Source organism: Anser cygnoides, chromosome 1 (assembly GCF_040182565.1).
Source record: "Anser cygnoides isolate HZ-2024a breed goose chromosome 1, Taihu_goose_T2T_genome, whole genome shotgun sequence".
Classification (NCBI taxonomy): Eukaryota; Metazoa; Chordata; class Aves; order Anseriformes; family Anatidae; genus Anser; species Anser cygnoides.
The window spans coordinates 183,328,439-183,585,000 of NC_089873.1; the positions used below are offsets into that span (position 1 = coordinate 183,328,439).

General features: G+C 43.5%; 3 protein-coding genes and 2 long non-coding RNA genes across 97 annotated transcripts; 3 read left to right on the forward strand and 2 right to left on the reverse strand.

The window, feature by feature from the left end:
- Positions 1-22,497: 22,497 nt before the first annotated feature.
- Positions 22,498-32,272, reverse strand: SPRYD7 (SPRY domain containing 7). 2 transcript variants are annotated; one of them, XM_048052495.2, is made up of 5 exons: positions 32,069-32,272; positions 30,807-30,923; positions 28,178-28,344; positions 26,507-26,609; positions 22,498-23,663 (listed from the first exon to the last, which is right to left on the reverse strand). In XM_048052495.2, exons 1-5 carry the CDS (start codon positions 32,172-32,174, stop codon positions 23,626-23,628), a joined length of 531 nt encoding a protein of 176 aa, XP_047908452.1. In that variant the 5' UTR covers positions 32,175-32,272; the 3' UTR covers positions 22,498-23,625. The 2 variants fall into 2 exon arrangements, with proteins under 2 accessions (XP_047908452.1, XP_047908451.1); XM_048052494.2 differs by having other exon boundaries at positions 23,540-23,723; positions 32,069-32,269.
- A 208-nt stretch (positions 32,273-32,480) lies between these two features.
- Positions 32,481-92,405, reverse strand: LOC106035048 (uncharacterized). 49 transcript variants are annotated; one of them, XR_010828086.1, is made up of 11 exons: positions 92,145-92,405; positions 86,461-86,553; positions 79,153-79,785; positions 73,884-76,946; positions 72,817-73,020; positions 71,353-71,561; positions 71,056-71,244; positions 70,903-70,966; positions 70,130-70,181; positions 42,661-69,767; positions 37,919-38,708 (listed from the first exon to the last, which is right to left on the reverse strand). It is a non-coding gene; the product is annotated as an uncharacterized lncRNA (long non-coding RNA). The 49 variants fall into 49 exon arrangements; XR_010828113.1 differs by having other exon boundaries at positions 42,661-68,286; positions 69,670-69,767; positions 70,130-70,966; XR_010828088.1 differs by having other exon boundaries at positions 42,661-70,966; positions 73,884-73,996; positions 75,444-75,480; positions 76,848-76,946; positions 92,145-92,404.
- On the forward strand, positions 39,810-44,541 carry TRIM13 (tripartite motif containing 13). 3 transcript variants are annotated; one of them, XM_066989064.1, is made up of 3 exons: positions 39,810-39,951; positions 41,573-41,711; positions 43,242-44,541. In XM_066989064.1, exons 2-3 carry the CDS (start codon positions 41,694-41,696, stop codon positions 44,472-44,474), a joined length of 1,251 nt encoding a protein of 416 aa, XP_066845165.1. In that variant the 5' UTR covers positions 39,810-39,951; positions 41,573-41,693; the 3' UTR covers positions 44,475-44,541. The 3 variants fall into 3 exon arrangements, with proteins under 3 accessions (XP_066845165.1, XP_047908453.1, XP_047908456.1); XM_048052496.2 differs by having other exon boundaries at positions 39,839-39,979; XM_048052499.2 differs by having other exon boundaries at positions 39,874-40,012.
- On the forward strand, positions 46,168-49,235 carry KCNRG (potassium channel regulator). Its single transcript, XM_013179571.3, has 2 exons — positions 46,168-46,733; positions 48,593-49,235. Exons 1-2 carry the CDS (start codon positions 46,168-46,170, stop codon positions 48,843-48,845), a joined length of 819 nt encoding a protein of 272 aa, XP_013035025.3. The 3' UTR covers positions 48,846-49,235.
- A 170-nt stretch (positions 92,406-92,575) lies between the features above and the next one.
- Positions 92,576-175,344, forward strand: LOC106035064 (uncharacterized). Of its 42 annotated transcripts, XR_010828025.1 has the most exons (18): positions 92,576-92,789; positions 93,624-94,135; positions 97,417-97,491; positions 100,083-100,153; positions 102,573-102,799; positions 102,915-102,996; positions 113,096-113,235; positions 118,504-118,590; positions 120,361-120,677; positions 121,459-121,568; positions 122,121-122,380; positions 125,661-125,778; positions 137,217-137,296; positions 148,151-148,228; positions 159,016-159,188; positions 168,817-168,958; positions 172,462-172,552; positions 173,217-175,344. It is a non-coding gene; the product is annotated as an uncharacterized lncRNA (long non-coding RNA). The 42 variants fall into 42 exon arrangements; XR_010827998.1 differs by having other exon boundaries at positions 102,573-102,996; XR_010828011.1 differs by lacking the exon at positions 113,096-113,235 and adding an exon at positions 128,890-131,951 and having other exon boundaries at positions 102,573-102,996.
- The last annotated feature ends 81,218 nt before the right edge of the window (positions 175,345-256,562 follow it).

A 256,562-nucleotide genomic window follows, 5' to 3' on the forward strand; every position in this document is an offset into this window, starting at 1 on the left:
TCCTCTTAGTAGACCCTCAGGTATTGAATGCCTCTTAGACAGAGCTACATGGTAGTTTGATCAGTTTTATTGCCTGAATAAAGTGGTGCTCATGACTATATAATTAAACTTGCATGTACTCAGAGAGAAAACATTTTGATGTAGTTAAGCAAGTACTACTTTTTGGCACTGTAATTAACAGATACTACCAGTACTTTGCTACTTTGGAAACTGAGTGAACCCTGTGGTTCAGGGTAGCCATTCTTCCTCACCACATGAGCTTCATATTAACATGTTCCTGGCCACCAAGACCTGAAATGTACATGTCAAGCCCTCGAGCACACTCATAGGATTTACTGGCCTTGAGCTGCCCCCTCCCACTCCATTTCAGCCCCCCGGGGCCATCAGTCCCTGCCCCAGCAGTGCTGCAGCAGGGCTGGTCTCCAGCTCCACCACAGCCCTGCCTGGCCACGGGCCCTGAGGTAGGCTGATGTCCAGGGCTGGGCTGAAATGGGGCTCCTGGGCCACTGGAAGAGGTGAAGGGGAAGAAGAGAGGCTGGTTGTGGCCAGCAAGGTCTGTGAGTGCCTTCAGTGCCTCAACAATATAAATTTTGTCACTTAAGAGGCATGGGGGGGAAAAATCTTTCATAACAATTCAGAGATGAGGGACTGTAACAGCTCTTTGGGTATCCCATGGCTGAACAGAGTCGAGCTGTGTTTGTTTCTGGGACAATCTGTTGGTTTCAGCTAAACAAATTGACCCAGCTGGCAATACTGCCATATTTTGGAAATCACCTCAAGAACGCAGTGTCAAGAGGCTGCTTACTCCTGTGGTAGCTAGTCACTTGCTCTTTTGCTGTCTGTAATCTTGCCTATATCTGCCAGTCAATATAGTTGCAAGAAAACCAGCATGTGAAAGAAATGTGATGAACCTGAGTCACGCTCTTGCCGGCTGTCCCTGCAAGAAAGCTCAGGGAGATTTAGGTGCGGTGATTTAAGATGCGACCTGTTGCCAGTCCCACCCTGCTAGTGGCTGTCAGAAGGCAGGAGGGGTGAATAAAACATGTGTCAGCTCCCCATTCTCTCTATTCACAGTCACAGGTAGCTGAAGCCAAGACCCACAGCGTGAAGGAGGTTTGGGTGCCTCCTGTTGCTCCCAGCAGAAGAGGGGGGCAGCTGGCAAGGTGGTGTGGTCTCAAACTGCTGCTGCTGAATTGGCTGTCAAAAACAGTCCATAAAATCGTGCCACTTCTAATCACAGAAAGGTGCAAGGACTGTTAATTAAGTCTCCAAGATCACCTAAACCACTCATCAGTCTCATGTCCTGCTCACCCATCCCAAAATGGGATGCCTAAGCATCTCTGGCTTGGGTTTCAAGACTGCTGTGACAACATAAGACCATTGGCACAGTGGAGCAGGAGGGAGCTTTTCTCTATAAAATCTGCTGCTTTTCAAGTGCTCCCTAATTCCCAGCAGATGTTAACTTTTGGGGCTTGCTTTCCCTTGTCTGATAGAGGGAGGCTATTAATGCATGTTTGCAGTACTTACTGTCACTGAAGTCAAATTTTGTCTTCATAGGGAAAGTTATGTTCTTACCTCATGGTGACTAAGGCTTAGTAATGAACATGAAGTAAATCCTGGTAAAGACTCAAGCTTTGTTAAAGGCTGCCATGAAACACTGTGGATGCTACGAGTCAACATGCCTGAAGGAGAGGCGAGAGATCCAACAAAGAGAAACCCATGGAAAGTGGCTGTGTACAAAGATACACGCCCAGGTCAGGAAACCCCTCATCTGAAAACGAACCTGGGGAAGTGTTGGGGGAAGCATCAACTTTTTTTCTTGATCTAATGCTTTTCTGATGGACAAGAGGAGGAAATCTGTGCCAGGACAGTCCCAGAGGGTTGGCTTTGCTGCTGGGAGAAGTTGCTTCTGGGGGCCATACGAAGAAATGGCAGAGGAGCTGGCATGAGGCTGGCTTTGGAAGAATCAGTGAGCAGCCCAGGGGTTGGGTTTATGCAGGCCTTGGTATCTGCAGATCAGGAACAGGAGCGCCGATGGGACAGCTGGCTTTTACACCAGCATTTCCAGAAGCTGGGGGACATTTCTAGTGGAGGAGGAACCGTAACACCCCCAGTTATTCACAGCCCCCCTGGGTTCAGTCTAAGAGCCAGATTGCTGCCTCAGCATCTTTGTCTACACTTTTGCAGGACAATTAGGGGAAGTTCCTCCTGGGACAGAGTATCACTTTCATCCTCCACTATTCTCACAAGAAACCCCAGAGTTTCCTCATTTTATGCTGTTTCCCACTGCCAGTGAGCAGCTCAGTAAGAGAAGGTGGACCAGGGCCAGGGGTGACAGCAAGGTGGACGTGGGGTGGGGGCTTTGTGGGCTTTGTGAACAAGGGCCCTCTCTCGTGGTACACAAACAAGAAGAGCTGGTCGGGTGACAGTAGCCAGGGCCAGCCAAAAGCCCAGATCACCAGACAAGACTGTAGTGGTGAGTCCCAACTCAAGTCAGGGTCCACACTGGTGAGTTATAGGGCCAGGTATGGCCGCAGCTGCATTGTAGCTCAGGCAGAGACCAAGGGCCAGAGCCCTGCTTAAAAGCAGCTCCAGAGAGAAGGGCAGCGAGTCCCCGCCAAGGCCCCTCACAGCTTGCTTTTTGATTCAAGGACAGCCAGCTGGGCTGCCAGAGCTGGCCCTGGGCCCAGCCAGCCCCAGGAGGAGGAGGACGTCCTTGGTGCCTGGGCACATACCTGGAGGTGAAGATGTCCCCTTCTCCTGACATCTGAGCTTCAGGCTGCTGCAGAACCAGAGGGGGCACTGAGGCTTATTCCAGGGCCTGGCCAGCCCTCCCAAATTTAAGGCAGTTAATAATCAGCAGCCTGTGCCATTCTACCCACAGCTTTGACATGAGCAAAGCTTCTGAGATATAGCTTGCAGAGCCATGGGTCCATCACCCTCCTGGAGTATGGCATTAGGATGCAGGCAATAGGAGGCTGGGCTGTACCACAATGGGTTCGCTTTTTTTTTTCTGGTGGAAACAGCTCTGAGAGGTCTCCTCCAGGGCCCAAACCCTCCAGCACAGGCAGCCTGGGGATGCCAGGCCCCAGCAACAAAAAGAGCCAGGAAATTCCTGACGTGGACTGAACTGTGCCTGAAGGAGACAGCAAAGGGATTCTGTTTACAGGAAAGGTCCCTGAGGACCTGGGAGTGACTGTCTGCAGGATGGCTCTCTTAATTTATATTTCAAAGTGGATAATTTAATTGGCATAATTGGGAGTTTGCTTTCTTCTCTTCATTACAGATGTGCAGAATATGGCAGCACAGTCAGCGAGAGGGAAGCGTGTCTGGAAGGGAGATAACTGCAGAAGAGCTCTATAACAAAGTAAATAATGTCATCAGATTTGGAAAACTTTATCTGCGGGGTATTGAAGACCTCCTTTAAATGCGCTGGTCGCGGGGTATGGGGCACCACATTCCTCACCCTCCGGAGCAGGAGAGGTTTGGTTCTGCTTCATGGCAAAGAGGAAGCCTGGCTGCCTCTGGAGCTCCTGGACTCCGAGTCAGCCAGCATGGGAAGACCCACAGCTTGCTCCCACCAGTGGCTGCTGCTCCCCTTGACCAAAAACCGCTGCTCGGTGACAAGGGGACCTGGATGGGTGGGGGAGAGCGGGTAGAGGTTAACATTTCAGCCCGTAAGCTCCGGCATGAAGAAGATCCACCTGCTACAAACCAGACAGCCTTGTCCTGAAGACTGAATGAGCTTGAGGCAATCCCCCACGTCTCTACCTCACCGTACAAACCATGATGCTCAGTTTCAGATTTTGGCACGTGTCAACAGTATACTTTTTCTCCTAAACACAGCCTCTGAGAGCTACAGGACTTGCTACCTGCACTGCAAGAAATAGGCTTTTTTTATTATTATTTTATTTTTAATCAGAAATATCTCAGAGTGGAATCGCAGTGACACCAAAGCAGTTTTCAGCGCTCACGTCATCGAAGGTTATCAAGAGCCTTCAAGTGGATTTGATGTGATTTCACTAAGTCAGATTAAGAACTTTTCCTATAAGCAAAGGCAATTTCAGGTGAATAATTACTGCAGACAAGACAAGGGTTTACTGGGGTGGCTCAGGAGGCTTCTGCTCCCCTTGGTGCCAGCAACACAACACGTATTTCCCTGTTGCATGCGCGTTGTGCAGGCCGTGCCTCCCGCGCCCTCCCAGATCAGGCTGTTCCTGTCCCTGGTTAATGCAGCTCTGATTACAGCATCCTAAGAAAGGCGGATTTTCTTTCGTGCTCTCATATCCAAGTATTAACCTGCCCTGACATCGCTTCATTTGTGAGAGCTGAGATCAGTTCCCTGCAGAGGTTACACCCAAGTGTACGACAGAAGTGGAGGCAGATTCCCGTAGCTTCTGTTCTGCAAAACAAGCCTTAGCTTCTGCTCAGATATATATTATATATATGTAAGCATATCTCACAGAGAATATCACAGATGCAGTGCTGTGGGATGCTGGAACAAGGCACACTTCCCTTTGTGTGCCTTAATGGGAGAAAATTGAAGCGTAGTTATATTTCTGCTATCAACACGTACCACTAGAGCTGGCTATTGCCACCATGTCCCATTCATTGGAGGAGAGGTTCTACATATTTAAAGCCTGCAAATAATTATACACTTGGTACTGTGCTGTTACAAACAACGTGTAATATTATTGTCTCAGTAACTTCCATTTGTAAGAAGTCAGCACAGCAGCAAGCCCCCAAGCTTACACGTTGAAACGTTTTGCCGTTTTCACGTGATTATTGGCAGAAATGGCAAATTTATTTTAAAACCTCTCGTGATCTGCTCTCAAGATCTATTTGGATCTTCAGTCCCCATGGCAATAGCGTCCTAAGTTCTGAAAATAACAATGTGCACAGCTATTTTGACTGAAGGAACCAGACGACACACGCGCATAAGGCTAAGCAGATGGGTACGTGCTTTCAGCGAGAGAGTTTCGTTTCAGTCATGAAGGTAAACAGCTATTTTCCGGGCACACAGAGAGATCTGCTCTACTTGGCCAGACGTGTCAAGCGAGAGAGCTCTATTTTTACATTGTCAATTTTTAAAGTAGGCCGGCATTCATCCTTTTGAATGGCTTTCTAATGATATCAAATGTGTTTTGTGCACCGTGAACCCATTTGGCATTGCTCTTCTCAGCAAAATACCACTGAGATGGTGACACAGAAGGCGAGAGGCAGGGAAGTGGATCCTGGCCTCATTTTCATAGAATCATAGAATCATAGAATATCCTGAGTTGGAAGGGACTCTTAAGGATCATCAAGTCCAACTCTTGATACCGCACAGGTCTACCCAAAAGTTCAGACCATGTGACTAAGTGCACAGTCCAATCTCTTCTTAAATTCAGACAGGCTCGGTGCAGTGACCACTTCCCTGGGGAGCCTGTTCCAGTGTGCAACCACCCTCTCTGTGAAGAACCCCCTCCTGATGTCGAGCCTAAATTTCCCCTGCCTCAGCTTAACCCCGTTCCCGCGGGTCCTGTTACTGGTGTTAATGGAGAAAAGGTCTCCTGCCTCTCGACACCCCCTTACGAGGAAGTTGTAGACTGTGATGAGGTCTCCCCTCAGCCTCCTCTTCTCCAGGCTGAACAGGCCCAGTGACCTCAGCCGTTCCTCGTACGTCTTCCCCTCCAGGCCTTTCACCATCTTTGTAGCCCTCCTCTGGACACTCTCCAACAGTTTCATGTCCTTTTTATACTGTGGTGCCCAGAACTGCACACAGTACTCGAGGTGAGGCCGCACCAGCGCAGAGTAGAGCGGGACAATCACCTCCCTTGACCTACTAGCGATGCCGTGCTTGATGCACCCCAGGACACGGTTGGCCCTCCTGGCCGCCAGGGCACACTGCTGGCTCATATTCAACTTGCTGTCAACCACGACCCCCAGATCCCTCTCTTCTAGGCTGCTCTCTAGCGTCACATCGCCCAGTCTGTACGTGCAGCCAGGGTTTTCTATGTTTACGTGTTCCCCCTTTGGACCGAAGCCATTAATCACGACGGGAAGCCTTCTGGGTTGCTTTGGTTAGGGGCAGGAGTTTGTTTTCACCTTTGATGCTGCCTCAAATGTTTGAAGATAATGGACGATGATGCAAAAATCACCTACACGGGACGTTTCTTTGCTCACAGCTCTCTCTGCCTTTCTGATGAACCTTGACTTCACCCCAAGAATGGATGGACCTTATCTGCAGGGCACCACATGGACCTCATCTCCTGGTCACCTGGAGCCCATCCCTGCGTGATCCCCAGTGCAGGAGCATCAGGGCTGCTGGGCACGTGGTCTCCTTGGAAGATGGACACCGTTTGCCGTCGGCACTCGCTGGCTGGCACTCAGCTGCCCGCGTCCTCCCCCAGGGAGATGTGAGGAGGGTGCTGAGACAGGTGGAGCTGCACAAAGATTGGGTCACAGGATCTGTAGCTGGTGGAAAGCTTTGACTCCAAAGGTCGCTTTTGGGGAAAGATAAAAAATAAAAATAGAGAAACAGAAGGGAAAGGAAAACTCTCCCCAGTGGTCAGCTGGGAAGAGAAGGGACAGGAGGTCCCCAGAGGAGCATCCTCTGCTGGGCATCCTCCACTGGTGCCCCAACCACAACAAATTTCCCATAGTAACCATAATTCTTTTTTCCATATATGTATATCTTGAGCACATATATATACAGTTTGAGCATATCTATATGCTCAAATCCCTCTTGATAGTTCCTGCTCACAAGGCTGTTGGCACTGCTGGGAGCACACGTTGATGGGGGCAGGCGTGGCACGCTGGTTGCCTGCGAAGCTTTGTGCGTGCGTTTTGTGGGGTCCCCCACTGTGAGCCAAGAGCAGCAGCCAAGGAATAGGAAAAGAGGGGATAAAGAAAGGGTGATTCTCGCACCGGTGGTGATCACTTCTCGTGAGAGCCCGTTGTAACAGCACCGTCAGGGCTTGCAGGTGCACGGCTGCGAGAATAACGCAAGAATTACATGGAGCATCCATCTGCAGCCCAGAGGCACCGCTACAGCTGACCCTGTTCCTGTCCCCAGCATCATCGGATGGATAGCATCACCTCAGGCAAGGGGCAAGGCAAGAAAATAAAAGAAAGGAAAAAAAAGAGAGAGAAAAAAAGGGAAGGGAAGGGAAGGGAAGGGAAGGGAAGGGAAGGGAAGGGAAGGGAAGGGAAGGGAAGGGAAGGGAAGGGAAGGGAAGGGAAGGGAAGGGAAGGGAAGGGAAGGGAAGGGGGAAGGGAAGGGAAGGGAAGGGAAGGGAAGGGAAGGGAAGGGAAGGGAAGGGAAGGGAAGGGCAAAAGAAAATGAATAAGGAGGGTTGCAATTCCTACTTCACTTCGTGTCTCGAGCTGCAGTGGATTTAAAGTACAACCTCAAACAGCATGAGTGTTGGCAATGCTGTATCGACGCTGACGCATGATGATGACAACACAACATGAATGAAAAATGTGGATGTGGAGTAACTGAGAGGGGAGGGAGCTTTCTCCAAATATTTGCTCACGGATCGTTTTGTGATGATTCAACATAGTTGATGTAAAATCTGGCTGAGTTGAACCAGGTGTGAGCCAGCCTGGTGTGGGTACTACAATATAGCTGAAAGTGATATTTAATACCAATTTATTTGGTCAGGAGGGGCGGTGAGAGGCAGGAGGAATGGGCACAGACCAGTAACTTGTTTATCTTCCACGGCCACGAGCGGGACGTGGGAAGGCTGCAGGCAGGGCTCAATGCCTGGCCTTCCAGCATCGCCCCTCCAGCCACAAAGCCGGTGGTGAGCCAGGTCAGGGACCTGATCCAAGGTAAAAAGAGAAGGATAGATGTCTATATTATTCCTCTTCCCAGGCTATTTTTCATGCTCTGAGCCAGCTAATAAACCAGAGGCCACCAGGACCTCCCAGAAGCCCTCCAGCAAAACTGCAGCAACGCGACTCGGTACTTCCTGCCCTGCCAAGGTAAATATAAGCAGGGAGGAAAACCAACAGCAGCGAAACCAAAAGCCCTGCGAAGCTTCTTCATCAGTTTGGAACAACCAAAAGTGGTAGGGGTGTGGTTTGGAGGCAGTCCCAGATGAGTGACCCTTAGAAAGACCCCGGGCTCCTCACTCTGCGCATCGCTGTGGCCACCGTCAGTGCTCTGGTGCCCCAGATGTTATATAAATATACATAAACATATGTGTGTGTATGTATATCTGAAGTTGTACAGAGGATACTGAGTGAATCCTTGCTCCATCAGTGTAAAAGGAGTTAGAGCATCCCTGTGTTTGAAGAGATAGCGGTGCTCCAGGCTGCAAAAGATAACTGTGCTTTTCAATTTAAGCTCACAGCTATGACAGCAGCGCAGGGGGTCCCCCTGCTCTGAGCGCACCCAACCTGCGCTGACTGATGGCTGTTGTATTCAAAACCTCCTGGGCTGCTGTGGGGAAAGTGACAGAATAAACATCTCCGCTCCCTCCAGAGATGCAAAAGACTGAGATGCATTTAGGTGCAAATACCTGGTTTGATAACTAACACGTCTGGGTTTTCGTTCGGGCTCTTGCTAGGTGCTGCTGGTGGTTTGATAATAATTGCGGTTACTGTTTTGGATGGTATCAAGCGCTGGGAACATATGTGGGGATGCTGAAGCCAGAGGGGAAATCCTTGCAGGTTGCGAGGGGTGAAGGAGCCACCCGCCGTCCGCCTTCCCTTCGCATTTAACTTCTTCATCTAGCAGTTAAGCCGGAGATGATAAGATTTCTATGCAGATCATTAGAAACCCATATGGGTAGGGAGTGAGTGAAATATGAACACATTTTGTAAATCTAGTAGAAACGCAATTCAGGAAGACAAATGGAGCTATTAAAACTTCATATCTTAGATATATCTGACCAATATACACATGTTATTCGGAGCTGTAGTTTTGGGAAGTTACTTATATAACATTAAAATAGCAATAAATCCCTCAGAGCGATCGTTATTTAGCACCCACGTTTCACTTTATTCCCCAAAAGGATGCTGAGAAGCGAAACAAAGAATTAGAGGGCAGATGCCTTTCACAAGCTCTCCTTAATTGCTGCCCAGGTCGCGTTTCTGGTGGCTCAGTAGTAGGGGAGCTCTGCAAAGGCCACTCAGAGCCATGGAAGATATCATGGTGATGGGCGTGCGAAACACCAGCAGTCCCAGAACAGTGGTCCCAAATTTCAGTCCAAAGCAGCCTATCACAGCGGTGACATCCCAGGGTGCCAGCCCTGTCCATGGCACAAGGAATCGGCTTTGTAACCCACTTTGAGAAGCCAAAGAGCAGGGAAGGGACCTAGAGCAGATGCCTACTGCTAACAAAGCAGGACCACGAGCTGGATGGCCTCAGACCTAGGCGGGCCACCTTCCCTGGTGCCACCAACCCTTGCTGTCCTCTCAGCAGACCCCCCACACGCTTTCCATTCTCACCCACGGTATTTCGCTTGCAGCGTTCATGCCCTGACTGTACAAATCTCTCCTTGGGCAGCAGGAGAGTAGCAAAGGGGAGAACCAGCTGACTGAAGAACCCGGTAAAGGCTAGGTGATTAGTTTTCCAATCATCGTTTTCTGTCTTTAGATGTAGACACAAGTCCTGTAAAGTGCACTGGCGGCCGGTTCTGCTGCACTTGGGTTTCTTCACAACCAGTTTAGCTCGACTGCATTTTTTTGGGCCTCTCTGTTGGGCCCTGACAGCAGATTTCACCATGGCTTGTACTTCTTTGCTAGGCTCTCCGCAGGCGTAGCATGGGGCATTGCCGGTGCCGGCAGCGCCGTCCTTTCTGCCTTCACACGCGTTGTCCCCGCTTCCCGTGATGTGCAGGAGCTGCGTGCCGGCAGCCAGCAAGCCCTGGGGAGAAAGTAGGGAGATCAAAGATTAAATCGTCTCCCTTAGCCGTCGCACATCAGCCTGCCAGGCAGCGAGCGTGGGTGCGACACGCTGTGCCTATTACCTTCAGCCTCTCAGCACAGACACGCATAATCCGGGGACGACGACTGATTCCACATCCCAGACCCAACAGAGAAGCACATATAAACCATGAAATTACTTGCCATGAATCACGGATTCATTACTTTAAGGAGGCGACAGCGTCCTTGAGAAGTGCTGAGGGATGCTAGTCACCCTCTTAAAATCATTCGTGGGTCTTGGTGCAACGCAGGAGGCAAAGGTGAAAGGAACAGCACGCAGCAACAGTTGCTGACCTGTATGCCAAGTGGTTTCACAACGCCGTGGCTGTTTTGGTGTCCTGGATGTCTCCTGGTGACTGACACAGTAAACTGCTGACAGCGTCGGAGTTTAGGCAAGCTTACAGGGAGCAAACTGGAGCATGATGGTGGTTTCTGGTGCACGGCAAAGACCAGTGGGTCTGGGAAAGAAGATGGGGGAAAAACACTGCATTTTTGTGCCTCTTCTGGGTGAAAAAAAAAATCAGTTTTACCATATTTCGAGTTTTATCTCCCCAAACAAAGAATGAGATTGGCAACTTTATGCTATCTCAGAGAGGAGAGGAGAGGGAGAGAAGAGGGAGAGGGGATGGGACGGGACAGGTGGAAGAGAACAGAACAGTTTTGTTGGAAGAGCTTCAAAGGTCACCTACTGCAACTACCCGACCTCTTCAGAGCTAACTAAAAGTTAAAGCATATCAATGAGAGCATTGTCCAAATGCCTCTTGAGCACTGACAGACATCAAGCACCTCTCCATCCTACGCTGAGAACTGCCTTCAGCTGCCAGGGAGGAGGTTTTGGGGAAGCCCTGGCTTTTTGGGCACGCTCCTGATAACCCTGACACATGGTGTGGGCATCTAGCAGCATGCTGGGGACGTGGGACCGGCCACCTACGGGGTGTCCAAGGGTGATGGGGTGACTCGTGATGGCCAAAGGGCACTGTGGTGGCCTGCTGGAAAGAGAGATGATGCTCAGAGCCCGAGTCCAACAGGGAAATGTGGATACCCTGGGCTGATGTGCTGAGTCAGGTCAGCTACAGCACTGCTCTTCATTGTTTTTTTTGCAGGTACCAGGAGCATCCCCGGGGTGTGCAGGGCTCTGGATTTCACACCCAGAGCCATCCTTCCCTGCAGTGAGACACCAGGACAGACAGTGGCAGGTTCATCCCTTGCAGGAGCTGGGACTGCACAAATAGTTCAGGATGGTGAAAGCCGAAGGCAGACGGCACCACCCTTGCCAAAGAAACCATGCCGGGCCCCTGCTTCAGCAACACCGCGTGCAGCAAGGTGAGCCAAGGCATTTCATCCCAGGAAAAGCTTCTTGTCCAGCCTGGGTGATTTAGCATCAGTCAGCACCAGAGTGTTTGATTTAACACACATTTTCTATTTTACTTTGCATATTTTTGAAATAACCAGCTAGGAAGCTATTTGTATCCTTTTCACATCCTAATTGCAGGAACAATGCTTTTACACTGATATGTGTAATTTAACCTGTTAGCTCATTCCTTCCAAATACTGGCTTTCCATGAAGCGAAAGGAGTATCAAGACAAACAGCAAAAAGTCTGAGGGGCGAATATTTACACTGCCATTTGCCACGTGTTACTCACCATCGTGATGGCAATCTCATAAAGCTCTTATTCAAGCCTGTTTTCCTGCTTTTTAGCACCAGATTTGCCTGTTTTGTGACAGGACACCCCCCAGCCTGCAGACTTGTGGTGCAGATTACGGGGCTCAAGCGTGTAGGAGACCCTTGGCTCATTTTCCTGCCTGATGCTCTTGCCCAGGAGAACGTCGAGATCTTGCTCCTCTCAAATCTCCATCTTCCATCGAGGTGCTGGAGGTAACTGGGACTGGCTTTGGGGACAGGGCAAGAGAGGGAAGAGGTCTGGGAGGATCTGCCACAGGGCCGTGGCCGATGAGACGCAGGTAATGATGATCCTGAGGGTGCACGTCCTTCACAGAATCACAGAATCATCTAGGTTGGAAGAGACCTCCAAGATCACCGAGTCCAACCTCTGACCTAACACTAACAAGTCCTCCACTAAACCATATCACTAAGGGCTACATCTAAACGTCTTTTGAAGGCCTTCAGGGATGGTGACTCAACCACTTCCCTGGGCAGCCCGTTCCAATGCCTAACAACCCTTTCGGTAAAGAAGTTCTTCCTAACATCCAACCTAAACCTCCCCTGGCGCAACTTTCGCCCATTCCCCCTCGCCCTGTCACCAGGCACGTGGGAGAACAGACCAACCCCCACCTCGCTACAGCCTCCTTTAAGGTACCTGTAGAGTGCGATAAGGTCGCCCCTGAGCCTCCTCTTCTCCAGGCTGAACAATCCCAGCTCCCTCAGCCGCTCCTCCTAAGACTTGTTCTTCCTGCCATCCCTTCTTCTTCGTGTGGTGGCATCAGCAGGCTGCCAACGCTAAGTTTCTGCTGTGTGAGTTAGCGCCAGAGTTCGGGCTTTCCTTCCACAATTGTTGGGTACTGGGGGGTTAATGCTACAAAACTCAGCTATAAAATTGTTATGTACTGGGGAGTTAATGCTCTAAAACTCGGCTATGGATGGTGCATAGGAATTTCAGAAAATATGGAAATGAACTCAAAAATTCACAAGTTACAAAGACGAGAAAATTAGGAGGGGGTGAATCCGCATTCAGTGAAAGATAAGACACTTGTTAGCATTTCATTATGACTTTCCTCTTCTGGAGGGCTTACAGACATAAGACACCCTTGTTAGTATAGCTGCATGCTTCAGAAAAAACAGAAATTGCAAAATGCAGCTATTTTGGTGCTGCCATTTTCCTCTCTCACTCTCTATTTAGGGGGCTCATTTGCCTGTATTAATGCTAGCAGCTTTAGGGCTGGGCCAGCACATCCAGCTGCACTTTCAAGGCTCAGACCGAGGATAAAAACCCTTCCTAGGTTCCTGAGCTCATTTTCAGGTCTCACAGCTCAGCATTTTTGCTGATTTAAAACAGATCCCCAGGTGAACACTGCCAGGCGGCTGGCTGCCACGCCACACTTTGGCACAGGTCCCGTAGGGATCCTGCAGCACCTGAGGTGGCTTCTCAGTGGAAAGCACCTTTTGGGATGCTCCTCACCAAGGTCCTGCTCCAGAGGGGGATTTAGTGGCTGCTGCGAGCTCAGCCAGCAGCTCCCAAGCCCCAGTCTGGAGCTGTGAGCCCCAAACCATGAGGTTTCCTTTCCATCCCTCCTCATGGCTTCAGCACATCCCCCTCGAGAAGGTGTGGGGAGCCCTTTAGGATCCCCTGGGTACGGGTTGGGTCATCCCGCATGTCCCATCCTGGGGCAGCCTCCAGGCACCAAAGAGTGGGGTGAAGAGAGGAGGCACCTTCTCCTCTCACATAAACTCTACAGTTGTATATAGAGATTTATATAATCAATATAAATTTTCTTTACACCTACGCATTGTAAATGTAAGATGTGTTTATCACAGATCGGATGAGGTTGGAAGGAACATCCGGAGGTCATCTCCAACCTCCTGCTCGAGCAGGGCCGCCTAGAGCAGGTTGCCCAGGACCACACCTTTTATATCACATTTTATATTTTACATTACATTTTATATTTTACACACCCAGCAGCTCTGAGACCCCACGATGACAGCACATTTCCTTGCTGTGCATTCCTCTCACTGTGGTGGAAAGGGTCCGGCCGTGTGAAGCACCCACCTGTGGAGTGCAGCACGCAGAGAGGCATAACGAGACCCAGCTCCTGTCGGTTCAACCTACCCCAGGGGAAGCTCCGAATTCCTCCTGGAAACCTAATTTGGAGGTTTCAATAGGAGCACTGAAGAGGATTTGTGGAAGGTGATGGGGCCAGACAGAAAAAGGGTGAGGGAGGCCCCGGGGGCAGTTTTCAGCACACCAGGGCTCGGGCAGGGATGGGATTTCTGATGGATGCAACTCATCAGCAGGAGGGTGCTTCAAGCGTGGAGGCACCATGGGAGAAAGGAGGAGATGCTGGAATGGAGAACGTGCAGGGTTTTGGGTCTACCTTTCACCCCCAGAACTGAAGAGGCTGCTTCCTGTGACATTCGGGAAGCCAGATTCCCATCCAGGTTTGTTCATAAGTTATTTCTTACCTGGCTCCGAGCCTGGATGATGATTTCAGGGCAGGAGGTAACTGTGTTGAAGTCCCCGTGTCCACCCCATCCTCTGGCCAGCAACGGCTGTGCTCTCAGCAGGAAAAGCTGATGGGGCCGAGCATCCCCTCTGCTGCCCACATCCGTGGGAGAGAGCCCTTGGCTGCCCGGCTGGTGCTGGTCCCGCTCCTGCGAGGTTTCCATCCGTCTGATGGAAATTTGTCCGTGCAGAGCTGCTCAGGAGGGCTTTGCCATGCTAGCAGGGAGCGAACAGTTGTTTCCCCTGCCAGCGAGTTCTCAGATGCCCACATATCCCCGCGCCTTCCCCTAAAACAAGCTTTTGCAAAGAAGCTGAAGCGGTGCTATGCAGTTACCAGAGACGGCTTCTCTCGTGTAGCTAACCTGAGAGAAAAGAGCCAGATGAAGTCACGCATCGCTAACGCGCTCCGGCTTAGTCACCGGGGAGGGCAACGAGCGCGGCAGACTTATTCGGGATAAAACCAGCATCGGGTACAGCGGGATTATGAAACAATGGGGACTGATGGAGAGCCGCGCGGAGCAGAAGCCTCCCTGAATGGGCGTTTGAATGAGCCCTGATGATAATCGCTGCCTGCACGGCCACGCAGCTCGCTTCAGTGCCGTGCCCGCACGTGCCAATCGCCCCGCTTAAAGAGAGCGCTCCCATCCGCACGGCAATATTTTCTGTCACTTTTGGCTGTTTGCTCTGCTCTTCAAGCCGCTTGCTGCCTACGAAGGCTGCTGGAGTTTTGCATTTACACCTTCCCTGGCATCTGCCGCTGCCCGACTTCCATCCCGTCTCTCCCGCTGGTTCTGCCCCGCTGCACTTCCCCGTGGTTAAACCGTCAGTGCTGCAAGTTGTGTCATGCCCTTGATGTCCAGAAAGGAGCGGGGAGCTCCATCCCAGCTGCTTTTGTGCAGGGTAGCTCCTAGGTGTGAATTAGCAACCGCAAGGCTGTATTCCCTCCGAGGTGGCCCTCGTTGCCATCCGACGGTGCGTGTGCCCTCTCCCCTGGGCTCTGTGTTGCAGAGGGCTTTAGAAAGGTTTTTGTGGGGCTCATCTAAAAAAGATGCTGTGAAGGCCTCTCTCTCCCAAAACAACACATTCCCCAGAACACTAGGTACTCATGCTTATCACTTAGTGTGGGTATTTCACATCCCACCAAAGCCTGCCGATATCAGTTCCACTGCCACGCTCCGGAGGTATTGACAAAGCAGTTACCAAGATTAGAAAAATTCATTAAAATATAGTGGAAAAAAACCAGGCATGCTTCTTGCAAATGCAAATAGCATTGCTAGCAGCTATTTTGCCAGGTCTCAGGACCTACCTGACAGCAGACAGGCTTGCTATTTGTTTCCTGTGAATCAGTGGAGAAAGACTATTCCCTTTCCTGGACCCAGAAATCATTACCACGGTGAACTCCCCCCTGAGCGACTCTTCCTTGCTGCTGGACTAAAAATGCTCGACAAAGCTGAACTCTGTTATCCCGTGCAGCCTCAGCAGTCATACTGTACCGGAAGAAAAAACAAAACAAGACAAAACAAGGTTTTGGGTGCAAGTTTGACCAGCTTTCAGCTAGAACTCGTGAATGTCTTTAAAAGGATGTGATTGCACCCACATTTGAGTTCCTCTATTTTGCCTTCTTTTTGTTTTGTTTTCACTTGTGCGCTGAAAAACAGAGGATATTTGTCAGTGAGGGAGAAATGTTTCTACATGGCTTAAGGACAGACGGATGCAGTAGGTGTCCTGCTGTGGTCACGGTGCAATGCTGCTTGCCCCCACCCCTTTTAAACATGAAAGATGTGGCCGTATCGCTGCCTGGAGCTGGAGCTGGAGGTAGGAACATTTTACTTTCTGAAAAGACTGAAAAGGAATAAAAAAAAAAAAAACAAAGCTCTTCAATTGTAGGACCTTGCTCAAAATGCATTAGAAGAGGAGTTACCTAAACTAACAATAGCTCTCTGACACGGACGGGCAGCCTAGAATTATCCTGAACCACGCGGCTCAGCAAATGGCTCTGGGATTGTGCAGCTTCTCCTCTCAGGCACTGCAGCCCTGTCTGAACGCAGAAGTTATTTCCTTTCTGTTCCTCGCAGGCTGTACAACTCCTGTGCCTCCTTCTCTCCTCTCCAAGCGTGGAAGCAGATATTCTGGCCAAAAGGCATTAGCAGCGTAATTTATGTCCATCAAAAGGAGGGAAATAACCTATTATGCCAATGCACCTGTGCACACCACCCTGATTTACACCACAGCGTGTGTTTTGGAGGAAAACTCCATGCCTCTCCCAGCCCCTTGAGTCTTCCCAGAAACCTTGAGCCTCCTGCACACATGCTACATGCCCTCCTCACCTGTTGTCCAGAAGTGGGGATCAAAACCTCAATTTACTGTGCCACACCAAGTAGCTTTTTTCCAAATACTCCCTTGGGAACGGGTCACAGACTGAGTTAATTCTTCCGGAAAGCTGCACGGGTCACAAGCTGACCGCTGCTGCTTTGGGGTGGAAGTGTGGTGAAGCCTCCTGTATGTTGCCTGCATTATTTAAGTATTTGTACGCTGGCTCTGCACTTGTGATTTTTGGCCAGCAAACGGGTAACGAGGCTCTGCTTCACCTGGCAGAGACTCAGGCCACCTACCCGCAGGACAATCCGTTGACCACCAGGCTCCTGGCTGCTCCTGGATGGAAATGCTCTCCCTTCTCCTCAGCTTCAGTTTGGAAGCTTCAAAGTCCCTGGATAAAGAGGAACGTGGCTCTGTGCTCCTGAGAGTACTGTTCTTGTCTGGGGGTGACTTTGGTGTCGCAGGTTTCATGCTGAGAATTGTTTTGTGATTTACAGTACACCCGTGTTGGATAATCACCAGGTATTACGCAGGATATAGCGCGCTGAGCTGAGCAGACTTCTGGCTTCACCTAACGTGGGCATTTTATTATTAAAGTGTCCTCTTCATGGCATTTGAAAGAACACGGGACAGCTACTGGTACTTAAAAGGAGGCTTAGAGCAATTCCGGATGCCCTGAGCCACCCTCAGGCATCGTGTCCCAAAGGAGAGCCACCGGTGCTCTGGGGGAGAGGTACAGGAGTGACTTGGAGAAGCATATGCCAATCCTGCCCTGCTGGCAATCCGATACGAGGGCTGGGTTTTGCACGATTTATGTGCTGCCATCAAGGTGAACAAGCCAATGAGTGTGTTTGAAATTCTGTGCGCCATTCAACACTGCTAGGAGCAGCAGCCTGGGGAAGGGGGAAGGACCAAGCAGCGCCTCGTGGCACCGTCCGAGCCCCTTACGCAACAAACGCCGTTCTGCGATGCGTTTTAGGCTGCTTGCAAGTTAACAGCACTTGGGGCAGCTGTGCTGAGACATCGGGACTCCTCAGAGGATAGAGACCAGGACACCAGGTGAAAGCAGCGTGACAAAGGAAGGCATCGAGCTATCTAGAGAAACACATTGGCTGTAGTTTCTGGAGCACATGGGCACAAAGAAGTGGAACCTGGCTGCAGGCCAGCGCGACTTGCGACTCCGCAGGAGGACGAGATCATGCAGACCACGAGAGGAACTGGGCAGCCAGCAGGGCAGCGTAGCTCGCCCTAGTGCAAAATGTCTCCAGGCTCTGGGGAGTCAAAATCACCCAGTAATTTGCAAATCAGGCTAACGAGAGCAGCTGCAGATCCTTTCATGTCAACACAACAGGGCTTGCACTGGTATAAATCATGCGTGTTGCTATGTCTAGAGGCAGGAAAATAAGGAAGGAAGAGAAACAAAGGGCAGAAACAGAGATGGCCCTAAAAGGGAACTTACTTTCTTACAGAGCAATCCTGAAGGCAACAACAAGGCACTAAACAATACAGCACGGCCGGGTATTTCGTTGCTGCGCTAGGTCGGGGTCTGCCTTCCCCCACAGCCCTGCGCTGGGACAGATACAGAACTGGACAGACTGGGGGGATCTGGCCTTTGCCCCAGGGTGAATCTGAAATCCGCGTCTCTTTGGGCGAAGATGAAGAGTGAGAGAAAAGAAATACCTTGATCCCCATCCTACAGAGAAGGGACAGCGACGGCAGTAAGGTGACCTGCACAACGGGACGGCTTTATCGGTACGGGCAGAGCAGCGTGCTGGCCTCTAAAGCTCGCCTGGTAAGGACAGAGCTATTTCTGTAACACCGGATTAATTTATTTATTTCAGCAGAGCGACACCCTCCTGAGGGCAGCGAGCAGCTACAAGCAGTGCTTCTGACGGTTCGAGACTCACCAGCCCAGAGCTCCTTCCCACCTGCGCTAGCTGGGGATGCCAGCCCACTCATGCGGCCCTGCGAGGAAAAGCTTCAGGAAAACGTGGGGCTACACAGGCAAAAACGTCCATCCATCCATCCATCGCTGCTGCTCGCGCTGGCCGAGGAAATGATTCACGTAGCATCAGCGGAGCTCTTGTGCTGCACGACACGCATCTCCCGCAGGGGCTTTAGCCGGCAGGATTATGTCCACCTTCGCTTTTTGAATAGGGACAAAGTTTCCCAGAATTTAGGAACTGACAACATGCGACAAAAAAAATGGCCGTCTTATTACTTGTGGGGAAAATGGGCCTTCGGAGCAGGTAGAAAAGATGATAAATTAGATGAGAAGCCAAGAAAAATCAGCCCAATCCTCTCCTAAAGCAATCTGTGGCAAAATAGACACTCAAAGATTATTAGACGGCCCTCCCTTCACCGTCACATCTGAAGGTGTGTTCACACCCCCTACTCCGTGAGCCTGATTTAGGAGTTCTAACTACTACATTCAGATGAGAGTGATTCAGACTGCTCCGACTCGATTTCTCAGACAATGGAGAGAGGGAGTTGTGGCAGGCGTTAGCATACAAGCAGCCTGAACGCGGCCCCAGCTGCCTCACGCTCCCCAGGTTTGTTCTCCTGACATCCTGCTGGAGGAGGAGGGGCTATTCCCATCCCACAGACAGGAGATGACTTTGTCCAGAGCATGCTACCATGAAACAAGCCCCTTCCACCAGCTTATCTCTATCGTGCCAGAGTTTACTTTGGCTGAAGACTGCATTTTTCCAAGACAAAATCCTCACCAAACTACTGAAATCGTTATTCAGTGTAGTACCTTTTTACTTACGAAAAGGTCATAAGCCATCTTATGCCGAGTGCAGATATTTTAGGGCAGAAGGGAGTTTAGATTTCTCAACAATGGGGATTTTAACATGCACTGCTTGCCAATGAAATGAGCACATCCAAGAAAAATGACTCAAGTCTTCATGTTTCTTGAAGCTAGGGACTGTCTTGTCTCTTAAATTTGCCAGTTTTTTCCATGGATGTGACTTGGCTTCTATTTTTGCTCTCCTTGTATTATCTTGAATTAGATTGCATGCACAAGGCAAACTAAATACATACACAAAGATATTTTTTTTTCTTGACGGGTTCTGGAAGTAGGTAGAACTGGCATTAAGTTTATTTGTGCACATCTCTTCACACTGAATATCTTCCATTTTAGCAGATGTCTCCTCACAAGAACATTTTTTTTTCGATCTCATTTAATCCCCAGCCCACCTCTTGACTACAGCAAAGGAAATTCCAGTGCCTAAGCTATTCCTCTTCCCCAGAAGTGTCAGACGTTTGTTCCCTGTGGGGAGATAAAGAGCTCTTCTGCTGACTCATCTGTGCAGCCAGATCAGGTAGGCTTCCTTGGGTCCAACACAGGGCTAGAAAAGGGTCTAAGAAAAGCTAAAATGTCTGGATGGAAAAGAAAAAGGAAAAAAAAAAAAAGCTCTCAAACAAGCCAGCTCAGGAAGGAACTGGTCCTACCAACTGTTTGTTCTTGCAAATACTCTATTTGTAAACATCCACCATCCAAGCAACCAAGATTTCTGCCACTGTACATCCGAGAGCTCTCCCGAACCCCTTCAGTTTTTGTGTGGAAATCCAGATCTAAGATGTCAGTAACTTGAAAAGCACTTTATTTGGGAATTAGGGACAAAACAGTGAAAGGATCATTTGGCACTGAGATTTGTTCAAAATCTTTAGCAGCAGTCCTGCAAATACTGTATAGTTTTGGACATATTTACACAACCAGGTCCCTCACTACAGCAAGAGGTGATAGTTAACCCAATTTCCAAAGCCTTCCAAAACGTCGTAGCTCGGGAGCCTTAGCCGTGGACCTTAAATCCTGGAGTGACAAAGACGCATAGGCACCCATTTCACTGATTCACCTTGGGAAACCTTATCTCAGCCACGAGCCTGAGCAGTTCTCAGTATACAAATCAACATCAGCACAACACAAACTGGTAACAGAGCTGAGCGAGTACTGCAAAAGCAATCAACGAGCTCACTCATATGTGGTTAAGGCGTTCTTGTTAATGACTAGGAGTCTATTCCTCTTATTTTTGCATACCTCTATATGCATGGCCTTCCATTCCCAAGAAAGCCTGCAGAAAGGAAAAAAAACCAAAACCACAGCATGAATACTCCTAGAAGTCTGTCTTCACATGAACGTTTGCACCTGCATGGATGTACAGCGACCTCCGAGCGCCCTTGGTAGGCCTGGGAGCAGAAAAGCTCTCCGTGAGATTTCAGAGACCCAACGCACATCACAAAGCTTCTCTCAGCAGTGTTTATGTTGCGGTATCCTGACACGACTCTTTTGTCTAAGCGTGCACAAGCTTAGTAAAAAACACTCCCCCACACCTCATTTATGTCTATTTACCACAGAATTAGGGGTTATACTAACCAAATGAATTACTCATTGCAAAGAGCTTTTTTTTTTTTCAGATCCAGTATTACCCCATACAATCTGACATGTCACTTTTGAACCCTCCTCTTTTCAGGCAATCCTGAAAAGGTATTTCTGGCTTTACAGTATCTAATTAGGATTTTAGGCTCCTTGGAATAGTATTACCAGGCTGCATCTATCCTGGAGCACCATAAACAGTTCCAGCGTTATCAGAGTAACAACTCTACTGATCTATATGCAACCCGTATCACGTGCCCTGTCAGCTCAATTTATTTATGGATACACAAAGTCTGGTTCAGACTTCCTATCTTGCTGCCACTGTACGATCTCAAGAGGACTCATAAAATCTACAGTATTAGTTAATACAAAGTTTTGCACTCTGATAGCGTGTCCAAATTGTAACATTCAGAGATTAAGAAAACATTTAGGTACAAACAATTAGTGGAAATACCTCGACAATTTCACTGGGAAGCATGATTCATTCTTATTAAAATGAATTTTGCTACTAGGAAATATATTGTTAAATCTTTAACTGAAAGTGACATCAGAGTGAAGCTTTCAGAAATATTTACTGCGCCTCATTTCTCTGGGCAAAGCTGGGGCTGGGAACGCAGTACGCTGGTTTTGTTGCCAGACGTTTAAATGACACGCTGAGATACAGGTTAATTCATTTGCTCTTTCTGTAGCTTCTTACCTGTGCAATGGAGTTAACTGCACCCTTGCTTCTCTTATGGGCTATCTCCACAATATTTATTTCCAGGTGAAACCCGTGGTGTCTTTCCATTTCGATAAGTGGATGGTAATAATCTTTTATTCATCCCCCTTACCTTAGACAGTTTCCCTGCGACACCAATTATAGAACAAGAAGTTTTCCAGTGTTCAGACAAGAGGTGTACTTACACTGTGCAGTTTTACAAATGCGTCTGACTCTGTTTACGATGAGAAATGAGCAACTTGCAGCTGTAAAAACAGGCTCCTCTAATATTTTTGGTGATTTTAGCAACTATTTTGAATATTTTGTATTTATCAGAATGTTCTCCATTTCAAACCTTTGACTTTGAAGAAGACAGCCCTCTCTGCACCTTCAAGGAGAATGAGAATTCTCTCACCAAGTCTATGTTAAGCACAAGATAGCAGCTTTTACTGTTAAATATTCTTAAACAGATCAGGCTTCAAAATAAGTTGTTTGCTGGATACACTTAGATGAAGTGATAAAAACTTCTTTAAATATTTCCTCCTTTCCCCAGGAACACAAGAAACTTAATTCCACATGAAGCACTTTCATCTCAGTAGTCTCTGATGGCAAAGAAACACTGTTGAAGGCATTGTTCAAAGATACCAAAAGGAAAAAGAGGGACACCTTCCCCCTCCTTTTATATTTAAAAAACAAAACTGCATAATAATCATTCCAAGTTTGAAAAGCTGAAAAATTTGATTACAGAAACATTCCTATCAAATAGCAGAGCAAAATCACCTCAAGGACGAATGTTTTGTATAATCTTCAAATATAAGATGCACAGCAGAGCAGATTTCAAGGGGAACCAAAACTGCACCACTCCAAGTCTCCCTGGTTTATACCATGCTGAAAAGGGCATCCCGTCCTTTCAGGCTGAAAAGTTCCATGCTCTTACATGATAGAAAGGCGAAACCGAAGGAAAACGTGGTCCGCTCAGAATGCAAAGAAAGATGCAGAAAACCATATGTTGAAAGGCTTTGAGAAAGCTGTATTTGAAAATTTCAGAATCAGATCATTTCTAAAAAATATTTAAATAAATTATTCCTTTATGCAACTGCATCAACCCAGGAAAAGTCAAAAACAAAAACCAAACATCCAATACGAAGATTTTCTTTACAATAAAAGTTCTTCCAGGAAGTATATTAAATACATGACAACAGAGGAAAAAAAAAGCATCTCAATTTATACTTATGGGCATCACATTTTAGAACAATGTCTTAGCCATTAATCATTTATAAATGATTCACAGAGAAATTAAATAAGATATTCCGTAAAAGAATAATCTGATTTACAGTGTAGATGTAAGGCTTCACCGTAACATCTCATACCCTTCACCCGTCTCTCTGCATACCCAAGCTGAGCAATCTGTACTGAACTCTGCTACCAGAGCGACACAGAGCCATGGTCCTCAAAAAACACAGGTGGCGTTCAGGTTTGCTTTGTTAAGGTTCAACAAAATAGCGTCTGAAGTATTACTACACAGTAACCTATTATCCATCGCAGTCAAAGGAAATGAAAAGCTAGGAGAAATACACATTTGCCATTTTAAGACGGAGGGAATGGATTAAACGACACCTTGCGGAGGCAAGAGAAGCCTAGCTGCTAGTTATGCCATCGTGCATCGTGCACAACCAGGACACCGCAACTCCTAATCACAGACTAGAAATACAGTACTTCCTTTTAACAAGGTATATAGCTTCCGTCTGAAAAAGCTGGGAAAAAGATCATGAGAACTATCAGTCTCCATAGCTATCATATTTATAAGAACTACCGGCTTTACAGAGCTCCAGTTCATCCAAAATACTGAATTGAATGCTGATGTCAATGATATTCCTTAGTTACTTTAGGCATCGAGTACAGATCAGAAAAAAACTGGCCCAAAACATTGATTTTTCAACCACAAAACATTGCCAGAAATCTAGTATTTGCAACACAATTATCTGGTGTTGCAGTTAACATATTAATTCCGCAGACAACAGTCACAAGTACTTACTAAAAATACGGATATGTTTCCTAAAGGTAACGTGAAGCTTTATTTAAGATGACAAAGCTTTTTCTTAACAGTGCAGGGTGCAAATTTTCAGTACGAAGACATTCAGAAGATTTGCTGCTCGAAGAGGATCTTCTCAAACCCTGGGGGAGGCATATGATAAAATTCACTGAACTGACAATCCAGAATGGCACTGTCATCAACTGCAGGAAAGAATTAAACAGAAGAAATTAGAGAAGAAACACATGCAGCTTCATCCTCTATTACACCACCTTCCTAGATTATATTTGCCATGCTTACAACATGAGGAATATTCTACAACGTCCGTTACCTACACATAGGAGAATTAAATGAAACTTCTCCAACAAATTTGCTAAAGCCCTATACGCATACCCAAGGAGAGCAAGTCACCTCTCTGTGCTGGTATTTACTTTAGTCAGCAGCAGTCCTTGCTGAACCCAAAGAGTACGCTACCTCTGAGTTCACGTTAGCAGGGCTTCAGACAATTCCATTCAAATTTTCTACTCTATTTTTCTGTAAATCTGTAGACTAAGGACACTACTCGATGCATACTGCAAGGCTGTCACCTCCACAGCTGCGTATTTTTTCTGCCCGCTTCCTATTTTGCTGGAGTTTTACAGGGTTTCAGCTGCCTGCAATCACTTTTCTGGAGGTTACCAAGATCTCCGATGTCTGTAGTGGTTGGTGTCAGACCATCTGTTCTAAGATGTAACACGAAGAGAGCTTCCTTGACTGCCTCTTTAAGTTGGAAATTAATGCTTTTTACAACACCGTTCTCAGTTTTGGACCTCTGCATAAACTGCAGGGCACGTGTTATTAACCTTCAGCACAAAAAAAAAAAGATACTACTGAGGATTGTCACAGAAAAACTTTCATGTACCATATAAGCAAACAGAAATGCCCAGCTGGACAGAAAAGCTCTCTTTCAAAGATAACTTTCTCCAAATAAACCAGGTATATTAGGTCAAAATAGGGGAGATTCATCTCCATAGTTTGGTTTGAAATTTAAGTATCTCAGAACCAAGGTAGGAAAAAACTCTTATCAGTACATTTATACAGTCCTGTAGCATTTATGCAGAGTCTGCATCGCGCTTATGCAAAGATGCCTCAAGTACAGCAGCTGTGAGGAGCAACCTTCAAGTTCACTTTCCTGTTTTACACACCTGATAGAGTAGGTGAACACAGTATCGAGTTTCTTTTAAAAAGATATCCATAGTTCTACTCTGAATTCTGGAAAGGGAAATGCTTAAGAAACTCTCTTCACTGTGTTCAGATCCTTTCCCATGACTAGAAGTGCACATTAAAAAAAGGACGTTTGTATTTAAAATGTGTACCAGTGTAAGTGCCACGCAAAATCAATTTGGAGGCTTCAGTTGTTACAGCAGTATGTAAGAAACACTATAGTTATTGTGAAATTTTGTCCACTTGTAGAAGAGGATAATAAGAACCTGGCAAAAAAAGGCTGCTGAATTCCCCTGGCACAGAACTCTAAGTCAGAAAAAAAGATGATTTCTAATAGGCTAACAAGTTACCGAATGTTTTCTAAAAACAACCTGCTTTCTCTAACACCATTTCCAAAATAAAGGGAAGATGCAAGAATCAGCTATCACACCGTAACTCTTCTCCCACTGCCCGCCAATCTTTTCATACGAGGAGAGCCGGCAGTGCTGCGGGGCAGCTACTGGCTGCCACAGCACTTCAGCAGCGCCATCATGTGGCTTACAAACACATCACAAAATGACTGCATTTCCACTCCTAATACCTCGGAAAGGTGGAAGTCTAAAATTATAGACTTCAAAGGCTCTGCAGCATATCTAAGAGTATTTGCTTCCTGCTCATAAAATGCAGTATTACGAATGTGTCAGGATATAAATGGGAACATGCCAACAGTTCGTTAGGAACCAACCGTGAAATGAAATAATTATCCACATCATATAGCTAATGATATCTGAAGAGCTAAATGAGCTTGGGGGAGGATACTACTTAGACAAGACTCTCACGTGGGAACAAAGATAAAGTGGAGAAGGCTGGAGGTGCAACGCTGGGAATCCAATGAGCAGTGATCGTTTGCTGTAAGTTATACGACAACCCAGAGTGCAGCACAGGTTATGTGCTGAACGAGGGGAAGCGCTGCCTTTCAGATGAGATGTTAAACAGCCTTCTGACTACTTGGGAACTACAAAAACACCGCCAAGTTCTGGAAGGGTAAATTGTTAACACACGCCTTGGCCAAATTCCAGCTCCCGTAATTCATAAATTCTTTCTTAAACCGCCTATGAGGGGATTAACTGGACGTGGTATTGGTTTCTTGTTCAAAATCGCTCTGCTGTATTGATAGGTGATGGCAAGAGCAGCTACCACACCTCACCCACCAGTTGCTGCATTTCAGAAATGGCCATCACCTTGGTACTGCAGCAAAGAGCGGGCCCACCAGGCAGCAGGCAGCTGTACTGGCACGACAGGGGAGTTACTGCTTCCGTAAGAGAATACAAATGGCAATTCAGTATCTATTCATATTTAACACTGAATACATTTACAAAGTGTGAAATTAATGGGCATAAATGCCAAGCTGCAGAGATAAACTAGATTAGCCCACATGTCCATACTAGGTTGAATTTGTTTCTTTCTTTCGTCTGCTTCATGTTTTTTTTTTTGCCCAGCAGCTTTTAGACTAACTGCAGGAACTTCGCAGCTTGTCGGATGTGGATACTTTGCCAACAGTCAGTAAGCAGTGCTCTTTTTTTCTAGCTATTAAACGGCATTAAAAAATTAAGTGAAAATATACCTTTGTATTTTCCTAGCTTTGTGTTTCCAAGCAGTTCTTCGTTGTAATTGCCAAAACAAACGACTGAGGTGTGACTGGAAAGATGTGTGCTCCATCCAAGTGAGGAGAAGAATTCACAAGACAGACTTGGTGCAAAAATATTGTCCATACTATGAAACGGTTTGAAAATCTCCTACTTACCATAGACCACTGGATAGACAGTCCCTCGGATTCCTGACGCTGGACAATGCATGTTCTTCCCATTTAAATATACATTTAGTTCTACATGGTCATATGTAATGCCCTACAAAGCACAGAAAATTAAAAACAAAACAAAACAAAAAAACCACCATCAACAAGTTTATACACACAACATTGCTACTTAATTCAGCTTTTTCAGCCACAGGCAGATTTTAACGCCATTATGCAAACCACAGCATTCTAGAAAACTTCACTTGAAATAGTTCAGCACAGGACTGGAAGTTAATAAATGATCAGAAACATTTGTATTTTCAAATACTTGGGATTCCTTAATGCTCATTCAATTTAGATGCAATCAGTACTGTACACGTCTTACTAAGGCCAGTTTACAAAAGACATTTCTAGACTATTCCTCACCATGGCACAGAATCACAAAATTTCCAATGAATATTAAGCAGTTCGCAGTCTTCGTTTTTGTACCTTCCCGTGGAAATGAGTTTCCTAAATAACGACGCTATGAATTCAGTTTATTTGACCAGCACTTCACACACATCGTTACAAACATGCTGACCAGAGAGCAGAAAGCAAACACTCATGAGGTAATAAATCACTTATTTGTTAGACAAGGGATTTTTTTTCCTGACTGTTTTGGTATGGCTGAGCGTGGCACTTTGTGTTGTCGTTCACTGCCTCAGAATCTATTTTCATGACAGAACACAATAAACTGACATTTATGAAAACTGGGGAGTTACCAAAGTAACACATCAGCTACACTTTTGTGACTGAAGTCGTTTGAAACTACATTGCTTGACCAAACCCTGAAACAGACTGCAACCCTCCAATAAAACAACTTCAGAAGGGGATTAAAAGAATAACGTAGTGTCTGAGGTAAAGGGTGGAGGAGTCAGCTTTAGCTGTTTAGGGCTTCTAGGGATGAATTTTCTAACCATTGCTATACAGAAGCAAGGTTACCCAGCAAGAAAAGTAGCAGTGATAAATGGTCTAAATGTCATTGCTCCCATGAGTTTTCGAAAATAAATCTCTAACAGGAAATTGAGAAAATGACAGTAATGAACTGGAACCCTTTGAATGCCAAGCCATAAAGATATTTTGGAAACAGTGAGGTACAAAACCTTAGGATTCTCACTTTGCTCTCATTCTTCAATTGTCTTCCCACTTGGTATCTCTCCCCTTCCCTACAAAAGTTTGGCTAAAAATACAATCCACCAGTCAGCCAGGCCCTCTCTCTGCTCTCTTCTAATTATTAACCAGTCAGCTGTGGGATCTAGAGTTCAGCTGGGCACGGAGGCAGGCCACGTAACACATTCCAGCGCGTTATTTGTTCAGGAAAGTCCCATCTCAAACAGTGCAGGACCCTTCTGATGGGAGTCATCAGCCAGCTGGATACAGCAGCCGGGCTGCGACACAGCAGGAGAGGCCACCTTTCAAACCCTGGTAAGACACTCAGGATCACGCAGATGCTCAGAACAAAGTCCACTTATCTCCAGGCTGCTGATCCATTCAAACACAACAGGAGTTTACATCAGCACTTTCCAAACTGGGAGACGACAATAATTTGATTGGAAACGGTCGGTCTGACCACACAGCAGCTGTAAATAAAGAGAAATCTGGGAACAGCTGGAAAAGATACAGCAGCTTTACAAAACTCACCACCACATCGCCCTCCTGTGGCAAGTTGTTTGCTGGTAGCCTGTTTTTCTCCTCGTTGTTATAATAGAGAGCTCCATCATTCCTCATTACCAGACTATGGACGTCTCGACCCAGTGGAATTTGATTCAAGTTTGCTTTCTGGGTTGCAACTCCAATACCCCAAATCCCTAAAACATGACATTAACACGATAAGAAAAAAAAAAGAATATATATATACACATAATTTTGACTACCTGACTGAAGCAGGATAGTATAAAGAATATAACATGTTCTTAACTAGTGCCATGGAGGTACTACCAGTAAATATCTATTGGAAATACCAACAGTCACAAAAGATTGAAGATCTAGCAGTATCTATCTTGAAAATAAGGATCCAGAGAATTCTAACCACTTAGCTTAACTTTTAGTCCTAAAAAATACTAGAAAACAACTCGGAGAATCTAGGAAGATGTAAAAAATAAATCCAACTAGCATGGATTTGTGAACAACAAATCAAGTTGAAACTATGCAATTTCCTTTTTCATCTGGTTAGACCAGCCCTAGGGAAAAAGGAGAAATGGTAAACACGATAGATATTGATTTGGTAACATTTCTGATCCTCATACAACATTCGAACACTCAAATGAGGAAAGCGTAGTCAAGGTGAAGTTACAGCAAGGCGAGTGCACAACTGGTTAGGAAACTGTATTTGGAGACTACTCATCAGTAGCCCTCTGTCAAATCAAAAAGATGACGTGAGTGGGGTTTCAGACTTTGCAGTGAATGCCCAAGGTCAGATGCTATTCCGTATGCACATTAATGACTTAAATAACATGACAATTTGCTTGTTAAACATGCTGCCAATATCAACCTGACAGGAGTGCAAGCTCTTCAGAGGCCAATTTTTAAATAATCCCAACAAATTGGTTAAGAGGTCTGAAATACGGAGCAAGCATTTCCTTTTTCTGAATTACAAAGAACAGCAGGTAAGCAGGAATAAGTAGCAAAAATACAGTAGTGCCTTGGCAACCAGTTCAAAGAATATAATTTGAGGGTTATCATAGAACACATGCCGTATTTGAGTGTGTCGTACTGTCATGAAATACTTCTGGATGTATGGCATGTATAAATGAAACATATTGCATATAAAGTACACAAAGGACATCCACTGCTGCTGCAGCTGGAGCACGGCATCCATTTAAAGCATCACCCCTCAAGACAAATCAGGTCAATTAGAGAAAGTCTAGAAGAAACAAGAAAACCAGTCAAAAAAATGTAAAAACATTGCCTATAAGTAGACAATGAAAAAAACTGGGGCTCTTTAATCTTCAGAAGACTAAAACAAAGCAAAAATATAACTAAATTAATTTCAGAAGACAAAATTGCAGAACTATTTATTCTCATATTTACAAATCCAGAGTGAAAACAAAATTCAGATTGGGCTTTGTAAAGCTTCCCAATAGTCAGGCTAAATGACCCCTGGTAGACTGCGCAGGGACACTTCTGTGAATTGAAGTTTTAAGCTAAGCTATCTATAACTCTCCTGCCCTGGGACACAGGACAAGATGAAGCCGGGCTCAGAGAAGAGTTTATTTCCTGTGTTTCTGAAGTGTAACAACGCAGATACTGTACTTGTGTGAATGATGACAATACGTGAACAACAGCTGCAGTTGAGTTGATTCTCCCCCTCAACAGAAAGGATACTAAAATTGCCAGATTAAGAGTGAGCTGGGGTTTATATGTAGTTTAAAACCAAACTGGTTTAAAAACAAATGGTTTGAGTGTGAGGTGTTTTAGATAGATTCATGTTCACAGTGCCAGCACCCCAAACCAAGTGAGTGCAAACAATCCCTACCCAAAAAGCACTGGGTTCAAGCTCCAGTATTGTGAAGCCTGTCTCTGGACAAACACTTCTCTCCTTTCTTCTCTCTGCTCTTTGAGAAAGAACAGCCCCATCTTTAATATCTGATGTTTTTAAAAATACAGTCTGATTTTTAATATTATAATACTGATAAGTCTGGAGTGCCCTCTGTACTAGTTGAAGCAGACTGTATTAGTAAAAGTACAATGTTTCCAAATTTCATTCACTTTCTGCTACCTTGCATTGCAAAACCGTACAAAACAAATGAACAGGGTGCTGAAAGGCTCCTCTTGATAAAGCAGTGTTGAAAAAGTGCTACACATTAGATTTGGAGTGCAAAGCATAGCACAAGGAATGTTACTATTGCTCAAGCACAGTACATCTTAATAGCAAATCAAGGTAGACAAATAGCCAGAAACATTGCTGGATAAACTGCACTATTAAAAAGCTAACACTTCATGGCCAGTGTTTTATGTGGTCATAAATGTGTATTTACCAAAATACATTTCTAAAATGTTAACAAAACACATGCATATAACAGCATACAAAATAATATGGTGTTTTAGGATTTGCACTTACCCTTCTTTTCAATATTGCAGAGCCACAATTAAAGATAAGAATAAGAAAAAATTTCATTTTACAGAATGACAACCTATAAGAGCCTCCAATATTCACAAAGTTCAAGGATGCAATTTGAAAGATGCATGTGCTCGGCATTTGAGATACGACCGACAGCGAGCAATCTGACATACCTTCCACGTTTAAAGTTGTACATTTTTGCTGACTAACCTGTGGACTGGATTTTAAACTCAAAATAGCTCTTGTTCTGATGCAAAGGTGCATTGGCTAGGCAGCCTCCTGTGCCGCATATTCTCCTGCCGTTTTTAACAATGACAACATCTGTTCCTGCAAGAAGAAAACAAAACACAGAACTTCAAAACATTTTCAGAAGTCTGGAAGCGGCCCTTAAAAGCCCTAGACACGGAGAACAATTTTTGTTCTTTCAGCCCCAAGTAAGAGCTTCATTAGTCCAAGAGAATTACGATGACGGGCCACGCTTTGAAGTAAGAAACGGGAGGCTGTTTATAGGCTGGTTCATCTTTCAAGTAGGGTTTATTTATTTAAAACCTATACGCTGCTCTAATTTCATCTCTTGGGCTTTAAGGCACCACGCTGATTACAGCCTTTGCTCAGCCACATCAGAGGCATAACTTACAATTTAGTCAGAAGGGCTCGCTGTGAGGAGGACCTAAGCCCTGTACTCGGTCTCTATAGACTGGAGAAAAACATTCTGCAGTGAGAAGGAAAGGCACATCAAGTAGAAACATGTGATGGACTTGCGAGGCGTTCAGGTATTCTCAGGTGAAGTCCTTTTGTTAGAAACATGCCTGCCAGTATGGAGAGGGGAAAAAAAAGAAACGTAATCCTGCTAGGTTCTCTTTCTCTGGCAGAAGACTTCACCTATAGGTACCGTTGGCACAGCCATGAATATGGTAGACTCCCCAGGTCCAAAACAGGCCAGGAATTGCGCTGGAAAGCAGCCAGGCTGCTTTCCTCCTCACTGAGCTGTGGATGAAGGGCTGCCTCCTCGATGGAGCCTGGGCACGGCTTGGTGTGAAGATCACCTCAAGAAGAGCTTCAGGCAAGGCTGCAAACGGTTCTGCTCCTTCCCTGAAGCCAAGGAAGGTGACCGCACACCCGCTCACATCATCTGCCTCAACTGAACCTAACTCAAACCTCTTTTTATTATTTTTATTTTTATTTTTATTTTTTTCGGCTTCCTCTGCAAACTCTTTCGATGCGAATCCCTTCGCATCCCTTGGCGGTGGGCTGCATTCCCAGGCACCTGCTGCCAAGTGCCGACCCCTCCCCGCGCCCTTCCACCACAACCCACGCCACAAAGCAAGGCGAGAGCCCCCTGAGGCCTCCCCCTCACCGCCTCATGCACGGCGACCCCAAAACGACAGCTTTTCCCCCCAAAATAACTCTCGCGGTGACACCTCCCGGCCCCGGGAGCCGCCTCCCCGAGGCTGAGGGGCAGCCGCGCTCACCCATGCGCTGCGTGTCGAGCTGCACCGCCGGCATCTCCTTCAGCGGGATGTGGCCGGCGCCGCCATCCCGGCACCAGCGGAGGCAGCAGAAGGCGGAGGCGGCCATGGCTTGGCCGGGCCGAGCCGAGCCGAGCCGAGCCGAGCCGAGCCGGGCCGGGCCGGGCCGAAGCGCGCAGCCGCCGCCGAGCCGCGAGATGGCGGCGGGTCGCGGCGCCCCCTGGCGGGCGGGAGGTGGCGGCGGGCGGGTGCGACATGGCGGGGCGCTGAGGGGAGCGCGGGGAGCCCGGCCCTCGGGGAGAGGCCTCGCAGCGGGCCGGGGGCTGGCAGCCGGGCAGGCTGGGCTCGGCTGTGCCTCCCCTGTGCCTCCCCTGCAGTGAGGGGTGATAATGCGACAGTGGGAGCCCGCCCGGACCCCGCTTTGCTCCCTTCACCCCGCTTCCCGCTCGGATTTTCTGTCAGAGAAACCTCCGGCAAATGTCGTGCCTGCTGGTCCACAACGCTCTGCCGACATCAAAATACATGTGTTTAAAGGCATATTTATCTCCAATTTGAGATGAAATTGGTCCCCGTGGTTTTCAGCTGCCATCTCATTTTGCTACATTTCACCTAGAAAGCTCCCTTAACGTTTTCCTGCAGTATGCACCTAATGTAACCCATGTGGTACAACATCATCCGTCTTGGGGGCTTACGCGGGTGTTCACATCCTTTGTTAAAGGAAAGCTTCACGGCAAGAAATATCTTATTGGTCTGGATGGGCTGTATCAGTCACACTTACCCCTTCGCTTGAAACATGAGGTGAAATGCTGCCTTCCTCAAAATTGTGCCTAAAACCAATCTGATTTTAAGAGCAGCTTTAAAATATGCTTCCTTTCTTTTATTGGACTTACTGTTACAGCCCATAAACATTTGGGGTCAAGAGCTGACTTCCTTAAAATATGCCAAATGGGATTATTCTTGGACTTCTAAGAAGTAAATATTAGGTGGAAACTGATGTTTATTCATTTCGTATGTAGGGCATCGTCGTCCTCATTGGTAGCTCGTTGTTCACATAATTAGTCCCATTTAAGTCACTGCGGGATTTTTATTGTCTGTCGCACACTGCGGGTTTGTTACAGTAAATGCTAAATGACAAATGTTAATATATTATATATAAAAAAAAAAAAGACTTAGGAAGAGACGCAACCTCCAGATGACTTCCTATCCTATTTCTTCTCTGTGCCCCAATAATCTCCTTTCTTCCCCAGAATGACCACTGGGGAAACAAGCACATCTTGCCAAAGCTGTCAGACTAAAGGGGAACAAGGCTTTTGGGGGGCGGTTGCTGGCACTTTCCCACTCCAATGCTTTCTTACTGGAGATCCTGGTTTCACCAGTCCCCAGACAGCAGCAGCTGTGGCGCTGGGTGTCCCCCAGAGCCAGCACCAAGCCCAGTGCTGGTGACAGCTCAGTGTCACGGCAGGGTGCATGGTAAAGCTGCCAAGCCCCACCTGGGAAAAGCAACAGGGGACAAGGCTGGTCAGGTGGAAAAAGGGAATGTCAGCTGGTAATAAATACAACTTTTTTGTATGCCTCTTGTGGAGGAGGAGGTGAGAAATGGCAGCAAGATAGTACCATATCTGTAATTTTTTCTTGACAGCCTGTTTAGAGCATATTTGAACAGCAAGATTTCACAAAATTTGTACAATGCCCAAGCAGCTGCCCCAAGGAAATGGAGATCTGGGCTCCAGCATTCACATGTATAACTGTGGTTGGCAATGAAGGGTTAATTCAGCGTCTGCTGAATTTCTTGAATGTGCATTTCTTTCGCTGGGGAGGCCAAGTATTTAGGGCCCTCCCACACTGGAAGCAAAATTATGCTCAGCATGCCTAAACATGCTTGTTGCTCACAGGGTTTTAGCTTTTTTTTTTTCCCTTGAACAGTAGCAGCAGAGACATTTTGTCTGGGAACCATGTTAGAAGAACAGGAAAAAGAACAGAAAAGAAGACCAGGTCTCATCCATTTCACAAACATGGGAGCGCTGGAGATTGTGCTGGAAGAGAAGGGTGGTCATAGACTTGTTTTGTTCCCTTGCTCTGAGTTTCATTCACAAAACACAACTGTCTCTCATTAGCCCTGCAAAATAGATCCACAGGCTGCAAATACGTCTCGGTAAGGTTCCCTGATGTCACCAAATTCGCAGGAGAGAGGGGAACTATGTATCACCCGTTGTTACAGCATGTAATACAACATCACCAATTAGTCTCAGCACGATAATTCCTCTTCATCAGAGCCTTGCTAGGGAAAAACACTGGGAATTGCTCCTCCACTGCCACAAGCATTTTGGAGGCATTTCCACCTGTGAAAATGAATTAAAGAAAGCAAAAAAAAAAAAGTTATTAAATGTGCTGGAATAGATGTAGTAACATCTTCGTGGGGCTTGCACAGAAGTAAATGATGGCGCAGGACTGGAAAATCAAGGTTTGTTTACTGAAAGCAGTCCTTCCACTCACAGGGTCAGGCCTGTGGTTTGGAAGATGATACAGACAAGGTCTCAGATGAAAAACAGGTTGTGCTCTTACTCTTCAAATCTTCGTTATAACGTGTTCTGGGGAGGATTTACTTTCTGTAGGAAGTCTCCTACTTCATGCAGTTAATCTGACACTCGCCAAGTCATAGCAGAAATTGTGTATGAAAATTAATTTTGTTCCCAGTTGTTCTGTTTACTTTGGAGGTCACTTCCCCTTTCCTTTCTATGCCGTAGAAGCAGAACCGATCAGGGCAGGGCTTTGATCTATAGGCAATCACAAACCTCATTAAAACCGACAGGCAGGCTGGCCAGGCTTCATTCAGGAAGGAGCAATTAAGCGCTTTTATGGCGTAAGATAGCGACAAACTAGAAACCGCTGCCCAGGGCACCGGGCTGCACAGCCAGGCACTGAGATGAGCTAATTCGTATGAGCAAGCACTAATTTGGGGAAAGTCAGAGTTCTCCGGGGACCGCTTGCAAGCACGGCAGCAAGAGCGCAGATTGGTTGCAGCTGTGTTTGCCTGCGTGCATGTCAGGGAGCGGAAACACCACGCGAGAGCCAGCAGACAGTGGGAGAAGCAGTGGTGCATGGCCCTGAGAAAAAGCCAAGGGACAGCTTCTTCTGGGCAAGCATCCTGGCGAGAGCAGCAGACTTGGACCGCCGCGCCGTATTCCCTCCCATTTGCTTCCTCTGCGTGCAAGGAAACGGGACGTGGCTGTACATTCTTTGTAAATAAATAGGATTACACCAAGGAGATAACTGAATTCACCACCACGTTTTCCTCCTAACGGGGAAATCTGGCGACGAGCTGAATATTAGTTAACCGTGCGGGTCAAAGTTCCGCATGGAAAACTAGGGAACTTTTTGGCACTGCTAAAATAGTCATCAGAGACCCTGCAGACACCGAGGCAGTCTCTGAAATTCAGACCTCAAAACTGCAGTCGATCATTTCAGCTGCTGATGATCCTTCACGGATTTTTAATGGCTACTGTCTCTACAATGCATATGAAAAGTAGTTTTTATGGAATGATAACAAGAAACTGCTTTCTCTGATCTCTCCTTTGGAGTGTTTAATACAGCCCAGATGTATCTGTTGAAAAAGAAGTGTGGTCAGATGCAATGTAGTTGTGCGACGTTTATACACGGCTAAGGTGTTTGATACACAGCGCTGCTCTGAATGGTTTATTCATGTTGTCTCACAGTGTCTTCTTACTGAGCTGTATTGGCATCGCCTCTCTGGCAGGTTTATTTCCATATTTAGGTCCCGACAGCAGCCACACAGCACATCTCAGGTTGCCTCTCTCCATTTGAGGATATGCTCACATGAATAGAGCAGCGTGCTTCAAGAAGTTATCATCCTAAAGCTGGACCTGATTCTGGGAGTGCTCCAGCACCTCTGCAACGGGCCGTGAAGCCTGAACCTCCTTCAGTGGGAAATAAAGGTAGACCTGGAGCCCAGGATAAGTCTGGGAAATGCCCTCAGCTCTTTTCTTCGGTGTTTCACCCTCGGAGACAAGTGCAATCAGACAAGTCTTTGGTAGCATGGCTTTGGAAAAGCTTTACTGATGGAGAAGACAAACCTGAGGAAAAAGAAAAAAAAAAACAAACAACTGCTACTTTTAACTCCTGCTGCTTTTATCCATCAGTTTTGTGATAGATATCTTCTCCAGCACAGCACAGAGGGTGGCTGAGGCCTGCAATAAGCAGCTGGTGTGGCCAAAGGGCAAGACTCTGTTACTTTTGGCAGCGATGCCAGCAAGAGCTGGCTGGAAGCATTTGGGAAATTATGGCTGGGGGGGAGGCACTTCTGTTTTATGTTGACACGTGTGCAGGCTGCCACTGGAACAGGCCCTCTCTCTAGCTCCCTTATGCTGGCATTAATGTCTGTTTGGCTGCGGGATCAGCTGGGTGAGGAGATTGATCCTGCTGAAAACCTTTTTTTTTTTAAACTGGATTAGCTTTCGGCTCCGTTGGCAAGCGGGCCTAACCTAACATGTGGCCGCATGGATGTCAGAGCCAGCAGAGAGAAGGCATCAGGAAAGCAAAACTAAGGGAAGGGAAAGGGATGGGGCTCTCTTTTGTCAGTAGCACAGTTGGCTTAACTCTCTGTCAATCCGCCTCTCAGAGCGAAAGTACCTGTTACAGCTTGAGTCAGCTTAATGGCTTGCATCCACAGAGAGGAAAAATCCTTATTCCTGTTTTCCTCCCTCCTCTTACGTTAGGTCTGGTGATTGTCTAATCGTGTTCTGAACTGGTTCAGCTCGTTGAATCAGCAGGAAACGAACCCAGGCACAGAAAAGGGAATAGCGTTCCGCTGGCATAGCGGGTTGAATCACCTCGGGAAAGTGTCTGTGAAGCGTGGTGGAGCTGGTACGGGCAAGGCGAGTAGCAGCAGGGAGCTGTCAGGCTGCAGGCTGAGCCACACCACACAGCTTCAGTCTCAGAAATCGCCCCTCACAATGCTTAACACAAGAACCGTGGTCTAGGTCCTCTCTGGAGCTGAAAGATGCCAATAGCTGCTGCTGCCCCTTTGCCTTACAACAAATAGGGATGTTTGTCTTGTGAAGCTGGTAGTTGTCACTATTTTATAATACCTCACAAATTAGGCTGGATATAAGGAAGAAATTCTTCACTCAGAGGGTGGTGATGCAGTGGAATGGGTTGCCCAGAGAAGCTGTGGTTGCCCCATCCCTGGAGGTGTTCAAAGTCACTTTGGATGGGACTTTGCGCAGCCAGATCTAGTGAAAGATGGGTTGGACTAGTTGTTCTTTAAGGGGCACTTCCAACCCAAACCATCCTCGGGCTCTATGATTTTGAATCCTCCCATTTATCCTAACACTTCCCTTCTAGCTGAAACTCTTCTTTAAACCTGGATTTCCCTTGGGTTTGTTTCCTTATTCGTTAAGAAAATACTGCTGCAGATCTATTAAAGCTCTTTTTCATCAGCCAGAACTTTCCTCTGAAACTTCAGCAAATGGCCTCTGATGCTGCTTCAGGAAAACACTCTGTGCTCTCAGCTGTGAGAATGCAGGCTCATAAGCAACCTGCCTTTGAAAAAAAGCTGCATTAACAATGAAGGGATTACAGAGTAGAGGAAGATGGACTACATTTGTGCAAAACAACTGGTTGTGTGCAGTTTCCTGACCTGTATTATATATTTTGCATATGTAATAGAAATAATCACTCAGACAGAAGTAATAAAGTGCCCCAAGTATGTTTGATGATGCTGAGGACAGCCATGGTACACTTGAACACAGAAATCCCGTGACTGCTTAGGAAATGATACTGTGGCTGCTGTGTTTGTCCTGAGGTTTAACCTTTCAGCTCTGAAAGAAGCCCAGGAAAGGAAGGACAAAAAATTTTTGGATGGTCCAGATGAAGAGGAGATACCCTAGGCAAGCTGGTCTGCGCTCTTATGCCCATACAACTCTCTCCTTGTTTATAAGGAGACAGAGAAGGACAGGAAAATGAGCCAAAAGAATTAATAGAGAATAAAATATACTCTAAAAATACATCAGGAAAAAAAAAGTTGTACAACAATTTTACAATGATTAGGGAATCTAAAATGCCAAGAATGACATCTTGTTGTTAATATCTTTAATCAAAATATTCAAAAGAAGATGAGTAAAAGTAGGATTTTTTTAGTATAAGGATGGCAGTTAGGAAAGCATAGACATGGGAAACTTGGAAAACGTAAATGCACAGGCATTGGGATATTACTTGAAATCAATCTGGATAGCTGGGGAATGGATTTAAATATCAGTTTTCAGAAACTACCTGGAACTGCTTGCTTTTAAAAGTCACAAAGAAGGTGCCAAACAATCAAGAAATAAATGGGCCATTCAAGTGCACCTAAAAGTCTTGGCTGCTGTTGTGTGGCACCTCTATCTTCTGGAACCATTCTCCAATAATGAATGGATGAAATGGCCAAGTGTGCGAGCACTCTGAAGAGGATGTTTGAAGATACCCACCACTGGTCAAACCATTCCCAACGAGTCTAGCTGAGAGGGCAGAGAAAGAGGTCTGGGAATCAGTGCAGGAGGAAAGATGTGAGCTCTTCCTCTTCTGGCCACGGTAAATAGGGGAATCACAGCTTCTGTGTGTTACTGAACAGCTTTTAAAATCCAGATTCCTAAAAAAAAAATGGAAAAGAGATGTCAGATCACTGGGGGAGCTTTGTTTGATAGAAGTATGGTCCAGCCTGCAAACTCCACCTGTGTGAGTAGTCCTGGATGCGAACAGGGCCATGTGCCCAACGAGTGATCTGACTGGGGTGGACAAATGATGTGTGAGGGAATGACACGAATGCAGGGAGCAGAATACCTCAGTTTGGGCACAGAGCTTCACGAAACCATTTGGGCTTCAATGGCGACTGACGGGACTGCAAAAGGATGCGGACCAGGGCGGTTCTCCCCGGCCTTGGAGCTTCGTGATGCTGCACGTATGTGAGGGACCCTCCAGCTGGAAGGGTTGTGGAGCCCCAGGACATCCAGGACCGCGTCCCCACCGCGTTTTGGAGCGCATAAAGCCACCCGGCTGTGCTTTAGCACCCGGCAGGTGATTCAGCAGCATCCCCCCCCCGGCAGCACTCCCAGCCACGCCACCCCCCTCACACCCACGTTCCCATTTACCAACCCTAACAGCGGGGCCGCCTCTCCCACACCCCCTGACCCCTTTTCTCCTCACGGCCCTGCCTCGCCGAGCACACCCCGGGCCCTGCCCGCCCCTCGGCGTTGCGGGGAGAGGAGGGGCGTGCGGCGGCGGGGCCGGGGCATGGCGGCCGGGGGGCCGCTGAGGTGAGCCGGGAGCGGGGCTGGGGGCCGCGGTGCCCGCCCGCGAGGCGATGGCGACCGCCCGCTGCCCGCCTTTCCTTCCCCCCACCCCCCCTCCCACCCCCGGGGCCGGCGGCTGGGAGGCGGCCCGCGACCATTTTCTGTGGCGCCGCTGCCATTTCGGGAGGGCCCCGAGGGTGAGGAGCGGCCGGGGGGCGGCCATTTGTGCCGCCCTGCGCGTGGGGCTGCGGGAGGGGGCGGCCCCCGTGGGGTTTCTCGGCTCTCCTCACACGGAGAGCTCCGCGGTCTGGGGACGGGACCCCCCGGGTGCTGGGGGGACTGGTGGGCTGCCCTTCCGTCGTGCCATCGGTGGGTTTGTCAGGCCCTCCTGAGGAAACAGCGCTCGCCCTGACTAAAATTACCCATTTATTTATTTATTTTACAGGCCTTTCCAGCTTTCCGAAAGCTGAACGGCTTTGGATCTGCCTGGCGCTCCTGGGAAGAAGAAGAAGAAACGCTTTGGCTGTGAAATAATCGATATTCGAAGCGTGGCCGCTTGCTTCAGCTCCTTCTTGGCCGCCTGGACGCCGGGTGGACGTGGAGGTCGGCTGTGCCGCGTGTTTTAGCCCCGGTGCGTGGTCAGGTCGCGGTTCCTCTCCGTGGGGTGAGCGGGATTAAGATTATTGCTGCCCAAAGGAGGAGCTCCCACCTCCCTTCCTCCCGTCTTTATCTCGTGGGACCCTTGTTTGGGGTTGGTTGAACACGCTGACCTGACAGAAGGCTGGTGAAGTAGCTGATAGGAGGCCCTGACAAGGTCTGGGGCCCCTTGCGAAGGAAAGGGGACAAGACCCATCCTCACTACTTCAAATGCTTGTGGAAATACAGCCTGACTTGGTCACGTTTTACCTAGAGCACTTACATGTCACTGAAGGAAACTTGTAACTGAAGAAAGTTCTCTTTCTGTTTCTGTTTTCTTTAAAGTTTGGAGAAATTTTGGTTTTGCTTTCTGCCTGCTAGCTGGTAAACCCAACTGTGCTGAGACGTATGCTAGATGAATTTGTTTTTGGAGTGCAGTAAAAAGCTACACTGCTTGTTTTCGCAGTTATGGTTGGATTTGTTTTGCCGTTCGTCTGAATGGTAGAACCGTGGCAGTTGCTCTTTCTTTCAGGTGGGTGACATCTGCTGGGTTTGTACCCAGAGAGACCTTCTGTAGCTCAGGTGAAGAAAGAAACCATTGTGCCTTTTGGTCTGTGTGCTGCAGGTGGCGAACTCTAGTTCCTTATGCACCTGTGTGAGAAGTCACACAGAGCTTCCCAACAGAGAAGTGGTGGTGTTGCTGGGTTTTAAGCTGTACTTACTCGCGCAAATACCGGGTTGCTGATACAAAGGGATGTTTGGGTACAAAGGGACGTTTCAGTCCACAGGCAGTTTATTCTCTGAAATTAGCCTCCTAAAGAAGATGGAAGTTCAGCTCTCCAAACCAGTCCTACGAGTTTTCAGTATTTTCAGTTTGCTCTCCTTACTGTTGCTGTAAGAGATTTTTTTTTTTTAAAGTAAGCTCATAGCCTTGCCAATTTCCTTTTCTTTTTCATTATTATTTTTTTTAAATCCTAAGCTTTTAATGCTATCATACAGTGTTTTTGCAGTTCACTTGCATTTATAAAGTGTAATTATTTAATTGGATAAGCGGGCCTGGAATGCACCAAGACAGTTTTATTTGGATCAGGAAACCTTTTTGTATACGCTTTTGTATTTATAGGAGCTTGAAAGTCTTCAATGTTTGTCCTGCATTTTTGATGGGACACGTTGTAGTAAGCGTTTTCTGCAGTGGTTTGCAGTGCGTGCTGTCAGGCGTACAAAGCTTCTTTTCCTGTTCCCTAACTAAGAAGCAAACTCCTCCCTGGTAAAGGAGGTGGACCGGGGCAAATGTTTTCTGCACTGTGGATTTCCAGTTACTAGAAGATAGAGAACTGTCATTTTCATTTGGCAATTATTATCCTTTTAATGCATGAGCAAAACTGATCTTTGTGCTGCTACCCTGGCTAAAAGCTACGAGTCCAAGTTGGAAAGACAGAACCGTTCATAAAGAGGATTCAGGCGTTTAGGGGCAAAATCAGCCGCTTCCCTTCATCCTATTGTTTTTACCATTAGGAAGAGGAGGCAAGAGAGAAACCTTGTGTGTGCCAGCATTAAGAGGTGTTTCAAAATTACTTTCTTTTTACAGAAAATGAAGTTTCTGCGTGGGATCTGTGGCTTTAAAGGAAACCCTTGGCGGCACATGGAGTGATTAGACCTTTTTCTCCAGGGCTTTTTCCCTGGCTTTAACGGGTGCCTTCTTCTGCCTGATGACCTTAGTCCTCAGGGTGAGTAGAGAACCTGGCAAACTTTTCAAACTTTGCTTATCCAAACACAGGGAATCCCCCTCCTCCTCGGTGCTGGAGGAGCACGGGAGTTTGCTTACACCTCTCAGGAACGTGAGGTCTCACCGTGGCTGTATCTGTCCTCTCGTGGAGGAAACTCAGCGTTGACCTTGCCTTTCTTCCCTGTAGCTATCTGCGCTTTCCTAGGATCAGTGGTACGCTATTGCTCTTCTTGTCCTGTGCAGCATGGATCTACCTTTGCAGCTCTTCTCTTGTCTCCCTTTCTTTGCTGCTTTATATTTCGTAGAGGGGACAGGAACCTTAGTAATAACACCAAAACTACTTAAAAGATCTCATTCATATTCTTTGCTTGTTACGGGACTACTTGGAAGCTCTTTTTTTGTGATAAATCTTCTAATTTATAAAAGGAATTTTATCATATATTTTAAAACATAGTATGGAATGACTACACAAGGGAAGCATCTTTTTAATTACAGTTCCAAACTAAGCATTTGAGAGTTTTGGCAAATACAAGCTGTCACCGTGTTTGGTCTTTATGAATTACGTGTTTTCTAGAGCACGCTGTAATTACAAGCTGCCTGCACCTGAGAACTTGGCTTTGGTTAGAGGCACTGGGAGAGCAGTGGGATGTGTCCTTTCATTGAGACTTCCCATTGCAAAGGAATGCATGGTTAAATCCTTTTTCAGTAAGTCCTGCCCACGAAAAGAAGTTGCTGAGGCATTAATGCTGTGAGAATGGAACTGGAAATAGAGATCGCGGATGAATAAAATAGTTAAGAGTTTCGTTTCGCTATGAGTTATCAAGGATTATGGGCAGCTGTTCTTTGAAGTACGCTAACTCTGTGCCGAATAGCTCAACGATAACATACTCGCCTCGTTACTTACAAATATTGCGGGAGAAAATTAAGTTTTTACATGATCAGTGACTCACCTTTGTCTTCACATGTAGAGAAAAGAGCCATGTGCTCTGTAGCTAAAGATCTTCTGAAGCTTTGCTTTCTCAGTCACCTTTAATATTGCCTTGAAGTAGCGGTGCACGGTGTTTGAAACTGAGCTTTGGGTGAGTTGAGCAAGTGGAGGTAATCAAATCTTAGCAGGGCATATCTGCTGTGGAAGTCCAGTTTCTGGGTATTGCAGTGAAGGGAGATGTAAGCCTCGAGTTACTAGGACATGAGTTATTTTCATTTGACGCGGAAAGCCCTCGCTGGGTTTGGCAAGCCTTCTTTTTCCAGCGTTTCTGTTTGTCAGAAAATGGTTCTGCCTGGAAACCAAGCCGTTCTTGTGCCTGCCATCTGGTGGCCAGATACCACGGCTAATTTAGTCTGCAGAGTATCTTGAGTCTGGGCCTGGGCTGGTTGTGAGAACCCAGCCGAGGGTCTGTCTAAATCACACCTGAGGAAAAAAAGTAGATCCTTTTCTCACCGAGCCACGCCTCAGATTATTTTTTGCCTGGTTCCAGGGAGGAGAAATGCATTCCAAAAGTTCTGTTACCATCTTTATTTTCTTTCCTAGGATACGATGGAGCTCCTAGAGGAAGATCTCACCTGTCCCATTTGCTGCAGCCTGTTTGATGATCCTCGTGTCCTGCCCTGTTCACACAACTTCTGCAGAAAGTGTCTGGAAGGCATACTCGAGGGAAACGTGCGGAACGTGCTGTGGAGGCCGTCCCCTTTCAAGTGCCCCACGTGCCGGAAGGAAACTCCTGTGACGGGGGTCAACAGCTTACAGGTCAACTATTCCCTGAAAGGCATCGTGGAGAAGTACAACAAAATCAAAGTCGCTCCCAAAATGCCCGTGTGCAAAGTGCACAGCGGGCAGCCCCTCAACATTTTTTGCCGGACGGACATGCAGCTGATCTGCGGGGTTTGTGCCACCCGCGGCGACCATACGAAGCACGCGTTCTGTTCCATCGAGGAAGCTTACTCCCAGGAGAAGCGGGCTTTCGAAACCCTCTTCCAGGGCTTTGAGACGTGGCGGTGCAGGGACGCGCTCTCCCGCCTGGATACTTTAGAAACCAGTAAGCGCAAAGCCCTGCAGATGCTGACCAAAGATTCCGACAAGGTGAAAGAGTTCTTCGAGAAGCTGCAGCACACGCTGGAGCAGAAGCGGAACGAGATTCTCTCCGACTTCGAGACCATGAAGCTCGCGGTGATGCAGGCCTATGACCCGGAGATCAATAAACTGAACACCATCCTGCAGGAGCAGCGGATGGCTTTCAACATCGCGGAGGCTTTCAAGGACGTGTCCGAGCCCATTATTTTTCTGCAGCAGATGCAGGAGTTCAGGGAAAAAATCAAGGTGCTCAAAGAAACCCCGTTACCGTGTTCCAACGTGGACGTCAGCCCTACGATGAAGAGCTTCGATACCAGCCAGTGGAACGGGATAAAACTGGTTGATGTGGACAAACTGTCCTTGCCTCAGGAAAACACCACCCTGAAACTGAAGATTCCCTCAGTCTTTTCGCGCAGGTTTATAGCAACCTCTCTTATTTGCTTGCTTCTTCTTGCTGTCACCAGAATGTCCTTTGTGGAGTCTGTCGTTGACAATCTCCAGTGCTGGAAGTCTCAGTTCTTTACGATTAGCTTATCTTATTTGGCAGATACAGTGGAGATAGCAGATCATGCCGTCTTTTACTGGGAACAGATGACAGATGGAGCTTCACTTCTGAGGGAAAAGTGTAAAAACTATACGTTGGTGGTACTGGATAACGTTGCGCAGTTTGTGTGCAAATATAAACTGTTGTGAAGCCCCTACTGAAATGTAAGAAGTAAAAGAGATCTGGTGAAGAAAACATAAAGCTTTGTAAAATTAATTGTGCTTTTTTTTAAAGACTTCCGATGAAAACACTCAAAACGTTTTGATTCAAAATGTTCGGTAGTGATTCAAAATGTTTCAGTAACGTTCGTGCAGTTTGAGCACTGCTGAGCTGGAAGGTGAAGGGGAGCTTTGGAAAACACATTGATTCAGGATTCTTGTTGCAGGTGATGAGGGGGATAATTCCTCGTTTTAAATCATTTTCCTTACTGAAACATAGGGCCGAGCTATGTGCTTAGTGTGATGGTAATGTGTTTGTAGAACCAGAGATTGTGTACCCTTTGATAAGAAGCGTTCCTCCCTGAAGGGCACAGTTAATTTTAACGTATTTTTTCCCGACGGGGAGGTGGTTTGGAAACAGGCAGAGCAGTTCTGATGGAGAAGCGGAGCGCTGTGCTGGGAGGCGCCCTGCAAAGCACAGGGCGCGTAGCTCCCACCCTGGAAACACTTTCTACCTGAGTATGTTTCTACTGGTACTCACTGAAATAGGTACCCGTATATATGCGTACGGGTATGTATACATACAGGTCTATATATTTTTGTGTCTAACCAAAAGCTGAGTATCCTGCGTACTCGGATTACTGTAGGTAATGGCTGTTGTTTACATGTACTATACAAAAACCTATCTCCAGGGCAAGCATCTTGAATAAATCCTAGGGGTAAAGAGAAACCAGCCGAGGCTGCTGCGAGAAGAACAAGCTGCGTGCTCGCAGTTTACTTTTCTGGCGTGAAATTGTCTGGGGGGCGGGGGGAAGAGCTGTCTTGGTAGATCCGTGTTTCTTTAAAGCCACAATTCCTTAAAAAGTGTCTTCAAAGCAAACAGCTCGGCGTGGTGAGAGGCAGGCCTGTGGTCGGCAGGCCTGTGTTCTAGCCCCGCAAAGGTGGCAGCAGATCCTCTCCTCTCCTCTCTGTCGATCCAGCTTGTAATTGCAAGAGCCAGGAAACTGTGTGTAACGCCATGGGAGCGTGGGTGTCGGTGCTTGGAAGGGCTTTAGCCCTGGAACGTGTTATAGGCTCTCCTACTGTTACTGGGTTGTCGTGCACCTTGTTTCAGGAATTAATTGAACTTTCTGAGTGCGTCGGCTTGGCTGTAGGATAACGCAGATTTCAAGTGAGCTGTAAGCTTGAGTTCCCCGAAGTGCCCTTCTCTAAGAGCATACGATACCGAAATATATTGCCTGAAGTACATCCAGCCTCTTTTTGCAGTGGTCCTCTGAACAGCAAGAGGTAGAACGAAAACATGTTGTCAATGTTTCCAGAAAACAAACGTAATGGGTGCCATACTGCGGGGGTATTCCTCGGCCTCTGTCAAGATTTAATCTGTTGCGACGGTCAATTCGCTGTCTTCCAGTAGTCCTTGCAAGCGGCTCATTTCAAAAATAAAACGCTAAATTCCAAGAATCAAAGTCTCCAAGCAACCGAGCCCTGCAAACAAAACTATTGTACACGGTATTTACAGCTTTGTTGCCTGGGAAGCCTGTCGCTGCTCCACACCTCGCTCCAAACACTCGCAGGAAGCGGCGAATGCTTCGTGCAGCTGCAGATGGCTCGCAGTTTAGGAAAGATCCAGCCACAGACGTGGAGAGCAGAGCGTCATAATAATTCTTGACGGGCTGAGACGGCAATGAGCAGTCGGGAGGTGGTCGCTCTGAGCGTGGGAGGTGTGAGATTTGTAACCCGGGCGTCCACCTTGCGGCAGTTCCCCGAGTCCAGGTTAGCACGGATGTTGAGCGAAGACGACCAGGAATTTAAGCTGGTGAACGGGGAGTTTTTTGTGGACAGGGACGGAACTTTGTTTAGTTACATCCTGGACTTTCTGAGGACTCTGCAGGTCTCTCTGCCTGCTGATTTTTCGGACTTCGAGAGGCTGCGCAGAGAAGCAGAGTTCTACGAGCTCTACCCTCTGGCTGACCTTCTGGGCCAGGAACACCTGCTGAAGCCAAGGCTGGAGATCCTGGAGGTGCGTTTCTTCCTCCAGGAGACGCAGGCTTTTTTCCGTGTCTTTGGTTCCTGCAGCACCACCGTGGAGAGGCTGGCTGACCAGATCACCGTGTTTTTGGGGCAGAGCTGGAGCAGCCCTTTTCCTTCTCAGAAACCACTCGTTCCACTTCCCTCGGAAAGACCTTCTCATCACGACCTGGTTTTTCAGTGTGGAACTGAATACACCGCCGGTGACCAGTTTGTGGCCAGGTACTCTCCGTAGTGTGACTTCTCAGTGTGGAGATGTCTTCAGGACTTCTAGTCCACGAAGTACACGCTCTTTTAAAGAAACTATTGGACAAATGTCTGAGAGAAATGAAAAAAAAATCCATCTTTCTGTACTTTGTATTTCTCCAGTTCTGAAGTGCCCAGTTGAATTTCTGTTACACTGATTTGCCTGTTCTTAAAAATGTTCCTGACTTTTAAAAATCCTGTTCTTGATGTATGTTTTTTCTGTTCTGTTGGGTCTTTCTCTCTCCTTTCCTCTGTGCTCTCGCTGCTAGGCTCTAGGATTTCGTGGCATCGGTGACCTCCTAGAAAACTTGAAAAACACAGAGCGAAATGAGAGAAAGGAAACAAAATCAGGAGCGAGGTGCAGGAGAAAGCTGAAATCCACTGGCTCATGGCCCCCTAGACTTTCATATCAAAAAAAGAATGGCTAAACAGGGTTGAAAACACCGGTGGAACTGCGATGGTAATTCAGGGGCTGGAAAGCTTTTGTAGAGCCTTTTAACCGCGGGGAGGGAGAAGGGGGAGATCATTAGCTGTGTGCTGCACAGTGGGTTTTCTTTGAAATCAGAGCCAGGTTCGGTTTTTATTAAGACTGCTCTAAATCAGCGAGTTTTGGGATAGCAGTACCGTATTCTAATGACAACTTATAGTTTTTAAACAAGCTCTTGCTGGATGTCTCCATCATATGGAGACACGTTCTTACTGTATAAGAAAACGTAACCTCATTTGTCCTCTGCGACTGTTAGAACATCTGGAACTTTATGGAAATTTCACTGAAATCGTTCCAAAAGGGTTATTCTCTCTGAATATCTGAATTAACACTGCAGTCCTTTGATTACTGAGTTTATCTTCCTTCCTTTTAGCTTTCTGTAGCTTTTCTGAGCGAGTGGAGGGAAGAGAGAGCTACTTTGCATTTGTGAAGCAACACGTCTTTATGTGCCAGACCTTAATTTTGTAATTTTTGAAATGATTTTGCTTGACTAACAGTTGGCTGAGTAGGTTCCGACAACTTGAAGAGTGGGAAAAATATTCCCGATTCTTTCCTTTATTTCTTCAGACTTAGTGAAACTTTTCCTTTGCAGACTGGTGGACGAGCGTACCTTGATTAGTGAAACAAGAAAACTTTGATTACGCAGCCTGCTGAATTTCTGTTGACTTATTCTCTGTGGTGAAATGGATTCTTTTGCCCTTTTTTTTTTTTGTGCTTTCCATGCCTGTTTGGTGTAATTCCCTGTGGACTGTGGAACAGTTTCACCCGTCAGCTTACGTGTTTTGTAATAGTATTTTTACACGACTGCTGTTCCTTGAAGTGTCTGGGTAGGTTCTTAAGCTGTACTTTATATCAATTAAAGTTCTTTGAGGCGACGTGGATATGATTTTCGTACTTGTCACCACACGGCCTGCTGTACAAGGTAACTTTGCAATAAATGTCACTGTTTGTAAGAGAGATCCTGTGTGCTTTTGGGACGAGCGTGGCTTCGTTGTCCTTCCCGTCGCTTACTCCTACCTGAAAGCTGCTGCAGCTTTAGAGCACGGCACTCTCCTTTTCAAGGCAGTAAGTTGTGATGTGGGGGTGAGAGAGCAGTGCTTATTCCCTGGTATGGTACAAGCTGAGAAACACCGTTCTTACGATGAGGGAAAGAGTTGAATTGTCCTCAAAGGACGGAAAAGAGACCCGGAACCTTGCTGCTGGAGGTCTGTGTGACTGTGCTGAGCTGCACCACCTGAGGACCTGGTTTGTTCTTAAAAAAAAAAAAAAATTGATTAAATCCTTCAAGTGTTCAATCCTCTAAAGTGTTCTGTAACTGCTCTTTACAATTTATTTTTTCTTATTTTAGGTATGTTTCCATAAAGCCTGACAATAGGAAGCTGATTAATGGTGTTAATGTGCTGGGTCTGCTGGTTGACACCTTACTCAAAGACGGATTTCGCCTCGTAAGCACCAGGACAGTTTCCAGTGAGGAAAAAGTCGAATGTTACAGCTTTGAAAGGCTGAAGAGGCCAGCAGGCCTCGCCGTCACGGTGAGCCAAACCCCAGGGAGCTCTGGGACAGCGCAGGCAAAGAGAAGCCACACGCAGAAGGGGAAATAAAGCCTTTTCCTGTAATCTTTTGAAGGTGGAAGAGGGGTGTGTCAGCACCAGTGGCCTTTTTTGTTTGCTTGTTTGAAACTGCAGCTATTGAGGGAAGTAACAAACAAACAATTTTTTTTTTTTAAAAAAAGTATTTGGAAAAAAATTGTCTTCCTGCCTTTGACTGCTCCACCCTCTTCAATTCTAAATAAACGAGCCACAGATTCAATACTGTTTTTGTGGACCAGATTCCAGTATTTTCAAGGGCTGTTTTTGTTTTTCTCTGTGGCTAACATTTATGTTAGGACTCACAGAAAAATCAGCCCCTCCTTCTAGAAACTAATTTTTGTTCTGTGCTAAAATGTAAGTAGACTTCAGATGTGAGAATACACGGAGGAATAAACAACGTGACCCGACTCCCCTCTGAGCAGTTTGGAGAAGTGGCTGGAGGAGCAGTGCGAACCGGAACGGTCGGATGCTGCTTCTGCTTTCGGGAGAGGACCTCCACGGATTCTCCTGCGCTTAGCTGAAAGCAACAGCGTGGCAAGATCACAAGTTGTGTTGCTGTGTGACTCAAGACATGAGAACGTGGCTTTGTGAAGCCACCACTAGTGTTCATGGAGTAATAATGTGTTACTGTCTCTTGCAAAATACTCCTCTGTCCTCTTCCCCTCATCTGAAGCCACTGAGCTGCTCTTTGGCGCTGAGAATTAAGCGATAAAGGTCTGCAGAAAACACTTGGAAGCAAACAAAGGGTCAGTTTTCAGAGCTTTAACTGTAAGAAGAATAAAAATATGATAACAGTCCTTCAGATGGAAGAGTTGGTAAAATTTTTAGCAAAATTAAAACATCTTTTTAATGCTTGCTAAATACGAAATGTATTTAGGAGGAAGGCTGGGCAGAAGTTGCTTTAAAAGCCATGGGGATGTTAACCCTGGATGATGCTTTGTAAAGATGCCCAAATTATCTCAGGTTCCAGGCAAGTTAATGAAGCTTTGTAAATTAAGAAACTTTCATCCTGCCTCCTGCAGGAAAAAAATCATGGCAACATCAAGTATTCATTATTTGAAGCTGACTTTTGTTTTTGTTGATAAAACAGCATCTTTCCATCAGCTTCTTTGGCTGACTAATTAGATCTGGCTTACAATGAGCTTTAAAATGTGAATTTATTTGCAGCACTTAAGAATGAGAGTGGTGGGATCACCCTCCTGTTCCTTGCCTGTAGGATTTTCAATGAAATGGATCATTATGCTGATGCCACTATTGGACATCCATTTTAGTTTGCTGCTACAATAAAGCATTTTAGCTCGACACAAATTCGAGAGTTTGCTGGCAACAATTAGGTTCTCTTTGCTTCTTTTAGAGCTTCCTAGCAGGGAAATAACGTGATTATGGTACTATGTCTCCTAAGCAGCTTACAGGTTATATACATTATGATGTTCCACATTATATAATGTGGAACAACAGCCTGGATGCCTTCAGTTCAAACTGGATTAATTTTTTTTTGGTCAATGTGTTAAAGTGTTGAGCACAGCCCTTTTGTTAGGCCTCTGTTTATTGTATTTACTTCCTCCTAACTACAGTTGCGACAGTGGAACAAGGAACCAGCCCCTTCCAAACTTGCAGGACTGCTTCCACGTGATTTCGGCTTGCCCCGAGGCCCCAGGCCAGCTGGGTTTGCAGACTCTGGATGGTTCTGCCCTGCTGGGAAGGTCTGCGTCAGGAGCCACACAATGGTGGACTTTGTGGTTGGCCTATTGAAGGCAGATTTAGGGTGGCACAGCAGACAGGCGGTGTGGGACGACTGCCCCGGCAGGGTGCTGTACAAAAACAACACTCCTTGTTTTCGAAGCAGTTGGTTCGTTTTGAGGTACACGTACTGACTTTCCAGAAAAGTTCCCGTTCCTCAAATCGAAATAGAACCAAAACCAATAATTATGAGTATTGAATGAGTCACTAACTGTGAATATTAGTGAGGAGACTTACCAATAATAGCAAGAAGAAGACAAAAGTGACAACTTTGTATGGCAAAGAGAAAACTAATGGACTTGAAACTGTATTTAAGCATCATGATATAAATGATGGCTGACAGCAACACTGTAACTACATGAGAACTGTTTTAGAACCCTCTGTAGTAACAAAGTTAGGCTATTTCACCTACTGTAGAAGTAGAGTTTATTTTCACTGCTGTAGCAGCCATTTTGCAAACTGAGTTTGGACTCCTTTAAAATGAAGTGAAAGAAAATTTGAAATACTTACATTTGGATTAAAAAAAAGCTTTAACCTATGTCATTACTCATGCTCCATGGTTCTGCCTAAATGAATACTTAATACAAGCATTTCACAGAACCACAGCAGGGCAGAGGCTGTCAGGGAGCTCTGGAGGCCCCCGGCCCCAAGCCCCGCTCCAGCAGGGCCCCCCAGCGCAGGGTGCCCAGGACCCCGTCCAGGCGCCTTGTGCCGCTCTCCCAGGAGGAGACCCCACAGCCTCTCTGGGCAGCCTGGGCCAGCGCTCAGCCGCCCGCCCAGCACACAAGTGCTGCCTGGTGCTCAGAGGGAGCCTCCTGCCTGCCCCTTGGTGCCCACTGCCCCTGGCCTGGCGCTGGGCACCCCTGAAAAGAGCCTGGCTGCGGCCTCTTTGCCCCCTGCCTGCGGGGATTCACAGCCCTGGGTGAGATCCCCCTGAGCCTCCTCTTCTCCAGGCTGAGCAGTCCCAGCTCTCCCGGCCTCTGCTCGCAGGAGAGGTGCTCCAGGCCCTTCCTCACCTGGGTGGCCCTATATGGACTGTCCCACCAACACTGAGCAGAGGGGAAGCATCACCTCTCTCGACCTCCTGGTGATGCTTTGCCAAATGCAGCCCAGGACAGCATCAGCCTCCTTGGCAGCAAGGGCTCTTTAGTGCAGGGCTCTGCACTTCTCCGTGTTGGCCTTCAGGAGGTCCCTGTCAGCCTGTTTCTCCAGCCTGTCGACGTCCCTCAGGATGGCAGCTGCGGCCCTCTGGTGAGTCTGCCACTCCCACCAGTTTTGTGTCACCTTCAGACCTGCTGAGGGCACGCTTGGCCCCATCAGCCAGGTTGTTAAGGAAGCTGCTAAACAGGGCTGGACCCAGTATTGACCCCTGGGGCTCACTGACACTTATTGGCCTCCAGTGAGACCGATCACCACCCCCGGGCTTGGTCATTTCAGTGACACAGCTTAAAATGGGTTAATTTTTATTGAGCAAAAACACCGTTCTTTGACCCTAATACTCTGACAGTGGAAAAATACACCAGTGAAAGTTCCCGTCCTGTAAGGAACCGTGCATACTTTACCTCGACCTGGTGTGAGCACGTGCGGTGGGACTGCGCGCATTTTTGAAGTGAAGCCCATGGCAGCCAGTAGGTTTGGATTCCCACGTTGTTCTGTCATTTTTTCCTGGAAATGAGCGGAGAAGTATCACCTCTGTCACTTGCGCTCCTTGTTTCTTTTTCTTTTTAAACCGGTACTTGCTTAAGTAAGTTTGAGAGCATGTGTGTGTATGTGAATAACCCAACAGAAATTTGGTGGAAGTGCCTGAGTGCATGTTGTCCTGCAGGATACCCACAGGACAACCAGGACTTTAATTGGAGACGGTTTGGTGTTAAGCTGGTTCCTTGAAGGAAAGCACCTGCCTGGACTTCTCTGCATAGAAAGTGGAGGCAGCAATGGCAGAGCTACAGGTGTAGCTTCAAGCTACAACCAAATGGGGGTTGTCACAGAGGAAGGGGTGAAAGTGTGTTTGTTTATAAAAATAACGATTTACTAGAAGGATCTTCAGCTGGTCTGGGCTACTGCCCGCCACCTTGCAGGATCACGTATGTTAGTGGCGCTGAACCAGAACGACAGTTCTCCTGCGCCCTTTTGGGAGGGGTATGCATCGTATCCCAAGGCACTGAGGCAGACAGAAGGAAGCAGTGGCTGAAGTTTCTCCTGTTCCTTTCTTTCGGAGGTCCCAAACAGGCGTTTATGAAGTGGAGAGCAGGCTGTAGAGTATGGTCAGTGGAGTAGTTCCCATCGGTGCATTCCCACAGAAGACATTGGCTGTACAAGAGGTGAATTTGGCTGATGGGCCTCCAGATGAGCTGTGAGTGATTTTAAAAGCCTTCCGGTCAGAACTAGTTAGGTATTAAACTGAAAGCTTTCACACAAATCTTCGCAGGCACGATACGATCTCTGCTGGACTAGGTGTGACTTGCAGGTGACTTGGTCATGCTTTTACAGACAGAATGAGGAGCTGTGATCACTAACATCTTGCTCTATTTCTGATTAAATAGGAATGGGATTTTGAAACATTTAGACATTTTTTCCAACAAAGTTGGAATTTGTAATCATTGGCTTGATTCACTTCTTCAAGTCATTGCCTGCTTTCTCAAGAGAATTCCTCTTCCCCAGGAGGGTACAAAATTTGCTGATTACAGTAAACTTAGTTCTGTATTTGCCTTTTTGTTATTTCTCAGATTCTGCAAAAATGTGCAAATTGCTCCAGTGCTGGAGATGCTGGAAGTTGACTGCGGTAGCGCTGGGGCGCCACGAGCCAGTTGGTCCTCCAGCTCACTTCTGGACGTGCAAGGCACAGTGAGCTCTCCTCTGATTATAACACGCAAGCGTACTCCCACAACAGAAAGGCTGCTAGAGGGAAAGGAACTAAAAGGTACAATAATGCAGCCATTGTGTCCTTCAAGCACTTAAAGTTTATGTGACAGAAGTGGATTTTCTAAAACTAGGTGATTGCTTGCTGCTAGATTTGTTAAAGGCTGATGATTCAGAAAGACAGCACCTCATTTGTCTTATAGAATCATGGAATCATTTGGGTTGGAGAAGACCTTCAAGATCATCAAGTCCAACCACCAACCTGATGGTAGCTACCGAGTCCCATCACTAAACCAAGTCCCTTAGTGCTATGTCTACACATCTCAAGTACCTCCAGGGCTGGGGACTCCACCACTTCCCTGGGCAGCCCGTTCCAATGCTTGGCTGCCCTCTCCATGAAGAAATTCTTCCTCATGTCCAATCTGAACATCCCTGGAACGACTTGAGACCATTGACGCAACTTGAGACTGTTTGGAACAACTTGAAACCGTCTTGTATTTTCTTTCTTATTTTAATAATTTTTCCTTCCTTTATAGTTGGATTTTATCCTGTATTTCTTTATTCAGTGTTGGAAAGTTCCCTCTTGTTCTCGTTATCTCTTCTGTGGACATGTCCTTTGTTTACCACCTGAACTGTTCATGGATCTATTGGTAGCAGCAAGAGGAGAGTCGAGCATGAAACACCTTCCTGTTCTTTGTGTCGTGTTGTCTCCCCTGTCCCATAGAGATTCTTTGGGTATTGATTTCAACATGGTAATTCTTGAGGGGCTACACTCCGTCAGGAAGTATAGTCGCTACACTACATTCTTGTACATCTGCTGTCAGTGCTCCTAATACTGTATAATCAATTAAGAATAGATGTCTAAGTAAACCTATTGTGATTGATACTGTGTTAAGACTTAAAAAAGAACAATCTTTCAGCTTGGGCTTTGTACTGTGAAGTGTTCTCCTTTACTAAATAATTCGAAAACATTTCTCATTTCCCTGTGTAGTTGAATCTCGTGACTTGAAGACTCCACCCAAAGATGCAGTATATGAGGAATTCGTAGCCATAGAGCAAAGAATGATGCCAGAATAATTGCATCCTGTCTTGTGTGCAAACAGGGGTTGTAAATTCTCTTCTGACTTTTCGGGAGCTTCTCTCCACAGTGGGCTGCTCCCCCTTTTTACCTACTTTGGCTAATATCCAGTTGTAATGTTCACAAATTACCCAGTTAACCTGAGCGGAGCAAGGCCAATGTGCTTTTTTCTGTCTCTGGAAGGGATAAGGCTAACGTATATCCAATGCATAATCTGGGTGATACTCGGTTTTGATCCATAGCTGAATTCAGTGCCAGAAAGCAGCCAAAGTGGATTAGAAGTCCTGTTTGAGATCACAACGGAGCGTTCGTAACTTTGAATAATTCAAAAAAAAAAAAAAAGTTTGTTCCCAGATTGCTGGAAAGTGTTATTGAATATTCATTGGGAAACAAGCTGGGAACTATCCAAGAGGGGGAGGGAGACTCATTGCCTCTTGCTCCTTCCCTGTGATTTGTGCTGAACCCTTGCCAGGCTTTAACTTTACAAGGTTTATTTTTATTGATTTTCAACAATAAACAGTGGGAGTATCTACAATAAAAGATTTACAGTGCATCACGAGGAAATACAACTCCCTACCAAATATTATATTGATCTATTCCCAGATGCTACTGAAACAGCATATAAAAGCCCAAATCAAGCCCAGTGATGGAGAACTTCCTCTCTCTAGTGACAGATGCATATGACTGTTATGTCTTCAGAAAACAATAAAAGGGAAGGGAGTGACTCTGCTTCTTTGACCGTATCTTCAACAGCCCAGTTAAATCTGTCAACTCAATGTAATCCACATAAATAAAGAATTGAGAACCAAGGGAACTGCTAGTGCGTCTGAAGATTCCCACTCTTTGAAGCTCCATCTCCTGCTGCAGTCAGGCCCTAATTAGTCACAGAAGGCCTCGTTGTGACGAGTAAATGGATGGACCAACAATGATTTGAATAGTCTGGAACTGGCTGGAGATATGCCTGGAGCCCAGAATACTCTCAGATGGGTGGGTGGGATGTAAATCACCAGTCATCGCACAAAACACAAACAAATCTGACTTCTATTTGAAAAATGGGGGAATGGCAGCGTTCTAGACTGTAGTGTAGTTTCTGCTGAAATAACCCCCTGAAGTTTTATCTGCAAGTGTGATCTGACGTGTAAATTTCCCCAAGAATTCTTACTCCGTTTCTACTCCATTTCCCCTCTGACGCAACGGTTCAATAATTGGTGGCTTCTTTCTGGTCAGAAGGATGATGAATGTCGCCCTACAGGCTGGAAACAGTAATGTGTACAAATCTGCTTTGGAGAATGAATTTAGTGCTTTGCTTTCTAAGCAAGTTTCTGCTACAACAGTCAGCTGAGTGCTTGCTGAAACTGTTAAGAATTAAACATTGCAACATTGTTCCACCCTGATTCTAAGCAGGAAAAAAAGGCAATAGCTTGGAAACATCAAGTCTGGGGTTTTACTGGTAACTCTGGAGTTGGGAACTCAATTTTCTTTAAGTTTCAAAGGCAGTTTGCAGCTTTCATTGAGGGCCTTCTGAGAAGACTGGTCTATGCTTCCCCCCCAGTGATAACTAAACTGTAATAAAATTAATTGCAGACAAACCATTTCATTTACAACGCTGCATTCAATCATAAACAGCACACAACACATGTTGAGCCTTCCATCTTTAATCTTTGCATCTTTTTGCAATCGCTTCAGCTTGCTCCTAGGCCTGGCCAGTGGTGGAACAGAGGAACAGGTCATGTTCTAGAGGTGGGCTGAAACCCACAGAAGAAAGCAAGCCCACTTATTTTCCCCTTTGAGAGGAGTAAAGGGATAACATATGGCTGGAGAGGGTCAGTGCCTTTGTAGGACCAGACACAACTTGTTGAATCCAAGGGAGGACAGTTAACAGCTGTCAAATTTTAACAACATCAGATACAGAAGAGCAAAAGATGTGATGGGGTGAATAAATGGGTGGATGATAGCTGCTACAGGAACTTGGAAGAAGCACAGAATGACATCTATACATTATGATGACAATCTAGACATTAGTGAGACTTTAGGAACATTTTTTTTTTCCTCCCAGTTTGTTAGGTAGGTAGATCTGTAGAACATCTGACACCATATTTTGCATATCTGAAGAACAACATTTCTCTCTCAGGTCAGTTCTGTACCTGCACTAGGAGGCGAACCATTAGAGGATCCAAACATTAGGTGGGTTAATCATCTTGGTATCTCACATCTGGAAGCAGAAGCTGAGCTTTTGCTAGCTGCATAGACAAGTGCTGAAGATACCAGCGCTGCCTTGGCAGCACAGGGGTTGTAAGCCTCCACCGGACTGGACACCTCCTCTTGGTAGCCTTTACTTCAATTCCACTTGCAGCATAGAAAGCAGTAACACTGTCAGCAAATTCCTAAATGGGGAATTAATAGTGAATAAATCCTCTATCAATTTTCCATAAATTAGAAATGCATTCTCTTCCAGAGCAGACTTTTACTTTCCTTTTCCCCCCTTTGTGAATAGGTCCTTAAGCCATATAATCTTTGTTTGGTACCTGTGATTGTCCAAAACCATCTTCTGAAAATGGCTCAGTGTACTGTGGATCCCTGGGAGACACCGATGGCTTAATGATTAATATGGCCACGTTGTCAAGACAAGAATGTAAATGAGAAGTCATAACTGTGTGACCCTGGATGTAACAGATCCTTCTCCCATCTTTGGTTAGGTAAAGCAGAACCTGCAAACTGTTGCCTGTCACTATTCAGTAAGAGCTTTCCTTGACAACTGAAATATGACAATGCAATCCAGAGCTAACTGCTTCTCATATGGAGTCCTGAAACCTGTACAGATAGATGTAGAAAAGGATGGACAGAAGATCGACTTTTCGCTAGACTCAGCTTTCATTTCAGAGACTTTCTGCAGAACCTTGACTGGGAATTGCACTTTCAGGTAGAGGGACACTTGTGCAACTTCTCCATTGGGTATAGCATATCCTGTATGCTGTACCACAGCACTCTGTTGTGTTCAGCTATTGAAAGCTTGACACACTCTCACTGAACTTCTGAGATATGCTTGAGTTTGAATAGGAAGGTCTAACATCACAGGAAGTTGCACAAGATAAAGCTATTGGAAAATAGTCTGCTATGGCTTCGATAATCTATATTCTGAGGAAGGATCAGTACTGACATCTGCTCACAGCACCAAGATATAACCACGAGTGGAAGACAGGCACAGGACTTCATACCCACAGCATTTAGGATGCAGAGATGTGGTTTTGTTCTGGAACAAGTGATGACAAGAGCACTGGTCTTGCACAGGAGGCTACAACTCTCACTACAAAGATCGCGTAGCTCCTTCAAGCTGGGTGGATAGCAGTGTGGAAATAAGTGTTTTGAAAGCTCAAAGCAAGGCGTTTAACCTGGTTTTGAAAAACTACTAGCTGAAAATATTAGTCTGATCTTCCAGATGTACGTATTTGCATCTCATGAGATCCAGGACAGGCCAAAGTGAATGCTGTATTGGAACCGAATCATTAACTCAACACCTTTTTCCCCTCCCTTTTTAAAAGATCGAGGGATTTCTCTTCTCTTTCATAGGAAAAGGGATGCTACTAATTATCTATATTAAAATGCCCTGGAAGAGAATAGAGTCAATGAGTAACTAAGATAGACCATGCAAGCCCGTCTCTCTGATGCCTGGCACTAACCTGTTAACAAAACCACTTCAGTGGTTGAAAGGAAGAAGGTGGAACTTCAAAACTTCCAGATCAAAGAGTCAGACGCTCTGCCATGTTGATGAAAGATGCAGGTGAACCACTAAACACGAGGAAGAGGTTTTTTTTTTTCATTTTTTTTTTTTCCTCTTGAAATCTTGTGTTGCTTTGCTGGAAGGCATGTAGGTCTGGGCAGTCAGAAAGCCTGTGCTGTGATGCCTGTTCTTGGGAACTGGTATTTACTCTCAGGGACCTAAGAATAGCGTGCAGGACCAGTCTATACTAAACAGATCACAAAACATTTAATAGCTGCTTGTAATTCAAAAAGCCCATAAAGAAGTTGTCTTTTTATAAAGAGGTCTGTCTCTGGAAAAGTAATTGCTATAAACGGTCTCTACTGCACCAGATCTAAAATTCCTCCCCAGGTGCCTGTGGCAATTCTTAACCCCACTTTAAATTATTGATTGCACCTATTAATTAACAATACCCTATTGGGCTTACATGCTTGGGTAGTTTGGTACCCTCTCTTATAGGGAGGGTAGCTCTTTCTGCAGCAGATACAGAAGTTACAGAACTTCTTCCTCCGCCCCATGTCACTTTTTGCTGTTATCGGACTGCCTTACTTCCAGTGAAGGCTGTCCCGAGACCATATTCTGGTCTGACCACACTTAGTGATGTTTCTGGTATTTGCTGAAACTCTTCTGCCAACTGGATCTTTGAAGACTCTGTAGGTAATGAGTCAGGAGCTGCCATGTGGTGAGAAACAGACAATGAAGTGTGGACACAGACAACTGAACCTGTCCATGTGGTATTTGGCGACACAGCAAGAACAGGCATTCTTTGAAGGCTAAAGTTAAATATCATAGAATGGCTTGAGTTGGAAGCAACCTCAAAGATCATCTAGTTCCAACCACCTTGCCACAGGCAGGGACGCCACCCACTAGATCGGGTGGCCCAGGGCCTCATCTAAACATCCAGATGGTACCTTCAAGGACCTCTGCCATTTAATAACTGCTCGTGAGCGTACAGAAGTGCTGAAAAATGCAGTAAGTCCCCATCTCTATCAGTAACCCTACTGTGAACGAACCACAGCTGATGACTTTATCTAGTGTAGGATGTCCAGCTAAAGAGAACCCTACAGAAGGATCCTTCTGTTCTCCTCTGATTCTGACTGAGCACAGGAATATTTCCTATAGAATTAGTCCTACAGGATGTTGGAGACTTACAGGAACTTATCTCTCAGTACCAGCAGATTAGAGAATGGTTCAGTCACTACTGAAAGCTGGACATCCACAGAGGCTTGTAAGGGCCAATTCTAAGCCTGATTTGATAATGGACTGCTGAATTGCTCCATCAGCTTCCAGCTGAAGGATCCAAAGGTGACTCAACTTCATCAAAATTAATTCCAGTATCACTGCCACTGGTGATTTCTACTTAAGCAACACAACTGGTAAAGGATCCAGGGACTGCAGACCACATACAATGAAATACCTAAGGTAGCTCCAAGACTGCATCATAGAACAGCCCGCTGTTCCCAGGTTTGAGCTTTGTACAATGAGAAAATTAGGATCTGCTTTGCAAATGTTCTGCTCCTCATCACCCTCTATTCAAGGTCTAGCTGTGTTAGGAGACATGCTGACAGCCTAGGGCAAGAAGTGGAAGAAGCAAAAGGGTTCTGGTCTTTCTCAGTGTTTCTGCTCAAGCAAACTAGAACCAGAGACAAGGTGCCTCTATCACTTGTGACACTTTGGGGCAAGATGTTCTGCTTGCTCAGCCTTCTTAAGAGATTCAGGTAATGCTCATCAAACCAAGTAAATGGTATCTTACATGGACAGCCTGAACACATTACACAGGAACTTTCTGAATATTCTGAATGTACTCATTCACGGGTTACATCTTGATATGAAATTCCTCCTGGGCTAAAACAGTTCCTCCAACAGAAAAACAACAGAAATTCTACAATTTCCAAAACTAAAACCAATCTTAGCAGCTAAACATCAATAAATTAGTGAATAACAGATGACTACCTGATATATCACAGGCTAATGAAAAGCTCTATTGATAGTCACTGGCAGTCTGGAGAACTATGGGATGGAGGAATGAACACTGCTCTTCCACAGAGCTGTTGCTTCCACGTGTACTGTAGAACAACACGCTCCTGTACCTGTAGAGGATGAAGAAAGGAACAGCAAATATAATGATTTGTTTTTAATATAGAGGGTGATGAAGAAATTCCTATCCCAAGGGCATGCTTTATATGGAAATGAGAGTGGTTTCACTAGGCCTAGAAGTCTCAAAGGAAGAGTCTATTGGCAGCTTGAAAAACTCAAGCACTATAAATCACCAGGAACCGATGCTGTTCTCGCAAGAACTCTGAAATCAATGTAAAAATTAGAGACACAGATAAGAATGTCGTTACCTTTAAAAATACCCACTGCTCTAGACTGGATATCTGCTCATACCTAAACACTTAGAGAAAAAGGTACAGCTTTAGAGGAAACTGACTGACAAATACTTCCATAGATTAAGGCAGCACCTTTCAAAAGCTACTTACTTTAAGCCTGAAGAAGCATAAAACATTGGGATCACACCACCACAGCTTTGCCAAGTACACTGTATGTTTTAAGCTACTAGAATTGCTTGAAAGAAATACAAGTTACACAGATGCTCCAAGAGCCTTGAGGGATTCTTCAAGTTTAATCATAATTTGGAAATTAAATAACCAACACCACCTCAGAGGAGGAAAAATGTTGTAATTTTTCTGACCAGAATAAGCTGTTTAAATCTTCCACCCAGAACAGGCTCCTGTCAATCCCTAGTTTGGGAGGTTGTCAGAAATAAAAAAAAAATTGATGGTAGAGTGAAGAGGCGAATCATTGCTGGCAGTTAAAGTAAGTCAAACTGGTAAGGTTCTTTACCTGTTATTTCCCCTCTTGAGCTGCTGTATAGAAACCAAGAACATAAAAGCTTAAGTACATCTTTACTGGTGCTCTCTCTAGCAATGTAAAAAACTTTGGCATAACAGATGTCTGTGATCCAATTCATAAATACTCAGCTATCTCAGTGTTCATCTTTGGAAACATAAGGTACTCCTTTAACATGGTTTAATGGGGACTATAATTTATTGTATGCTCTTTTTACTATTACTTCAGGAAACATCTTAGGAAGAGAATATGGAACTTGCAAAGAACTGCACAGTTAGTCCAATAAAAGCAAATTCAAGTACCCTTTGAAATCCTACCTGCAGCTTGCTTTCATCTGGTAATGGTAATAATTATCGCTGCCAACAACCTTTGAACAAAACTGTTTTGTGACTTCTATGCTTTTTTGCACATATCATCGATTTAACAAGAAAGATGGGGAACATCTGTGGACTTCTCCCAAGCACTTTTCCAGAAGCTAAAGGCATGAACATGAGTCTCCCCCCAGGCTTGTGAAGAACCCAAAACCCGCGTTCTCTGTTTCTCTGGTGAGTCCCTCGGCCTTGAAACCATTTCAACCAATTTCTTAAGAGTCTTCTGATGGATTTTAGCAGGTCACATCAATTTTTAAAGCAGCTCACTGGACTTAGTGACCTTTGGCCTGTCCCTGTCTTTCCCATTCCTCCTCTTCAATCACATCATGTATTACCACCCTCGGTTGTTTTTGTCAACTGTTTTATCTGATTACAGTTAATCTTTCAATGTGTACCAAAGAGGAGAGAGAGAGAGAGAGAGAGTCGTTGAACACTTCGGCTTTATCAGCATCATGTTAGTCTTCTGTCCTATGCTGTAGTAGACTAATTCTCACACGGGACTCTCTACTACTGTTACAGAAAATAATTTTTAGCCACAAATCCAATTCTTCAAGTGAAGACAATTTTTTTTTTTTAATAACATTAGCCACATCTGATACAGAAAGAAATCATCTGTGTTGTCTAACTTAGAGCAGAAGATTCTGTGCCTTTGAGACAGTTCTTCCTGGAAACTTTCCTCGGGTCACCCATTACCCTGGGAAATTTCCTCAGGTCACCCGTTACCCTGGGAAATCTCCTCAGGTCACCCTGTTCTACCATAAACTGTGCCTTTTAAGCATGGATACACCATTAAATTCCAGACGGTCACTGCTTGCTTACAGACATATAATTCCTATTATCCCACTGTCACAGGGATGTACAGTGAGCATTACAAGGCAGGTTTTAGATTTCTTTCATGGGCAGTTGATACCTAGTACGGCACGTCCTTCAGCTTTCCCATATTTTAGGCACTTACTTCTTCTAAAGAACAAGGCTTTTTGGTGTTGTGACACAGGAAAACACAAATGGGAAGTAACCAGCTGGTTGCACAGGTAGCAGCTTAAGCCACATACAAAAGAAGAGACTGAAATAAAGCAAGCATGAATAACTAAAACACAAGCCTCCTGGTAAAACTGTACCTGGTTAAACTGCAGAAGCTCTCAGACAGATCTAAAAGAGTCGCAGTCATTAAATAAGGCTGGAGCCTCTATCTTATTAGTTCACCAACAGGTTTTTTAAAACCTAACTTTGCAAACCATTACCTGCATTCTTAATAGAAGTTAATCTAAATACTTTGCATCAGACAGGCTGTGAACATGATAAAGTATGCTAGTCTTAAGTTTTGATCACAAGGACAAAGTACCAGTCTACATTTTCACTGCAGCTCTCTAAAAATAGGTTTCTACAAAAACATCCAGAAACTAAACACAGATACTCTGATACTCTCTATAACCAAGCTTTAGCATTTATCTTATTCAGAAAAGGGATAAAGCTCAAAGTTGTTTTTTTTTTTTTTTTAAAATACGCACTTTTTGTCTCTTCCCATTTTCATTATTTGAGATATGGGATTCAAAGAATAGCTTCAGTGCACTGAATTGTTGAATTTGATCACAATTCATTTCTGGAGCCTCCACAACAGAACACTACAGCCAACAGGGGGCTGTCTGGCTACATGATGTTGTTAAATCTTCCGCGAAATCCTTTTTCTGACCATACAACCTACCACTCAGGCAAGCCCACTTTCTAAATGACCTGTGACAGCTAGTTCTAACAGACTTTATGACTCCCAGACTGTAGCTCTTTTCCATCTTTGGATGACACTACTGGAAATTTCTTGCTCTTATGTCTGAAGTTTCATTATATATGCACATATATATAAATATATAGGGTTTTTTTTTTTTTTACTTATATGTCTGAAAATAACATCGTTTATAGGGGAAGTGGGAGACTTTCACATCGATAACAGGAAAGGTATCACAGCCATTTCCATGTACTAAGAAGCAAAGTCTACATGAGCACTCGTGTTAGTTTTTATGTGTAGAGTGTAGATATCAGTCTTCTGTTGAAGGAAACAAGTAGAAAAGGATATTGTTAGCCCCTTTGACATTGCTTCTGGGACTCGCCCCCCAAATATACTTCTCCTCATTCCCAGGTGAACCTACAGATAGTACAGATAGATCTAGGAAAGAGCTACTCTGCAGTGAAGACTTGCAAATACTTCCTAGAAGACTAAGGACAGTAAGTCAACAAGCAGAAGTATACTTAGCAAATTTTTCATTATCACTTGTACTGTGATAAGTAATAGCAATGTGTGCTAACAGATGATGTAGACCACTATGCTGGGCAATTTTTACTATATTAAGTGTTTTTTAGTTCTACAAGTTGAATATTTCTTCCATATCTAAATTTAAGGCTCATTAGGTAGTAAATCAAACTATTTTGTAGCAACACAGTTTCAAAGTCAACAGGTACAGCTTCAGGTAGTAAACCAGGAATGTTTTCAAATCCCATGTTTCTAAGTTAACAGAAGTACAGGAAAATAAAGTGGTACTTGGCAAACAGAGATAGAGATGTTCTTTTCCCTGAAAGCATGTCAAAGGTACTGAAATACCACACTTGGATGTAACTTCCTCAAAAAAAAGAATTTGATTCTACTTTTCTGACAGTTGCTTTGGAACAGCTCTTCCTTTCTCAGCACTGTAACAGAGATGGCACCCTATGCACAAATTAAGATGACTCAGACTCCTATGGCCATTTTGCATGATCTACTTCTGGCATTTCTGTTATGGTACTAAGATCTTAACAGCCATTAAGTTCCACGAAGTTCTGCATTCAGTGTTGAAAGGCCTATAGAAGAATAACATCCTTGAAAAGCTCTCCTTGGCCTGTATAGCAGGGTTTCTTTAAAGAACATAAACTTGTGTTACTCAAGACAGAGCAGGAAGGAACAAATTAATTCTGAAGGTTCGTTACTTTTCCAATAGATCATATGAATATTTGTTTTCTTTGTTCAAACAGTCTCCTCCCAGTTATTATTAAAGTACACAGTGAACATGGACACTCATACTAACACCTACGAGGACAAAAGACAAACTTCATTTTTTTCCCCAGATCCTGTCCTTTTGCATAACTCTGAAAGCAGTTATTCTTTTAATTTTTACACTGCATCTATTTATATTTATCTCTTGTACTGCACCTAGAAGACTCAGACCAGACTTTCTGCAAGCTCCTTTGAAGGATTTGAAGAGCAGATAGGCAAAGTCTGTAGAAGTGTCAAGAAAAGAAGATTACAGCCCTGAGTATTTTTTACATTGGTTGAAGTAATAGAAATGAACTTCTCCAGACTGTCGTTCTCAAGGGAGTGGGGGGAACTTCTCCTTGGTGCCAGCACTGCTGCTCACAGATGAGGCACACTCAGCTGGCTGAGCTTACCAAAATCTAACCCAAAGCTACTCGGTGAAACCACCATGGAAACATCAGAGCCAGGCTAATACTGAGGGAAACAGGAAGACTGTCAGCCCTGAACTTGTCTTGCTTCAGATTCAAAGAACTATAGTCATATTATTGTTGACTACTCTAGCTGGTCCAATAATGTAATTCCTGGAGCTGCTTCTTTGCCTGGTCCATCCCGTGATCCATCCATAGCTAAAAAAAAGCAGAGAAAAGACATCATGGCTATATTATTCCTATCTCTTAACAGAAGCTAAGTCAGTCAGCATTTAGCTAGTCAGCACTGTATACTTAAGACTGAAACTGAACACATGCTACTATAATCAATCTTAATTTCAGAAATTCTGTATACAGGGATCAAATTTCATATTAAGAAACAGAAGCAATATTAGGTAAGTTTCATTTGGTTTATTAACACAGGACTATTACAAGCAAGTCAAATTTTGAAAAGTAGAGCCATACCCGAGAGCTATTTAATAACTTCCAATAGAAATAAGCTGTTTAGAGTGAAGAAAGTACTGACCAAGTGATACTAGCTCCTTCACAGAAAGAGATGAGCAACACCACTCGTGCCACTGCATTTTTTCCATTATTTTTTCCTCATTTCTAACTGTAGGTAAATGTTTTCTGATACAAACTTAAAACTGCCAGCTTCGAAACTCAGATCTTAACATGTACTCCAGACATTGATTTTTTTTCTCTAAATAAGTTTTAAACTTTGTTTGTTCATTTGTTTTAAAGAATCGCTGCTTTGAGTTAAACTGTGGTAAAATAGTAGCACACCACTTCAGATTTATTGCTATAAATCTTGTGACTTTTACGATAGGAGGTGGTAACGAGGAACATGAAGGGAGTCTAAACATTTCACTGATTATTGCTACTACTGCTACTCAACCAGGAGAGACTTCCCCAAACCACGGTATCTTGTTGAGTATTAAGGAAAAACAAAGATTTTCAGTTCTCTATATCTGAATATTAAATACAGAACCCTTCTCATCCACTCAAGTCTGCAGTACCAAGAAAACTGCTTTTGAAATTTGAAGAACAATGGTCTGTAGAAGTCCTGAATACACGAGTGTAAGTAACTTGGCATTTTTAATGAAGTGCTGTTTAATACTGTGCCTAAGAACTTAAGTGTTACAATTTAACTAGTTCATTCTTTCTGCAATACATATCTTTACAGGTAAATTTATTGTATAACATGCCAAAATTCAGACACGAACATTACCCTCAATATATAAGGGATCTTGTAGAATACTGACAGCATTATTTGTGAAATTATATTCCAAAAACGGGATGAACAAATGTTCAGTTATACCTATACATGCAAAATGAACCAGTGACAAGATAGGACACAGATCAGAATACTTTGAAGTATACAGGAAGGGACAAACAGACCATGAACCAACATGGAAATTCTGTTTGTCAGCTTGAACTGGTAAGAAGGAAGTGTACATTACTCACCTCTTCAGATCAAAATTAATAAATGCCATAGAAAATTCTATGAGGAAATGCATCACTGTAGCATAGCCACTGAACGAAACTTTGTAGTAACAATAAAAAACACACAAAATCAGCCCTTCAAGTGCCTATTATCTCTATTTTAAATGTGATATGGAGATATAGAAACTATAATAGTACCCAACGGTTTGAGGTATCACAAGTAATATATTTAGGAGACTGCAAACAGACATAACATTACATGACATTTTAATTCAAGTTACAACTTTTAAACAGCTCAGCTGCAACATGAACAGCCAGTATCTCCATCAGACATAAGGAGCTTAAAGCCTCTTAAAGCTACCTCTGAAGTGAGGAAGACAAGTACTATGAAATCAGTGTCCTAGTAACTTGTTTAGCATCACACAGAAATAAAAGCAGAAAAATAAACATCACATCCAGTTCCTAGGATTTCTCATTTGACATAGCCATGAAGACACGATTTCCTCTACTTGCAGACATCGGTCCGTTCCCCACAGAATTTTCTACCTATTTCTGCAGCACCTGTAGCAGCATCGAGCTTCTAACTTGCACAGCCCACAAGCTCCTTGCCCGACTCAGCACCATACCAGGCCAGTCCTTTCATTAGACTGGATATTCCCTATGATCATGAAGATTGCTTCACAGTAGACTAACACAAGGGGGCAAATTAAGATTGCAGAATCTTAAAATCAGGAATTACATAAATCCTCAGTGTTTCATTTTGCAATCCACATATTCTTTTTAGTTTTCACAGTTAAGTTATTAGTGGGTTTCTTTCCTTCTCAAAAGCATTTCCTCCTTTGAATTCCGTTTCCCCTATTAGTTGAAACATTTTATTTACGTCCACAAAGGGCCACAAGGATAGTCAAATAACTAAAGCATCTTTTATATGAGGTGGTGAGAGCTGGGACCCTTCAACCTAGAGAAGAAAAGGCTCAGGGTTTGTGTGTGGGGGGGTTGGTTATCAGTTTATAAATGCCTGCTGATGGGGTGAAGGAGAGAAGAATCAGGTTCTGCTAAGTAGTGCCCAGTGACAGGACAGGAGGCAACAGGCACAAAGCAAACTGCAGGAAATTAATCTGAACAGGATAGGTTGTAAAGTCTCCATCCTTGAAGATATTAAAAGCCTGACTGGATGCAGCCCTGAGAAACCTGCTCTACCTGACCCTGCTTAGACTAGATGACCTCCAGAGACCCGTCTAACCTCAACTACTCTCTGACTTCCGGGATTCTTGTTCAGGACCAAAGTTTGCAAAGTAGGCAAGAGCAGTAATAAAGTTGCCCTCTTCTGCATGGGACAGGATGAGAGGGAAATGAAGTTGGCAGCGATTTCACAGCAAAAGCTGCTACTTAAGTCAGAAGGCAGTGCAGACTTAAGTGCTAAGCATTCTAGTTAACGTTAGGAACAATCTGAGGTGCAAGCCCCTTTCCCCAAGCCCGACTTAACACTTTCTTTGCAGGATCAGGCAGGACCCCTTCTATCAGGCTGCTGCTTCTTCCACCTTCAAGAAGCAACCCCCATATCTTTACCCAACCTGTACCAATCTTCCCAATTTTCCAGTTATCAGATTATCTCCTTCTCCTACCAGTTCCCAGCTCCAGTCTTTCAATGCTGGATTTTCAGACACGCTCCTTTGACCAGTTGTCTACACTTACACAGCAACTAGTCTGTTTAATTTCAAGCAGGCCTATCTTTTATTGCCCTTATATACGAGTTAAGCATCTTTTCCCCCTAGAGATCCTAAGCCTCGCACAAAAATAAGCACTTGAACTGAAGACAGTGAGCCTTCTTTTCTTAAATCAGGTAAATCCATAGGACCCCAGAGCTGCAAATGCAGGAGAGTTCCAGTCTGCCATAGGCTACAGCATGCCCATACAGGTAATTCTCTGGAAAATATAATTGCAAATATTTAAAGCAACTATGAACTCTGCAAGAACTGTGACATTCTTTTCAAAGGTTTAGGAGCTGAATAATATCGGTAGGCCTTCACAAGCACTTGAAGTCATACACTTGATAGTAAATCCAAACTGGAACTTTCATTCCTCATTTGAGTATTTGCAGAACCAGAGCTCAAACTGCTTTTTCATCACCTCACTTAACTGTTACAAGCCACAACAGACACCAAACAAAGCAGTCCAACCTCTCATTGCTGCTGCTTCACTCTTCCATCCGCTGCCTTGTGCCAGTGCAGGGGTTTGCATGGTGAACAGAAGGAAGCAGTCCATTTCACCACATGACAATCCCATGCAAATAGACTTACTTGTTGCATGCTCCAAGATCTTTCTGATTGCCTTTTTAGATTTGCATCTACTCCCAGAAGCCCCAGAGAGAAAGCCCAGATACATTAAAATACTGGATCCACAGGAGCAACAGGATGGATGGCTCTCTGCAAGCAGCACAGTCTGCAGTGTGCTAACAGAATCAGCAACCTTTAAAGGGAAGGGAATACTGGAACAATATCATCTTTATTCTTTTATAACCCCAGAGTATGGCCTTTCCAAGAGTTTCTGAATTTACAGATGCTGAAATATACATGCAGGTCTTTAACACTGCAGTTAGAGATAAGCAAATATAGTGCTACTTAAAGAAGCCTCAGTGATGAAGCTACCAAACTTCAAGCCAGATAGCAGAATTTGAGTAGTCAACCTCATTTTGTCCACTTACCTCAAGAGACCTGTAGCAGGTAAATGGGCACGCAGAAGCATGGTTATTTTATGAAAAGATATGGGCTATGTAATACTGGATAGCTTCACTATTGAAAAACGCTCAGGGGTCTGAATTAAATAGGGTATTTTAGTCAACAGTCATTTTACCATTTCAAATCTACAGCAAATGCAGGGGGAAAAAAATAACTGATTTTCAACTAGTACATACACCAGACTGAAATTCTGTATGGTAAAATAACGCAGATTTATGAATTATAGCTTGGATTCGCGTTCATCTACATCATGTCTGTACCTGCGCAACAGCACCAGCAGCAGGCCTCTGAAGCCTGAAGTCAAAACAAATCCCCAGTGCAGTTAATCTATTTTGTTCTCCATTTAAAACATCTATATGATGGATAAACTTAAAGTTGTAAGACATTTATTTCAAGAAGGCATATGTATTTCAATGCTAAAATATACCAGGGCTAATAAAATAAGATTTGCAAGTGATACTGAGTCATGATAGTGAAGAAAATAAAATCTTAAAAGGAAACACACTTTCAGATCTTGACTGTATCTAAAATTAGTGACATTTACATAACCATTAGTCTACGTTTGACTCACCACACAGTTCTTGCGTGCAGCTTTTAAAAGGAAAGGAACCCAAGTAATTTCCATTCTCACTGCAGCAATATCAATCATCTCAATTCATTGAGATTCCCCTACAAAAGAAACATGGTAGTGGAAGATGAGAAAAGGATTAGTAAATTCACAGCCTGTTATACAGCTTAAACTTCTAACCCTAAAACTGTTACCTGTATGTAGTTTAAGAAATAAATTTAGAAAAGAATGCCTGATTTAAGATATGAAATGAAGATCTGAATAAATTCTGTTAGTAATTTTGGAAGGCACTTCTGCTTTGTGTGCTCACTTTGCTGAAAACGTGACAAAACATTTCCCAGTTTCCATCCACTAAGAGAAAGTGGAAGGTTAATATAGCTTTGAGTTTTAATAAAGATATATTGACATTTAAAGTGACATAGTTTATATAGTAATATATAAATATATACAAAAACACACTTACCAAAGCACTGCTAGACAGGTGTAGGTTGAGCTGACTCCTTTATTATATGCAGCTTTCATGTAAAACAAAGCATTCAAGATTACATATGCACCTATTCTACATTTACCTTCAGATATTCTGAGTTCCTCTATACTGTTAGTGAACAGATGAAAATACAAACAGCCAAGAAAAAACAATCAACATATAAACAACAGCGCTTCAGAAAAAAATACGTCAAACATCCTCTCTCATGACTCACATGCAGAAGTGGCTAGCCTTACTTCAGCAGCACAGTTAATACTGGAGATATTTACAGTCTTAACACCAATATTTACGTGCTGCTAGAGTATGACAGACATCAGCATCACAAGATTGACTAATTCCTAAGTTATATTTCTGTTCGGGATGATGAAATCCTTGTATTTTTGAGGCAGCACAATATGGCCTGCACCTTTTCAAAACCCACAAACCATTATGTGCTGCTACGTTATGCCAAGGTGTCTACTGTACTTCAAGGAAATAGAAACACATGCTGAAACCTTAATGTAGAACTTACTGAACACCAGTTTTTGGGTATTGACATGAGTAGCATAAACTACAAAGTGTTTATAAAACATTTGTTAATTGCTAAGGTGTTTACTTACAGTGCAGCTCTAGACTTTATTGTCAAGTGTGCATAATACCTTAACAGGACACGAACCAGAAACAGGACAACTGCATCTGATTTGAGGGACTAAAGATTATGCAGATATTTACTTAAAAAAAAAACACAACAAAATTCCACCACCACACACTTGGTTATTTTCTCATCTGACTTTCGGTCATCTGGAAACCCCTGATGTGAAACACAGCTTTCATCTGTAAGGGAATAAGAGCCAATTTCAAAACAAGCTTCTGTCAAGTACTGTATCAGTCCCTCAAGCCATTTGTTACCTTTTATAGGTTACCTTTTCCACTGTCTCTGAGCAGAGGGGTTTACAACTGTTTATTATGTCATTCTGGACGAAAAATCAGATTGTTAGCAGGAACAGTAGCTTGTAGCAGTCCATATGCCTCCAGCCTAAAACTGACCAGGCCCCTTCATTTGAAGATGTAGGTGAGAGACTTGGACTTCACATCTCCCGTGCATCTTTTTTCTTACACAAAAAATAGCAGTATTTTAAATGTGTACAGTACTTTTACTGGTTCCTTAGATAACACAACTGACATTTTTATAATGAATTATTAGGAGAAAAGCTACTTACATAGACCAGATCCAAGTGTCCCTTCCCAGAGTAAGGAGTTTTCTAGTCAGTTCAAAGAATAAAATAATTTTCTTAAATTAACAGGGCTATCTTGAAGAACAAAACAGTTTGGCAGACCACAAATGGGGAAAGTTTGTGGAGTTTTCTTCTTCTTCTTTCCTGTGTTTGCTCTTACAATAATACTGCAGGATGGTCTCTGCTAGAAGGGTCTGTTGGTAAAGAAGTGTCAATTAAAACAAGATTTAAAACAAGATTTGCCAGTGTAAGTATACAGGAACCTGCAGCAACACAAGTTTTTATACAGCTATCTAGCTACTAATACTTTAAAGACTGCATAAAGGAGTCACTTTCAGTACATTTTATATGTGCACAACTATATCTACACTTATTTTTCTCTTCTTAATACTTAACTTTTTGGTTTTATTTTTAAATTAGACAGCTATAACAGGCAAGCTAAATTATATAGGCCCAATTTACCCAGTACCTTGGTGAAATGAAACCTGAATACAAAGGCAAAACAAACCTAACTGCTAAGGTATGCTGTGACAGCCTTCCCCCCAAAGAAGCTATGCTGGGCATAATCCAAGGGGTAAAGAAAAACATCCAGTGTATGTATGTGTACACACACACACAGTATGGAAAATGAAGATAAGAAAAGCATGGATGCAAGCAAAAATGCTAGTCAGCAATAAGATTTGTTCACAGTTCTCTGGAAAAAGATTATGAAAGATGTTCTCCAACAAGAGCAAGTACTGCCTCTTACTTGTAGATTTACCTGAAAATATCAAAGAGAAATGATTTAAATAAGACAGCTGCAACACTTAATACCTTTGGAAGAATTCTCACTTATATGCCCAGACCAAATTCTTAATTTGTAAGCTATGTGTGCTTAACTAGACACTGTTGTTTCAATTTCCTAGTTGTTTTTAGTTTTCTAGCTTAAGCACGGAGGGTTTTGTTTTTTTTTTTTTCCCCTGCTTTATAAGCAATTCCTCTAAAATTAAACTACATGCACTATTAAAAAAAGACTTGGCAAAGCTATTAATGCTATCTTCCACAGTAAGTACATTAGTAGGAGAACTTGCAGGTAATTTCCCCTCCTCCCCAAACATGAACAGAAAACCTCACATGCATTACAGGACTGTATTTTTTTTGTTTTCTTTTAACTTATACTAGCAAAAATACCCCCAAACAAAAAGTAAATTAAAAAAAAACAAAAAAAACATGACTATATTTTCTACTTTCCTATTAAAAATATGCTTCTGCTCCTTACAGAGAAAACAGATTAAAATTGAAGACCTCATATGTGAGAGAAAGGGTTGAAGAACAGGAAAAGGATGAAAGGAGGAAAACTAAGATAAAACACATACAGATAACTAAGCCAGATATCTAGTGAAATACGGGAGTGTCTGCACAAAGCTTTGAACCTCTGCGCTCTTGGTCATAAAGCTTACACAGCCATACCATCGAGTGTTTCTCCTATCTCTTTGTGTCCTAAGTTGCTGGGGGGTGGCAGGGAAATTACTGGGGAGACCCTCAATAACAGCCAGGAAATGTGCATACAGCCAGCTCCATTAGATCCCAAGTCCTTCAACGCGAGAGCTCCGCTGAGGAAGATGGAAGAGCTCTGAAGCAGAAGTTCAGTTCCACAGAAGCAGGCTCTCTGCGCTGCATATACACAAAAGTCAGGAACGCTGATAGAAAAGCAATTAAACTGCTTCAAAATAAATAAAAAGGGGTGTAGGGGGGAAGGAGCTTTTCCTTGGTTTCACTGTTTCTTAGTTGATTTATTAAAGGACAGCCTAGTATAAAATACCACGTTGAGCTTTTATTAGTTTAACATTAAGAGTTTATGACAATATCAAGCCCAGCGCATTTTCTTTCTGATCTCATGAAAAACAATTACAAGTGAATTTCCAGCTACTATAACTACCAATACGCTCCTTTAATTCTATATAACATTATATTCAAAGCAATCTGACAGTTCGGTGATTTGGAATAAAACAAACCAAGGCCTTTCTCTTAAGTAGTGTATCATCTCACATGTCCAAGACTGTGACACAAGCTTAAACATTTACTTTGGGCATTGTGCTCATATACCACCACCACCCTCCTGATATTTCTTGGCCAACACACCTTCCACTTGGGTAGTGTTATACACCACTTACACACAACCATATTCCTTTGTTTGGGTTACTTGCTCATTAAAGCAAAGCAACACAGATCCACTCTGAAAGCGCAGCTATTGCTTCACCATGACCCTTTCCCAACCCCGTTTCAGTTTAAATCTAGAAATCTGAAGCTGAAAGAAACTGAAAGGCTCTTAAGAGTTCCTCAGCCTAAAGCATGACATTGTTTTTCCACCAGTGCTACCCCCCCAGCACAGTCATCACAACGTACACCTCCGTATCTGAGTTTTCTCCAGTTTAGCCTCTTTAGCTGAAACTGCAGTAAGGCAGGGTTTGCACTGGGAGGCAGGGATGGCACAGCATGAAGTGGGGCGGTTCTGACAAGCATCCTGTGCAACTTACTCTTCGAACAAGGCGTTTTGCAGTGATAGCTTTTTTTCCCCGAACTGCAGGCAAATTTGCAAAGCTCTCCTCCTTTCAGGGCTCACGATTCAGTGCCACTAATACCGCATTCTCTACAAACAAACACACTGACAGTTACTGTTTGCTGCAAATACATATTTTTTACTAAACTAAATCTGGGCTACCAGTGCTCCTTCCTCTCTTTCACTACTCTGTGAAAAGGACAAAATTCAGGAGATACTCTCACCACAGTATTAAGAAACCTAAACATTTCTATTCTTAAGCATCAAAACTGTAAAAACCTAAAAGCATATGTAGCTGAGCCTTGATAATGCACTGTTTACTTTTTTCCCCCCACCAGCTTAAACAATAGTAGTTTCACTTTTTGTCATATGCTTACTCAGTGCTGTAATATTTGTGCTGCAGACACACAGGATTTTCTAACTTTTGCTCATTCTTAAAACTTGCATTTTAAAATAAGTGTGGGTTAAATATTCTATTATCCTTCTCTTTTGGTTGCTTTTGCTAAGGAGCCCTCTTTACCCCTAATAATTAATGTCAGCAGCCTTTAAGTGACATGCATATTGTAAAAAGGAAAGATTCAATAGAAATATCACTTTGAAGTTTTAGCTTAAAGATAAGTGTACTTTTGGCTACTACTGCATTGTTATTTGGTTCATGTACTACATGATGTTCAGTCAGTACACTCAACTTAATTGAGGCTACTTTGTGGTCACAGAAAAAAAAAGAATGAAGAAAATAAGCTCTACACCTTGATTGCTTTTCTCCTGAAATAACACTAAGGTTTTGAACTCAAATTTAAGCATTGACCTAGCATTTTTTAAGGATTATTATTAAATGACTGTAATCAAGCAATAAATTAGCACCACTTCACCCCAAAGAGGGGCAGTCAGTCAGGATCAAGCTTACAAACACTCTCCATGTATAAATCTTCCCCTACCTTCTACCAAGCAGCTAAATATTTCTAAGACTATAATAAATTTGTATTAAAGAGTCACAACGCTTTGAGTAATCCTCTGAACAAAAGGCTGAATATTTGAACAGAGATAACAAGCACTGCTCCACAGTTTTGTTTGTAAATTATGGGTAAGGCCAAGCACACAAACTTTGACAAAAAAAAAGGGGATTATCTGTTAACTGTTTCATGATCATGTCAACAATTTTCCCCCACAAAATTATAGTAAAAAACAGGCAACAGAAATCTTTCCAGTGTAAAATATTACTAGTGAAATTTAAGCAGATAACTGCTGATTACAGAAATTTACTGCTACTAAATTTGGAGAATCTACATCATGTGTCCAGCCATCTCTCCAAGGACCATGAACAAACACATTTAGACTATCTGGAGAACTACTGCATAAGATAAACATAAAATAACAAAGCCAGCTAAAAATAAAAACCAGTAACTAAAGCATTAAGAAAGTCTGAAGTTTAAAAATACATGGAAATTTGGAAATACAGTTATGGTCTATCAGCATCAAATTCAGTTCTACATCCTTTTTCCTTCATCTCAGTACTCCAAGCACAGCTTATACTAGCCTGACTTGCATGTTCTGTTGTATGAGGTGCACTCTTCCTTCATTGCAGTCATGAAAACAAAAAGGAAATAAAAAAAGTTATTTGGTAGCGCAATATTAAAGCTTCTATAGAAATAACGGATACAAGCAAAATGCAGTGGACTTATGTGGAAGGCAAGAAACCAAAAGGTAGTTAGATCTGACTTGAGAAATCAGTACAGGACTTCAAACAGTATAACCTGCTAGCTAAAAAAGGGAAGCTGACAGAAATATTATGAAAAGTATGCACTGATAACGTACAAACATATATTTTAGTATTGAGTAGCTTAAAACCAAAATTGAGTAAGACTAACTCCTCACACTTCTTTTCCCAGCTTCTTAAAAAGTGTTTTGTCAGATGTTGATGCATTAAATGTACTACTATATGATACATTTTAAAGCAAACTGGTAAAGTCTGACAAACTTTGGGTCCTAGAGTTTGTAAAAGTTGTATTTCAGAAAAGCTTTCCAGACCCCTCTTTATTGTACTAGTATAGCTTGCACTCAACTTTTAAAAATCTGTCTTCCCTGCACCTTAGGCATGCACACTAGAAGAAAACTGTGTGAACACTTCCAATTTGTACCAGCACTCTTTCTGCTTCAAAGGACACATACAAAATTAAGACAATATTTTCTATGTTCTAGGAAGTAACCTTTATTTTATGACAGCAGTTTTTAAAAATCCCTTTCCCCCCCCCAACTTTAATCACAAAAATATCAATACTCAGTCTGGTGCATCTACCAAAAAAGAAAGGAGCTATCTTGAAATACAACTTCAATTCCTATGTGTCTTTTAAAAAGGTTTCATAACATCTTTTCAGATGAAAAATAAAATCAATATACTTATTTTTTTTTCCAAATTCTCCAATAAAAATGTATTGTTAGATTATTGCTTAGGTCATTATACCGTTACCTCCAGAAAAGATTATCCTATTGTTACAGTTCAAGTTCATAAAACCTACTAAACAGAATTATTGCTGGTGAAGGAGAAAACAGAAGAATCCCTCCCTAAATAACAAAACACACAGAGCACAAACACACTTATAATGGAAAGTTACTAAGACAGGGAAACAGGTTCTCAAATATATTACATTCCTCCTAGCTCTTCCTAAAAAAAAGGAATAGGCTAAAAGGATAAAAATTCAGAACATCTAAGCAAGCTCTAAGGTTTCTGTACTTTTCATTCATTTCTAGCCTTCTTAAAGAATTAAGAAAATTAACTTTTCCTTTCTTCCTCCCAAATTCACAGAAGACTTGCTCTTTTAGCCCAAGAAAGCAGTCACAGGCCTAGAGTAAAATTTTATGCTCTTCTAAGCTGGCACCAAGTCTTTTATGAAAGAAAGGCAGGCGAGTATTGCTTTTTAAGTATTCTAACTCCAAAACGTACATCAAAGCTTTTCTTGTCCTCAACAGAATGCTTAATGCTCAAGGAGCATTTTGCAGGAACCCTGGTGGTAAGGGCACAGGATCAGTTTCCAAAGTACTGCTGGGAAAGTGGAAAATGCATTAGTCGGTATTAGCCAGGCTGCCCTCCTACCTGCTATCCTATCTGAAATTGGTAAATAACAATAAATCATAAGATGGCAATATAGCGTTATGCACATAAATATATTTAAAATATGCCTTGATATGCAAGTAATATTACTTGCAGTAGACAGAATTACACATATTTTTAATTCTGTTGCATCTTAGGATTGCATGGAACTATAATAATATAACTAGAGACCAAAAAGAGGCCTATAGTTCCGAATGCAACCCCACTTGTAGAGGGCTAAATTTGCCGTACGTCTGCTTCAGAAGATTTAGGGTCAGAGTGACAATGCTGTAAAATAAGGGTCAAAGCACAAAAAAAACCCAAGGCCACAGAACAAAGAGCTTTTCGTGTCCTGAAAGAAGTTGCTTTTTGTGCGCCTGCCTTTTGGCTCAGACAGTAAATTTGTCTTTTCTTCTGTATCTTGACATCATCACTACATGACTTCTATGAAATGCCAGACAACTGTATGACTTATGAAAGGTAACACTGAACTGTTAGAAGAAATTGACTCAACAGTTAATGGAATCCTTTAGTTAACGGCAGAGGAACACCTCCTGGTAACTGCTGTAATTTTTCCAATCCTTAGCTGTATTTCTACAACTTCGTTATTTAGGCAGTTACTTGAGCAGAACTTTTAGGGGTCCCCTTAATGCCTTTGGGGTGCAGACTCCTGGTCATACTATCTACTTAGATTGTTTAGTCAATGGTAGCTGAAGAAACAAGCAGAAGCAGCAGCTCAGATAGAAGACTTTCATTCCCCACTCCCTCATCCCTATTCATAGGGAAGATATCCATCTACACACACACACGTGTATATATACTCCCATCTAAAAGACATTTAGATGTTACCCACTCCCCCACTAGGGAGACAACTCACAGAACTGAGCTAACGCACAGGAACACGGTGCTTTCTAAGGCTGACACACTGTTAAACATGAAATTGATTTTTACAGGTAGGAGAATGAGATTCACTTAGGATATACCTTTTCAAAGCAACAAGTTTTTGCTAAATAAAAGGAACTTTATCCACTACAAAAAAAAAAGAGGATGCTGGGTGCCTCTTAAGGCTTTATATTAAGCTAGATTTTCAATATTTCACTAACAAGCTTAAAGTAAAACCATGCTGAATTAACCAGAAGTTAATATATCAAGAAAAAAAATGTAAAATCCAATACCTAAAAGCACAGTAGCAGTCAAGAAATCTTAATTGTATTATCAGTCCTATCAAAATGCCTAATAAATTTCCATAAAAAGACACGAATATCTTAACAATTAGCATTTGACCCCCCCCCCTTTGTCACCCCCCCCAGCTTATTTTTTAAAATAAAAGGCTAGTTGATAGTACATTCTCTGAGGAAATGCCAGTATTGAGAGAACTCTTCCTCATATCCCAAACCTTATATGAAAAAATCTGAATTATCACAAAATTGCTGGCCTATTTTTTTTTAGCAGGTCTAAAACACAACATTTTGAAAATCAGATCTTCCTTACTTGATGTTAAGTATTTTCCCTTTCAGAACTGAAGCCTTTTGCTCACAAATTCACTACACATACATTTTTTTTTTAATCTTACTAGCTTACTTAAAAGCTGGAACTGGAGATTGAGATATATAGGATTGAATTAAAAAAAAACACAACAACTTACCTTTTGCCTGTGGAGATCTATAATAGTTTGTTAGAAATCCAGCAAAAGAGAATATTTTCAAAACGAAGCAGATTCCTTTGCTTTTATTCTGCATTAAGCTATAAGATACCTGATCCCTATTTTAAAAATAGCATTTAAGAACATTATTTGTTTTCCTTTCTTCCTAAAAAATTAATACAGTTGAAAAATACCTTACAGGAAAAGCCTAGTGTCACATACGAAAGGCCTACTCCAATCATCCTACACTTTCTGAAGGAAATGATTACTCTTCATCTCTCAAGAAGCACTGGTGCGAGTATACCAATTTTCCTTGTGGTGAATAGCAACCCACAAGTTGAGGAACTGATGCAAACTGGCAGATTTCCCCTTCTAATTCTGAGTCATATGCGTCATCTTTTTGTCAAAAGCTGGGAAGAAAAAGAATCTCTCCTCCAGCCTGCCACATGAAACCACCTGCTTAAAGACAGAACAGAACAATATTGCAATATTGGTCTGCACATTGCTTATACTTACACATTTGTTCTTGCCTTGCTCAAATAAGTAAAATTCTGAAGACAGCCTTAAGTTCTGTTGATAAGTGAACATTTATCTCTTTGATTTAGGGCCAAATAAAATCAAACTAGTAAAAGGAAAAAAATAAAAAACAGTCATTTTGACACAAATAGGTAGTGTCTTACCTTCAGAAGACTAGGAATTCAGCTCCTTAAAAGCTTACATGTATGCTTGGTTTAATCACTTGAATATTCAGCCAAATTTTGTATAAAAATTCATATTCTCAAAAATCAAGAGTTCATATGTATGGTTAGGATCTCTTCTATCACTGAACCTGATTATCAGCTAATTCCTTACTGCTCCCCCCCCACTAAAACAAAAGCCTCCTCTAAGACCCAGAGACGCTAACCACAGAAGTGTTCAGCTGTCTTCCTTTTTTTGTTTGTTGCATTTTGCAAGTTATAAAGGAGAAAAGCAAAACAAAGCAAAACCTGTTTTCTTCTGTCACAGTTTCATCAAGGTCAGTCACTGTGGGACTATACATCGTGCGATGACACAATCTCTCTTCCAAAGGCTCCAGCTCTGATTAAGGTTGGGTACATCATTGCCAGCAGATTACATATTTTCAAATTGCACTGGAGTTGCTGACCAGACCTGCAGAGACAGGGGTAAATTACTGTAACAATGCACTGCAGTATTTCTACCCATTTGTAGCACTGCCAAAATGTTTTGTATACATTAAAAAAGGCAGTAAAAGCCTGAATAAGTTTTAGATAGCTATAGTAAACTGTGCAAGAAAACAAAGATAACAATTCTTGAAAACGGGTACAGAATGGAGGAGTGACCATGCCATTTTAACCTCAGATCAGCCCTTTTATATGTAAGTGTATATAAAATAATGTGTAACTATATAGAAAGACAAACACACAAGCTTATAAAATACCCTTGGTGTTGAAATCTGTACCGTGGCACTTGCAAGCATTCACATAGCTGGATGCATACATTTCAGTATAACAAGGGAATCTGCATTGCTAAAATAAGAATTCTTGAGTGCATTTCAAGCACCATGACATCACCATTTGCACTACAGGTTACTATTTACAAGCGTTTGAGATGGTCTGTGGATCTATAACGAACGTCGCAAGCTGTGAAAACTAGAATTTATTATGTAATGCACTGTTATGTAAATTGTTTAAATCATGCACAATATACACAGATGATCACTCCTCCACAGTTAAATACTAAATACAGCACTTGATTGCTCATCTTACTTCAACCAAGTTTTTGCATTTGATAGGTTTTGCTTGATAAAATTACACACACAAAGTACCCGTCTGATGCCTTATACTTTTTTAAAATTGAAATCAGTTTATACTTTTTAATTCACATAACTCAGCGGTATTTTATAAGGGCTCTCCTGGCTATTGGTATTATTGTACATTTGTTAATATTTGTTAAAAAAACATGATTTCTTAGCTACTAGCACATTTCAGCAAATCCAGAATATTTTCTTTGATACTTGAAAATAAAAGACATTTAAGTTTCAGTGCAATGTTACTTTACCTCCCCAAAGCATTTTTCACAGAAGATCTAAAGGGTTTAGTGTAGCACATAAGAGCACATTTAAAAGAGAAAAAAAAGACCACAAATTGTGTCTTGTAACAGTGGCAAGAGCAAACGAGATGAGAAACCGTCAAACAGGCTCCTTAACTTTTAATTCAGCAAAGCATTAGCAACTGGTTTAAGTTCCTTCTCATTCAGTGGAGCACTCCAAGAGATCTAAGTTTTATTTAGCTTGCTTTTCATATCCAGTAAAAAAGATTCGGGAGTGTAATCACCAAGGCCAGCTTCTGTCTGGGGAGGGGACCCACAGAAAGTCCCCCCAGGTTCCCTCTTTTTCAATACAGGGCCACAGGCAGGCCTGAAGTGCTCTGGGGTGGACTCTTGCTTTGAATTGCCCTCTAGTGTTAGCCTATATGAATTCCTACCTCAGTGACAAGTTCTGTTCAGGTTTTTACATAATGGAAAGTGGGTCACCAACCTAAGTTATATTAATCCAAAAAGAAAACCTTAAAAAAATTGAAAGGCATTTTGGAGGATCATTTTCATGTCAGAAGACCATGAGATTGACAACCAGAGTACTACACACCAAACATGCAAGTCTGCATTCCTAAATAGAAGAAAAAAAATCAAGGACAATAAGTTTAAGAGAACTTATGAACATTCTTGTATTTTACATTTCCATTAATTTCTTATGCAGTTTCACAAAATATCAGCTTCTGAAACAAACACACGGTATTCACAGCCAGATTCACTGTAATTACAGTGACATAGCTAGAATCAAAACTTTCATGAAAATTGAAGAGTTACTGGTGTAAAAACAGAACACAGCCTACGAGCACTAATATTCAGGAGGAATTACTCTCACTGCCGATTCAAGAATCTCCTAGTTACACTCTAAACCTGGATGCAAAACAGTCACTGTGCAAATGCAAATCCAGATTTTAAACCTGGCAATTCCAGAAAGAGAAGTCCAAGCATTTTCTTCTGTTTCAAACCATGTTTTATCTTCTCTTGTATTCAGATGCAATGAATTTAGGACAAAGTATGGAAAATGTATTCTTGGTAACCCTTGCATATCAGATAGAGATGGACATAAATTAAGATCAACAGAGGATCCTTTGCTTAAAAAAAATAAAAAAATACTGTCATACAGAAGTACAGCCCCTGAAGTAACAGCCATTCTGCCTGAGAACTGAAACACACTCAGAGTCCGGTTATAAAACAGATGAAGGAAAATACACCTTTCCCTGCTGCTTGTGTAACTGCTGTGCTTCTCACTAAAAGCATCATTCTCCCTTCTCCTGAGAAGTCGAGGAAAATCTTCTAGATCTGGGGAGCCTGGGGGCAGCAGAGCAAGTACCTAAGCAGAAGCCCATTGTTTTTGAGAAGGGGTTTGTCTGCCTGTGCAAGATACTGTTGGTACTGTCAGACATGTCAGGGAACCCTGCTCTGTAACAGACTTCTCAGCCTGTCTATAAATACACTTTCTCCTAAGAGCAGTTACAATGTTTCACAACAGAATCCTCCTTTTCAAATTCCTCATCCCAATTAAAATATGTTATAGCTTCTCGCAGGGGGGAAGCAAAGTGTTTGCAGAATAACTCAAGTGATAACATCCTTAAGACCACAGGATCTGCACATTCTACCAAGAAAAAAAAAAATGCCCTGAAAGAATACAGAAATTCTAAATCCAAGGTTTTTATTTCTCAGATCCATTGAAATTCCTGTCTTCCCCCAAATTTTCAATAAATTTAAGTGACTTATAGCTATTTTGAAGTAGGAAATTATCAGTTAGAGTTGGGAAGATCATACATTTCTTAAAAATATGATAATTTTCAACATCAGTAAGTTAACTTTGATATTAACACTTAAATCCATATTTTTCTAGAAAAAAATACACCCCATATCAACTTAGAAGTGGATAGATAAAATTATGATTTATTTTTTTTTGCTCAAAGGCATCAAAAACACACCAAAAACAGAGGACAGAAGAAATAAAAAGCAAACTCTTAAAATTTAGTGGATTAATGGGAAGGTGTAAATATTCTGGAGATATTTGCACACTACCAAGATTTTTAGATGTTGCACAAATTAAAAAATACAGGTACTGCTATCTCTTCATTTAAACTCATCTTAGTAACATATTTTACTAAAAGCAATAATTTTCCTCAAAATATTGCTGTAAAAACTTTGAATAATATTACCAAAAAAAAAATCCCCCCCCCAAGAAAAAAATCTCCCTCCAACAGGCTTGCAAATAAAAATCTACTGTGAATATCTATGTATTTAAAATAAATTCAAACTTGACAAAGCTACAGACAGTGGCTTATTTGAAAACACTACTGAATCAGCAATCACATCTTTATACATGCTCTTTTTCATGTTAGTTCATGTTAGTTTGTGAGCAGCAGCCCAAAACAAGGTGGATTAACAACCATCAATACAGAAGTTGAACATTTATGAAAACTGGAATTATGTTTTTCACTCTCCCCTACCCACAGCTTAAATGCGTGGGTTTACACAAACCTCTGCTTTGCTTTTGTTGAAATAAATAAATAAATAAAAAGGGGCAATACCCTACTTTTGTGCCTGCCTTTGGCTTTGAGTGAGAAGCACGAGCATTTAAATATGCCAATTAGCATGTTTTAACTATTTTTCCTGAAGAATTTGTATATAATTTGTTATTCTTTTTCAATTGCTTTGCAAGATCACTTCACCAACAGACAAGGAAAAATGAGGTGTAAGTACACCACTCTTAAATCCTTGCTGTACAGCTGTTTCATTAAATGTCTAGTCTAATAATAAAAATTAATGCTTATTTAAATCTAATAGTACACAAAACTCCATTTTAAAATACCGTTAGGGCTGGATCTAGTTAAAACTAACAAAATCCAGAAAATTCAGTTCTTTCAGATTTCAAAATTTAAACCAGCCATGCCTAAGATAGCACAGGGTTTGCAAACAATGGCTGATTTTACATGTGCTGTAACAACTGGGCATGGGTTGCATTTATAGCTACTTCTCTCTTTCAGGAATATTATTTAAGTTGCCTCTGAAAAGCAACAGAAGCCCTTCAGGAAAGCACAGATGAGCTAACAGAGTTATCTGCAACAAGTCTTTCAGAGGAGCAGTAAGTGTGCATTGTTAGCTATCAAATTCTGATTTAGTCAACGAGGTCTGTAGAGCCTCAAGTGTGCACCTATATTACGAACAGTAAAAGTGGCCATGAAAAAGTTACCCCTGAGAAGCACTCCAGCAGAGAAGCCTGTACATTTTTATCTTTTCAGCCTCATTACAATTAGATATTGCAAAACAGTTGACGAAGTCAAGCATACAATTTGCAATAGCCACACCAACAATTTTTTAAGGGGCCAGCACTGCAGCCCTTATTTCAGGCTCAACTTCCAACAAAATCGCTAGTTTTGGTAAATAAAAACTGCAACAGCAGGAGCCAGGGGTAAGAAATTAAAACACACCCCACAAGCCTTGAAAGTTTCACCTACTCTGTGGGGCATGACACAGCCAGGCTGCCTAGTTCTAGAACAAACAGGCTGCCTAGCTCTAGAACAAAATTAATTAGGCCAAATTTCAGCATAAAAGTGCTCTAGAGCCAATCAACACTTGAAAAGTGGCTTCTTATGGCAACTGACAACTGCAGCACTCTCGAGAGAGATTTCAGCCTGTAAACGAGTAAGATAATAATTGCATTACTGCAAAACTCTCCTCTTTGGTCTTTTTAAAAGTGATTTAACTTGTCTCAAAGTTCTGAATACTTTAATATATTTTATTAATTAAAAAAAAAATTAAAGTTTGGATCTAAGGACAAACATGGTTCTGCAAATCCTTATTTGTGGAAGTGAGGCACTAGGACTACTTGTGTATTTAAAAGTTTTCAGAATTAGGCCCTAAATTTAAAAATCCTTTGATTTACAGTTGTGAACCATACATTATATTTTTTTTTTTGCTGAATAAGAACCTATGAGAAATACTCTGAACTTGTGTCAGCCCAAGGAACACTCCATCAAACTTTCACCTTTTAAATATGTCACAAGGGAGCCTTAGATACCTTTGCCTTGCAATATAATCCTGATTTTCATTAACAAGAATGTAATTGCTTTTGTACAGAAAAAAAGGAACAAAAAGAATGAACAAATTCAAAGAGGTGTTTTGTGAAATCCTTATATTCTTAAGAGAACCAGAAAAAAAACAACCAGACCCACATGCAGTACACTCAGAGCAGAGTTTCTGGACAGACTGTAAAATATTTATTTATTTGGGAGCATATTAGACATGTTACCCAAACACTGACAGCATTAATAAAAATAGTTTTATTGCGACTGTTAAGCACAGAAAGGGGAAAAAATTAAAAGTTACCTATTCACTAATCACGAATTGCAAAGTTTACATAAACTTCTGTTTCACTTGTTTTCCTCTAGATCCCTACACTTTCTGTATTCAAGGTTTTGTTTCTTAACTGATAATTTTCTGTAGGTGGTCTTAACTACCCATAAAATCATAATATATTTTTCATATAGTGAAAACTAGACTCAGAACATGTCTGCCTCGATTACTTCTATGACAGGAGGTGTATAAATGGTAGAAGCCAGCAGTTCTTAGGTTATATTAGACATTAGTTACAACACTGAGGAAAGATGAAATTTACACTTCAATTGATTTGCTTGGTAAAAATTAGCAGTTACCAGGATAATCTCAAATTTTGTTTTTTAAAACTTCTCCTATTTTATGACACAATTACTTCCTGCAAAAAAAAAGTGTTCTTAAAGACAGACAGATTTGATTAAGGATAAAAACTGGATTCCAGCTGAAAGCTGGAATTGCTAAAGTCACGACATGTTCATAAAATTTGTTGCACTGTAATATATTTTGCTGAAGATAAAGTTTTACAGTTTTTACTGCTCCATTTAATATTTAAACAAATTTACTCAATCCAAGAACAGTTACTATTTTAATTTCAATTGTTTATATAAATGGTTAGTTAAGATTATTCATATACAAATAGATAGGTTATGATTACTCTGAATGGATTTCTCAGTTTCAGCCAAATTAGTACCTTTAGTGCAAAGCAGGACTTGCAATATGAGTGTCGCCAGTCCATATTTATTATTCTTAAATATTCAGTGTTTTACTACATGAAAATCTACTTACTGACAAATACATACATTAAATTAATTTTCTGACTATGCTGCCACAGGTAGAGGCCTCTGAAGACCACTTTTTCTTGTTTCCTACTTTTTAGCTTGTCAAGTAGCTAGGTTTTTTAATATATGTAAAAATAAATTTTGTACACCACATTGAAATGCAGTCAGCTAGCTCTGTTCTTTTCTTTAGCACACCCTCCCAACAAAAAAATTTAGTTACTTAAAAATAAACACTATATGCTCTATACTTTGTTTTCAGATTAGCAACATTTCAGTTAGAGTAATTCCCAAGACAAGAATTTGAGGGCAATATTATATAGAGAATTTATATAACTTCTATGATCAAGGCTGTTGTGAACTCAGCTTTTTGTACATATTTTGGCCACTTCATTTCCTCCCGAGGACAGCTTGTGTGAATACTTTTCCTTAGTCTCTTAAAATTTTACAGAAGGAGTGTAAAGAAGAATTATTTTACCAAACAAAAAAATCTTGAACAAACCCAGAAGAACTGGCCTATTTTGAATAATCCAAAAAAGTTACATTTACTATATGTATTTTTTTAAATAAAGAACACATGTAATAAGAGAAATGTTAATATAATATATACCATGCTCATGCTCCATCAACCTTCCAGAAAGAGTTTTTCAATCACAGGACTAAGCCGTTCTCCAAAATCAGCTCTCTATTGAAAGGTCGAAACCTGCAATAAAAATGTCATGTATTATAACATATTTCCAACACCCACAGTTTCATGGTTGATCCCCAAACATAGATGTAGGTCATCAGGTTGACCCTCGCATTGTCTATGTTACAGGAAATCCTAATTTTAAAAATACTCTTTTTTTTTTTTCCTAAAACCAAACTGACTTGATTAGGAACACCTGTGATATGCCTCTTTATTATCAGAAGCCTCTTGAAACAAATCAGATTAGCATGCTCTGCTTTCATTCTTCCTGCAGCATTTTAAGATGAAAGTAAGAGGAAGAAAAAAAAAAGGGGGGGGAGGAGGGGGAGAACCCCTCCTAACCTCTCCCTCCACCCTCAAACGAGCAAACAGGTAAGTACAAACTACTTAAAGGATGTGTACTTACTACTGTCACGCTTCCCAAAATATTCTACAGACTATTAAGTATTTAACTTATAGTGTTTTCTTTAAGGAGCTTTAATTTCTGCTCTTCAAGGCAGTACCCATTACTGCCTTTATTAAAATGTAGCTGTACAAATACTGGTTTCTTTAAAACACTTGATGGAAATAGTGGAGACATAAAATGTAATAAAAGTAGTAAAAATAAAAAAAATAAAGTTTACACCACCCCCCCTTCCAAAAAAAAAAAGGCCATGAGAGTAATCAGGTAAGAACAAAGTAAAATTTGATATAGGCAGCAACTATATCCAAATATCTACTGGAGAAAACTGCGCATTCACACAGCCAATTTCTTAAATTTATTTGGACTTTTTTCACTGTAGATACCATGACAAGACACATCCAGTGCCTAATAAACGAGCAGCAGATGCCTAGATCAGGTCACCTGCTTCCAAATATTTCGGTAATTTTGCCTTTTACTGCTTAATCATATTCTAAAAAATAGTAAAAAAAATCTCCACTGCTATGGAGCTCAAACAAGCACCCTGCTTTAATAAGAAAAAGGAATTTTCTTTATTTTCATGTATATCACACCTCATCTGCTGCACCTCTTGTTTTTTTAGAAAAAAAGTTTTTGTCTTTAAGCCAAAAACACAAAAAATGCTTCTCAAAAGTTCCCCCCACGCTTATATTGAGATTTAACATTCTGAAAGATAATATTGAAACCAAACTTACAGAAAACCGTCTAATATGAAAATATAAGGTTCAGCTCTAATCCTTGTGTAATTCTCTTTTTCTCAGTCGAGACTTTAAAGTGAGTTTCAGCTCACTCGAAATAAAATAATTAATTGCAACTAGATTTGATGTTGAAAAGTTTATTAATAATCTATTTACTGTTGATACACTCATTGCAGTTTCTGAAAACAAACTGAATAGGGGGAAAAAAAACCCCGTGACTATTTCTAACAGTGGTTTCCTTTAGACATTAATAACGATCACTGAAAGTCACTGCTATTTTTCAGTTTTGAGCAACATAACAGTATCATCTTCAGTTTTAGAAGACATCCTGGGAAACTTTTAACAAAATAAAAGCTAAATGTACATGCTTTACATTTTCTCCTGTTCTGTATGTGGTAATAAACGTGTGTCTGCGTGTGTGCGAGGTCATCCCTACACACTGGCAACTGCTCACTACCGAGATATGAAGAAGTGTTTAGAATTATGCAAAGTAATGAAGCTTCGTGCTCTCTGTACAGATAACCTTTTCTTTTCTTTTTAAAAGATATGCTAAAATATTGTTAGATGTTCAATATTAAAGGAAAAAACTGTCAAACTGAGAATTAGCTGCATTAGAGCACAAGTTCTGCTTTCCCCTCGAATGTTCAGGCAAGCCTGCTGGAAGTTCTCACCCAGCAGCACACGAACCTAAGATCAAACCTATTCTGCTGTTAGGGTGCCACCGACAGACACATCCCAAAAGGTTCTTACACCAGAATTGAAGTGCTTTGAAAACTTGCAGCGAAGGGTTAAAAAAATTCAGTACAGACACTGCCTGACACCCTATTAAACATGGGCAGAGATTTTTCTACCTAGCTCCATCTAACCATTTCTGAAATCGCCCAACCTCCAAAATTGAGTTATTTTTCCACCAACTAGATCCCCTTTTAAGCCTATCTAGCTTGTTGTGTATTAACGCATCAGTTACCTAAAAATTCTGCAGGGCTCCTGCCAATAATTCACAAAATAAATAAATAAAATCGCAAAGCAACAATTTCACTGAGTTAAAAAGTTATTGGAAATCTCTGCCTACACATCTCCACCCTGTGTGATGCCCCCTTCATATTTATGGGGCACATCATAATTGTTCCTACCTTAAAAGTACATTACTAGTTCTATTAAAAAATGAGATGTCTGTGTGAGAAGAGTCACAGAAAACTATGTACAAAAGTAATTTGGGCAGCCTGTTCAAACAAAATTTTCCCAAGTATTACTGATAACAGAAATACCATAATTTTTGATATCAGGTCCTGGTGTTAGATGTTGAGTGTTCAGAATCCGTAATAATACACACACACCCCCCGCATCTGTGGAAAAGTCGGGTGTGTGTACACAAAGTTATTTTTCTTGTTAAAAAATATCAAAAATATATTTCTGCTTCTACACAGAAGCCTCCAATTTCGTTCCCCATTTCTTTCGCAGACAGAAAAAGCAAGCTCAAGATGCATTTTACCTGTGACAATTTGTACTAAATGTGAATTACTGCAATGACTAGCACCGGGCCTGAGGTATGGGTGGATGACTGAACCTCCGACCCAGAGGATCTGCAGCATACTTGTAGAATAGAGTGCTAACCTCCCCTGTTGTCCTTTACACATTCAGTAGTTCACTGCAAATAAAAATCCCTAAGTTCCTGCAACAGAAATGCTGTTATGGGACTACTTTCGTGTAAGGAAAGGTAGCCTGCTTGTACGTAGATAAAAGTGCCACAGGAAAGTGGTGATACACCTGTTAGGATGGCTTCTGACACTCGAGATGGATGAGATGTGCACCTTCCCTACAGTGCTCAACAGGCAGGGTGTATGGAGACAGGTAGGGTGTTTGCAGCTCCACTTGTACTTTGCTGCAGAATTGGACTCATTACTGCGAGGATAATTAAGGAAATGAAGACTACAATTTAGGAGCAAATCCCCTTCCATGGCATTATATTTTGGATGGAGTAGTAAGAAGTCCAGAATTCCAGAAGCTAAAAGGGAAAAAAAATCCAAAAAAAATAGAAAAATTCCCCCGTACACCTTGTAACCGCATAGTCTGCCTTTAAAATGTTACTACAATAGGTTTCCTACGAAATACTACCCCAAGACACACAGAAGTCACAGACACAACTCATACTTTCAAATTACCGGCATATCTGAAAATTAAAAATCTCAAAGTTATTCCAAGCTTCGGGAGATCTGTACCTATAAACACAAAGGGTATCTCTTGGAAACTTTCAGTACAACTTGGTGATTTTTTTTTTGTTCCGGGTCGATTTTTTTTTCCTTTAAAAAAATATTGAAAAAAATAGAAAAAAATAAAAAATAAGAGAACAACTGAAGCTTATTTGGAGTTTTTTCCCTCAGAATCCAGATAAAGGGTCAGACAAAAAAAATTAAAAAAATTAAAAAAAATAATGTATAGGTAGTACATGGTATACCGAAGAAATATTCTATTAGGCACAGATCTTTAACTTTCACTTAGCGATATAATGTAAATACATACGTTTAGATCTTTAAGTTAATTTGATATTTCCTCCGAATGTAACTTTTGCAGGGCCAAGTAATCCCTGTTAATGTTTGACATTTTAACTAAGGTGAAAAATGCAAGCAGCTCTACAAGGGTCTATTCAACCTACGTGATTTTTTCCCCAAAATATCTCAAAACAAGGAGTACATCAAATATAAGAAAGGAAAAGCTACTTCACATACACTATAGATTGATACTAGATTGCTTGCTGCTTTCATTTTAGCCACACCCACCTTTATGTAATTATAAAATGTGGGAATGGTGCAGCTGAGAAATAAAAAAGCTAGAAAGAGCAATTGTTTGATCCGGCCAAGTATGTATTAGGCAGAGATTTTAATTAAAATGAAAATAGGCACAAACTGCACGCTAGCGAACACGGCTGTCAAACGGCGGGGGGAAAAATGCATACGCACCTGTACGACACCGAATTAGAGCTTTTTCTCTAAATAAGCCATGAGGCAAGACAGTTATTTCCTTGAAAGTGAAAGTCAGTGCCTGGGAGTGTGCTTGCACCGCTGAATAGTGCAAATCTGCTCAACCCCTGATCATTTCCAAGTGTCCACAGGCAGAATGAAACAGCTCTGTGCACATTCCCATGCTAACTGCTCAAAACGTTTCTCGAAGCACTCTGAAAGTAGCGACGCGAGCCTCCAGAAATAAGTGCTAAATTTCCAGGGGCTCTTACTAGTATCGCGATTTCGGAGGTTAAGCTGCGTTTTTCTAGTTATCGGGGCACGACGGTACAAATTGTAGGGAGCGAACGGAGCAGCTACTCCTAGGGAAATTAAAAAAAAAAAAAGGGAAAAAAAGGGGCTGGAAAAGCGCAATTTGTGTACTGGATTCAAAAAAGCAAGGCACGGCAACTCGGCGGCGGCAGAGCCTCCTCCTCCGACTATTGTATTTCTGCGTGACACGGGGGGGGGGGACGGACGGACGGAGGGGGGGGGGGGGAAATAAATAAAAAAATACCTTGAATCGCGATCCAGTTGCCATGCTGGAAAGGCTAAAACTTCTGCATTTCGCTTTAAGGCTCCGGGCTCTCCCCTCGCCGAGCACACAGCGGGCTTTTGTACGGCCCCGCTGCACCCCGGCTCCCCTCCTACGCCCCGCCGTTAACTCGTTGCTCCCGGCGGGGAGCTGGGGGGGGGGGTGGTGAAGGAACCGAGGGGGGGGGGGGGACACACGGAGCCGAGCATCCTGCGCTGGAGGATGAGGGGAAAAAAAAATAAAGGGGGAAGGGGAGGCGGGTGGGGGCATCGCCCCGAGGTGAAAAGGGCCGGGGCGGCCCCAAAACGGAGGAGGGAGAAGGGAAAGGGGGGGGGGGGGGGGTGTTGGAAGCGGTGGCCCTGAGGGGGTTAAGCGGCTCCGGAGGGACGGCGACAGACAGGGTGACAGGGCCCGGGGGTGGCTGCCGTGTGTCGTTCCCCCCCCTCGCGAGGAGGGCAGGGAAGGCGGCGCGACAGGCGCTCATGTCGCGACACGGGTTCAAGGAGGTGGGGGGGGGGGGGAGCGCGCTCGGACGGAGGGGTTAATCTGCTGGCACGGAAACGGGCGGAGGGAAGGAAAAGCACGGCGAAGGTTGTCCTTTTATATATATCTATATTTAAGGGGGGAGAAATAGAGCGGAGGGGCATTAATCCGGGTTACGAAAACACAAGGGGGGTGGGGGGGAAGAAAGGCGAGGCGGGGATGCCCCGAAATAATTTCCACAGAGGGGAAGGAAGGGGGGGGGGGGGGAGCCTGTCACCTCCTGTCACGACACGGCGGGGCCGGCCCCGCGCCCCGCACCTCACAGCCCCTTCTCCCCGGGGCTGAAGGAGCCGACCCGTGAGGGGGCTGCCCGTGACGGGGTGGCTGCGAGGGGGGGGTCCCTCAACCCCAAGCCGCGCCCGGTCCCCCCCCCCCCCCCCGCCCCCGGCTCTTACCGCCCGTAGCGGAGGCTCCGGCTCCGAATCCGCGGCGGCGAGGAGGAAAAGGGGGGAGAAGGGACGGAGGAGAAGGGGGGTGTTTGAGGTAAGGCTGGAGGAGAGAGGGGAGGAGGAGGGGGGGGGGAAGGAGGAGAGAGAGGCGGCGGCGAGCGGCCCCGCGGCAGCGCCGCGCTGGGGCACCACTCGAAAATGGCGCCGAAAGAGCAGGGCTCTTCATTCAAATTCGTTAGGGCCAGCCCCGCCGCCCCGGGGCATGCCGGGAACGGCGGCGGCGGTGGGGGGGGGGGGGAGCGGGGGGTTCGGGGGCGGGGGGGGGGGGTGGAAGCGCGGCTGGGGCTGAGGCAGCGCCGCGGACACGGCGCTCGCTGTCAGTGCCGCCCCTCCCCCCCCCCCCCCTTCCCTCTCGCTCCCCCCCCCCCCCCCCCCCCCCGCCCCGCTCGCAGCCCGCGCGCGCTCCCCGCCCTCCCCGCCAGCGCGCGCTCCCGACCCAACCGCCGCTGATTGGGGGGGGGGGGGGGGGGGGGGGGGGGGGGGAGGGAAATGTCACCCGAGGTGGGTGAGGGACGGGACGGACCGACCGACGGGCGGATGGACGGACGGACGGACGGACGGAGGGACGGAGCGGCCCGCCGGCTTGTCAAGGTAAAGGGGGTGGGGGGGGGCAGCGCGTTTTGGGGGGGCGGCAGCGGGAGGGAATAGGGAACTCCCCCCCCCCCCCCCCCCCCAACCCCGGCTCCTCAGGGGAGCCCCGCACCCCCCTCAGGGCTCCCCTCAGGGCTCCGAGCGCCCACGCGGCGCGGGTTCGATCCCGCCTCACACCCCCCCGAGAAAAAAAAAAAAAAAACACTAAAACCCAACAAACCACCCCCCAAAAAAAAACCCAAACCTCCCCTCAGCTCCCCTCAACCCCCATCAACCGCCTCAGCCCCTCGTCACCCCCTCAGCCCTCTCATCGCCCCTTCAGCCGCCTCAGCCCCTCATCACCCCCTCAGCCCCCTCAGCCCATCCCGGCTGAGGGAGGGCGGGCTGCCCGCCGCCGCACCGCGTCGGGAGCCCCCAGAACCGAGGAGAACCGCCCCAGAAACACACATTTACACCGGGGAATCGCGACGGAGCGGCGGTTCTCTCCCCCCCCCCCCCCCCCCCCCACCTCCCAGCCGCCGGCCGTTTCGCAGCGCTGGGAGGAAAAAAACGGCAAACTTTCATTTTGTCGCCGCGCCCCCCCCGGCGGCTCGGGGCGGCGGGAGGTACCTGCTGGCTCGGCAGCCGCCTCTGCCCCCCTGCCCCTCACGGGGAGAGCGGCCCCGGGCAGCGCTCGGCCCCCGTCTGCACTTGACTTGGGGCTGAGGTGGGAGCCTTCCCCCCTGCCAGCTCCCCTCAGGCCGCAGCGAGCCCGAGCGCATCGGGGCGAGCGGCTCCTCGCTGCTCCTAACGCCGTTTTGTTGTGTTTTATTTTATTTTTTTTTTCTCTCCCAGGCTCGCTTAAAAAGGAGAAAAGGAAAAGCGGTGGAAAAAAATCAAAAAGCAGAGCCCCCCCTCTCTCCGCCCCCCCCCCCCCCCCCGGACCCGCACGCTGTTGTTGTTGCCGCCGCGGCTCGGGGAGGATTTTCGAAAGTGAGCGAAGCTGAGGAGCTGCTGCCTTCCCCACCGGCTCTGAAAATCTTCCCCTCACGTATCCTGGTCCTGCACAGCCCTACTGGACTCCTTGCAGCCGAGTGTCAGCAGGCCTGAGCTTCCCTGGGATCCCACCGCCTGCTTCCAGAGCTGCATCCACGAAAATATCAGCAAATTTCGTAGGGAGAGCCAATCTCTCTCTCTCTCCCCCTCTCTTTTTTTTTTTTTTTAACCAACTGACACAGTTGGAGAGAACAGCAAGCTTTTGGGCTCACAGAGCTTAGACCATCATGGCTACGAAAACTAAACTGCTAGTCAGAAAAAAAACACGTAATTCTGGAACTCCTTAGTGAAAAAGCAGTGCAGAACAACGTGTAAGTAATCACATAGCGAGTATTATGCATTTATGTCGGATATTTTCCTTGCATTTCAAGCTCAGGATCATTCAAGAAACTAATTCCTGTTTTTTTAAGCGAGTTCTCAGGGAAAATTAGCCAGATGAAAAACTCGAAATCCATAAAATCTTTTTCTTTAAAAGGGAGAAAATATAAGTGGTTTGCAGTATTTTTACATTTTCACTCTTATTTTATTAAAATTATTGTGAGTGAAATTTTCAAAAAGTGTACTTTTGGACGGAAAAGAAGGATAGCAAATGTCTCTTATTTTTTCTTTTTTTTTTTCTTTTTTTTTCTGAAGGTTATGTGCCTGTGAAATTAGAATTTTGTAGTAGAAATAGCAATGACAGCAATAAAGAAAAATATAAAATTATGATGTTGCTTACAACTGTTCCTCTGTACTTAGATTATGTATAGTTTTGCCCTAAAGTAATTCTGGCTATTATTTTTCACCCATTTTTTCCAACCATAATATAGAAATCAGATATAGCAGATACTATGTCATTCTGTTTAACGGGACAGGGTATTCTCTTATATGAATCACACTATTGTCCTTTTGGATGGCTTTTCTGAGGTCTCCTTCCGATTTTTAATGAAAGTGAAATTTTTACATCCCCTAATATCTAATACTCGCTCTCAGATTCCACACTTAACGCGCACAGGCCCCAATCCTGTACAGGCTGAGAAGCATTTCGTTATGTGTAAGCACACCGAGTGGCTCTGTTCCTTCTTATGCTCTTGTGTTTCAGACTTAAGCTGATAGCTGTATTACACAATCATTATTCTCAGTATTACTTAGGACTGCACAAAACATAAACCTAATGCAACAGGCTCGATTTACATCTTCCATTTGTATCTCTGGGACGTGAGTTAAATCCTGCGCAATTACAATAATTTGGGGGTCGGGACGGTTAAGTATTTCACTGAGTATCAGGAGAAGTAAGAAAGGCAGTCGCTCTAGTCTAATAATCCATGCAGTACGAGGTGGGTATTGCATTCTCTGGCTGTAGCATCTGGGAGAGGATCAGCAGTGTGTTTCCTCAGTGACTAGCGAAGCCAAAAAGTCACAGCAGGAACACAGCTGAGGACAGAAGGGAGAGGAAAGGGATTTTGAGCCTCACCAAAATGATGTCAATTCTTTAGGTCAGATTTCCATTCCAGATAACTTGGGCTCATCAGAAGGGTGGAAGTCTGATTGGCTGTGGTAGCGGATACGAGGTAAAGCTGCAGCCTCTCTCCTGGACTCCTTTCCTTACACAGTTCTCGTCACAGCACTACCTGCACACCTTCTAGTAGTGCCAGTCCCCTGTTAGAGATGCCTCTCCTCAGAGAGTGTCATTATATTCTCGGAGAATCTCCCACTACTGTAACATGTGACGTTACCAGCATTTGTCATATTATCTGTTCTCTTGTTGCCAGGGGAAGGAGCGTGTGCAGCTGAATGTTTTGAGTTTATTTCATCTGTCTTTTTTTCCGTATACGTGTTGTGTATTTATGTTAGTGAGGCAAGGTCAAAGTAATGTGCTTTGTTCTTCAAGCGAAAATGTGGTTGGGATTCTGATGGCCCTTAGCTCCTAGGCATATTCATTCCCTAGACTTGCACCAGCCCCCGAGAATGTTCTGTCTCTAAAAATGTTAGCTTTTCTCCCCTAGTTGTGCAAGTTGTCTTGTGTCAGGAGAGAAACTGTTGACAATGGGATGCAGTCTAGAGGCCTAGGCATTCATTTAGGAGCCCTGGATTTAGGCCCTGGAGGATCTGGGGACCCTGAATCTCTAATTTAAAATTCTAAAGAAAATGAGTATTGAGTGGAAGAGAAGGACTTGTAATAACCTCCACTGCTGAGATGACATCCCCTCCGGCTTCCTCTGCTTGGGAGTTTGCTGTATGCAGCTGACTTGATGTTTGGGTATACCGAATTGCCTAGGTCCAGCTGAGAGGTGGCAAAACCAAAGCGAGATACGCATCTGCCAAAATGGCACAGAAGCTCCTAGCTAGCCGGGGATGATTAGAAAGCTGGAGGCTGTCTTCTGACTCAGGCACGCATTACTTTACAAATTACCTTGCTATGTGTTTTTAAGATTTATTTTACAGCCGTGCGGATTAGAGGCATTTGTTGTAATGAAAACTGGCGTTGTGTCATTACTATGTAACATTTCAGCTAGATGCTTTGGTCTGCCTGGGTACTTGCCTGTTATTCCCCCTGGTCCAGTTCCTACGTGAGCAGGACCAAATGGAGGGCGCCAAGATACACCCACACGTAGCAATTATAACAATGTTTTCAAGAATTGCACATCTACAGATTATTTTGGTCTTGATATGGCATATGTGCATGCAGCCAGTGGGAATTCCAACATTTTTTATATTTATTTCTCTAATTTAAGCCCTGCCTTGCTCTTGGTGCTTATCCAGCCTTCTTTGCTAGATCCCTGTTAGGGATTCATCTAGGCCTCCCTTCAGACCTCTTCTGAAAATTTGATAGCAGTTGAAGTTTAAGGTTTCGGTTTAATAATCTAGTAACTGTAGTTGAACATCCTCTTTCATTTATGAGTTTTCGGCTTCCTTCTGTAGTCATTCGGCCTCCGATTTGCCCTGACAAACACAGGATTTGGAATTCATTACTTTAGTCGTTGCAGTGTGCGAGCAGTGATGGAGGTTGTAATTTAGCAAGGACCGAAGTGTACACCATTTGTTATCGCATGGTCGTTAGGCTGCAGTGGCAGTGAAAACAAATTCTGAACTCACCAATTCAGACCTGATCTAGGGATACTTCTCTTGGCAGAATGGACTGCAAAAAGGATGTGCTGGATTAGGACATGCATCTGCTTTATTGATTTTCCTATAAATAGATAGATGAAAAAGGAAACCTTTTTTTTTTTTTTAACTATTATTTTTTTTTTACTGTAGACTACCTGATTTTTCAATAGCCAAATTTCAATCTATTTTTTTTTCAGTGTCTGAAATGCTCAGCATAACATAAAGAGTAACGGTACAGCCAAAAAGTTGGATTTACCATATTTTCATTCAGACCTGATGATACTGACTCTGACACAGCTGTAGGCCTAACTCATGATCATGAACACATCCCTGAGGATTTAAGAAAGATTTGTTATTAAACTTAGGTTCTGTGGTGAAGTTTTGCTAAAATGGCCTAACTGTAACTTCTAAATATTGTCATTTTTCAATGGATTTGTATGGTTGCGAAGAGTGCTGGGTTGTAACCTGTGAAAACTGAAGCCCGTTCTTTATGGATTAATTGCAGCAGAGCAGTTGCCAAGTGATCTTCTCCGCAGCACCCACAAACTTCAGCCTTGAACTGAAGAGGACTCATCAAATGGTGAGAAAATAGTGTGGTTATCGTGACTATGAAGTTATTGAGGGGATGCCCTATTGTTTTCTTCTCCCTAGCATCAATTCTGTTATTTAACTGGTATTAAAGTTAGATTTTTTTTGTAGGGTAATTGCTGGGATCATAACTTAATTTCTCATCTTCCCCGCAGTACCTCAGTTGTTACTTTCTCAAGCTTTATTATCTTCTTGGCTGTCCTTGACTTTTCAAAATAATGGTTAGTTATACACTGAATTTATTAGCTAATTTCTTTATTACTTGCTTTAGCCTTAGTCCTGTGCACGTGCTGAACTCTGCCCACATGAGTGTTTCTATCAGCAGCACTAGTCGGTGGGGTAAAACTCAGATAATGTGGAATTGTTTGAAAGATTGAAGCTTAAACTTCATAGATACGTATGCCTGCATTTAAACGAAGTGCTATTGAAATTAATGCAGGAGTGAGGGATCTGGTAATGCTTTAGCTAGCACTAATTTGTTTGCTTTTATGCTGTTCAATTCATTTCTTTTAAGATGGCTTGATGTAAGTTGTTCATTTGCTTCCCTAGTTTCCTAATTTCTGGGAAATTTTGAAATCTGAGCTTCAAAACATTTATAAAATTTTAGTAATGCTCGCGATTCTCATAAAAAGAGCAACACATTATTTAACCATTTTATGAAGAGGGGGCTGAATCTATTGAGGAACTAATTCTATCTCCAACTTACTGCCTTAGTCAGGTCTGTAATCTTACTCTAGCTACCTACCTACATTAAGTTGTGATTCTTACATGTATGGATTTATTAAACATGCATCTGAAAAACAGGGAGTTCCCTTTTTTACAGCTGTAGGTGAAGGACGGAGTATTAGTGGCAGGAGCGTATGTGCGAATATACTTGCTGAGTGTTGGTACTGGCTTCGTGGTCAGTCAGCGAGATGACAGCTCAAAGTAACGCTGCACAGATCGATCCGTAGCTTAGCAGATGGATCACAATGACCAGAAGTTCACAGGATGCTGAGAGATGTCCCAGAACTTTGTTGGCTCACTGTGTTGAACTGAGTGGCTCGGTTTCTGTTTTCTTTTAGTAACTGTGTTGTAGAGTAAGGAGTAAAAGGGACAGAACCCTAGTAGCGGCTTATCATTTCCACATTTCCTCCTACGTTTATGGTCGTTACCATAGAGATTGGAATACTGGGTCTTAATCCTCTCCCAGCTATTTACCAGAGTGGGTTTGGAAGTGCAAGTGTGTTTAGTAGGCAGAAGAGATGGTGAGCCCTGTGTGCCTGTAGCTGAACGACACCCTGTGTTAAGAATTACTTTAGTACTGTCATCAACCACTGACCGAATTTAACCTTTGCCAGAGTTATTTACCATCTCATGTATTAAAAATAAGATTTAATACTTCAGCCAAAAAGAAGCAGTAGTTTTCAGGCAGAGTGCATTGAGATATAACCCAGAGGTCATTTATTTTTAATACAGATTCAACCGTCTGTTTCTTTTTTCTTTCTCAGCTACTTTTCCTTTAGTTTTCTTTTTGAGGCCTGGTTCTCAAATTAACTTTAAGCACTTAATTATTTACACTCTGCTTCATGAAACAATTAATCTCGTACTTCAGTCACGATACTCGCATGAGTGTAGCTGGTGAGAGAATCCACATTAGTCCCTTGCGTCTTGTACTTGAGTTTGCCTATCTGATAACCAATAGGCTGGAGCCAGACGAGCGCCAAAGTGTGAGTCAGCATGTAAGCAGGGTAAGGAGTTGGGGCTCAGATCTGAATGCATGCTTGATACTACAGCCGTAGTGAATGATTACAAGATGATTTATTAATATTATTTTTTTTTAATTTAAGCACTTCTTCAGTTGTTTAGCTGAGCAGAGTTTAGATCCTCCATATGCTTAAAGTTAAACGGTTAAAGCTAAGTCTATTAAAAATTTTCTTAAAGCATATTTGGAGTTTATGTAATTCTCTTCCTTCAATAGAAGTCAAATGGTTTTGAAAATCCTATTCTCATTGCTCTGCTAAGATGATAATTTTGTTTCTTGTATTCCACCCTTTTTTGTTAAATTACTTTAATTTCCCTGGCTATTCCTGTTCACATTGTCTCCTTCTAACCTTTCCTCTAATGTCCAGTTTTCTGTTAACTTTTCTGCACTGATTATTCTTTGTCTCTGTTCCTTTTATTGGAGTTTTGGAGAGGTCATTACACTCTTTCAGTTTCTTTCCTTCTTTCATCAGTTCCTGGAATCCATCAGCAAATAAAACCCTCTGATTTCAACTATGCCTTTTTTGCTGAGAAACACAAGTCAAAATTCAATGCTAGAGCAATAGAAAGGCTATGAAGAGCACAGTGGATGCCATTTTTAAGGAAGGGAACTGGGACCTGCTTATTATTAAAAATAATTCTCTAAATTGGGATAATTAGGATCTGAATCCAGATAGTAGCATCGGGATGTTAGGGTGATTCTTTAAATAACCTTTATGCTTATTCTATATATATTAACAAAAAAAAAAGAGTCAAGGTACACTGAATAGATTCATTGATTCTTTAAACTTAATGTCACCATTCAGTTACTGAGCTATTTATCACTGAACTTTTCTTAAGCCTTGGGAGATACAGAATGGAACTGGAAGAGAAGCAGGGGTCTACATGAAGGGCAGTCCACTGGAGTCTTGGTGAGTTCAAAAAATATGGATAAAATTTTATTCCTGTTAAATTTTCACCTTTATGAAGTGACATATACTTAGGGTCCTGTGCACAGTGGCAAAACAAAGACAGTTTTATTGAAACAGTCTCTACATTCTCTGGATTCGTTTATACTATCATCGTGTAAAAATCTGGGTTCAGTTATAGCAGAGTTTGTGGTGTGACTCCTGAATGAAAACAGTAAAGACATAAAATTCATTAGTTATTTTCACAATGATTATGCTACAGTGTTTACATGCCCAGTTTCTGAACAAAACAAGCTATATAGGATTCTGTTTTCTCCTCATAATTTTTGAATCCAGTGCTTAATTTCAGCTGCATTTGATCCAGGGATAGAGGTTACAAAGTCAAGTTTCTGCAGTTTAAGTTACAGTTCTTAGCAGATGGGATTAGAGAAAAGACTCAAATTTGTGCCCCCAGGATAGAAAAAGCTGCAGCTCGGACTTAGAAATTTTCTGTTCTGTTCAACCTGTTAACTTTGTAGAATCACAGAATGGTTTGGGTAGGAAGGGACCTTAAAGATCACCTCATTCCAGCCCCCCTGCCATGGGCAGGGACGCCTCCCACTAGACCAGATTGCCCAAAGCCCCATCCAGCCTGGCCTTGAACTTGCCACTTAGCCTCCTTATTTAGTCTGACAGTTGGGGCATGTGTTTCTTAAACCCAGCCGCAATGTGGGTTGCTGTCGGTAGTGAGAACTTGGTGTTTTGCGAAGGAATTTAGGGCAACTACTTAGAAGGGAGTGGGAAACCAAGCAGGGTAGTGTCAGCTTGGGACTGCTGCACAGGCGTGCTGGGGACATGTACAGGCCTGTCTAAGTAACTAGACTTCATTACTTTTCCAAGCTTCATGGTCATGGCACCTAGAGAACCGATTGTCATGAGAGATACGGTCTGTCCCCTCTTCTCAGTCAGTGAGAAATTGGCGGATGACACCTGCCAGAGGTACTGGTTCACTCACTTTGCAGGCTTAGGTGGGCAGCACTAACTTGACTGGTGTCTGATACTTCTAAATCTTCTGTGTAACATTAGATCAGGGTTAAGATACAACACTTTTTAAACAGGGCTGGAGTACTGATCTTCAGACACAGTTGAATTTCTCATAGTAACAGTCATGCGTATAAAACGTACATTTTAAAAGCAGTAAAATGAGGAAAAAAACCCACTTCAAATTCACTAATTTGTAAGACAACTGCCTTGAAATGTGTTGTAACATCTGAAATGTACATTTCAATTGTCCTCCTGCCCAGTTGAAAACCATCAGCCTGGCAGGGAACAAAAACAGTGATACTCTTCACCATTTTCTGTTTATTTACAAGTTTGTTGTTTGACAAAATCACAGCCAGTAAGAGAACAACTGGTCGTTCAGAAACAAAAAAGGAAGAAAAGAAAAAATGACTGCATTCCATCTGTATGGAACTTCTGGTTCCTCTGTTAGATTCTCAAATCTTTCATTTGTTTCTAGTTTTGTGTTTATTTATTTATTTATTTTGAAAAGTATTGTTGTTTCTCTAACTGTATCTATATTAAAGGAACGAAGAAATGTCTTCTGCTTGATTCTAAGATCTAGTGGTTGTTCTTTGGTCCTTTATCACCAGTACTCTTGCATAGTGTCACCAGTTAAATATTATTTCATAGAACCCATAGCTAACCTGTTTGTAAATGGTTTATAATACAGAAAAGCGTTGTAACTTCCTTTCAAAGATCAACATAGATGCGTGTTTAATAAGAACAGCAAGGTCAGATAATAAATGTTAAGTTTTGTGTGAACAGTGAAGATGTGGTATATTTTTAATGTTACATTTGTTCTTCTTGTTTTAAATAATGTTCATTAAGAGCTTAAATTTATGAAATAATTATTGTTGATTTTCATAAGGATTTTTATTTTTTAAAAGCTCACTTTTAGTCTAAAAGTAACCGCTATTTATCATGTATTTTCAAAGACCTTGGTCTCGTGTGCTACTATATGTGGCCCGATATTTTCATGATCATGAAGACCTCAATAAACTCACAGGCCTATGCTGTCTCCCCAAAATGTATGTTGTGGGACAGATTTTAAGCAGGCTTAAGCACTATAAAACAACTGGCATTGTAGACCAAAGGAACTAGGATAACTAGTTTTTGCAGAATAATAATTAAAAATACATCTAAATGTATATTTCAAATGTGTATCATTAAAAGTTCCCATGATGTGCTGTCACTACATGTAAAACCCATAAGCAATTTTAAGTCAACATTCTGTAAAAAGGGAACTAAAGATTCCTATAAATAACACGCAACTTAAAAGATGTATGGACTCCTTTATTATGTGCTAAATGCTGTAGTAAAACAGGCTATCAGAAGCTTTGCTGCATGTTACTAATTCTTTTTTCTCCCAATATTTTTGCAGGTGTGTGGAGGAATGGGTCCTGTTCTCGCTGTTGTCACTCCCACATAGGTGGACTCTGTAACTGATTATGTGTGGGTAGGGCCCTATTGAAATTAAGGAGATTCTGCAATAGCGCAGGGTTCTGTTTGTGAAAGTTCAGTTGCAAGATCAGGACCCTACTGTGACTTCTTACTGTGAATTCTGTCACTGTATCATTGCTTGTGCTGGAACCTGCCTTTTGGGATAATGTAAGTCCTGCTTTTCCCCCAAATGTACTTTAGACATGAAATAATCATGAAAACGTTCCTAATTAGAAAATAAATATCATTTACATGCATTCTTTTAATTATGTTTTTTTGGCAGTACCAAATAATATATTCCTCAAAACTTCTTAATGGCACTGAGGCTTTGTGGATAGTTGGTCACATGATGAGAAAATTCAGCTGTAAGTACACTGAAATGATTGAATTTTTCAATAGCTAGTTTTTACTGATGTTGACAAACTAATAATGATAAAAAGGTTAACCGAGAGGTTTGACTTATGTGTGACTTCAGTTCTTTTTGGAAAATACATAGAATACATCCATTAGGGATTTCATTATTCTTGTGTAATTCACCATGTGAACCTGGAGTCCTTCTGTACTGCTGCTAGGTAGGGAGTTCTAATTTGTTTGTTTTCGTTGTTTTCAGAATAGCATGTTGCTGACTTGCTCTGTATTTTCACCCATAAACTTCTTGAAATTTATAGATCTATAAAAACTGTTTATACCACCAGTATTTGTGTAGATATTACAAACAGATTTACTAACATAATTGTCTTGCTGAATTGAACATTGAAATGTTAATAAATATACACTTATACTCGTGTCAGTGGAACTTGGTTAAATTAAACTAAACTGATCTGGCATTTTGAACAGCAATGTGATCGTGCATGCTGATTAACTATAGTCTTCTTAGGCAGGAACTACATATTTTATTGTAACTAAGTACATTGTGCTTAATCAATAATAATTACCCATATTGTATGTCAGTGGATTCACCCAAAATAACTATAAATATGCTTGGATTGAGGAGGAAGTTCTTTTCCTGTAGCTATGGGTACAGTCATTGCTACGACTCCTATTTTTATATCCTAATGAACAAAAACTACATGTAGGTGTTTTGCCTGTGGAACACAAGTGGCATTATAAACTCCATGCCCTTTTTTTATGGTGGTGTGTTTCCCTTCTGGTGTTCAAATACATTTTTTTTTTGAATGTGGGACTTAATATTTAAAAAATAGAAGAACTGGAATTGTTATGGAATTTATGAGGTGTAACTGAGGTGTTAAGATGTAGAGGAGTTGTATGTAAGGACAGTTAGAGATTCTTCACTATGGAGCAAAGATACAGACAATGATTGGTGAGTAAAGATTAAGGAGGGCAGGATTTCTTATTTTTTGCTTGGCACAAGAGCAGCGTGAAATGAATGGAATTTGAAGAGAGAGCAAGACCAAAGAAGAAATCGTAAACTCAGATCAAAAGCAGACTAGAGAGCCTGTTCAGCAAAAGCAAAACAAAAACAACCAACCAAATAGAGAAATGGATGGCAAAAATATGCCTGAAGGGAGAACTTAAACACATAGCTCCTGGTATTTCTCGTTGCACTGAATGTATGTTAAGTTTAAGTTACATATCTATTTAGTTTAAAACTTCCAGTAAATGTTTTTCTCTGCATTTTTTTTCCTGTTGGAGGGGACTATGCAGGCTTTGAAGAAGAGTTAGTGACTAGTTCTGAATTATCTGTATAAACTGATGTAGATATATAATATTTGAGATGACAGTAGCAACTAAGAACAGAGGAGAATGGGTTATGTGTGTTAAAATATGGCTGGTGCTAAGCAGAAGACAATTTCTTGTTCAAACTCATAATTTATACCATCCTGAAGCAAGCTCAAAACACAATTCCATTATTTTCTTTATAGGATGGCAAATTTTAAATTTCCAGTTTAAAAGCTTAACGGTGCTTCTTTTGAGATTTCTGAATATAAAATGAAATGGAGATTTTTTTCAATATGAAACTAAATCATGATTTGAGAACATTGGGTGTTTCTCATAACAATGAAAACGTTGAATGTTTCATTTTACATCAAAACTCTTGATCAGCATACATTGTGTTTACAGTGATTTACTGTTTCTAGCTTTTAATCCTGTATGCTGTATTTATTCTTACTCGCACTCAGTTGGGTAGAAGAAAGAAAAGGAGAGGGAGATGAGGTGATTGTAAAATAACCCAACCTCCTATGTTTCCTCACCACACTAGATTAATAAAGTACCTCAGAATAGATCTAGTTTCAGAAGAGAAAAAGAAACAAGGTTACATGATAGTGAGTGGGGTATGAAAAATCCCCTGGATATTTCATATGCCTCCATTTTTTTCACTCATCGCTGCGGAGGGCAGCTCAACTACATCTGACTGCATCTCCTTCTTGAGACAGCAACTTCCCTGGGCTTTGAGGGAGATAAAGTAGGGGCACGGCTCTATTCTGCCTGTGGTAATGCTGCTACAAAATGTTATTCAGAAGAAAAGGAACTCTAAATTGTCTCCTGCTGTAACCAGCTTTCCACTACTCACTGCTGCTAAACCCCATGGTTGAGCACCTGATCTGCTCGTTTCTTTGGTTCGACCCATGCGGTGATGTCCTAAATGAGTAAAACTAGGAGAAGAGCACGAAAGCAGTCACCAAAAGAAGCTGTTGATGTTGGTGCAATGTAGAGAGTAAGCTTTTGCTACATGGCCACACATTGTGCAGGTTTGGGAATACTTCAAGAGCTGGAAATACCAAACCAGAGTAAATTTCCCTCAGTGGCAAACTGAGATGATAGCCCTGGTTCTGTACAATAAAAAGGAAGAGGAAAGGAATGTGCCTGAACATTCAGCATGTTAGCTGTTGTAAGTTTAAGTTGTAAGATCCTTTTCTCTGCTGCTGTTTGCTTGGCTTGTATCACCACTGTCCTGTCTTTGAGCTGGATGTAGCATGTTTTTGTTTGTTGAATGAGGCACCCGTCATCTTACAACATCATGAACATTGTTTTTCTTCAACTCTTGAAAGTCAAAACACGGTAGCAGAGGTAGCTGTAATAACTTAGCAATAAATGCGACCTGAAAGAATTTTCTCGTTTCACAGTATAGGAAAAACAATGTTTAATGTGTCACTTCATATACCTCCTCCCATCTTCCTTCCCACTCTTAAGCAGATCTAATGCATGAAAATTTTCTTCAGTAGTGTTCTTGGTTCTTTATATTCAGTTACAACTATTGGTCTTCTGTTAGTAATTTTTTCATATTTAAGTTGAGGTCCTCACAAAACCTCTGTGAATGACACCATCATGCTGTCGTTTGTTTTAAGTCATCAAATTTAGGCTAAATCTGAGTTTTGGAAACCTTTTTCCAACACTTTAAGGATGCTCCTTCTTCTCTGTCGGACGATTGCGTTTTTCATTCAGGTTTTCCATGGATCGTATCTTTATTGGAAAAATCTTTTTCTTTTGCCTTGACAAATGCAGTCTTGGAATGCTCGTTACCTGTTCAAAGTGCTACTGTACATATCAGTTTCCAAACTTACACCTTTGGCTTTTTAAACTTCCTCCTTCAATTTAAAACAATAAAGATAAGCTATCTGTCTTTGTTTTCAAGGCCCATCAAGACTACTTCTACCTGATACCTCTCCTTCAGTATCAAGAGGTTGACTCTGATTTTGATCAACATATGATACCAGCTTCCATCAGTTGCTTGTTAAGGTTTCACACCACACCGGATACTTTCTCCTCAGCTGCCTCTCATGTGTTGGTTGACTCCTTCATAAACAGAACTGTTCGCCCTCTTCCTTTAAATATCTTCTTAAAAGTTTTATGCACTGTGAAGCTTAAAGCAATCTGACGCTTATCACAGTAATACTTTGTCGTTGCCTTTGTACTTTGCAATAATCTCTGTTGTCTCTTTACATAGAAATCAAGCACACTCTTTTTGTTGTACGCTTATTCATGGCCCAGCATAACGAGAAGTGGATCCAGGGTGAGGCCTCCTAAGATTTGTGGTAATACAAATAAATAATAATGAATGCTCATTGGATACTGCAGTGTAGCTGTTGGATCCTGCTGTGCCTTGTGTCACATCATATTTAATGCAGAAAAAAGGTGCTACAAAGAGAAGCCTCACAAAAGGGAAAGAAGTAAGTCACAGTGAACAGATGAAATGCTAGCCCCCAGGGGCCTTCTCAGCTGTCAGACCCAAGTCAATAGCTACTGGCATTGCGTCCAGAAAGCATCCCTCATTCCTCTCCGTCTTCTCCACAAACTCTCCCTCCTCACAGAAGGAAATTAATGTGAATGTTACAAAGTTCTCCGGTGTGTACAAAAGCTTAAAGGACTTCACATACTTCCATAGCGTCCTTCTGCTCCTTAGTGCATTCCATTCCTGACACAGCATCTCTTGGTACCGAAGTCTTGAATAAGTACAAGCTGTTGTTCAGGCCATCCTGTTGGTCAGTCCTTTTTCAAATGCCACCTGGTTCTCTGTTGAGAAGGAACCTGCGCTAGTTTTGATTTGGTATCTAGGTACATTGCTACCTCATACTGCTCTGTTTCCCTGGTACCTTGAAGATCATGATTCTTCAGAAGAGCGGTAAGCATGAAATGCATCAGGAATTCCTCAGGTATGTCGCCCTCTTTCTGGAAGTGGGTCTGCATGCGTCCCTTTCCTTTCTTTCCAAGGGACACTGAAATATCAGTGCATAGGTGGCACAGAAATGATGGAACGTTAGTCTCCCTGATGCAGAGACAACGGATTGGTCTGTGCAATAAATAGGATAAACTACAAAACATAATTACAAATGTTTCCGTATCTGAATAGGAGAAGCCTGGTAAGAGCTGTAAACTACTTATGGGATGGAGACAGTGACTGTGAAATACTGGGGGAAACTAGAGAAGCTATGCAGCCTAAAACCTTGATCATAATGAGAGATCTTGGTTATCGATGTATGGACTGGATAGCCTTAACATTAGGCCGTCATGCATAAGCTGTGTTTTTAGGCACCATCAAGAATTACTTTTTGAGCAAACCAGCTAGAGAATGCAGAAGAGTGAGGACAGCCCTTGGTTTAGTCTAGATTAGTACACAGGACTTAGTTGACGAAGTAACTATAGAAGAACCATTCAGCAGTGATATGTCATACCAAACTGAAGCGTGTTGTATTTGTAGGAGAGAGTAAGAGTAAAAGAAATCCAGTAGTGTGTAAAAAAGAGGAATTGCATACAAATGAAGAAATAATTCAAGTAAAAATTAAAAGAGACCATGAGAGGCACAGAGACTTTGTTTTCTGATTCTAACCAAATTGAACAAGAATTCTCCATCACAGCAGAACAGTAGAGGAGGTTACTAGAACTAAATAGATGTTTTTCCAAAAATGAAATCTGAACATCAAAGAAGAAAAGAGCACGATTCTGGCAAGTTAATTGTAGAACTATTGTAAGGCAGGACAAAAAGATTTTGAAGAGCAGCAGGCTAAATTCATAAAAGAAAAAAAAAAATTTGACAAGCGTAAATTCTACAGATAAAGGAATTCTGCTAGCAGGGTGGCAAGTTCAATAGACAATCAAGGGACAAAGAGAATATTTAAAGGCATAGCCATTGCAGAAAGAAACAAATGAACTCTTTGCATCGGCAGGGTTTACTCCAGGGAGATTATGGACACCCCCACATAACAGTAATTCATTATAAGGAATATTTCAGATTTGAAATATCAATAAAAGATTTTTGAACAACTTGATTGAATAAGCATTAACGGATTGCCAGATAGCATATCATTCATTCAGTAGTCCTAGAGAAACTGAGAAACGAAATTGGTCATCTGTGCATTGTGTTGTATAATCCATCACTTAAATTGGACTTGATAACAGAGGGATGGAACGTAGCTAACGTGACACCAGGTTTAAAAGGGCTCTAGGGACGATCGTGGACTAATATACTAATAAGTCTGACTACCCTGACAGGCAAAATGCCAGTGAATATGATAAAGAATGTAATTAATAGGAACGTGGATGGGTATAATGGGCAACTATCATCTTGGCTTTCGTACGAGGTAGTTTTGTCTTACAGCTTTGCTAGTTATTTGAAGGAGTCAACACAAATATGGAAAAGGGTCACCCAAAAATCTTTAAAAAAGTCTGACACCGAAGAATGTTAACGCAGTGATTCTTTGTGGGTTACTAAATGGGTACAAGATAAGGAAGACTGTAGCAATTAATCAGCAATTTTAACAGTGCCGCCTCCCAAAGACTGGTACTGACACCTTTGCTGGTCCACCTGTTCTTAAATGGCCTGAAAAAGCGCAGTGATAAAGCTCAGAGATGATAAAAGGGAACTATTCAGTTGGAGCCAGACCTGATGTTGACCCTTGAAGAGTCGGAGAAGGATCTCACAGCAGGAGCTGAGGAGAGGCCACGTATCCGTCAGCAGGGAGGGGCAGCACCCCACGAGCTGTGAGCTCAGCGGGCTGTGAGCAGTGCTGCCATTCAGCAAGGCAGGGACTTGTAGCTGCTCTTTCTAACCACAACAGGGCCTGCAAGCTGAAGAGGTGAGATGCTTCCCTATTTCTCAGGGTTTCACAGCCCCAGCTGAGCTTAAAATACAGACTTTGATCCTACAGTTCCTGCCTGTCACAGTGGTGGAGCAGCACTGTTAAGCTGATAGGTAGTTACCTCGCTGCTGTGAAAAGCCGTGGTTCTCAAGCCATTTTACTGCTATTTGCATGAATTTTTACCAGCTCCCGCTAATTTTTTGAAATCTTTCTGGGCGGAATTCATGCTAGCAAAAACTGGCAAAATGATATTTGAAACAGAGAAGTCATGCTGGCGTGCTGGGCAATTCTGAGCATTGATGGGAACTGTATGCAACATAGAAATGAATGAGGAAGGTATGGCACAGCTCTTGTACAGGGCCAGTAAATGAATCGATTCTTCAATGTGGCAAAATGTTGACTGAGGAGTAGGTAACATGAGAAGGGTTTCTAATATATGGAAATGTTTAGTAGGGGACTCTTAACTCCTTGTTTCTTAGAATAGAATAACGATTAGCCTTTGGTCACCGTTTTATGTAACTTAGGTGACCTTTAAGATGGCAGAAGGCTGCTTATCACCAATGTCATCTGCCATAGTTTTGTGAATGCATCTTTTTACATGCACAAATCCCAGCTGTTACTGGTCTTGAAAACTCCACTTATCTTGGACCAGCTGGGGCCAAAATCCAACCTGTGCAAAATTATAGCTTTTCTGTAAATAAAAGTCTGTTGGTGATAAGTTTTCAAACATGAATCAAATGCAAACTTGTCCCATTTTCCTAAATCTGCAGATTTATTTATTTATTTATTTATCAACCCTCTGCTTCTCTTTGTTCCTTTATCTGGCAGTAGTAATGTTATGGATGGCCAGATCAGTTTTACTTGTTTTGTTTGCAAACCCGTGGGCAAGGGAGAATGCCAGTTTGCTACTACAGAAAGCTAAAAGCAATAGCAGGCCCTAAATTTAATCTCGTGTGGAAATCAGATAAAGTAGCAGAAATGTTTCACACAGCAAGCAGAAGGTTTGGACGGAGGGAGGAAGTAGAGGAAGCATTGTACCTTTGAAATGGCTGGAATGGTTTCCAAGCTGTGGGCCACAAACCCCTCATGGGCTACAAGGCTATGGTAGGCTGAACAGCTCTTTGGCTAAACCACATTTAATGGTGTTTAAAATAGTGTTTTCAATTAAAAGTTTGATCAGATGGATGTGTGCTGGTTTGTGAAAAACGTTAGGGGCTGACAACAATCTGTTGTTACAGACATTTGGGATCCACTGCTCAGGAGTGTACAAAAAGGTAGAGAGCTCGCCCCCCCTACTCCTCCAGCCTCAGATAGGCTGTCAGCAACAGCAAGAGGTTCCCAGAAGGGAGCCAGGAAGAGCAGTCTGGCAGCATTAACCCCTCTGTCCCGACCACATCCTCCCCAGGAACTCGTAACAGAATTGTTTTGTTAGTCATTGCATTGTCCTTGAGTATCACTAATTGTCTTTGCTGCCTCTCTTTTCATATACGCACACAACTAGTAGATGTAGTTTCCTGACAAGTGAGTATTGGGTCCCCGTCAGACAAAGATTAGACTGCTCAGCTTCATCAGATGAAAATATATCTGTCTTTGAATGCATATCTGATTTCTCATTGTCAGAAATTCTTACATTTTCTTTCAGTATTAACAGACATAAACTTTCCTTATGAGCATTAACATGTCTTAGTACAATATCTGCTCATTACTCTAAAAAAATCCCATTTCTATTTGATCAAACTCTTTTAATTTACCTAAATTCCCTGAATGGTGATTTTACATTGCAGAAATCTTCCTTGTCCTCGCATCAGGCCTCCTATTACTTTTATTGTTTTTCTATTGAAAATTTTCCAGAATTGTAAGGTATTAGCAGTGCTTTTAGTTGCCCTTGACACAGGTTACTCCCCGTTGTCCTGAGTACCAGGTCAGCACATCCATAAATAATTTGCAGAGATCGTGGCTTTTCCAACGCATTGTTCATCTTTGTTAGCAACTACGGTGGTGTTGAATTGAGAAATGCCAAATTATAAACCTTATTCAAATGATATAAATTTGTTTTTCTGAAGAAATTTGTTGTCTAATGTAAAATTAGACCGTAGCTTATGTATTTTACAAAATTTAAACGAAACACTGGAAACAAGTTATTGACAATCATGTTCTAAAAGGAATTAGTTTGGCAGGGTAGCATGCTCTTTGTAACCTTTTTTGTTCCGTATTTCTTATTTGTGTGATACTTATATGGGAAATGAGGGGTTTTGTGTATGCTTTATGTTATTATTATTCTATTACTGTTGCTAAATATCTGTTGCTGCTATGACTGAAGTTGTCCTTCAGTGTTCTGAGTCCTGTAGTACGTATGGTTGATTTGTCTTGTTCAGATGCTCAGGGTTAAGGGGGATACGAGGTCAGGAAGAAATCTTTGCCTTGTATGTGAAAGGAACATATAAGGGAGGAGAGAGTTTTTCTTCTGCCATAGCGTGGAAAAAGGTTATTTCCTGGTGCCATCTGGGGGTTGCTGTGCCTATAAGCAAGGGATATGGGTACGTGGTGAGGGGGACATGTGGGTAGGACTGGGGATCAGTGTATGGGAGTAAGGAGCTGGGGACAGGGGTCAGGATGGGGCTTCTGTGGGGATTGGAGCGGTCACAGTTGGGTAGGTGTGTTGGGGTCGGCTGAAAGTCACTTTACCCAGAACATGGCAACATCTCTCTCTGCCTCTGGCTTGCTCCACGCTTTCCCCATCTGTTCCCTCCCTGTGTTTCTGGAACCCCAGCTTCTTGTCCAGTTTCTGCACGTTGCGCTGTTACATGAAAACCCTACTTTCCTGTGTGCTCTAGGAACAATTTTACACACGCAAGCACAAAAGGTCCCACGAATCCCTCCCACCTGAAGCTTCTCTTCAGTCTTGCTATTCTTTCTTCTCCCTCCTGCCTACGGGGTTCTGCTCTGCAGGTGCAGACAGGTAACAGGTGGGGGCTGGGTGCAACATAATGCCTCTCCTTCACAACACAATTTGCATCTTCTCCAAGTAGGACATAGCCCACCCATAATTTGAAATCTGCCGATCAAAGATTAATTCTTTAATTCCTTTTCCCCCTTTTCATGTAGTAATCATTAAAAGGTGACCTTTTTTTTTTTTTCTTTTTCCTCCACATGTTGAAATAATTTCTTCACAGTCTTACAAAGAAGCAGAAAAGTTTTGGATTTCTAGACCCCGGTCCCTTCTGATTTGCAATTCCCTCTGATTTATGACCTTCTTAAAAAACCTAGTGGATGATTCTACCTGCTGGTCTAAAGCTAAAGCCTTCTGACAGGATGCTTCCTTTTTTAATTACTTTTTTGCAGACCACTTAAAAGATGTTTAGGAAGTCTAAAGAGTCTGCAGAAAGATTGAGAGCCACTGTCTTAGGGGATTCCCTTAAACGCATTTTTTTAAAATGCATTTTTTTAACACAGACATTTCATAAGTCTTAAGCTTTTATTTATGATTTTTATAAGTCCTAAGCTTTTCCTTCTTAATATATGATTACATACTTATGTCTATAGCAAGCCAGAAGCATGGTTTCTGTACAAGTTTCCAATTCAGTAATTAATTAATATGCCTTGTAGCACCTGACAATACAAATAGGTTATGTAGCAAGATCACCATAATAATAAAATAAAGAATACGTTTTTGTTGTCGTTAGAGGGTATGTTTTTGTGGAAAACTATTTTGGTATTTCTTTCTTGGATGGGTTTTTATAGTGGCCACTCTTTCTGTTAGTTGGTATTCATTCCTAAAAATTGGCTCCACTCTTGTTGCTTGTCATATGTCGTTTTACCTTTAAAGACTGCAGGAGTTCATGACTACTGGGAGGTAACACCTTGAAGTCTTGGCACTATCCTCTACAAAGTAGCTGTTATACTGAGCTGACTTTCTATTATCCTGTAGGTGAAACACCAAGTGTTGATACTATCTGTGAAACCATATTTAATATAATGGCTATTACGTTGCTTTAAAAAAGAAATCTCACAAAGATAGATTTTGTGGTTAGAAGAGCTGGCCTCTGAAAATGCGTGTCATGGATACAGGTAATAATTTTTGCTTGTGAATTGTTACAGGAGAAAAAAGTATTTACATTTGTGTTCAACACACTAGTCTTTTTTAGCTGTTTTTATCTCAAATATCTTACCACTTACTGGTTATAAAGTATTTAATGACATGAATCATTGCATTTGTTGAAGTATTCAGTGCATCATTTAAAATGGCTACTAAAGCAGAGAGGTGGAGATTCAATCCTCCTAACAGCTAAGCATAAAAATAACATATCAGAGATAATAATACGGTTCCAGATCAGTAAAAATCATTGTTATGTTTTGCTGTATGAGCAGAGCTCTCCACAGAATGGTAATCTCATTCTGTTTTATCAGATTACAGTCACCTAAATAGATGTTTATTTCTAAACTTTATCCTGGTGATTTTGTGACTGTGTTCAGAAGTGGGAGAATACAAATACTAGAATTTTAAGTCATTCCTCCTCAGCCATGCTAAACGCTTGCAGGGCTTGGTATCCCACCCGAGGACTGGATCCATATAGTCCTTTTAAGTTTTGGAATTTCAGGAAATGTGCAGGTGAGTAGGGAAAAGCAAATATGGAAGGAAAAAAAAATCAAGTGGAGAGAAGGAAATTTTCCTTCCTTTACAGAAGGGCGGGAAATATGAATAACAATATAATGAGCATAGGAGAAATAACAGGATGAAAAGGGAGGAGTCAGGTAAGTGTTTACACTACTGTTTTCTATTTAGTGCTCAGACTTGTTGTGCTTTATGCTTGCACGGAAAACAGGTTGAGGCTTCTGCGTTCTGACTAACTGCTGTGTTGTGCTGAACTTTACTCTCTACATTTTTGTTTTAGCGTGGTTGCTTCTGAGGAAGGCTTTAAATTGACTTTGTGGGGCAACTTGATTCACAAAATGCATTATCCCGGTAGAAAATAACAACTCCCTCCAAGCTCTGTCTTCCTCTGCTAGCTCTCTCAAACAATGTGGGAAGTGACAATGATAAAAAAAATAGCCATTTTTTGGGATGTATTTTTCTGTTGTTAATTCCAGTCACCAGTGTTGGGGCAGGGGAGAGGCAGGCTGTGACACTGAACAGTGGCAAAAATTCTTTGCAAAACCTAGTTGCACTAATGCTGAAAATGACAATTGGCCTCAATTTTCAAGTTTTTTTGTGATGTTCTTGTCCATATCATGCTTGGGATCCTTCATTGTAGATAGAATGTGCAGAGCTAGTACTTTTTATCCTGTCCTCAAAGAACAATATGAAGTATAAAGGATTTTCCAAATCAAGAGCTTTATCCATCTTTACATCAGCTTATCAGAACTTAAATGGAAAATGAGACTGAATGAGAAGCTGTATTAAAATATAAACTCTTAACTGCTAATTAGTCATTATTCAGCTGGACTAAGCAACGTCAATTCATAAGCAAATGTAGGTGTAGAACAACAGACTACTTACGTTGGCTTTCATTACAGGTTAGACATCAGCAGACGGATTTCATCCATAATCTGTAATGAAATGAAAGAAATTAGGAAGATGGCGAAAAAGGCTGAACTCAGTAATTTGTTCATTTATGTGTTTGGTTGCTGCATGTTTCCCTTGAGTATATACGGTAACACGGAGGAGTAAATGTTTAGGGAAAGTATGTAGGTTTTTTACAGTAAGCAATTAACTAATATTTATATAGCGAGTATAAGTGGTCTTCATGAGTTGCCATGCTAAAAAATATGTTTAAATACAGAGATAAGGACCTCCTAATTTCTTAGATTTGGTTGGTGGTACACATGAAACACCTTGACTGTCCAGCTGAGCAACACCTGAGTGTAGCTGAGCCCTGAGCTGATGTACAGCAAGCAGAGTAGCATCCCTGCAAAACTGCCTGGCAGAAAGGGTGACAATGGGTGGAGCCTTTCCGGCGCCAATTCAGAATTAATTACTGGAGTGGTAACATCTGCTTCTTGGAAGGTAGAACAGCTCTGTATTAATTTCTGCTAATGGAGAGATAAATACAGGGCTGCATAGGAGCTATGCTGTAAATTGCTGCGTGATAGGATTCCCTTTCCTGTGCAGTGTCTGTGTCATTGTACAAGAGAATCGGTGTAGCAGTCTTTAAAGGCACCCACTGAAGATAAGAAGACAAAAAAACTGACGTAGCTGTACTCTATGTTCATTCAAAAAGGAAATTGAAATGAAAAGCAGAGTACTTTTAGAAGTGCTAAATATGAGACTGCATGCTGTATATTTAGCCCTTACCGTTATGTTGTTCTGCATTAGTGCTCTACTGTTTACTGTTAAAAGAAGGCAGTGATTCTTTATCTGAGGTAAACTCTTCAGTGCAAAATCACATTTCAAGTGGGTTAATAATGAGATTTTAAAGATGTCTTTTTAATTTCATTGTAACTGATAATTCTGTGTTGTCTTCATAATATAGCAGGCAGGACCAGGGTGACTGTGTCCTGATAAAATCATTAAAAAACATTGTGTGTGACCATTAGGTGCATAGATCTCCAGTGAAATATGAATCGCACAGTCCCAGGATTATGTCTCAGACTTTCTGTACTAAAAAAATAAAAAGTGCACATGGTGAACTGTCCCATTGGAGTGTATTGCCAACTCCTCAGATCAGTGCCCAGGAGGAAGCTACCTTTCCCATCCCCTTCTCTGATTATTTATGCTTTGCTAGTGCAGTCTGTAAGATCAGAGTCTTGTTTTTGCATCTGGGTTGGCAGTCTGGTGAAGGTGGTATTAAGAGGTTATCCCTGCAGACTTGCTCCACGCTGAAGCTCCTGCATGCAGATAGGACTATATACAAATATTAAAACCAGCCTGTTGCCCATGACTCCTGTATTTAGTTATAGTTCTTTTAAAGTAACCATTATAATGTAAGCATTCTATGTGTAAACATAGGTTTTCAACATTTTTTTCAAAACAGTATTTACTGTGTTTAGTGGCAAATTACTGAAATATCAGAAGTGTCAATTTAATTATCAGATGTGATATTTCCTCAATCAGATCTTCGTGTTGGGAATATAGAATCCCAGTCATGCTGAGCTTTGATTTTTACTTAGGGCAGATGAACTTAGAGCCCCAGTAGTACATGCTTAGGCCTAATAGGAAAACAAACTTTCTTTTGACTGGGTCAGATTATTTTGTGTGGGATTAATATAGTAAACATGAATAATGTTCAGTAATAAAAATACTAATGTGGCACAAACCTACTGCATGTTCTATGCAGATGAAAGTCATTAGTATATTTTCTTTGTTCAGAGCAAATGAAGTTGAAAATGTGTTGTCTCTCATATCATTTTAATCCAAATGTTGTTTTCTGTAAGAGCTCAGTGCTGCTAGGTTCAGAAATACCTAGTGAATTTTGAGAAATTCATTTCAAATACGTGGTTCAGAGTCTGAGAGATAAACCTTAGGATGGGATGAATCGCCCTCTGGAGGTGCCCGTTTCAGTCTACTGACTTCACAGGAATCCTGCTTTGAACCGACTAGCTCAAACTGAAAGTGAAGTGAGTGGACTGTCACCTTAGGAGAGGAATAGCAGCATTTCCTACCATACTAGGTCTTTTCTGTAGACATTTCTTTTTGCTAAGAATATCTGCTTATTCCTCACCTTTATTTGTCAGTGTTCTTCTTGTACCATTTATAAAACGAGTGAATACAATTGTTAGCTACTATTTCCTGTGCTTTTTCTGTTTTTTTTCCCCTGTCCTTTTTTATCTTATTATCTTCTCTTTCCCTTTCCCCCCTTTTTTCTTCTCTTACTTTTTAGCTACTATCTCTTCTGAAGCTTTTCATTTGCTACCTCTCTGACCATCCTGCCTCCCATGTGGACAGCATTGTCCTAATTTCTGATCTGGAAGACTGCTGACCATTTCCTTTGACGCTGGTATCAGTATTTTCTGTGAGAGACACAGAAGAAGAAGAATATGGCACTCCTGTGATTTTATTTTATTCATGGTTTTGAATAGTCAAGAAGTATTGTTCTTCTGCTTGCAGATAAAGTGTGCTGGTTTCCTAATGAACTTGTAATTTAAAGATGTTTGTAGAAATGTAAGATCAAATGTGAAGAATATAAAATCCACATTAAAGTCATTTAAGTGTAACAAAATACAGCATTAGTCTTTGTTTTTAAAAATGGAGACCTACATGGCTCGCTTGCAAAAAAAATGGGATATATTTTGAAAGTTGTGGAATGGTAAATTTTGACTTATTAAAAGGTAAAATTATTTTGCTCCTCCCTATGGTAATAGTTTCTTGATTCATACCTATTGTTAACAGTCTCTCCTTCTATTAAGTTTGTTTCTTTCTCTGTTTTCTCTTGTTTTTTGGTTCCTTTTATTAGCTTAAGTTTCCTGTTCCTTTTTGCACTGGACTTTCCTAACTCTCTTGGTTCAATACCAATCCATTTTTCTCTCAAGTTTACATTCATTTGCCTAAAATATTGCCTTAGCATAATCATGTATATTCAAGGATATATTTGCTTATAAACACTGAACAGATCTGCTGTTTCAGGACTTCCAGTAAATCAGATAAAAAACAACAGCTCAGTGACAGCATTTTACGTTTTTTATGCCACGCATGCCTTCATAGGATCAGAGTACCTTGCTTTCTACCTCAATGGAATAATAATTATGGATAGTCATAAACATTCCTGTTAAAATGCAGACTCAAGGTACTTCTTCAATATAGGATTGCTAACTTGAAAAGATCATTTGAATAACAGCAAACATACTGCATTCAAAAATGGTATGGCAGAAGTTTTTAGATTTTATTTGCAGGTAGATTAAAGAGAAATGCTAGTGGAAAAAGTGCTTTACTGTCAGTAATGTAAGCAGTTAAAGTGAAAAAGACAACTAGAAGCTGTATATCCATAAAATCAGGGTTTGTTTGTTTTTTCAAATCATGCTTTGTTATAGCAGGAATCTTTATTAAAAGTTAATGTTTTCTGAGGGGAAGATACCTGCATATTTTGTTATCTTTACTAAATGTGCTTTGCCCAATCTGAATTCCTTGGATTTGAGATAGTACAGTAAAAGGAATGCTAAGTACATGATAAAACATAAATAGTGATGTTTGGAACTTTTTTGTTTAGATACGTACAATATGATTTGAAGCCTCTTCTGATACTTAAGAGTAGCTTACAGGAATAATAATACTAACTTACTACAAAATTATTGCAGGTGTGGCTGAGAATTTCATTTGTGATGCCCAAAAGTTTTTAACAAATGTAGTTTTAAGCAGAATATTGCATAATTCTGAGTCCATTAAAAACGAACCCTTTTTGCCAGATTCGTTTTCTGAGCATGAGGATGACAGTATATACAAGAAGTAGAAAGCAGAGGAAAAATGGACTCTTCAAAGCAGTTATATGGATGGTGAGTCCTTGTGTTGTACAGTAGTAGCAGTAAGTTTTTTATTAGAATGAATCGACTGCAGTTAGTTTTATAGAAAAAGAACCATGTGAAAATTATACATGGAGTGAGGAAAAAAGATTGTTAAAAAACATGTAAACTCTATTAGGATTTTCTGGGGTATATCCTCAAATGGTATAAATTGGTATGTGCACAGTTAAATCATCACTGCCTACTGAAATTGTGTCCTTACTGAAGTTTTGTCCTTTTTATTAACTATATAATACAATAACAGAGGCTGAAATAGTCTGTTACTTAATACTTGTATTAATTTTACAGCAGAATGATTATGGAATAAGGTCTTATAATGAGAAATAATAGAGGTTTAATTTATTTTCTTAATTATATAGTATAATATTTATTATTTTTAGATGGAAACACATCAAACTGACCTGAATTAGCACAGGAGAATCAACTTCGGTTATGAGAGTACTGTATTGGTATCACTTGTTAGGTTACAAAACCATTTCTTGTTTAATAGTACTATTATCCTAAAATTTAGGGTTGTAAATTGAAGATAAAATTATTTTTACATTCAAGTTTATGCATTTTTGCTTTGCAGTTTTTGGGTGATTATGTCTCCGTTAAAATAACCACTTAAAATGTCTATGTAATATATGAAGAATAGTGAGGGAAGCATAGCTGGAAATGCTAACAAAGTAGGAATAATTTTTCAGCAAATAAATATATGTAGCCATAAGGAAACACTTGCAAGAGAAGAATAAAGTTGAGTGAATATTGCTACATTGAGATGTGAAAACATACATCATCGAGAAAGTCCTGCAGGAAATAATCATGCGAAATTAGATATTTCTGTTCGTAAACACAGCTTAGGTACATGTGGTCTTGAGAGGAGCAGTGCCACAACCAATTCCATGAAATGCTTTGTGACTGCATTGCAAACAAGTCTGGCTAAGACGTAAATAGAATATAACTACCTGTTTCTATATAAGGAAGCTAAGGTGAGGGAAGCATAATTTATAAAAACAACCACCCAGCATCCAGATCCTACAATTCACATGGCTGGCTTGTGCAGAAATAATTTCACAAATGAAAATGGAAGATGCAATATCCATGAAGCTGGTGATGAAGGTTTATTTCGTGTGACTTTCTCTAGGATTATGAGGAAGGATGCTGCTATGTATATGAAAACAAGTGTGTGGAAAGCTTCAAAGAGGAATTTGAATTACATGCAAGAAATGTTTCAAAATAGGCTACAGGAGGATATTTCTGTTTAGTACTTAAACCAACCAGAAGAATTAATGATACTTTAGTCCTGGATCTGATCGTGATCAGGAAAAAAAAATCTAAAATGAAGATCTTATGAATGTAGAATACTTTTGCTTTAATAGAGAGACCAGAAAAACAGTAATCACTGAAAATCACTGACAGAAAGCTGAAGAGTTTGAAAAGTCGTATCAGAAACTGGTTCGGCAATAATGTTGCAATAAAATAAGAGTAAGATACCCCTGAAAATAAGTGTTTAGTGAAGTCAAATACAAAATAATAAAGTAAGAGCTCAGAAGAAGGAACTGGGAATAGGAGTTTTAAGCTTGCTATCAGGCAAAGATAAAAAAACCAAAAAACTTGGACTATGTGATGCTATCTGAGAAAGCCTAATTACCTGCTTAATTAGGATAGTTTTGCTAATACAATCTTAAAATATATATAATAAAGGAGAAACACTAGAAATCAGTTTTTTTTCAACCTGTAATTTTTTGCTGTTTCTAATAGAGTAACACTGAATAAAGGAAAATCTGAGACCCCTGTCTTCAAATCAGATCATACCCTTGAAAAGGTAGTTGAAGAGACAGCAAACAAAACCGGCAACTGAAAATCCAGAAAAGTGTCTGAAAATATTAAGGGCCCAGATTCTGTGCTCCTGTTTTGCCCGTGGAGGCAGCGCAAAGTTGCCAGGATCCGTTCCCGCTGACCAGGCTGAGAGTTCCCCCGCTGCGGAGAAGTCGCAGCCAGCCTGAAGCTGATCTACGCCTCTCCCATGCCAGCAGCTCTCGTCCTCGGCACACGTTCGGGAACAGGAGCATAAGAAAGTACGCCAAGTCTCTAGCGATTTTCAGCTGCCTTTATTTTCTTAGGTGGCATCTGTGCTAGAAAAGAAAAGGGGCCACAGCCCAGTCACAAGTCGGTAGCACGTTACAGCTCGTATTCACATGGCTAACCCTTCTGCCCTCCCGAAGGTAGGGGGGCGATTGTTCTTAGCGCCAACTAAAAACAGTCCCTAACCCACATCTAACCCTGGTCCCACATCTTGCTGTGCCTTAACCTGAGTGCTCCTTGGCCTGGGCCCTCTTTAACAGGGAGTGTGGTGACAAGGGACAAAGAGTAATGGCATTAAGCTAAGAGGGAAGATTTAGACTAGATGTTAGAAGGAAATTCTTCACTATGAGGGAGGTGAGGCCCTGGCACAGGTTGCCCAGAGAAGCTGTGGTTCCCCCCTCCCTGGAGGTGTTCAAGGCCAGGCTGGATGGGGCTTTGGGCAACCTGGGCAGGGACACCTCCCACCAGACCATGGCAGGGGGTTGGAACTGGGTGATCTTTAAGGTCCCTTCCAACCCAAACCATTCTATGATTCACTCTGTGATTCATACCAAAGAGCATGCTAACTGTTAAATGCCATGGATTATCACATGGTAGAGCTCAAGCGTGTCCCTGGGCCCTGTTTAACCCAGTAATACAGATGTAACCTTATGAACCACATCCAGTTGGCAATAATTACAACTGGACTAGCCTGCTCCAAATTAAAATTGTAATGGCTTGAAAACGAATAATCTACAGTTATCCATCAGACTACTGTTGTTTCTACTTGAACAGAAATGTCAATGAATGTAAATTCTGATGTAATCTGTGACTTAAGGAAAGGAAGCGTGGAAAATCAGAAAATAAATCAGTAAATTAAGGAAGTCAGAGGAGGACAGCAAAAGGTAAAGCAATGCTTAACTAATGTGGAAGTGTTTTTAAATGGAAACTGGAAAGCTGGGTAAATGCATGAATATTCTTTTCACATAAGCACATAAGTGAATATTAATTTTTCAAGCATTCACGTAAGTGAATATTCTTTTCACAAATTCTTTTACAATAAAGAAGTTAGTGTGTGACCATTTGGGTAAAGAGTTTTGGTTCATTACTAAAAAGCAGTTTGGGTTCTACCTCTGTGGACCTCCTTGTAGGAGAAAAGCCTGGCACATAATGCATTTGGTTATGGTATTTTATTCTGAGACTTTTGAGAAGGACCTGATGCTGAAGTGGGCACACTTCAGAATAGTGACCTCATCCTGCACATGATGCAATAAGTTCTTTACTGAATATTTATACAGATTTCAGAAAGGGATATGCAATAATATCTTGGGATTAATATAATCTCTGTATTACTTGGACAGTTTTCCAGTATGTGATGTAATTACTATTAGGTTCCAGGTCGTATTTTGACCCAGTGAGGTCACCAGTTGTTTTCGTTATTGTTTCTGATTTTACAGGTTGTGGAGAGCTATGTGCAGGATACACAGAAAGGGGAAATAAAATTACATTCACAGGCTACTTTAAGACCTGGGATTAACTGCTTAACTTTGAAGACAGGAAAAAAGAAAGGAAAATGTGGCAAATCAGACAATATCAGAACATGAGCTGTTAGCATTCAGTTGAATATTGTCATTTAAGTTGCTCAGATGTAGAGAGAGGAAATAAACTGTGCAAATATGAGCTATATGCAGATTCTGAAAGGGCGTCAGCTCCTCTGGTGAGTGCTGAGGATCTCTACTTTCTATTTTAGTTTGCAAAGTAAATTCTTGAAATATCTATCCAAAGTACGGTAAACTCAAGAAAGGTATCAGAATGCCATTGGGTTTATGAGAAGAAAGCTGTCCCTCTTAATTTTTGTGTTACATTTGAAAATACATAAAATTAAAGCACTAACGAGTTCTAGAGCTGTATTATAACATGCTGTTATAACCACGCCTATAATGCTCAAGGCATTTCGGTATGGAGTGTCACAGGCAGTTCAAAAGAGAACAGCTAAATGCAAAACAAGGTAACCAACTGTGAAAACTTGCTAAATTTACTAAATGTATGTAATCCACAAACAAAGTGATTTTGGTTGGTTAAAGATTTTGTATATATAATACTGACTAAATTCGGTCAGTATATGAGGGACATAAATGAATGAGGCACAAGTTTAGGACGCTGTAGATCAAAGGAAAATGTCCAGAAGTTAAGAAGGAAAGTCAGGAGTAGGTGTTTGGAAACAATTTAATAGGAAACAATTCTTACTGTAACAGTGGGAAGCAAACAGCCCATGATAACAGCTATTCAGCAATAAATTTGTCTGTAGATTAAATGTAATAATTTGTTTGAAGAAGCAGTCCTGAAGAAATGCAGGACTTGCCTGCAGCTTTTTGAAGGAACGAACTGGCCTTTTCTGGCTTTACTGCATTGCCATCACCTGGATGTGCAACATGACAGGAACTTTGTTGGGAAAAAGCACCTCTACAATGTGAATGCATAACTCTGTACCCATGACTTGCTCTGGCTTCAGTAGAGTTCTGTTCTTGCAAACAGTAGAAATTACATGTTTGAAAAGGCAAGAGAATATCGATGTAAATTATAAGAAAGTAGAATTGCATACACATAGATGGAGAAAAAAAGCAAAGCAAACGTCACATTTATTACATATCTGGCTGAAAAAAATTGTTCTTTCTTACACTGACCTTGTAATTTTGAAATGCAAATGCTTTATATAAAATTCTAATATTGCGATCCCCTCAAGTGCAGTTTTAGAAAATAGCATGAAACAAACAAAATATTTGAAGTTGTCCACTTCTTTCTGAACGCGTTACATACTCTGAACCTAATGTCTCAACTGCCGGAACTAACAGTTCCTGTTTTGAGGAAAAAAGTCATTTTACGACTTCTCTGAAAAGAGATAGGGGAAAATATTACAGCAACTAGCACAGGTAAGACTGTCTGCTGGAGAAGTGTTCATACACTGCTTCTGTGCTCACTGTGAATACGTTCTGTGCCCATCACTCACTCCTGCTTAAATCGTCACTTGCTGGGGGGTGCCTCTCTTTTTTTCCCAGAGAAGTGAGGGGACATTATTTTGGGGAGCTGCTAAGCTGGAGTATGGGTAGGAGGAGGCAACTACATCAGAAATTGATTGAAGAGCAGAGGAATTGTAAGCAGGCTTTTCCTGAGATGAGGAATGGGTGGCTCTGAGCAGGGAGCTCTTGAGCTCTTCGTCATCGAGAGCACACCTAGGTACCACAGGATGAGGATCTTTGGCAGACGGGTAGGTTAATTAGGTTACAAAGAGCAACTACTAAATTTCAGGAATTCATTATGAAACTACCCTATGAATAGACTATATGAATATTAAAAAGCAAAACCAAACCGTAGAAACCACTTCTTAGAAGAACTTTCATATGTGACTGTGGTATAGTTGCATAGTCTGTGCAAGTGAAGTAGAGCAAAGAAGCAGAAAATCTGGGCTAGATGTTATAAACCGCTGCCCAGTTTTCCACTTTTTTCTTTCTTTCCGAGGAAATAATTTGGAGATTCCTGGGATAAACTAGCTTTGGTTAAAAAAAAGTAAAGAGGCTAGATTCTCTAAAGGCAGGCAGCTGGAAATAAATGTGAAGAAAGACAGCCACTGCAGCATTTAAAGCACTTTGATCTGTTATCTTACATCCTTTGTTTTATTTTACTTGGTCCAGAATATTTCGGCTTTATTCAGACAAAACTCATATTGAAAACAGTGCGGAATGTGACATGTGTTTACCACGAACTAATAATCGTGTAATCATCAAAAGGGACTCCAGTGCACATTTTAGCTAGCAGCATTTTTCTACCTCCAATTCAGAAGGCGTTAGTATCTGTTTGCAGACAGAGAGAGAGACGGGCTTTGAGTCAAACCTTCCTTCTGTTTATGCCTGATTCTCAAAGAAAACGATATTTATGCCTGCCTGCTCATTTAGTAAGAATATTACAATTCTTGTTTTAGCTGTTAAACCTAAAAATACGAGTTGTGTTGCTAAATAGAAAGCACACAAAATTCCTATTTTAACCAGTACTTGGAAGGGAAGGGAAAAAAAAAGAGAGAACAAGTGAATTACTCTACATTCAAAGAAAATTAAGTGCCATTACTGATTTCCAAAATAGTTACTGAAGAAATGGACAGATTCATTTTGTTTCAGTGGTCCACAAGACCTGCTGTTCTAGAGCACTACAAAATTCCAAGTGACATTGGTAGTATCTAGTTTTACAGATGAAGCAACACTGAAGAACACTCAGGCAAAATGGCCAGGAAAAAAAAAAGAAAAAAAGCCAGTGAATAAAACTGTTTTATCTCTGTGTTAAAATAATACGTAGAAAAGGCAAATGATTTTGATGCCCAGGTAAAAGTGAATCCATAGGAGAGCACACGAGTGAAAAGGATTTTGGAAAGCGAGATTTATAAGGCAGGTTTTGAAAGAGCTGTGTTTGTTTAGTCTACAGAAGGGAGAGCTGAGGGGAAAATAAAATAATCTGACATCTAAAGATTATTGTGAAGAAGACAGTCATCAATTGTCTTTTGTACCCGGTTGTGGAAGGACAAGAAAAGATTATCTTAATTTACAGAGAAGAACAGGCTACATATTTTTTAAATACTTCTAAGTACAAGGACAGTTAAAGACTGGAATTGGGCTATCTAGAGATGCTGGAGCATCTTCCTCACTGGCAATTTAGAACACATTAAACAACAAGTTCCTGCCATCACAGTGCTCTTGCATCTATCTTCTTTCCTAATTCTGTTGGCTCCACTCAACACAATAAATAAAATGGAATTCAAAGAAGTAATTTGAAAAATAAATTCTGGAATGTGGAGATGAAATTGGATAGCCTGAACACATGATAAATCGTCAAAAATGCAGGTATCTTTTTTTGTCAATAGATGTATTCTTGTATTTTGTATGCCTTTTTTATATTTTAATGTTCACCGGTTTCAACTTTGAAGTTCAAATGCATATGATTTTTATTTACAGATCATGGGCAAGGAGAAAACATTTTACCTATTCACGCAAGCAATGCTATGACCTTGCTTACACTCCTTAATCGTCTGGACAGGAAGCTTGGCTTCTGGTTCAACCACATGCTCTTCAGGTATGTATTGCTTTGTTGATATTATGGGGAAATATTCTGCATTCAAAACATACGTAGTTTCTTTTAAGTCATATATAGATAACTAGAGTGTATTATTTGACAGAAAATCTGAGAAAGTCCTAAGCAAAACCAGAACTTTGATGATCAATTTTACTTTCTGTGGTTAACAGCCTATTTTTACTGTGATAAGTAAAGCCTGTTAGTAATAAAAATGAAACCTAGTATCTGTGCTGTCATAATGGAACCCTAAAGTGAAATTAGTTAGTGATATTAGAAAGTATCACTTGTATTTGTGCTCCAAACCTCAAGTTATTTTATTTTCCTGTACTCAAAAACAATATTAAAGAATATGTATGGTTCGTGTTACCAGCATTCATGGCCTTGATTATAACAGGAATCATTCATATATATGCTGTCGGTAGAGCATAAAATATGTGACATAAAAGAGCAAGGATATTGAAGGAATGAATATCATTTGCCTATTCAGAGTGCTGACAGAATTCAGTCTACTCAGAATACTGACTAGCATGTCTGTTCTTTCTAAGAAATTCAATTTGAAGGAAAATGAGAAAAACATTTAATTATATTTATTACTGTGATAAATACTAAAAACACAGATCTGGTAGCTGCTTAAGGACTTATGTGTTCATCTCATACAATAGCTAGTTAAAGTCTTCAGATTAAAATGTTTATTTTCCAGTGATAGTTCTTCTATTTGGTCTGCAAGGGGAGAGGCTATGAGCATTTGAAAACGGGCATTTTTTTGTACCTTCTTCCTTCAAATTGTGTTAGAAATGTTTCAATTATTAGAAGCAGCTGTATGAAAAACGTGAATAGTACACAGAGACTCAAGTGACTTCTGCTCAGTCAAGATTTAAGTAAGAAAGTTAAAAAGAGAGGAAGATTTAAGTAAGAAAGTAAGAGAAGTAGCCCCCCTTCACTTTTGCAGATCTGTCTTGTTATCTTGATATAGAACCAAGGGGCTTCGGTATAACTTTCCTGTTTCATATGACACATAAATCATCTAGATTTACTTGCCTTTGGTTTATTTATCTATTTTTTTTTTAAGTAAGACACATCTACGTATGTTATTTGAGAATTAACTTAGAAGGAGGACTTCAAAGTCTTCAAACCTTTATAATAAAAGCCAATCCAGAAAAAGATTGTTATCAATTCGATGTAGTTAATTTGGGGAGTCTTATTTACCAACAGTAATTGATGGCATTTTAAGTTTGTTTGCTACAGGCAAAGTAACCGTATGTTAAAATTCCCACAGAAGTGTGGAACAAGCATATGAATCACAAACCTTTGCCATCTTTATATTAATATAGTTTAGAAGAAAAACAGTTTTCCTCAGAGAAGCTGTTGGAGGAACATGTCTAGCAAATAACCTCAGAATGTTTAACTCACACTTTTTACAAGGAAAGGAAAATAAAATTTCTGGATAGAACTAAAATACTGCTTTATAAACGGCTCTGAAAGTTGAGTGACTTGACTTCTCATTAAAATCCAAGAAGTAGCTTGTTGTCCAAGATGTTTCATGAGGAGAGAATAGTGGTTCTAAATTGTGAGATGCTTTAATGAATAAAACAAACTGAGAAAAATGCAGAACTGCTAAGTCTCCTTTTATTTACAGTTGAAATCTAAGCTAGCCTGCTTTTACTTGTCAGAACTTGCTCTTCAACATGGCTATTAATTCAATAAAATTAGTAATTGAACATTCACATTTATAGTTTGAAGTTATAAAATATGAACTCTATTTTCTGCATTCCCATTTAATATTTTATTGATCAGTTAATCCTTTTTTTTCTGACTTAAGAAAATATTTACTTAACCAGAGTGGATTTATTAGGAAGAAAAATTTAGTTTCCCTGCATGTCTTCAGAGGCCCAATGCAGCTATTATGGAAATCAACTCCCAGAAAGGGTCTATTGTCTATTTTCGATAGTATGATACTGAGAAAAATGTACGGCTAAGAGTATAGAAGGCTCTGACCTCCGTTTTCAAAGGTGCCAAATAATTTGTCATTCAATAATTTTGAAAAATTTTCTTAAGGCTTTCTTAAGATTAAATAAGGACATTCAGAAACAGTAAGAATAATTAAGGGGCAGTTAGGGAGAAGAAGAATATATGCAGTTTGATTGAGTGAGGTAAACAACCACAGACAATTAAACTGGAATGATGTAATAGTATTTAAGTTAGCAGGAGAACATATAATTGGAATGCGTGTGATAGAACTGGGAAAACATGATGTGCAGTCATTCTGAGTTAAGCTATCTTAACCAATTTAATAATGTTTTAAAGAGATGCTAATCCCCTATTTAGCATGATCGAAATCAGACTGGACGAAGTGCTAGAAACTTCAGAAAGACAATCCTATGGTTGGGTAGAGGTTGGAAACTATAATCATTGGCATTTAAAAGTTCAGGAGTTCTTCTGGCCAGTTTTGAGGAATAAGTAAGAGAGGGTCAGAATTAAGAAAACCTTTTCTCTGGAGTATTAGAGATTGTGTTTGTATGTAGTTTTGGGCTCCCCAGAGTAATATTGTGATACACAGGACCAGTATAAAGAGAAGGATGCTCTCTTAATGCAGTTTGTGCGTGTGTTAATTTGTACAGCCCAGCTTTCCATCTAAGTTTGCCCAAGCACAGAAAGTTATTTTAATTGCCCAATTTTTATAAAGTGCATGAATAACTCATCTGCTTTTGGCCCCTTCTTTGAGTGCTTAAGTAGACAGATTTCATTGGTGGTGTGTATGCGCCCTGTGAGTACAAGGCCAAATTATTTGGACAAGCAGAGTCTATTAGATGCTATCAGTGGACTGCTACTTGAAGCACCCTCGTGTTCTATATCCTCGGGGCATTAAATAGCGGTGTGAGTACAAACATTCATGATTTCGTTATTTCCATCCTACCACAAAGATGGAAATGGTGCAGTATATGTGCTGTGTGATTCTTTTAACTTTACATGTAATACTACAATTAATTTCATGCAGTAAATTAGGTCTACCTAAGGACATTAAGAAATATGGTTTCAATTAACATACTAGATATATCTCTTTCTATAGGGATAAGAGAGTTGAAAGTTACTGGGGTTTAATGTTTTCCCTAGCATGATTCTTCAGGACCTGTTTATGACAGCGCTGTTACTGGAGAGGTACATGACCCACCATAACATTTCCTTTTTCCAAGAGGAAACGTACAGTGGAGGAAGGAAAAAAAAAACCAACACGGTTTGTTTCTAAATTCCATGAGTAAAGCTCCAGTTATGCTTTAAGACAGCGTCTCTCACTAAGTGTCCTACAAGCTGTGATTCTGGGCTCCTGGGACACATCTGTTGCCACGGTCCGCTCGTACTGACAGGGAAGTCTGACGGAAGCAGGAGAGGCGTGATTCCAAGCACGAGCTGCTGCCCCTGCACGTAGCAAGGGATAAAAGATTCACCAGCAATACGGTGCGTCTTTGATTCCTGTGTTTTAAGTCCAGGGCCTGAAAAGACCTATTCTAGTGCTTGGATGCTCCCCGCAGGGACCTCGATAGACACTGGCTTTGTGCTGAGTGCCGTACGTATTTAGAGCCCTGGCGGTGGTGATCACCTTTGTAACTTCTGTGCCATCTGACTCGTAGTGCTGAGTGACTCCTGCCTTTTCTCTTACTCTCTAACAAGTTATCCAGCCTATCAGAAACAATAAACACCAGAAATAGATTCCCTTTTACGACTGATTGCAGAAGCAAACATACCACCGCGGATCAGCGACAGAACCTGCTGTGCCTCCAACTTTCTTTACAGGAAGGGTGAAGGGGCTGGCCGTCCAGCATGAGCCATCAGTGCCTCGGCACTTTCATTTGCTGTTTCAAATTCAGGCTGGAGTAGTATCCATAATCTCCTAACCAACCGCTAATCCTCAGGGATTTTGAACTGTCAGCCTGCAAGATGTCTGGTTTTTTACGTAGGGGTCCGTGCAGCAGATTCCTAATAGGAACACTGGACTGCTCTGCGGAGTGCTACCCTTCACGAGTCTTTCTCGTGAACCAAGGGGCATTTTTCTGTTGTTTTGGTGTTCCACCTGCCTCCTCCCCCAAAAGCAGTTGTCATCGCAGCCTGCCTCAGAAGATAAAGAGCTGAAGCACTGTGCCACCACAGATGATTGATTCTTTCACACAGGTCTGAAACTGTAGGATCTGTAGTTCTCAGACTTAAAAAAAAGCAGCACCACTGATTTGAAACACTTGGTTATGGGGTTGCTGTCACACACCATGTTATCAAGAACTTTCTGCTTCCCAGAGGAGAGATCCTAGATGGTGACAGGTCAATTAAATCCACTTCTAAGTCATCTGTTAAGATCAGTGAAAACATCTCAGCATTTATAGTCTCTCGCCGGACATTCGGCACTTTGTCTGCGTTCTGACTGAAGCCGCAGCCCTGCCTGACACGTGCCACATCAGATGGCTACGGTACACAAAGAGGTCTTCTTCTCGTGAAACTTTGGACAAACCAATCACAGATACTCAGTACGGGGTCGTCTTCGTGCGTCGCATCTTGGGTGTGCCAAGGGTTGGGGTGACAGACAGGTCTATTCAGAGAGGGGGGTTTGCTCATATTCAAAACCTCTGTGATGCTCGAGGGATGCTTGGACTCTGTAAACATCTCTGAGTCAGGACCCTCTGCCTTGAACAAAAAGTACGCTTGGTTTTGTTTTTCAGGGACTTGCCAAACAAATGCGGATAATCAAAGTGATAATTAATTATGTTTTGTCAACAAGCCAGCAAGGGGCAAGACCATCCTCAGGAGCTTTCCTATGACGTATGGCTCTGATTTAAGCCAAGCAGAACCAGGCAATGGTTAGGGTAAGAGCTGGTAACGTTAGAGGCTCTGAACCTTTCTAACCTTCAGCACATCGTAGCAGGGAGCCAACAGCAGTGACCGGTCTTCCAGAGTTACCTTTATCAAATGGGGACTCCTAAACGAGCTCTTGTTCGTACCAGACAAGAGCAGGTGCCCCGTTCTAGCAAGAGGGGTACCGACAGTTCCTGGAACAATGTTCTTTTTACCTGCCTAGGAGCACGAGCTGTGGATGCCTTTTCCTTTCACCTGTCTTTGGGTCATGTGAACCTTTCAGTGCTATCTCTTTACCTGCTTAGCCAAACATATTCTTCGGAAATAAAATCAGATCCTGTGGCCAAACCCAGTCTGATTGTAGCCGAGACTGGGTGTTGCCTAGGTGAAAACTAGTGACAAACTATTTTGCAACACTACAGATTATTTTGTAATCCACAAAGATTTTGTAATCCACACTTTAACTAGAGTTGCAAACCCAAAGGGAAAGACTTTCTGCAGAGTACCCTAGCATCTTCAGCATCTCCCTTAACCTCTAGTTTCAGTCATACCAGCCTGTGTAAGAGATTTGACACTGACTGGAGTCTACATAATTTCTCTCAGAGTTCACCTAAGAGTTCATTTTTCTGCAGTAGCTGCCTATCTTCCTCGGTACCAGGACGCAATATACCTTACCTTGCAGTAAAAGGCTCTGTTTGTATTTTTACCTAAGAATGGAAACAGGTCTCACCTATCCATCTTACAATTTTTTACTAATAGAAACTGGGCTTTCCTGTCTGCTCAAGAAATATTCCTGCGCCTTGTTAAACCGTAGCAGGGAAAATGGGAGTGTACTCTACGGGCTGTGAATCTCCTACTGAAATACTGGGAAACTCTCACAAGCTTCTGCTGTTTTAATTGTTATGTCAGCTGTGCCTGTTTAAGGTCTACTGCCAAACTCGAGAAACAATGCCCCGCTCCTTTAGAGGAAGCTTGAACTACTTTATCTTCTTCTTTTTTTTTTTTTTAACTTTGGTTTTCAGCTGAAGTTTACGTCAATTCCTTGAGCTTTAATTCTTAGCGAGCGATTTTCTGAGAATGGGGCTGGTTTCTGTCGATTGGCAATTTTTCTTCTCTTCATTTCCACTCCCTACTATCCTTTTAGATTCTGCTCGCAGAAAGACCAGCAGGGTTTTAAGAGCACAATATGCATGACTGCGTCTTTTCCTCTAATGCATCTTCCCTAACAGTGGGAAAGAGTGGCTCTCTCCGAATGTGCTCAGCTGAGCTTCCAGTTCCCTGGGATCTTGGAAGGAGTTCTGTGCAATAGCAGCTTCAGCATCTGCCACGGAGAGCGGGTAAGCTGGTGCCTGATCGGTAGAGCTAAGAAGAAATAGATTTCCAGCACAGAGGCAACGGCTTCTACTTCAGAGGCTTTAATTACAGCACCCCTCGAACATTTCTTCAAAATAGCAATATTTTTTTTTTTAAGGTGACGCATGAAAAAGGATGGACAGGGATCAGCTTTTTGCATTCTCAATACAAAAATGAGGATACATCAAATGAAGCTGGCAGTAGGCAGGTTCACAGAAAATATACTCATGGCATCCTTTGCCTAAAGATGTCTGGATGAAAGAAGTCCACACAGATCCATGGAGACACTGCAGAAAACCTTGGTAGAGGGACCTAGTGAAGCCAAACAGTATCAGGCTCAGGAACCCCCCCCGAGCTAAGAAAAACTGAGTCGTGGGACCCACGGGCAATATGCGATGTGCTTGTCCTGGTCCTGCTGTTCGCTGGGACAGCACCTGGGTGAGACCTGGCCTCTGTCTGCTGCTGGGAATAGGATAACGGGCCTGGCCTGAACCAGCCTGACCTCTCTTACATTCTCAGATAAGGTCTATTTATGAATCACTGTCTACCAACCCAGTCTGTGCAATAGTGAAACAAACACTCTCAGGACCTTTCCTTCTTTACATTCAACCAGCTAGAGCCAACCTGAGGCAGTCCTCGTCCTCCCTGTTACTGCAGTGTCAGCTTTGCTAACTGCACGGTCTGTGGTGTTTCAGAGATTTTATATGTTAATAAAATGTCTCTTCCTCATCTCTTTTTCCTCGCTTGATCACGCCTTTACCTAAACCAAACTTTCTTCCTCTTTATCTCCGTAGAAACTTGTTGCTACCACTGTAATTTTGACTAGTGTTTTTTCTTGTTCCTTATGCTTGCCTTCAGATTCTCTCTACTACAGAGAGGAAGTCTTTGAGCCCATCAAAGAAAAGAGCAAGAAAATCCCTAGAAAATCCATGGGATAGTGTTGTTCCCATCACAGTAACTTGGGAGGAGGAATTTCATTCTGATTTTTATTAAACTGTATCCACAGCTCTGTACTGCCAAACCTGTACGTTATGTTTCAGAACTGAACAGGCCAGGACCACAGTTTTCAGACATTATCAGAAATAATTTTCTTCCTTTCCACTTGGGAAGTTGTCCTGCTGCTAGGTTTGTCCTCCACAGACACGTAGGAAGGACAAGGAAATTCAATGGGAAGTCTCTAAATTTAGCAGGGATGAAGGTCAGCATTGCTTATGTTCAGTTCCCTGGTTACTTTAGGCTCTTTCCAATTTTCAGTCGACAGGCATAGGTGAATGCAGCCAGAGCTTAAAGGGTAAGGGAGCAGGAAGGGATGGAGGAGCAGGGGAGGATCTGGAGCCCTTCACAGCATCCTTTCACCCTCTGCCTCCTGGCGCTGGTAAATCCGCACTTGAACAGCCAGTGCTTTACTGAAAAATAAAATAAAAAGCCTCTCCTGTTTGGCTTTACTTTTAACACCTCAGGTGTTGAGCAAATTAAGGCAAACCTCTGTGCCAGGGCTCTGTCTCTTTAACTTTATGTGTACACCAGCAGGCACAGTAGGAACCCATTCTGTTTTGAACACCCGATAGCATAAATGGCTGATAATTCAGAAAGGAAGGAATCCACGTTTTCTATTACTTCTCTGGCCTCCCGGAATTATTAATCTAAGTTTAATGAGTTCTATATGTGTACTTTATTTTGTTTAAATGGAATGTTTCTCTTTTAACAAGACCACTTAAAATTAAATTCGAAAGTAGGGCAGCCTGTATTAATGTTAAATTTATTAGAATATTTTAAAATAACACAATAAAAATCCCATGCAACACGTTTTTTGATGCCAAAGTTTGAGAGAAAGTCAAACCACCGAAAGGGTGGGAGTCGCTGGCAGAGCACATGGAGCTATAACCTATGCTGAAGTTGCTTCTGATATAGTTTTTTTTCCCTATTAATGTACTCGTTTACTTTATATTAATGACTAATACTTTCAAAACTGAAAAACCCACGGAGGGATGAAAAAACAGGCAATTTCCTTTTTTTTTTTTTTCTTTTTCTGCTGGAGTCCATGAGTGAAAATGGCAGGAGGATGAGATGTACTAGTTCCAAAGTCCTGCAGGTCGTGCTGACCAGAAACAATCGCTTAAGTTCACCAACTAGCAGCGATTAGGCCTTGTTGAATAAATCAGTTTTCAGTGCACTGTGTTCTGATAAATGTATTCTTTTTCCTTACATGTTATGTGCATCTGAGGTTATTTCATTTAACTGATAAAAAACGAAGTGCTCTTCTGCTACATTTTAATTGAATTCCACTCTCCATCTACACGGAGTTTACGAATTGTAATTGGAAGACTGAATCATCCAGTAAAGAAAATCCATTAAAATTTCTATCATAAAATGTAAAAATTAAGGAGCAGAGGTTAGCTATGGAGATGATTAAGTAAAAATTGCATGGCTACGCAATAACAACTTGGATGGCAAGAAGACTCCTGTTTTGCAAAGTGGCTATGTTTTGTTGAATAAAGGCCTTTAAAATGAAAATAAAATAATGCAAACGTAAAGCTGTATCAAAACAGCCTGAACGAGGCAGGGTCTTTCTGTTTTAAAAGGCAGTTAAAAGTGGCAATTTCACTCAGAGACACAACCCAGCGCCCTGAGAGCTGCCACTGGGCCCCCCGAGCCCCAACCGGACCCAGCCCGCGGCGGAAAGCCCTGGTTCATCATCAGCCGGCCCCGAGCCCCCTCTGCCCAGCGCAGGCCCTCGCTCGTCTTGGAACAAAACCCAAGCAGCTGCTGCTTATATAAACCGTGGTGGTGCAGCAGCAGCACCCATCGCCTCTGCCTCTGCCTCCCGGGGCTCTTTGGTGCCGGCAGCAGGAGAAACGGGCGCCGGCAGCTCGCAAAGGGGAGCAAGCGGGGCAGCAGAGCCACCGGGACCCGGCTGGGGATAAGGTGGAAGACGGCCCGAGGTTAGACGACCCCGACTGCCAAGCGTGTTGCCTTGACGAATCGCAATTGCTTGACAATTGCTCCAGGCTTGGAAAACATCACGTTATCGTGTCGGTGCTGTATGCACTGATAGAGATTGTTTTCCTTGTACGCACTGGGTATTTCTGACTCGGCTAGTGATGTGTGAAAACATAGATAAGTTCAGGCTGGAGGTCTCAAACTTGAAAGTCAGAGGCTTGAAAGGGTCTCCTTTTTGAATTCCTCCTTTTGGCTAGCGGATGTCTGACTTTAACTCAAGAATCAGTCGATGTCCAGCATCTACAGTGGTCTTTGAAATGCCTTTTTTTTTTTTGAATGGTGTCTTTGTTAGAGCTGGAGAAGTTTCACTGGACAAATATCACAGTTTTGTGCTCAATGAATGCTTTTGTATGAATTATCTCCTTGCATAGGTTTCAGCATTATGGCTGTTGGATACATTAAAGACTAGCAGTGGAGCAGTCGACACTCCCAGCTCAGTATTTAAGGCAAATGCAGAAGCTCAGCGTTGATTACATATTTTATACGCTGTAAGAACTTAATTTTTTTGGTCTGGACTGTAACAGAACTTCCTTTTGAACCGCTGTCTGCAGTTACTGTTTCTTCCCCTTTCAGCAAAAGTTTTAGTGATAATATAAACATCAGTCTCTTTCAGTTGAAGGTTTTGTTTTCCACGAAATAAAATGCTCCTTTTTCTGCAAAGCAGCCGAGGCTCTCCCTGAAATAACCTTATCTTCCTACATCTTTCCTTGTATTTTAACACGTCTGCTTAAGTATTACGAAACTTCTCGGTACAAGAAGGGATGTAGAAAGACATGAAAAATAATGGGATTTTTTAATATATTAGTAAAAAAAAAAAAAAGGAAGGGGGAGGCAGCATGCAATGTATGGCACTCATATGGGCTCGTATGACCTCAGGGGCACAGAGAGGGCACAGGATCCCTGTGATTTGCAAGATAACCTGTGGGCTTTGATTCTTTCATCTACACAGCATTAGAAAGTAGGCTAACAGTCTTGATGAAGACTTTGGTCATCAGCTTAGCATTTTCCATGAACCTTCTTATCTTCCCGTCTGTTTTCAAGTGCCTCTTGCCTATTTCCAGCAGCCTCTCCCTCCAAAATCACTTTCTTGCATGAGAAAAGGACAGGTTGGCTACTACCTGTAAATTTGCCAACCTGTCAATATTTCAGTTCTTGCTTTCAAACGAGATGTCTGCCAGTCTGTATGCTAAGATCACTTATTATTCACAGCTACAATAAGGATACCTGGATCCGATATACAGCTCTTTATCTAGAGAGCTCAACAGCTTTTTAAAGCCTTGAGTGAGACTTTGTTCCTTTTAAAAGTCACAGAGCTCAGGTAGAAGTGGCTAAGGCAAGGTTAAACTGTTTGTACCCTCTCACACTCTTGGTCTGCTTGACAGACACTACCACAATTACACAGCTCCCCTAGCCTGGGTGCCTTTTCGCAGCCCAGAATCTCTGCAGTGCTTCGTGCTGAATCTCCTACCGCTCCCAAAAAAACTTTCCTTATTCCAACATATGGGAGGCTTATGGCTTCCGTCCCCAATTCCTGTAGGAGGATCCTTCCCTAGGTGAGATACAAGGGGCTTGGTGCCCTTTCCTAGTCAGGTCTTTGGATCTCAATCATCCTGATTTTCAATTCCTTTTTGTGGAGATGAGTTACAGCCTGAGAACTCCTTTCAGGGAGATCTTCCCAGCTGGATGAGCTTTGTAGGCACTGTTAACTAGGCATCTTGCCTCTGGAACAATGACTTTTGTATTTTGCAAAAAACAAATGCACAAGCAAACACAGTCTTGCGAAATACTTGTTTCAGGTCTTAGGTTAATTTAGATTTTTCCTTGTGGGTCCCTTCCGACTTGGATATTCTATGATTTTTCCTAACCTTAATATATGTAACTTTGGAGCATCCTTTATGCATTATTTTGTCTCTTAGGTTCAGTCCTAGGACAGTTTTAATTGTCTTTATCTTTGAATCAAAAAGCCACAGCAGAGACAGGGACAGGATTACAACCCTAGCCTGAGCTCCCATTCCAGACCTTTCCCCAAACACAATCCATCTTCTACCTTGCTACAGATTTAACATCAGCTGTATGATGTAACTTGAAATGTCTGCAGGAACAGTAACAAGCAATCTGCACTCAGGTGGCGGGGTGACAGAGACAGCAGGGATATTTTTCAATGCGTTAACCAACTAGTGTCTTTAAGCATGTTCACGAAATTATGCTAAGTCACTTGATTTTGTTTTTTTTTTCTCATATATTTACAGGTCGACTTTGCCTGTAGCACTGAGTGTATGGTTTTTATGACTAGCGTCAAACTTGAAGCTTCCAAAGCCATGTGTCAAAGGTAAGTTAGATCAATAATCTTTTTATTTGTATACATCACTAAAAATATTGTACATTTGCAGGGGAATTTACAGGGGAATTGAGGGCTCAGCTCTGTTGATAAGGCACGGTCCTGAGTGAAGGGTGTTATGAAGCAGCGTGCGTCCCTACAGCGAGCTCTCCAATATACTGAGGAAGCGTGCATACTGCACCAGCTTCTAAAATAGTGCAACCTGATCCCTTCTGTACAGCTCAAGGGGTGGGGGTGAGGAGCGAAGGTGAAGGAATAGTAGCCCAGATCCTCCTTCCCATTTGGGGTCCGGTTTGCTCTGTCGAGTGAAGACAGCGTTAACTGCGTACGGACGTGAATCAGAAAGGAGCCTTTGCTCTCACCCTTCACAGTTCCTGTGGCACAGGCCAGGTTTAATCTAGTCTGTGTTAGGAGAAACCGAGTACACGTACAGGGTTATAATGAGCTTCCTCCTCGTTTTCATTTTCCCTCGCTGGTATGTAAATCATTGCTCTAATGCTTGTAAGGGATAAAAATCTGTAGGAGTTACGAAACTGAAGTGATTGCACTAATGCGGAGGTCCTGAAGACTGTTAGTCTTCAGTGTTTATCTCGCCGTTTAGCATTATAAAGCTAAAATGAGCTAAGCTCCAAATCAAAAGAGACTATCTCATATTTCTCTAACCAATAAGTGCAGAAAAAAAAATGTCAAGTAAGTTACTAAACAAACCTTCACAAACAAGGACAGACAATATGCAAGTCAGAAAAGTGGTTTACTGGAGTTTCACTTGTGGGTAGCGATTTAGAAGTTATCCAGGTATAGTAGTTCATAGATTTAACTTGGAAAGACTACCAAAATTAATATTTAGTCAGTAGTTGTGACAGCCAGTCAGTACACTGTCATACAGTAGGATCTTTGTGAAATTTATTATTTTATAAGAAAGGATGTTCAGGCACATACCACATTCAGCCAGAAACAAGGTTATTAAGAGCCCTGAAAAAGTACAGTTGTTTCGATATTCTGCCTTGCCAGCTAGTGTCACCTAGTATTCAGCACATTTATTTTCTAATTCTTCATGCAGTCTAAAGTGTGTATTTCCCATCTGATGAACCACTTCTGATTTCTTAATTTGCATTAATCTTATTTATGTGAGATATATTTGTAGCTCTCACATATGCTGAGAGTACATTTTCGGTCTGTGCTAGGTGTCTCTTTTGTACACATTAAGCACACATTTTAAAGTAATGCCCCGCTTGGCTAATACCATTTATGCATATAGAGTATTAAGAACATCAACTGTACATAGAGAAAATATTCATCAAAACCACTAAAATACTTTAAAAATTTCTGAAAAAAATATATTACTTTTTATGAAGCATTAATGCCAAACTTGAAAACTGCCCTTTTAGACATCCCTCGGTATAACTAAAAGGTAAGAGCAGAACCCAGAAGCGGTGTCAGGAGAAGCAACTGGTGAAAACGATACTTCTAATTTCCAGCTACTAGAAATGAAAGCTACATAAAGATTTCTCCAAGAATGCTATCAGTCTTCAGCTAGGAGGGTCACGCCATCCCTGTCTAGCTGCTGGAAGGAAGGGAGAGTTTTCTTTCCCCCTTTCCAGAAAACAACAGTTACTATAAAAGGATAGCTAGATCTGTGCTGCTTTCTTTCTGTGCCTCAGGCTCCATGTTTTAAAACTTTTCCTCTCCCACCGTGTCTCGCCCATCGAGAATAACCACTGCACTTCCCCGCTGCTAATAGTTCTGTCATAAGGCAGCAACAATATACAGCGGACGTTTCTGCTCGTTTAGGACCGGGTTACAGGCTTCTGAAAAGCAGTAAGTGGACTTGCAGCCTTGTTAGCTATGCATGGCTGCTGCTTGTTAAAGTGCTACTGTGCAAAAAGGCAGCGACGCTGGAAGTGCCTGCCTGCCGAACCAGGAAGACCGCGCTGTCCGTATCGGTCCTGTTTCCAAGTGTGAGCTCAGGACACCCTTTATGGCTGAGAAATGTGGTTTACGTTTTAAACGAAAGCTTTGGCAATTCCTAGCCGAGGCCTTTAGGGTCAGCAGGGAGAACTGCTCGTTATCACTAGGAATATCATGAGACCGTGTTTTTTAACACAGCTGGGGGACGGAGGACAGAATTATGTTTTTAAAAGAAAAACCATCAGATACCACCACATGGTGCAGCCAGAGCGGTCCCAAATGTAACGCTGGAGCAGAAGGTGACCGAGAATCTTTCTCAAGTGTGAGAAGGGAAAGGGATGATCGGTCAGATAATCATATGCTAAAGTACTCATGTCTGTAATTCAGGCAATCTAAAGCAAAACAGACTTAGATCCATTAGTGATCCACAAGCTATATTTTCTATAAGACCAGAAAAACATTATCTTGATCTTGCACACCTGAAAAGCACTGGTATTGGAAGGTAACATTACGTAAAAGTACACACTGGGTGTACTTAGGCACTGCTTTCGACCTCCCAGTGAATGAAGGTAGTTTCACTTTTCTGTGTACCCTACTAATCCGGCTCTCGTTTCTGATGCTTTTTGATAGTTAAAACAGCAGGGGCTGGTAACGCGAGGAGATGGGGCTGGGTGTGTGTGCACATACACGCGGACCTCCTTCCACTCACGGCTTCATTTAGGGCATACGTATAACACAGGGAAAATATGCTCCTGTTGTGTCTGCTGAGCGCTAATCCCTTTACACGTGGGATATTGAATTGAGATTTGTTTGTCTCTGGGAGCGCGACAGGTCTGCAGAGCCTGATGCACAGGCCTGCGTTTCAGAGCCGAGCGGATTCGGGGTGCACACAGGCTCAGCTCGCGGTGGCTGAGCTTGGCCGTGCTCCCCGCACCCCTATCCCTAAGCCACGTCCCTTTCCAACCACTTTTCCAAAATCCCGACAGCTCCCAGCGCGGCGCGGCCAGGGAGCCCTCCCGCAGCCAGCTGCGGCCCCTGGCCAGCCCCCCGCTGGCTTACGCGGACACCGAGCCCCTCGGGGAGCAGCCAGCAGATTCCTCGCGTCCCGGTGTCAGGACCCGCGACCCCGCTGGGAAAGCCAGCTGTGGCAGCTCCTCGCCCTCAGGACGAGAGGGGGGCTCATCGCCATCTCCGTCCCCCCCTCCCCGGCCCCGCTCTTTTATGATGGGTTGTTTTCCTCCTGCGTGAACGCGAGGGCCGGCGGGGTGCTTCCAGAGCGCGCATTTGTTCCCTTGCGGAGTTTGGCGACAACAAAACGAGCGTGTTTTGCCCCATTAATTATGGATAATGGAAAAAGTGTAAGTATCTACACGGTTAAAGCAGCGAGCGCGCCATCGCTGACGGTGCTGCCAGGGCTGTGTCCGCAGGGTGCTCCGGGAAGGCAGACGCGCCCGGGTGTTCCCAGTGGGATACTCTATCCCACCGGGAGAGCTGTGTGCCAGGGAGACCTCAAAATGTGTGTATCCTATAAACAGGGAGACCTATAAATGTGGGTATCCTACAAAGGGGGAGAGCTGTGAATGTATGTATCCTAGAAAGGGGGAGAGCTGTAGAGATGTATATATCCTATAAAGGGGGAGAGACCAGTAAACATGAACATTATGCAAAGGGGAAGACCTGTAAGCGTATATATCCTACAAAGGGGGAAAGCTGTAAAGATGTATATCCTACAAAGGGGGAGACCTGTTAGCATATATATCCTACGAAGGGGGAGACCAGTAAGGATATATATCCTACAAAGGGGGAGACCAGTAAAGATGAATATTCTGCAGAGGGGGAGACCTGTAAGCGTATATGTCCTATAAAGGGGGAGAGCTGTAAAGATGTATATCCTACAGAGGGGGAGACCTGTAAGCATATATATCCTACAGAGGTGAAGAGACCAGTAAGGATGTATATCCTATAAAGGGGGAGAGGTGTAAAGACGTATATCCTACAAAGGGAGAGACCTGTAAGGATATATATCCTACAAAGGGGGAGAAGTGTAAAGATGTGTATCTTACAAAGGGGGAGAGGTGGTAAAGATGTATGTTCTCCAAAGGGGAGACCTGTAAGCGTTTATATCCTACAAAGGGGAGACCTGTAAAGATACAGATCCTACAAAGGGGTAGAGCTGTAAGCGTATATATGCAGTGAAGGGGTAGACCCGTAAAGATGTATATTCTACAAAGGGGTAGACTTGTAAGTGTACATATTCTACGAAGGGGGAGAGGTGTAGAGATGTGTACCCTACAAAGGGGTAGACCTGTAAGCATAGGTACCCTACAAAGGGGGAGACCCGTAAAGACAAATATCCTACAAAAAGGGGGACACCCGTGACCGCCGCCTCAGCAGCCCGCCTCGGCCCCCCGCTAACTTTCGGGGCAGCGGAGCTCGGGGCTCGGCTCGGGCAGGAGACCGGGACTGGAGCAGGGGAACGGGCCGGGACCCGCCGCCCGCCGGGGGCCGCCCTCACGGGGCCGCCCTCAGGGACCCCCCCCCACGGGCCCCCTCCTCTGAGGGGACGTTGGGGGGGGGGGGGGGGGGGGGAGGGCTGAGGGAGGTGGGCGGGGCGCCAACGGAAGGGCCGGCGGGGCCTTGGCGGGCAGCCCCGGGCGGCGGGGCCGCGCGCGGTTGGCCAGGCGGGCTGTCACTCAGCCGACGTCACAATACGGCTGCGTGAGCACTGTAAACACTCGGCGGCGCGCTCGCGGGTGCCGCGGGGGCGCGCCTCTCCCCCCCCCCCCCCCCCCCCGACAGTAGGGACCCGGCGAGGGGGGGGGGCGGGGGGGCGCGGGGAAGGGGGGGGGGGAGGCGCGCCCCCGCGCTTTCCCCCCCCCTACCCGCGTGCACGCGGAGGCAGCATCCCCCATAGGGATGATGTAATTCCCCCCTGCCCCTGCCCGCACCGATCCCGCCGCCGCTCGGGACACGCGCGACCCCCCCACTCCCCGATTTTTGTTGGGGGGGGGAAGCACACACACGACACGGACCCCCCCCCCCCCCCCCCCCCCGTGCGCGCACACGCCGGGGAGCGCGAACAAGCGGCCCCCCAAATTCCCTCCCCGCTCCGCAGCGCGCTGCCCCCGCCCGCAGCCTGCCCGCCCCGCGCACCCCCTCCCCAAATGTGACCCCCCCCCGCCCTCCTCATCCCCCCCCCCCCCCGCACCCCCAAAAAAACCCCAAACCCACCCCACGGCCACGCGTGTCCCCGGCACTTACTGTCACGAACTGGGGGTGTGGGGGGGGGGGCGGCAGGGACGGGACCCCCCCCCCGCTGCCGGTGCCCAGCGCTTCGCAGCGAGGAAAAATGATAATGATGATATATATATATAAAAAAACAAATCCTAAGGAGAATAAGAACCCCGCAGCTCTCAGCTCCCAGTAGCGGGGGGGGGAGGGAGGCTCCGGCTTTTAACCGGAGGGAAAAAAAAAAATTAAAAAAAAAAAAAATCAAAATATCCACCCACCCGCCCGCCCCCCCCCTCCACCTTCTTCTTCTTCTCCTCTCTCTCCCCCCCCCCCCCCCCCCCCGGTTGCCTTTTTTGTGCCGTTTCAGCAAAGCTGCGAGGAAGTTGCTCCTTTTGTTCCACTATTTATAGATTGCGTCAACGTTGCGAAAAGGGGAAGGCGGAGCGGTGGCACTTACTCCTCGCCGGGGGGGGGGGGGACACACGCACACACACCCGGCACACACACACAGGCGTGACCCCGGGCTCCCCCCGGGCAGAGCCACGCTGCCTCCTCCTCCTCCTCCTCCTCTTCCTCGTCCTCCTCCTCCTCCCGGCACGGCCCCGCCCCGCTCCCCCCCCCCCCATTTTTCTTTTTTGGCTCTTTTTTTTTTTTTTTTCCCTCTCCCCCCCCCCCCCCCCCAGGCTGGGGGAGGCGGCGCAGGAGGGAAAAACCTGTTGCGGCCTCGGAGGGGGGAGGCCGGGGAGCGGCCCTCGCAGGTGCACCCGGCTCCTTCCTCCCGGCTGAAGGGGAAGGGGGGGCCGGGGGGGGGGGGGGGTTCACATGGGGCCGGGAGGGGGGGGGGACGGAGGGACGGACAGAAGGGGCCGGTCGCCCCTGTGAGGCGCCTCGGGGAGCCCGAGGTGGCGGCGAGGCTGAACAAAAGGGGAAAAAAAAAAAAAATAAGAAGAAGAAAAGTGCAAACGCCAGGCCGGGGCCCTGCACCCGAGGCCGCGGGGTCCCCCCCAAACGCCCCCGGCCCACGCAGGACCGGGGCCGGGGGTCGGAGGCCGCGGAAAGCTCGGAGGGGGAGAGTTTTGGGGGGGAGCCGCTTTCGGGGTCTCCTTTTCGCCATCCGCCTCCCCGACCCCCTTCTCTCCCCGCCTCCTCCGTCCCACTCGCGGCGGGCACGGCTCCCCGTGGAGCCCCGGGGGTGGTTTTATTTGATTTTTTGATTTTTTTTTTCCCCTGCCCTGCTCCGGTTTAAAAAGGAAAGAAAAAAAAAAAAAAAACAAAACCCAAAACGTGTAAGAACGAAAATCGCCTCAGGTGGGAGGCGGCCGGGGCTCGGCGCCGCTCGCCAGACGGCTCCGCTTTTTTTTTTGGGGGGGGGGGGGGAAGGGGGCGAAGGGGAGCTTCCCCACGGCCCCGCGTGGAAATAAAGCAAGGGAGCGGCCCGTGGCGCGGGGCTGGGGCCGGCCGAGGCCGGGCTGCGTGAGTAAAACCTCGTGGGGAGCGCCCGGAGCCGAGCCGGGGCAGAGGCAGGGCTGGAGCCGAGACCCAGGCGGGACGGGGGGCACGGGGGGGCCGCCAAGGGGTGGTGCGAGGGGGCTGGGGGGGCTGCGGGGAAGGGGGCTCCGTGCGGCTTAGGGAACCGAGGGGAAGTCGGCAGGACCTTTTCTGGGGAGGCGGCCCCGTCCCCTATCCCCATCCCCTCCTCATCGCCATCCCCTATCCCCATCCCCTATCCCCATCCCCTATCCCCATCCCAATCCCATATCCCCATCCCCTGTTCCCCATCCCAATCCCATATCCCTGTTCCCAATCCCCTATCCCCATCCCAATCCCCTATCCCCATCCCCTATCCCCATCCCAATCCCATATCCCTGTTCCCAATCCCCTATCCCCATCCCTCCTCCGGTTTCTCCTCTCCCCGGCAGCCGCCGCGTCCCGGCCGTTTCGTTTCTGCCGTCGGGAGCGCCGCCGGCTCCTTTTCTTTCCTCTTTTTTCCTTTCTTTTTTTCCCCTTTTTTTCCCTTTCCTTTTTTTTTTTTTTTTTTTTTTTTTTTTTTTTTTTCCCAGCGGCTCGCCTGCCCTCCCGGGGAAAGCAAGCGGGTGGCTTTACCACAAGGTGGTTTTTTTTTTTTATTTTCTTTTCTTTTTCTCGCTTTTCCCCCAAGTTTTTAAAGAGCAGCCGAAGGGATCGGCTGCCTCCCGCCCCAGGCAGTGGGGTGCTTTGTAGGGCTGCGCTCCTTGCGGGCTGCTCTCCTCGCACGGCCAGCGGCGCTCCGAGCTCCCTGCAACCTGCCGAGGGGCTGGGCGGCTCGAAGCGGGGAAGGAAGGGGGCGAAGTGACCCCAAACTTTGTGCCTTTGGGGGGGGGGGGGGGGGGGCACAGGCGCTCTCTGCTGTGAGACGGGGATTTTTTTTTTTTAAGAATTCTCCCATCCAACTTTTAGGGTTTTAGCGGCTCAGCGCGTTTCCAAGCGGGATGGGGAGATCGAATGCAATCCCCCAAACGCTTTTTTCATATAAAATATATGAAATAAAACCCTTAACAGCCGGCGCTTGGTCGGATCCTGCTTACTAACAACTTTCCCGAGACGGCCAGAGCTCAGCCTGCCTTCGGAGGGACGCGGGGAGGATTTGGGGCAGCACCGGGGCTGCGGGTTTTTGGGGTCGGGACGGCAATTCCTGGGTCCCGAGCGCCTTATCCAGCGCACGCTTTGCCTTACGGAGCTGCTGGCAGCCGGAGCCGGGGGGATCCCCGCTGGGTCACCACGTGGAGGAAAAAAAAATGCTCGATTTTGTCAAAAAAAAAAACCAACCCTAAAAATAATAAATAAAAAATCCCCCGTCCCTCCCCGGGGTGGCACGGAGAGACAGCGGTGCGAACCGAGCTCCCAAGCTGCGGGGAGAAGGCAACGCGGGGACGGGTTTTGGGGGTGGGAAATAGTGGAAACAATTAAAAATAATTAAAAATAATAAAAATAAAAAAATTTTTTAAAAAAACTAACCGAGCAGGAGAGGGGGGTGAGGGAAGGGCTCTGGTGCCGGGCTCGCCGTGCCCGCACCTCCAGCGGCCGGGGGCGGCTGGGGACACGGTTTTGCCTTGGGGTTTTTGCTTGCCCGGTGCCGGGGGGGTCCCGGAGCACCCCCGGTCGCCACCGGCCTCCCAAATCCCGGCCGGGGCCCCGGAGTCCCGTGCTGGGAGCGCTCCCGAAATGGGCTCAGAAAGCCGGATTTCGGGAAAAACCGCGCAGGGAGCAAACCGGTTCCGCGCGTCCAAGCGGAGCCGGACCCGCGGCAAACCCGAGTCACCTCCAGGCAGATTTTAGGGCTTTTTATTATTCCTCTTTTTTTTTATTATTATTATTATTTTTTAAAATCATTTCGCTCTGGAAACCCGCCGCGCCGTGATTCCAGCATCGTTATTCCGGGCTCCGTTGCCTGCCCCCGGAGTGCGCGGCCAGCTCGCAAAAGACTTTTGCAAAAGTTTTTTTTTGTTGTTTTTTTTTTTTGCTCGTCCCGACGGATCCCTGCGAGGTTTTAGGATCCCCCCCCCCCCCCCTTGCTCCCCCAAATCGCCTCGCTTTTGGCCAGCACGGCGGCTCGCTGCGGGGCTGCGCAAACGGACCGCGGCTTTTCGGGGTGTTGCAGAGGCTGAGCGAAAATCCCGGGACGGTAAGAGCCAAAAAACTGGGTGCCGGCCAAGGGCAAAATCGTTATTTTTAATTGAGGTGGTGTTTTATTTATTTATTTATTTATTTATTTATTTATTTATTTATTTATTTATTTTCTCCTTTCCCGGTGTAGCTGGAAAGTGTCAGCCGCAGCCTCGGTGCTGCTGCGTAAGTTAGCGGAGGCTTTTTAAAACGTGGGAGGATGCGTACGGCAAACAGCGACAAACCCTACAGAAATGCAAGAACCTGGGCTTGGAGGGAGGTTTCCCAGCGACGACTTGTTATTTTTTTCCTGATTCTTTTTTCTTTCCCTTTCTTTCATTTTCTTTCTTTTCATGTTTCCTTCTTTTCCTTTTTCCTTCTTTTCCTTTTTCCTTCTTTTTCTCTGTCTTTCTTCATCCTTTCTTTTTCTTTCTTTCTTTTCTTTCTTATTTCTTCTCATTATTTTTCCTACGACTATTTTTCCTCTAAACCCCCCGTTCCTGCCGAGCAGCCGCAGGAGCAGGGGGCTCCGCTTTTGGGGTGCCCCCGGCGGCCCCGAGCCGGGCACGGTTGCGGGGAGCGGAGCGGGGCAGGGGGGCCGCGGGCACCCCGCTCCTCCCCGTTCCCCGCCGGGAACCTGCTCTCCCCTTTTCGTTCCCCAGCCCCAAAACCTTCCCGGCGACGAGAACCAAATCTGCCCGTCCCGACGGGCTCGAGGTCCGGGGCACCCCCCCCGGCGGCAGGTTTCCCAGCGCCCCGTTTTAGGACGTTTTGTCCCACCGAGATGGCCCCGACCCTATAATTTCGGGCGTCCCCACTGCCGCCCCCGGTGGCACCGGGGCTGCCCGGTTCGTGTCTCGCCCAACTTGGCGTAGATTTGGGTGTGAGCTGAGGTAGGCTGAGCGCTGCAGATGGCCGCGTTTATCCTCCTGTTAGGGCACAACCTAAACTCGGCGGGTTTCAATCCCGTCATTAAAAAAAAACAAAACAAAACAAAACAAAAAACCACCAAATGCAAATCCTCGTCGTCCCGGGCGTCTGCCGGGACTTTTCTTTCTGCCGGCACACGGGGAGTTGTTTGACACACGGAAAGGAGCGACGGATTCCCTCCTTTGAGCAGGAGGTCAAACGATGCAATTAAAAAACAACAAAAAAAAAACTATAAAAGAACTAACAAAAAAAACAACAACCAACCCAAACAAACAAACAAACAAACAAACCCCAAACGCAGCCAACTCCGGAGAGTCACAAGAGGCTGGAATATCTCCGGGAAAACAAAAAAAGGGGGGAAAAAAGGGGAAAAAAAAAAGACAACGAACAATTGCTTTTCCAAGGGTTTGGGGTTCGACCCGGTTGCGTCCTTGTGCGGGGAGGGGAGGGGGGGCCCGGGGGGCCGCATCCTGCTCCCGGTGCTGTGAGCGGGGCTCGGGGCCGGGAGCAGGGGGCTGCCACCGGGGCCGTTCGGGGGCTCGGGGGTCGGGAGGGCGAGGGGGTGCCGCGGCGCCTCGGGGCTTCCCCAAAGGAAACTTTGTGGTGCCTTGGGAGGAGGTGGGCAGCCGGGGACAGCGAGCGGAGTAACGCCTGGATGCCTGGAAAGCGAGAAAAAGACGGGAAAAAAAAAAAAACACAAAACGATCAACCGAAAAAAAACCACCCTAAACCCAAAACTTTTAGGGGCTGGCACTCGCTTCGGGGCGTTCTCACCCCTCTCCATCCCAAAGCGCCACGCGCGGCGTTTGGGGCCGTTTCGGCAGCCCTTCGTGCTCGCTGCCCGGCTCCCGGGGGGGCCGCGCTCAGCCCCCAGCCCTGCCGTGCCCGCTGTCCCCGTGTCCCCCCGTGTCCCCCCCGGGGCAGCCTTCCTCGCCCCTCGGTGTCCCCCGGGTCCCCCCCGGGTCCCCCCCGGGTCCCCATCGCGCCCCCCGACGGCGCTCCCCTGCGCCGGGCGGGACGGGCGGCTTGGCGAAGTCGCAACGGCTTTCAAGTTAATTAGGGCTTCTCGGTATTTTATTATTATTATTATTTTTAATTGTTTCTCTGCACCAGCCTCTTATCTTTCCCTCGCAGGCAGCCGGAGCGGTGAAAGCTGTGTCCCCCCCGCCTCCAGGCTGCAGCCACCGGGTGCCTCTCCAGCTGCTGCTGCGGGTCAGTATTTGGTCGCCTCTGTGTCCCCTCCCCGGCTTTTCTCGCTCGTGTCCCCTCAGCGGTGGCCCTGGGATGTCCCCGGGCACGGCGACACCCGCAGCGAGGGTGGCACTCGCCGGGTGTGGGGCCGCGGGGGGACACCGAGGGGGGAGGTGGCACCCGCAGGGACAGAGCTGGGGACGGGCTGGGACGGTGCTTGGGCACTGCCGGGACAGCTGGGACGATTTAGGGTTGTTCTGGGACGATTTAGGGTTGTTCTGGGACAATTTAGGGTTATGCTGGGAAAGTGAAGGGACAATTTAGGGTTGTGCTGGGGCAGTTGGGACAGGGTTAGGAAGGTTCTGGGACAATCTTGGCACGGTTTAGGACAACGCTGGGACAGGCTGGGAGCCCAGGGGGATTGAGCCCCCATCCCCAGTCCTGGTGCTCAGCGTCTTGGGGGAAGGGGAAGGGAAGGGGAAAGAGAAGGGGAAAGGAGAAAGGGAAGGGGGAAGAGAAAGGGGAAGAGAAAGGGAAGAGAAACGGGGAGGGAAGGGGAAGAAGAAGAGGAAGAGAAAGGGGAAGGAAAAAGGGAAGGGGTAAGGAAAGGGGAAGGGAAAGGGGAAGGGACCCGTCTGAGGGCTGGCTGCAGGCAGCCACCGCCTCCAACTTGTGCTCTCTGCCTGTGGGATGTCCGCCTCTCTCTGTCTCCTGGATGTAAAAATCAATATTTTGCCTCGAGCTCGAAGATGCGGCTGGTGGCATCAACCCCTCCTGGTTTCTCTACAAGTGCACCGAGTGCACCTTGTGGCTTCCTCCCTTTTTATGTTGTTTTTAAGCCTTTACCCTGCCCTGGGTCAGCTGCCGGCAGGCAGCGCAGCAGCCCCTTCCTCTGCCCCGCAGTGCTGCGGGCACACCTCGGCCTGGTAGCTGGAAAAGTGAGGGCAAAGGACGAAAATCAAAAGTGCCTGAAACTGCCTGAAACTCCTATTTTTTTGGGGGGGGGGAAACAATCATCAGAAAACCAATCCCCAACCACCCCTATGCTCACATGCCAGCAGCGGCCCTTCAGAGCTCCAGAGCTCCGGGAGCGTGAGAGGGGGACAACGGCTCCTGGAGAATAATTCAGACTTATCACACAAAATCATATCAAAAATATCACTATTCATCTATTTAACTTGAAAATCACACTCAGAAAGGCTCCGAGAAGTTGTTTTCGTCATTACTTTTGCTTAGAGGTATTAAATGCAGTTTATCCTTGGCCATATGCTTGTGGACCAAATTCATTAAAGACGTGTATGCTGTACAATCCCACAGAGCAACTCTAATCACCAGTGAATTTTATTTGACTTGGCAATGTAACGGTGGCGATTTGACTCATTGGGATGTAAATGAAGAGTAAATAGAGAAAAAGTGTTTCTCTGCATACATCTGAATTTACATTTCCTCATTTTAATAGATTAATTACTGTTACTTCTCCGCCTCAAATTAATAACTGCTCCAGGGGGGATTTGGAGAGGAGTAACCATGAGCATTCGTGTACTAAAGGTCTAATGCACAGAGAAACTTGGTTCAGTATCTCTGATATACATCTGCATAAGAGAAATGAAAGTGGTTTGACTAATGAAGCGTTTGTGGGGAGCCTTGTGATGTGTAGACGTGGTGGTGCTGCTCCTGCTCAAGCGCCAGCTCCTGCCAGCAGTGCCCAGCGCTTACGCATGGTGTGAGGTACCACTTTTTAACACTTTTTATCAGCTCTTACACCCTGTTCTTGTTTGTATCTTGCCTGCTTGGCTTGTAAGATCATTTCCTGGGAGTCCAGAAGCTGTCTGACTCACTACAGTGATTCTGTCCATTTACCTACGGTGACTGTGGGGAGCTGTAGTGTGCTTACAATATGCGGTCCTCATGGTATAGCCCAATGACCTAAGGATATAAGCAAGACAGCTAAAAATTATCAAATGTTATATGAAGAGGAAGTCTCCTTTGTTATTAAAAGCATGCCTGTGTAGAACGCTATTCAGAAAGGATTTGCTCATGGCAAAGTAGCTACCTTGTTTTAGTAATGCAGCTTGCCTTGTTTTGCAGCTCGTGTGAGTGGCTGGACTACATGTGATGCTACAAAAGCCATAACTCAGTTAACACAATCTACACATCTTCGTCTGGTTTTATCCTGCTTTCCATATGTACTACACAACTGTTCCTAGTAGGCATCAGCTGTCTCTGATACAGATTTCAGGAAACAGACCAGGAACACCTAATTCAGAAAGTTCAGAAACGTTCCCTAAGTTTACCACATCAGACTCTCACCCCTCTGAGAGCATCTTGAATTATTTGCTGCTTGAGTACCTCATTTGGCTCTGTAGGCCCAGATCCCCTAATGTTATGTGGGATCCTTGGGCATCAGACTCCTGTTTAGCTATTACCCTTAAAGGTAAATATCCAAGTACCTTTAGATGTTGGGCCTCATTCTTTTTTGTTTTCCTTAGGTATTAGATTAGAGATGTCTCATTGCAAATAGCAACGTGTGTTTACTAGAAAGTAAATGGACAAGAATATCCTGCTTCATTGTATTCAAAATAGTTGTTTTCCTTACATCTATTCCTTTACTTCTAAATTTGAATGGCTACTGCAGGAGCAGGTACAGCATCTAACATCCCAGCATCCCAGGAAAATCGGCCCCTTGCCCAGCTCAGACCAAGTTTGGGTGAGGAAAGGGGCCTTGTGTTGTCTCCCAGAGCTCAACAGTTCAATTGAGGGCCTTCTATGAGGCAGGAAGCAATCTGCACAGGAGCCTTCCCGTAACGATGGACGTGTTCCCAGGAGCTCCAACTGAGGAATTATTATTCATCGTACTCTGTTGAAACTTGTTTTATCATGCAGAAGGCAATTACATGAGTTAGCTTAAAATATATAGATTATTACTATCCCGTGGCTATATGCACTAACTGTATTTGCTGACTGAAGAAACAAGACAAGGCTAATGTGCAGAATTATGTTTTTTAACTTTCTATCTATGTTCTCCTACCAGAACTGGTTTCTAGAATACACATGTGCACTTGCCATGTTACTACAGAGGTTGTCCTCTGTGAAAGTTTTGTAGGCTTGTGCACCTTGTGATTGTCTCTGCTCCTGCTTTTTGGAGCCCTGGATCTCCGAGGAAGGAAAATAGGCATGTCACGTGAAACCCCCCTAAAGTTTGTACTTGATATTTTAACTTCCCTTTGCAAGGCAGCTGCTGCATTTGCACGTGTGGGAATCTGGTGAGCCATACAATTTTAGGCTGGGGATTTCTATTCACTAGGGATTAGCTGAACTGTTTTCCTAAATCAGTCACCAGATCTGGATTCCAAATTAACAAAGTGGTACTGAGCATTAGTGTAGGCTCTAGGTAGCAGCTTTGCAAATTTATTCAATGAAAGCATTATAAAGGCAGGCTGTCTAACTGCCTTAGCTTTAGTGCAGTGAACTCTGAGAACCAGCGGACTTACTGAATTTGTAACAACTAAAAAGCTCAGGTTCATTCAACTCCAAGGATGCTGAATGAGCAATGCTGGTCTTTGTACAATTCCTCTAAACGTAACTACTCAAAAAGTTTAGGAGATGCAGAAGGACTGTATCCTGGAAAATAGTGTTAGAAGGGAGCTCGGAGATCGTTGAACCTCTCCCTGTGCCCCGTTGACCCCCTATCCCTTTGTCTTGCTGGACAGACGTTTGCCTAGCCTGTTCCTAAAGACGTCCAGGAACGGAGATTTCACATCACATCCCTGTGCAATCAATGCCAAGTTTTACCATCCCTCATGTCAGAAGGCTTTTCTTGGCACGTTTTCCGTGATCTTCTCTAGACTAAACCACACCGGTCCTTTTTTTTCATAGGGGTCCCATTTTTTTGACCTCTGACCATTCTTACCTCCCCTTTCTGAACTCTGTCCAATCTTTCTTTTGCCTTGTCCCAAACTAGACTCAACATTCCAGCTAAGACCGTACCACTGCTGAGCGAGCAGACAGCTCAAGTCTCCGAAAGACTGTCTTACTCTATGTATCCCACTATCGGGTCTGCCTTTTCTTGCAGCAACAGCACAGTTGTTTATACCCTGACTATGCTCCCCTTTGCTACTTTTCTACAGAACCAATTCTTGCCTAGCTTGTATTTGTACACTGTGAAGGTGCAGAACTTTGTGTATCTCCCTAATAATTCACCACCTATTTTTAAGACTGTTTCTCCAGTTTGTCAAAATAATCTGAGTTTCGGTCCTATCTTCCAGTGAGCTGGCAAGCTCTATTAGCTTGGAATTACCTGCTCTAGTGAGTAAGTATATTTTATCTTCCATCGTCCAGGCTGTTAATGGAAATATTGAGAAATCCCAAACTTAGTCTGTACACCCTTCCATGTCAATAATTCACTGTTGGTAAATGCTTCCAGTGACTGACTTCCCAGCCAGTCTGTACTCATCACATACCAGTTTCCTCTAAACTGTGTTCTCTGTCTTGGGTAGAAGAATAATACATGTCAATGTTGATAACAGTCAAGATATGACACCTTCTGCTTCTCCCATCTGTTATGCTGTTGCAGAAGGAAACTAGATTAGTATGTCACCACCTAGTCTCATCCAAAATAGGCTATCTACACATAATTCAAGACTTTATAAGGCCTGCAGCAGCAATTGCTGAACTATGGCCTCAAGTGAAGGCACTGCCTATGAGTGGAGGCATCAGCCTGGCTGAAATCGTATTGGAGAAGCAGGGCTCACGAGCTGAAGAACATCTGGCAAAGCTTTTGTGGTGTCACAGCGTGGGCAGTGGTACCTCCAGAAATGTGAAACAGTCATTAACTTGATCATCCGTGGCATGGCATGCCAAGATGAAACAACTATTAGGCTGATGGAAAAGTTGGTGGGCATTAATATAACTTCTCTTCAGAGGTGTACAGTGTGACTCTTCGTGTCACATTGCACTTCTTTATAGTCAGAGGAGAGAAATACATAGTTTGAGTATGTAACTCGTAATCTGATTTAGAGAGGAGTTGCACCCAGAAATACCCTTTTGTGTACAGTGTGATCTGACAGGTCAGATGGAGACACCTCTGTTTTAGATGTCTAAAGTTAGTTTAGATGTCTAAAGCAATTTTTGCATTTTTGTGTCAGGTGCACAAAGTCCACATGTCACACAAGTCACTTCTGGTCTCTGTCAATTATTATGAAAAGAGGGGCAAAACCTCCACAATGGGACTACCCCATCAGTTTGAATTTTAGGAGAGTCTGATGTCAACAAGGCACTATGGAAATGTGCAGTACCCAGACATCTCCTATTATAACCTCATATACAAGGATGGGCTTCTTGTCTGATGGATATATCGCTTCTCTCATAACTGCTGTCATTTCTCTTGTTGCCTAGTTAAGAATTGTGGGTTTACATAGAGCCCCTCCTAGCCCTGAATAAATCTTAAGGGAAAAATAAAGCGTTATGGCTTGTATTAGGGAGCTCCTATTAAGAAACTACCACTGTTGGAGTTCTTGGCATCAAAAACTCATCTCTGTGAGACAGGGAGGTTAATCTCAATAGATTTCTAATGCAGATATACTAAATAGTATTAAACACTTGGGCAGACAACACATACAGAATTTAAATCCGATTATATAATACTTATATATAATATAGCATATAGCATATTGTACATAGTATATACTATACTATATATACACTATACACTATACTATATACAATGTAATATAATAGTTTAGAACAGTTTACTTCACTTGGTTGATCTGGATTAATTTTCTTGAAGTGCCTTGATAAGACAAATCCTGAGCATGTTTCTGACAGAACTAGAAGACAGAGCTAACCTGTCTGTGCTGTGGATGTGGATGATGTCCCCGATTTTGCTCCAGCCGACGGTGCCTGCCCTGGGTCTGCTGGCTTCTGTGTTGCTGTTTGAGGGGTTATAGAAGCCAAAACCAGCGCTGGAATTCTGTTGTAATCTGATAGATCTGATGACCTTGTTAATTTCTAAGGTCACAGATATTAAATCCTGGTGGCATGTGTGACTTCTTTTTTAGGCTCGTTATATGAAAAGCCAATGTGCTAACCAATAATTTTGAAGAGGATTTTCCCAAGACTCATAGGAGAGGCATTGTGTGTATACAAGTATAGCAGTCTGCGTGTCATGAGTGACACCATTTACACTGGATTTTTCCCCAAAGTGCTACGAGACAGATAAGAATGTCTGATATGAAATTGAACTGGAAAATGAACTGAATTCTAAAATTTGGTAAAAACTCTTAAGGAATAGATAACAGTGAGATGATAATTTCTTGCAGCAAGGCAGGTGAAGCCCACACAAATGCAAAAGAACACTTGGCTTTAAAATGTGAATTGCCATGTTTATACTTCTCCTCCTCCTGAACATTGCTCTGCTGGAAGGCTCCGTAAGGTTGCCATAGGACACCACAGAAATAGTGGTGATATGCTTGGGCCTTCTAAAACAAGTTACAAGGTATTTTTTCAACCCCGAGCTGGAGTCATTGAAATTTAATGCCAGAAAATTGCCTTAATTCAGTGCAAATGATTGGCATGGTTTCTGAGAAGGTACATGGTCTTAACAGTTATGTTAGAAGATTAAGAAGCTGCAGTTTTCATGGTGATCTCCCAGCCCATCTGTTTCGAAAAGATCAAAGAATGAAGTCATACTTCTGGGTCTGTGTTAACATCATGCTACAGGGAAGGCATTGAAGAAAAGGAAAGTGATCTTTACATATGGCAGAGATGCTGCTGCTTCATTTGTTCATGTTTGGAAGTTTTCTTTGTTATCTTTGTTTCAGAGAGCTTGAAGACAGCTTAAAAAGATGCAAAACCACTGCATGAAATCACATGCATTGTTCTGTATCAGTGTTTGCTATGAAGTATGCATGCAATTACTGTGCTGGTTAATTGATATGGCTGCAAATACAAGTCTGAATTTTATACAGTAAATGACAAAATTGCTCAGTTTGCATGTACAGATTCAACAATAATATTGATGTGTGTGTTTACATACATGTCTTTTTTTAATTTGCAAGTGGTCATCTATTTTTAAAATGTGGCCATTTAAAAGAATGTTTTTGTCTTAAGAATAGGTAAGTACTACTGGCTGGTGTTATTTAGAAGAATGAGATAAGTCAGGGTGTTCTAAGTCTGGATATGCCACACTTGTAGTCAAAGGCAAGTGATATTTTTGTTTCTGTGTCTCTAAGATGGGCCATTATCACAGAATTATAGAAACCAGTGCTGGAGCAGATCTGAGGTCATCTACTCCTTCCCTCTGAACAAGGCAGAATGAAATATACCTGTGTTCTCCTTAACAGATATTTGACTCATATACTATCTAATACCTACAGGAAGGGAGATCTGAGAACCTCTCGAGGTGGTTTACTCCAGTGCTAAGTCATTTTAGAAAACTCTTTTTTGACATGTACAATTTAGGTGAACAAGCCTGCACTGTAACCCGAATCTCTTCTGTTGCAGATTAAGCCCATTGCTGTCTCTTCTCTCTCCTGACTTGAAATGACTCGAGAATAACTTATTTTTCTTGACTTCCAGCCTTTCTGACAACTTTAGTTTTATTCCACATCTTTCCTGATGTGTGGTGCCCAAAACTGTACACAATACAACCTGTGTCAAACAGAATGGAAACATTCCTTAATATGACTTGTAAGGTGTACTTCCCATCGTGTATCCTAGCACTACGATTTCTTTTTTTAATAACAACATGACATTGGTGGTTAATCTTCAGATTATTCTGCTATAATCCTTTTTTTTTTTTTCATAACTGCTGCTTTGCCTATCATCCCTCAATCCCCGTGTATTGCCTAAATGTAGAGCTTTATTCTCATCTCAGTAGAGTTTCCCCCTTTGTTTTCAGACCACTTCTCCATTTTGTTAAGATCATTTAGATCATTACTGAGCTGTCCTGGAATATTCACCTAAGTGCCAGTGAAAGCTGTGAAGCCTGGGAGAGATTTTCAGTGTTTGCCTTTGAGGTAACTGTAGGTGTCCACGTGTGAGTTAGGTGTCTAAGTGCCCTCTGCAGTCAGAATGAACAGATCATTCATTGTACCCTTCATCATTAATTAATGTTAATTCAGTGTAAACGTATCAAATGAGAGCTGTAGGCCTGCTCTAGCTTGGAAGGCCAATTGAAATAACATAATAAATGTGTCTGAGAAAGGCATTACAACAATTTTCTAGCTTGTGCAGTAGGAACTGGAAGTAGGAGCCTCAATTACGCCTTCCTTTCTCATCTCTTTGTTCACATGGAACAGCTCTGCCTCTCACCTGCCTACTCCTTGTTTTTCCTTATGAAAATATTATGGAGGAATCTTGTTACAAAGCAAGATAAAAAGCTTATTTTTCTCCGAGCCTGTTAAAACACAGAGCATATACCTGCTCTGCATAGGATTCCATCCATGGGTGGAAAGCAGCCCCCACTTCTGCAGATCTCTGCCTTTTGGTTCCTTGGCAAAGAAGTAGATCAGCCCCCGTGTTGTATTAGTCAGGGATAGTTTGTTACTACCGTACTTCATACTTGCTGTATTTTGTTATGCTAAGTGTGTCTATGTGTTTGCTACCAAATAAATAAAATAGCGGTTAATATGTATGCAATTTCTTTTAATGGTCAGCTTTATGAATTTCCCAGGCTTCAAGCTATAGGTTAATGAAACACGACATGGTGGCCACAATCGATGTTTTACTCTTGAGAAATAGGCCAGAATCCTCCCAAATGTGAAGCTTATCCTTTATTATGAATGTCCAAAGAAGACTTGGAAGTCAAAATTGTAAATCTTTGTAATGTAAGTCTTTGACTGTGATGATAATATCACCTCATAGGTGGGTCTGCGTCTTAAAGCACTGCTGTTTTCTGCTTCCAAAATGCAGATATCTAGGGTGAGATTCTTCTAATCTAGATGTAGATGTCTGCAGTATGGATATCTGCACCAAAGTGTGTCACCTTAGGTAATGTCTATAGTCAATGGGGAGGAGTAGATAATTCTGGGGAATTATTAATCTGACCTGTTTTTGACATTTCCTTTATGACAAGAACCACTTGCTAGAAGTCTCTACAATGACTAAGTGAATTTTACCTCTAGTGTCCTGTTAATGGGAGGGCTGAAGTTGGGGTCCAAAAGAGGCCACCCACTGCCCTCAGCTGCCTCCAAGACCAGTGTTTCCAGGAGACCAGTGCAGTAGCAGCAATCAGCTGTCACCAAAGCCCACAGATGAAGGGAGGCCAGCTCTTAGCTAGCCTTTTCAGTCCCCCTCACTGATACGAACCAAACAAGGAAAGGCCACAAAGCTCAGAGGCAGACTGAGCCGGTGCATGGCAGCTGGCACTGCAACAGGCAACGGAGGCTGAACTCTCAGGAGCAAAATCCCAACTAATTTTTGTTTTTAGATCTTCACTATCTTTCCAGTCACTGGTAAAAGTGTCTTCAAGGAAAATAATGTCTCAATATTTTTGTCTGATTCTATATTGGCATTTCTTTCCTCTGCCTCTCATGGCGTTGGTGTTCTCAGATGATATTTCTGGACTAGATTCTCTCTAAAAATGCAAAGAAATACGTATATTTCTAGGGAGAAAGTTCTCACCTTGACTTTCTGCTTGGCTACAGGAAGTGCTTTTCATCATAGGTTGCAGTGAGGAGCTACAGTCCAGACAATCCTTCTGGTGTCTTTGTTGTCAGGAGAAAAATGATCTATCAAAGCCCATTTAGTGGGAACTTCACTCAGACACTTACGAGTGCTGATTCTTCATTATTTTCTCATTATGTGGTTCTTAGGTTTCTAAAGGTCTTGACATACATTCTCTACCAATAAGAAAAAATCCCTCCTCATGAGATTTAAGCATGTTACTTTTATCTTTAATGGAGCCATGTTTGAGCTGCTGTCATCACGTTCACTAAATCATCTGTCAATGAAATCCACATTTTTAGTAGCCATTACCTCAGCTCACGGATAAATAAAGTCCTAGCTTTTATGTCTAATCCTCCATATTATTTTCAGGTGGATAGGGTGACTCTGAGGCAACATCTTAAATGTATTGTAAAGGTGGTTTCAGATTTCTTATTAATCAGTATATCCACTTACCAATATTTTTTTCCCAAGACCCAGTTCACCGGTAGGAAGATCAAAATGTTGATCGTCCTTGAATGTTAGGAGGCCATTAATATATTACTTGAGCTAGACAAAGCTCTTCTGCAAATCTGTGATGCTCTTTGGTCTCAAACAGCCTTTGTTGTACAGGAATGAGTCGAAAAAGACCTAGCAGCGGCTTCAAATGCATTCAGAATGAGTTAGCAGGCTGCATCAGAGCCACCTTTGATGTTACGAGATTAGATCCACCAGCCCTTATCAAGGCATATGCAACTAAAGCACAAGGTGCTGCCACAGCACATGCTGGCTGAATTCCAGGAGCTGAGGGCTGTGGGGACACCACACGACCACTGATACTCACACTTCTGAAGCAGTACTGCTGGTGGTAGCACAAAGGCTTCACGCTGCAGAAGGACACCGATTCTTCAGTCTTTGTTGCAATGAATAGTAAGCATTTACTGGTGTGACTGCACTCCTAACGAAACACCTGGAAAGGGTTTTGGAACAGGCTGCCCAGGGAGGTTATGGAGTCTCCTTCTCTGGAGATATTCAAGGTCTGTTTGGACGCCTCCCTGGGCAGCCTGCTCTGAGGAACCTGTCTTGGCAGGGGGGTTGGACCCGATGATCTCTTGAGGTCCCTTCCAACCCCTACAATTCTGTGATTCTGTGATTCTGTTTCACAGGTAGCAGAACTTGAAGAAAGAAGAGTAGTTACCTTCACCACTGTAATTCTTCGACGTGCTCTTTGTACGCAGCTCCCACTGCTGGCCCCTCGTTCCCCCAGGTCGTGTGGACTGAGGGCTGCTGAAGAGCTGGGCGGTGATCTGTTTGCACGCTGGAGGGAGGAAAAGCAGAGGTGAGCAGGTTATGCACACACCTTGTGGTGGACACATAGCAACGTTAGGAACACTCGAATTCTTGTGCAGAAGAGACCTATCAATTTACAGCGGGTTGTACCTGCATAGAGCACCCTGAAGTGTTATAGCTATGAGTTTAGTAAACCTCTTCATTGTTCTTTCTACAACACCTCACGTGAAAGACGTTGCTATACCTTTGCCAGGTATTCCTCATTATTATTATTAGCAGCAAAGAACATATGGTTGCTAGTACTGTTAATGGGAGTCGTGAGTTTTTGCATAGGAATTAGACCTCATTAGAAACCAGGATTTGTTTTGTGCGCTGCTAAATTTTCTTTATTAAACCCACTGGTCTATAGCAAGATTACATGCCAACCCACAGAAGTCCTTCAGAGTTGTTATTTTAAATTTATGTCAATGAACAGTATATTCCAAAGCCTTTCAAATGTATACGCATGTGCATTATATACGTATATACTATATATACATATATGTGTATAAGTAGTGACAAAGCAAGTAGTTTAATATGTTTTATGGGTCCAGCCTGGAGTTCTGCATACATGAACTTGTGTGTGGTCAAGGAGGCTTGCATATTTTTGAACTCTAAGTTGGCCTAATAAAAGATATCAGACTACAGTGCTTGCTTTGTCAGCCCTGTTTTCCTGGTTCAAAATGACTTGCAAGATTAATTTTCAATTTCTAACATAAAAAAATGAGAAAAAGAAGTGTTTACTTACTGCAAGGAGTTGATTCCCTGTTAATGACCCCGAAGGAGGCTTGTACACAAGGTAAGGATTGTTGCCAATTTGATGTATATTCATGTTACAGAATATGAAAATGTGAAGTTACACCATCTTGAGGATTTTGTTTTTATAAGTAGGATTGGTTAAAAAAACCTTTAAGTAATCATACCATGCGTTTGATGGTGGAAATTAGTATGAATGTTTCTGGCAGAGGAACGATGTGATGTGGTTATGCATTTCTGTTTTCACTGCCTGCTCAATATTGGCCTTTTACAAATACAGATTACCATGTCGATGGAAGGAATTTACAGCTTTGGCCCCCTTGTCTCACTCTGCGTTACAGCACCTTTTTTGTACTTTATGTTATACATCCCCCCAACTGTATTTTTCTGACAGAAAAAGGAAATGTCTGTGGACTGAGACCCTGACAGCTCGTGAGCTTTACTATTTAATTGGATGAAATGAGTATTATTTCCCACTTACCTTGATTTCCTGCAGGGTAAAAATCTCGCTCTCTTGAAATCAGCAGCAAACTTTCTGCTGAGTGCAACAGGATGGAGAGTTCACTGGCAATTCCTAACCAGCTAGAGAAGTCCCATATTGGAAGTCCAGAAAGAAATACCTTAATAATAACCATGGTAGAGAAAACACTTCTAAAAAAGTATATTTAGAGCTGTCAAATAAAATCCACAATTAAAATCTGAGCTGAATACAAAAGCTACGCATATGATATGTTTAATATTATTCGTTTTGGGGCCTCATGGCCCAAATAGTTCAAGCTGCAAGATCCGTTTGTGTTCTGTGGGCTGTTACACTGCATCCCTTACTTACCTCATCTTGTGGGCAAGGAGCTGCTTGCTCTGACTTCATGGAATCGCAGCTGTATTTGTGGAGTGCTCTCGTCCTTTGGCACTCCTTCCCCTGTACATTAACAGGCTTTGAATGCACCAGCGTTTTCCCTGGAAGCAAACTTCAAAATTTGTCTTTAATCCTGATGCAATGCATATTCAGAATTTTTTCTTTTCCTGAAGTTTAGTTCCAGGGGAAAGCGTACTTGCCTGGTGCTCCCACCAGCCAGCTGCGGTTCATAGCAATAATTAACAGTAAGATACTGCAGCAGAAAGAGGGAGCAGGGAAATGCAGCCCAGCAGCTTCAGTTATGTGGTTCTGTTCGTGTCGACGGATTCCAAAGTGCTTAACAAACAATATTGCAGGCAGGACGGGCAGCTCTGCCCACGAGGAAGTTTTCCTAATGCTTCCTGCTATAAGATTCTGTTCTCAGTTGTTCAGAGCTTTGCTGAACTCATATTTGGGTCAAATATATTTACTTCGGATGTCATTCTGTAGGATTTTTTTTTTATTTTTTGAGTATCAGCCAAAGCGATTGAACTATTTATAAGAAGGTGTCCGGTAAATTTTTTTTTTCTTTTTCTGCTTTTAAAAAAAAAAGAGTCTGGCCCCTGTGTTTTAAAAGGTTTTAGAGCAAAGATAGACCTTTCTCAGCTTTTGAATCAGGCATGTGCCTTTTGCCATCCTCACAAAGCTTTTCAAATTTGGTCAACTGTTTCAAGACGTGGAAAAAACACAGTTACCAAATATTCCATAGAGATTTACTAAAGCCTAACAGCAAATATTTCCAGAGATTTCATCTTCTCCGCCTCGCACAGCTCCTTCCCGTGTTCAGACTTTCCATACACTGTCTTCACAGAATGACTGGGCAGTCGCTAGCTGGGTGCACCGGAGGCCAGACCAGAGGTGACCTCTGCAGTATTGTCCCTGGTCATTACTTGGAGCTGCAGCGAAGCTTCGTTTAGCCCTTTGGACCTGGAAGGAAACTCAGAGCTCCCAGTTTTTATAATTCGTGTGCTCTTGGCCAACCTTCATTGTAGTTTTTCTTTACTGCTAGCCTGAATGCATGTAGAGAGTAGACAACCTCAATAAGGCCCTGAGAGACCAAACCTAATGTTGAAATTAGCCCTTCTGTGCTTGGTGGGTTGGACCACGTGGCCTCCTGAGGTCCTTCCCAACTTCCCTTAGTCCACGGTTCTGTGATTCTTTGCCATCAGTTTCTGTGTCAGTCAGCGTGGACCTGAGAGCACCATCCAGCTGGCCGTCAACAAAACCCAGTTGATGGATCTCTGTGGGTATGATGCCACATAGTGGAAATAGTCTTTATTAGTTTGTTTTTAACACCAAGTATATGCAAGACACCACATTAAGATGATATTAAAGTTACAAGGACAAGTATCCTAAAATTAAGAATAAGAGAATGATCTCTGCAGCCTCAGTATGCTCCCAACACGTGTTTGCATTGTAACACTGACTTTAGTTTTGTGTTTTGTGATTGCACTGTGTCTTTTCTCGTGTGGCTTTGGCCATATATTTAGCATGGATCCGCTCTGGATGTGAACCAGCACTGAGCAGAACTGGTGGATGGCAACTGCAGAACCCTAGCTCACTTGTTGAGAAGGTGCAAGGTTTTTCCTGAATGAATCATCGCATGGTAGAAAAAGAAAACAAGGTCTCCTGATTAAGGTGGTTGAATTCTGCCCTGGGGAGCTGGACAGTATTCCTGCCTCTTCTACCATGCTCCCGTGCCGTAATGGGCAAACATTTCCCATGTGGTTATTAATTGCCAAAAGAGCCTTTCTGCTTGTGCCCGAAGTGTCTGGAACAAGATGATTGTGCAAATGTCATCCATCAATCACTGCTCTTTGTTTGGTTATGTCATGTATTGTGTTCCATTTAATAGAGCCTTCATCAAGTCAGTTCAGGTAATTATTAGCTCCTTATATCTATTTATCATCTAATGTTCACCTTCTATTTATATTTACACATTATCCTTATAAATATTTATAAACACTTATTTGGCAATGAACTAGGCAAAGTATCTCGAAAATCTCTGAAATTCGTGGAAATGTTCAGGCAGCATATGAGATTGTTTTTCAAACCTCAGCAGGCTTAATTAGATCCTGCAGTTCATTCATTTTCACTGAAGTCAATTGGAGTTTTACATGTGGAAAGTCTGCGAGATCAAAAATTATGCCCAATGGGCACATAGTTCTATAGGAGAAAACGTCAGCTCTGGATGGTAGTGTTTCTGACTTCTCATCGGTTAGACTCTCTTTCTCAATTAGCTTTTCTTGTAATTCTATGTGAGTGGTTTTGAAAGGGTTCCTGGAAAAAAAATTGCTGCGTATACTGTACATGTTTTCATTTACAGATCACTGAAATGGATAGACAGATAAATAAATAGATAGGGTTTTCTGAGCTCGTGAAACATGTCACATAGCATAAAACCCTCTTCTCAGTCTGTTTTGTCAAATATGTCAAATGATATTTTTGAAATTATATTTTTGGAATGTATTTTCAGCATTTCTTATTGCTGTTCTTGATCTATGCCCCCTTGTTTGACAGTCCCTTAATCTGTTCGATATAAACTGAATGAATAGCAGCATTTAAAAATATGGCTTCAGGGACTCTTTAGGAGGTTTCTTTGTGAGTGTACATTTACTAGTTCATCTGTAAATTTATTTTATGAGGTGTTTAAACCTCAAGAAAACTGAAAAGCATAATATTAATGCCTGGTTTACATCTACTGAAGTCAATGGGAACTTTCCAATTGACTTTAATGGTAGCCTATGTCCTCTAATTATGAAAGTGGCAAGGATGATATACAAAAAACCACAAGGAGAGTTTTCTGTTTCATCATACCCTATTTTGTTTGCAGATGCATAAGCAAAGTACAATGTGGTTTGTTCTTGGATTAAACAATTCAGCGTTTTGGACCTAATCCTGAACCACGTCGCTACTTTAGGTAGTGTTTTGCTTCTCAGAAGATCACGGACTACTCATTCTCTGTGTGGCTCACAGAGGTGACAGGGTAGGAAATCCAGCCAACTTTTCAAAAGGCTGTTGCAAATGATGCTTTTGGTTTTGATCATAAATCTACCCCATGGTATGAGCAATGGAAGAAGTTGATGAAGCAGTTTTCTTTCTAATTGTCTTGTGTTTTTTTTTCATGTGATCAATTTTGACAGGGTTCCTGGAAATGCACATAATATCTGTAGTGTGTACGTACATGTTTTCCCTTAAGGTTCACTGAAGTGTAGTAAAAAGTTTCCATCACGCTATTGTAATCCCAAGGCATCATTTTCGTACTGTGTTAGTGAAAGTGAGCGAGAGTACGCCGCAAGAAAAAAAGACTTGCAGAATTAAAGCTTTCTTTTTTTTTTTTTTTTTTTCTGTTGGTGTAACAAGCACAGCGGTCTGAACAGGCTTGATCTGGTAAGCAATTTGTAGCAGTAAATAATGCTAGACAAAAATTCCCACAAACTTCTTGTTGAATCTGCTTCAGAGGTATTACTCATTTGGTGGCTGAAATGCTGGTCTTGCTTCACATTTTTAATGCTTGTGAAAGATTTACATATTTTGGTGGTAACTGGAGATGCCAGCGCGCTGCAGAGAAGAACTCGTCCAAACTTTTCTGATGAGGCTGTGCTCAGCTGGAAAGCACCACTTTGGTGGGGCAGAAATGCTGTCCTGAGGTGCAGCAGCTCCACTGAAACCCTGAGGGAGCCGAGCAGGGCAGCCAGGTCTCCACTGGGCAAGTCTCCGGGATGCTCTGACCAGGGGTGTAGTGGTAGATAGCAGAGTGGGCGAACTCTTCTCTTAAGGTGGATAAAGTCTACACCACCAGCAGGAATAAATGCTGTTTCTCACCCTGCCTTAGCATAGCCAGCTCCCTCTTTGTCCTTGCAGCAGGCTAGCAGCTCTGCAGCCTCCTCCTCCTAGGCTGGTGGAGCCTCAAACCTTCCAGGTTCTCCTCCCCAAGGCTCCCAATTCCTCAGGCTTGCTGCTCCTTCAGGGTACCCAGCTCTGAGGCTTCCCCATTCCCAGGCAGCTGCTTTTTTGAGGTACCCTATGGCAGCCAGGTGTCCAGCAGCTCTGGGGTTTGTGCTGTCAAGTGATGCCTGTGCTTTGGGAATGAGCTGGAAATTTCATATACTGGCTTTCTGATAAAAACAAAGTTTGTCACAAATTGTCCCCCAGAAACAAACAAACAAAACCAAAAAATCAAACAGATTTGTTGCTGGCCTAACACCGAACTTGTCTACGTCAAAATGCCTTGGGGAAAAGATAGTTAAAAGAGAACCCGTAGGGATCATTCCAGATGGATGCTGTAGCCTTCACTGCATCCTTATCATCTACACACAAACAGAGATCTGTTTAGTATAATTTGAGAAATAAATACAACTGAAAATAATATCTTTCTTGGAAACTTAAACTTCCTAGGTGTATCCTGGAGGAAAATGTGCAGAAGTCAGGCCCTACTTCTCAAGGTAGAGCCCATGTGCCTATAAACACAGTAGGTAAAATACGTCTTCACCAAATGACTTCTCAATAGATCCTATTTAGACCTCATTTTGATGAGCACCATGGCTGTTATAGAAGACTAAGCATAAAAGTAACTTTGAAACAAATAAAAGAATAAACAGAAGCAGGACTATAGTTAGGGTTCCTAATTTTGAAGAGGAAAATTTTGATAAACTACATGAATTTGTGGATGATGCTAAATTGGGAGGAGCAGTTGATTCTTTTGAGGGAAAAGAGGCCTTGCAGAGACATCTTGAAAAATTAGAGGGCTGGGCAATATGAAATTTAAGAAGAACAAGTGCTGGATTCTGTGCCTGGGATGGGGCAACCCTCACTATACATACAGATTGGGGGACAGGAGGCTGGAGAGCAGCCCCGCAGAAAGGGATCCGTGCATTTTGGTCAATGGCAAGCTGAACGTGAGCCAGCAGCGTGCCCTGGCAGCCAGGAGGGCCAACCGTACCCTGGGGTGCATCAGGCCCAGCACTGCCAGCGGGCGAGGGAAGGGATTGTCCCGCTCTGCTCTGTGCTGTGCGGCCTCGCCTCCAGCACTGTGTGCAGCTCTGGGTGCCACGGTGTAAGGAGGGCATAAAGCTATCAGTGCCCAAAGGAGCAGCCGAGGCCCCTTGGTTTGTTCAGCCCAGAGCAGAGCAGGCTGAGGGGAGGCCTCATGGCGGCCTGCAGCTCCCTCACGAGGGGAGCGGAGGGGCAGGCGCTGAGCTCTGCTCTCTGGGGACAGCGACAGGACCCGAGGGCACGGCGTGGAGCTGGGACAGGGGAGGGTCAGGCTGGGGGTTAGGGAAAGGTTCTGCACCCAGAGGGTGGTCGGGCACTGGGACAGGAGTTCAAGAAGCTTTTGGACAACGCTCTCAGACACATAGTCTGATTTTTGGGTGGTCCTGTGTGGAGCCAGGAGTTGGACTCAATGATCCTTGTGGGTCCCTTCCAACTCAGGATATTCTATGGTTCTATGATTTTACATTAATTAGTTGTTGAAGTCATCCGGATTGAGGAGCCAAGGAGTTGAAATGTGGAGGAGGTGTTGATTTTTTTGTGTCTCAGGTGTAAAAACTATCTAGAACTTGTATCCCAAATAAAGCAGCAAAATAGTAAGGAAGGGCACCCTATTTAATGTGATGGGTAATCATCACTGAAAGGATGTCTGTAGGTAGTGCAAGGACAGAAGGAAAAGAGGGATCAGCAAAGAAAGTTGTGAGTCAGAAGGCAGAATATATAGGAATAAAGTAAGAGCCAATGAAAGGAGCCTGAAAGAAATAGAAAAAAGTCCTCCATCTAAAATAAATGAAGGAAAGAGCAAGGCTCCTCTGCAGTGGAGGCAGAGGCAAAATGAAATATAATCTATGCTGGGTGTCTGAGCTAAAATTATAAGGAACTAGCAACAGAACAAAGAAGAGTAAAGTCCAGGGAGTGGGATAGCTGTTGTTCTGGAATTCAGACAGAATAGGTGTATGAAAACATATACTTAAATATCTCATAAAGGAGAAAAGGGACCATGTGACAAGAGCACTGCTTCTCTGTATAAGAAAGGAAGAGAGAGTCACCAGGACAAGAGCAGGTCTGTTAACCTGGAACAAAGCTCAAGGGTACAAAGCTTTGAAACAGGTCCTGAAGGAAAGAAATGTGTATCTAGTAAATAGAATAAAAAGAATGTATTAATTAATTTTGAAAACAAAACAACAAACAAAACACCATGAACATGGTATGCAAGTGGAGAATTTGCTGTGGTACAGCAAAATATTTGATTCTTTTTTTTTTTCTCTGAGAAGAAGGAAGAGAAGTAGGGAAGTAGAAAGGGGGAAGTGGGGAGGAAAGACGCGTGAGGTTACGATTCTCTAATAAAGTTTACCTGCAGCTAGTTTGGGTGAAGTAGATATACTTTTTTTTTTTTTCTCCATGGACTGCCATTACATCCTGCAGTGTTTAGTGGTCCTGTGCAGACTCAGAAAGCACACACAGTGTGGATTATCTTGTGTTTTGCTCTTAACAGAATTTAAAGTGTATGATGTTTCTGCTGGAAGTGTACATTTTTAGATGGAGAATCAATAGCTGTCATTGTGGTGTTCAGGGTAGGATTGTAAAATGACAACTCAGATGAACAAAAATGGAGTAGTAGGGGAAAAATTGCAGTAAAAAAGAGAAATTAAAAAATATGCAATGGTCTGGAGCCTTCTTACTTCTTCCATGCAAGGGAAATTTTGTGGTTCTGGATCTGTACTGTGTTTTGGGGTCAAACTCCAGCCTAGTACTACCCATTCCTAAGGAGCGTGGGAAGGGAAGAGTGCTACAGAGCAGGGAGGCTGCCTCAGTTTCAAATCTGTGCCTTTCAGACCTCTTCAGGTCAGTGTTAGGTAAGTGACATTCAGAAAACTTAATTTACCTAGCATTCATCCTCCTGGGACAAGTATTGGTCACTGAGAAATGATGAGAGTGCTTAAAAACCTCGTAGCTGCATTGCTGAGACCCAAACACAGTTTCTGCCCAGTGAGGTGGGCCAGGTCTGTGGCAATCATGCGTATCTCACAACCTGGTGAGCAAGGCATTGATGGTAGAAGTTAAGAATGTCCTAGGCGGAATAAAAAGAATGGGATGTGAAAGTAATCCCAACGCTAAGGTTATTCCAAACAATGTGACTTCAATAAGCAGAGCTGAGAGAGCGGAAAAAATTGGCTAAATTCAGAGCTCTCATCCTTGTGCAGAGGCTTATTTGAATTCCAGGCTGTTTCTATAACATGCATACATTTCATTCACCATGTGTGGCATTAAAAAGCTGGAAAGCCTTGTGATTTGGGGTCAGCATTAACCTGAGCTCAAAAGTAAAGCTGACCTCTAACAAGACAAGCGGTGCCATCACTTTGGGATAGGGAGTGTCTTTTTGCTGGATTGTGGCTCAGAAATGAGACAGTCACAGTCAATTGTCGATGATGTGTCTCCTTGAGCTAAGCAGAAGCAGCCAGCAAACCTTCGGTAAAGCTCCTTGGGCTCCAGCAGCAAAAAGCAGGAACATATTTGCACGAGCATCTTTTCTGCAGTTTCCTCTCTGCTTTCCAGCTTGCTCAGACCTTGTGGGGATGGCCAGGCTATCACAGGTTTGGGGACTATATCAGTCCTTCTGCTCCCAGCCTGCTCCTATGCTCAGCAAAGTGCTTAACCTGGGCTAGAGTCTCACTCTGAAGGCAGGGAATGTAATGGGGCTTTTCATGATGGCGTTGCTCTGCTAAGGAGGCACAGAACAACAAACGGAAGTTATGATAGTCACTTTTGGTAGTCATAATTATATGCATGATAAGCAAGGACTCTGTAAACAGAAGTATGTGCAACCATATGTTGGACATAATGAATTTGTAAGGAATATATCTAAAGAAACTCTCCGGTTCTAAGCTATCCGTTGAAGCAAACAACCTCGTGTCTTACTTTAATCAGTGAATTTACAGCACCGTACCCCCTTTTTCATGTGTTTGCATTTACCAATGTTATCTTCTTCTCACAGATGGAAGAACTGGAGGAACAGGGATGTGAAGTTGTCTGCTCAGAGCTATATAAGAGGCCAGCGACAAATCCAGGAATAGAAGCTAAGTTGCAGTCTAATATGCTAATCAACGAGGAATTTTGCCTTCTGATACTGCAATGAGGTATACCATAACATTATCTGTATATTAATAATTTACCCAAGAGGAACACCCTTGAATGTGTATGCTGCCTATACTCTTCTTGTAAATAAATCAAAAGAATTATTTGAATTCTAATTCTGAATTGAATTTCTAACACTTTTCTTTTTACTAGACATTTTTTTCACAAATATTTCTTCATAAATCATGCTCAAAACATACAGTTCTCAAAATCTAATTTAGTGTAATGGCCACAAGCTACTGTCCCAAAATATCCCCGTGTAGCTTTAATAATTCAGATTTCTAGGTTTTTCAGAGTCCAACTTTAGCATTTTCTTCAGGGTCTTGAGCATCTACGCTTCAGCTTGCCTTTACAGAAAACTTTGGGTAGTTAGCATCTCAGAAAAAGGAAATACAGTTGTGTATTCCCAGCGAGGATGTTCTTAGCATTGGAAATCACTTTGGGAAATATTGCAGTAAATATGCTGGAAGCATCAAAAGCTCAAGTCTGGATCCAGTTTAGCTGGAGGCTTCTCCTGTAGACTGAGACAACAGAAGTGCCGAGGGTATGGAAACCCATTACAGATCCTAATGCTGCCTGGTGTATTTGGAGTATTTGTCACAGTTTTGGCAAAGGCACAACTTGCTTTCTGTCCCTCCTAGCTATGTCCTCCCATACCGGGTGAGGGACATGTACACAATGCTTCTCTTTGAGATGCTAATCTTTTGGGGTGTTAAGCACCAATAATAGAGCCAGCAGCTGGTTTTGCTTGCACTGGAGGGTTTGAAGCAGCACAGCAGCTTTTTGCATAGGATAGGAAGGGTTTTCTTCTGGCTTTCATATCAATTTGACATATCCATGCTGTGGGCTTCCCAAAATAGTTCTAGACTCTAGCACTGAAACACCATTCTCAGAGTCTGTCGGAGGTAGCTGGTAACTTGGTGATTTAATAAGAGCGAATATTAAATCAGAATGGAAAATTATATTGCTTATACAACATGCTCCTTATAGTATCTTTGCATTTCCAAATCTTTATTATCAACAGTTTGGCTGGCATCAGTGACGAGCTTGCTCAAAGACTATGGTCAGGTTAGCTGCTACCGAACCTACAATGTATCTGTAATTCATCCATGCTTCTCCCACCAGCAGGTGTCATTCTGGAAAAAGGAAAATATTGTAAATCCCAGAACTGGAGAATTTGGCTGTGACAAAGAAGAAAAAAAAAGTTCACTTAAAATACAGCTTTTGAAGGATACTTTAAATAAAAACCAAGACAAAGTTGGCTGGTCTGCATGAAGCACAGCCTATCAGAATATTTTCTCAGAATCTTTGCACTGTGTAATCCTGCCATGTAACAAACAAAGGGCAGAGGATGAGTAAGGCAAACCAATGCCCAGTTAAAGCTGTCTTCTGCCTTCTGCTGTTCTCTCTGGCATCTTCACCACTGTGTACTCACCCCCCATGACTATAAAAACGGTGATAATCATCAATTTTTATGATGGGCTTTGGGCTGTAGATCCCCCCAAAGACATGCACAATTAAGGCGATGAATTCAGATCTCATTTACTTCGAGGAAAGCTTGAAGTAATCTCATTGAAGTAACTGAAATCAGCAGACTTACTTGGGATTTAGTCTGAAGTAACCGCAAGTAGTATTTCACTTTCTACTTTATAAATAAATCTTGAGCAGAAAAGATTCACATAATCATTTTAATGTCTGTTGTAATACTTATGTCATCCCTTAAGTGTTCATCTGGCTATTAGCTGCAGCCTCCTGTAATATGAAGAGATTATTTTTGATTTCTGAAAATCACGCTGAGAAAGCTGTGCCTGAGCTATGAAGAACCAAGATTCTTCTGGTTTGTTGCTGGGTACTTGTGACCTACTGAATCTGATCTTCTGTCTGTTAAAACCAAACTTGCCATGAAATCCACGCAGTAGGTGTGTTGCCCACCCTATATCCCAATGGAGGTTTGTTCCAACCCGTGACAGTTCTGATGATTATAAATAGTTTTCTGTCTTTCAGCCTAAATTTCATAGAACCATGGAATGGTTCAGGTTGGAAGGGACTTTAAGGACCATCCAGTCCCACCCCCCTGCCATGGGCAGGGACACCTCCCACCAGACCAGGTTGCCCAAAGCCCCATCCAGCCTGGCCTTGAACACCTCCAGGGATGGGGCAGCCACAGCTTCTCTGGGCAACCTGTGCCAGGGCCTCACCACCCTCTGAGTGAAGAATTTCTTCCTAATATCTAATCTAAACCTATCCTCATTTAGTTTAAAGCTGTTACCCCTTGTCCTATTGCTACATTCCCTGACACAGAGTCCCTCCCCAGCTTTCCTGTAGGCCTCTTTAGGTTCTGGGAGGAATTTATTCAGGAGGAAGAGAAGAGTACAAGCTCCAAGACTTGGCTGTGAGGAACACATTAAGATGGGAATTAATTTTATGTTTTTAGAATTTGTAATTACAATGAAGTGATATGAAATAATTGTGGTGTAGGCAGCCATTTCTTTTTCAATAAGTTATTTAAATACAAATGACACAATGCTTTTCTTGTGAACAGTATCAAACACTTGGTTGCTGAATTATAAAAAATAGTATGTAAACTTAGAATCAAAAACTTTAGAATAGTTAAAAGCAGTAGACTTGGGCTTACATGGAGCCTGTATTAGTGTTTTCTGACTTCTTGAGTATTTAACTAAAAATGTAGCAGTCTTCTATAATTTGAATTAAAAAAGTAAAAAATTGTGAATTTGACTAGTTCATTATGCACTTTATTTTCATGGAACCTAGGTGATGAGCAGTGATTGTCTACAACTGTTTTCTATATAGTAAAGTATGGGATTTAGTCTGCATATCAAAGCAAAATTATATCTTTGGAGTCTTTACAGTGAATTTTTCATGTTTTTAGTTAAGTGATCATATCATATTTATTATTATTATTATTATTTTTACTTTATGCTTTATTTTATTAATTTTGGAAGAAATTCATGTGCCTAGACATAGCCCTCCTGTGTCATTTTGGAGCCCTTGGGGAGTCCCAGCTGGTCTCTTGCTGATGGTTCAAAAGTGAGGGTCTCCTGTAGGCCCCACATTGTCTCTGCCACCCCAGTGCAGATGCCCTGGATACTCCAGGTTGTTCCAGAGAGAATTGGGTATGTTCTTGTAGGTATCTGAATTTCTCCTTTAGATACGGCCGTAGAAAACCACCATAAAAAATAATATGACCCTACAAAGGCTTAACAAAATTAAAGATGGCACAGCTGTGAAAGTAATTCCATCCAAGGTGTTTTATTCAAGTTTAACAAGGCATAGAGGCAGGAAAGTAATTCCGTATCTAGCAAGTAGAAGGTTATTGTGTTTAACAGGATACCATCAAGAGTCTGCTTTGAATTATGGTGGTTGAGCTGAACCTGTGCACGAGTAGGGAGCCGCTGATACTTCGGGTGTGGACCAAAGCGGGCAAGAAGAGAGGCTGCAAGAACTGTGTGCTTGGGGCAATGAATGCTTAATCTTTCCCTTCTAGATAATGCATCCAGGTCCTGGCTAAGAAAATGAGGTTTTCCATCAGGAACGTTGCGGTCTGATGTTCAAAACTTGTCGTGCGTCTGGTAAAAGTGAGCATAATTCTTCAGTTTTGTGCATGATGCAGCAAGCTAATTTCACTGAAGAAAGTGGTAACTTCAGGTACCGGGGCACTCAGCTACAGGGAATTAGAGAAATACAAGCAGTAATTACAAACCTATGTTAATCAGGTCCATTTTTGATGGTCTACTGAATAGGAGGGAAGTTAAAAACCTTGAATATATTAGTTAGTGTAGTTATATAGGAATTGTACAATGCTGGGTTGAGTGTTACTGAAATGTTCTTTTAGAACAAGAACAATTTGTTTTTTGTATAACCTATAAAAAGTATATATTGCATAAGTATAAAATATATAACTGATCTTATAATAAAACTAAAGCTATTGGAAGGTAGCAAATTCTGGATAGAATTCACCACAGACACTAATTAGCGTTGTATAGACAGAGAAGACTTTCCGATGAGCTGTTTTTTATGAGACATTACCATTACATTCAACAGGAATTTGGACTATATTTTTAGAAGTTTAAAACATTGAATTATTACAGAAAAAGGCATGGTGCAGGGTGACTTACAAAGCAATCAGAAAATCTGATTTAATAATGTACAACATTAATTTTGTTGTTTGTGAATGAAGCAGAAGAATTCTTCTTGTTTAGTATATTAATTTATTTTTAAATCTGTATCAACCTTTTTCAGGATGAACTCCCAAGGCATGGCTGCAGTGGCTGTGTGAAACAAGAAACAGATACCCTTTTTGTGTCACTCGTTTCACTGATCACCAGGACTCTGAGCCAGGGTGAAGGTGGAGGAAGACTCCTACAGAGAACCAGGAACGGTTTGTCCTTTTAGAAGGGAGTAATGGCATTTTTAAAGTTTTTACCAAATACCAGGACATGTGATAAAATTTTATGGTTGAGAATTAATCAAAAGACCATGAAATAGGATAGAATGCACATTACAGAAAGCCTTGGAGAGCTAAAACCTAAGCACCCTGAAATCTGTGACCAAGTCCACAGGACACCTCTTGAGTTATTGCAACCACCTCCAATGACTGCTATTTTTTATATAATTTACCAGCCCCAGTAAACTCCCCCAGACAGACTGGGAAAAGATATTCCTTCTATCAATTTCAGTCCAGAGGAAGACTCCAGATGTATTCTGGGTAGTGAAATATTTGGTTCATGGAATTAGCTACAGAACTCAGATCTGAAAAAAAACAAGCAGTGTAAATTTGCACCTTGGAGGTGGTACATGTTTTGGAAAGGATGGTTCCAAAGATAATGTGCCTGTATCTAAACTCTGTTACCTGCAACATACAGATTTACAGTTTTATCTGTATTAAATAACACATCTGTGTGCTGAAACATGAAATGTATAATTAAAATAATGACTGTAACTATAGACCTATGTAAATATTTTCTAGATCATATGTGTAAATATTAAAGAACTTGTTTAATTTCTAGGGATTACAGACAACACTTTAAAATTTTACACAGTCCCCCCCTCATGAGTTTTTTATATAATTACCAGTTAAGAGATAATCCATCTATTTGCTTTTTAAAATATTTGCAGTTGTGTTAAATTTTACTGAGGAGCAATTTAGTTTTCTTGTTGTTTGAACAAGAAGTCCCCGAGTATTTGTCCCAAATACCAATATTTTCACTCTGCTGGCAGCTGTATATTTGTGGTCACCCTTCGGCAATGTATGTGAAGAATGCATACAGTGGCAGTGCCTCTTCAAGAGAGTACCAGGAGGAAAATTGTATGTGGTCAACCCACACGTAATTTGTTCTCCTTAGTGGAGGTCTCACATGTAGAGCACTTAAATGACACTTTTTGTTTCTGGATAAGATGAAGGTAACTGATAGAAACCATTCAAAAGCCTCTTGGGCTGTTGCTTACGTTCCCTGAAATGGGCTAAAGAGAACAGCTCTTTGGAGACACAGCTTTACATTGAACATATGCAGGGCTGTGTCATTATTAATTCTGCAAATGTGTTTACAATGGTTAGGTAAAATATTTAGTTACTATTTAAATATTTTGATGTATTATAGCTCATACCCGAATTTCAGATGTCTACTGCACTTAACATTTCCAATTTAAATAACCGGTTTCATTAAGGTTTTTAGTGATACAAATTAATAACAAAAGGCAGTTAATGCAGAGAACGGTTATGAAACCAACATACATGTGGTTTAAATTTAAAGAATTAAATGTTAGCATTTCCCTATAGAGAAAGGTTATTTGGGCAATGGTGTACTGACATTATCACCACCCACGGAGAAGGGGACCTGTTGATCCTATTGGTTAAGCAGAAATACAAAAACGGAAGAAATGTCGGTCTAGAGGGTTTGCTTGGTGTGAGTGAATCACACAGGAAAAATGCTGATACCTAGAGTAGCTGCAGTGACCTTCTTTGATGGTTAGAAAGAGAAATAATCACACAGGATTTTTTGTCAAAGTTAGAAGGTTTAGATTGCTTGCTGGCTAAAATCGGCCTTGGTTATTAATATAGTGGAAAGTTAAATGATGAGCATGGAAATATGATAATAAGTGCTGTTGTAAATGAGACAGAAATGATTTTCTGTGGCTGGTAAGAATGGTAATCCAATGGGTTAACCATTGGGCTGGTGGGCTGCTAAGAAAATAAATGTGCAAAGTGGGTAAAATAAAGGATAAAAGTATGTTTATGTAGGCGTTTCTTCAAAGCTTCTTCAGTAAGGTGTTTCTGGACACTCTGCTGTACTGCTTTGGACAAGTCATGTCTGTTAAAATAAAAGTAAGCAAACAGCTTTTGTTTTAGCAATAAATACCGCCAGCTGTACCTCTGGATTTCTGCCTTTGCGTTTTTATTATAATTTTAGTGGGCCTAGCTAGAAACCAATCTATTAGAGAGAGCAATTACTAATTTGGCACTATTTAATATTAGTTTAATCCAACAATGATGTTTTCACCTATTATTCCTGGAAGAAAATGCATGAAGTTGTGTGGTTTGGGGTAGTTTTGTGCGGATATGGGACCGCACAGAGAAGGCAGGTCTCAGCACCAGTGCACGTAAGGAAAGCTTGTCTCTGACCCTCAGGCTGACAGCTTGAAAATGGTCCAGGTTGAAACCCAGGCTGCCAGTACTCTGCACTCTGGCGTTTGAAAATTTCTGGGCGAGACTTAGTTTCAGTCTGAAGAGTCAAAATAAAGTGGTTTACACTCAGTTTTGCTTTGTTTGAAGCTAAAACTCAAAGCAAAACTCCTGGTGTATAGATCTGTACGTGGCAGAACATAAGAAAGTGATCCCGAGAGCTCTGCAAACTGAGCAAGCTAGTTTCACTTAGCTCTCAAAATAATCCCCATTTTGCAAGTTCACTTTTCAATTGCACATGTGCGAGATGTCAAAAATGAGCTGGTTTCGCTACCCCAGGGGTAGTGCAGCTCCAAAGCATCACTCAGTCAGAGGAAGGTCTCGTGTGCTCACTCTCTGTTTCAGCTGATACTTTGGATGTCTGTCAAGAGATGAAAGTTTCTCTGTCCCAGGCTGGTTACGTTTAGCTTTTGTTCATCTGTAAGACAAGGGATTTGGGGTAAGGCCCAAATCCCAGTCCGTATGTTTTCATATCCAGCTCTAAACTTGTTTCCTAAATCTCTGGTAATGCTCTAAATGGCACCCAGTCCTCAAACGGCAGGAGTCACTTACTTCACCTCTGGGAGGTCATCCAAGGATTCACGTATGTTAAGTTGAAGGCCTGATGTTGCAGAGATGCTGAACATCTGCTGCTCTCCCTAGCTAGCATGGGAGCTGCAGGTACTCAGGCCGTTGTCAACGTCAGATCTTCGTTCCCTAGGCACTCTTATTCAAAAGGAAGCAATGAGCAACCCTCCGGTCTGCTTTATTGTTTTGTAAAAATGTGGTGCAACTGGCTGGAAGCAAACCTATGAGCTGCACCCAGACAGCGACACTTCTAGCAGAGCATTGCTGAGCTTGGGAGCTCGTTCTGCTCGGGGTGCCTCTGTTTACTCATCAGCTGATCCATTTCTTTCCTCGGTTTCCAAAAAATACTGAGAGACTGCCCTCCTTAGCTTCTAAAATGACCACTGATGGAAAGGCGAGGTCTCGGCAGTAGTGAGGCTGAGTCAGCTTCTAGATGCAGATCTCAGACTCTGGCAGCTCTGTTAAGAAGGAAGGACTAGAGCGATGTTCAAAAGAAATGTAGTATCAGATCATCAGTGATCTCCGGTGCATATATTTTGCTCATTCAGGAAGCAGAAGTCAAATTCTCATGGCAAGCCAGGACACAGTAAAAATTCAGAGTGCCGGGGAACTGGATGAACTTGAAGATTTAAGGATATCTGGAAATATAGTTCGCAAGCTGGGTTACATGAGGATTATATTGTGAGTGGAATTTACAATATAATGGCTCACCTCTGCACAAGGGTGAGTTTTGTCATGTGTGAGCATACGTTAAAGGAAAAACCATTGGGCTGCTGGTGGAAAGCAAATATTATGTGGCTCTGAATCTCACTTGGTATTTTAAACCATAGGAGTTTCAGATTTGAGTCATAGTAACTTGTGAGTAAGATATATATATATATATATATGTACAGAGAGCTTGCAAGCTGTAAGCAAGGCTTCTGCCTTGGGGTTATTTTCACCTCAAATTGCACATTTGGTCCTCTGTTCTTGTAAATCATTGTAGCCTCAATTCAGATTTAGAAGTCAGGTGAGATGCTTCCAAACTTTCAGAAGAAATCGGATCCAGAAACTTTTACAGTCTTCTATTTTCTTCTCTGTTTGGCCACTTTGGTGTCCAGAAGCTCTGGTCCATCTGACATGTTACACTTTTCTCACTCCTCTGCTTCTCTGCACGGCTTCCTGAACAGAGCTGACATCAAGATTCATCTAACTTCTAATTTCCCCCTTCAGAGCTTTCAGCAGCATTGAATCTTTCAGCAGGAGCAGAAACTTTCTTAGCACTGCTCAGAGAGCACCCTCAACCCAGGATCTTCATTGGAACACCCCTCTAGTCAGAGCAAGAGCTGGAGAAGACGGCACATGAGAGTCATCTCATGTGGGGAAAAGTCTCTTTTCTTTTTTTTAATTCAGCACTTTGACTTAAAACATCTAGAGGAGCTATGCAAGGAGTTGCTTGTTGAACAGAAGACTGAAAGGTAGGATTAGAGGCTCTGCTTAAGAGAAAATCTGTCTCAGCCTAGAGAACAATCCCACCACAAAATAAAATTAACTTTAAAAGTAATGAGATTTTCCACTGTTAACTTAATAGCAGCAAACCACATGTTCTAAACAATGTTTTAATTTTTTTTTTGTATAAGGACTCGTTTTTAGTAACAAACCCCAGACTATTAGCCCTGCCATTTTTTCCACTGCTGGAGGAAAACGTGGACTCTTGCTGAGTTATACGGTGAGTATCAGAGATATTTGAATCTGCCACCAATAAAAAGGCCTCTAAGAATGCTAGCATGGAGGAACCAGTTCAAGGTAGAGGAAATGGAAAAATGGTAAAAAGAAGAAACATCTCTTTGGATCTTTAGCTCTGTTATTTTTTAGATTATATTTCTTCTGGGCTCCCAAAATCTTCAGTAACAAACAAGTTTTCTTTTAAAAAGTATTAAGTTATCAAAACATTTGCCAGGTCCTAATATTAAATCCTAGCAGTCAGCAATGTTTAAGTTCAGCCATATCATTTTGCTGAGTAAGTCATGCTAAAACTTAAAGTTTTCCCCTCAAAATGATCTTTCCAAATGAGATTGATATTGTGAGAAAAAAAGAAAAAAGAGAAAAACGCCTTCATCATAAGGAATTATGGAATTAATTTTCTTTATACACTGTGTTTGCACAGGACATTTTTGTTAACTCTTAATAAAAATACCATTCAGCTGCTACTTTCATTGTTTTTATCCTGGGACCAATACAACATTGTCATTATTGGATATAAAGTGCTGTAAAAACAAATCTAATTTGTTAAGTTTATTTTGATAAGAAATAAATATAAAGGTAGTGCATAGTTTGTGTAGTGCTGCTATCATAGGACTCCTGGGTATAATTTATATAAAGAAAATAAAAAAGCATACATAACTTTCTAGTTGATTTCCTTTAACAGGGCTAATTGAAAACAGTTTCTGTTATTTAAAAGTAATTTATTTTAAATATACTTTTTAAAACAAAGTTCTTATTGATATCCATTTTAAGTATAATATTATCTCAGTGTGGGATACAAGTAAAAGGTCAAATCTTGTAGGAGTATTTTCTGTATGACTCAGTTCTGATCACAGATAAACTTATCAGGGAAACCAAATTAGTTAACCTTTTCAGTACCAAAAGCTTGTTTTAACAGGCCACAACTGTTTCTTTCACAAATGCAGCACTTCAAAGCTCATGCTTTTGTTCTGAAACATGAAAAAAGAGTGTGCTAATTTCCCTTTTCTCTATCTGATAACAGGCAAAGGCCGGTGATTTTTAATATGAAATTAGACTAGTTGAGATCCAGTATGTGGGCACACAAAGCGATAAAGTATTGATTTTTCATCAAGGGTTGTTATGCAACAAAAATGCATGATTTTTTACTTCTATGATGCCTTCAATTTATGGACATTGTTAAAGAATATGTTTTTTCTTGTCCAGTAGCACAATCCTTCTGTACAGGTCTGATTACTGGAGAGCTGAAACATGCTTTATAAGCAAAATGGCTGCATGGGCACACCTAAAGGAACCTGCCTCTTTCCGTATTTCTTGGTAGGTGCTTCAACTCTTGCCCAGTCAACCCGCTTGTTACATTTCTCAGAAGTCTCTTCAGCTCTGCTTCTTTCCTATTTCCATTGTGGCAATGCCAACAGTTCGATGGCTTGGGTTGCTCCAAAACATTCAGTTGAACTCAATACCAAAACCTGCTCTTCTCTCTTAAAGCCAAATCTGGGGCCATTGAAAGGTTTTTATGGACTTCAGATTTTGCACCACGCTCACGTCTGAGAGAAACCCTCCCAGATGTTAACGAGCCCGTGGCATTCATGAGCTTCGTGGCGTTTGTGCTGTCTCACCGCTACCAGCACGATTTAATGTGGTCTTTGGGGGACAGTTTGACTCACTGAGGGCTGTGCCTGCAGACTCACTTCTGCCACCTCTACTCATTTTGCATCGTATTTACTCTCGCTGACGTGCATGGAGAAGTTGTACTCCAGGGGATTAAAAGCGGCAAAGCCCTTCCCCAGACAGCTCCTTGAGAGCTACGTCTCAGACACTATCTGGTGGAGAACTCTTGAGTTGCAGATATTAGCGATATTTCTCCTATTCAGTGATGTTGATGCATTAAGAAAATTCAAGGGTAAAGATATCTAGAAATCTGGTTTTGAAGGTCAAAGCACATGCAGCACTAGCTGAGCTGTAGGAGCGTATTGGTTGTGCACAGCAAAAAGTCAAAACACAAGGCTGTGAGACATGTCCCAGGCTGAACTAGAATGTGCTCGGGGTGGAAATTTTGTCAGCTGTAGTCATACGCAGTGAAACATTCGTCTCATGTTGGCAGTGGCAATGAACTATTTTTTTTTTCTTCCATAATTTACAAAAGATGACCAAGTAGGTAGTTAAAACATTTCAATTCTTCCATGAATGGAATAATTTTACACAGTATTTTCTCAGCAGAAAAATAAGTGGCACTTGGGGAACTATTTTGTCATTCTCACTAAATGTAATTTCATCCAAACAGGCAAAACAATGCAATTATCTGGGCAGATAATGCAGCACACTCCACATACATGGGCAGTGAAGATAATGTTTTATTCCACGAACAGGAGATGGTTCCTTTGGAAAACTTGCTGGGTCACTTTTAATTATTAAAAGAGCAAATTCATGGTTTCCTCACAGAGCAGTCACGCTGTACAGTATTTTCTTTTTTGTTCTATTTAAATTTAGACTGATTAATCAGACTTCCTGGCAGTGGTTATATGAGGAGGATGACTGAGAATTTAGTAGGTGAGTTAATTCTCATTTTTACTATGTCTCAAGAGCCACCCACTTTCCCTTCCCATGACTCGACACCAACAAGCCTTTACAAGTTTTGCAGAGCGACACCAATGTGGTGACCTCCTGCACCCCTCCATCATTTACCCTGGTTTTGCTGCTCCCACTTTGACACATTTCTCACTTTTAGCTCCTCTCACCAGCCCCGCACTCGGGTCACCTCCACACATGCCTGGTGCCAGTGGCTGGGTGGCCGCAGACTCAGTGGGTTGAAGCCCTGAGGTCCCCAGCAAAACCCCACCTCCAGCCCAGTACCCTGGACATGGACATGGTCTTCATGTCCATCAAGGATGGCTCAAACATTGTGTCTTCTGGAGCCCCACGGTCTTGTTTAATGGGTGAGCATTATGAGATGATGAGAAGGAGGGAGAGTCCAGATGTTTCATGGCACCTTTTGACAGATATTTTCAACAATTGTCTTTGTGTTGGAGAAGCACATAAACCCTTTGTGATAAATCTTTCTGGTGCACCTCACAGTTTTGCTGTAAGCTCTCCAATATTTCTACTCCTAAAAAACCCTTCTCATTGGTCTGGGCTTTCTAAATTAAGCACCGCCAAAATGTGGTGGTGCTAAAGGGCCATATGTCCCCACCACCGCCCTGGGTCATGGGTGTTCGACGTGCCCAGTGCTGCGCTCTCATCCTGCTTGGGGAGACAGCTTCCAGGATTCAGCACTCAAAATGGAAGAACTTGAAAGCCTAGCAGTGCTATCAAGTGCTAAAATGATCAAATACCATCAAGAGTTGTAGGGAGAGGTGAAAGTTTGGAGCTGGAGAGAGGTTATCTTTTTATTTTTCTTAACTAGATATAAGATACTACCTCTTTCCACAAATATCACCACACTTACAGCCCTCGACTATCTTGGTTGCAACAACAGTGAACATACCTCCATTTCTTTTCCATTTCAAGCCCTCTAAACTGCGCATGAATGCAATGAGGTGCATCACAGAATTACAGAGTGGATGAGGTTGGAAGGCACATCCGGAGATCATCTAGTCCAACCCCTATGCCGAACAGGGTCACCTACAGCACGTTGTGCAGGATGGCATCCAGGTGGGTTTCGAGTATCTCCAGAGAAGGAGACTCCACAGCCTCTCTGGGCAACCTGTCCCAGTGCTCCATCACCCTCACAGTAAAGAAGCACCCCCTCATATTCAGCCAGAACCTCGTGGGCTTTAGTTTGTGCCCGTTGCCTCTCATCCTCTTGCTGGGCTCAGCTGAAAAGAGACCGGCTCCATCTTCTCGACACCCTCCCCTCAGGTATTTATACACATTGATGAGATTAGTGAATGAAGTCCTTACACGTGATAAATCGGTGACAATCTCTTTTCTCTCCTATGTTCTCACCAGACTCTGACCTTTTACAGATACGCAGTCAGATGTTGCTTCTACCAAACGTAGAGCTGCAAAAACTGGAGCATCTCTCACTGACAGCCTCTTTGACTGAAGTGGTAAACAATTGCTTGAGGGTTTCTGCCTCCCTGGCTCCTGAGCACAGATGTCCATTATTAGCGATTATGGACCTTAAACCTTCCCACAATTACAGTTCTGCAAATAGGAAGTGATAGCGAGACACAATTGCTAAGCATGGTCCTGTCGTGTTTGTGGGTTATGTGGTCTTCTCTAAATGTTGAGTAAACACAGTGTCCCACCACAGTTGATTTTTCCCTGCAATATATTATCTTTAATAAAGCCAAAGCTGTGCAGTTTGCCCATTGCCCTCCCACTGCATTTTTATGTTCTGAGAACAAAAATTCAACTTCTTTTTTTTCTTTTTTTTGGACTGGTGGAGACAATATATATGCTTTTAACATGCTCTCTGTCTTGCTATCCAGCTGCAGAAAGTCCTCCAGTGTGCAAGCCCAGAAGATGTGTTTATGTGTCTGGTCATCTCTGGAATGCGTGGCTGCAAAGCGAAAGGCTGGGAAACTCTTGTGGGGTGGGACGGCTGCGCTGGCGGTGACCTGCCAGCCCCGACAGACGCATTTCTGACTGTGGAGAAGGAAATCTGGTGCCGAGGGGCTTTGGCATGCCCGAGGGATGCCCTGTGCCACCCCACAAGTCAAAAAGCTCATCGGGCACTGCGATGCGTCGGGAGGAGAGGTCCACGGTGCAGCATCCAGACTGTTGGGACTCTTCGTGTGCTTCCTCCACGGGCTTCGAGGTGATGGGGTTTTGGGGTCAAGGTGGACCTTGCATCTCCTGGTGGTTGCTCGAGCCCTTCAGCACCTCGCAGCCGGCACCCAGTGTTTTGCAGGATGGGGTTTCCGCCGGCTGAAGAGGAAAAAAATCCCAATCGCGCAGGGCTTCTGCGTGTGCAAAAGGTCTGCTAGAGAACTGCCGAAGCTAAACTGATCACACATGTCCTTCAGCTTAGGAGAGGGGAGCTCTAAGTGAGAGCATGTGTGCTCCGAGTCCCGGGCTGAGAAAATGTCAGTCTCAGGCGCTTGGGAAGTTCATATTGATACAAACAGGGAGGCTCCCTGCTGCCCACAGATTTCCCACATAAAAGTCCTACTGGTAGCCGTGGGAACTTCGCAGCAGCCACGCTGTGGCTAAAGTCACCGCTCTGAAAATGCAGTGAAATTAGTGTTCATAAAAGTGAAAAACACGCCACAAGAATGAAGACGTTCTGATTCACAGCCATGGAAATTACATGAGCTCTGGCATAGAAAAAAGCTGCATTTTGCTGTTATCCTGGCGTCAGAAAGGGATTGCTGGTGAATTTAAAAAAAAAAGCCTCTTTGAGCAAAAAATCTTTGCCTTTTTTGCAAATGATTTTTTTTTTTTCACCAAAACACAAAAAAGCCAAGCTGTGCCCATTATGCCCTGTGGAAAGGGCAGATCCTGCGCTGCACAGTGGCCTCTAGTGAAGCTGAGCAGTTTGCTCCAGAACCTGTGAAATAATTTCCAGCAGCTGGTTTGTTACTAATTTCAGTTCTGCCTTTCGGTCTGACCGTCACCTCCCCCAGCCTATGCCACTCGCGCCGTATATTTTTAAGGAAAACAAAAAAGAAAAACACGGCAGGATATGATGGGGCAGTGGGTTTGTTCTGGTGTGACTTGAACATGAAGCTGGGATCCAGAGTAAAAGGTAATGCTAGCAGTAAAGCAGCTCTTATGGTTTAACAGTATTATTTAATACTATTTGAAGTTCCTTTTTTTGACCTTTTCTGCTGTAAGCAGAGGGGATGGTGATGTCAGCTGTGACTCTTGCTTGTAGGCTTTGGATTTGCGCATTGTGTCTCTGTTCCCTGTACAGGGACTCACCCTCAGACAGGCTCCCTTCACCCTCACTGATGTTTTTGCTTGCGCCACAAGGATTTGGAGCACCCGCTCTGTAGTCAAAGCATCTGGCGGGATCTGTGCCCCAGTGACCTTGTTTCCCCTGATTTTCCAAAAAGGCTCACGGAAACACAGCAGGGCAGAGGCTGTCAGGGAGCTCTGGAGGCCCCCAGCCCCAAGCCCCGCTCCAGCAGGGCCCCCCAGCGCAGGGTGCCCAGGACCCCGTCCAGGCGCCTTGTGCCGCTCTCCCAGGAGGAGACCCCACAGCCTCTCTGGGCAGCCTGGGCCAGTGCTCAGCCGCCCGCCCAGCACACAAGTGCTGCCTGGTGCTCAGAGGGAGCCTCCTGCCTGCCCCTTGGTGCCCACTGCCCCTGGCCTGGCGCTGGGCACCCCTGAAAAGAGCCTGGCTGCGGCCTCTTTGCACCCTCCCAAGCCCTCCCAAAGATGCCACCGATGAGCAGCACCTCCTCATGCTCCTCACTGGGTTTCCTCCACCACCACCCCATCCTCGCTGAACCCCCTCTGCCGTGCTGGCCGGGCAGCCAGCACCTTCCCACCCCCACCCCCCACGCCCACAGCTCATTACAGCAGCAACCTTAAAAATACAACAGGAAATGATTTCAATAGGGGATGTGGTAGTTGACAGAGAAAAGTGGAGTAGGGCTGAACTGCTGCCGTGCTTTCATGCGAGTACGGGGCCCTGCAGAAGAGCTGCGGGGAGCGTTTGTGCAGATCTTCGTGTGGCAGAAGGACCCACGCTGGGTTTGGCTGCGGATTCTGCCAAGACCTGTTGCAGTGGCCACTCTCGCTGCTGGGGTCTGGACGCAACGTGGCAGCGTTTGGCTGGGGACACCCGGCCCTGGCATGTTATCAGCACAGGACACCTTGATAACCCCTCCACATCAACCTCACAACTGCTTCGTGCATCAGCTGCCTCTGGGCACCTCTGCTTTGATGGGGAAATAATTCACTTGCCCACCAGATTGCAGTGCTAGATACAGTTGGGTCTGATGCCCAAACAAAACACCTACCAAACCCGCTATTTCTTCTGTGAAGAACTTTTAACATCCGATTGAATTACTGAATGGGGAGTCTTTGGGTGCCCTGCTCCTGCATGTCACTGAGAACTCCTCATCCTCTTCATCTTCTGCTGGGGGACCAGCTGGGAGGAAAAAAGGGTCTGGTTTCACCCTCTCAGGGTAAAAGAGGCTCCTGGGCCTCAGAAAGCTGAGCGTTTTCCGTGAGCCACTGCCGTGGGCTTGGAAATGGGCTTTCAGTCTGCTTCCGCCAGCTCCGTATTTATAGTGAGCGTTTATTTCTCTCACCAGCTGGTGAAGTGTTTTTTCCTGTAGCATGCAAATGCTTGGGACAGAGGTCCAAATCCTTCTCTGCCTTCAAGCACAAGCACACCATATCTGGGTCAGGAAGTCCCTGACCTGCAAATCATTGGAGGCTGACAGGGTATATCATGGCACTTTTATTATAGGCTTGCCCTAGTCTCGTACTCTTCCCTAGGCATCTGCTATTGCCAGCACTAGAGACAGGATATTGGGCTAGAGGGACCTCTGCTCTGACCTCCTATGGACGGTTTTATGGTCTTTGGTCTTTATCTGCAGCCTCCAGAGGCTAATAAAGATTTTGTGAATATAAAGAATTCATTGTGATCCAAGCAGAAGTCAGGAGCATAGGAGGGCCCCGAAAGAGCCCAGCGCTGCCGGGGAGCAGAGGTCTGATAAGAGAAGTGGGTGTCTGGCAAGTGCTGATGAAACAACTTCCAAAGTCTATCACTGCTAGATAGATGGTCCTCTGTGAGCAATGAAAATAACTGTTCCTGGACACTTCTTAACACACGCTTCTCCATACAGTGTACGATTTAATAATTTCATAAGCGTTCGTCATTCGCTGTTATCTAAGCGGAGCACGAAATCACAAGGTTGTGCACGGGCATCGGGCTGGCTGAGACACATGGTGCTTGTGCTGCCACTGGAGATGAGCTCTGAGATATCTCCAGTGCACCAGGAAACGCCAAGGGGGGGTTGAGGCGGCAGAAAAACGCCTGCTGAGACTCCTCTCAGGTCTGTTTTCTCTCCCACCTGCCCCCCTCCTCTCTGAGGGAGCAAGCAGGACAGAAATCCCTTGTATACATCACTTTCCCCGTATCAGTGGGCTTTTAAAAGACATTTTTGCATGTGGCATGGCAGCCTCGCAGCGGAGGAAGGACCTCGGTCAGCCAGCGGGTTCAGCCAGCAACGCGGCCGGTGGATCCAGCCCATGGTCACCTGGTGGCACCGACCGTGCCATGGACGTGGCACCAGGCTGGGGATACTGAGCGGGGCTGCTAGACCCTCACCTCTCTGGTTTGGTGGGACACCAGGTGGTAAGGACAGCTTGCCTGACCACCTCCAACCCGTGCCTGCCCCTCTTTGGGGCTTCTGACAGGAGAAGATGGGCAAATTTGTTCCCATGGGTGACGTGAAAAACCAATAAAATCAGACAAGGATTTTTTTAACTTTTTTTGCTTAGTTTTCCACCTTCCTCTCCTTCTTTCTGGCCTAGAAAAATTCCCTTTTCTAGCAAGAAGTCCCATTCTCTTTTTCATCAGATGCTGCTGCGTGTTTTAGGGCTATGGTTTTCATGGTCTGCGCTGAAGCTGCTTCACCTTCACTAGCTTCACTGCGATCCCCGCGCCTTGCCCTGGAGCTGCAGTATTGACAGTAGTGATGAGGATGCTATTTTAAAAGCCAGGCTCTACATTCATGTTTTGCCTACTCCCGAAATAGTCCTGAAGACTCAGATTTCTGGGTGCCACCTCCCGTGCCTGGGAGGACGACAGCCCTGCCTCTGCAGCTGGAGCACATCGCTAGCACGGAAAATGCAGCAGAGCTCGTGCAGCCACACCACGAAGGAAAACAGGGCATGGCTTGCACAGTTGCTGTGTGCCTGGGCACTGCACAGCTTTAAAAAGAAAATAATCTAGCATTTTAATCAGAATGAGCAAAGTGCACGGTCCTGCTCAAAACCTAAGTGAGACATTAAAGCTCAAGCCAGTCTGTTTCAAGTCATTCAAGTGCCAATGCAACACACAGCTGAAAAAAAAAACACTTAGTGTGGAAAAATACTCCCTTCTCACAGGGGTGATTGAAATGTGGATCCTGCTAAGAAACTTCAAAACAGCCAAGAAGCAAACCCACAACAACGTGTGGAGGGCATCAGCCTAGAAAGGTAAAAATACCTAAACTCAAGCAAGTACTCTTAAAACTGTTACAGGTGTCTGTGCACACATCTGCCTTGCCTCATGTGTGGGTACCCTCGTTACTCATTCAGTGAGGGAGGCAACCATCACTGTAAGGCAATCGAAAAAGAGACTTCAGCTGGGTTTAGGTGTTACTGACACCTGTGCTGGTGGAAGCTGGCTGCTTTCTACAGAGGTGGCCAAAAGCTTCCCTCCTCTCATGGGCTGGTGAGGCTGGAAATGAAAACTTCTGAAATATTTGGGACTGCTCAGCCTGGAGAAGAGGAGGCTCAGGGGGATCTCACCCAGGGCTGTGAATCCCCGCAGGCAGGGGGCAAAGAGGCCGCAGCCAGGCTCTTTTCAGGGGTGCCCAGCGCCAGGCCAGGGGCAGTGGGCACCGAGGGGCAGGCAGGAGGCTCCCTCTGAGCACCAGGCAGCACTTGTGTGCTGGGCGGGCGGCTGAGCGCTGGCCCAGGCTGCCCAGAGAGGCTGTGGGGTCTCCTCCTGGGAGAGCGGCACAAGGCGCCTGGACGGGGTCCTGGGCACCCTGCGCTGGGGGGCCCTGCTGGAGCGGGGCTTGGGGCCGGGGGCCTCCAGAGCTCCCTGACAGCCTCAGCCGTGGTGGGGACCAGGGGTGCGGGCAGCAGCCCCGCTCTCAGGGGGTGCCCGGGGACCGGCTCTCTCCCAGCCGGCTGGCAGCAGAGCGGGGTGCTTCCCGCGGTGTCCGGGACAGCTGTGGCGCACACAGACAGCCTCCCACCCACCCACCCACAATGTCTGCAATGCGCACAGCTGCTGCCTGGCTGCCTTACAAAGGTGCCTGCGCAGCAGCACATGGCCCGTCTGCGCCGCGGGCTCTGAGCCGCGCTCGGGCTATATTTTACAAGTCGGTTTTCGGCCCTGCTTGCAAGCACAGGCACGCTTTTATGGCATCTAGAGCATTTCGCCAAATGATTCGGTAGTACGCTACTGACCAGACAGTGCCTTTCCAGATTTAGATTAGCAGGGGAAAACAGCAAGTGGTAGGTTCAAGAGCGGGTCAGTGGATACGTTACACCCGAGCTCCTCTGCCGAGCATGGGAGCGCTCGGGCTCCCTCGGGACCAATACTGTGAGCCGTGCTCAACAGAGATGGCCTAAGGTGTTTGCTTTTATGATTACCAGTGCCATTCGCGCTGGGGAAATGCTGTTATCACGTTGTAAACATCGTTTTTAATATCGCAGAATCTTTGCAGTTGGTGTTTGGGCTTCAAAGGAGAGCGCGCTGTGCTCGTTTCGCTCTCAAGCAGCGTTTTAGCAGGAGGTTTTCAGGGAGGAAAAGTAGGGTACAGAGGTGGGAGAATATTCCAGATTTGCTGAGGGACTTGCTCTTAAATATGTATTAATGCCAACGAGTCCAATTTGGAGGAGGGAGACAAGGAAAGCTGTAACCCAGACTGTGAAAACCAAAATCGGTGCTGATGGCTGCACTGTGGATCCAGGTGAAAACCCAAACACCTCACCAAAACACTGCCAAACAACATGGACAGCAGCGTTTAAATAGCCCATCTGTAACAAAACCTGAATTTACAAACAACAGAAACCAGCACACTGTCCCAGCACATAGCCACCACCTGAGTTTTGGTGGAAGAGTCTTTCCTGATGATCTGAAAAATGAAAAAAAAAAAAAAAAAAGGCAGATCCCGATAATAACCTTTAGTGATCGCAGCCTGGCTCCGAAGGCTGCAAGATTTTTAGATTAAGTTCTGTTTGGTTAAACTTCAGGGTGCTTTTCGCAGGGAAATATTCCCCTTTCATACAGACCGAGGCTGCACGAGCCCCCTCTCCCCTTCTCCCAACACAAATCGTGATCACCGAGCTGACAGCTCCGAGATCGGGACAGAGAGCTGCTTACCCTCGCCTTGCCATAAGAAATAAAGCGCTTTGTCTCACCCTTGCTGTGCTGAGCTGCTCGTGCAGGCGCTGCGTGTTTGCTGAGTAAGATCTGGCCCGCGTAGGAGTAAGTCATTAATAACGTGCCCGCAGTTACGCTTCAGCTCGCTCAGGGCTCTCCCACATTTTTGTACGCAATGGTATTTTTAATACTGTCGTGCCCGTAAGGGTTGCTAAAAGTGGCTTTGGGGAACGCGGTCCCTGTCCTTGGGCACATCTGGCGATGCCAGAGCCACCTCTGCCCAGGGATGCTGAAGGCGACGGGTGGGGATCATGCCTGACCCAGTGGTGGGGATATCACACGTGGCACCTGGGGCACTCACCTGCCTTTACTAGGTGGTAAATTAGATTTTATTTGAAATTTATTTATTTATTTATCTATTTATTTATTTAGTCAGAGCAGTGCAGTGTCTAGGCCAGAAAGGGAGACGACTGCAAAGGTGAGGTGTCAGCAGCTGTCAAGCTTGAGGCTCTAACACACCCCTTTGGGCAGGTTTGCTTTGCTGTGGCAGTTAAAAACACGATAAAACACCTGCACACCAGCACTGTTAGAGTGATGATGCTTAGTTGTGGGATCTCCTCCTGGGAGAGCATCACAAGGCTCCTGGACGGGGTCCTGGGCACCCTGCTCTTGGGGGACCCCGCTGGAGCAGGGCTTGGGGCTGGTGACCTCCAGAGCTCCCTTCTGACCTCAGCCGTTCTGTGAGTCTGTGGCATTTTCAGTGCTGGTACGTTTTTCCCTTCACACCAGTCCAAATCCCAAATTCCTGCCATTGCTCTTAGACAAACCTCCCACGGACCTATTCCTGTCTGGGCCAGAACTGACCCAAACCTTTACGTTTTGACCCAGAATGTACAAAACAACACCAAAAATAAAGGTTCACCGAGCTACACCCCTTTTATTTAACCTAGTTTCTGTATGACACAGGCACATCTGACCACGTGGAGCAAGTAGGACAGATGCTGCTCGATCAGAAGACATTTGCGCCATACCCATGCACATCCAGTCCCTTGCTCCCAGGATCAGGCTGTGCCGAGACAGGAGGGAGGGAGCAGGGGAAAAGGAAATGTTTAGGTTTGCCCTTTCTGAAATGGGTGGCTGGATCCAGCGGATCTCAGGAGAGAAAGCTGTACCTGATGAATTTTCCCACCTTAATGTGCTCTACAGCTAGCAAAGGGGGACCACGGACATTGGGGTACATCACTAGGGTGCACGGCTTCGCAGAAGGCCACCCCGAGGAGAGAAAGGGAAGGGCTGGCACTGCGGGGGGCAGGTGTCACAGGGCCTGCAGCTGCAGCTGTGATTGCAAGCAGCCTTATTTTGAATATGAAAACTCTGAGCTGGGAGGCACACGGGCTGGCTGAAAGGGGGAAGGAAGAGGAGGAAGGCCCACGCTGGGCGTACTCAAAGGAGTGGAGCTGGGTTGGTATCTCATCATCCGAGCGTGGCCAGCAAGAGCCAAGAGCCTCCCCGCCGCCTTCCCTGCTGCAGCGCTCGGGATGCTGCTTTAAAAATCTGGGCAGCCCAAGAAAAAGTCACACAAAAATGCCTGCCGGTATAAATGGGTGCATTGAGACAAATGCCTCCTGTCCAAAATCAACAGGAGCAGACAGAGCTGGTTGTCTGTATTTCTGCATAGTATGGTCTTCCTGTGCCCCCTGTTTGCTGCTTGGGCTTCAGTGAGAATTTGAAGAGAAGAACATCCATTCCAGAAGGTCCAACCTTTAAACTTGTCATATGGCAGCACTTTTCCTATTCTGTAGTTTTTTAATATTTGCTCTAATATTTTGTTCTGCCCCATCATTTTAGGTTAGTTGTTGGGCTATTAAATAAGGACTGAACCCACGACTGACAGAGTTCCCAAATCTCTGCAGCGGCAATGGGATAAAGAACGATAGAAAGTTGGCTCAAAACAGCCAGGAACATAAACTTCTTTCAGTCAGGACTTCATGTCTTTGTAAACTATTCTTCATTTCTGTTTTTAGAAAATTTGCAGCCTTATCCTCATAACATGCATACTTAAAGAAGGAGATCTGTTGCCTTTAAGAGGGTAACATGCCTGAAAGTGGCAAAATCTGCCATAAAGTATACACCAGTGATAATTACTGTTAAAAATATGCAAGGAACTTAAAGTACGTATTTTAACCTCATTAAATACTACAATTCATTCATTTTTGCTTAAATACTCCATTACGTTGATACGTAAATATTAAATAGTAAATCTGATGTTTACTGCTACTACTTATTACTATGAGTTTTATGTCTGGTTCTGTTATTAGTACAAGGTCTATTTTCGGTGAAAATTCTTCAAATGTGAAAACATGACTAAAACACAGTAAACTGCAAGTAAAGCAACCACATTTGAAAGAATGCAAAGAAGTGCTTTGGCAAATTGTTATCTTTACAGTGGTATCTTTGCTCTATATATTTACACAAATACACAGAAAGATATTGTATATTAATTACACAGGAAAATCTTACTCATCTCTGTAGAAAAACAGGATAGAGATTTCACATGTGGCTCAGCTCTAGGACGATGTGATATTTGTGTCTGTGCTGTTTTCAAGATGCAATTTATCTAACACTGGAAAAGGGTATGGTTTGGGTGACTAAACTCTGGAGTGATGCTGAATGATAAAAGTGCTAAGGGGAATTTTTGGGGCGTCTAAAAGACAACGTTTAAGACTCTGTAGGTGTAAAAAAAACCCAAAAGACATTTTTCTGGTGGTAGTACAAAAAGCTTACTGACATTTTATGACACAGACTAACCTCCCCCCACACCTTCAACCCCCCTTGCAAAACGCAGCTGCCTAAAAACTGAAGGCAAGCTCGCTCACACGCAGGCATTGCTTTGGTTTGTCTCACCCCTCTTTGAGAGGTTTGCTGTACATTTAGTGTCCTCAACCTGCTCAAGCTGTAGCACACACAGGCATGACTGACGAGAAGGGCAGGCACACGAACCCCAGAGCTCATATGGGATATGCACCACTAGTTATTTGCAAAACACACAGCCCTGCAGGCGTTTGAGAGCTGGGACAAACCCTGCACTGGCTGCAATAGCTGGGGAGGGGAAGCCCTGCTGACCCCATCCCACCATGGGGACTGTCCTGGGTGAGGGATGGCTCCTCGGCTGCAGGAACCTGCTGAGCTGAGTGGCTTTTGGGAAAGACCCGCCAAGGAAGGGCAGCTTGAGCTAAGGAAGCTCCAGCACTCAGAAGCCCGGTGTGGAAATGAAGGTCAGTGGGTTGGTGGGGATGCCTACGGGAGCAGCACTCTGCAGGAGAGATTCGCATCAGGAGAAGCACATTCGGCATGACACTGATGGATGGGTCTGGATGGTGATGGATGGGTCTGGGTGGTCTTCGTCACCTGCAGGTGGGCTGCTTCCTCTCCATGGGTGCTAAAGAGAGCAGTGGAGCACTGTGTTATGGGGACACTGTTGTTAATGCAGAAGTTTGAGCTCTCTCTCAGATCCAGAATCCCTGGCACCCCCATCCACCCTGCCAGCTGCATGCTGCAGGTCTCTGTGAAGCGTGGGGGGCCCTGGGCTCCCTCCTGGGCTGCCCAGGTGCAGCTCGGGGTCCTGCACAGTGGGGAAACTCTGGGCAGGATTCACCCCATCCAACTCGTCGGCCAGCTTGTGGGGAGAAAAATGTATCTGTGGAGGTTCATTTGGGTCTTAAAGGCACTATTGAAGTTTCTCTCTGCAAGAGCCTTTTGGTTTTGGCTCAAGAGAGAGCCTGGCATGAGCAGGGCTTGCTGCTCTTACCTCCCCAGTGTCATCGGGTTGAAATGTCAATTTTGACCAAAGCTGCCAATGCCTATGGGTGTGTAGACTGACAGTCAGTGGCCGCAGGTCTTGGCAGAGGTAAGTACTCCCAGGTCTGCTCCTCCTCTTGCGGCATAGCCCCAGGTGGGACATTTGCCCTGTCCCATCTCTACCTACCACTGTTTCAGGGCTTTTCCTCCTGGGAAATGGGGAAATCCTGGTGCCCGTTAGCTTAAGGAGCACAAAGATGTCTTGTTTTCCGTGGTACAAGGTCTGGCTTTCCTTCCCTCTGATGCTGGACCTTCATTTCAGGTCATCAGAGCAGAAACATGATTGCTGCTGCTCTTTCTGGAGTCCCAGGTCTGTGTTGACAACTTTCCCCAAAAAGCTTTACTGCCTTCTCTTGCAGTCCCAGCCCTGGACTACATGGCAATTCCAGCTGTGAATGTTTTTGGAAAAATAGCTTGGCTCCAGCACAGTAAATAAAGGCTTGAAAAGTCAATGGTCCTCTTTCCATCCCCCCGGCTCTTTGAAAGCACCTCAGAAACAACAACAACAAAGAACAATTATTATTGAATCTCAAGATTTATTGAACCAAAAGGTACAACTTAGGGGATCTGACCCATGAATTTTGAATGACTAGAGATGGCATTACTATAAATTCAGGGCAAATTGTCTACATCACAAAGCCAGAGGAGGTCTTCAGAGAGAGGAAGAATTAAGAGCTATGTCACAGAAGCAGAAAGCCATGGAGAATTCCCAGGGCTGAATTTCAGTTTCCAATGGCTAATCTTGCTCAAACTTTGTCCCCAGACCAGAATAAGGGCACTTCAGGAGTCTAACAGACGCCATCCTGGCTGCAGTGGGCTTAGTGCTTTTTCTTCTTTATGTTAAAACCTCACTGAGGTTGCCTGCCAGGTGTGGGTGGCGAAGCTCTCAGATACTGATTTTCAGTCTGCCCGTCTTTAAAGCAAAAACTCCTTTCATGTCACCAGGCACTGTATCAGAGCCCACAGTGGCTTGCAGGGTATTTCTGCGCATCATCGCAATGAAGACAATAGAACATCCTGTGAAGTAACAGCCTCAGCAAAACACCACAAGAGAAAATTGTGAAAAACACAGTTCTCTGTTCCTTTTTTACACAGGCTTCTGGTTAGAAGCAGAGACATACTGGATCTGAAATCGCTTTCTCTTGTGATTTGGCTTCTTTTTAAGCCTCAAACCATTTAAAGCTCCACTCCTCTCCCTCAAACCCTGTTGAAGCTTGATGTGGGAGAACGTAGGCTTTTTTCCTACTGCTTTCAGTCACTGTCTGACATATTCTGAATGTGCCTTGATGTGTCCGCTGCTTTTAATATTGCTGGCTAACACAAAGCACTTGATTTGTTCCTTCTTACTGACACACATAATTTGTATTTCCGTAGAGAAATATTGCTCTATTTTTCAGGGAGCTTACATGGGAGAGCAATGTAGAAAGCTCCATAGAGTCATTGTTTGGTGCTTAGTCATTCAGTTTTCCTAAGGCATTATATTCCTATAGACTTGGGCGTCTTGCATGCGAAAGATTATATTAATAGACCTTTATGCATGCAAGCAGAAGGCTTGTTCTTATAGTTGCTGCTTTGAAGTTGATGGAAACTGTATTTATTCTCCTAAATTTGTTAGTGCCTTTTTTCAGCGCGCTGTGGGACACTGCGCTGTGGGAAGTTTAACCTCAGGAATGGGAGTTGGTATTGAGGTGCTGCAGCCTGCAGGAAGAAGATGATGTTTTTTGCCATTTTTCTGGGAGAGGCATCATGCCCACACCAGGCTAGGAACAGACTTTCTACCAATGTACAGCTCCTAAGCATTGTCACGCACATGCAACATCCTTTGTTGCTCCCTGGCCTAAGTCCACGTCCAGCCTTGCTATATTTGTAGTTTATTGCATCTCCCTCAAAGCTGGCTGAACTCTGCTGGTGGGTGAAATGATTCCTTTAACGTCTTCTGAGTTTATGGCTGCAGCAACTTCAAATTAATATTTTTTGTGATTGTTAATGCTTTATGAAGGGAATGATCTGCTAGCAGCTCAGGGTAGGAATTGGCCAGCTACATTGCTCACTCGTACAGACCTTTGGTGGGGTATCAGCATGAAAACAGGAAACAATGTGGGAAATATTAATAAAACTTGACAACAACAGCTCAGAAAGGTGTTTGATCCACCGTTTAAGTGTACATAACTATTACAGGATGAGGAAACAGGAAATACGCTGAGGGGAGGAGATGAGAACAGAGAACTGTAAAAAGAATAAAACGACTGAACTGAAAAAATTCCAAGTCACCCATTCTGAAGTCAGCTGAGCACACAGCTCCTTACCTAGGTGTTATGCTGTGAACCACAAGGAGCTGGCATTGAGATCCTTCAGTAATAAATTTCATTGAAGCATTGAATATGAGACCAGGTTAATGCCAAAAAGAAGAAAAAAAAAGTTATTTCCAGGCAAGGGTTTTAAAATTTTCAAACAAATCAGCTTTCTGTGGTTCCAGTTTCTTCAGAATCTGCACTTGCCCACAGCCTCAAATAGATGAGATGCCATTGTGCTAATCCTATTCAGAAGGGATATTAACATCTCATGATCACTTTTTTCTATCCTCGGATCCCCCGCACACCACCCCACATTCTTTCATAAGTAACTGAGTCAGAAAAAAAAAAAATCCCCTCTTTTTTTTCCTGATGTGTTTTATTGCAGTAGGTTCTCTGCCTTCTTCTCATTGAAGTTTGCATGATTAGTTCCCTGGTAACCCACTCTGGTGTTACTGAATGGAGTCTAGCAAATGTGTAAATTTCAAAGAACTGCTCAAGGAAAAAAAGTGTGTAATGATTTGGATATAAGAACAGCAAAACCCTTCCTTTGTGTCACCTTTCATTAACAGCATTCAAAACATTTTAAACGCTTGAAGTCATGAGTCACAGTTCATAGACAAAGAAACTGGGCTCGAGAGTTGAGGATGTTTGATTTTTAGTAAAGTAATTGTGGAGTTCAGGTCTGCTGAGTTTTGGCCTCATTCCCTCTTTGTTGGATGATACCATTTCCTGTGACAAATACACTGGAAAGAACCATTGTCTAATGTGCAGGACACCCACTATCTTCCTTAAAATGTCCTTTGGACCTTTGCAAACAGGGAACAGTAGCTACAGCTACTTCTTGCCAGCCATAGGCCTGCACAAGACAATGAGGCTTCGCGTCTTTGAGATGGGGCAGAAAGGAGACTCCCCTGAGGCAGGAAGGCAAGGAAAGAGGGACCATCCCAGAAGCCATGAACAAATACCAAAAAGCAAGAGCTGCATTGGCCTTTCTTCATGCCATAGAAGCAAGGGAGGTTGCTAGCATTTTCTGGTGTTTAGAGGCTTGTGTAGGATTTATCTGCCCAGCTTCGTTGTTCTTCTCACTGATAGTCATATCAAAGACAAGCCAGATACATCACCCTGTGCTGGTTTTACCCAGTTGGGCAGCTGTGAAACTCAAAACAAACTAAAACCACCTTCGCCCCATCCACTGTTTTCTACATCCTCCTCCCCACAAGTGACGCAGGGGAACGGGGAATGGGGGCTGCGGTCAGTCTATATAGCACTTCGTCTCCGCTGCTCCTTCACGGTCACTCTCTGCCCCTGCTCCCCGTGGGGTCCCTCCCACGGGATGCCGTCCTTCCCGAACTGAGCCTGCGGGGGCTGCCCACAGACAGCAGCTCTTCAAGAACTGCTCCCACACGGCTCCGTACCACGGGGTCCATCCCCCAGGAGCAAACTGCTCCAGCACGGGTCCCCCACGGGCGGCAGCTCCCCCCAGACCCCCTGCTCCTGCGTGGGCTCCTCTCCACGGGCTGCAGCTCCGGCCCGGGGCCTGCTCCTGCGGGGGCTCTCCATGGGCCGCAGCCTCCTCCAGGCCACATCCACCTGCTCCACCGGGGGCTCCTCCACGGGCTGCAGCGTGGAGATCTGCTCCGTGTGGGACCCATGGGCTGCAGGGGGACAGCCTGCTCCACCAGGGGCCTCTCCACAGGCCGCAGGGGAACTGCTGCTGCCTGCCTGGAGCACCTCCTGCCCTCCTGCTGCACTGACCTGGGGGCTGCAGGGCTGGTTCTTGCTCCTCACTCTCCCAGCTGCTGTTGCACAGCAGGTTTTCTTCTCCCTTTCCTGAATCTGCTCTCACAGATGTGTAAATAACATTGCTTATTGGCTCTGCCCTGCCCAGGCGGGTCCCTTTGTAGGTGGCTGAAACTAGCCCTCACCCAACATGGGGCAGGTTTTGGGTTCTTCTCACAGAGGCCACGCCTGCAGGCCCCTCTACCAAAACCTTGCCACATAAACCCCATACACACCCTGAGTGCTATCTCGGTTTCTGCGCACCCACTGCAAAGGGTATCAGGCTTGGGTTTCAGTGTTTATCTTCTGATTTTCTATGGGAACACTCTTACCCTTTGTCTCTCCCCTTGAGGAAGAGGTTGGAGGTGTGTGGGGGCTTCCCTGCATGCAGAGCTGCCCCATGATACAACAGCCTGTTCCCCGCCGCTTTTGGTTTAAAGTAATGCACTGCCTACTGCTAGTTTGGCAGACACAGCGGGGCTCTGGCACAAGGTGGCTGCCTTTGATCTCTAATATGGACTGCACTTCTCTAAGGAAGGTGAGTAGATGGATGTGTTGTCACTACATGGCAGCTCAGACATGACGTGTAGCCTCCACGGCTTGGACACTTTCATGTATGTTTCTCCTTCCTTGTGATTTTCATCTTTTGGCTTTATGGGCAATGGACAGTCCTGGCTCTGTTTAAGAAGTTGACCCTGCAAATTGCATGTGCTCTGCTGTGCAGTTTCATGCAGACAACCCCTTTTGGAGACAGCATACTGCTTATTGGTACAGCTATGACAGCCAAACACGTAAATATTTAACCAAGCAACAAATAAAACTGCTCCTGCAAGACTTGCTAAATATCATAATGGGGTTATTTGTTGCTTTCTAAAATGATATGCACACACACACACCGTTATACCTGTCCTTCATCCAATGTTGAAGGTTTGCCCTGTTAAAAGTGCAAAAGCCTATTGCTTTTAGTCTTTAAAAAGTCCCTCCCCTAAGTCCCTTCCATGGACTTCCTCCAAAATGCTTTCATGTCCTCCTGTGTCAGACAGTATTGTGAACTGCCAAGTTTACTTATAAGTGGAGTGAAATATCACCTGCATGTTGGCTTTTCATGCTAGAGATAGTGTGGCTGGTGATGAGCTCCCTTTTCTTCATCTCCCAAAAGCAGGAAAGGTAATACACGGTCAGCTATTACAAAATAGACTTTTTATAGAGGGTGATTTCTCTATGCCATGGTACTGTGTGTGTTTGATTCTTCTTTGGGTAGTGATATTGAGAACAAAGTAATGTCTTGGTGGGTAGAATGCTACGGTGCCCTTCTTCAGGACTAGCTGTAAGCATGAAAGCACTTTCCCTACGCTTCCTTTTGAAAGGCTAAAAAAAAAGCAACATCCATTTTGACTAGTGAGTCATTTTCTGCCTCCTTGGTCCAACTCATGGCCTACCTCACTTGTTCCACCATAGGCTCTTCTGCTGAGCCTTTCCCTCACTCTGGACCTGGGCAGGTGGCAGGTGGCATTTGCGGTAGCCTTGGGGAGGCAGTAGGAGCTGACAAATGTGCCTAACAGGTTGTCTCCTCATGAGATTTTAGGGGGAAGCCTTGTTTGTTGGTGCAGGAAAAGAAAGAAGAGCCAAGTGCAAAGAGGGCTACATGTCAGCAGTGTGGTTGAGGTGGTCACTGGTGCAAGAGGATTAATTGTCATGGAGATTATAACAAGGAGTGAGGTGTGAAGAGGAAAGTGCAGAATATTTTAAAGCATTGGACATCCTGTGGTGACCACTCAGGGGTTAGCTTTCTGAAGGCAGCAGGATATGGCAGTGCATTTGGTCTCTGTGTCTGATGCTTCTTGTGGTGCCTCTCAATGAGGCTTGGCTGGGGTCAGCTCCTGAGGAGTTCTGCACACCACTGACCCTTTCTCTTCTCTGTGGCCATGGGAGGGGACAGCACTTTCCAGTGGGCACAACCCTCCCCTGTACAGGGGCATAATGAGAGATATTTGGACTTCTGTGGTTATATGGGATGGGAAAGTGCCACAATGAACTAAAATTGTGATGCATATGAGATACAGAGTGAAGTGATTCCTTCCGGTTGTCCTTGGTCCTCCCTTTTTGTCTTGGTGCTCTGAAACTCTTTGCCTCCTGTCCTTGGATAGAAAACCACGGTGGAGGTTAGCAGCATCAGGGACACCGTGTGCTGCTTTACTTGTGGACAGAGAGATTGACTACTTTGGGTTAAAAAACAAACCCAAACCCCACTAAACAAAACCGTGAAAAACACTTAATATAAATTGGATTTCTTTGAGTGGAAGCAATAAATGTTAGGTTAGAGGTACCATTTGTGAACACTTTCTTCTCTTTGTTCATCTATTCATTAAATTTGCAGTGCACATAAATGAATCCAGTGATAGCTGGTAAAGGTGGGAGTAGGTGACCAGTTGACAGAGATACCATAAAAATCTTGGAAGAGACGGACAACCTGTAAAGCTTTCAGGGACACAGACCAGGTTTGTGGAGGTACAGAAGGTAGCTCATGTCACAGCCTATTGCCAGCATCAGCTCAAGAGATGGCAATGGAATATATTTATATATTTTCCAATAGTGTGCAAGGCCTTACAGGCAAAAAAAAAAAAAAAGAAAAAAAAAGATAAAAGCCAACCCCATGACACAACACAAAGTACAAACTGCTGCCTAATGTAGGACTTGACCTTAACAGTCACCTTTCATAATGAAAACCTCATTGCAATGAAACCTCGGCTGTCTTGGCCTGGTGGAAACCAGAGGCAACGTATCGCTGTAGTGAGGTGACACAGGGAGCAGATTGGAGTCACATCCCAATTTTAAGGCAGTCCATCCCTGCACTGGTTGTTGGTGTTCAAACACAGAGTGCAAGAAGGGACAAGGTTCATGATAAGCCTATGAGAACCCCTATTTAAGTGTGACATTCCTCAGGCTAGAGAATAGCCACAGAAGCAGCCTTCTCAGGGGCTTTTCTCTTTATATAGGAGCAAACTGGGAGCACCTGGCAGTGCCTCCTCAGGTGCCCGTTGCCTTCCCTAGTGCACGGACAATTTTTCACCTTTCTTTCAGAGCCACCACTGCCTGAGCTGCGCTGTCAGGGGTGGCAGCGTGTCACCTTGCCCTGGTGGCCTGCTGTGAGATGATGACTCTTGGTGCCTGTGAAGAAATGGGTCACCGTGGTTAACCACTCCTTTAGGTGCAGATGATTCTTCCTGAGCTTATATGTATTGATCGACTCTTTCACATCAACAGGACGGCTCGTAGGAGGGCAAGACGTGCTGGCTTCAGTCATTGAAACTTCTGACAAAAATCTCTCACCAGGAAGATCTGTGGGCGTAGGGGTGAGAAGTTGCTATGAGGTATCAACCTGTAGAAATACATGGCCACTTGACAGCCCAGCAAAAGATGGGGCTCAAAAAGCGCCCTGTCCCTTATAGGGCACGTTTTGATGGTGGTGATGGTGGTGGGAAACAACTCTGGGAAAAATAAGTAAATATTTTTGAGATGAGGTTTCACTACCAAACCTTTTCAGGAGCTGCAGGAGTCTCCCGTGCTGCCTCATGTCATGCTGAACCATGTGTTTTTACCAGAAAAACAAAACAGCCAGCACCCACAGGCTCTGTAAGCAAGCCCGAATGGTGTAAGGCATTTCTGGTAACTGAGCTTCAGCAACTCATGTCCCCTGAGACAACAGAAAATACTTGGCAAACAGGAAAATAGGAGGCCGTGGGAGGTGCAACCACCCTGACAAAGCTCCAGACAGTCAGGGGACAAGAGGGGAGGTGGCAATAAATCAGGGCATGGTCGCCATCATCAAGCCACTTTGAGAGGCTCTGTAGGTAACGCTGCCAACATGGAGATAGGAAAGAAAGCCCTGGTGACAGCAGCCTGAAGGCTTCCTGTTACAGACCACCGAGGTGACTATCAGACCTCATTGCACTCAGCCAAAGATGCCAGCTGCTGACACTTCTGGAAAATGACAATTGGCTGTCACACACAATGCAGAATTTTTGGAATAACAGCAAAGGGGGGTGTCATTGTAGGGACATAACAAAAATATTTCCGGGGTGTTTATTCAAGAGAAGTGTTAATGTTACTGCACAAGATTTGTGGTTGCCTTTTATGAAATCACCTTTGAGTATTCAGTACAAGCTGGGAGCATTGCTTGTACAATGTAAAAATGGGGGAAGTAGGTTTGCTTTATGTAGGTCTTTCTCAGCCACTGTATTAATCTTGCAAAAACCCCATAGACATAGATACTCCCGCTATCTGGTACTAGAATAAGGGCACTTTAAAGTTTTGTTTTGATGCTTATGAACTGCAGTAATTGAATTGTGAAATACTCTAAAGATTTAGGAAGTCCTAATGGGAACAGGCACTGTACATTTTGTCCTTTTGTAAAAACAAAATATTTTTTCCTGTTTTTCCTGGAATTAAAGCACTATTTCGAACTGCTACAGGCATTCAGTTGTTTCTACGTGATGAGTAGCTTGCACCCCTGGATCAGGAGCTCAGGTCTCTGGGACAAGTTGCTGAAATGTCATCAATATCTGTGCAAAAAACGTGGATTTATGAAACTGGCAATTGATCGATAAAATTCCTTACACTGGTGTCATGCCTGAGGGCTCTGCCAATACGCGGCATTTATGATGCTGAAGGGTCATAAATGAGATACATAGAAAAACATCACAAGATAGCTGTATTTTTGAATGCTTGCTAGAGAGTATTCATTCGGCTTGCCTGGCTGTGTTGTATTATGCTTTTGCCAGGCATTGCATCTCTCCCAAATTAAGGTCAAGACCTGGTCATTAAAGTTCAGTAATTTCCTACGGAGGTAGGATGTCACCATCTAATACATTCAGGTCTGCTCCTGAACATTTTTTTTTTCTGAACCTGTGTTTTTCTCATGCTATTTAGTAAACACAGTGCTTTAAATTCCCATGCCAGTGCATCTCATAAACATGCATGCACATGCAGTCAATGGCTTCGTGATGTACAAAAAAGGTATCAGGATCACCTATTCAGTGTTTCATGCATTCAGCTCTACAGAGGAACTCTGGGGAGACCAGCCCTCTAATTTTGATGTGCAAGTTAGGTTTATAAAGTGGGAACATTTTCCTTGCAGCAGGTTCAGGACAGGAGAGCTCAGCGCATCCGGACCCACCGCAGCCTCGTGCAGCCAGCCAGCAGTCAGCTCTAGGGCTTGCAGGTGTCTGTCGCAGGATATCTGTACAGTGTTAGCTTCACAGTTTATTAGCTTGGGAATAGGTAGTTTGTCCTGATATGTTCTGTATTATCTATAGTGTTATTGTTTGGGTTCCTATATAACACCCTCCATAGCGATTCTGGAAGAAAAGCAGTGGTGAGATAGTAAATGAAAACGTGGGAAACTCACCTTTTTTGACGTGCACGGGAAATGGGTGAAGTCAGCATGCAGAAATGATGAGTGGGTGAACTATACTCACCTCCATCCGTGCTCCACCGCCGAGCGGGGTGTTGCTGTGCAACTGGAAGCGATGAAGGGACGGGGGCTCCTCCGAGAGTGAAGAAAAGGCTGCAGAAAACTTGTGGCCGGACCCCTGCCCTAGCACCAGAGCATCTTCCCACAGTTCAGGCAGCAGTGTGAAGAACATCTGCTGCAGACTTCGTCTCACGCCCTCTCCCTGAGGGGAGAAGTGTGTGCAGTGGAGTGTGCTGTTTTGCTGGGGAGGAGGGTGGCTGCGGATGGTAGATGTGGTGCAAGTGCGTTTGTCTTAGAGAGGGAAAGAGCCAAGACATGAGCTTGCTGGTGCAGATGGAGGTGATGTGAGCGGTGATGGTGTCCAGACTCTGGGAAGGCCCTGCCACAGCTGTGGGAAAGTTCAGGATCCATCCCAGACAAACTCCAACCTCCTCCTACGGCACCCTCTGAAGATGCTGAGGCCACTGCCTGCTTGGGACACTGTTGGATGCCATTCCCACCACCCAACTGTCCTTGTGGAGAAGCACAACTCTCTTGGGCCAAGACGTGTCTGCACAGTAGGTGTCCTTAAGTAGCCTGAGCCATGGACTGTAGACATCCCAGTTCTGAAGGGAAAGTGGTGAGTCCCACCAGAGCCTCCCTGTCTAATCTGTATGTAATCTCCCTCCTCCCAAATACTCAGTGGTTTACCTTTTCTCCTTGCAAAAGAGTGAAATAAAGTCATTTTTGGAGTTCATACGACTTAAATTCCGGTTATTTTTCAAGTTTTCTGCTTGTAATCAAAAGAGAATTTTGCTGTGTAACCATTTCCTATGAAATAGTGGCTGGGCATTTGGTTGTCATATGGCTGTGCTGTATAATTATAGAACATGTTATGGTTTGATGGATGAAGTCATTAAGAGCATAGTAATTAGTACCAGCCTGCTACTTTGAACTGCTGTGTGGTGTCACATATTCCTTGCAGTGAATTACATCTGTGCACACACTGAATACAGCTTTCTAACCATCTGATGCCTCAGGCTTACATATTGTTACGCCGTATCCATCCAGAACATTTTTCATTCATTTTTAAAAATACACACACATCAAACCAGACAGCAGTCTGTAGCTTCCTACCTCCTAGAAAATACACTTTTTTTTTTTTTTTTTTGAAAGGAAAACTCTAAAAGGAGAGTTGAGAGGCTTATCGTGATGTCTGACACGGATTTGGCACAGGAAATGAAATCTTGCAGCAGAAAGGTAAAGCACTCTGCTGCCATGTGTGGGACCCCATGCCAGAAGTGATCCTGGTTTTCTGCTTTTTGGTTCAGCAGCCTCTGAAGGGCAGAAAACCGTGTGCAGCCTTTTACCTTTGAGATGAGCTGAATGTTGGGGCTTCAGTAGTGGTCTATATAGAAATCCTGGTCACAGAGTGACAGCACGGCTGAGGCTGTCAGGGAGCTCTGGAGGCCCCCGGCCCCAAGCCCCGCTCCAGCAGGGCCCCCCAGCGCAGGGTGCCCAGGACCCCGTCCAGGCGCCTTGTGCCGCTCTCCCAGGAGGAGACCCCACAGCCTCTCTGGGCAGCCTGGGCCAGTGCTCAGCCGCCCGCCCAGCACACAAGTGCTGCCTGGTGCTCAGAGGGAGCCTCCTGCCTGCCCCTCGGTGCCCACTGCCCCTGGCCTGGCGCTGGGCACCCCTGAAAAGAGCCTGGCTGCGGCCTCTTTGCCCCCTGCCTGCGGGGATTCACAGCCCTGGGTGAGATCCCCCTGAGCCTCCTCTTCTCCAGGCTGAGCAGTCCCAGCTCTCCCGGCCTCTGCTCACAGGAGAGGTGCTCCAGGCCCTTCCTCACCTGGGCGGCCCTTTGCAGGCCCCGCTTCCTACCCCTCTCCCACCCCAAGCCCCTGGAGGTGACTTGGGATGATCTCTCCTGTAAGCAGATCTGTTTCTCTCCCCTCCTCTGCCCCACCACAATTCACCTCAGGCAAGTCAGTGCTACCGGGAACCCTGGTGGGACAAATATAAGTGCTGCACTGCATTAAATGGTGCAGATGTGCCCTTGGATGTGGCAGGTAAAGGGATGATTTTTTTTCTTTTTCCTCCTCCACCTGCACCATATTCCTCTCTGGAAAATCTCAATAGGTGTGAAAAACCAAAATGTGATGAACTTCAGCTGCAAATGACAACTCTGCTTTCCAGCATAGGTTATCGATGCTTCATGGCAATTAATGTGCTAATAAATATACAGTGCTGGGGCTATGGTGTCTCACTTTTCTGTTAGGGGCTGGGCACCTCAGCTATGCCTCATCTTGCAGGGTGTGTCAGCTTCTCCTTATGTACAAAGTCACCCTGCACTGGGGAAAAGGTAGTTTAAAATAGGGAAGGCCAGCTCAGAGAGGATAATATTCAAACTACGCTGAGTTTCAACTGGATTTGGACCAAAAACACTAAAACACTTTGGGTTTAAGGATTTTTTTTTTCTTTTTAATGAAAAGTTGAAATTTTGTCTGGGAAACAATCGCTTTTAGAGGAAAAATAGAACTGAACAACCACAACTAAAAATTCCATTTCCTGCTGAAAAAGTATCCAGCAAGAATTGCACTTAATCCTGCAAATAAGAAGCCTTTGCTGGCAAAAAGAGGACATATGAAAGGAAAAAAAAAAAAAGGCTTGCAAAAAATACACTGGGGAGTATTGGTTTGACGGTCATATATAATGGTTGCATCAGTCCCAGGCTTCCATTCTCTGATCCATCTTTGCAAGAGGCAAAGCTGCTTGCTTCAGAAATTGCTGCTATGGCTTGCACCCGTTTTTAAAGCTCGCTTGTGGGGGTGGCAGGAGGAGAAATGACCTTTGTGTCGTGGCAGTCGTTTTGTCTGTCACCCCTTTTCTCAGTTTGGTGAGCTATTTCTTCAGCTTCTTCATTCCTTTCCAATGCGGTATCGCCCCGCAGACAGCACCGAACTGTGCTGTACATAGAGCAGTGCCCTTGAGGCCTATCTGCCCCGTGCGCGTTTTGTTATCATCTGCCAAACTATCTGGCTGCCAGTTGCCACAGGAAGCTTTTAGAGGATAAACCACTTGCGTATACACGCTGTTCCCACGGGTGCAAACAGGCACAACGAAAATGTCTCCTGTCCATCCTCTTCGTGCTACCTCGCCGAACGTGCTGGGGTGTGTGGTGGTGTCTGTCCATGTCGTGCTCACCTCCAGCACCGCTACTGAGCTGCCCTCTGCCAAAGCTCCTGTCCGAGCTGACTGACAGAGCCTTCCTGGTACAGCGAGGTGGATTTTCGGAGGGACTTCGACCCTGAGTTCTGTGGGATGAAGGATGAGGTGACGATATGGGTCTGTTTTGTAATACAGCGTGAGGTGATAGAGAGATGTCTCGTGTGAGGGATAGGCCTGTGCCACCGGGACTTCTCCACACCACAGGGTGAGCGCTTTGGGGCAGTGCTCCTCCGTGAAGACATGGGATTCACCTTAAGTCCACATCCGAGCTCCCTTTGCAGTCAGTGGAGGGGAACTGGTGCTTCTGGGTCAGTGCCTCCCATCCTGCTGTAGCTCAGGTGGGATTTTCACAGCATCTCAGCTCCTTGCCTTGTGTGAAAAAAAAAAAAGTGTTTTCTCCTTTCAAGCAGCTGACCCCTCCATGCCAAAACTAGTCATTGTTATCCCCAGAGTCCCTCTCACCACCAGGCTGGAGGATTGGCATGCTGGAACTAATTAATTAATTAAGGCATTGGCTTTAAAAGTAAGATAATCTTCCTGGTTTCCTCTGGGCGCAGGTTAAGACATGACTCCCTTTCTCCAAAGTGACTGATGGCACCATCCATGTTAGATGTGCCTGCTATGGACTGCCTCATTCCCGCATTGGTTTCTGTGGGTGTTTTCCACCCCCCCGAAAGGCACTATGGTGTCAAAAACCAGGTATCCACAAGCTGGAGCACCTCGTACACTAGGCTAGCAGATCTTCGTTTGCTTTTTGAAATGCAGTTGTTGCCTGTTAAAGTCTGTCCTGGCCTATGCTTTACATGATACCTCGGCCTGCTCAGCATCAGCCCTCAAAGCGGAGCAGTGTACAGGCCCGAGTGCTATTTGTTTTTTCTCTCCTCACTGCGGCCAGTGAACTGATGCCATGCAGGCAGATGCTGGCTGCAGGATGTTGTCTACGGATGGGCAAAGCAGCCCTGGGGATGGCTGGGGGATAGGCAACTGCTTTTTGTGCTCAGCGGAGGGCTCTGAGCTCGCACCTGACCCCCCACCGGGACCCTCTCGGCCGAGCTTCTGGCCCTACGCACCTACTCTGCTGGATCTGTTATCAGGCCCAACTTTATAGCTGTGACTTATATAGCTTGTGGCTTAAACCATATGGTCATTCTTTTATGTAGTATTTCTGCTTGCTTATTTTTCATTTTCCCACACCCACTGCATTTATTGTTGGCTGCTTTCCCAGCACCTTTCCTCCAGAGAGGGAGTTACATAAATAGATCTCTGTAGGCTTTAGGAGGCAGATGCTGATGGATAGATCTTCCCAGATAGACTGCAGAGCAGAGCGAAAAGCACATCACCTACGTACCTGCGCACACAGCCCAGCAGCTTGATCGAGACGACAGTGCCACCGTGTTGACAGTGCCAACAAGGGGCCAGCGACAAACCCCGCGTTTCAGCTGCTGTGTCTTATTAAATGGTGTCCTGCTTTGAGTGATTAGTCTGTCTGCAATCACTGAGAATGAATGTAGGGCTCAGGGGGAATTAGGAATAATTGAGGAAATTAAAATCTGCATAATGTTTGCATTTTCCTCTTCATATGCCTTTTATAATGATTTAATATTTATGTACCCAGTATCTGAAAACATGTGGTTGATTTGTTTTCTTCACTTAATTTGCTACTGAAACATTTAATTACATTTAAGACTAAATGCACTAATATATTTGTTTTGTATGGTTCAGTAAAATTTACTAGTTGCTCTACAGGAGTCTTGTCCTGCTTCCTTGCACATCCAGGACTCCTCTTTGTTTTGGGACAGTCTGTAGTAAGAACAGTGACAGTAGCACTGTCTCTGCAGGCTTAGCAGCTTGGTTTTAGCGAGGCTTCTTTGTAGTTAAATGTGTTTTAATCAGAGTTAATAAAACTAAAATCAAGGTAAGGGTCCCTCTAGAGGAAAACTGGGAAAAAATTGTCTCTGCAGCTGAACTCCTGAGGAAACAGGCATGTTTTCTGGAAAGGGGGAAGGCACTGGTAGTTTGAGCTAGGGTCTGGAGGTCATTTTGCAGGGCGTGCTGGGGCAGGTAGCAGGAGGAAGAACCTCCAAAATGTGTCTTTGCTGCAGCAGCTGGCAGCTCTGCCCAGGCAGTGCCAGGCTCCCCAGGGAGCATGGTGGTGGGACTGGACACCAGCACCCAGCTCTTTGTCAGGAAGGGAGGACGTATGGTCTTGTGTGGAGTGGTGTAAAAGGAGAGTGTGTGCCCCAGCTATTGGGCTTGGGGCGTGCAGAAATAGGTGAGAGAAGCTAATACAGCTCGTAGCTGGTGGCTTTGGCTCCAGTGCTCTGAAAGTCCCTGGTGGTGCAGCTGATGGCCCTGGCTATTCCACCTGGTCCTTGGTGGGACAGCCCCATGCCAGTGACCCCAGGGACTGCACAGAAACCACTGCTGGGCCACTCTGCTGCCCTGTGAGCTATGCCCACAGTACTGGGGACTGTTGGGGTGGCCAGCTCATCTCCCGGCATGTATCAGTACAGCCACAGGCAGCTAATAGCACAAAATGACCCTTAATCAAATCCCAGACGTGGATATTTCCAAATTGGAAGAGGTCTGTGTCTGGTCTGAACTTTCCAGCTTATGCTGCTTCCTACAAAACACAGGGTGCTGGTTTCCCTGGTGGGGCTGCAAAGACCATCCTTCCTCAGCGTGGGGGAAAGAGCCACAAGCAACTGGAATCCAAATTTCACCCTTGAGCCCCCAAAGGCATGGGGAGCCTGTGGAAAGGGCTGACACCTCCAAAGAATGGAGCAAAGCACCCCAAGTTTTTACAACCTCTCTGCTTCCCCTCCCTGGAGACTGGGGAGCTCATCACTGATGCTTCTAGTACAGGGGCCAGGGGGTCATTAACACCACCCACAACAGGAACAGAGCTGAGGGTCTGGTGATAATGGGATGTTGCTGCTGGGGGAGAGATATAGAACCTTGGACTTCATCTATGAAATGCCCCAGTTCACCTTTGAGACACTGAATATCAAAGGGAAAAAAGCCAATCCGTCTATGTAATATCCTCACTGGGGGACTGGAGTATTTCCCCCAGTTGGGAGGGGAGCTGCACCGGCGGCGAAGCTTCTCTCTGTGCTTCAAAGCAGCTTTCTGAGTGTGTGAGAAGCCCGCCTGGGTGTGCATCCTTCCTGCCTGCCTTTATGGTGCAGCTTGGAGACGTGCCATGTTCATTAGCTTTTGGCCAAGGGAACCGCTCCATGTGCAAAGAGGAAAATTCCCCAGGGAATCCACTGCGTAAACCACTGTCTGGGAGATAAGACCGGACCTCAAAGAAGAAATTGATCTTCTCAGACCATATTATGTCTACATGTCTGACAGCAGACGGGCGCTGAGACCAGGAAGAGCCGTGCGCAGGAGGTTTTCATCAGGCGGAGAATTCCGTGGGCAGATAGAGCAAGTTGGCTAACGAGATAAAGGCGCGAGAGTGCAAGGAGCTGGAGAAGCAGAGCAACAGGGGATGGGAGGCATGAGGCTGGACGAGGGTGCTGAGAAAGAGGGGATTTCTGGTACACTCTGGGTCTGCAGTGCTAGGCTTCCCGAGAGAATACTCCCAAATAACACCATCTTTGTGGAAAAAATATTGTGGGTTGGGTGCTGGCGTGCCACACACAAGGAACATATTATGCTCCAGAAAAATGTGCTCTCCAAGGGACTGATTAGAGCTTTAATGGGACCTGTCACATGCACAGTTCTTCCCCAAAATGTTAGAATCAGTCTGACTGGTTGTGGATGTCTCCTTTGGAGTCTGCTCCTGTTGGATGTTGAAGTGGTGCACGTTTCATGCAGCAAGGAGAAAACTTGTTTGCCACTAGCCTTTAAGCAGTTAATCTTGGAGAGGGTGTTAGTGTAACTTACTAAATCCTCCCTCTTTATGGTTCATCCTTCCAACACTTTCTGTGTGTAAAAATTGCTCTGCTTAATCCTCTGTGGGATCACATCTTCTGTTTCTCAAAATCCCCCTCTGTTGCGCTCAGCTATAAAAACACTCATCCCTCTCCATACCTCACTTCCCACAAACACACACACACTTTTCAAAACCAGTGGCCCATGAAACTCATCCTGAAATTGTAAAAATAGGCTGCAGGGTTTTTAAATTTATTTATTTTTGCTTTCTTTTACGCCAACTGCTGTATCAAGCTGGATTGGCTTTACACTGGTAGAACGGAGCTGTTTACAGGCGGTGTCCCCGATGGCACTGGTATAACGCACAACTCTGCATGTGATAATGCAAAGTTTTGTTAACACATTGCATCTGCTTCAGCCTCTTATTTGCTTTGCCTCCATAGGACTGGGGGTTTAAAAAGCAAGCCACTTTCTTATAGCAACCTAGAGAGGCTCCAAGGACAGTCATGAAGATCTGCTGGCTGGGAAGGTGTTACAATGCTGAGAAGAATCTCATTTTAATCTATTGCCTCTTGACCTGCTTAGCCTTCTAACTACAGAAAATGGTTCTTCCAAGCCCCGATAAGTAGCACAACCTTTCCAGTTATGAGGGAAACCTGGACCTAGGTTAGAGAAAGGGGAAAGTGTGGGTGGAAACTAAAATCTTTGGATCATATTCAGACCGATATTCTGCTTCCTGTTTCATTTTTTCTTTTGGGGTTTTGTCGCCATAACTCATCAGGAAGCTACTTGGAGGATTTGGATTTTGCCACTGGTTTTTGGGCAGTGAGATGAAGAGGATAGGAAATGCCCTTTTTTTTTTTTTTTTCTTTCTTTTTCCCTTTCTGCCCCTCCGTAACTCACCTGATGTTCAGAGAGGAGCAAATCAAGGAACAAGCTCAGTTTTCATGGAGCTGGACATAACTCCACGTCAGTGGAAAGAACTGCGCTATCTTATAGCAGGAGAAGAGCCCTTGGGAGCCCTCACGGTAACGGGGGCCTGGAAGGAAAGCTTGAGTCACTCAGCCCCGTCTCCTCCCGCTGCCGTCACCACATCACGCAGACCTTTCACACGCCGATCGCCTTCCATCGTAAAAGTAGATAGCGCTCGTGCCCCTGTTTCTCATATTAAGTGGCTCCTTGAGAGCCTCGGTTTTGAAGGTAGGGAGAGTACAAGTTCCACTGCGTTAATGCCAGAGAGGTTTTTGTAAAGGAAAATTCCCGTATGGCTGGGCTCTCTTAACTGGATGGCAACACTCCGAGGTTTTATGATCCATTGGACAACACAACGCATATAAGCAGGGTAGGTGATGTATGTGCACCTCAGCATCCAAGGAGATCAGGAGAACAGGTTTAAATTATGTTTTACAGATGGCATGGATAGAAGTGTGGCCTTCAGACCCCTTGCAGGCTTGAAGACGTGGAATCTGAGTTAAGTTACTGAGGCATGACTAAGTTTTGGTCACGCTGGAAATATTCCACTCTTTGGTAACCACATCAGAAAAAAAAAGGAGCTCTGAAGTCCCCAGTGGATGGGATCCCGAAAGTGAATGCAACCACCTAACGGGGCTTGAGTGCAGTCAGTTAAACTATTTTTTAATGCTATCCCAAATGTTAGTGTGAATGAGACCTTAATTGCAACACTTCAATTCCAGGCATATTTTGTTGTTCCTGAAGGCTCTATTTTTATACAAATATGTAAGTGAAAATTTGAAAGCAAACTGCTCTGCTTTGCTCTGCTGATGTGTTTGCAAGTTGATGGGTATGACATGTGTGATGTGGATGCTGTTTTTGTCTTTGTTCCAGGGCTAAAAAAGAGCAATTAAATCTATTTAAATGATCATATTTAAGGCAGGTTTGCTTGATGAGAATTGCTGCAGGAAATTTTGCAAAGCAGCAAAGAGCTGAAGCTGAGAAATAAGGTGATGCCCCAGAAGAGTCTTGGAAGGCAATGCACTGGGATGGTTCCCTCCGATGCAAATGCTGTGTTGACACTGTTCAGGGGAGTTGGTGCAGTGCATTTTGCACCGAGCAGGCATGTCTTTCTTAGACTTAGGTTTGCATTTGAATCAATATTAAAACTTGGTGCTCAAGAGGGCTAAGATAGATTGAGATAACAGTAGTAACGTGATTTCTTATATTGGCAGCAAGTCAACCACAAACTCGAGATTTGTTCTGAGTAACAGTTGCTATTACCTTACCCCAGAAATAATGTGAGAATTCTTCCATAACCAGAAAATAGGCACAGTGCATCGTTAGCCACAATGTCAGCCAAAAACCCGAGCACAGTTTTACGGCCTGATATTTAAAGCAAATGGGTAACAGACTGAAACTCCCAGTATGCCTGTCAAAAAGAGCAAATTATTTACTCCTTAGGTAGTTTTAAAATGTAAACAGATATGCTATAATGCAAGACGAATTTGCAAAGAAAATAGAGAGCGCTGTATTTAGATCAGAGGCCACACTATCTGCTGGTGTAAACACTGGTGTTGCTCCCACTTACAAACGAGCATGCGTCAGAACTGCAACTTGGAAACAAATACTCTGTCTGAAGCTCTCACTGTGCTTAGTCTTTCTTGGTTTTTCTTCTCCCTGCCCCTCTAGCTTTTGTTACCCTTCTAGCTGTGGCAGCTCCCTCAGCGACGATGGTGAGACAAGGTGGATGCCGTGCTTCTTGCAGGAGCCGGTACCCTGTGCATAAACTGAGATAATGTGTGGGTTTATTTTCCACTGCGTGGGGATATTTGGATATCCAGTGCTCTAGGCAAGGGCTGCCCATGACCAGAGTTGTTTGGGAGAGGTGGGAAAGTCCTGGTTGTTTATGTCCTTAGTGAGGGAGGAATGCTTTGGGGTAAGGAGGAGCCCCTTCTGCTCCTTGCCTGTGCACGCATAATGTTTTGTTGAGGTCCTCGTGGTCTCTTTGACTTTCCTACTGTTGTACAGGCTGCCTTTGCCTGGTGCAATGGGTTACTTCCAAGGGGTTGCCTGATGGCTGCTGCTGGAGCAGGGCACCCAGGGCAGCAGTTCCTCCTCTTTCCAGGAGAGGGTAGAGGCATGCACACACACACAAACACACACACACAGAGCTCATTAAACAGCAAAATGCGCATATTTTTTCTTACTCTTTCCTTATTTTTTTTTTCCATATCTATTTTCAACTGCTGTAGCATTAAGAAAAAAAAAGTCTTAAAAAAGAAATAAGGATGATTTACTGGAGGGAGGTAGCATGAGTGGGTGAACTCTCTTGGTGTTGAAAAATGCATAGACAAAAGACTTTCAAATGAGATAGTTTGGTGATTTAAGGACTTACCCGCACCTGAGAGTCTGTCATGATGCACTTTCTGAACAAAAGGCAATTTTCAACCTTTCTGAAAGTCAGGCCTGTTGAGATGTTTCACATTTGGACATGCAAATTGAGTAATTTAGAAACAGTAGTTGCAGAAGCCTGTGCTGGTTCACCTCCCCCCGCCCTCCAGTTCTGCAGAATTTCTATTTTGGAAAATTGTTGCTATACATATGTATTTGTTATTTGCGCATTGGCAAGAAATCGCTACAGTTTTCCCCACGGCAAATTTGTTGATATAATTTCTGGAGAGGAACTTACACCCCCTTGTGTAGCTGCGCTGATCCCTGGTTCTAGGTCCAGACCTGTTTGTGTAAGTTAATGAAAAGGGAATATGGCAAAGATGAGTGTCTCTTCTCTCCCTAAAGCTTCAGACTGGTTATGGACTTGACCCCTGCAGTTTTCTCCTTTAAACCTTTCCCATGTACCTATTGTGTTTTGCAGGATCACCCGAAATGAGCCCACTGATATCACCACACCAACTTGCTTCAGACAGTCTTCTTCATTACCCTTTCTTACTGGTACCGAGTGTGACTTGTCACCTGGTACCAGCAGTTGGCATCGTGTCATCAGGGAATGAAACAGTCTGAATCAACTGCAGCACTTGCATGCCATCCTGAAGAAGCCTATCAAGCACTTGCAAGAGTGAATGTTTGCAAGAACAAAGCTATCTTCCCTCCTCCCCAAAGCAAGAAGCGAATGCCAGATGCAGCGGTGCACCTAGTATCCTGCTTGATAGAGCAGGTGCACATCTGTTTCTTGGCTTGGTTTGCCCAGGTCAAAAATCTCCTTGCTGGCGGTGGCTGACCAGCTCAAATACCTCTGCAGTTTTAAAAGAGATTTTATTTTACTCTGTGAAGTTTCAATTATTTAATGTTTTCAATCTCCTCTAAGAGTTCAGATTTATCTTTTTTTTTTTTTTTTTTTCTGGTTGTTTCATTAATCTGCCATAACTGTTGCTAAAAGCCATACATTAGCTTTCTTCATATACCTAAGTACTCTTGGCTATATGTGAAGAGCCCAGTCACTTTGAAGTGGGTTTGGTGGGAGAAGATTATGCCTTTTATTGTGGTTTCCTTTAATGTAGTCCCATTGTGCATTATAATGGTGCGGAACAAGCAGCATGACCTTTCCAGCAGTTGCTGCAGAACAGAGCAACCGAGAGGCATTATACAGAGATGTCCATTGCCCAGACAGCAAGGAGTGACTTAATTTCTTCGTGTAATGGACCCGCTGATTACATTTAACAAAAATATAGAATCAAAGAGTGACAAGAGATAAAATAAGAACCTTGTGTCGCTTTCTTTGAAATAGCTCGATGTCTCCAGGCGCTGGGCTGGAAGCAGAGCTGAGTCAAGGGAGTTGAGCCAGTGTAGGAGGGAGTGCTGACTCTGCTTTCAAAAGGTGGAGGAGTTGCTGTTTTTAGCATGTGTGGAGGCCTGAGACATTTTTGCTTTTTTGGCTTAGTTAGCCAGAATTGTTCCATGCTCACTCCCCCCACCTCAGCAAGTGCAGATGCTTCTGCACAGGGCCCGTGAGGGGGATGTGCTTTCAAAGCCTAGGTCAGGTCCCTGGCCTGCCTCTCGTGTATTTTTGGAGGCAGAAGAGATTTGTTGACAAGGGTGACCTAACACCGGAGCGTTTTTTGCTGCCACCATTTTAGCGTCACTGAAAAGAGGGCTCCTGGCTGAGGAGCTGCACCTCCTGCAGAGCATCGTGTGACCATGCCCTGAGGTATACTCCAGTCAAACTTCAAACCTTGGAAAAACACGGGGAAAGGAGAGACGAGGACGTGAATGCAGCCTTCTTTGGAGATAAGAAATTTGTATGTGGTGCCTGGGGTCACCAGCAGCATGAACGTGGTGATCTTCTGGTCCTTCCCCGCCACGGGTACTCACACTGTTTGTCACCGCTGCCGATGGCTGCTAGCAGAGGTATGAGAGTTAAACAGCAAAGGTATCGCACGTCAGGTCAGGGACGTGCCGACAGAAATGTAAAAGCTTGCAAAACGATTACCTGAAATTTGACTGGCTTTCTCCCATGCTCAGAAGTCTCCAAGTTTCAGGAGTAGTAAAACTGATCAACAAAGAAAGAAAAAAAAAAAAGTTAGGAGAGTTTTTAATGGAAAGACTGGCAAAGCCAGGGCTAAACTATTTTCACTGGGAGACCATTTGAGCATTTCAATCTTCTCTGCCAAAGTTTGTTAAACTATTTTGCTTATTAACTCTTTTGCAATCCCTGCCTTAACTATGCCTGAAATTTTAATGTTAAACCACTAAATCCACTTTACAACCAGAGATTATAATGTCAAAGAGGATGGATTTGTGAGTTTAAGCACTGACCCTTGAAAGATGAGACGTGAAACATATTTGCTTCCTTTGAGACCGTTCCCTTGTCCTGCGGGAATTGCTGGGGGCAGGACTGAGCCTCTGCTGGAACGTGCAAAGCCCACCAGAGCATGGAGGTGCCACCAGTGTGCTGGCTGCAGCGATTTGCTGACCCCAAAGCCCAGGCTCTGCTGCAGCAGCTGTGAGCATTTTGCTGCTGTGCTCCTGAACTTCCATCCTGAGCATTTCTTGCGAAGGAGTAAAGGGCACTGCATGTGATTTCTGTGTATCTGAGGTGTTCGTGTAGAGGTCTACAGCAAGACTGAGAACACAAACCGAAAGAAGAGTAGCACACTTGCACGCAAAATCAGAGCTGAGAGAGGAGGGTACTGAGCTGGATTCAGAAAAGACTCGGAGAAAGCTACTAACTTGTGGCTGGAGATGAAGAATGAACTAGTTAGAGCAAGCATGGGCTACAGAGAAAATTAAAGCAATCACCATTAGTCATTTATTAGTATAGGAGAGGCGTCTTGTGGGAAGCGAGCTACAGCTGCTACATAGGCTAGGTGGTTTGATTCACTTAAAATCTTTCGGTTTCTACTAAAAATGAGTAATACCAGTAATTGACAAGCATTATGCCACGGCATTCGCATGACTTTTGAATAGCAATCAAGTTAATTTTAATCTTAACTGCTTACTTCTCCTTCGTGCGTTACTAAATGCAGCAGCCACTGGCACCACCTCTTCCTCGCTCCCTCGAACAGGGAAAGTGAGAGAAATGGAGGAAGATTTAAGCATTGCAAGCAGTGATTCATTCTCGGGCTGCACAACCTGCCAAATGATCTCTAGAGTGGCACTGCTGTTTGGACTGGAAGCCGTTTTCCTCCCTCCCTGCCCCCCAAGCTAGAGGGAAGGAAACCGATACTCATGGCAGGCAACCAGGATGGCTCGGACGAGTACTGGAGAAGTGAAGGAAACTAAATATGGGACCCAGGGTCTGGAAAACACGCCAGGACAAAAAAAGGATAAAAATACAGTAATAACAAAGGGGGAGGAAATAAAAAATAACCAAAAGAGATTCCGTTACCAAAAATCAATCCCTGGGATGAAGTGCTCATTAAAGGCCTAATCTCACCTTCCCGATGCAGAGGCTGGGTTCGTAAGGGACTGCTAGAGGCTGAGCAGCCATTCTTCTGAGGGAAATCAAAGGAAGGGGTTTGGAGAGGATTTTTTTCCTTTTTTCTTTTTTTTTTTGTTCTGAATAAAGGTTTCCAAATCTCAGAGAACTGCAGGAAAAAGATTAAGTGCTAGATTAAGCCAACCTGGCCATGGAAATTAATGGTTAAAATACCTCCTCATTTGCAGGAGTCAGGGGAGCATGTCATCCTAACCCCACTTCAGAGTCAGCAAGAATCCATTTCAACCCGTCCTCGGATCATATTGGCAATTACACCCTGCTAATTTATGCAATTCATTAGCGTTCTAGGGCCAAATGGTGCAGCTGACAGTTCTCAGTGGGTTGTCAAGTCCTGGCTGCTTCGCCAAGGTGCTGCCAAGGAGCTACACCCTTTGGACATTCTTCTGGAAGCATGAGTAGATATCAGGGCAATCATTTTTAGTGTCTTCCCAAATGCCAGTACCAGCTCCCGCTTTGTCTCTAACACAGAAATTTTGCAGGGTAAGTCTGGGCAACTCTACTTTTCTACATTTTGATTTTATTTATCATATGACTCATTAGAAAAATGAAAGCTTTGCATTTCCTTTGTCTTCTGTACTGAATATCCTTGTAAGATTTCAGTGATGACATTGCTTTGAGGGACCCAGTCCCAACAGACTCCACAGGGAGCTCCAACCCTCACTGATGTGTGACCTCAACAGGCTGCTCCTTTTGTCTATCCAAAACTGTATTTTTCATGTCTATGTTAATATTCTTTTTAAAACTGAGCTTGTATGTACCGCTTCCTGGTTCTGGTTATGGCAATAAGTTTCGGCATCGCTGTTGCATGCCCAAGTAAACCAGACTTGCCTCAGCGTGTCATGGAGATGTTGTTTGGTTTTAATCCATTGGTGGCTTTGTTGATTAAGATAAAGGCCTTGATTAGGCACTGGCAAAGATCTGAGGGCTGTGGAGGCCCTGGAGCTTCAGCTTAAACTGCTCTCAAAGCCTGAATCACTTGGGAATCTGATTACTTTTTTCCATGCTAGCATGAGTTTTTAGAGCTGGTAGACAACTGTTGCCATATTGGTTAAATGCTGGGTCTCTAAGAATAATAGCCCCCCCCCACATGAGTAGGATGTGAATGCCCCTCACAGCTCGGAGTTAATTCTCTGATGGTTGAGTAAACCATAAGAAGAATGGAGGTAATGAAATAAATGGAACCCAATTTCAGTCTTTTGGAAGGGGATTTTCAGTTTCACGTAGGTAATATTTGGTACAAATGCAAGGGTCATCTAGGAGACTGGATTTGGGCACGACTTCTACAGCTGTCAATTTCTACAGTCTCCGCAGTTCTTCTTGCTGAAGAGAGAGAAACATTCATCAGACGGACTCAAAGAGATAGAGGTCACAGTGTATTAAAAGCGCATTAAGAGGTCTTTGCAGCTCTTGCAAAATCAATTGCTCCCATTAGGCAATGCTGGAGCTCAGGTCACCATGCGTGCTGACCCTCCTTGGTTCAGATGATGTACTCTTCCCTTCGACCATCTTCCCTGAGGAGCAGATGCTCTTGTGCTGGTAGTTTTCATCTTCTCTAGTCGAGGTGTGACCCTGTGTCTTCTGCACTGTAGGACCTGTCTATAGGCAGACTTTTTTTCTGTGCTTTTCTGTGGGACCTTTGCCTCAAAAATATTACAGAACTAATTTTTGCATGGGAGAAATTGAAGCCTTCCTGAAACTGACTATCTTATATACAGAGAACTGGCCCAAGACAAATTTAAGGTCAAAACCATCCAATAATTGAGTATCCTGCCTTGAAATGTGTAGGGAAGGGTGCAGCCCAGCAGTAGAGACATATCCACCAGTATGGCTGTCTGCACTTGAACTCCTTGCCTTGTAATTCTGCACTGCCACTCCTGTCTGTAGGTGTCTGTCTCATGCCAAAGGATTGTGCATGGTAAGACAGACATAAAACTGCTCTTTTTCCTCCACTGATTATAGGCGGAGTGTAGATAGAGGTCTTAGTGTTATGTAGCATGAATATATTCAGGCATGTTTCTGCTGGCTTCATTAGCATTTTTGTGTGCTTAACATTTCAGACCTCTGATTACTAAGCTGAACATGCAGGGGAAAAAAAAAGGCACAAGTGATTAATGAACTGGAGTGACAAGTTTGGTTTCATTAATTTGACATTGCACGGAAAACCTGCTGCAGCAGCAGGGGTAGATTCAGTTCTTTAAAGTAGCACTCAACAGCCTGAGCTGTGAGACCAGCTTTTCTCTCCCTGCCGCCTGAAGTTGAAAAGGGTTTAACCTAAATTTCATAGAAAGATGGGGCCAGCCTCTAAAGCTATACACCAGACACTAGCCTGTTTCTGGTTTACCGTTTCTGATCAATATTAATAAAATACAGAAATAAATGCACAAAGGAGGGGCGCATCTTCAGGTGTTAACTGAACTGGTCCTCATAGAGGTAGGCTGTGCAGCTCTGGGTGGGGTGTACATGACTCACAGCATGAACTTTGGTTTAGAGAAATCAGAATTTGCCTCAGTAAGAAATCAGTAAAAATTAAGCAAGGTCTTAGAGATTTGGTTAACAAATCAGACAAGTTCTGGAAATGCTCCACGCCTGTTGCAGTCTAAATGTAAGGTAGTGGCTGGTGTGGTTCTTGTATTTTCCATTGATTGTTGGGTGCTTTAGGATGGTTCCTAATGCAAGAAGGGCCCAGGAAGCTCCAGGTGATCTGCTGTCCACGCCGAGCAGATTTGCTCAGGCTAATTCCTGCTTTGCCAGCTCATTCTGGAATTGGACAGGCAACCTAAGTAAACTTGTTATTGCCCATCAAAACAAGTAGTTCCCAATCAAAATCTTACCAGCGTAATAACCCTTTGTCTCAATTGCACCTTAACACATAATGTATTTTATTTGGGTCATATTGCAGACACTGATGTACAAAGAATAAAAGTCCACATTGATTTTTTTTCACATTTCACTTTACTGTACAAGATCATAATACATAAAAATCAGTGATTACTGCCCAGCTAAGCAGTTTAGCTCCAGAAGTCAATGCAGCAGCGAAGGTAGGATATTATAAAAGATTTTCACATAGCTGCATTGCACAGTGGTACTCCTTTTTAATTATTGTATTTGAATACATCAAACAGGACACATACAAATCTGAATATGCACTCTCCATTGCATACATCTTTTACGCATATGGGAGGTGTATATTAAATGCCAAGGAAGCACATAATCAAATGTGAATTTAATTATTACCAGTGAGAACCAAAGTGTGTCAATGAACAGAGGTATAAAACAAGGTAATTATGAGAAAAGCCAGAATCCATTACAACATAAGTTCTCAGGGAACATATTTTACTGTACAAAGTGGAAGCAGAAACGAGGGAAACAGAATCATTACCTATGTGGCTTCAGGAGATAAATCATCAGTAAATATTATTTTAAGCAACACCGCAGTTAACGCAGAACAATTTCACATTTGTAGATAATTTACAACTCAGCAACATTCTGTCAACATTTCCTCATATGCATGGCTTGATTCAACTTAGTGAAAGACACCTCCCATCAGAGCTGAAATGTCTCTGAGGTTTTAATGATTTTCCACATGGAAAGGGCATAGTTGGTAGTGAATATGTTCTGTTTTTCCAGTATGCCCAAATTAAGTAATTCATGAATATAGTGTCAAGGAATATAATTACTGTAAGGCAAGAATGCAAATCTAAAAGGAAAACAAAGTTCAGTGATGCTTTGCTTCTTCAACAGATGGATTTTTAGACACCCTTAGAGCAGACAGCATATAAGAGAACAAAATGTTAGACTCTTGTTTTTGTTGGCTGTGAATAAATTCATCTTGGGATACATGGTTTAAATATGACCTGATGTAATTCCCATTCTCCTACTACTAGCTGCTATCTGCTGAGCCAATTTCAACTTCAGCTCAGTTTGTTCTGAGTAAAGACTGCAGACAGACTCTCGTCTTCATTTGTTCTGTCCAATTCAGGATGCAAGGCACTCCTGGACACAGAATACAGGGTGTTTTTCATTTTTGTAGTGTGTGACTCAGTTTCAGTGTATGAAATTACTCTCTGCTAATGTATTATGTTAGAATTGACTCATCCATATCAGAGGTGCAAAGTCCTTGAGTAATTTACCAATTGTGTTAGATTTTAGAAAACGCATACTATTCCTTCTTGTTTTTTGCTTAAATTTGTATAGGAGGTTTTGTTCTCATCAATAAATCATACACACAGACAACTGAAGCTTACATTTTAGATGTAATTAAGTCACTGAAAAAATACAGCAGCTTGCAAACTTCAGCAGCCAAGGAAACCCTTTTAGCCTGTTTGTTACCCACAATTTAAACCTGTGGGTAATTATAAAACACTCAATAATTACACAGCATTAAGGGACAGATTTTTCTAAGGGACTCAGAGTCCACAATCAGTTGCAGGTTTTCAGAACTGCCCAGCTTGTGTTAAAGCACCAGAGTGAGTAGGTGAATCCACATGCTGATTTCTGAGCTCTTCCTATCATGTGGATGTGCCTTTTCTTTGCCCCTTCCTGGCAGTGAGCCCTTGAAAACCTGCCTGTGTTCTAGGAAGAAGAAGACAAAATGAACACAAAATCCAGCATAAGCTTCATTATTAGTGACTTGTCTATATGTGACCCCACAAAGTAGCTCCCATTTCCAAGTCAGAGACATCGAACAGAGATACAAATACTTGGGACTTCCAACAGGCTTCTTCCTTTTAACGTGATAACCTTTGTGAAGTGGTACACATAAATCAATATTTTCCCCTTTGGAGGGAATATGTGGTTAGAGTTCAGGCCTTCATTAGCTTTTTGGCCATCTCCCCTTGTCATTTGTGAAAGGGCCACCTCAGTTGTCCCAGCTCTCCCGTAGATTTACAGGGAACCCGTGTTTCAGAAACAAGTTGATAACCTTTGCACTGGCATGGAAGGCTGAACTTTTATTACAGGATTGTTAAGATAACATCAGCTCGGAATATATGTTGTAGCTGCTTGAGGGTTTAAATGGAAACAAAGCTCTGCCTGTCTGCCCTGCTACCTGCACCTTGGCGGTGGCCGATGCTGGGCAGCTCTCACACAACCATTTGGTTGCTTCCCTGTTTTGAGGCAGAAGAAGTGCACTCAGCTTTGCTGCTGCTGTCTTATCTAAGGAATCTATATACTACTTAACCCCAATAAAAAAGACCAAAACCAAAACACAACTGTGTTGTGTGAGCTCTGCAGGGAGCATCAGCATTCCAGATCAGGGGCCATCAGGCCTGTGATCAGATCGTAGGGTGCAGAGAAAACTGCATTTTTATAACAAGCTATACCATAAACAAAGGGAAAGGCTGTCTGAAACCATTTGAACTTTTTCTTGGATGATGCGGCGTTTCTAAAATTAAGATATTAGGTGAAAGACCTTCAACTGGCGTGATGACAGTCCTAAAAGGAAGAGTGCTAGGTGTGGCTTCCACCTACCTTGACATATAGACCTAATAATCACCCTGTTTTATAAGTCTCAAGGAGCAGTTGCCTTCTTCTAATAAAGTCTTCTTTAGATAAAAAACCTGAACAGAAGAGTGGATAGACAATAGGCATACATACATTTTTTGGTTTGTGTGCGAGCCAGATGCTGTACAAAGACCCCATAAACTGATATCCAGAAGCCTTTAGTTTTCTTTCTTCTAAATAAGTGTAGCAGGACAAAATATGATAACAATACACACTGGAATGTTTATTTTAAGACAGATAACTGCTCTGAAACCCCCTCGCCTAGTTCAGTGCACTGGAACATCCCTGTGGCTTAACCTCCTGTCAATGTGAGCCTGAGCAGGGTGAAGAATGCCTCTTGACTTTCCCAGGTGAACTCCTCAGAGGAAATTTGGAGTGCACAGTTTGCTCAAACTCCTTTTTTCCTCTTCAGGCTTATTAATTATTTCAAGTTGATGCACGAGATCAGGACTGGGCTGGATTCTTTCCTGGACATCTGCCTTAAATGAGTGCTGTGCATCTCGTAGATCCCAACAGATCATGTATCACTGAATGTTCCCCTCATGTCCTGTATACCCCCAAATCACTGCCAACAATGGGTATTCCCACCCTATGGAAAATACAGAGATTTGGAATGAAAGCAGGAGTGGAAAGCGAAAGGCTGAAGCACATGTGCTGGGCTTTGCTCTGCCTCCCTCACTTAGGTTTTAATCAGCCAAAACCCCTACTGAGTCAGCAAGATTTTCACTTCCAAAAGAGCTGCGTGAAAACGGAGGGAGGACTTCAGGCAGATCCAGTACAATAGCTGAAAATCAACACGACACAGTAAAAAGAAAGGAGATAAGCAGAGAACACAGATTAAGAAAAGCATTTTCCCTAGACAGTGTCCAATATCAAGCTGCTCCTCTGAAGAGGGAGTGTAATGGGTAATGTTATTAGTGTGATGTGGCATGAGGCATCTAACAAAAATATCCTAGAGCTTCCCTTTTATGTTTTGGAGATGTTAGGAGATTTTGAATTACAGGTAAGGAATGGCGTGTGTTAATGTCAGTCCTCCACTACTTACATCTGGATTTAAAGTCAAGGTTATCTGCTTTTTTCACTTTTTTCTCTCCAGGACAGTAGTAAACTCCTTTACAAAGCCATTTTGTTCATATCCCATGTTTTGTTTGTGCACAATAGTATCAGTAATATCAGGATATGTTTAGATAAAAGATCTATTAAATAGACTGGTTTGCAGGTTTTGGAGGTTTATCTCAGCAGATAATACTCCAGTAGATTTTTCTAGTGGCTCTCATTAGTTGGCTGTGTCTTATCTAATCAGACTCTGAAGCCAATCAATACAGAAACTTGCCAATCAGTGCTGAAGTATTTCATGTGGTTATATTCCTGAGGCTCACAGGAAAAAAAGGGAAAGGCGCTTAAAAGTACTTTTTGTTTTGTTCTGGATAAATGCTGTTCTGAACAAATGGTTACTGGATCCCTGCTAGCTTTTCTGGCACTGCTTGATGCATTAGGCTGTAAATGTCTCTGTTTCTCCTGAGGTGGGATTCTTGTCTGCTTTTCAGAGGAGGCTTCAGTACTTTGTAGCAGTGCTTTTACTCAGCCTACCTAACTGGGCTTGCTACCCATGCTTCTTCTTGTGGAGGGTCCTGGACTGGTGATACTTATAGAGAGTCAAACTACTTAACACCAAATCCTTGCTTTTTCAATGGTGTAGTTTGCAAGCAGTTGAAATGAAATGTTTTAAAACAACAGGATATCAACCTATGTATCATATCGAAGGGAGTTTCTTTTCTTGGTGTTGGGGAAGCAGGCAAAAACTCTTCACACGTGTCTGTCTCGGTTGGCTTTACCTGCACCACCTCCCAAAAGCCATCCTTTGGCTGTTCTCCACTGCTTGTCTTTGGTCCTGGTTCTTGGCATTGCTTCTAGGAGCTCTTCAGAGGGAGAGTATTCAGAGCAAAAAATGTGACCATTGTCTCTTCTTAACATATCCAAAATGAGTACAAGAGATGGTGGAAGTTCATCTTGACCCACTCATCCTTTAGCTTATAGCCCCTGATATATATCACAGCAGTGTGTGCATGTAGAAAACATCTCAGGTAATGAGACAGTAATAACACAGCGCTATAAGGTCTGCCTTTCTGTCACAGGTGCTTAGTTGTCATCATTTTGTTTGTTTCCATAAGGATATCAGGCATGGAGACTAACACCAGCCAAGAATGATGGCTTTAAGAGAGTTGGACTGACACAGGCTCTGTTGAATCATCTGGAGGGTGTCTAACCATGGAAGAAGTGTCCAGGATCTGATGTTTTTCATGTATTTTTCCAGCCTGTCATGAGTTTGCCTCTTCCAAGGATGCTGACTCATCTCTGACCCTGCAAGGTGCTGAATTTGGTCATCTGACCAATCCAGACCTCATCCTTGATGGGACACGAGGCCATGGAGACACTGGTGTAAAGTGCTGAGATGTGCCCTGGAGCCCCTTGTTACAGTGCAACGCTGGCTGATTGCTTATTTTCCACTTCATACATTATCTTAAAGCATTTCTGCAAAATTATTGTGGAAAAATGCCGGCCAAGTGCATTTATCTCCTCTGTTTGCTTGGCCTGAGTCTAGAACTTGGAAATTCCAGCTTCCTGAAATTGCTCTGACTTCTCAGACTACACCTGTTTTTTTTCATAAATGAAAGCAAAAGCCATCTGTGTCTCTTGCTGCTGCTGCAGGTGTCCACAGCTATGTTACAATTCTGATATGACTTTTTTTTTTTTCCTGTGAAAGCTAAATGAGGAGTGTAAAATGTTCCTGATTTAGTTTCTGTGATGAAAACCATGAAGTATTTCAAGCACTTTCAAGCACAGTGAATGAGAAAAAGGTAAAACCTGTGGGGCATGTGAGATTACCTAACTGTTTCAGCAGGGTGGGACAGTGGTAGCAGGTTCAGAAGGGAAGGTACAAATTCACACCTAAGTGATATACGTCTGGTCCTGGCTGGGGGCTATAACTGGGGTATATAAGAAAACTCACCCTACTCCTAGAAGCATATGAGCTGTGGTTGGTATGTCTCTGACCATCCCAGTTAATCGATGCATGTATGTAGAGGGAAAATGTGCAAGCAGAAGATGGCTCTAAGGGCAAGTTTGGTCTATTTTGGGGAGCACTGCCTGAGTGTACCCTGGTGTCCCTTTGGTAAAGGAGCAATTTGGCACATGGTCGAGCCCAGAGGTACATCATTGTTAGGTTGTGGAGATAACTGGGGGGTAGGGTTTGAGCACAAAACTGTGAGCGGGGCAGCAACCCACACATACCCATGGAATGGTACTCAGGGAAGAAGACACTGCTGGAGAACACTTCTGCAGAAAGTGTGGCTTCAAAATGTGCTATGAAAACAAAATTCAGGTAGGAGATAAAGCCAGGGGACAATTTCAGACACCTGAGGCTCACTCCAAAAGACAGATGCATATAACTAAAAAATACAGATGAATCCTTGGCATACATTGTACCTACAATACACACTATAAATACAATATCTCTGATTCTGTTTTCTTTTTTTCTTATACAAATGACATATGATTGCCATCGAGATCAGTTCTGGAATAAACCCTGTGCAACCAGGATGAGAATCTGTCCTGTTTTACATCTGAACTTCTAAGCTGCAGACTTATTGGATGTGTGTTAGGACTGAAGTCCCACATATAAATAGTTACTGTATTTGCTTTCCTACTTTATTACAGCTGCAAAAGTGAGCCATAATGATTTTTATAGTACATGATAGTATTTGTCAGCTACAGGACAGAATGAACTCACACAATAACAACTGGCTCAGCCTCAAAGTGATAAACATGTCAAGATAATGGCAATCATTTTTCCCCTAAACATGAGAATACAACACAATTTAAACCTCTTTTTCTTTCTTATTTTTTTTCTTTTTCTTTTCTTTCCTTCCCCCCCCCCCCTTTTTCCCCTGCATTTTCATATTCCTATAATCAATCACTGACCATAACTGCTTTATTATGACTACAGACACAAAGGATCAAATTTTTATGGCCTGGTCTTAGTTTTCCATTTGTAATTTGCCAGCACAAATAATTGCTCAGTTTAGGTCATTTGAGTACCTGATTACCCCCACAAATCAGGTAATTAGACATCTACACTGTATGCTGACATAACTGAGAGAATAAACTAGTTCACAAAACTTGGCACATGTAAAGATGAAAGTCATACTTCATGCCAGAGCGAAAATTTTGCTTTGCTGGTTTATTGTTATGATGTCCCCAGAGACTATATGAAGAAAAAAAAATTGAAAACATTTGCTTAAAACATACAGTTTCTTTCAAGACTCTGTCTACAGGCTGACCTAGAAGTTAGGGGTTGTTGTCCTCAAGCAGGTGGCAGGTAAAGGCTGTCTAGTTAAAATTCTGGATAGAATTCTGCAGAAACTTTCATCAAAAATTCTGAAAGAAAAATGGCTGTTAAAGAAAAAGAGGGGAGATCCAGAGTAATCTTGATTGAAAGATAGGAAAAAGAGGAAAAGGAAGAAGTTATTAATTTACACAATGGAGAAATGCTGCCTGGGGGGCACCTGTATAGGTCAGCATCCTCATAAATGACCTGGTAAAAAGGTTGAGACCAAGGTAACAATGTTTATGGGTAATTAAAAATGATTAGGGTAATAAAATGAAAAACAGCTGAGATGAGCTGCATGAAGGCTTTATTATGCTGAGTGCTTGAGACGTGAAAAGGAGGTGATGCTTGTAGAAGAGCATACCTGCAGGGACTAGGAACTCACTGTCAAAGTATGCATGGCACCTAGACACCCTAGTGTGACAGGGACCTTTTTGGATAGGAGAGGCATTGTGGGGCTGGCTCAGCACCCTGGCAGGTGACCACGGTCTGCTACCCCCTCATCTCACAGTGACCCCTCATCTCTTGTCTCCCACAGGCGTGTGCTCATGGAAATTTCACCACTTAGGGCTGGAGGAGGTCTCCCTCCCTGCTGCTGGCCCAGGCTCGAGGCATCAGAGGAGGGGCAGGCACTGCTCCAGCGCTGGAGACAGCCACCTTGCTTTGGGGATGGGAGCTGGGGAGAGTGGAGAGAAGGTGGTGAGGATGGAGACTGATGTCCTTGCTCTGCCCGGGGTGCAGGAATGGCTCTGGGCAGTCTCTGTGCTCCTGCCTCCTCCGTCCTGGCAAAGAGGGCAATGGTGCAGCTGTCTCTCGTGCAGGAGAACCACACATGTGAGACAGAGAAGGGCTCAGGCATGCTGGCAGCAAGGACTGCAGGCACACGCTTGTGGAAAATTTTGAAAAGGCTGGCTGATTGCTTATTTTCCACTTCATACGTTATCTTAAAGCATTTCTGCAAAATTATTGTGGAAAAATGCCGGCCAAGGTACAGCACTCACTCCCTGTCCTTTGCTTTGATAATGAAAACACCGATGATATTTTCAATTTAGAAAATAATACCCCTGGGAGGTAAGATTTTGCCAGGCTGTTTTAAAACTTTCCTTCATGTCCAACAATATGTACGTGACTCAGCTACTAAAGAGGCATCTAAATAAAGAGGCTTCTCTTGTGCTTTATGTTCACAAAACTCTCATTCCAGTGAGCAAAGAAACACTCCACAGCTTTTCTACATGTTCTTTCTTTCATCTGGAGAGTGCTAACAATAAAACATGTTTGTGTGAATCATAAATGGGGAATTATTTCAGAGTCTGATTTATTTCAGGAATCCTGGTCATAGTTTAATATGACACAACTGTCTAATTGAATAATGAGGGCATGTAGTTCTCTACATTATTTTCTTTCATTTATTCCTTAAAAAATACTTAGCAGAAGTGTAAGAGTCTTGAAACATTTTCATTTTACCAGAGCTCAAAAGGCCTAATGATATTGTGTAATATGGGAGAGAGTTTTAAATTTACTGTCTAATATGAATGCATGCTGTCATGCAGAGCTTTCCCAAAGGTATTTCAGTCCATTATCTGAGTGGTAGAGGCTTTGAAAAAAATGCTTACAAAGTCATTTCCAAAGTACAGCATATTCTGACACAGTGCAACTTGCACATTACTTCTAACATTGCTGTGCGTGTTCTCTTTTTGTGTCTGTACAGGGCTTGCATAATGGGGTCCTGGTGCATTCCTTGGGTTCTTACAAATCACCAAAATACCAATAATTAATAAGAATATTACAAAATAAAAGTTGTGCAGAGAAATGTAAGCCCACTAGATAATCTTGTTACATCAGACAAGTCCCACTCTAAATTCTGTCAAAGTTGTTTCTAAATTCAAAAGATTTCTGCAATGTTCATTGCAATTCATTTTTAGTAGAACTGGCTGAATTGTTTGCCATGAGTAAATTATGTTAACATAGCCCCTTTGTCTGCTTGCAAATATGTTGGAAGTTCACTCTAATTTTCGGTAGAGCAAATGTCTGCCAAGTGTTTTGGATACTGCTTTTAATGCATGCAGTGTTCATTTTATTCGATGTGACATTTTAATGTTCTTTATTTGTATGGTGCAGATGACCACCAGTTTCACGTGATATTATTCCTGTCCTCTGATTTGGCAATCAAAATTTCAAATGGACAAAGAAACTGGTCTGAAAACTAATAAGCTGTAGATAGCAAAGTTTGATGGCCAGGGGCAGGTAGGAGCACTAGTCTGAATAATAATATTGAGGTGAGTGAATACATTTATGTCAAGGGTGCTGATGAGCAAATCACTACAGTAACGTGTGCAATGAAGACGGCTCCTCTAGGAACAAATGCGTCTGGACTCCTTTTAAGTAGTATTCCACCAGTTCCAGGGCTCAGTTTAGGAAAGCATTTAAGCTCATCGGCAGCATAAGAGCTTATGCATTAATACCTGCCTTCTTCAAAAGGAATTTGTTCTTAGATCAGAGCCCTAGTTTCTTGGAATAACAGGCATGATGGCAACAGCATGGGGAATGATTTTGAAATGGTATTAGACCTATGGATTTGAACAGAGAAAGTTTGCCAGCTCCCAATGGTGTCACATCCTGTAAAATATCTTCCCGTAAGTGGAGATGGGGATCTTTCTTTTATTTTCTTTGTAACTTTCATTTTATAATAGAAATCAGATATGCCACACTGTATTTCAAAGAGATCAGTGTTATCCTTGAGTAACTCCATTTATCCACTGGCCTCATGCCTTTTGAAATATCCACACACCCAAGCAGCCAGATCCTTTAACACTTGTAGTGCTGTAAATCAGGAGTAATTGTGCTAAAGTAAGCTAGCTTCACATCAGCTTAAAACCAGGGAGAAGATAACCAGAGCAACCCCAAAAGTCAGATGAGAACACATTTGTTGTATCCTGAAGGCAAGCACTTCATTATACAGGGACTTTGTGGCAGTTCCAGACTTGCAGAGAAAGAGGGCAGTAAGTCAGGAATGTCAGAGGACAATGTCCTAGAGTAACACCCTTGCTTATTGGTTTTCCCAGAGATCATGGGCATGCTAAATTTCCTGCTGGCTGTTAGGAGAGCAACATTTGTCTTTAAATCGTTAGCATGGAGAATCACCTGTTCTCTAATCACCGTAATCTGAAAGAACCTCAGGAGGGGTCACAGACTTGGCCCCCCTCCAGTGGTGAACATCCTTCTGATGTCCTGCCCAGCCTTCATCTCAGCTTTAATGGGAACGCAACCTTCCTCAGCCTTCAGGAGAACAGGTTTGTGAAACTCTTACAAAAGTGACTTCTGAGGCCGCAGATCAAGGACTGAATCTCATTTGCTCTGTGAACAGTTTAAACTTAAAAAATTTACCATGAGAACTATGCCAATTGCAATCTGGTCTGCTTTGCTAAAATATTTATACTAGTAAAAGACCAAGTGTAAACTCAGGTTGCACCAGAGATAAGCTATGCTGCTGGGAAGGCTTGTAATGCAGGTTAACTGTATTCACTCAAAGATAAGGTTTATATAGCAACTGCAAGATATCTTTTCCATTGCTTTAGTATGTTCTTTACACACACCTTTTAAAGATTTTAGCCACAGTATTTAGCCCAGCCCTTCTACAGTTTTTGCTGACTGTATCTGCGTTAGTTTGTAGGTGATGAAGGTCAGCAGGAGGAGGTTTGTAAAGCAAAACTGTTGTGGCTAAGGACCTGACATCCATACCATGAACACCTCAGGGGGGTTTACTTTGCACTGTCTCTAGCCTGGCCCATGGATAGCATGTCCATTAGCTGCTGGAGCAGGTTGGCTCCATGGGCACACCTTCTGCAATATCTTCTTTGGAAAGGAATCCAATTTGTGTGACCTGAACCAGCTCTGTGATGCGAACCAACACACATTACATGGGGACAATCTGGAGATTTGCTTCAGAGAGTTCTCCTGATCCAAACTGAAACAATAAAGTAGATGCACCCATTCAGTCAGAAGAATTAAAAACCTGCATCCATACGGGTCATGAAAACGGAGGAATTGCCGCCATGAACCTTTGATACTTGAGTAAGGGATATTGAGCTGAGAAAGGATCTGAAGTACAGATTTCCAGGAGGAGGGGACATGTTAAGATTGAATGAAGAAAGATGTGACAGAGAATGGCACAACAGGCAGAAGACCACAATGCAATGTGGTAGGAAAAAAAAGACCACCATTATTTGGAAGTGTCTACAAAAAGACGCAATGACTTGCTCACCCATTCTCTTTTGCCCTTAGTCTCTAGGGAAAGCATACCTTGACACTGGATTTGGTTCCTGAAGCTAAGTACTTTCATTCCCAGACAAGCCCCTGAGATGCAAGCAATTCCAAAGAGTTCAAAGTTAAAACACATCCAGGAAGGAGCTGATTGGTGAGAAAAGACTTCATCTTGATTTATATGATTGGTGTCTTTGCTAATTTTGGAAAATGTCAGCCAGATTAAATTGGTGCTTATGGAGCCTTATACAACTCCTTGTGCCACCTGCTAGTTCTTAATTTCCTCTTTGACTCATTTAGCACTCACATAGATGGTTCTCTTTAACGGATCAGTGGTAATTTTATTTTTTTTTTTCATTTGAAACCAAATAATTCTCACACTCTGAAACAGCTGAAGCAGCCAGAGCACTTCTTCCATTTTGTTAGCTTGAATTGGCTGTGCAGTGTGACGGGGTACTGAAAATCCACAGATCTCCCCAAAATTACAAAAGCAGGTCTAGGGACGGGAGAATGAATAAAAATCCCTGAACAGAAAAACTGTGCTTGCTATCACATTTCAGATAATCACAGTTCTTTCCTTAGCTAGTGGATTCTTCTTGGATAAACAGCAATAACAAGACTAGTGTGGAAAGGATAAACATCTTTGATACTATCAGCCCTTGTAGACTACCTAACCAGGAGAGCACCTGGCACAGGTAATGCATCTAGAACGTCAGCACTTCTTCCTCTGAGGCCTCAGACTGCATTTTTTAGAGTGAAAACCTCTTATCTTTTTCCTGTCATGATGCACAGTGTTTCATACTGCTTCTCTGTCCTTGTGGTCACATAACTAAAGACAAGGGAAATAGAGGCAGTTGTATTGCCTGCAACTCTCCAACAAACGTGGTGGATCCAGAAGAAGGCATTTTGGCTTAATGTTTGTTTTTCATGTGATGAGCACACGGAGGAAGTGTGGATGTAAAAATAAGAAATAGGACAGAGTAAAGCGTGGCCTTGCTGACAGCAGTGGTGAGATGCAATGGCTTGAAGAGCTGACCTAGATCAGAGGTACTATTAAGTTTTAAAATTTTCACCAAGTCTTCTAGCTACTGAACCTAGTCGCTGAAAGAGACTAGGTGCTGGATGTCATCAACCTTTTGCTATTTCAACTGGTTTCTGTCCTGCTTGTTTCCCCTGCTCCCGTTCTGCCTCTCCTGACGTGTCTCATCCTCCCAGCTGGTTAGCAGGAAACCTGCCTCAGCTGCATGCTGCTGGCTGACAGCCACGTGAGGGTTTGTGATGGTCATAGTGCCTCTGGAAGTAGCCCAGGTGGCATCATCTTCACAGCCATGAATTCATTTTCTGCCTCTACAGGCTGAGGGTTTTCTCAGGCCGTTCTCTGGGTGTCTGCTGCGGACACCTTACACAGGCTCAAAATGTGACTGTGACATATTCCTCTCCGCTGTAAATTTAAAAGAAACTATTTTCAAGGATCATTTTTTCTCTATGTAAGAGGGGTAGAAAAGCACTTAAAAGTGTAAAATCTACTGATATTGACACTATGGACAAGCTAAATCCACCTACATTTAGACATCCAGTTTAAGCCAGTTTGCAGGGCTCTTCGAAAGTCTGGGCAGAAACAGGTTTTCCAGGACATGATGCCTTTGGACTCTGAACTAAAATGAGACCCTATGGTGAGGAGGATGGATTGGTCCCAGGAGGAGCCTGTCCCAGCTCAATGACTTGGGGTGGCCTATGGGTATGTTTCAATGGGATGAGTTTCTACCCTTTTGATGCATCTACATAACCGAGTGAGAGTGGATCTGAGTTTGTTCCCAAGCCAAAAGTCACCTGTGTGCCCTGTTGTTAATGGGTAATCCTCTCAATGAGTGCAGCCCTCAGCCCTGGCGTTCCCTCTGGGAGAAAACCAGGCTGCCATGGAGTGTCAGGTCAGGCAAAAACACCCATCCATGCCTCCTGCACTGCATAGACTCATGGAGATACCATGACCGATACCATGATACCATGACGGTGTCCACTTGCAGATGATTCCTACATACATTTGCAGTCTTTTGAAACAAAACTGCCACTGGGTCACCATCCAGCATCAACAGCAGTGCCCAGGTGACACAGCTTCATATGCCTTTGCAAAGGCCTTGAAATATTTCCTGACCTGTTGACAACATAATCTGAACCTGAAGCTTTGGTTTTGGGCATCTCACCAATCATCTCTACACAAGTCACATTGCCCATGTCATGTTGGCTGGAAAGAGGGAATTGCTTTTTTTTTCTTTACCTCTCCTGACATGGAAGTAGTTAAAGAAAGCGGATTGAGCAAGCAGGAGCCCGGTGCTCAGCATAAGGCACTGTCTGAAAGAAAGCAGATGTCTTTCCATCCGTTCTCAGGTGGTAAGATGTCTGGCACAATTACTGGTGCAATGTACGGGACTGACAGGAGTGTTTCAGTTCTGGCTTTGCACATTTGGGCTACTTCTCATCTGGGAGATGTCTTTTGCAAACTCTTTTCTGCCTGTCTTGAACAGAAAGTGAGCATTAGATTCTGACATAAATTTGCAAATCAGAGTCAAATCACTCCTTATCTTTATAGAAGGTATGAAAGGTTTGCAACGGTAATATGGCTTGCTGATGTAATTTGCATAGAGCGGCTAGGTGACACCCTGACTGAGGGCATTGAGAAGTCACTCACTGTCACAGAGTACCCCGTTATTTTTAAAAATCAGGGCAGACTTGATTGTTTTAATAAATTTTCTTTTGAGGGCGGTGGTGGTAGGAAACAACAAATTTCATTTTGCTCTACCACGTGTGTCAAAACATCTGCATCAAACATTCGGTGCACAGTGACATAGCAAAACAAATGTAGAGCAGACATCACAGATGGATGGCTTGTTGACAGATTAGCAGATGAGTTTCCCTTATGTTTTTGAAAAAAAAAATAGCTCCCTAGACACAGTGTACAAAGAGGAAAGCTGGGATTAAAGATCAGATAAGAAAAAGCATGGTTTTCTTTTCAGTGCTTACTATTCAAATTCCCTAATATCACAGAAGATATTAAGAGCAAGAGAAATATGCTATCTCCAACACAGGGAAGTGAAACATGGACACCTTTCAGGACTGAATCTGCAATTAGAGCCAGGTGAAATGTTTTGATCTTTCAATTTATGTGAAGAAAAAAATGCAGATTTGGGTTTACTGAAGCTGCTGGCAAAATTTGTGTTGAGTTCATCAAATTGTTTTGGCTGAAAAAGAGCTGATTCCTTTTTAAAATATTAAAGGTTGTTCTATAAATAAGATGCTTTTTTTGTTTGTTTGTTTCCAAAGTGATATTTTGTTTATAAATATACCTAACTTTAAATACAGAAATTAAAGTGTGTTTTAATATTAATCATATATGACCCAAAATAAAATGATTTTGTTCTTTTTGTTGCTATTGCTTTTTTTGCCAAGGAACCAAAGAATGGATTATTTGCACAGATCTAGGTACAATATGAATTGTGGATCATTTTTAAGTAGCTCTGTTAATCCAGGCATGTTTCAATAAAACAATTACAATTTTTTTCTCCTGAGTCAGAGAATACATATGTTGCTGGGCTAACTCTGCTACCGTTTCAAGTTCTCCAGTATTTCACCTGAAATCTTACCAGAAACAAAGCAACTCTGTTGTTATGCTTAACTATTTTGGTGCTGCCTCTTCCAGCAGATGTACTACCAGTTTCACTTGCCGTGTGAAGGTTGGCTCCTACGTGACACAGAGAATGAGGAGATGATTGCAGTGGGAAAGGAAGATGTGCTTTGTCCTGCATGATGTTCAATGGTGTTCACCTCATCCTTTTGGACTCATCTGAGATCAGCACTGATGAATGTTTGTGTGGGGTGTTTCCTTGGGGAAGACCTTGTAGTATCACCAACTGTACGTTGAACAACTTGACATGGTGTATAGCAAGCTCTTGAGAAGGATGCTGCTAAGGCACTTTGGACGGGCATTTATGGTTCTGCTCCATTACTTGCAGTTTGAGCTTTGATTAAAGAGGAAGAAGAAGAGGAAGGAGAAAGGGAAGGGGAAGGGAAGGGGAAGGAGGAGGCATCCCCACAGTAATTTCCGGGTGTTTCTCTGACTAACCTCAGCAGCATAGCATAGGGAAAGCCTTCTGATGAATGCTTTGCGAGAGAGAACAACGTATGCTTCTCCTGCCAGTTATCCCAGCTCTGGATATATATAGTGGGCAAAGTCTAGAGCTGATCCTTTACAGTGTGTGAGCACAGCTGGTAGCAGGAAATCCCCAGTCCTCTCTGGTAGCATAAAAATGAAATTAATGACCAGCCCTTGAATAGCTCTGTAAGAGACTGAAGACCTCTTCCTTTTCATTCAGTTATCCATACATGGCCAGCCCCAATCTAGCTGGTGGGTTTTAACAAAACCTAATATGAATGGAATTATTTTCATGTATTGCTTTATTTTTTTTAAACTTGCCTTTTATTACATGCTGACAGAAAAATCCAATATATAATCCACTGACAGCCGGCGAGCGCCAGAGCCTGAAAAATCATCTTACAAAGAAGGATATGCAATTTTGTATTTCCATCAAGCGTGCTAGAATAATAAGTCAGCTGCCACAAGCCTTGGAGAACTGGCTGGGATTGGACCTCCTACAGCAAATTGTAATTAAATTTGTAGAAACTTCCCTTTTCAGGACTTGGTTTGCAGGATATAAGGTCTCAGTGTTTTTTATAAGCTTTCAATTTAGGCCAATATGTAAGTCACGCTAGGATAATGAGAGGGGTAGAATTACCTCCTCTCTTACCTTTGTTAGAGGACATAGATGGTCCTACCAGAGTTCTGTATAAAAGGAAAGATCCAGACTGTTTCTTGATGAACTGGGCACCACAACCCATGCCCAAATTTGACAGAGCAAACCTTTCAAGGTTAAGGCAGCCCGTCTGCGACCTGAACTGAGTTCTGGAGAAACTCCATCATCTTTTCTAGCTGTAAAGGGAGTTTGGGTCACAACACTTCTCTCTGGGGCCTAGTGCAAGCTCCTCCGAAATCAGAGGAGCCTGTGCAACAGAATTCAGAGGCTTTTTTTTCACTTAACTTAATGGTACTTGGATGAGGCCCCTAAATAGAGACTGGCAGATGTGGCATCCAACTGTGCTAGTTCAGTATGCCCTACAGGAACACCATTCTTCAGGCAGGGGCCAGGGTGATTTTGGGGTAAAGGCACGGTAGTTCCCACTCCTTGGAAACCACAGTAATACTGTTGGCCCTGACCTTCCTTCCTTCTTTCCTTTCCTTCCTTCCTTTCCTTCCTTCCTTTCCTTCCTTCCTTTCCTTCTTTCTTTCTTTATTTCTTTCTTTATTTCTTTATTTCTTTATTTCTTTTTCTTTTTTTGTAAATACATTATGCAAATCAGAAGGTGCCTCTTGGCTAAGTGTTTCAGAAGACACTGAGCATTGTGTGTTCCACCTCAGCACTAGCAGTAATGGTGGATTCATTGCCCTGATAAGAAACCAGAACACGACATCCAAATAGGAAACGCAGGAACTGAGCTGCCCCCCACAACCCACAGACTCTTCATTTCTTCAAAACATCCATGAATACCTCTGTGAAAGATGTCCCTGAATCCAGCACATGCGTCAGTGGTCAGCCTGTACTCAGTCAATCCGTACTCAGCATAGAGGAACCATTTTACAGATGAGCTGCCTGGAAGGGTAGTGCAGAGAAAGAGTGACGGAGGAAGGATAGTATACTTGCTTCTGAGCCACTAGGTATTTCCCTGTCTGGTGTGGATCCTTTATCTCCTCAGTGGGGAAGATGATGATCTAACCTACTTAGCAACATCTGGCCTATAGACTAGAAGTGGAGCCACATTGGAAAGGTCAAAACTTAAGTTCTTTTGGGACAGATATGTCCCTGTTGGCTAGACTTGTACATGTCAATGTTTATAATTCAGTCAACGTGTACTGGTAGAGGAACTTTCAATATTTAACTTTCATCATTTCAACTCTTAATCTTTTTTTTTTCTTTTTTTTCTTTTTTTTTTTTTTTGAGAGAATGTAGAAATGACCAGCTTACTTTTTTTTCTTTCAGCTTCATCAGGTGAAAGAGTTGCAGACTAAGAGAGGGTTAAGTCACATCATTAGCTTTACAACACGAAAAACAATAAGGAGACAGAAGGCCAAACTCTGATTTTATTTTCAGTGGAGCAGAGCAGAGCAGAACTGGCTTCAGCTGTGTTGGAGCCCACCTGGGCACTGTGGTGGCAGGTGAAGCTGTAGCACACAGATGTGCACCTGGGATCAGGCCCTTAGGTTCTTCTGAGGTATCTTCTCAGGCCCGTTCTTTTGGGCAACTTTCGCATTGTCCAAACTCCTAGCCTATGCTGGGGAGTGGCTCCACCAGCGCTGTTCACCAAATGATCCTCGAAGCGGTCTTGTCACACCTCAGTGCTCACTCACCGAAAATAGCCCAATCTCACACCACTCCCACACAGGCATGCATTACACAGTCAAACAAAAATATCTGTACTTTCCAGGATGACTCGGATGATTTTTAATGCCACTGACTAAATCATGTGCTTTGCTATTACCTCAGGAAGACACCCAACTTGTGTCAACTGGCACCACTACCTGGTACAGCTTTGCGTCAACCACGCTACATGCAGTTACGGGTAGCTTGGTTTGTTTATTAGGCATTAAAAAGCTTGCCATTGTTATTGTGGGCCACATCTCTTTTCTATATCTTTGTCTCTAATGAATGTGAAGCTGGGCTCACGTCCCCTTGCAGGATCCTGCTGTGTTGGTGACCTAAGTGATCAGGGACTACTCCCACTGGTTAGTATTGCAGGAACTTGACCATACATCACAAAATTATCCCTGCAGCTTGCTGCCAGTTTTCTCTCTCTTGAACTTCAACTTGAATTCAGACATATGGCTTTAAAATCTCCCAACAGAGATCATGAGCAGCAGTGTAGGAAGGAGATTTCATTCCCTGTCTCCATTAGTCAACCGTGAGCTTTCCTGTGCTAAAACTCACTCAGGAAATGCTGCGAACAAAAGAAGTAAATAGTTCTCAGCATTCCTTGTTGCTTGCAAGGAGTTAAGTTCTGCACAGATCGAGTTCTTCTGGCATTATCCCATTAGCTTAAGTCATTGCTGATGACTTCACCCTCATGGTGACATCAGCCTCTAATCTCGTGAAGGTGAATTCATGTGAGATTGTTTCAAAACAATTACTCCCTGAATTGCAGGCCATTTCAATTGATATATGGATGCAACATTCACTTTTGCAGATTGTAACCTCTCTTGTACAGTGTGTGTACACATTTTCCATATTGTATTTCAGCATGTGTATTATGTCATATACTGGCACTGCCTGAGATCAGCAGGAGAATGCAAAAGTAAATAAAGGAAACAACAACCCACCAATATTACTATTTTTATATGTATGGTTAAGACTTCTCTACAGTTTTATGTGTGGTTTGCCCGATTTCCTCTGGATGCTGCCTCCTCTCTCTGTCTCTGCTGGAATATTCCTGCTGCTTTGGCTAGGCTGTTTTTGCTTAAGAATACTCTGGTCATTTCAGATGCTCTTGTCTTTTCCCATACATGGGGAAAAATGTAGACAGATAAACACCCAGGATAGCTACTTAATAAATCACGATTTTTAATAACATTAGATATAATTTTTTCACCCCAAACCAGATTAAATATAGGCATAAGCGCATAAAGTTGATAGATTGGGTCTTAAAATATTTTTCTCTTTTTCTCTTTCCTCTGGAGGAGTGACTCAGAGGAACACGTAGACACAGTCGGCACTTGTAAGAAGTGGTTTTAATAAGAAGAGGAGACAAGTCATCGTCCCAGCTGTGCAATCCTCGCTGAAGTCAAAGGGGCTGAAAAGAAAGGCACCATTTGTCCTGAAGAGCAGCACACACATGTATACTGAGGAGGATAGCTATGTATTTAGACTAGAAGTTCCCCAGACCTAGACGAGACATTCCTCTGTTTGCTTAACTTCATTGTTCTTCCCTTCTCTCATCACTTGTCCTCAGCTGACTGCAGCAGTCCCCGTGGAGCGCCGCAGAAGGCAGGGCATGGCGTCCACATTAAAACCAGGGGAAAAAAAATTCCCCCTTCCCCAAAACCCCTCGTGCCTCCATGTGCTGGTAGCAAGCCTTCTGCAGCTGCCCCCTGTGCAAGCTTGGCCTCATCCAGGCAGGGGGACAGGGCAAAGAGCGGCGCTGGAAGCGGGAGGGTTCAGACGCTCTCTTCTCTATGCGCTGCATTGTGAATAGACTTCTTAATGTGACTAATAGCTCTTGGCATCGAGCTGCAGCTCCTGAAGTGCAGAGCTGGCATGTCCATGCGCTAATGTTTAAAGTAATGTGTCAGAAAAGTTTTATAGTAGTAGCACAGTATTGTTGGGGGAGAAGAAGCCTGTTTAAATAAAGCCAATAAAATTCTACTATCATCACTTTTCTCTCTTTATTGTTGAGAGGGTGGAAATGACTAAAGTTTTTATTTGGTGTTAGCAGTGCAATGCTAGAATTTTTTCCACATTTGGAAGTGGCAAGGTAGTGATAAAAAATCATTAAAAAGTGAACGAGTTGTCCTCAGCTCCTGGATGCTCCAAAGGGGCTCAGCCAAAGAGACAGCAAACTCACTGTAGGCACCCAGAAAGGGATTTTTTTCTCCTTACAAAACAGACCCTGTTGTGCTATTCCTTTAGGAAGGAAATTGAGTCTCTGGATGACTCGCAAATGTTTTGCTCATTGTAGTGGCCCGTACATTTCCTGACTATCCAGATCTGATTTAGATTAGGGGCTTTTTTGGTGGGGGGGAGGGGGAAAAGACTGGCTAAATAAGAGGAAATTTGTATAGTCTTAGTCCAAGGCCCAATCACTGTTAACAATTACATGTGTGTAAGCTATAAGACGGGGCTGCATCTGTCTTAGCTATAGTTAGAAGCCCAGTGCTTCGTCCCTTTCCTCTGCACTTTCTTCCCCTTTCAGAGGGAAAGGAAGCAAGAAAAACAAATGGGGAAGTGTTGCCCTAAAACTTTCTCTGAGACTGAAACCTGCATCAGGATTAGGTAAAGAGCCTAGAGCACAACTCAAGTTGAAGAATAGTCAGGAAAAAACAGATCAGCAAACCTCACTTACAGTGCAGTTATTGTCACTGGCCTTCATGTGGGTAAGCAGTGAAGCAGAAAACCCAGAAAAGCTGAAGATAGAAGCAGAAAAATCTTTCCTGTGTAAATCTCCAGCAGGACGGTCAGTGTTCTCACACTGCCAAGCTCCCCAAAAGCATGGTACCTCAAATCTTCCTCTGTAAACCCACCAAGGCGAGATATCTCTCTACAGACCCAACAAGAAGGCCAAAATACTGAAGGCTTAGTTTGGGCCAAACCATGGTGGTGCAGACTTTTTGGATCTGAAGAGCTGTTTGAGGGTATCTCACAGACTGTGTGAGGGTGGCAGGGTGGTGGTGCATGGCTCTTCATACCAGGCATCTCCACGCCATCACCTCCTCCCCCTGTGGTTGCAGCAGCTGCCCCACCAGCACGAAGGCGGTGGGCTGGTGGAGCTGCTGGAGGGCTGTGCTGGTGGGCCAGCGGTTCTCAGCTGCCCTATCCCTGCAATTGTTCTCTTCTGGTTGGGAGAGCATCTCACATCCAGTCTGCATTCGCTGACTGCCACTTCAGAGGGCTAATGAGAGGCAAGGCGTTAAAGCGCACAGCAGCTGTAGTGTGACCACCAACTTTCAAGAGTGTATCCTGTGTGATTTTCTTTTGAGTTGACCATGTGGCTACCAGATCGTGTCCCCTGTTTTTGTCTGACAGAAAGAAACTCCATTGTTTTCACTTAAAAAAAAAAAAAGCAAGAAAAAAAAAGCTGGCATACAAACGACCATCTTCATACAGCAGGCTGTGGTTTGTTCTGAATGTCTTTGTTAGTTGGGCAAAAATCATTTGCTTTTCAAGAACCACCTCCTTTCCCCACTGTGTACTGTCTCCAAAAACCTTTTTCTACTGGGCGTGCTGAGGTTTTGCACTGATCTAGGAACCCTGAGGATTCAAAGATATGTTCAAAACCAACAGAAACATACTCCAAAATGACAAAGAGGCAATTCATCCTTAAATACCTCTGCAGTAGCAACAGCTGTTCCACCACAGCATCCTCATTAAACGTAGGATCAGACCTATCCTCAGGAAATGCTTGCTTCAAACCTAGGCCACCACAGAGTAAAAGTAGTCTAGAAACCATAGCAGCATCTTTAAGGGAGGTTCAGTAGACAAATTGAAAGCCTGGAACTGTCAGTGCCAGTAAAGGATGTAAAATACAGATTTTAAATTTGTGCCTATTTCTTCTTGGACTGTGTTCTTGCTTGTCTATGAACACTTTGTACCCATCCCAAGGCCTCCAAGGGGAGTCTGCATCCCAAGCTGGGAACCCAGCAATGCTGGTGAGCTCTGCAAAAGTTTGGCTTCTTTGGAAAAGACCTCTGGGGCCTGACTGGAGCACCAAATTTCAGTATTTTAGCCATTGTTCACTGAGGTGCAACGAGCTGTTGCAGCTTGGTTAATCACAAGTAGCTATTTATGTGTTCCCACGAGGTGCTGCATGTATGATTTTAAAAGGGATTTCAAGGGAAATTTGTTACTTTCACAGTGTGGTGATTAGTGTGAGGGCTTAAGAGAACTCAGTGTTGTGCACGTTGTGCTACAGGAGAGAGCTATATCAAGATCTTGGTAGCCATAACACACATATGGGAGCATGGGGTGGTGTTGTAGCCCCTGTCCCTTTCTGTTCCCCACATTTCCGTTCTGGGCTGCAATGTAATCTTGTGAAACTGTGTATGTTAACACAGAGCAGGTCACTCACCTGTCCACTGACTCCCATTGCTGCTGGATCTAGACCTGATTTGCCAAGGTGCCAGATGCAGGTACTCCACGTTAAGCAGGTTGGTGTCTGGATTTGGTAAGGCTGGTTGAGTTCACAGCATGCTGCAGAGAACTCCTCTTGCCTACCTTTTACGTTGGCCCTTAAAAAGGTTTGGCTGGAGGCTTAAAAGCTCAGGTGGGCAGTGAATGTTGAGTATGAGATGTGGCAGTGGCTGCCTGTTGGGAGACACGTGTGTCTGGAGAATGGATCTGGGGACTGAAGCATGAGGATGATTCTGTATTTAACCGAGGCTCTTTTCAGGTAGTAATGGAAATTCATGACTGGGTAGCTATTTGCAATCCAACTGTGGTCTAACGCAAAGCCCATCAAAATCTATGACTTTTGAATGGTTTTAGAGCAGGCTGCTGAAGTGCAGGATAGATAAAATATAGATAAAATATGATATATGTATATGTTGGAGAGGTGTGGTTTTGATACTGTGCATGAGCTCACTATTGACTGAGAGACTATATGGAAAAACAAATAATTTCCTTTGCTTTTCTAAGACAAAAATACTTTGCAAACAGTGTCTTCTGCTTGTCTGCTGCAAGATCGGTGGAGCTGGGGACTTTGCTCGTGTGCTAGAAATGCAGCCAAAAAAATGTATTATCTTACTTCGTAGAGCACACTTTCTCCAGGAAGAAATAAATTGAGCAGGACAGCTGCACTAGTAAAAATGAGACAGACCACTAAACATTTTTCATATGAGGTTTTGAAAATGCTTTCTAAAGGACAGCACTTCTTAGCTCCATTTTGCAAACAGAGTATCTTAGATACAGAGGAGTTTAAGATATTGCATAGGTCCACACAGCAAATCTGCAGATGCAGGAGGAGGCTCTGTTTTTTTCTTGTTCATTTGGGTAGGCAACCCTGTGATTCCAAAGGTATCGATGGTGGAGATACTGGGCTCATCTCTTTTCTTCCCACCTGTGCTCATTCCCTGGTTGAGATGAAACAGAAAGAAAAGCAGCAGCAGAAGGCAGCCCGCAGCAGAAGGGATGAATGAATAATCTGATATGGCACAAGAGCCTTCTGTAACCAAGCTCCCTCTGTTGCTTTATATTTATTTGTTGTAGATATGTAAAGCCACAGTGAGAAACTTTCGGTTTCCATGCAAGATGCCACTTAAGTGGCCACACTCTGGTGCATGAGGACCAGGTGCTCTTCCCTCCTGTCTGTGGATCAGGGCTGGATTTAGATCTACCTGTGATTAAGCAACAGGTTTTGTTCTGAGTGAGGTGCTCCTGTTGTTGCTTTCCTAACAACCCCATCTTGTACCCCTCATGAGTTGCCCTGGCAATCGCCCTTGAAATTCAAATCCTTCATGTTTTCTCCTAGCACAAGTATCACTGGCTAGCAGGAGCATTCTTCATCTCTGCTTTATGTCGGCTTGAGCTTCATTAGGACAAGAACTGAAGAAATAGTGCAGAGAGATCATCCTAGAGATTATAGGGATAATACAAGGGTCCGCTGTCTACCAAAAAAATAGTGTGAGTGATGGGAAAGGATTTACTATGTGGATTTCACTCTTCTGTCAGGAATGACACTAGGAACTCCCAATCTTCTGCTCATAAAGACCACAGATAAGATATTAAATGGCATTTCTCTGTCATTTATGAGCGATCTGGGTAGGAGGAAAGGGAAGGAAGGCGATTAGCTAAAGCCCTGAAAGTGGAAGGCTGGCTGAGAGCCCCAGCCGCGTCCTGTACCCACTTCAGCCCAGTGCAGGGGAAATCTGGAAAGGACTGTCAAGCTGTTAAGAAACAGCCTTCCCACAGAGCAGAAGAGACAGAGATGGAGCAGGGTCTGAAAATCTTACCAAATATGTCCAAATATTTGAAATAAGCTCAAACATTCAGTGGCTGCTTAGCCATACCTTTTACATTCAACCCACAACAATTAGTGTAAACTGAACTCTGATTTATATAGAGGAAGAAAATAAATTTGGAGAAGTCAAGCTCGACATATTTCAGGGCTGCTACATTTTCCTTATTTCTTTATAAGGCTTGATTAATGGTTTCTCATTGTAGAGTGTCAATGAACATTGAACTTGTGCTGAGCACACCACCATGCATACCACTGAAATGATGAAGAACAGAATACATGCATATATATTTCAGCCACACTGCATGACTTCTCCGAAGCTTCCTGAACTCCATCAGATCTTTTCCATACTTAAACCTTATACAATATTTCTATAAAATAACTGTAAATACTGAAGTCAGTCTTTTATGACCTTGATCTTGTTTCTCACTGAATAACTGCTTTATGCGATCACATGTAAATACATTTGCTAAAATACTGACACATGGTGCCTCAAGTCAGGCATCATGGTCTTTTGTACAGGTGTGAAATACCTGCAGAGCCCACTGACTTCACGGGAAAATTGGAGCACTCAAAACTTGTTAAAATAATGCCATTATCTATAGCTATCTCAGGAGGCATTGGGTTGATCACGTTTGACTGTTAGAAGTTAGAAAAATTGATGGGTCATGTGTAAACTGAAAATGCAGCAGTGAAGAACTAGAACTGCAAGTGATTATGAGGCTGAACTTGGACATGACATAAAAAAAGTGAAAAGAGAAAGCCAAATTGGATCTAAATTAAGGTTACAAACTTCTACGACTGAAGTACTTCTTTGCAGAAGTGCCATTGCCACTGTGACTTTCTCTCTGCGGGGATGACAGTAATTCCTGACCATGTTGTCACCTACACCACAGATATGGTATGAAGCAGCATTTGCCATTTACTTTTTTTTTCTGTGAAGTGTGAAACATGGAAAAAAAAAGCAAAACCACAACAACTCAGATTTGAAGTTAAACCATGGAAGACGGTTGTCACATTCATTTACTCGGTTAATTGTATTAGCTATTGGTGACTCAGGAGGTAGTAACTAGACTCTCCAAAGAATGAGCAAATGTGTTCGGTTTCTGGAGCCAAGTCACATTTCATAGATTTTGTGGAGATTACATCTGATCTCCTGTTCATCACCATCACCTTTTAGTCAGATCCCGGAGGGTGGAAATATTGCACTTGTCAAAAAACGAGTGCTGTTGGTGGAGAACAGGAAGCCTCTTGTGCTGTTGTGACTGTACGGATGGAGATGATGTGTGATGCATTGCCCTGCAGGAAGCAGAGAAAGTAAATTTCTCTCAGCCTGCCCAGGGGAAAATCTTTTCAGTCCCACAGCCACTGATCCCAAGCATGCAAAAACCTCTGGTATATACAGGTGAAGCGTAAAACATGAGATTTAATAGTGATTGTTATCCTAATACGGAGCTGCAAGTATCATGAACATGCTCAGGATCCAGTAGGCACAGAGGATAAAGAAAGACTCAGATCTGTGGGTCCAGAATAGGCTGTCACAGCCATCACAGTATCTGCACATACAAACGGGACAATTTTTCCATAAAACTGGAACAAAGTATATCTGTGTGTTCCCTTAAAATGATAACCAGTCTCTTTAAATCACAGTAAGACCATGGCCTTTGCAGATCATGCTACAGGATCTGTTACACTAAAGCATTTAGCACTGAATTATTAAACTAGGAACATTTTTCTGAGATGCGTGTCATAAATTTGTTCATTTCTGTAACAGACATATATATGTTTGGAATAACAGAAGTGAGCATCCCATTCTGGAGACAAAGGTGTACCCGTAAATCTTGAAAGAGAGTTCTGTGATTCCTAGTGAAGGAACAGTTAAGTGCATTATTTCTGTAAAACACAAATTTATTATTTTGAACTGTTGTAAACTGGATGAGGTGTTTGAGTCACAAGTCTCCTGGTTAGTCATTTTTGCACAAGATTCTTAGAAATGGAAGGCTTGACAGGGCTGTGATGCAAAAATGAGGCAATAGTTCAGGAAAAGTGTTTTCAAGGCTATGACAACTAATGTGTGGATGAGAGTTTTAAAGGCCAAAAAGATTATAAACAGTTAAAGAAGGAGCTGTTTCTGCAAGAGCTGAGTTTTTCATGTCGTTGCTTCTTGCAAAGTCACTGAGATTGTGTGTATGATAAGACAATGGAATTTCAATGCTTTTTTTTGATTTTACTAAGAAAGCATGTTAAATGTATATCCTGTTGTTCCTACTGTGTAGGCATATGCTGTTTTCTATGGTGACTTTGTTAACTTTCATGTGGCTGTTTTGAAGTATTCATTATACTGAATACTGAAATATTTAGTGGATCTGGTGTTACCTAACATTTGTCACCTCCACTAATAAACTGTGGTGATATTCTGCCTTGATTTCTAGTGAGTTCTGAGTTTTGGGGCGTATTTGTGCAGATTTAAGACAATATAAAAATAAAGGACTTGTTTTCAAGGAACACTGTGCAGAAAGTGACATTTCCTGATGGTTCCTAAACAACTTGTCAGAGATACTGATGTGTGTTTCTTAGTCTGTTTGAGCAGGGTCCAGCATCTCTTCAAAGGGAAACTCTCCACGATGTGATTCTGGAAAACAGGGAAAAGTGTTTTTTTTTTAAATTGTGATCAATGTAAGCACTAAACAACATTAGTACTGTAATAATTATAAAAATTAATTAAAGTGAGAAAAAGAGAAATGAAAAGGAAATTAAACTGAACTCACTTATCATATTATAACGAATAAATTGCCCATTAGTATAATAACTCATGCAAAATGTTTTTGCAGACAGCTCAGGCAGTTTGTTAGTGCATTGGACTGGATTTTTCTTACATATCCTCGCCTGGATTGGTTAATACTGAAAAAAGTCAAAATACTTACCAGGGCTAGTCAACATTACACAATAGCAGCCATTGCCAGAAGTTCAGTATTTTAGCTAAATTATTCCTTTGAAAATATCAGTTTTCTACAAGTATTTCCTATTTATTATTTTCCTAGAAGGCCAAAATGAATTTAGCAGGACTGAAATCATTTCAGGTAAAAATACTCCTGCTATACTTTGGGTCAGCTGTACTCTAGCTTCTTTAAACCATTTTCTTTATACGCTGAATTAGTTCTATCAATGGTAAAAATAGTAGGAAGAACTGCCTCCTAAATGATGGACTATAGCTAGGAAATTCCCTTTCCTATCTGCAAACGCAAACTCTGGTGCATGGGAAATGCTGCATAATAAGGGAATTCAGATAGCAGGAGAGGAAAAATCACAGGGGACCTGTATGTTGGCTCCCAAAAAACACCACAGCAGCATTTCTGAATATATATTTTTCCAGCTTTTATTTAACTTTTTATTATTCTTTTTTAACATTTGCATTTTCACAAAAAGAAAAAAAAATAGTATTGTACCATTATTGCTAAAAATAATGGATATTAGATGTGTCCAGGAGCCTGGATCCCTACTGGTTTAAAAGCCAACAAATATTTAAGTAGTGGTAATTTTCCTGAATAATATTTTAAAATTTGTCCACATTATCCTACATTTTAGAAGAGGATTATCACAAAGACAGGTTGAAAGCGCAGCTACATGGTTGTCAATGGAGCTGGAATTTCACAGAAGAATCTTTGCTTGAAAGGTTCTTAGAAAGCTGAGGTAGAGACACTGAAGGTGCATTTCTTTGACATCTCACATCCCCGAGCTGACACCCTCCTTCCTGTGTAGCCCAGTTTTTCCACTTTGAGTGGGGCTAAGATTTGGGATGCTCCTTTACTTCTGTTTTCTGTATCCCTGAGTCTCTTCATGTGCCGTTTTCCATACAACTGCTGAATATATATCCTCTGCCTATGGCTCTGACTGTTAGATCATATCACTTCTATTCCAAAAATATGCTTTCTTTAAATACTGGGTGTAAAGCTTTTTTCCATCCATCCTCTATAACACATCAGCTCTGCTGCTGGTGCCAGTCTTGACGACCTCTTCATTATCTGCTCCTTCTCTGCCTATTTCTAGGTTATCCCTTAGGAATGGAGTAATTTCTAACACTGTTTTTTTTTTTTCTTTTTTTTTTTCTTTTTTTTTCAACAAGACTACATCATATTTAACTGCATGCTAAAATCCCACTGCTTCTGCCAAACCCGTGGAGTACTCAAAAGCACAGATGGTGGGTTGCCCTTTTTGGTGTCTGTCCTGCAGGGGAAGAACGCGGAAAGAGAAGGCTTCTCTGTAGGCTGGGCTTTGGCACAGCAGTGGGTATGCCGTCAAAGCTGACAAACAGCAGACAGGGCAGGGTATTAGGATGGTATTCAGCAAACCTGTTTTCAATCCTTGGCTCAGTTTTGTGTACAACAGGTATGAAATTTTGCTTCCTTGCCTCTCACCTCCTCAAGGTGTTGTGAGAGTAAAACCACATTAATAACTGAATTGCTGGTGACTGTGGGGTGAGGGGAGACGGCAATTTTCCAGCTCCATGCTTAAAACTGCAACCGAGCTAAAATGGGATTGGGGCTTGGGTCCTGTCCTGAGATCAGCAATGTGTTCAGGGCTCCTGTGAAGATGTCCAGGCATCTCTGTGGTGTGTGAATGTGCAAAGGGCAGAAATGTGGACAGCAAGCTTGGCTATCCTGCTGTTAGTCCACTTCTAAACTTGAGTCTCCACAAGAATCTGTATCCAAAAGGAAGACGGAAAACCAAAGTACATTTTGGTTTTGCATGTTACAAGATCCATATTATTTTTGGAAGTTCAAAAGAAAAGCCTAATTAATTTTTGTTAGGAGAAAAAAGTCCCCTTATTAAATTCTAATTGCAGTGTTTAAGATTTTTCTTCATTTTATAAACTGTGTTAGAAATAGGGAAATAACACGATAAATAACAACAGATGTAGCCCTGTAGACTTCAGACCATTCCAAAGCCTTTGACAGGACAAACAACACTAACATACTTTCCAGTCTCAAGCATCAAATAAAGTGTTTACAAATTAGGACATAATAGCCATTGCTTTTCTTTTTTATAATAAAACAGGAAAAAAAGGGCTTCAAATTATTGAATCTGTTATTGAACTTTAATTAGCCCTGACTTTTGGACATTTTGAAATCTACATCAACATAAATGATATTTATGGGGTTTTTGTATGCAACAAATTGTTGTTTACAAAATGCAATGTAGTATGAAATCCTCCATTCTCTCAGGACCTAGACCACATAGTGACCAGGGTTTCAGTCTCAGTTGGCAATTCCAGTTGAATAACTGGAACAGAGCATGGGTAATCATCATGTAAGCACGACCAGCTGCAAATGGCAAAATGCTTAGCAATGTCTCTGATTTGCACTGTCTCCGTGGCTTTTTTTTTTTTTTCCAGGCCAATGGCTCTTAATGCTGCTGTGCAAACCTTTGCCTGGCAATACTGCTGTGTTAAATACAGAGATGGATGTGCAAATTAGAAATGGGAGAACCAGACTCTATTTTAGGCTTTGTGAAGCACTGGGGAATTTCCAAGGTTATCTCTGCATGCAAAAAGGTATTTTTTTTTTTTTTTCCCCAAAGTGAATCACCTTTGAATTTGTCAAATCAGTGCAATATCAAATGAAATAAGTGCATGATCAGGATACAAGTATACTGGAATACTTTCAGGGAACCAAATTCTGCCACTGACTCATATTAAATTGCATCTTCCACAAGAAATACGAATAGGCAGGATCAGGCCTTAGATTGTATTTAGTACTTCTGACTTCCCTAGAAAAGTAACTGTATATAGACTGAATCAACCTGATCACACCAGGATTTAGTTTGCAAAGGAAATAAATCTCAAACATTTAACTTTGCTAATTCAAAGGAACGTAACTGTTTTGATTAATATTAATCACTAGTGTCCATCTTTTCTTGACTTTCTGGATTTTCTTCTCTCTGTGTTTTCCTGACCAATATCATGCCATATTCCCTTTGTTTATGCCTTACAGTGCTTGTCTCTTTTCACCAAGTAGGAAACTAAACAAAATTCCTTGCTACAGAAAGAGGGCTCTGTCTCTGTCCTTCCCATTTGAGGGTGCAATATGCCCAATTAAACCCTTCTTTTCACCTTGTTGAATATTTTTTGTAAAAGATGCAGACATCCAGAGTGTGCAGACTGAGCAAAAGAATTGAGGTTGGACCTGAACCAGCAGAAGACTCATTGTTCGAGTCATGTTGGTACAGCTTGAGCAAACACTCAAAGCAGCTGGTCAGCTCCAGATGGATTTCATCTCCAGTCAACCGTTACATGCAACCTTGCTTCCAGTACCTTACCTCTCCTTCTGCCCAGGCCCTCAGTCTATTACAATTTTTACAGCAATTCTCTTTCTCATTTCCCAACTTCTTTTGAGTAGTTAGATAGATTTTGTGGCTATTTCTTCTTTGGCAGGAGAAATGGTTTATTTATCCCTATCGTCTTTTGAAAGGAAGAAAAACCAAGCAAGAGAAGAACTCCAGTGAGCTCCCCTTCTTTTAACTTCAAACCCCTGATTTTTTATTACAGTGGAGAAGGACAGAGCAGGGAGAAAAACAGAAAGTGAAGGCAAAACTGTGCTTTAATAAGGAAATGGAAAAAAAGAGAGAAGAGGAGAGGAGAGGAGAGGAGAGGAGAGGAGAGGAGAGGAGAGGAGAGGAGAGGAGAGGAGAGGAGAGGAGAGGAGAGGAGAGGAGAGGAGAGGAGAGGAGAGGAGAGGAGAGGAGAGGAGAGGAGAGGAGAGGAGAGGAGAGGAGAGGAGAGGAGAGGAGAGGAGAGGAGAGGAGAGGAGAGATTCCCTTTAAGATCAAGATAAAAATAATTTCACATTTTCCTGTATAAAATTCGTCCAGTAGCATTTGAATGATGTGACAATTCTGTCATCAGTGAAGTTCTTTTAGCTTTGGAAAGTGTTTAGTTTAACTTTTTCTTATATTATTTTTTTTTCATCATCGAGTACTAAGCAGCTCTGTTCTTTTTTATATCTTCTGACAGCTCTAAGCCAGCTTTTTCTTCTGGGAGTTGAGGCTGCATGTGTGTTAGTACAGTAACTGTGCTTGGATCTATCCTCCATGATGCCAAACGGCAGGAGCCTGAGCAAGCAGAGGACCTTGGTGCTTGGGGCAGGGTGGCTGCATGCAGGCCGCCTGCTGGTCCTGCTCCTGGACATCTTCCAGCTCCTGAACCACGACTGGGAACTTCTGGGGGATGCACTAAGCTGGCACAGGTCCAAAGTATGCTGTAATCCATCCATTCTTGCAGTTTAGCAGTAAGGATGATTGCTCCTTCCAGGACTCAGGACCCTTCCCAGGCACTGCTAGACCTAGCAGTATAGACACAAAAGAAGAGTATTCATGCTTTTCACAGAATCATAGAATCACAGAATTTTTGTAGGTCCACTAACTGCCCAGGACTTAGAAGTGGACTTTAGCTGTTGAAGTTATACGGAATTCCTTAGCTAGTTTTCAGAAGCAAGACAGCCTCTTTTCTGTTAGACATTGTCCAAATTTCAACAGACACTTGAAAGAGTGAGAGAAGTGGGTTTGTGACCCACTTCACCCTGCATGATGAATGTATAACTGCAGAATCTCACCTGGCTTGCACTCCCATGCACCAGTCCTTGCACTTTATGGAAACAGTCACAGGAGTAATGTTACTGAGATGCCCAGGCAACCTGGGTTTGGGTCCAGGATACTTCTTCAAAATCATAGATCTGTGAGACATCATGTTAGTTAATTAGAAGACATCCAGGTGGGAAAATGCAGTTCTGACCTGACCATCACCCCCTGTATGGCTCAGCATGAGCTGGCTTGCTCTTTATTTGAGTTAATCCTGTGTTAAGGTAACTGATACTTAGATATCAACCAGGAGAAATCGATGATCTTCTTGCTGACTATGTCACGCAGCAGCATTGGCACCCACATATGTTGGACTGGAGCACAGCAGAGAGCTTGTGTCCAGAAACTTCTATGCCAATCAGTCATTACTACTAGGGGAGAACAAATACAGGTGATATTCCCAAATGTTACCTGCAAGGAGCAAGCAAGGGTCTGTTTTCACTAGGCAACAACACAGAAAGCTCATCTAAATATCTGCAAGAGTCAGTAGTAGCCATTAAAGTCCCCACTCTCCGATGTGGGCCACAGCCAGAGTTGAATAAATTAATCTCAAGTTTCAGTTAACTTACAGCCAGAGGTTTAACAAGGTGGTTTCACTAGGTAATTGTGCTGGCCAAGTTAACTACTAATTAACCTACCATCAAATGATGTCAAACATTGGTATAGAAGAAACAATTTCCGTGATTGTCTCAGTTTTTTTCCTAGTTGACTTTATTGATTTCACAGTAAAAAAGATAAACATGGCAGGATTAGGTTGCATTTAACATCCATTGAGGAAATAATTCTTCGTTCTGCTTTCATTCAGATCTTCAAGAAGTCCTACATCTCTGTGAATATATTTTATTTCTATTTTTAGCAGAAATGAATACATTCCATCCTGCTGTGACAAGGCCCACATACTTTTCCTTCGGGTAATCTCTGTTCTTCTTTCTCCTTCTCTTCATGTTCTGTTGATAAAATTTTATTAAACAAGTTTTAAAACAAGATTTTACCTCCTTCTGGCAAGGACAACACCTTCTTATTTGTTCTGAGAAGTGACAGGCAGACTTTTTCACAGTTATAAATAACTCATTCAAAGCATTCTCCTTTCTGATGTAAACCGCTGCTATTCCTTGTATTATGTTAGTTAGTATTTGGGAGAAGGGAATAGTTTACAAAGTTGGGTTTCTATGGTTGCTTCTGCCACCAAACTCATTGAAAATGTTAGATCTGCAGCTATTTGTTGCTTCCTTCTGTCACTAGGACTTTCTGCAGTGCAGTGGTATAAAATAAGAACACAGTCACTTCCTGTGTCTGCACCAGCGGCCTTTGAGGTGACCTTTTCAAAATTACAAGCTAGGGTGGTCTGAATGCCACCATTAATTCAAGTTAGCCAAGAAACTGCAATATATGTCTCCTTGTATGCCCAGCATGGACATAGAATTCTCTGACTGCTGAAGTCCTGGAATCCCAGGGCTTGTGTGGACAAGTAGTGACCAATTTTAGCGGTGCCCCCGCCATCAGTGGTAGCAGGTTGTTTATCAAGTTATTTTGAGAAACTCATGGGAAGTCAACACGCTGAGAGGGATCTTCAAAATAGATGTCTGTCACGTAGCATTCGTAGAATTTATTGTCTGCCAGTTACCAGGCTCAGTCTGTAAACCCTGCTGGCAACATCAGACTTACCGACGGAGAGATTAAATACTAGTTTTGTAATTAGTGGGAGTATTACTTTGTTTTTATTGCAGTAATGCATAGAGGTTCCAGCAGAGATTGAGGGCCTCTCTGTGATAAGCATTAGATTTATGTACAATAATAATTAAAGTTCTTGCCTCATACTCACAAGAAGGTCATCTGAAGGATGCTGAGAGATTTCAAAACAAATAAGGCGATTATGAAACGGATCCACCTTGAGCTGTTCAACTCCCAAAGCTGCAAGATCAAGTCAGGACCACACACAGAGCTCCCCCTCTCCATGTTGTTTATGAATGGTTTACAAGGGGTTGTTCCCAGGGGGTCACTACCACAGGCACTCCAATATTATACCCACTTCTAAAACAGCCTCCACAGAATCGTTATTATGAACATTTTTTTTCAGATGTTATAAAATAACGGCTTCACAGTGAGTTAACTACTCTCTAGCTTAGTTGGATAGGGAACAATATAATTTATGTGCTCTGAGCTTTCTCATGGATTAAATTTATCACTTGGTCAGTGGAAGTGCCCCTGTTTGACAGATGTAGGCCATTATTGAACAATTTGGCCTTCAAAACAGTGACTGTATTTGGAAAAGTACTTTTGGCATAGCCAATCTCAATTTTAGCAATCCATAATATAACGTAATGCCTTGGGAGACCTTTCTTACACTGACAAAGACGTGGAATCGGCTACTCCTGAAGATATTTTAATAAATGAGATGGTGAGGGCATTGTCAGTAGAAGAAAATGCCAGGTTGTACTCTTCCACCACTCTCTTCTCACTAAGATGATGGTTTCTGTCAGTCCCTCCTGAAAATAATTCAATACACCTACTTGAAACCTTACAAATTGTGAGTCATGTTGAGACAGAGTTGAGGGGTGAGAGTGCAACAGTAGGGAGGCGAGAAGTCTTTGGGGTGTTCTTGGGGATGGGGAGTGCTCAGGTGTGACCTTTGGGCAAAAGTGAGTGGGTGGGAATCTGCTCACAAGCTATCTTAGAAGGGGAGACATGGACAACATGGTAATTTTAAGATGGTGTTGTAATACAGAAGGCTTGTCAAGTACATACATATTTGTATGTACAATCGGGATAGGTAAGGAGGGATAAACATTTGGCACAGACCTTTTGGCTGAGTAGTCCCATCCAGTATATATATAAGTACCATGTTTGTATCACATGAGGTTATTGGAAAGGGAGGGAACAGCTGCTCCCTCTGGCATGGAGGACTCTTCAGCCATGGATAGAAAAATACATGAGAGAGCAAAGATTTCCCTCTTTTTTTTTTTTTTTTTTTTCCTTCACAAAAGGATGTGTTTCTGATGAGAAGGGACAGGGAAATCCACAAATTAGTGACCATGCTGAAAATAGCAGTTTGTAGTTGTGGTGGTTTTACCCAACTGAGCAGCTGAGCTCCACTATAACTGCTCTCTCACTCCCCCTCCTCAAAGGGAAAGGGAGAAAATACAATGAAAAAGGCTCAAGGGTTGAGATAAGGACAGGGAGATCACTCAACAATTATTGTCATGGGCAAAACAGAATCAGTATAGGGAAATTACCAAAATTTATTATCTATCACTAACAAGCTAGAGCAGTGAGAAATGAAGAGAACAAACTAAAAACACCTCCCCCCCATCCACTCTCTTTCTAGTTCCTCCCCCCAAGCAGCACAGGGGAACAGGGAATGGGGGCTGCGGTCAGTCCCTGACGGTTCATCTCTGCCGCTCCTTCACGGTCACTCTCTGCCCCTGCTCCACGCGGGGTCCCTCCCACGGGATGCCGTCCTTCCCGAACTGAGCCTGCGGGGGCTGCCCACAGCTCTTCCAGAACTGCTCCCACACGGCTCCATACCATGGGGTCCATCCCCCAGGAGCAAACTGCTCCAGCACGGGTCCCCCACGGGCGGCAGCTCCCCCCAGACCCCCTGCTCCTGCGTGGGCTCCTCTCCACGGGCTGCAGCTCCGGCCCGGGGCCTGCTCCTGCGGGGGCTCTCCATGGGCCGCAGCCTCCTCCAGGCCACATCCACCTGCTCCACCGGGGGCTCCTCCACGGGCTGCAGCGTGGAGATCTGCTCCGTGTGGGACCCGTGGGCTGCAGGGGGACAGCCTGCTCCACCAGGGGCCTCTCCACAGGCCGCAGGGGAACTGCTGCTGCCTGCCTGGGGCACCTCCTGCCCTCCTGCTGCACTGACCTGGGGGCTGCAGGGCTGGGTGTCACTCCTTGCTCTCCCAGCTGCTGTTGCATGGCAGTTTTTTTTTTTCCCCTTTCCTAAATCTACTCTCACAGAGGCACAAGCAACATTGCTCATGGCTCGGCTCTGGCCAGTGGTGGGTTCCTTTGTAGCCAGCTGAAACTGGCCCTTATGTAACATGGGGCAGCTGCTGGATTCTTCTCACAGAGGCCACCCCTGCAGGCCCCTGCTACCAAAACAGTAGAGGTGACAATGGGGGATGGAGAATGTGAAGAAAAAAGGGAAAAGTGCTTGTGAAAAGTATTCTATAATATTCTTTCAATTTAATAGTTATGGAGAAGGTCAAACTTGGAAGGCCTGGAAGGAAAGGAACAAGACTCAAGGGTCTTAAGGCTAGGCAGAGATGTAAATGAACAAGTCACTGTAGACAGAGAAAGGGGAGAATGTGCTGACATAGGAGCAAGTACAGGCAAAACCTTGTATGTACAGGAGACATGTTTGCTGAGCCTGTGACCAACTTCAGTCTTGGTTTGGCAAACAGCTCTCTAGCGTTCACCTTCTCAACCCCAGTGCTGAATTGGAAGGGTCTTTTCCTTTCTTTGTGCAGTCTGTGAAGTCTGCAGCGCTTGGTGGTCCTGGCAGCATCCTCTGCTGGCTGTCTGGAGCATGATCTGGCCTCGTCAGTGGATGCTGAAAGTGCTAGGCCACAAGTGGTCTTGGACGGTAGGCCTGATCATCTTAGAAGTGGCTGTCCACCAGCTCAGTAAGGCATGTGGTTGAGTGTCTGGCAGGAGATTTGAGCAATTGACGTGGGGTCAGAGTCCCTTAGATGACGTCTCATTCTCATTGCTCTTCCCCAACCCCCATGAGCAAGAACAACATACTGGGTTGGCAGATGGGGTGGAGAACAAGCTCAGAGTCTGGTGGGGCACTTTGTGCTGGGGTCCCACATGTGCATACAGCAAGACAATGTGTCTGGCTGTGTGTGGGGATATCTTGGCCAGCAAGCAGTGTGATTGCCAGGAAAGTTCACTGCTAGAGGCCACCCAGCCAGGGGTGGTCCTTCAAAGGGTGGTATGAATGTTAGCTTGAATGTTTCCTCTTAGGGTGACCTTAAGAGCCAGATGTAATCCTTTTGTCACCCTCTTTAGGGTTCAAGAAGAAATTAGCAGCTTTTAATGCATTTTGCTGCTCTGGTTCAAGTTTAGGTGCAGATCGGCTGCAAACAGTTCTGAAAGGGTGAAGTTCATGCATGCACTTAAATGTCTTCATGCATTCCCAGACTCTGTCCCTTTTTTGCCTATCAGGATCAAGACCAGAGAATTTATAGTGACTTTCGTTAGAACAAAGAACTAAACATATTTTATATCCAAGCAGTCTCTGCTCATGACTGTTGGCTAACATGAAGTCACCGCTGGGATGGAGCACAGCAGCCATTTTATATGCAGCAAATCTTACCAACAATTTTCAAGGAGTGGGAGAAGTGGCAAATAACTTCCTTAATTGAAAATTATGTGGGAATTTCACAGTGTGCAGAATATAATTAACCACACTGGAATGTGGCCAGGGAACCAAGGTTAACACCACTGTACTTGCAGAGGTGCCACTGGTAAAAGCAACACCTCCTGAAAACTTTAGAACCTAATCCATTCCTATAAAATAAATAAAAGGCACATCTCTGAAAGGTGGTGTACAGCTTTTATTTATATTTGGCCATGCATTCATCACTTACAACTGAAACAGTCAATCACTGCTATACACTAAAATCAGAAGTATATACAGCTTTTAATGACATATT

Coding starts and splice junctions, on each gene's coding strand:
- SPRYD7 (XM_048052494.2), bottom strand. CDS start 32,174: ATGGCCGCCTCCGCCTTCTGCTGCCTCCGCTGGTGCCGGGATGGCGGC. Junction 26,610..28,177: donor CACAGGAGGGCGATGTGGTG/GTGAGTTTTGTA, acceptor TGTGCTTTGTAG/GGCATTACATATGACCATGT. Junction 23,724..26,506: donor TGTCTATCCAGTGGTCTATG/GTAAGTAGGAGA, acceptor TCTTTCCTGCAG/TTGATGACAGTGCCATTCTG.
- KCNRG (XM_013179571.3), top strand. CDS start 46,168: ATGAGCAGTCGGGAGGTGGTCGCTCTGAGCGTGGGAGGTGTGAGATTT. Junction 46,734..48,592: donor GGTGACCAGTTTGTGGCCAG/GTACTCTCCGTA, acceptor TTCTTATTTTAG/GTATGTTTCCATAAAGCCTG.